General features: G+C 34.4%; 3 protein-coding genes across 6 annotated transcripts; 1 reads left to right on the top strand and 2 right to left on the bottom strand.

The window, feature by feature from the left end:
- Nucleotides 1-54,365: 54,365 nt before the first annotated feature.
- On the bottom strand, nt 54,366-94,412 carry LOC100373779 (galactose-1-phosphate uridylyltransferase-like). The gene is made up of 11 exons (XM_002736478.3): nt 94,206-94,412; nt 84,453-84,622; nt 81,121-81,199; nt 73,152-73,200; nt 72,814-72,943; nt 71,726-71,782; nt 69,385-69,507; nt 66,478-66,610; nt 64,603-64,686; nt 61,560-61,714; nt 54,366-54,523 (listed from the first exon to the last, which is right to left on the bottom strand). The coding sequence occupies exons 1-11, from the start codon at nt 94,231-94,233 to the stop codon at nt 54,464-54,466; spliced, it is 1,068 nt and encodes a 355-aa protein (XP_002736524.1). The 5' UTR covers nt 94,234-94,412; the 3' UTR covers nt 54,366-54,463.
- Nucleotides 94,413-94,466: 54 nt separating this feature from the next.
- On the top strand, nt 94,467-227,996 carry LOC102801257 (leucine-rich repeat-containing protein 49-like). 3 transcript variants are annotated; one of them, XM_085507282.1, is made up of 16 exons: nt 94,467-94,671; nt 94,784-94,855; nt 126,326-126,461; nt 128,712-128,924; nt 134,681-134,786; nt 141,422-141,625; nt 172,985-173,195; nt 194,985-195,046; nt 203,803-203,950; nt 207,064-207,147; nt 209,514-209,686; nt 211,658-211,786; nt 215,451-215,652; nt 223,511-223,696; nt 224,140-224,391; nt 224,730-227,996. In XM_085507282.1, the coding sequence occupies exons 1-16, from the start codon at nt 94,621-94,623 to the stop codon at nt 224,949-224,951; spliced, it is 2,451 nt and encodes an 816-aa protein (XP_085363408.1). In that variant the 5' UTR covers nt 94,467-94,620; the 3' UTR covers nt 224,952-227,996. The 3 variants fall into 3 exon arrangements, with proteins under 3 accessions (XP_085363408.1, XP_085363409.1, XP_085363410.1); XM_085507283.1 differs by lacking the exons at nt 94,467-94,671; nt 94,784-94,855 and adding an exon at nt 117,552-117,641; XM_085507284.1 differs by lacking the exons at nt 94,467-94,671; nt 94,784-94,855; nt 126,326-126,461 and adding an exon at nt 128,537-128,582.
- Nucleotides 227,997-228,198: 202 nt separating this feature from the next.
- LOC100371177 (receptor expression-enhancing protein 5-like) lies at nt 228,199-267,381 on the bottom strand. 2 transcript variants are annotated; one of them, XM_085507285.1, is made up of 6 exons: nt 267,095-267,381; nt 244,125-244,218; nt 232,526-232,664; nt 231,593-231,749; nt 230,665-230,697; nt 228,199-229,927 (listed from the first exon to the last, which is right to left on the bottom strand). In XM_085507285.1, exons 1-6 carry the CDS (start codon nt 267,261-267,263, stop codon nt 229,833-229,835), a joined length of 687 nt encoding a protein of 228 aa, XP_085363411.1. In that variant the 5' UTR covers nt 267,264-267,381; the 3' UTR covers nt 228,199-229,832. The 2 variants fall into 2 exon arrangements, with proteins under 2 accessions (XP_085363411.1, XP_085363412.1); XM_085507286.1 differs by lacking the exon at nt 230,665-230,697.
- Nucleotides 267,382-288,358: the final 20,977 nt, after the last annotated feature.

Raw genomic sequence — 288,358 nt, 5'->3', positions numbered from 1 at the left:
CAATGAAATAGACAAACCACTTGAATAGTAAACAATCCAATGAAATGGACAAACCACTTGAATAGTAAACAATCCAATGAAATAGACAAACCACTTGAATAATAAACAATCCAATGAAATGGACAAACCACTTGAATAGTATAGTAAACAATTCAATGAAATGGACAAACAACTTGAATAGTAAAAATCCAATGAAATGGACAAACCACTTGAATAGTAAACAATCCAATGAAATGGACAAACCACTTGAATAGTAAACAATCCAATGAAATAGACAAACCACTTGAATAGTAAACAATCCAATGAAATGGACAAACCACTTGAAGAGTAAACAATCCAATGAAATAGACAAACCACTTCAATAATCAACAATCCAATGAAATGGACAACAAACCACTTGAATAGTAAACAATCCAATGAAATGGACAAACCACTTGAATTGTAAAAATCCAATGAAATGGACAAGCCACTAGAATAGTAAACAATCCAATGAAATAGACAAACCACTTGAATAGTAAACAATCCAATGAAATAGACAAACCACTTGAATAATAAACAATCCAATGAAATGGACAAACCACTTGAATAGTAAACAATCCAATGAAATAGAAAAAACACTTGAATAGTAAACAATCCAATGAAATGAACAAACCACTTGAATAGTAAACAATCCAATGAAATGAACAAACCACTTGAATAGTAAACAATCCAATGAAATAGACAAACCACTTGAATAGTAAACAATCCAATGAAATGAACAAACTACTTGAATAGTAAACAATCCAATGAAATAGACAAACCACTTGAATAGTAAACAATCCAATGAAATGGACAAACTACTTGAATAGTAAACAATGTAATGAAATAGACAAACCACTTGAATAGTAAACAATCCAATGAAATGGACAAACCACTTGAATAGTATAGTAAACAATCCATGAAATGGACAAACAACTTGAATAGTAAACAATCCAATGAAATGGACAAACCACTTGAATAATAAACAATCCAATGAAATAGACAAACCACTTGAATAATAAACAATCCAATGAAATGGACAAACCACTTGAATAGTATAGTAAACAATCCAATGAAATGGACAAACCACTTGAATAGTAAAAATCCAATGAAATAGACAAACCACTTGAATAGTAAAAATCCAATGAAGTGGACAAACCACTTGAATAGTAAACATTCCAATGAAGTGGACAAACCACTTGAATAGTAAACAATCCAATGAAGTGGACAAACCACTTGAATAGTAAACAATCCAATGAAATGGACAAACCACTTGAATAGTCAAAATCCAATGAAATGGACAAGCCACTTGAATAGTAAACAATCCAATGAAGTGGACAAACCACTTGAATAGTAAACAATCCAATGAAGTGGACAAACCACTTGAATAGTAAACAATCCAATGAAATGGACAAACCACTTGAATAGTAAAAATCCAATGAAATGGACAAACCAGTTGAATAGTAAACAATCCAATGAAATTGACAAACCACTTGAATAGTAAACAATCCAATGAAATGGACAAACCACTTGAATAGTAAACAATCCAATGAAATGGACAAACCAGTTGAATAGTAAACAATCCAATGAAATGGACAAACCACTTGAATAGTAAACAATCCAATGAAATGGACAAACCACTTGAATAGTAAACAATCCAATGAAATGGACAAACCACTTGAATAGTATAGTAAACAATCCAATAAAATGGACAAACCACTTGAATAGTAAAAATCCAATGAAATGGACAAACCACTTGAATAGTAAACAATCCAATGAAATGGACAAACCACTTGAATAGTAAACAATCCAATGAAATGGACAAACCACTTGAATAGTAAACAATCCAATGAAATGGACAAACCACTTGAATAGTAAACAATCCAATGAAATAGACAAACCACTTGAATAGTAAACAATCCAATGAAATAGACAAACTACTTGAATAGTAAACAATCCAATGAAATGGACAACCCACTTGAATAGTAAACAATCCAATGAAATGGACAAACCACTTGAATAGTAAACAATCCAATGAAATAGACAAACCACTTGAATAATAAACAATCCAATGAAATGGACAAACCACTTGAATAGTATAGTAAACAATCCAATGAAATGGACAAACAACTTGAATAGTAAAAATCCAATGAAATGGACAAACCACTTGAATAGTAAACAATCCAATGAAATGGACAAACCACTTGAATAGTAAACAATCCAATGAAATGGACAAACCACTTGAATAGTATAGTAAACAATCCAATGAAATGGACAACAAACCACTTGAATAGTAAACAATCCAATGAAATGGACAAACCACTTGAATAGTAAACAATCCAATGAAATAGACAAACCACTTGAATAGTAAACACTCCAATGAAATGGACAAACAACTTGAATAGTATAGTAAACAATCCATGAAATGGACAAACAACTTGAATAGTAAACAATCCAATGAAATGGACAAACCACTTGAATAGTAAAAATCCAATGAAATAGACAAACCACTTGAATAGTAAAAATCCAATGAAGTGGACAAACCACTTGAATAGTAAACAATCCAATGAAGTGGACAAACCACTTGAATAGTAAAAATCCAATGAAATGGACAAACCACTTGAATAGTAAAAATCCAATGAAATGGACAAGCCACTTGAATAGTAAACAATCCAATGAAGCGGACAAACCACTTGAATAGTAAACAATCCAATGAAGTGGACAAACCACTTGAATAGTAAACAGTCCAATGAAATGGACAAACCACTTGAATAGTAAAAATCCAATGAAATGGACAAGCCACTTGAATAGTAAACAATCCAATGAAGTGGACAAACCACTTGAATAGTAAACAATCCAATGAAGTGGACAAACCACTTGAATAGTAAACAATCCAATGAAGTGGACAAACCACTTGTATAGTAAAAATCCAATGAAATGGACAAACCACTTGAATAGAAACAATCCAATGAAATGGACAAACCACTTGAATAGTAAACAATCCAATGAAATGGACAAACCACTTGAATAGTAAACAATCCAATAAAATGGACAAACCACTTGAATAGTAAACATTCCAATGAAATAGACAAACCACTTGAATAGAAAACAATCCAATGAAATGGACAAACCACTTGAATAGAAACAATCCAATGAAATGGACAAACCATTTGAATAGTAAACAATCCAATGAAATAGACAAACCACTTGAATAATAAACAATCCAATGAAATGGACAAACCACATGAATACTAAACAATCCAATAAAATGGACAAACCACTTGAATAGTAAACAATCCAATGAAATGGACAAACCACTTGAATAGTAAAAATCCAATGAAATGGACAAACCACTTGAATAGAAACAATCCAATGAAATGGACAAACCACTTGAATAGTAAACAACCCAATGAAATGGACAAACCACTTGAATAGTAAACAATCCAATAAAATGGACGAACCACTTGAATAGTAAACATTCCAATGAAATAGACAAACCACTTGAATAGAAAACAATCCAATGAAATGGACAAACCACTTGAATAGTAAACAATCCAATGAAATAGACAAACCACTTGAATAATAAACAATCCAATGAAATGGACAAACCACTTGAATACTAAACAATCCAATAAAATGGACAAGCCACTTGAATAGTAAACAATCCAATGAAATAGACAAACCACTTGAATAGTAAACAATCCAATGAAATGGACAAACCACTTGAATAGTAAACAATCCAATGAAATAGACAAACCACTTGAATAATAAACAATCCAATGAAATGGACAAACCACTTGAATACTAAACAATCCATTGAAATGGACAAACCACTTGAATAGTAAACAATCCAATGAAATGGACAAACCACTTGAATAGTAAAGAATCCAATGAAATGGACAAACCACTTGAATAGTAAACAATCCAATGAAATGGACAAACCACTTGAATAGTATAGTAAAGAATCCAATGAAATGGACAACAAACCACTTGAATAGTAAAGAATCCAATGAAATGGACAAACCACTTGAATAGTAAACAATCCAATGAAATGGACAAACCTCTTGAATAATAAACAATCCAATGAAATGGACAAACCACTTGAATAGTAAACAATCCAATGAAATGGACAAACCACTTGAATAGTATAGTAAACAATCCAATGAAATGGACAACAAACCACTTGAATAGTAAAGAATCCAATGAAATGGACAAACCACTTGAATAGTAAACAATCCAATGAAATGGACAAACCACTTGAATAGTAAACAATCCAATGAAATAGACAAACCACTTGAATAGTAAACAATCCAATGAAATGGACAAACCACTTGAATAGTAAACAATCCAATGAAATAGACAAACCACTTGAATAATAAACAATCCAATGAAATGGACAAACCACTTGAATAGTATAGTAAACAATTCAATGAAATGGACAAACAACTTGAATAGTAAAAATCCAATGAAATGGACAAACCACTTGAATAGTAAACAATCCAATGAAATGGACAAACCACTTGAATAGTAAACAATCCAATGAAATAGACAAACCACTTGAATAGTAAACAATCCAATGAAATGGACAAACCACTTGAAGAGTAAACAATCCAATGAAATAGACAAACCACTTCAATAATCAACAATCCAATGAAATGGACAACACACCACTTGAATATTAAACAATCCAATGAAATGGACAAACCACTTGAATTGTAAAAATCCAATGAAATGGACAAGCCACTAGAATAGTAAACAATCCAATGAAATAGACAAACCACTTGAATAGTAAACAATCCAATGAAATGAACAAACCACTTGAATAGTAAACAATCCAATGAAATAGACAAACCACTTGAATAATAAACAATCCAATGAAATGAACAAACCACTTGAATAGTAAACAATCCAATGAAATGGACAAACCACTTGAATAGTAAACAATCCAATGAAATGGACAAACCACTTGAATAGTAAACAATCCAATGAAATGGACAAACCACTTGAATAGTATAGTAAACAATCCAATGAAATGGACAACAAACCACTTGAATAGTAAACAATCCAATGAAATGGACAAACCAGTTGAATAGTAAACAATCCAATGAAATGGACAAACCTCTTGAATAATAAACAATCCAATGAAATGGACAAACCACTTGAATAGTAAACAATCCAATGAAATGGACAAACCACTTGAATAGTAAACAATCTAATGAAATGGACAAACCACTTGAATAGTAAACAATCCAATGAAATGGACAAACCACTTGAATAGTAAACAATCCAATGAAATAGACAAACCACTTGAATAGTAAACAATCCAATGAAATGAACAAACCACTTGAATAGTAAACAATCCAATGAAATGAACAAACCACTTGAATAGTAAACAATCCAATGAAATAGACAAACCACTTGAATAGTAAACAATCCAATGAAATGAACAAACTACTTGAATAGTAAACAATCCAATGAAATAGACAAACCACTTGAATAGTAAACAATCCAATGAAATGGACAAACTACTTGAATAGTAAACAATGTAATGAAATAGACAAACCACTTGAATAGTAAACAATCCAATGAAATGGACAAACCACTTGAATAGTAAACAATCCAATGAAATGGACAAACCACTTGAAAATTAAACAATCCAATGAAATGGACAAACCACTTGAATAATAAACAATCCAATGAAATGGACAAACCACTTGAATGGTAAACAATCCAATGAAATGGACAAACCACTTGAATAATAAGCAATCCAATGAAATGGACAAACCACTTGAATAGTAAACAATCCAATGAAATGGACAAACCACTTGAATAGTAAACAATCTAATGAAATGGACAAACCACTTGAAAATTAAACAATCCAATGAAATGGACAAACCACTTGAATAATAAACAATCCAATGAAATGGACAAACCACTTGAATGGTAAACAATCCAATGAAATGGACAAACCACTTGAATAATAAGCAATCCAATGAAATAGACAAACCACTTGAACAGTAAACAATCCAATGAAATGGACAAACCACTTGAATGGTAAACAATCCAATGAAATGAACAAACCACTTGAATAATAAGCAATCCAATGAAATAGACAAATCACTTGAACAGTAAACAATCCAATAAAATGGACAAACCACTTGAATAGTAAACAATCCAATGAAATGGACAAACCACTTAAATGGTAAACAATCCAATGAAATGGACAAACCACTTGAATAGAAACAATCCAATGAAATGGACAAACCACTTGAATAGTAAACAACCCAATGAAATGGACAAACCACTTGAATAGTAAACAATCCAATAAAATGGACAAACCACTTGAATAGTAAACATTCCAATGAAATAGACAAACCACTTGAATAGAAAACAATCCAATGAAATGGACAAACCACTTGAATAGTAAACAATCCAATGAAATAGACAAACCACTTGAATAATAAACAATCCAATGAAATGGACAAACCACTTGAATACTAAACAATCCAATAAAATGGACAAGCCACTTGAATAGTAAACAATCCAATGAAATAGACAAACCACTTGAATAGTAAACAATCCAATGAAATGGACAAACCACTTGAATAGTAAACAATCCAATGAAATAGACAAACCACTTGAATAATAAACAATCCAATGAAATGGACAAACCACTTGAATACTAAACAATCCATTGAAATGGACAAACCACTTGAATAGTAAACAATCCAATGAAATGGACAAACCACTTGAATAGTAAAGAATCCAATGAAATGGACAAACCACTTGAATAGTAAACAATCCAATGAAATGGACAAACCACTTGAATAGTATAGTAAAGAATCCAATGAAATGGACAACAAACCACTTGAATAGTAAAGAATCCAATGAAATGGACAAACCACTTGAATAGTAAACAATCCAATGAAATGGACAAACCTCTTGAATAATAAACAATCCAATGAAATGGACAAACCACTTGAATAGTAAACAATCCAATGAAATGGACAAACCACTTGAATAGTATAGTAAACAATCCAATGAAATGGACAACAAACCACTTGAATAGTAAAGAATCCAATGAAATGGACAAACCACTTGAATAGTAAACAATCCAATGAAATGGACAAACCTCTTGAATAATAAACAATCCAATGAAATGGACAAACCACTTGAATAGTAAACAATCCAATGAAATGGACAAACCAGTTGAATAGTAAACAATCCAATGAAATAGACAAACCACTTGAATAGTAAACAATCCAATGAAATGGACAAACCACTTGAATAGTAAACAATCCAATGAAATAGACAAACCACTTGAATAGTAAACAATCCAATGAAATGGACAAACCACTTGAATAGTAAACAATCCAATGAAATAGACAAACCACTTGAATAATAAACAATCCAATGAAATGGACAAACCACTTGAATAGTATAGTAAACAATTCAATGAAATGGACAAACAACTTGAATAGTAAAAATCCAATGAAATGGACAAACCACTTGAATAGTAAACAATCCAATGAAATAGACAAACCACTTGAATAGTAAACAATCCAATGAAATGGACAAACCACTTGAAGAGTAAACAATCCAATGAAATAGACAAACCACTTCAATAATCAACAATCCAATGAAATGGACAACAAACCACTTGAATAGTAAACAATCCAATGAAATGGACAAACCACTTGAATTGTAAAAATCCAATGAAATGGACAAGCCACTAGAATAGTAAACAATCCAATGAAATAGACAAACCACTTGAATAGTAAACAATCCAATGAAATGAACAAACCACTTGAATAGTAAACAATCCAATGAAATAGACAAACCACTTGAATAATAAACAATCCAATGAAATGAACAAACCACTTGAATAGTAAACAATCCAATGAAATGGACAAACCACTTGAATAGTAAACAATCCAATGAAATGGACAAACCACTTGAATAGTAAACAATCCAATGAAATGGACAAACCACTTGAATAGTATAGTAAACAATCCAATGAAATGGACAACAAACCACTTGAATAGTAAACAATCCAATGAAATGGACAAACCAGTTGAATAGTAAACAATCCAATGAAATGGACAAACCTCTTGAATAATAAACAATCCAATGAAATGGACAAACCACTTGAATAGTAAACAATCCAATGAAATGGACAAACCACTTGAATAGTAAACAATCTAATGAAATGGACAAACCACTTGAATAGTAAACAATCCAATGAAATGGACAAACCACTTGAATAGTAAACAATCCAATGAAATAGACAAACCACTTGAATAGTAAACAATCCAATGAAATGAACAAACCACTTGAATAGTAAACAATCCAATGAAATGAACAAACCACTTGAATAGTAAACAATCCAATGAAATAGACAAACCACTTGAATAGTAAACAATCCAATGAAATGAACAAACTACTTGAATAGTAAACAATCCAATGAAATAGACAAACCACTTGAATAGTAAACAATCCAATGAAATGGACAAACTACTTGAATAGTAAACAATGTAATGAAATAGACAAACCACTTGAATAGTAAACAATCCAATGAAATGGACAAACCACTTGAATAGTAAACAATCCAATGAAATGGACAAACCACTTGAAAATTAAACAATCCAATGAAATGGACAAACCACTTGAATAATAAACAATCCAATGAAATGGACAAACCACTTGAATGGTAAACAATCCAATGAAATGGACAAACCACTTGAATAATAAGCAATCCAATGAAATGGACAAACCACTTGAATAGTAAACAATCCAATGAAATGGACAAACCACTTGAATAGTAAACAATCTAATGAAATGGACAAACCACTTGAATAGTAAACAATCCAATGAAATGGACAAACCACTTGAATAGTAAACAATCCAATGAAATAGACAAACCACTTGAATAGTAAACAATCCAATGAAATGAACAAACCACTTGAATAGTAAACAATCCAATGAAATGAACAAACCACTTGAATAGTAAACAATCCAATGAAATAGACAAACCACTTGAATAGTAAACAATCCAATGAAATGAACAAACTACTTGAATAGTAAACAATCCAATGAAATAGACAAACCACTTGAATAGTAAACAATCCAATGAAATGGACAAACTACTTGAATAGTAAACAATGTAATGAAATAGACAAACCACTTGAATAGTAAACAATCCAATGAAATGGACAAACCACTTGAATAGTAAACAATCCAATGAAATGGACAAACCACTTGAAAATTAAACAATCCAATGAAATGGACAAACCACTTGAATAATAAACAATCCAATGAAATGGACAAACCACTTGAATGGTAAACAATCCAATGAAATGGACAAACCACTTGAATAATAAGCAATCCAATGAAATAGACAAACCACTTGAACAGTAAACAATCCAATGAAATGGACAAACCACTTGAATGGTAAACAATCCAATGAAATGAACAAACCACTTGAATAATAAGCAATCCAATGAAATAGACAAATCACTTGAACAGTAAACAATCCAATAAAATGGACAAACCACTTGAATAGTAAACAATCCAATGAAATGGACAAACCACTTAAATGGTAAACAATCCAATGAAATGGACAAACCACTTGAATAATAAGCAATCCAATGAAATAGACAAACCACTTGAACAGTAAACAATCCAATGAAGTGGACAAACCACTTGAATAGTAAACAATCCAATGAAGTGGACAAACCACTTGAATAGTAAACAATCCAATGAAATGGACAAACCACTTGAATAGTAAAAATCCAATGAAGTGGACAAACCACTTGAATAGTAAACAATCCAATGAAATGGACAAACCACTTGAATAGTAAAAATCCAATGAAATGGACAAACCACTTGAATAGTAAACAATCCAATGAAATTGACAAACCACTTGAATAGTAAACAATCCAATGAAATGGACAAACCACTTGAATAGTAAACAATCCAATGAAATGGACAAACCACTTGAATAGTAAACAATCCAATGAAATGGACAAACCACTTGAATAGTAAACAATCCAATGAAATGGACAAACCACTTGAATAGTAAACAATCCAATGAAATGGACAAACCACTTGAATAGTATAGTAAACAATCCAATAAAATGGACAAACCACTTGAATAGTAAAAATCCAATGAAATGGACAAACCACTTGAATAGTAAACAATCCAATGAAATGGACAAACCACTTGAATAGTAAACAATCCAATGAAATGGACAAACCTCTTGAATAATAAACAATCCAATGAAATGGACAAACCACTTGAATAGTAAACAATCCAATGAAATGGACAAACCACTTGAATAGTAAACAATCCAATGAAATAGACAAACCACTTGAATAGTAAACAATCCAATGAAATGGACAAACCACTTGAATAGTAAACAATCCAATGAAATAGACAAACCACTTGAATAGTAAACAATCCAATGAAATGGACAAACCACTTGAATAGTAAACAATCCAATGAAATAGACAAACCACTTGAATAATAAACAATCCAATGAAATGGACAAACCACTTGAATAGTATAGTAAACAATTCAATGAAATGGACAAACAACTTGAATAGTAAAAATCCAATGAAATGGACAAACCACTTGAATAGTAAACAATCCAATGAAATGGACAAACCACTTGAATAGTAAACAATCCAATGAAATAGACAAACCACTTGAATAGTAAACAATCCAATGAAATGGACAAACCACTTGAAGAGTAAACAATCCAATGAAATAGACAAACCACTTCAATAATCAACAATCCAATGAAATGGACAACAAACCACTTGAATAGTAAACAATCCAATGAAATGGACAAACCACTTGAATAGTAAAAATCCAATGAAATGGACAAGCCACTAGAATAGTAAACAATCCAATGAAATAGACAAACCAGTTGAATAGTAAACAATCCAATGAAATGAACAAACCACTTGAATAGTAAACAATCCAATGAAATAGACAAACCACTTGAATAATAAACAATCCAATGAAATGAACAAACCACTTGAATAGTAAACAATCCAATGAAATGGACAAACCACTTGAATAGTAAACAATCCAATGAAATGGACAAACCACTTGAATAGTAAACAATCCAATGAAATGGACAAACCACTTGAATAGTAAACAATCTAATGAAATGGACAAACCACTTGAATAGTAAACAATCCAATGAAATGGACAAACCACTTGAATAGTAAACAATCCAATAAAATGGACAAACCACTTGAATAGTAAACAATCCAATGAAATGGACAAACCACTTGAATAGTATAGTAAACAATCCAATGAAATGGACAACAAACCACTTGAATAGTAAACAATCCAATGAAATGGACAAACCACTTGAATAGTAAACAGTCCAATGAAATGGACAAACCACTTGAATAGTAAAAATCCAATGAAATGGACAAGCCACTTGAATAGTAAACAATCCAATGAAGTGGACAAACCACTTGAATAGTAAACAATCCAATGAAATTGACAAACCACTTGAATAGTAAACAATCTAATGAAATGGACAAACCACTTGAATAGTAAACAATCCAATGAAATGGACAAACCACTTGAATAGTAAACAATCCAATGAAATAGACAAACCACTTGAATAGTAAACAATCCAATGAAATGAACAAACCACTTGAATAGTAAACAATCCAATGAAATGAACAAACCACTTGAATAGTAAACAATCCAATGAAATAGACAAACCACTTGAATAGTAAACAATCCAATGAAATGAACAAACTACTTGAATAGTAAACAATCCAATGAAATAGACAAACCACTTGAATAGTAAACAATCCAATGAAATGGACAAACTACTTGAATAGTAAACAATGTAATGAAATAGACAAACCACTTGAATAGTAAACAATCCAATGAAATGGACAAACCACTTGAATAGTAAACAATCCAATGAAATGGACAAACCACTTGAAAATTAAACAATCCAATGAAATGGACAAACCACTTGAATAATAAACAATCCAATGAAATGGACAAACCACTTGAATGGTAAACAATCCAATGAAATGGACAAACCACTTGAATAATAAGCAATCCAATGAAATGGACAAACCACTTGAATAGTAAACAATCCAATGAAATGGACAAACCACTTGAATAGTAAACAATCTAATGAAATGGACAAACCACTTGAATAGTAAACAATCCAATGAAATGGACAAACCACTTGAATAGTAAACAATCCAATGAAATAGACAAACCACTTGAATAGTAAACAATCCAATGAAATGAACAAACCACTTGAATAGTAAACAATCCAATGAAATGAACAAACCACTTGAATAGTAAACAATCCAATGAAATAGACAAACCACTTGAATAGTAAACAATCCAATGAAATGAACAAACTACTTGAATAGTAAACAATCCAATGAAATAGACAAACCACTTGAATAGTAAACAATCCAATGAAATGGACAAACTACTTGAATAGTAAACAATGTAATGAAATAGACAAACCACTTGAATAGTAAACAATCTAATGAAATGGACAAACCACTTGAATAGTAAACAATCCAATGAAATGGACAAACCACTTGAAAATTAAACAATCCAATGAAATGGACAAACCACTTGAATAATAAACAATCCAATGAAATGGACAAACCACTTGAATGGTAAACAATCCAATGAAATGGACAAACCACTTGAATAATAAGCAATCCAATGAAATAGACAAACCACTTGAACAGTAAACAATCCAATGAAATGGACAAACCACTTGAATGGTAAACAATCCAATGAAATGAACAAACCACTTGAATAATAAGCAATCCAATGAAATAGACAAATCACTTGAACAGTAAACAATCCAATAAAATGGACAAACCACTTGAATAGTAAACAATCCAATGAAATGGACAAACCACTTAAATGGTAAACAATCCAATGAAATGGACAAACCACTTGAATAATAAGCAATCCAATGAAATAGACAAACCACTTGAACAGTAAACAATCCAATGAAGTGGACAAACCACTTGAATAGTAAACAATCCAATGAAGTGGACAAACCACTTGAATAGTAAACAATCCAATGAAATGGACAAACCACTTGAATAGTAAAAATCCAATGAAGTGGACAAACCACTTGAATAGTAAACAATCCAATGAAATGGACAAACCACTTGAATAGTAAAAATCCAATGAAATGGACAAACCACTTGAATAGTAAACAATCCAATGAAATTGACAAACCACTTGAATAGTAAACAATCCAATGAAATGGACAAACCACTTGAATAGTAAACAATCCAATGAAATGGACAAACCACTTGAATAGTAAACAATCCAATGAAATGGACAAACCACTTGAATAGTAAACAATCCAATGAAATGGACAAACCACTTGAATAGTAAACAATCCAATGAAATGGACAAACCACTTGAATAGTATAGTAAACAATCCAATAAAATGGACAAACCACTTGAATAGTAAAAATCCAATGAAATGGACAAACCACTTGAATAGTAAACAATCCAATGAAATGGACAAACCACTTGAATAGTAAACAATCCAATGAAATGGACAAACCACTTGAATAGTAAACAATCTAATGAAATGGACAAACCACTTGAATAGTAAACAATCCAATGAAATGGACAAACCACTTGAATAGTAAACAATCCAATGAAATAGACAAACCACTTGAATAGTAAACAATCCAATGAAATGGACAAACCACTTGAATAGTAAACAATCCAATGAAATGAACAAACCACTTGAATAGTAAACAATCCAATGAAATAGACAAACCACTTGAATAGTAAACAATCCAATGAAATGAACAAACTACTTGAATAGTAAACAATCCAATGAAATAGACAAACCACTTGAATAGTAAACAATCCAATGAAATGGACAAACTACTTGAATAGTAAACAATGTAATGAAATAGACAAACCACTTGAATAGTAAACAATCCAATGAAATGGACAAACTACTTGAATAGTAAACAATGTAATGAAATAGACAAACCACTTGAATAGTAAACAATCCAATGAAATGGACAAACCACTTGAATAGTAAACAATCCAATGAAATGGACAAACCACTTGAAAATTAAACAATCCAATGAAATGGACAAACCACTTGAATAATAAACAATCCAATGAAATGGACAAACCACTTGAATGGTAAACAATCCAATGAAATGGACAAACCACTTGAATAATAAGCAATCCAATGAAATAGACAAACCACTTGAACAGTAAACAATCCAATGAAATGGACAAACCACTTGAATGGTAAACAATCCAATGAAATGAACAAACCACTTGAATAATAAGCAATCCAATGAAATAGACAAATCACTTGAACAGTAAACAATCCAATAAAATGGACAAACCACTTGAATAGTAAACAATCCAATGAAATGGACAAACCACTTAAATGGTAAACAATCCAATGAAATGGACAAACCACTTGAATAATAAGCAATCCAATGAAATAGACAAACCACTTGAACAGTAAACAATCCAATGAAGTGGACAAACCACTTGAATAGTAAACAATCCAATGAAGTGGACAAACCACTTGAATAGTAAACAATCCAATGAAATGGACAAACCACTTGAATAGTAAAAATCCAATGAAGTGGACAAACCACTTGAATAGTAAACAATCCAATGAAATGGACAAACCACTTGAATAGTAAAAATCCAATGAAATGGACAAACCACTTGAATAGTAAACAATCCAATGAAATTGACAAACCACTTGAATAGTAAACAATCCAATGAAATGGACAAACCACTTGAATAGTAAACAATCCAATGAAATGGACAAACCACTTGAATAGTAAACAATCCAATGAAATGGACAAACCACTTGAATAGTAAACAATCCAATGAAATGGACAAACCACTTGAATAGTAAACAATCCAATGAAATGGACAAACCACTTGAATAGTATAGTAAACAATCCAATAAAATGGACAAACCACTTGAATAGTAAAAATCCAATGAAATGGACAAACCACTTGAATAGTAAACAATCCAATGAAATGGACAAACCACTTGAATAGTAAACAATCCAATGAAATGGACAAACCACTTGAATAGTAAACAATCCAATGAAATGGACAAACCACTTGAATAGTAAACAATCCAATGAAATAGACAAACCACTTGAATAGTAAACAATCCAATGAAATAGACAAACCACTTGAATAGTAAACAATCCAATGAAATGAACAAACTACTTGAATAGTAAACAATCCAATGAAATAGACAAACCACTTGAATAGTAAACAATCCAATGAAATGGACAAACTACTTGAATAGTAAACAATGTAATGAAATAGACAAACCACTTGAATAGTAAACAATCCAATGAAATGGACAAACTACTTGAATAGTAAACAATGTAATGAAATGGACAAACCACTTGAATAGTAAACAATCCAATGAAATGGACAAACCACTTGAAAATTAAACAATCCAATGAAATGGACAAACCACTTGAATAATAAACAATCCAATGAAATGGACAAACCACTTGAATGGTAAACAATCCAATGAAATGGACAAACCACTTGAATAATAAGCAATCCAATGAAATAGACAAACCACTTGAACAGTAAACAATCCAATGAAATGGACAAACCACTTGAATGGTAAACAATCCAATGAAATGAACAAACCACTTGAATAATAAGCAATCCAATGAAATAGACAAATCACTTGAACAGTAAACAATCCAATAAAATGGACAAACCACTTGAATAGTAAACAATCCAATGAAATGGACAAACCACTTAAATGGTAAACAATCCAATGAAATGGACAAACCACTTGAATAATAAGCAATCCAATGAAATAGACAAACCACTTGAACAGTAAACAATCCAATGAAGTGGACAAACCACTTGAATAGTAAACAATCCAATGAAGTGGACAAACCACTTGAATAGTAAACAATCCAATGAAATGGACAAACCACTTGAATAGTAAACAATCCAATGAAATGGACAAACCACTTGAATAGTAAAAATCCAATGAAATGGACAAACCACTTGAATAGTAAACAATCCAATGAAATTGACGAACCACTTGAATAGTAAACAATCCAATGAAATGGACAAACCACTTGAATAGTAAACAATCCAATGAAATTGACAAACCACTTGAATAGTAAACAGTCCAATGAAATGGACAAACCACTTGAATAGTAAAAATCCAATGAAATGGACAAGCCACTTGAATAGTAAACAATCCAATGAAGTGGACAAACCACTTGAATAGTAAACAATCCAATGAAGTGGACAAACCACTTGAATAGTAAAGAATCCAATGAAATGGACAAACCACTTGAATAGTAAAAATCCAATGAAATGGACAAACCACTTAAATAGAAACAATCCAATGAAATGGACAAACCACTTGAATAGTAAACAATCCAATGAAATGGACAAACCACTTGAAAATTAAACAATCCAATGAAATGGACAAACCACTTGAATAATAAACAATCCAATGAAATGGACAAACCACTTGAATGGTAAACAATCCAATGAAATGGACAAACCACTTGAATAATAAGCAATCCAATGAAATAGACAAACCACTTGAACAGTAAACAATCCAATAAAATGGACAAACCACTTGAATGGTAAACAATCCAATGAAATGAACAAACCACTTGAATAATAAGCAATCCAATGAAATAGACAAATCACTTGAACAGTAAACAATCCAATAAAATGGACAAACCACTTGAATAGTAAACAATCCAATGAAATGGACAAACCACTTAAATGGTAAACAATCCAATGAAATGGACAAACCACTTGAATAATAAGCAATCCAATGAAATAGACAAACCACTTGAACAGTAAACAATCCAATGAAGTGGACAAACCACTTGAATAGTAAACAATCCAATGAAGTGGACAAACCACTTGAATAGTAAACAATCCAATGAAATGGACAAACCACTTGAATAGTAAAAATCCAATGAAGTGGACAAACCACTTGAATAGTAAACAATCCAATGAAATGGACAAACCACTTGAATAGTAAAAATCCAATGAAATGGACAAACCACTTGAATAGTAAACAATCCAATGAAATTGACAAACCACTTGAATAGTAAACAATCCAATGAAATGGACAAACCACTTGAATAGTAAACAATCCAATGAAATGGACAAACCACTTGAATAGTAAACAATCCAATGAAATGGACAAACCACTTGAATAGTAAACAATCCAATGAAATAGACAAACCACTTGAATAATAAACAATACAATGAAATGGACAAACCACTTGAATAGTATAGTAAACAATTCAATGAAATGGACAAACAACTTGAATAGTAAAAATCCAATGAAATGGACAAACCACTTGAATAGTAAACAATCCAATGAAATGGACAAACCACTTGAATAGTAAACAATCCAATGAAATAGACAAACCACTTGAATAGTAAACAATCCAATGAAATGGACAAACCACTTGAAGAGTAAACAATCCAATGAAATAGACAAACCACTTCAATAATCAACAATCCAATGAAATGGACAACAAACCACTTGAATAGTAAACAATCCAATGAAATGGACAAACCACTTGAATTGTAAAAATCCAATGAAATGGACAAGCCACTAGAATAGTAAACAATCCAATGAAATAGACAAACCACTTGAATAGTAAACAATCCAATGAAATGAACAAACCATTTGAATAGTAAACAATCCAATGAAATAGACAAACCACTTGAATAATAAACAATCCAATGAAATGGACAAACCACTTGAATAGTAAACAATCCAATGAAATGGACAAACCACTTGAATAGTAAACAATCCAATGAAATGGACAAACCACTTGAATAGTAAACAATCCAATGAAATGGACAAACCACTTGAATAGTATAGTAAACAATCCAATGAAATGGACAACAAACCACTTGAATAGTAAACAATCCAATGAAATGGACAAACCACTTGAATAGTAAACAATCCAATGAAATGGACAAACCTCTTGAATAATAAACAATCCAATGAAATGGACAAACCACTTGAATAGTAAACAATCCAATGAAATGGACAAACCACTTGAATAGTAAACAATCTAATGAAATGGACAAACCACTTGAATAGTAAACAATCCAATGAAATGGACAAACCACTTGAATAGTAAACAATCCAATGAAATAGACAAACCACTTGAATAGTAAACAATCCAATGAAATGAACAAACCACTTGAATAGTAAACAATCCAATGAAATGAACAAACCACTTGAATAGTAAACAATCCAATGAAATAGACAAACCACTTGAATAGTAAACAATCCAATGAAATAACCAAACTACTTGAATAGTAAACAATCCAATGAAATAGACAAACCACTTGAATAGTAAACAATCCAATGAAATGGACAAACTACTTGAATAGTAAACAATGTAATGAAATAGACAAACCACTTGAATAGTAAACAATCCAATGAAATGGACAAACCACTTGAATAGTAAACAATCCAATGAAATGGACAAACCACTTGAAAATTAAACAATCCAATGAAATGGACAAACCACTTGAATAATAAACAATCCAATGAAATGGACAAACCACTTGAATAATAAGCAATCCAATGAAATAGACAAATCACTTGAACAGTAAACAATCCAATAAAATGGACAAACCACTTGAATAGTAAACAATCCAATGAAATGGACAAACCACTTAAATGGTAAACAATCCAATGAAATGGAAAAACCACTTGAATAATAAGCAATCCAATGAAATAGACAAACCACTTGAACAGTAAACAATCCAATGAAGTGGACAAACCACTTGAATAGTAAACAATCCAATGAAGTGGACAAACCACTTGAATAGTAAACAATCCAATGAAATGGACAAACCACTTGAATAGTAAAAATCCAATGAAGTGGACAAACCACTTGAATAGTAAACAATCCAATGAAATGGACAAACCACTTGAATAGTAAAAATCCAATGAAATGGACAAACCACTTGAATAGTAAACAATCCAATGAAATTGACAAACCACTTGAATAGTAAACAATCCAATGAAATGGACAAACCACTTGAATAGTAAACAATCCAATGAAATGGACAAACCACTTGAATAGTAAACAATCCAATGAAATGGACAAACCACTTGAATAGTAAACAATCCAATGAAATGGACAAACCACTTGAATAGTAAACAATCCAATGAAATGGACAAACCACTTGAATAGTAAACAATCCAATGAAATAGACAAACCACTTGAATAGTAAACAATCCAATGAAATGGACAAACCACTTGAATAGTAAACAATCCAATGAAATGAACAAACCACTTGAATAGTAAGCAATCCAATGAAATAGACAAACCACTTGAATAGTAAACAATCCAATGAAATGAACAAACTACTTGAATAGTAAACAATCCAATGAAATAGACAAACCACTTGAATAGTAAACAATCCAATGAAATGGACAAACTACTTGAATAGTAAACAATGTAATGAAATAGACAAACCACTTGAATAGTAAACAATCCAATGAAATGGACAAACCACTTGAATAGTAAACAATCCAATGAAATGGACAAACCACTTGAAAATTAAACAATCCAATGAAATGGACAAACCACTTGAATAATAAACAATCCAATGAAATGGACAAACCACTTGAATGGTAAACAATCCAATGAAATGGACAAACCACTTGAATAATAAGCAATCCAATGAAATAGACAAACCACTTGAACAGTAAACAATCCAATAAAATGGACAAACCACTTGAATGGTAAACAATCCAATGAAATGAACAAACCACTTGAATAATAAGCAATCCAATGAAATAGACAAATCACTTGAACAGTAAACAATCCAATAAAATGGACAAACCACTTGAATAGTAAACAATCCAATGAAATGGACAAACCACTTAAATGGTAAACAATCCAATGAAATGGACAAACCACTTGAATAATAAGCAATCCAATGAAATAGACAAACCACTTGAACAGTAAACAATCCAATGAAGTGGACAAACCACTTGAATAGTAAACAATCCAATGAAGTGGACAAACCACTTGAATAGTAAACAATCCAATGAAATGGACAAACCACTTGAATAGTAAAAATCCAATGAAGTGGACAAACCACTTGAATAGTAAACAATCCAATGAAATGGACAAACCACTTGAATAGTAAAAATCCAATGAAATGGACAAACCACTTGAATAGTAAACAATCCAATGAAATTGACAAACCACTTGAATAGTAAACAATCCAATGAAATGGACAAACCACTTGAATAGTAAACAATCCAATGAAATGGACAAACCACTTGAATAGTAAACAATCCAATGAAATGGACAAACCACTTGAATAGTAAACAATCCAATGAAATGGACAAACCACTTGAATAGTATAGTAAACAATCCAATAAAATGGACAAACCACTTGAATAGTAAAAATCCAATGAAATGGACAAACCACTTGAATAGTAAACAATCCAATGAAATGGACAAACCACTTGAATAGTAAACAATCCAATGAAATGGACAAACCACTTGAATAGTAAACAATCCAATGAAATGGACAAACCACTTGAATAGTAAACAATCCAATGAAATAGACAAACCACTTCAATAATCAACAATCCAATGAAATGGACAACGAACCACTTGAATAGTAAACAATCCAATGAAATGGACAAACCACTTGAATAGTAAACAATCCAATGAAATGAACAAACCACTTGAATAGTAAGCAATCCAATGAAATAGACAAACCACTTGAATAGTAAACAATCCAATGAAATGAACAAACTACTTGAATAGTAAACAATCCAATGAAATAGACAAACCACTTGAATAGTAAACAATCCAATGAAATGGACAAACTACTTGAATAGTAAACAATGTAATGAAATAGACAAACCACTTGAATAGTAAACAATCCAATGAAATGGACAAACCACTTGAATAGTAAACAATCCAATGAAATGGACAAACCACTTGAAAATTAAACAATCCAATGAAATGGACAAACCACTTGAATAATAAACAATCCAATGAAATGGACAAACCACTTGAATGGTAAACAATCCAATGAAATGGACAAACCACTTGAATAATAAGCAATCCAATGAAATAGACAAACCACTTGAACAGTAAACAATCCAATAAAATGGACAAACCACTTGAATGGTAAACAATCCAATGAAATGAACAAACCACTTGAATAATAAGCAATCCAATGAAATAGACAAATCACTTGAACAGTAAACAATCCAATAAAATGGACAAACCACTTGAATAGTAAACAATCCAATGAAATGGACAAACCACTTAAATGGTAAACAATCCAATGAAATGGACAAACCACTTGAATAATAAGCAATCCAATGAAATAGACAAACCACTTGAACAGTAAACAATCCAATGAAGTGGACAAACCACTTGAATAGTAAACAATCCAATGAAGTGGACAAACCACTTGAATAGTAAACAATCCAATGAAATGGACAAACCACTTGAATAGTAAAAATCCAATGAAGTGGACAAACCACTTGAATAGTAAACAATCCAATGAAATGGACAAACCACTTAAATGGTAAACAATCCAATGAAATGGACAAACCACTTGAATAATAAGCAATCCAATGAAATAGACAAACCACTTGAACAGTAAACAATCCAATGAAGTGGACAAACCACTTGAATAGTAAACAATCCAATGAAGTGGACAAACCACTTGAATAGTAAACAATCCAATGAAATGGACAAACCACTTGAATAGTAAAAATCCAATGAAGTGGACAAACCACTTGAATAGTAAACAATCCAATGAAATGGACAAACCACTTGAATAGTAAAAATCCAATGAAATGGACAAACCACTTGAATAGTAAACAATCCAATGAAATTGACAAACCACTTGAATAGTAAACAATCCAATGAAATGGACAAACCACTTGAATAGTAAACAATCCAATGAAATGGACAAACCACTTGAATAGTATACAATCCAATGAAATGGACAAACCACTTGAATAGTAAACAATCCAATGAAATGGACAAACCACTTGAATAGTATAGTAAACAATCCAATAAAATGGACAAACCACTTGAATAGTAAAAATCCAATGAAATGGACAAACCACTTGAATAGTAAACAATCCAATGAAATGGACAAACCACTTGAATAGTAAACAATCCAATGAAATGGACAAACCACTTGAATAGTAAACAATCCAATGAAATGGACAAACCACTTGAATAGTAAACAATCCAATGAAATAGACAAACCACTTCAATAATCAACAATCCAATGAAATGGACAACGAACCACTTGAATAGTAAACAATCCAATGAAATGGACAAACCACTTGAATAGTAAACAATCCAATGAAATGAACAAACCACTTGAATAGTAAGCAATCCAATGAAATAGACAAACCACTTGAATAGTAAACAATCCAATGAAATGAACAAACTACTTGAATAGTAAACAATCCAATGAAATAGACAAACCACTTGAATAGTAAACAATCCAATGAAATGGACAAACTACTTGAATAGTAAACAATGTAATGAAATAGACAAACCACTTGAATAGTAAACAATCCAATGAAATGGACAAACCACTTGAATAGTAAACAATCCAATGAAATGGACAAACCACTTGAAAATTAAACAATCCAATGAAATGGACAAACCACTTGAATAATAAACAATCCAATGAAATGGACAAACCACTTGAATGGTAAACAATCCAATGAAATGGACAAACCACTTGAATAATAAGCAATCCAATGAAATAGACAAACCACTTGAACAGTAAACAATCCAATAAAATGGACAAACCACTTGAATGGTAAACAATCCAATGAAATGAACAAACCACTTGAATAATAAGCAATCCAATGAAATAGACAAATCACTTGAACAGTAAACAATCCAATAAAATGGACAAACCACTTGAATAGTAAACAATCCAATGAAATGGACAAACCACTTAAATGGTAAACAATCCAATGAAATGGACAAACCACTTGAATAATAAGCAATCCAATGAAATAGACAAACCACTTGAACAGTAAACAATCCAATGAAGTGGACAAACCACTTGAATAGTAAACAATCCAATGAAGTGGACAAACCACTTGAATAGTAAACAATCCAATGAAATGGACAAACCACTTGAATAGTAAAAATCCAATGAAGTGGACAAACCACTTGAATAGTAAACAATCCAATGAAATGGACAAACCACTTGAATAGTAAAAATCCAATGAAATGGACAAACCACTTGAATAGTAAACAATCCAATGAAATTGACAAACCACTTGAATAGTAAACAATCCAATGAAATGGACAAACCACTTGAATAGTAAACAATCCAATGAAATGGACAAACCACTTGAATAGTAAACAATCCAATGAAATGGACAAACCACTTGAATAGTAAACAATCCAATGAAATGGACAAACCACTTGAATAGTAAACAATCCAATGAAATGGACAAACCACTTGAATAGTATAGTAAACAATCCAATAAAATGGACAAACCACTTGAATAGTAAAAATCCAATGAAATGGACAAACCACTTGAATAGTAAACAATCCAATGAAATGGACAAACCACTTGAATAGTAAACAATCCAATGAAATGGACAAACCACTTGAATAGTAAACAATCCAATGAAATGGACAAACCACTTGAATAGTAAACAATCCAATGAAATAGACAAACCACTTCAATAATCAACAATCCAATGAAATGGACAACGAACCACTTGAATAGTAAACAATCCAATGAAATGGACAAACCACTTGAATTGTAAAAATCCAATGAAATGGACAAGCCACTAGAATAGTAAACAATCCAATGAAATAGACAAACCACTTGAATAGTAAACAATCCAATGAAATGAACAAACCACTTGAATAGTAAACAATCCAATGAAATAGACAAACCACTTCAATAATAAACAATCCAATGAAATGGACAAACCACTTGAATAGTAAACAATCCAATGAAATGGACAAACCACTTGAATAGTAAACAATCCAATGAAATTGACAAACCACTTGAATAGTAAACAATCCAATGAAATGGACAAACCACTTGAATAGTAAACAATCCAATGAAATGGACAAACCACTTGAATAGTAAACAATCCAATGAAATGGACAAACCACTTGAATAGTAAACAATCCAATGAAATGGACAAACCACTTGAATAGTAAACAATCCAATGAAATGGACAAACCACTTGAATAGTAAACAATCCAATGAAATAGACAAACCACTTGAATAGTAAACAATCCAATGAAATGGACAAACCACTTGAATAGTAAACAATCCAATGAAATGAACAAACCACTTGAATAGTAAGCAATCCAATGAAATAGACAAACCACTTGAATAGTAAACAATCCAATGAAATGAACAAACTACTTGAATAGTAAACAATCCAATGAAATAGACAAACCACTTGAATAGTAAACAATCCAATGAAATGGACAAACTACTTGAATAGTAAACAATGTAATGAAATAGACAAACCACTTGAATAGTAAACAATCCAATGAAATGGACAAACCACTTGAATAGTAAACAATCCAATGAAATGGACAAACCACTTGAAAATTAAACAATCCAATGAAATGGACAAACCACTTGAACGATAAACAATCCAATGAAATGGACAAACCACTTGAATGGTAAACAATCCAATGAAATGGACAAACCACTTGAATAATAAGCAATCCAATAAAATGGACAAACCACTTGAATGGTAAACAATCCAATGAAATGAACAAACCACTTGAATAATAAGCAATCCAATGAAATAGACAAATCACTTGAACAGTAAACAATCCAATAAAATGGACAAACCACTTGAATAGTAAACAATCCAATGAAATGGACAAACCACTTAAATGGTAAACAATCCAATGAAATGGACAAACCACTTGAATAATAAGCAATCCAATGAAATAGACAAACCACTTGAACAGTAAACAATCCAATGAAGTGGACAAACCACTTGAATAGTAAACAATCCAATGAAGTGGACAAACCACTTGAATAGTAAACAATCCAATGAAATGGACAAACCACTTGAATAGTAAAAATCCAATGAAGTGGACAAACCACTTGAATAGTAAACAATCCAATGAAATGGACAAACCACTTGAATAGTAAAAATCCAATGAAATGGACAAACCACTTGAATAGTAAACAATCCAATGAAATTGACAAACCACTTGAATAGTAAACAATCCAATGAAATGGACAAACCACTTGAATAGTAAACAATCCAATGAAATGGACAAACCACTTGAATAGTAAACAATCCAATGAAATGGACAAACCACTTGAATAGTAAACAATCCAATGAAATGGACAAACCACTTGAATAGTAAACAATCCAATGAAATGGACAAACCACTTGAATAGTATAGTAAACAATCCAATAAAATGGACAAACCACTTGAATAGTAAAAATCCAATGAAATGGACAAACCACTTGAATAGTAAACAATCCAATGAAATGGACAAACCACTTGAATAGTAAACAATCCAATGAAATGGACAAACCACTTGAATAGTAAACAATCCAATGAAATGGACAAACCACTTGAATAGTAAACAATCCAATGAAATAGACAAACCACTTGAATAGTAAACAATCCAATGAAATAGACAAACCACTTGAATAGTAAACAATCCAATGAAATGGACAAACCACTTGAATAGTAAACAATCCAATGAAATGGACAAACCACTTGAATAGTATAGTAAACAATCCAATGAAATGGACAACAAACCACTTGAATAGAAAACAATCCAATGAAACGGACAAACCACTTGAATAGTAAACAATCCAATGAAATGGACAAACCTCTTGAATAATAAACAATCCAATGAAATGGACAAACCACTTGAATAGTAAACAATCCAATGAAATGGACAAACCACTTGAATAGTAAACAATCCAATGAAATAGACAAACCACTTGAATAGTAAACAATCCAATGAAATGGACAACCCACTTGAATAGTAAACAATCCAATGAAATGGACAAACCACTTGAATAGTAAACAATCCAATGAAATAGACAAACCACTTGAATAATAAACAATCCAATGAAATGGACAAACCACTTGAATAGTATAGTAAACAATCCAATGAAATGGACAAACAACTTGAATAGTAAAAATCCAATGAAATGGACAAACCACTTGAATAGTAAACAATCCAATGAAATGGACAAACCACTTGAATAGTAAACAATCCAATGAAATGGACAAACCACTTGAATAGTATAGTAAACAATCCAATGAAATGGACAACAAACCACTTGAATAGTAAACAATCCAATGAAATGGACAAACCACTTGAATAGTAAACAATCCAATGAAATGGACAAACCACTTGAATAGTAAACAATCCAATGAAATGGACAAACCACTTGAATAGTAAACAATCCAATGAAATGGACAAACCACTTGAATAGTATAGTAAACAATCCAATGAAATGGACAACAAACCACTTGAATAGTAAAGAATCCAATGAAATGGACAAACCACTTGAATAGTAAACAATCCAATGAAATGGACAAACCTCTTGAATAATAAACAATCCAATGAAACGGACAAACCACTTGAATAGTAAACAATCCAATGAAATGGACAAACCACTTGAATAGTAAACAATCCAATGAAATAGACAAACCACTTGAATAGTAAACAATCCAATGAAATGGACAAACCACTTGAATAGTAAACAATCCAATGAAATAGACAAACCACTTGAATAGTAAACAATCCAATGAAATGGACAAACCACTTGAATAGTAAACAATCCAATGAAATAGACAAACCACTTGAATAATAAACAATCCAATGAAATGGACAAACCACTTGAATAGTATAGTAAACAATTCAATGAAATGGACAAACAACTTGAATAGTAAAAATCCAATGAAATGGACAAACCACTTGAATAGTAAACAATCCAATGAAATGGACAAACCACTTGAATAGTAAACAATCCAATGAAATAGACAAACCACTTGAATAGTAAACAATCCAATGAAATGGACAAACCACTTGAAGAGTAAACAATCCAATGAAATAGACAAACCACTTCAATAATCAACAATCCAATGAAATGGACAACGAACCACTTGAATAGTAAACAATCCAATGAAATGGACAAACCACTTGAATTGTAAAAATCCAATGAAATGGACAAGCCACTAGAATAGTAAACAATCCAATGAAATAGACAAACCACTTGAATAGTAAACAATCCAATGAAATGAACAAACCACTTGAATAGTAAACAATCCAATGAAATAGACAAACCACTTCAATAATAAACAATCCAATGAAATGGACAAACCACTTGAATAGTAAACAATCCAATGAAATGGACAAACCACTTGAATAGTAAACAATCCAATGAAATGGACAAACCACTTGAATAGTAAACAATCCAATGAAATGGACAAACCACTTGAATAGTAAACAATCCAATGAAATGGACAACAAACCACTTGAATAGTAAACAATACAATGAAATGGACAAACCACTTGAATAGTAAACAATCCAATGAAATGGACAAACCACTTGAATAGTAAACAATCCAATGAAATGGACAAACCTCTTGAATAATAAACAATCCAATGAAATGGACAAACCACTTGAATAGTAAACAATCCAATGAAATGGACAAACCACTTGAATAGTAAACAATCTAATGAAATGGACAAACCACTTGAATAGTAAAAATCTAATGAAATGGACAAACCACTTGAATAGTAAAAATCCAATGAAATGGACAAGCCACTTGAATAGTAAACAATCCAATGAAGCGGACAAACCACTTGAATAGTAAACAATCCAATGAAGTGGACAAACCACTTGAATAGTAAACAGTCCAATGAAATGGACAAACCACTTGAATAGTAAAAATCCAATGAAATGGACAAGCCACTTGAATAGTAAACAATCCAATGAAGTGGACAAACCACTTGAATAGTAAACAATCCAATGAAGTGGACAAACCACTTGAATAGTAAAGAATCCAATGAAATGGACAAACCACTTGAATAGTAAAAATCCAATGAAATGGACAAACCACTTGAATAGAAACAATCCAATGAAATGGACAAACCACTTGAATAGTAAACAATCCAATGAAATGGACAAACCACTTGAATAGTAAACAATCCAATAAAATGGACAAACCACTTGAATAGTAAACATTCCAATGAAATAGACAAACCACTTGAATAGAAAACAATCCAATGAAATGGACAAACCACTTGAATAGAAACAATCCAATGAAATGGACAAACCACTTGAATAGTAAACAATCCAATGAAATAGACAAACCACTTGAATAATAAACAATCCAATGAAATGGACAAACCACTTGAATACTAAACAATCCATTGAAATGGACAAACCACTTGAATAGTAAACAATCCAATGAAATGGACAAACCACTTGAATAGTAAACAATCCAATGAAATGGACAAACCACTTGAATAGTAAACAATCCAATGAAATGGACAAACCACTTGAATAGTAAACAATCCAATGAAATGGACAAACCACTTGAATAGTAAACAATCCAATGAAATGGACAAACCACTTGAATAGTAAACAATCCAATGAAATGGACAAACCACTTGAATAGTATAGTAAACAATCCAATGAAATGGACAACAAACCACTTGAATAGTAAAGAATCCAATGAAATGGACAAACCACTTGAATAGTAAACAATCCAATGAAATGGACAAACCTCTTGAATAATAAACAATCCAATGAAACGGACAAACCACTTGAATAGTAAACAATCCAATGAAATGGACAAACCACTTGAATAGTAAACAATCCAATGAAATAGACAAACCACTTGAATAGTAAACAATCCAATGAAATGGACAAACCACTTGAATAGTAAACAATCCAATGAAATAGACAAACCACTTGAATAGTAAACAATCCAATGAAATGGACAAACCACTTGAATAGTAAACAATCCAATGAAATAGACAAACCACTTGAATAATAAACAATCCAATGAAATGGACAAACCACTTGAATAGTATAGTAAACAATTCAATGAAATGGACAAACAACTTGAATAGTAAAAATCCAATGAAATGGACAAACCACTTGAATAGTAAACAATCCAATGAAATGGACAAACCACTTGAATAGTAAACAATCCAATGAAATAGACAAACCACTTGAATAGTAAACAATCCAATGAAATGGACAAACCACTTGAAGAGTAAACAATCCAATGAAATAGACAAACCACTTGAATAGTATAGTAAACAATCCAATGAAATGGACAACAAACCACTTGAATAGTAAACAATCCAATGAAATGGACAAACCACTTGAATAGTAAACAATCCAATGAAATGGACAAACCACTTGAATAGTAAACAATCCAATGAAATGGACAAACCACTTGAATAGTAAACAATCCAATGAAATGGACAAACCACTTGAATAGTATAGTAAACAATCCAATGAAATGGACAACAAACCACTTGAATAGTAAAGAATCCAATGAAATGGACAAACCACTTGAATAGTAAACAATCCAATGAAATGGACAAACCTCTTGAATAATAAACAATCCAATGAAACGGACAAACCACTTGAATAGTAAACAATCCAATGAAATGGACAAACCACTTGAATAGTAAACAATCCAATGAAATAGACAAACCACTTGAATAGTAAACAATCCAATGAAATGGACAAACCACTTGAATAGTAAACAATCCAATGAAATAGACAAACCACTTGAATAGTAAACAATCCAATGAAATGGACAAACCACTTGAATAGTAAACAATCCAATGAAATAGACAAACCACTTGAATAATAAACAATCCAATGAAATGGACAAACCACTTGAATAGTATAGTAAACAATTCAATGAAATGGACAAACAACTTGAATAGTAAAAATCCAATGAAATGGACAAACCACTTGAATAGTAAACAATCCAATGAAATGGACAAACCACTTGAATAGTAAACAATCCAATGAAATAGACAAACCACTTGAATAGTAAACAATCCAATGAAATGGACAAACCACTTGAAGAGTAAACAATCCAATGAAATAGACAAACCACTTCAATAATCAACAATCCAATGAAATGGACAACGAACCACTTGAATAGTAAACAATCCAATGAAATGGACAAACCACTTGAATTGTAAAAATCCAATGAAATGGACAAGCCACTAGAATAGTAAACAATCCAATGAAATAGACAAACCACTTGAATAGTAAACAATCCAATGAAATGAACAAACCACTTGAATAGTAAACAATCCAATGAAATAGACAAACCACTTCAATAATAAACAATCCAATGAAATGGACAAACCACTTGAATAGTAAACAATCCAATGAAATGGACAAACCACTTGAATAGTAAACAATCCAATGAAATGGACAAACCACTTGAATAGTAAACAATCCAATGAAATGGACAAACCACTTGAATAGTAAACAATCCAATGAAATGGACAACAAACCACTTGAATAGTAAACAATACAATGAAATGGACAAACCACTTGAATAGTAAACAATCCAATGAAATGGACAAACCACTTGAATAGTAAACAATCCAATGAAATGGACAAACCTCTTGAATAATAAACAATCCAATGAAATGGACAAACCACTTGAATAGTAAACAATCCAATGAAATGGACAAACCACTTGAATAGTAAACAATCTAATGAAATGGACAAACCACTTGAATAGTAAAAATCTAATGAAATGGACAAACCACTTGAATAGTAAAAATCCAATGAAATGGACAAGCCACTTGAATAGTAAACAATCCAATGAAGCGGACAAACCACTTGAATAGTAAACAATCCAATGAAGTGGACAAACCACTTGAATAGTAAACAGTCCAATGAAATGGACAAACCACTTGAATAGTAAAAATCCAATGAAATGGACAAGCCACTTGAATAGTAAACAATCCAATGAAGTGGACAAACCACTTGAATAGTAAACAATCCAATGAAGTGGACAAACCACTTGAATAGTAAAGAATCCAATGAAATGGACAAACCACTTGAATAGTAAAAATCCAATGAAATGGACAAACCACTTGAATAGAAACAATCCAATGAAATGGACAAACCACTTGAATAGTAAACAATCCAATGAAATGGACAAACCACTTGAATAGTAAACAATCCAATAAAATGGACAAACCACTTGAATAGTAAACATTCCAATGAAATAGACAAACCACTTGAATAGAAAACAATCCAATGAAATGGACAAACCACTTGAATAGAAACAATCCAATGAAATGGACAAACCACTTGAATAGTAAACAATCCAATGAAATAGACAAACCACTTGAATAATAAACAATCCAATGAAATGGACAAACCACTTGAATACTAAACAATCCATTGAAATGGACAAACCACTTGAATAGTAAACAATCCAATGAAATGGACAAACCACTTGAATAGTAAACAATCCAATGAAATGGACAAACCACTTGAATAGTAAACAATCCAATGAAATGGACAAACCACTTGAATAGTATAGTAAACAATCCAATGAAATGGACAACAAACCACTTGAATAGTAAAGAATCCAATGAAATGGACAAACCACTTGAATAGTAAACAATCCAATGAAATGGACAAACCTCTTGAATAATAAACAATCCAATGAAATGGACAAACCACTTGAATAGTAAACAATCCAATGAAATGGACAAACCACTTGAATAGTAAACAATCCAATGAAATAGACAAACCACTTGAATAGTAAACAATCCAATGAAATGGACAAACCACTTGAATAGTAAACAATCCAATGAAATAGACAAACCACTTGAATAGTAAACAATCCAATGAAATGGACAAACCACTTGAATAGTAAACAATCCAATGAAATAGACAAACCACTTGAATAATAAACAATCCAATGAAATGGACAAACCACTTGAATAGTATAGTAAACAATTCAATGAAATGGACAAACAACTTGAATAGTAAAAATCCAATGAAATGGACAAACCACTTGAATAGTAAACAATCCAATGAAATGGACAAACCACTTGAATAGTAAACAATCCAATGAAATAGACAAACCACTTGAATAGTAAACAATCCAATGAAATGGACAAACCACTTGAAGAGTAAACAATCCAATGAAATAGACAAACCACTTCAATAATCAACAATCCAATGAAATGGACAACGAACCACTTGAATAGTAAACAATCCAATGAAATGGACAAACCACTTGAATTGTAAAAATCCAATGAAATGGACAAGCCACTAGAATAGTAAACAATCCAATGAAATAGACAAACCACTTGAATAGTAAACAATCCAATGAAATGAACAAACCACTTGAATAGTAAACAATCCAATGAAATAGACAAACCACTTCAATAATAAACAATCCAATGAAATGGACAAACCACTTGAATAGTAAACAATCCAATGAAATGGACAAACCACTTGAATAGTAAACAATCCAATGAAATGGACAAACCACTTGAATAGTAAACAATCCAATGAAATGGACAAACCACTTGAATAGTAAACAATCCAATGAAATGGACAACAAACCACTTGAATAGTAAACAATCCAATGAAATGGACAAACCACTTGAATAGTAAACAATCCAATGAAATGGACAAACCTCTTGAATAATAAACAATCCAATGAAATGGACAAACCACTTGAATAGTAAACAATCCAATGAAATGGACAAACCACTTGAATAGTAAACAATCTAATGAAATGAACAAACCACTTGAATAGTAAACAATCCAATGAAATGGACAAACCACTTGAATAGTAAACAATCCAATGAAATAGACAAACCACTTGAATAGTAAACAATCCAATGAAATGAACAAACCACTTGAATAGTAAACAATCCAATGAAATGAACAAACCACTTGAATAGTAAACAATCCAATGAAATAGACAAACCACTTGAATAGTAAACAATCCAATGAAATGAACAAACTACTTGAATAGTAAACAATCCAATGAAATAGACAAACCACTTGAATAGTAAACAATCCAATGAAATGGACAAACTACTTGAATAGTAAACAATGTAATGAAATAGACAAACCACTTGAATAGTAAACAATCCAATGAAATGGACAAACCACTTGAATAGTAAACAATCCAATGAAATGGACAAACCACTTGAAAATTAAACAATCCAATGAAATGGACAAACCACTTGAATAATAAACAATCCAATGAAATGGACAAACCACTTGAATAATAAGCAATCCAATGAAATAGACAAACCACTTGAACAGTAAACAATCTAATGAAATGGACAAACCACTTGAATGGTAAACAATCCAATGAAATGAACAAACCACTTGAATAATAAGCAATCCAATGAAATAGACAAATCACTTGAACAGTAAACAATCCAATAAAATGGACAAACCACTTGAATAGTAAACAATCCAATGAAATGGACAAACCACTTAAATGGTAAACAATCCAATGAAATGGACAAACCACTTGAATAATAAGCAATCCAATGAAATAGACAAACCACTTGAACAGTAAACAATCCAATGAAGTGGACAAACCACTTGAATAGTAAACAATCCAATGAAGTGGACAAACCACTTGAATAGTAAACAATCCAATGAAATAGACAAACCACTTGAATAGTAAAAATCCAATGAAGTGGACAAACCACTTGAATAGTAAACAATCCAATGAAATGGACAAACCACTTGAATAGTAAAAATCCAATGAAATGGACAAACCACTTGAATAGTAAACAATCCAATGAAATTGACAAACCACTTGAATAGTAAACAATCCAATGAAGCGGACAAACCACTTGAATAGTAAACAATCCAATGAAGTGGACAAACCACTTGAATAGTAAACAGTCCAATGAAATGGACAAACCACTTGAATAGTAAAAATCCAATGAAATGGACAAGCCACTTGAATAGTAAACAATCCAATGAAGTGGACAAACCACTTGAATAGTAAACAATCCAATGAAGTGGACAAACCACTTGAATAGTAAAGAATCCAATGAAATGGACAAACCACTTGAATAGTAAAAATCCAATGAAATGGACAAACCACTTGAATAGAAACAATCCAATGAAATGGACAAACCACTTGAATAGTAAACAATCCAATGAAATGGACAAACCACTTGAATAGTAAACAATCCAATAAAATGGACAAACCACTTGAATAGTAAACATTCCAATGAAATAGACAAACCACTTGAATAGAAAACAATCCAATGAAATGGACAAACCACTTGAATAGAAACAATCCAATGAAATGGACAAACCACTTGAATAGTAAACAATCCAATGAAATAGACAAACCACTTGAATAATAAACAATCCAATGAAATGGACAAACCACTTGAATACTAAACAATCCATTGAAATGGACAAACCACTTGAATAGTAAACAATCCAATGAAATGGACAAACCACTTGAATAGTAAACAATCCAATGAAATGGACAAACCACTTGAATAGTAAACAATCCAATGAAATGGACAAACCACTTGAATAGTAAACAATCCAATGAAATGGACAAACCACTTGAATAGTAAACAATCCAATGAAATGGACAAACCACTTGAATAGTAAACAATCCAATGAAATGGACAAACCACTTGAATAGTATAGTAAACAATCCAATGAAATGGACAACAAACCACTTGAATAGTAAAGAATCCAATGAAATGGACAAACCACTTGAATAGTAAACAATCCAATGAAATGGACAAACCTCTTGAATAATAAACAATCCAATGAAACGGACAAACCACTTGAATAGTAAACAATCCAATGAAATGGACAAACCACTTGAATAGTAAACAATCCAATGAAATAGACAAACCACTTGAATAGTAAACAATCCAATGAAATGGACAAACCACTTGAATAGTAAACAATCCAATGAAATAGACAAACCACTTGAATAGTAAACAATCCAATGAAATGGACAAACCACTTGAATAGTAAACAATCCAATGAAATAGACAAACCACTTGAATAATAAACAATCCAATGAAATGGACAAACCACTTGAATAGTATAGTAAACAATTCAATGAAATGGACAAACAACTTGAATAGTAAAAATCCAATGAAATGGACAAACCACTTGAATAGTAAACAATCCAATGAAATGGACAAACCACTTGAATAGTAAACAATCCAATGAAATAGACAAACCACTTGAATAGTAAACAATCCAATGAAATGGACAAACCACTTGAAGAGTAAACAATCCAATGAAATAGACAAACCACTTGAATAGTATAGTAAACAATCCAATGAAATGGACAACAAACCACTTGAATAGTAAACAATCCAATGAAATGGACAAACCACTTGAATAGTAAACAATCCAATGAAATGGACAAACCACTTGAATAGTAAACAATCCAATGAAATGGACAAACCACTTGAATAGTAAACAATCCAATGAAATGGACAAACCACTTGAATAGTATAGTAAACAATCCAATGAAATGGACAACAAACCACTTGAATAGTAAAGAATCCAATGAAATGGACAAACCACTTGAATAGTAAACAATCCAATGAAATGGACAAACCTCTTGAATAATAAACAATCCAATGAAACGGACAAACCACTTGAATAGTAAACAATCCAATGAAATGGACAAACCACTTGAATAGTAAACAATCCAATGAAATAGACAAACCACTTGAATAGTAAACAATCCAATGAAATGGACAAACCACTTGAATAGTAAACAATCCAATGAAATAGACAAACCACTTGAATAGTAAACAATCCAATGAAATGGACAAACCACTTGAATAGTAAACAATCCAATGAAATAGACAAACCACTTGAATAATAAACAATCCAATGAAATGGACAAACCACTTGAATAGTATAGTAAACAATTCAATGAAATGGACAAACAACTTGAATAGTAAAAATCCAATGAAATGGACAAACCACTTGAATAGTAAACAATCCAATGAAATGGACAAACCACTTGAATAGTAAACAATCCAATGAAATAGACAAACCACTTGAATAGTAAACAATCCAATGAAATGGACAAACCACTTGAAGAGTAAACAATCCAATGAAATAGACAAACCACTTCAATAATCAACAATCCAATGAAATGGACAACGAACCACTTGAATAGTAAACAATCCAATGAAATGGACAAACCACTTGAATTGTAAAAATCCAATGAAATGGACAAGCCACTAGAATAGTAAACAATCCAATGAAATAGACAAACCACTTGAATAGTAAACAATCCAATGAAATGAACAAACCACTTGAATAGTAAACAATCCAATGAAATAGACAAACCACTTCAATAATAAACAATCCAATGAAATGGACAAACCACTTGAATAGTAAACAATCCAATGAAATGGACAAACCACTTGAATAGTAAACAATCCAATGAAATGGACAAACCACTTGAATAGTAAACAATCCAATGAAATGGACAAACCACTTGAATAGTAAACAATCCAATGAAATGGACAACAAACCACTTGAATAGTAAACAATACAATGAAATGGACAAACCACTTGAATAGTAAACAATCCAATGAAATGGACAAACCACTTGAATAGTAAACAATCCAATGAAATGGACAAACCTCTTGAATAATAAACAATCCAATGAAATGGACAAACCACTTGAATAGTAAACAATCCAATGAAATGGACAAACCACTTGAATAGTAAACAATCTAATGAAATGGACAAACCACTTGAATAGTAAAAATCTAATGAAATGGACAAACCACTTGAATAGTAAAAATCCAATGAAATGGACAAGCCACTTGAATAGTAAACAATCCAATGAAGCGGACAAACCACTTGAATAGTAAACAATCCAATGAAGTGGACAAACCACTTGAATAGTAAACAGTCCAATGAAATGGACAAACCACTTGAATAGTAAAAATCCAATGAAATGGACAAGCCACTTGAATAGTAAACAATCCAATGAAGTGGACAAACCACTTGAATAGTAAACAATCCAATGAAGTGGACAAACCACTTGAATAGTAAAGAATCCAATGAAATGGACAAACCACTTGAATAGTAAAAATCCAATGAAATGGACAAACCACTTGAATAGAAACAATCCAATGAAATGGACAAACCACTTGAATAGTAAACAATCCAATGAAATGGACAAACCACTTGAATAGTAAACAATCCAATAAAATGGACAAACCACTTGAATAGTAAACATTCCAATGAAATAGACAAACCACTTGAATAGAAAACAATCCAATGAAATGGACAAACCACTTGAATAGAAACAATCCAATGAAATGGACAAACCACTTGAATAGTAAACAATCCAATGAAATAGACAAACCACTTGAATAATAAACAATCCAATGAAATGGACAAACCACTTGAATACTAAACAATCCATTGAAATGGACAAACCACTTGAATAGTAAACAATCCAATGAAATGGACAAACCACTTGAATAGTAAACAATCCAATGAAATGGACAAACCACTTGAATAGTAAACAATCCAATGAAATGGACAAACCACTTGAATAGTATAGTAAACAATCCAATGAAATGGACAACAAACCACTTGAATAGTAAAGAATCCAATGAAATGGACAAACCACTTGAATAGTAAACAATCCAATGAAATGGACAAACCTCTTGAATAATAAACAATCCAATGAAATGGACAAACCACTTGAATAGTAAACAATCCAATGAAATGGACAAACCACTTGAATAGTAAACAATCCAATGAAATAGACAAACCACTTGAATAGTAAACAATCCAATGAAATGGACAAACCACTTGAATAGTAAACAATCCAATGAAATAGACAAACCACTTGAATAGTAAACAATCCAATGAAATGGACAAACCACTTGAATAGTAAACAATCCAATGAAATAGACAAACCACTTGAATAATAAACAATCCAATGAAATGGACAAACCACTTGAATAGTATAGTAAACAATTCAATGAAATGGACAAACAACTTGAATAGTAAAAATCCAATGAAATGGACAAACCACTTGAATAGTAAACAATCCAATGAAATGGACAAACCACTTGAATAGTAAACAATCCAATGAAATAGACAAACCACTTGAATAGTAAACAATCCAATGAAATGGACAAACCACTTGAAGAGTAAACAATCCAATGAAATAGACAAACCACTTCAATAATCAACAATCCAATGAAATGGACAACGAACCACTTGAATAGTAAACAATCCAATGAAATGGACAAACCACTTGAATTGTAAAAATCCAATGAAATGGACAAGCCACTAGAATAGTAAACAATCCAATGAAATAGACAAACCACTTGAATAGTAAACAATCCAATGAAATGAACAAACCACTTGAATAGTAAACAATCCAATGAAATAGACAAACCACTTCAATAATAAACAATCCAATGAAATGGACAAACCACTTGAATAGTAAACAATCCAATGAAATGGACAAACCACTTGAATAGTAAACAATCCAATGAAATGGACAAACCACTTGAATAGTAAACAATCCAATGAAATGGACAAACCACTTGAATAGTAAACAATCCAATGAAATGGACAACAAACCACTTGAATAGTAAACAATCCAATGAAATGGACAAACCACTTGAATAGTAAACAATCCAATGAAATGGACAAACCTCTTGAATAATAAACAATCCAATGAAATGGACAAACCACTTGAATAGTAAACAATCCAATGAAATGGACAAACCACTTGAATAGTAAACAATCTAATGAAATGAACAAACCACTTGAATAGTAAACAATCCAATGAAATGGACAAACCACTTGAATAGTAAACAATCCAATGAAATAGACAAACCACTTGAATAGTAAACAATCCAATGAAATGAACAAACCACTTGAATAGTAAACAATCCAATGAAATGAACAAACCACTTGAATAGTAAACAATCCAATGAAATAGACAAACCACTTGAATAGTAAACAATCCAATGAAATGAACAAACTACTTGAATAGTAAACAATCCAATGAAATAGACAAACCACTTGAATAGTAAACAATCCAATGAAATGGACAAACTACTTGAATAGTAAACAATGTAATGAAATAGACAAACCACTTGAATAGTAAACAATCCAATGAAATGGACAAACCACTTGAATAGTAAACAATCCAATGAAATGGACAAACCACTTGAAAATTAAACAATCCAATGAAATGGACAAACCACTTGAATAATAAACAATCCAATGAAATGGACAAACCACTTGAATAATAAGCAATCCAATGAAATAGACAAACCACTTGAACAGTAAACAATCTAATGAAATGGACAAACCACTTGAATGGTAAACAATCCAATGAAATGAACAAACCACTTGAATAATAAGCAATCCAATGAAATAGACAAATCACTTGAACAGTAAACAATCCAATAAAATGGACAAACCACTTGAATAGTAAACAATCCAATGAAATGGACAAACCACTTAAATGGTAAACAATCCAATGAAATGGACAAACCACTTGAATAATAAGCAATCCAATGAAATAGACAAACCACTTGAACAGTAAACAATCCAATGAAGTGGACAAACCACTTGAATAGTAAACAATCCAATGAAGTGGACAAACCACTTGAATAGTAAACAATCCAATGAAATAGACAAACCACTTGAATAGTAAAAATCCAATGAAGTGGACAAACCACTTGAATAGTAAACAATCCAATGAAATGGACAAACCACTTGAATAGTAAAAATCCAATGAAATGGACAAACCACTTGAATAGTAAACAATCCAATGAAATTGACAAACCACTTGAATAGTAAACAATCCAATGAAATGGACAAACCACTTGAATAGTAAACAATCCAATGAAATGGACAAACCACTTGAATAGTAAACAATCCAATGAAATAGACAAACCACTTGAATAGTAAACAATCCAATGAAATGGACAAACCACTTGAATAGTAAACAATCCAATGAAATGAACAAACCACTTGAATAGTAAGCAATCCAATGAAATAGACAAACCACTTGAATAGTAAACAATCCAATGAAATGAACAAACTACTTGAATAGTAAACAATCCAATGAAATAGACAAACCACTTGAATAGTAAACAATCCAATGAAATGGACAAACCACTTGAATAGTAAACAATCCAATGAAATGGACAAACCACTTGAATAGTAAACAATCCAATGAAATAGACAAACCACTTGAATAGTAAACAATCCAATGAAATAGACAAACCACTTGAATAGTAAACAATCCAATGAAATGGACAAACCACTTGAATAGTAAACAATCCAATGAAATGGACAAACCACTTGAATAGTATAGTAAACAATCCAATGAAATGGACAAACCACTTGAATAGTAAACAATCCAATGAAATAGACAAACCACTTGAATAGTAAACAATCCAATGAAATGGACAAACCACTTGAATAGTAAACAATCCAATGAAATGAACAAACTACTTGAATAGTAAACAATCCAATGAAATGGACAAACCACTTGAATAGTAAACAATCCAATGAAATGGACAAACCACTTGAATAGTAAACAATCCAATGAAATGGACAAACCACTTGAATAGTATAGTAAACAATCCAATAAAATGGACAAACCACTTGAATAGTAAAAATCCAATGAAATGGACAAACCACTTGAATAGTAAACAATCCAATGAAATGGACAAACCACTTGAATAGTAAACAATCCAATGAAATGGACAAACCACTTGAATAGTAAACAATCCAATGAAATGGACAAACCACTTGAATAGTAAACAATCCAATGAAATAGACAAACCACTTGAATAGTAAACAATCCAATGAAATAGACAAACCACTTGAATAGTAAACAATCCAATGAAATGGACAAACCACTTGAATAGTAAACAATCCAATGAAATGGACAAACCACTTGAATAGTATAGTAAACAATCCAATGAAATGGACAAACCACTTGAATAGTAAACAATCCAATGAAATAGACAAACCACTTGAATAGTAAACAATCCAATGAAATGGACAACCCACTTGAATAGTAAACAATCCAATGAAATGGACAAACCACTTGAATAGTAAACAATCCAATGAAATAGACAAACCACTTGAATAATAAACAATCCAATGAAATGGACAAACCACTTGAATAGTATAGTAAACAATCCAATGAAATGGACAAACAACTTGAATAGTAAAAATCCAATGAAATGGACAAACCACTTGAATAGTAAACAATCCAATGAAATGGACAAACCACTTGAATAGTAAACAATCCAATGAAATAGACAAACCACTTGAATAGTAAACAATCCAATGAAATGGACAAACTACTTGAATAGTAAACAATGTAATGAAATAGACAAACCACTTGAATAGTAAACAATCCAATGAAATGGACAAACCACTTGAATAGTAAACAATCCAATGAAATAGACAAACCACTTGAATAGTAAACAATCCAATGAAATAGACAAACCACTTGAATAATAAACAATCCAATGAAATGGACAAACAACTTGAATAGTATAGTAAACAATCAATGAAATGGACAAACAACTTGAATAGTAAACAATCCAATGAAATGGACAAACCACTTGAATAGTAAAAATCCAATGAAATAGACAAACCACTTGAATAGTAAAAATCCAATGAAGTGGACAAACCACTTGAATAGTAAACAATCCAATGAAGTGGACAAACCACTTGAATAGTAAAAATCCAATGAAATGGACAAACCACTTGAATAGTAAAAATCCAATGAAATGGACAAGCCACTTGAATGGTAAACAATCCAATGAAGCGGACAAACCACTTGAATAGTAAACAATCCAATGAAGTGGACAAACCACTTGAATAGTAAACAGTCCAATGAAATGGACAAACCACTTGAATAGTAAAAATCCAATGAAATGGACAAGCCACTTGAATAGTAAACAATCCAATGAAGTGGACAAACCACTTGAATAGTAAAGAATCCAATGAAATGGACAAACCACTTGAATAGTAAAAATCCAATGAAATGGACAAACCACTTCAATAGAAACAATCCAATGAAATGGACAAACCACTTGAATAGTAAACAATCCAATGAAATGGACAAACCACTTGAATAGTAAACAATCCAATAAAATGGACAAACCACTTGATTAGTAAACATTCCAATGAAATAGACAAACCACTTGAATAGAAAACAATCCAATGAAATGGACAAACCACTTGAATAGAAACAATCCAATGAAATGGACAAACCACTTGAATAGTAAACAATCCAATGAAATAGACAAACCACTTGAATAATAAACAATCCAATGAAATGGACAAACCACTTGAATACTAAACAATCCAATAAAATGGACAAACCACTTGAATAGTAAACAATCCAATGAAATGGACAAACCACTTGAATAGTAAAAATCCAATGAAATGGACAAACCACTTGAATAGAAACAATCCAATGAAATGGACAAACCACTTGAATAGTAAACAACCCAATGAAATGGACAAACCACTTGAATAGTAAACAATCCAATAAAATGGACAAACCACTTGAATAGTAAACATTCCAATGAAATAGACAAACCACTAGAATAGAAAACAATCCAATGAAATGGACAAACTACTTGAATAGTAAACAATGTAAAGAAATAGACAAACCACTTGAATAGTAAACAATCCAATGAAATGGACAAACCACTTGAATAGTAAACAATCCAATGAAATAGACAAACCACTTGAATAGTAAACAATCCAATGAAATAGACAAACCACTTGAATAATAAACAATCCAATGAAATGGACAAACAACTTGAATAGTATAGTAAACAATCAATGAAATGGACAAACAACTTGAATAGTAAACAATCCAATGAAATGGACAAACCACTTGAATAGTAAAAATCCAATGAAATAGACAAACCACTTGAATAGTAAAAATCCAATGAAGTGGACAAACCACTTGAATAGTAAACAATCCAAAGAAATGGACAAACCACTTGAATAGTAAACAATCCAATGAAATGGACAAACCACTTGAATAGTAAACAATCCAATGAAATGGACAAACCACTTGAATAGTAAACATTCCAATGAAATAGACAAACCACTTGAATAGAAAACAATCCAATGAAATGGACAAACCACTTGAATAGTAAACAATCCAATGAAATAGACAAACCACTTGAATAGTAAACAATCCAATGAAATAGACAAACCACTTGAATAATAAACAATCCAATGAAATAGACAAACCACTTGAATAATAAACAATCCAATGAAATGGACAAACCACTTGAATACTAAACAATCCATTGAAATGGACAAACCACTTGAATAGTAAACAATCCAATGAAATGGACAAACCACTTGAATAGTAAACAATCCAATGAAATGGACAAACCACTTGAATAGTAAACAATCCAATGAAATAGACAAACCACTTGAATAGTAAACAATCCAATGAAATAGACAAACCACTTGAATAATAAACAATCCAATGAAATGGACAAACAACTTGAATAGTATAGTAAACAATCAATGAAATGGACAAACAACTTGAATAGTAAACAATCCAATGGAATGGACAAACCACTTGAATAGTAAAAATCCAATGAAATAGACAAACCACTTGAATAGTAAAAATCCAATGAAGTGGACAAACCACTTGAATAGTAAACAATCCAATGAAGTGGACAAACCACTTGAATAGTAAAAATCCAATGAAATGGACAAACCACTTGAATAGTAAAAATCCAATGAAATGGACAAGCCACTTGAATGGTAAACAATCCAATGAAGCGGACAAACCACTTGAATAGTAAACAATCCAATGAAGTGGACAAACCACTTGAATAGTAAACAGTCCAATGAAATGGACAAACCACTTGAATAGTAAAAATCCAATGAAATGGACAAGCCACTTGAATAGTAAACAATCCAATGAAGTGGACAAACCACTTGAATAGTAAACAATCCAATGAAATGGACAAACCACTTGAATAGTAAACATTCCAATGAAATAGACAAACCACTTGAATAGAAAACAATCCAATGAAATGGACAAACCACTTGAATAGTAAACAATCCAATGAAATAGACAAACCACTTGAATAATAAACAATCCAATGAAATGGACAAACCACTTGAATACTAAACAATCCAATAAAATGGACAAGCCACTTGAATAGTAAACAATCCAATGAAATAGACAAACCACTTGAATAGTAAACAATCCAATGAAATGGACAAACCATTTGAATAGTAAACATTCCAATGAAATAGACAAACCACTTGAATAGAAAACAATCCAATGAAATGGACAAACCACTTGAATAGTAAACAATCCAATGAAATAGACAAACCACTTGAATAGTAAACAGTCCAATGAAATGGACAAACCACTTGAATAGTAAAAATCCAATGAAATGGACAAGCCACTTGAATAGTAAACAATCCAATGAAGTGGACAAACCACTTGAATAGTAAACAATCCAATGAAGTGGACAAACCACTTGAATAGTAAAGAATCCAATGAAATGGACAAACCACTTGAATAGTAAAAATCCAATGAAATGGACAAACCACTTGAATAGAAACAATCCAATGAAATGGACAAACCACTTGAATAGTAAACAATCCAATGAAATGGACAAACCACTTGAATAGTAAACAATCCAATAAAATGGACAAACCACTTGAATAGTAAACAATCCAATGAAATGGACAAACCACTTGAATAGTAAAAATCCAATGAAATGGACAAACCACTTGAATAGAAACAATCCAATGAAATGGACAAACCACTTGAATAGTAAACAACCCAATGAAATGGACAAACCACTTGAATAGTAAACAATCCAATAAAATGGACAAACCACTTGAATAGTAAACATTCCAATGAAATAGACAAACCACTAGAATAGAAAACAATCCAATGAAATGGACAAACTACTTGAATAGTAAACAATGTAATGAAATAGACAAACCACTTGAATAGTAAACAATCCAATGAAATGGACAAACCACTTGAATAGTAAACAATCCAATGAAATAGACAAACCACTTGAATAGTAAACAATCCAATGAAATAGACAAACCACTTGAATAATAAACAATCCAATGAAATGGACAAACAACTTGAATAGTATAGTAAACAATCAATGAAATGGACAAACAACTTGAATAGTAAACAATCCAATGAAATGGACAAACCACTTGAATAGTAAAAATCCAATGAAATAGACAAACTACTTGAATAGTAAAAATCCAATGAAGTGGACAAACCACTTGAATAGTAAACAATCCAAAGAAATGGACAAACCACTTGAATAGTAAACAATCCAATGAAATGGACAAACCACTTGAATAGTAAACAATCCAATGAAATGGACAAACCACTTGAATAGTAAACATTCCAATGAAATAGACAAACCACTTGAATAGAAAACAATCCAATGAAATGGACAAACCACTTGAATAGTAAACAATCCAATGAAATAGACAAAACACTTGAATAATAAACAATCCAATGAAATAGACAAACCACTTGAATAATAAACAATCCAATGAAATGGACAAACCACTTGAATACTAAACAATCCATTGAAATGGACAAACCACTTGAATAGTAAACAATCCAATGAAATGGACAAACCACTTGAATAGTAAACAATCCAATGAAATGGACAAACTACTTGAATAGTAAACAATGTAATGAAATAGACAAACCACTTGAATAGTAAACAATCCAATGAAATGGACAAACCACTTGAATAGTAAACAATCCAATGAAATAGACAAACCACTTGAATAGTAAACAATCCAATGAAATAGACAAACCACTTGAATAATAAACAATCCAATGAAATGGACAAACAACTTGAATAGTATAGTAAACAATCAATGAAATGGACAAACAACTTGAATAGTAAACAATCCAATGAAATGGACAAACCACTTGAATAGTAAAAATCCAATGAAATAGACAAACCACTTGAATAGTAAAAATCCAATGAAGTGGACAAACCACTTGAATAGTAAACAATCCAATGAAGTGGACAAACCACTTGAATAGTAAAAATCCAATGAAATGGACAAACCACTTGAATAGTAAAAATCCAATGAAATGGACAAGCCACTTGAATGGTAAACAATCCAATGAAGCGGACAAACCACTTGAATAGTAAACAATCCAATGAAGTGGACAAACCACTTGAATAGTAAACAGTCCAATGAAATGGACAAACCACTTGAATAGTAAAAATCCAATGAAATGGACAAGCCACTTGAATAGTAAACAATCCAATGAAGTGGACAAACCACTTGAATAGTAAACAATCCAATGAAATGGACAAACCACTTGAATAGTAAACATTCCAATGAAATAGACAAACCACTTGAATAGAAAACAATCCAATGAAATGGACAAACCACTTGAATAGTAAACAATCCAATGAAATAGACAAACCACTTGAATAATAAACAATCCAATGAAATGGACAAACCACTTGAATACTAAACAATCCAATAAAATGGACAAGCCACTTGAATAGTAAACAATCCAATGAAATAGACAAACCACTTGAATAGTAAACAATCCAATGAAATGGACAAACCACTTGAATAGTAAACATTCCAATGAAATAGACAAACCACTTGAATAGAAAACAATCCAATGAAATGGACAAACCACTTGAATAGTAAACAATCCAATGAAATAGACAAACCACTTGAATAGTAAACAGTCCAATGAAATGGACAAACCACTTGAATAGTAAAAATCCAATGAAATGGACAAGCCACTTGAATAGTAAACAATCCAATGAAGTGGACAAACCACTTGAATAGTAAACAATCCAATGAAGTGGACAAACCACTTGAATAGTAAAGAATCCAATGAAATGGACAAACCACTTGAATAGTAAAAATCCAATGAAATGGACAAACCACTTGAATAGAAACAATCCAATGAAATGGACAAACCACTTGAATAGTAAACAATCCAATGAAATGGACAAACCACTTGAATAGTAAACAATCCAATAAAATGGACAAACCACTTGAATAGTAAACATTCCAATGAAATAGACAAACCACTTGAATAGAAAACAATCCAATGAAATGGACAAACCACTTGAATAGAAACAATCCAATGAAATGGACAAACCACTTGAATAGTAAACAATCCAATGAAATAGACAAACCACTTGAATAATAAACAATCCAATGAAATGGACAAACCACTTGAATACTAAACAATCCAATAAAATGGACAAACCATTTGAATAGTAAACAATCCAATGAAATGGACAAACCACTTGAATAGTAAACATTCCAATGAAATAGACAAACCACTTGAATAGAAAACAATCCAATGAAATGGACAAACCACTTGAATAGTAAACAATCCAATGAAATAGACAAACCACTTGAATAATAAACAATCCAATGAAATGGACAAACCACTTGAATACTAAACAATCCAATAAAATGGACAAGCCACTTGAATAGTAAACAATCCAATGAAATAGACAAACCACTTGAATAGTAAACAATCCAATGAAATGGACAAACCACTTGAATAGTAAACATTCCAATGAAATAGACAAACCACTTGAATAGAAAACAATCCAATGAAATGGACAAACCACTTGAATAGTAAACAATCCAATGAAATAGACAAACCACTTGAATAATAAACAATCCAATGAAATGGACAAACCACTTGAATACTAAACAATCCAATAAAATGGACAAGCCACTTGAATAGTAAACAATCCAATGAAATAGACAAACCACTTGAATAGTAAACAATCCAATGAAATGGACAAACCACTTGAATAGTAAACAATCCAATGAAATAGACAAACCACTTGAATAATAAACAATCCAATGAAATGGACAAACCACTTGAATACTAAACAATCCATTGAAATGGACAAACCACTTGAATAGTAAACAATCCAATGAAATGGACAAACCACTTGAATAGTAAACAATCCAATGAAATGGACAAACCACTTGAATAGTAAACAATCCAATGAAATGGACAAACCACTTGAATAGTATAGTAAACAATCCAATGAAATGGACTACAAACCACTTGAATAGTAAAGAATCCAATGAAATGGACAAACCACTTGAATAGTAAACAATCCAATGAAATGGACAAACCTCTTGAATAATAAACAATCCAATGAAATGGACAAACCACTTGAATAGTAAACAATCCAATGAAATGGACAAACCACTTGAATAGTAAACAATCCAATGAAATAGACAAACCACTTGAATAGTAAACAATCCAATGAAATGGACAAACCACTTGAATAGTAAACAATCCAATGAAATAGACAAACCACTTGAATAGTAAACAATCCAATGAAATGGACAAACCACTTGAATAGTAAACAATCCAATGAAATAGACAAACCACTTGAATAATAAACAATCCAATGAAATGGACAAACCACTTGAATAGTATAGTAAACAATTCAATGAAATGGACAAACAACTTGAATAGTAAAAATCCAATGAAATGGACAAACCACTTGAATAGTAAACAATCCAATGAAATGGACAAACCACTTGAATAGTAAACAATCCAATGAAATAGACAAACCACTTGAATAGTAAACAATCCAATGAAAGGGACAAACCACTTGAAGAGTAAACAATCCAATGAAATAGACAAACCACTTCAATAATCAACAATCCAATGAAATGGACAACAAACCACTTGAATAGTAAACAATCCAATGAAATGGACAAACCACTTGAATTGTAAAAATCCAATGAAATGGACAAGCCACTAGAATAGTAAACAATCCAATGAAATAGACAAACCACTTGAATAGTAAACAATCCAATGAAATGAACAAACCACTTGAATAGTAAACAATCCAATGAAATAGACAAACCACTTGAATAATAAACAATCCAATGAAATGGACAAACCACTTGAATAGTAAACAATCCAATGAAATGGACAAACCACTTGAATAGTAAACAATCCAATGAAATGGACAAACCACTTGAATAGTAAACAATCCAATGAAATGGACAAACCACTTGAATAGTATAGTAAACAATCCAATGAAATGGACAACAAACCACTTGAATAGTAAACAATCCAATGAAATGGACAAACCACTTGAATAGTAAACAATCCAATGAAATGGACAAACCTCTTGAATAATAAACAATCCAATGAAATGGACAAACCACTTGAATAGTAAACAATCCAATGAAATGGACAAACCACTTGAATAGTAAACAATCTAATGAAATGGACAAACCACTTGAATAGTAAACAATCCAATGAAATGGACAAACCACTTGAATAGTAAACAATCCAATGAAATGGACAAACCACTTGAATAGTAAACAATCCAATGAAATGAACAAACCACTTGAATAGTAAACAATCCAATGAAATGAACAAACCACTTGAATAGTAAACAATCCAATGAAATGGACAAACCACTTGAATAGTAAACAATCCAATGAAATGGACAAACTACTTGAATAGTAAACAATCCAATGAAATGAACAAACCACTTGAATAGTAAACAATCCAATGAAATGAACAAACCACTTGAATAGTAAACAATCCAATGAAATGGACAAACCACTTGAATAGTAAACAATCCAATGAAATGAACAAACTACTTGAATAGTAAACAATCCAATGAAATAGACAAACCACTTGAATAGTAAACAATCCAATGAAATGGACAAACTACTTGAATAGTAAACAATGTAATGAAATAGACAAACCACTTGAATAGTAAACAATCCAATGAAATGGACAAACCACTTGAATAGTAAACAATCCAATGAAATGGACAAACCACTTGAAAATTAAACAATCCAATGAAATGGACAAACCACTTGAATAATAAACAATCCAATGAAATGGACAAACCACTTGAATGGTAAACAATCCAATGAAATGGACAAACCACTTGAATAATAAGCAATCCAATGAAATAGACAAACCACTTGAACAGTAAACAATCCAATGAAATGGACAAACCACTTGAATGGTAAACAATCCAATGAAATGAACAAACCACTTGAATAATAAGCAATCCAATGAAATAGACAAATCACTTGAACAGTAAACAATCCAATAAAATGGACAAACCACTTGAATAGTAAACAATCCAATGAAATGGACAAACCACTTAAATGGTAAACAATCCAATGAAATGGACAAACCACTTGAATAGTAAACAATCCAATGAAATGGACAAACCACTTGAATAGTAAACAATCTAATGAAATGGACAAACCACTTGAATAGTAAACAATCCAATGAAACGGACAAACCACTTGAATAGTAAACAATCCAATGAAATGGACAAACCACTTGAATAGTAAACAATCCAATGAAATGGACAAACCACTTGAATAGTAAACAATCCAATGAAATGAACAAACCACTTGAATAGTAAACAATCCAATGAAATGAACAAACCACTTGAATAGTAAACAATCCAATGAAATGGACAAACCACTTGAATAGTAAACAATCCAATGAAATGGACAAACCACTTGAATAGTAAACAATCCAATGAAATGGACAAACCACTTGAATAGTAAACAATCCAATGAAATGGACAAACCACTTGAATAGTAAACAATCCAATGAAATGGACAAACCACTTGAATAGTAAACAATCCAATGAAATGAACAAACTACTTGAATAGTAAACAATCCAATGAAATAGACAAACCACTTGAATAGTAAACAATCCAATGAAATGGACAAACTACTTGAATAGTAAACAATGTAATGAAATAGACAAACCACTTGAATAGTAAACAATCCAATGAAATGGACAAATAACTTGAATAGTAAACAATCCAATGAAATGGACAAACCACTTGAAAATTAAACAATCCAATGAAATGGACAAACCACTTGAATAATAAACAATCCAATGAAATGGACAAACCACTTGAATGGTAAACAATCCAATGAAATGGACAAACCACTTGAATAATAAGCAATCCAATGAAATAGACAAACCACTTGAACAGTAAACAATCCAATGAAATGGACAAACCACTTGAATGGTAAACAATCCAATGAAATGAACAAACCACCTGAATAATAAGCAATCCAATGAAATAGACAAATCACTTGAACAGTAAACAATCCAATAAAATGGACAAACCACTTGAATAGTAAACAATCCAATGAAATGGACAAACCACTTAAATGGTAAACAATCCAATGAAATGGACAAACCACTTGAATAATAAGCAATCCAATGAAATAGACAAACCACTTGAACAGTAAACAATCCAATGAAATGGACAAACCACTTGAATGGTAAACAATCCAATGAAATGGACAAACCACTTGAATAATAAGCAATCCAATGAAATAGACAAACCACTTGAATAGTAAAACTCCAATGAAATGGACAAACCACTTGAATAGTAAACAATCCAATGAAATTGACAAACCACTTGAATAGTAAACAATCCAATGAAATGGACAAACCACTTGAATAGTAAAACTCCAATGAAATGGACAAACCACTTGAATAGTAAACAATCCAATGAAATTGACAAACCACTTGAATAGTAAACAATCCAATGAAATGGACAAACCACTTGAATAGTAAACAATCCAATGAAATGGACAAACCACTTGAAAATTAAACAATCCAATGAAATGGACAAACCACTTGAATAATAAACAATCCAATGAAATGGACAAACCACTTGAATGGTAAACAATCCAATGAAATGGACAAATCACTTGAACAGTAAACAATCCAATGAAATGGAAAAAAACATTCAAATTAGGCAGAGGGTTCTCCGAACCCGCCTATTCACATAGTTCATACCCACCATAGACTCCAGTCAGTCAAAATAACTATTTTGAATTGTAGGCAGAGTCAGACGCCGATAGTTAGCGGGTTTTCCAAGCAAACAGAAAATGATGAAAGTCTTTTTTCCCAGTTCGGGATGGGCTTGTTTGTCCAAAAGATGCGCTCCCCAACCTTGGAGAGAGGCATCTGTTACCAGAGTCATATTTGCGGCGAGTGGGTCCAAGGGGACCCCCTGTCCGAGGTTGGCCAGTGACGCCCCCCAGGGCAGGGCTTCCTTCGCTTGGTCTGAGATCAATACCCGCCTGTCTAGTTTCCGTAGGTGAGCTCGGTGTTGTAGCAACAAGAATTGTACCTGGCGGCTGCGTAATGCGGTCTGAGGAACTACCCTTCAAACCGAAGTCATCATTCCGATTCCATTAGTTCTCAGAGGGGACACTGAGGGAACGCTGACGTTCAGCGCTTGAAATAGATATACCAAGCTTACCTGTGTGTCGAATTCCATGCCCAGGAACACCAATCTGATTTACTAAAGAGCCCAACTGGTGAAGTAAATCTTGTGTTAGCCTTACTTGCTCGGCTAATAACCCCTTGTTAGAGTTATGTAATAACCAGTCGTCTAGGTACGGATTGATGTGTAGCGAAGTTTGGTAAAGCAGCACCACCTGTTTCATTCATTCTAGTGAAACATAGGGGACTGTGTATAACGCAAAGGGGGGGGCACCCGAGATTTGAATACTTGGCCGAGCTGGGCGACTTGAAGGAAATGGCAATTTGTCGGGTGCATCGGTATGTGCAGGTAGGCCCCACTTAAGTCTAGTGAGGCTAGCTAGTCGAAACAGTGGATGGAGAAAAGAACGCTGCATGGCGTCTCCATGCGGAACTGATCGAGGAGCACGTACTGAGTCAGTCTGGACGCCCACCACCTGTAGATTTGGTACTACAAACACATTTGAGTAGAAGCCTTGACTTAATGCCGGCTGATCTACCTTGTGTATGACAGGGGAGATGGAGTTTTAAGCGGTACGCTATAACCGTGTGTCACCACTTGGAAGGTCCAGGGACCGGTCACCTGCTGCTTCCAAACCAGACTACACCGGCACAACCTGTGTGCAACAGGGATATGTGGCCATGGGTTCGGCAGTTGCAAGGTGTGGGTGCTCTCTTCTCCTATGAGGTGAGTTTCCCCAAGGCCTGAAGTAGTCACTAAGTTGTGACTTGGTCTCTCGCCAAACACATGCCTATCTTGCCGGTCACAGAGGTTAGCGTCAAACATGCTTCCCCCCACTGCCCGGGTGGACGACTGCCCAAGGAGGATGAGGAGCCTCCACCTGGTCCCTTCTTCCCTGGGGGCACACCGCCGGTGGGGGTATATACATCGTATCACTGGGATCGATGGTACTCCACATCACCCCAACGACATGGCTCACCGAGTCATTACGAATGGAAGACTCTGAGGGACTGCCCGAGGTACTGGCTATATCTGACGCGAACGAACTGCCTCCTTTCAACTTAAATATGTGAGCGAGAGCGTGTTCGACTGTGTGTCTTATGACAGGGTTGGCTCCCTCTGGGTCGGTAAGAAGGGAGTCAAAACCCACAGCAGAGCCTGACCCGAAATCGGAGGCTTGGCTGCCAACATCCCCGTTGGCATTCAGTGCCTGAGGTCCCAGAGGAGACCCGGTGTAACTAGCCTGAGCCTCTGCCAACTCAAATCAGTGGGAGAGTCGAGGCTGGGAACTGGGGAGTTCCCCAGAAGAGACATATTTTGAATGCGAGTAGAGACAGCTCGCTCCGACTGCATCTGATCCACCCGGCCTGCCAGGGACGCAATTTGCCTTTACAGTCCTTCGACCAAAGCCCTCATCTCAGAGGCAAACCCGGCGCCGTGCGAGGACGGATCCACGAGGAGACCTGCAACGGGCACCATAGAAAGACATCCAGGGGCACAGCCTCGCCATTGCAGGTAAAATCGGGCAAACCACCGCCTGAAACAACAGACTGTGAGGATGCCCTCCAATAAGCGGTACCTCCACCGTCGGGCCTCCTGCTTGACGTCTCACAAAGTACCGGTAGCCAAGCGTGAGGACTTTCCACTCATGCCAACACGCAACTCACTTTAACCGATTTTTATTTAACGCGTTACCAATGAAATAGACAAGCCACTTGTACTGTATAGTGAACAATCTAATGAAACAGACAAACCACTTGTACAGTAAACAATCCAATGAATTTGCACAAAATTCTTTCCATATTACTTCAAATTATCATGTATCTTCACTACTACATTTTAACAGTGATCTACCATAATGTACACTCTGGTTTTGTATTTAAAAAGTTTTTTTTACTATAACAATTCATTTCAAGATATATTACATGTATAAATCAAAAATTATCCATATTGCTTCTTTGAAATGTTTTTATTCTGAGAGTTTCAGTTTATAATGTACTTCTGAGAGTTCTTCTAACTTCTTAGCTGCCTGCAAAGAAAAATAATGGTTTAGTATTTGGTAAATGAGACAAAAGGCATTAATACTCAAGTGAATGACTCAGTAAATGAGACAACAGGCATTAATACTCAAGTGAATGACTCAGTAAATGAGACAACAGGCATTAATACCTAAATAAATGACTCAGTAAATGCGACAACAGGCATTAATACTCAAGTAAATGACTCAGTAAATGAGACAACAGGCATTAATACTCAAGTGAATGACTCAGTAAATGAGACAACAGGCATTAATACTCAAATGAATGACTCAGTGTATAAGACAATAGGCATTAATACTCAAGTGAATGACTCAGTAAATGAGACAACAGCCATTAATACTCAAGTGAATGACTCAGTGAATGAAACAAAGGGCATTAATACTCAAGTGAATGACTCAGTGAATGAAACAAAGGGCATTAATACTCAAGTGAATGACTCAGTGAATGAAACAAAGGGCATTAATACTCAAGTGAATGACTCAGTAAATGAGACAACAGGCATTAATACTCAAGTGAATGACTCAGTGAATGAAACAAAAGGCATTAATACTCAAGTGAATGACTCAGTGAATAAGACAACAGGCATTAATACTCAAGTGAATGACTCAGTGAATGAGACAACAGGCATTAATACTCAAGTGAATGAGACAACAGGCATTAATACTCAAGTGAATGATTCAGTAAATGAGACAACAGGCATTAATACTCAAGTGAATGACTCAGTAAATGAGACAACAGGCATTAATACTCAAGTGAATGACTCAGTAAATGAGACAACAGGCATTAATACTCAAGTGAATGACTCAGTAAATGAGACAACAGGCATTACTACTCAAGTGAATGACTCAGTGAATGAAACAAAGGGCATTAATACTCAAGTGAATGACTCAGTAAATGAGACAACAGGCATTAATACTCAAGTGAATGACTCAGTAAATGAGACAACAGTCATTAATACTCAAGTGAATGACGCAGTAAATGAGACAACAGGCATTAATACTCAAGTGAATGACTCAGTGAATGAAACAAAAGGCATTAATACTCAAGTGAATGAGAAAACAGGCATTAATACTCAAGTGAATGACTCAGTAAATGAGACAACAGGCATTAATACTCAAGTGAATGACTCAGTAAATGAGACAACAGGCATTAATACTCAAGTGAATGACTCGGTAAATGAGACAACAGGCATTAATACTCAAGTGAATGACTCAGTAAATGAGACAACATGCATTAATACTCAAGTGAATGACTCAGTGAATGAAACAAAAGGCATTAATACTCAAGTGAATGAGACAACAGGCATTAATACTCAAGTGAATGACTCAGTAAATGAGACAACATGCATTAATACTCAAGTGAATGACTCAGTGAATGAAACAAAAGGCATTAATACTCAAGTGAATGAGACAACAGGCATTAATACTCAAGTGAATGACTCAGTAAATGAGACAACAGGCATTAATACTCAAGTGAATGACTCAGTAAATGAGACAACAGGCATTAATACTCAAGTGAATGACTCGGTAAATGAGACAACAATCATTAATACTCAAGTGAATGACTCAGTGAATGAAACAAAAGGCATTAATACTCAAGTGAATGACTCAGTAAATGAGACAACAGGCATTAATACTCAAGTGAATGACTCAGTGAATGAAACAAAAGGCATTAATACTCAAGTGAATGACTCAGTGAATGAGACAACAGGCATTAATACTCAAGTGAATGACTCAGTGAATGAGACAACAGGCATTAATACTCAAGTGAATGACTCAGTAAATGAGACAACAGGCATTAATACTCAAGTGAATGACTCAGTAAATGAGACAACAGGCATTAATACTCAAGTGAATGACTCAGTGAATGAAACAAAGGGCATTAATACTCAAGTGAATGACTCAGTAAATGAGACAACAGGCATTAATACTCAAGTGAATGACTCAGTGAATGAAACAAAAGGCATTAATACTCAAGTGAATGAGAAAACAGGCATTAATACTCAAGTGAATGACTCAGTAAATGAGACAACAGGCATTAATACTCAAGTGAATGACTCAGTAAATGAGACAACAGGCATTAATACTCAAGTGAATGACTCGGTAAATGAGACAACAGGCATTAATACTCAAGTGAATGACTCAGTAAATGAGACAACATGCATTAATACTCAAGTGAATGACTCAGTGAAAGAGACAACAGGCATTAATACTCAAGTGAATGACTCAGTAAATGAGACAACAGGCATTAATACTCAAGTGAATGACTCAGTGTACAAGACAATAGGCATTAATACTCAAGTGAATGACTCAGTAAATGAGACAACAGGCATTAATACTCAAGTGAATGACTCAGTAAATGAGACAACAGGCATTAATACTCAAGTGAATGACTCAGTAAATGAGACAACAGGCATTAATACTCAAGTGAATGACTCGGTAAATGAGACAACAGGCATTAATACTCAAGTGAATGACTCAGTGAAAGAGACAACAGGCATTAATACTCAAGTGAATGACTCAGTAAATGAGACAACAGGCATTAATACTCAAGTGAATGACTCAGTGTACAAGACAATAGGCATTAATACTCAAGTGAATGACTCAGTAAATGAGACAACAGGCATTAATACTCAAGTGAATGACTCAGTGTATAAGACAACAGGCATTAATACTCAAGTGAATGAGACAACAGGCATTAATACTCAAGTGAATGACTCAGTGTATAAGACAATAGGCATTAATACTCAAATGAATGACTCAGTAAATGAGACAACAGGCATTAATACTCAAGTGAATGACTCAGTAAATGAGACAACAGGCATTAATACTCAAGTGAATGACTCAGTGAATGAAACAGGCATTAGTACTCAAGTGAATGACTTAGTGTATAAGACAATAGGCATTAATACTCAAGTGAATGACTCAGTGTATAAGACAATAGGCATTAATACTCAAGTGAATGACTCAGTAAATGAGACAACAGTTATTAATACTCAAGTGAATGACTCAGTAAATGAGACAACAGGCATTAATACTCAAGTGAATGACTCAGTAAATGCGACAACAGGCATTAATTAATACTCAAGTGAATGAGTCAGTGAAAGAGACAACAAGCATTAATACTCAAGTGAATGACTCAGTAAATGAGACAACAGGCATTAATACTCAAGTGAATGACTCAGTGTACAAGACAATATGCATTAATACTCAAGTGAATGACTCAGTAAATGAGACAACAGGCATTAATACTCAAGTGAATGACTCAGTAAATGAGACAACAGGCATTAATACTCAAGTGAATGACTCAGTGAATGAGACAACAGGCATTAATACTCAAGTGAATGACTCAGTGAATGAAACAAAAGGCATTAATACTCAAGTGAATGACTCAGTAAATGAGACAACAGGCATTAATACTCAAGTGAATGACTCAGTAAATGAAACAGGCATTAGTACTCAAGTGAATGACTTAGTGTATAAGACAATAGGCATTAATACTCAAGTGAATGACTCAGTAAATGAGACAACAGGCATTAATACTCAAGTGAATGACTCAGTAAATGAGACAACAGGCATTAATACTCAAGTGAATGACTCAGTAAATGCGACAACAGGCATTAATTAATACTCAAGTGAATGAGTCAGTGAAAGAGACAACAAGCATTAATACTCAAGTGAATGACTCAGTAAATGAGACAACAGGCATTAATACTCAAGTGAATGACTCAGTGTACAAGACAATATGCATTAATACTCAAGTGAATGACTCAGTAAATGAGACAACAGGCATTAATACTCAAGTGAATGACTCAGTGTATAAGACAACAGACATTAATACTCAAGTGAATGAGACAACAGGCATTAATACTCAAGTGAATGACTCAGTGTATAAGACAATAGGCATTAATACTCAAATGAATGACTCAGTAAATGAGACAACAGGCATTAATACTCAAGTGAATGACTCAGTAAATGAGACAACAGGCATTAATACTCAAGTGAATGACTCAGTGAATGAAACAAAAGGCATTAATACTCAAGTGAATGACTCAGTAAATGAGACAACAGGCATTAATACTCAAGTGAATGACTCAGTGAATGAAACAAAAGGCATTAATACTCAAGTGAATGAGACAACAGGCATTAATACTCAAGTGAATGACTCAGTAAATGAGACAACAGGCATTAATACTCAAGTGAATGACTCAGTAAATGAGACAACAGGCATTAATACTCAAGTGAATGACTCGGTAAATGAGACAACAGGCATTAATACTCAAGTGAATGACTCAGTGAATGAGACAACAGGCATTAATACTCAAGTGAATGACTCAGTAAATGAGACAACATGCATTAATACTCAAGTGAATGACTCAGTGAATGAAACAAAATGCATTAATACTCAAGTGAATGAGACAACAGGCATTAATACTCAAGTGAATGACTCAGTAAATGAGACAACAGGCATTAATACTCAAGTGAATGACTCAGTAAATGAGACAACAAGCATTAATACTCAAGTGAATGACTCGGTAAATGAGACAACAGGCATTAATACTCAAGTGAATGACTCAGTAAATGAGACAACAGGCATTAATACTCAAGTGAATGAGACAACAGGCATTAATACTCAAGTGAATGACTCAGTAAATGAGACAACAGGCATTAATACTCAAGTGAATGACTCAGTAAATGAGACAACAGGCATTAATACTCAAGTGAATGACTCAGTGAATGAAACAAAGGGCATTAATACTCAAGTGAATGACTCAGTAAATGAGACAACAGGCATTAATACTCAAGTGAATGACTCAGTGAATGAAACAAAAGGCATTAATACTCAAGTGAATGAGAAAACAGGCATTAATACTCAAGTGAATGACTCAGTAAATGAGACAACAGGCATTAATACTCAAGTGAATGACTCAGTAAATGAGACAACAGGCATTAATACTCAAGTGAATGACTCGGTAAATGAGACAACAGGCATTAATACTCAAGTGAATGACTCAGTAAATGAGACAACATGCATTAATACTCAAGTGAATGACTCAGTGAATGAAACAAAAGGCATTAATACTCAAGTGAATGAGACAACAGGCATTAATACTCAAGTGAATGACTCAGTGAATGAAACAAAAGGCATTAATACTCAAGTGAATGACTCAGTAAATGAGACAACAGGCATTAATACTCAAGTGAATGACTCAGTGAATGAAACAAAAGGCATTAATACTCAAGTGAATGAGACAACAGGCATTAATACTCAAGTGAATGACTCAGTAAATGAGACAACAGGCATTAATACTCAAGTGAATGACTCAGTAAATGAGACAACAGGCATTAATACTCAAGTGAATGACTCGGTAAATGAGACAACAGGCATTAATACTCAAGTGAATGACTCAGTGAATGAGACAACAGGCATTAATACTCAAGTGAATGACTCAGTAAATGAGACAACATGCATTAATACTCAAGTGAATGACTCAGTGAATGAAACAAAAGGCATTAATACTCAAGTGAATGAGACAACAGGCATTAATACTCAAGTGAATGACTCAGTAAATGAGACAACAGGCATTAATACTCAAGTGAATGACTCAGTAAATGAGACAACAAGCATTAATACTCAAGTGAATGACTCGGTAAATGAGACAACAGGCATTAATACTCAAGTGAATGACTCAGTAAATGAGACAACAGGCATTAATACTCAAGTAAATGACTCAGTAAATGAGACAACAGGCATTAATACTCAAGTGAATGACTCAGTGAATGAGACAACAGGCATTAATACTCAAGTGAATGACTCAGTGAATGAAACAAAAGGCATTAATACTCAAGTGAATGACTCAGTAAATGAGACAAAAGGCATTAATACTCAAGTGAATGACTCAGTGAATGAAACAAAAGGCATTAATACTCAAGTGAATGACTCAGTGAATGAGACAACAGGCATTAATACTCAAGTGAATGACTCAGTGAATGAAACAAAAGGCATTAATACTCAAGTGAATGACTCAGTAAATGAGACAAAAGGCATTAATACTCAAGTGAATGACTCAGTGAATGAAACAAAAGGCATTAATACTCAAGTGAATGAGACAACAGGCATTAATACTCAAGTGAATGATTCAGTAAATGAGACAACAGGCATTAATACTCAAGTGAATGACTCAGTAAATGAGACAACAAGCATTAATACTCAAGTGAATGACTCAGTAAATGAGACAACAGGCATTAATACTCAAGTGAATGACTCAGTGAATGAGACAACAGGCATTAATACTCAAGTGAATGACTCAGTGAATGAAACAAAAGGCATTAATACTCAAGTGAATGACTCAGTAAATGAGACAAAAGGCATTAATACTCAAGTGAATGACCCAGTGAATGAAACAAAAGGCATTAATACTCAAGTGAATGAGACAACAGGCATTAATACTCAAGTGAATGATTCAGTAAATGAGACAACAGGCATTAATACTCAAGTGAATGACTCAGTAAATGAGACAACAGGCATTAATACTCAAGTGAATGACTCAGTAAATGAGACAACAGGCATTAATACTCAAGTGAATGACTCAGTAAATGAGACAACAGGCATTAATACTCAAGTGAATGACTCAGTGTATAAGACAACAGGCATTAATACTCATGTGAATGACTCAGTAAATGAGACAACAGGCATTAATACTCAAGTGAATGACTCAGTGTATAAGACAACAGGCATTAATACTCAAGTGAATGAGACAACAGTCATTAATACTCAAGTAGCACAACAGGGTTTAATATTCGCATATGTGACACAGCAGGGGTCCATTGAACAGCATTTGATGTAATCATAGAATACGGTTCTTGAAATGAAACATAACCATATCCATGCCACTTTGCTGTGGGTTTTCAGTGATATATTGTAAATCTTAAAAAGCAAAGTCTTTGCAACATTAATAGTTTTTTAGATAACATGTTAATCAAATCAATGAAATAGTTATATTACGCTAATATATATAATATGTACCTGTTCTGCAGTGAGATCTCTTTGTACCTGTGCCAACATTTCATATCCCACCATAAACTTTTTAACAGAAGCAGATCTCAGCAATGGAGGATAGTAGTGTGCATGTAACTGCCAATGAGTACAGTCTTCTTGCATACATGTACCAGTTGGTGCACCTGTAATGAAATATAATACTTGAACAAAAAGTGAAAACTACTTCATCAAGTTACAATAAATTGGTCCAGGCTAGTCTGAAATACAGTTGGTGACATGTCCAATTTTTGTTTTGAGACTGAAATAGCCACCAGTCAGGTCAAAGTTCAACAAAACAAAACATAGTTTAACTCTGGTGACCTTGCCCTTTGTTATATATTATTATTATATAATATAGTTTGTTTCAATATGAATTATCATAATTAATTTATTAACAAACAAGTTTTAGAATTGAAACAGCAGTGAGAAAGTAGTCTACCAAAGGTCCTGGATTGATGTAAATACCTACAAAAACATTGATGCCGAACTTGTTTATTTTACGACATAATTTTCAGTTGGCTGAAAATGACGAAAAATTGCAATTGTATGCATTGTTTCATTCATTCATAATACATATTGGAAACAAAATATATGTGAGGAGGTACATGTACAATACATATTGGGGTAAAATATTTCTTTACAAAGGAATTATTATTCATAGTCTGTGAAGGGGGTATAATTCATATCACATATTAGGAGCAGAAAATGGGTTTGGGAGGAGGGTACAATTTATATGGGAGCAGAATAACTACACATAATGGGACATAAAAATAGCATATCTCTGTGTGAGGGGGTATATAATTCAGGCACATGTTGGAGGCAGCATATCTCTGTGTGAGGGGTATAATTCAGGCACATGTTGGAGGCAGCATATCTCTGTGTGAGGGGGTATAATTCAGGCACATATTGGAGGCAGCATATCTCTGTGTGAGGGGGTATAATTCAGGCACATATTGGAGGCAGCATATCTCTGTGTGAGGGGGTATAATTAAGGCACATATTGGAGGCAGCATATCTCTGTGTGAGGGGGTATAATTCAGGCACATATTGGAGGCAGCATATCTCTGTGTGAGGGGGTATAATTAAGGCACATATTGGAGGCAGCATATCTCTGTGTGAGGGGGTATAATTCAGGCACATATTAGGAGCAGAAAATGGGTTTGGGAGGAGGGTATAATTTATATGGGAGCAGAATAACTACACATAATGGGACATAAAAATAGCATATCTCTGTGTGAAGGGGTATATAATTCAGGCACATATTGGAGGCAGCATATCTCTGTGTGAGGGGGTATAATTAAGGCACATGTTGGAGGCAGCATATCTCTGTGTGAGGGGGTATAATTCAGGCACATATTGGAGGCAGCATATCTCTGTGTGAGGGGGTATAATTCAGGCACATATTGGAGGCAGCATATCTCTGTGTGAGGGGGTATAATTCAGTCACATATTGGAGGCAGCATATCTCTGTGTGAGGGGGTATAATTCAGTCACATATTGGAGGCAGCATATCTCTGTGTGAGGGGGTATAATTCAGGCACATATTGGAGGCAGCATATCTCTGTGTGAGGGGGTATAATTAAGGCACATATTGGAGGCAGCATATCTCTGTGTGAGGGGGTATAATTCAGGCACATGTTGGAGGCAGCATATCTCTGTGTGAGGGGGTATAATTCAGGCACATATATTGAGAGCTGAATAACTCTTTGAGGGAAGGAGTGTTAATTCAAAGCACAAATCGAAAGCAGACTATATTTTTATGTTTCTCTCTACTACAAGACAACAATTTGGTAAACTATTTGAAGAAAAAAAATGGAATTCAGTAATTAATTCAGGTATAGCAAAAACATATGCATAGGAGGTATGGTTTCCATGACATCAAAAAAACATGCTAAAAAATTGTGAGCATAGAATGTAAATCAGAACAGAAATGGAGTGCATTATTTTTGTTTTGATAACTTTGGAGTAAACAGACAAAATTTTCTATCGGATTTTGATCAAAAGTTTGGCAAAAGTTATTCATAAGAGTGCTTATATCGATTATCTGATATCTTGTTTTCTGTTAAGATAGTCTATGTATTTTATTGGTATGTTTGCAAATGTGATGAATTAGGTGACCAAGTTTGGAATAGAATTAGTAAAGTTATTATGCACACATTAACAATTACAAAATGTATTAACAACGATGATGGCAACAATGGCAATGACAAAAAAAAATGACAGACATTTAATATACCTTTCCCTTTCATCTTTGATGATATTAGCAACATAAATTAGTCAAGGCATGTTTGAGAAATGATATCAGATGGACATACATTTGGATGGACATACATTTGGATGGACAGACAGACAGACAGACAGACACACAAACAAACAGACACACACACACAGACACAGACACACATACTTGTATTGCTATATGTTCCGAGGACTTCATTGGATTAACTTTTAATATAGTTGCGATATGAACTTGATTAAAACGCGTTCCTATATAGGGTTGCGTTTTAATTAGAGTTTAATTAAACTCAATTACAATGCAATACAATGGAGAATTGCATTTTAATTAAGTTTAATTAAACAAGAGTTGAATATCCCGTGACTGAACATAGAAATGTTTGCGAAGCTTAGGTTTAGTATCGGGGTAAGGTATGGTACAATTATATTAATATTAATATAACGTGAACCATACCTTCCCCCGATACTAAACCTAAGCTACGCAAAACGTATTAATAATCGAATTAACTATTAATATAAATTATGTTTTCCGAGGACTATGAAAAAGGTCCTCGGAAGGTGTGTATGTCCTCGGAAGTTGCTATATATCTGTAATTTTGTCCTCGCAACATATAGCAATCCAAGTACACACAGACACGCAGACACGCGCACACGCGCACAGGCGCGCACGCACGTACACACACACACACGCACACGCACACGCACACGCACACACACACACACACACAAAGCTTGAATGAAACCCAAATCACAAGTCTCTGGGACAAATAAGGAAGTTCATAGAGAAAGGACTTACCATGCCATCCCATTGAATATGGAAATGAAGTCTCAAATAAATTATCATATTTTGCTAAAAGTTTTTTCATAATATCTGCCAGACCTGTAAAAAATTCAAGTCAACACATATAGACAATCTGATTAAAATCTGATGTACGGCGTGTATTTTTTCAATTATTTTGCATTTTTTGTTTTTTTTAACTATCGCCACATACATCTGAACCAATGTCCATGTAATGAAATTTCAACGAGACCTCCTCTGACTGGTTTAGTCAACGAATCACAGACCTACTTCTATAGCGAACCTGATGATGTCACTGGTCAGAATCAGGTCACAAACACACTCAAATAAAATGGCGGATTATACCGACATTAATGATGAAAATGATCGGGAAAAACATGACTTTTCGGTAACTTTATCATTGTCAAATGCAACGAAAGTCATCTATAATATTATACAAGAAGATTGCCCATAGAGTATTGCTACACTGAATGAATTGCAAAATAAATTATATTAGAGCGAAAAACTGACACTTTATTGCACCTGATCTACAATTGATATTATCCTCGCCACTGATATTTTTTTGACGTGGTCGTAGTGTGGAATTTTGAAAAAAAAACAGTTTAATGACGAGAATCCAAATTGCCACTGATAATTTATGAGAATTATCAAACGTATAACAATAATTTGCAAGAAAATAAAAATAATTCCTGCTGGACAGGGCTTATCGATCGGCAGTCAACCGCACATTTAGATTGCCGGAGCAATGACGATCTAGATGGTACATGTCTGGACGTGTTTTGTGCAACTTACAAGAAAATAGGGTCAAGAACACATCAGTAAAAAAAAAAATTAAATAAATTGTCTGTCACAGTACACAACAGAACATGATTTTTTATCCTTCAAAGGCAAATGGAAAATTGAGTATTTAACCACCTTTTCCAGACATTTTCTCTGGCCAACCCTTGATTGAGATGATTGTCTTCAAATTGAAACCCATGTGACTCAACATGATCTTTTTTCTTGTACATTGGAATTGTTTGTTAATTAATTAATGCTTAGCATTCACAATTACCAAGACTTAAAAAACTATCAACAGATAAATAATAAATCAAAATAAAATAAAATAAAATAAAATAAAATCAGATTGCACATAGACACAGAAAAATAAACTCAACATGTTATTGCTAGTGTGACATTGTTAGTGACATAGTCCCTGTCTGAGAGACAGAAAGTCATTGTCTGTGACATATTTGGTTGAATTAATATCTGAGAACACAAAATTATGTCTTGTCCTTGTAACAAATTTTAAAACATTCTGTCAAGAGATAGGAATGGTTGAGGAAACAATAAAACTAACAAAACTAATATGGCCACCAGTTGGCCATCAAAACACATAAATGATGTTACCCACGATGGGTAAAGAAAAAGTCAAATTTTATTGCAATTTGACCAGGCAAAACAAAAAGCCTGGCAACTAATATAAGTCTGCTATTTGAGATGCACAACATGACAATGAAATTTGAGATGCAAATTATGCCAATCAGGTAATTAGTATGCTCTAAACTAATCAGCGGTGTGCATTGTTCTACAAGATCTATGTTCCAAATTTCATGATTGGTTCTTGAAAAAATGACAGTACATACATACATTCTTGAAAATAAAAACATGGCAGCCAGTCAGCCATTTTAAATAAAATAGCAAAAAATGGCATGCACACGTAACCATCACGTGTGATGTTATTATGCCTAAGAAACATTTGATGAAAATAGTTGGTTATAAATTTCATCAAAATCAAAATAACTGAAGAAATTCAATCATTTTTATCTTTGTACCAAATTTAAACAAAATCTGTAAAAGTGTGTTAGAGAATGGATAGAATACTTGACTGACCATCACGTTCTTCATCAGAGAGATCTGGAAGTCGTAATATGTGTCGTTTTGGTAAAAGCATTGTTTCAAATGGCCATGTAGCCCAATATGGAACAACTGCAAGCCAGTATGCATTTTCAACAACCATTCGTTCCTAATGGAAAGCAAAATAAAATCAGAAAACAAAATTAATGATGGTCAACATTTCCTGGTTGATATTACCTTATTAATTGCTCCTATTATTCTAGCTAGTATTCTTGGTGAACTGAGAAGGAATCCTATTAAATTCATAGTGATTAAACACATGAAGTATTGGTACAAGTAAAATTCTCAAATAATTACTTTTTTTTTTATGTATTAATGATTATGCAAAACAGAAAAGCTTTTGAATGAGTATAATTGTTTACTTTATTCTAGATATTCCATGTGATGAAGATGAAGAAAATGGAATAAAAATATTGGGTCACCCATTCATCAATTTTCCAAAGGCAAAATTTATTATAGAATGCCTAAAAAAATAATTTTGGAAAAATTCATTGTTGTATCACTCATGTTAGATTACAGTGACTTTATGACCAGTTTTACTAAATGTTTTTTTAAGCCTAGCGAGGGCCCATTGAGGCTTTATAATTTCCACTTTTACATCAAATATTAAATTAAACTTTTGCACAAACTATAAAAGAAGAAACAGTGATATTGATTACAATATATATCACTTCATTACAACAAGTGCCTAAATTTTTAATTTTTGTGTTTGTAGAGGGATTACAATAGTTGCGTTCATGTTAGTCAGGACCCACTTGGGACCGACTTGGCTCATGCCAAAATCACGCCCTCATTCTTTGACCTATTATTTGACCCAAACATAAAAAACGATATGCATATGATGATAATAATAATTACTATATTGAAATTATATCCATTTGCTCTTATGGTATTTATTTCATCATGCACATGAACTGCAACTGCACATGAAACAGTTGCAGCAGCACATAAATATACGTCGCAGACAACGTTCTGCATTCATTTAATTCATTACTACAGCATCCAACCATATATAGCTGCACTTTTCTCGATCGTCATGTCTTACTGGTATTCACTACCGAGGGTTTGATTTCAGCTTGTGCAGAGCGTTCAGTCAGCAAATCTCGGCGCCTGCCAACTTGGTCCCGACCGTTCACATAAACATTTCGGTCCTGAGTCACGTGCCGAGATCTTTAATGTGAATGCCACTAATTGTATGAATAAGCAAAATTATGTAACAGTGATTCCACATCAAAATAATTAACATTTGAAATACAAACAATAGAATGGGAAGTCACTCACAACTAGCCTTAGTATAAAATGTTCCATGTTCACACTAGCAATAGTTGCTATGAGATCTCATATACCCTGAACATTATCCCGGGTTCCTCCGCCTGGAGTATGGTACTCCTATACATTAGCTACAGAATTTCTGTTCCACCCACTATCAATTTTCTTATCCCAACCTTGAGCCTTTGAAAAACACCCAATCATGTAAGACATGATGTCAGTAAAAAGGGTCATCCATTTGAAAGATTAATAAATTACATAACAATGGCAACAACTTAAAACCATGTCAGGTGATTTTCAAAGGAAAATCTATGTTTTTGGTGGTGGATTTCCTGTTTAGGCCATATACCTGTATATATATTTCATAGATAACCAGAAAAATACAATTGTTGTTTGTTTCCACTGATTAACCACATCCTGCCAAATTAACACCACCCGGGGACTATTAATTTGGGGTGCATCTGTATGTCTGTCTGGAGTCATACATGTATCTCAAACATTGATCATTCAAACTTTACACAAAGACAAAACATCATGTCTTACAGCTAACTGGTGGCCATTTTGAAAATAAAATTTGCTATTTTTGATTCTCAAATGTGTCAGCAGCTGTTTCTCAGACATGACTATGATAATTTTGATCAAAGTTGGTATGATGATTATACATATTAGGTTACAAATACACATTTTTTTGGAGGGATTCAAACAAATTTCGCTGATTTTTTTTTACATATTTTCCCCCTTTTTATCAGATACACTTTTACAGATTTATTTAATCTTAGTACAAATGAAGATACATCTGCACCAATTTTTGTGTGTGATTCAATTCAATTCGGCTGACCAACGGTCAATTTTGATAAAAAAAACACTAAATCACTAGCTATTTTTTGAAACTTGGTAGACATATCGTTCTCAGAATTCATAAAAGCTGTGTTTTGTGCTAAATTCTTTTCAAAACAAAGTGTCACAATGAGCCATTGTTACCAGCTGGTTTTTCATTTTGACCACGACCTGGTGGCCATTTTAGTTCCAAAAAACATTTCAATCATTTCTCTGGCATTGTGGATAATAGTTTTAATGCATGTCTGCATTGTAATTTAATCCAAAATGTTTTATTTTCATACTCCTACATAATCTACATCTGTCATTGTTTTTGATTGACACAGTAACTGAAAACTGGACAGGGACTATGTCATCGAAAATGATCTTGTCAAAATAAACAGTGAAAGAGATAGAGATAGAGTCAGCCATGTTTTTTTTTTTTTTTTTAAAGAGTGACCTTGGGATCAAATAGGTCATAAAGTAAATATTGCCAAAATGGCTCCCTGCATCGCAAAGACATTGTTGGCATGTCAAAGCTAATTCAGTAAGAATTCAAACGTATCTACTCATACTGCCTCAGCTTTGTGGTTTTGAACTTACTTTTGAATTTGTAACATTGTAATCCAAACCACGGTTAGTGATTTTAAAATTACGTCTACAGTCTGGATGTCCTTAACACGTACCGTACTGTTCCTCAATGGTTCTGTTCTTATTTATTGGGCATGGTGTCTCAATCCTGTTTTATTCAACAATTTCAAGAAACAAACAAGGGACATTTAGTAAAAGTGTACCAACCTTTTTTTCCATTTCCACCTTGACATAATCCATCAGCATAGGAATTTTATTTTTCTTATAATAATCTCGTTGTTGATCATCTTCCAGTTTGAGTTCATTTGGTAGAAATGAACTTGCCCACACCTGTTACACAAAGGCAATATTTATTGACAAAAAATATATTTATATTTTGTGTATACTATATATATATTCACTTGGAATGTATTTTTATTATTTCGCTGAAGGAATGAAAAAGGGAAAATAAAATCAGTGAAACAGTCAAAATGTTTTTTCAGTTCTTAAACCAGTACAGGAAGATATCAAATAAAAATAATGGTAAAAAATATTTAAAAAATGCTTTATTCCAACTGTTGAAAAAATTGTAATTTATAATTTGGTTACAGTTAAAATAAAGTTAATGAAAAAACAATATGAAATGAGATAAGATAATAACAACTATTTTGTTTAAATGCTGTTACAAGATTTCAGGTAGGTTATCAAGTCTTTATTTTATGCATAGGAAAGTGATTTACTGTTATACTGTTTAAAACACAGCAAACGTAGTCAGAAATGTAAACAGTAAAGATTGAGTAAAAGATTTATTGTTATAATGATAATGCAAGACAACAGTGTAAGACCTGGACTCTGAGCATTCCTTTCATGGATAAAGTCATTCCCACAAATTAATGTACTGAGGGGTTGGAGACTGCCACTCAGACTCTAGCATCGGCCTGACTAGGCCCAGGCACATTTCAAAATCCATTGAGACCAAACAGCCACACATTTAACTGGTATGTTCTTCCATGAATCATGAAGCGAATGACTTGGGGTGTAAATGTAGATAATAGTCTTTGAGATACATGTAGCAAGTAACCCCCCCCCCCCCCTCTGATGTACATAGTATCATACTTCTTGTAATTGTTGAGTTTAACTACTGAAAGAACTAACAGGTCCTGTATGCATGTTGACCTGTTTGTTAGGAATGTTGGGAGGTGTGACACCACGAGAAGTGAACGGCGAGAAACCGCTTGCACTGAAGGAAATCCCCCCTAACAGTGTATGCGCTCAAAAAACACATGTCTATCGATACTCCAAAAATATTTAGGTGCTGAGATATCAACCAGTCCAGTGTCCTGACCCCTACTACGTCCATACCATATTGAAAATGACCCTTGTCACTACATTGGTACTTCTGAGTCTGATCCATAGTTTTGACAAACATTACATTTGGCAGCTGCCTTAGTTGAGAACCTCAAAAGGGGCACCTGACAATCAGCAAATTCTTGTATTGCCCTATCAAATGTTGCCTTTCAGTCAGAAACAACAGCAGCTAACACATCCAGCGTGCAGGACATTTCTCTTAAGGAGATACAATGTATGACACTGGCTATGTACATGTATGTAATGCCATGCTGCCTCCTAAAGCATTCTCTTTTGCTGAAAAATGGCATTTCTAGGTTCATCAACTGGCTTATTACAGGAGATGTTGTGAATCTAATGGTGCAATAGCATTGGTCATTGGCGATCGGTGCCTTCATGTAGTTGCCACCACAGTTTACTCTACTTGTATTTCTGAAGGCTCAGGTCGGGGGGGGGGGGTGTTGAGAAAATTTCACAAAACGCCTTAGTAGACTCAAATATTTGTTTATCCCATGAATGTTTAATCTGATTTTTCTTCATAGCTACTCAATCAATAACCTCAACATCAAGCTGTAACTAATGCAATGATAGGACCCAGTCATATTTATTCATGACTCCTCACCTCCAGAATCCCTGTTACCTGGTGACCACATTTAGAATTATGGACTTGTTACTTGGCCAGATCTGTCCAAGTTCTACTCAGCGCGCCCACTCTGTAACCGTCTCAAAATTTCAGATCCAATTACCAGCACCCCTACCAGTGTATTGTCCATGCTGATATGCTCGATTAGCTGCTGCCTACAGACGCTTACTCCTCTACCTGTGCCTTGGTGCACTGCCAGGGCCTAGTGATTCAATAATACCCTTTCTCTGTGACTATCATGGCTCAGTCCTTTCTGCCCAAGGCAAGTGGGAAGCATTCTGGTCAGCAACCAAAATCTATTTTTTGACTAGAATAGAACAGGTGATCTATTTCTTGGTACCTGCATGTGCTAAACTAGGGCCTTACTCGGATTGTTAGCCCACTGAGTATATATAATGCTGTACTTTTGGAAAGGTAAGTATGACTGAACATAATAAAGAAACATTTTCATTTTATATTCACATCCTATATTGCAACAATGGAATCTCTCATGATGCTTAAGAATATAATGCTTGTATAGTTCTCATTGTTTTCAGTCAGTAGACAGAAATATTGTTTTTGACCAGACTTATGACATACCTGGCAATGTGGATGGGGATTAGAACATCCCATAATCTTCCCCTTGTTTTCAAATATCTGCAAACAAATATTTAATTTGTCAGAAATGATGAATACTGTATGAAATTCCCTGTTTGTAACTATATAATACCGGTAAAAGCCGACATTCAAACTGAGTCTTGTCGACTTTCAAAGTGGGTGTAGCTGACATTCAAACTGGGTGTAGCCGACGTTCAAACTGGGTGTAGCTGACGTTCAAACAGGGTGTAGCTGACGTTCAAACAGGATCTAGTCGACTTTAAAACTGGGTCTAGCTGACATTCAAACTTGGTGTAGCTGACATTCAAACTGAGCCTAGCTGTCATTCAAACTGAGTCTAGCTGACATTCAAACTGAGTCTAACTGACATTCAAACTGGGTCTAGCTGACATTCAAACACAATCTAGTCGATTTTCAAACTGAATCTAGCCGACATTCAAACTGGATCTAACCGACATTCAACCTAGGTGTAGCTGTCATTCAAACTGAGCCTAGCTGACATTCATCTGGGTCTAACCGACATTCAAACTGGGGATTAGAATATCCCATAATCTTCCCCTTGTTTTCAAATATCTGCAAACAAATATTTAATTTGTCAGAAATGATGAATACTGTATGAAATTCCCTGTTTGTAACTATATAATACCGGTAAAAGCCGACATTCAAACTGGATCTAGCTGACTTTCAAACTGGGGCTAGCTGACATTCAAACTGAGCCTAGCTGACATTCAAACTGGATCTAACCGACATTCAACCTGGGTGTAGCCGACATTCATACTGGGTGTAGCTGACATTTAAACTGAGCCTAGCTGACATTCAAACTGGGTCTAGCCGACATTCAAACTGGATCTAGCCATCATTCAAACTGGGTCAAGCCAACATTCAAACTGGGTGTAGCTGACATTCAAACAGGGTCTAGCCAACATTCAAACTGGGTCTAGCCTACAATGTACATTCAAACTAGATCTAGCCGATATTCAAACTCGATCTAGCTAATTTTCAAACTCGGTCCTGCTAACATTCAAACTTTAATCCTAGTCTAAGCATAGCCTGAACACAGTTAATCTCACCTGTACCCACTTGAACCTTGACCCCAGGTCAAGCATAATGTCGGCCCATTGGTCAATTACTTTCCTTATTTCAGCCAATGACATCAGAGGTAATGTAATATCTGACCAAGGGTGAAAACACATGACACGACTACAAAGTGGAGATGAGAAAGTGGTATTATTTCACTACACTACACAATTTGCAATACAGTTCTGTTGCAAAATGGATTACAAAGTGTCAGGTAATTGCATGTATGTTAGACAAGTCTTGCAGCACCATTATAGTCATGTGATATTGCATAAAACAATGAAGAATTGTTAGAAGGAAAGATTTACAATATTAATTTATTAATTCTTACCATTTTCCAACTGCAGATTCAGCTCTCAATAATGGGTGTTCATTTGGCCCTAGAGTCAGAGAAAATAATGTATGGTGTGTCTATTGTCAAAATACATGTATGGTGTGTCTATTGTCAAAATATGGTGTGTCTATGGTCAAACTATTGTGTGTCCATGGTGAAAATATGGCGTGTCAACAATTATGACCAAAATATGGTGCATCTATTGTTCAAATATGGTGTATTTATGGTCAAAATATGGTGCATCCATGGTCAAAATTAGGCAGAGGGTTCTCCAAACCCGCCTATTCACATAGTTCATACCCACCATAGACTCCGGTCAGACAAAATGACTATTTTGAACTGTAGGCATTAATCAGCGATTCTGCCAATGATGGAGAGATAGAATCAAGGTCAGGAGAAGCCCCATGATCCCAAGAATTTTTTCCCTTACGTCACAAACCATGTGACCGAGCCCATATGGCGGCGCCATTATGGCTGGATACCCACTCTGGTTTCTTTCTCTCCGCATCAAGGACTTAGACCAATGCTACAGAAAGAGTGGGGTGGTTGGGGGGACCAATGGTGTCTATGGTAGGTATGAACTATGTGAATAGGCTTGCTGCCTAAATTCACTACGTTCAATTACCCACCATAGACTCCGGTCAGTCAAAATGACTATTCAGTCAGACGCCGAAAAGTCTTTTCCCAGTCCGGGATGAAACACTCTACAATAATCACTCAATACCTTAGTTACTAGTAAGACACAAAAAGGGTGTGGTGTCTTACCTTGCCTGTGCTGTCCCCGGAGCAAGAAGCTAAAAATGCTGCTACGGTGACTGGGTTTGTTGTTCCCAAGAAAGCTACTAGTAGACCCTAACCCAATTTCGGGGGTAGTACATGTATGTATTCACAGTTCTGCATGAGGGCATAGGTCGAAAAGCGGGACCTGGGAGCTTCCAAGGAGTGCTGATGGTAGTAAATCTGTCCGCAAAAACACAACACAAAAACGTGTGTTTGGTTCCCAGTTTCGAAATTCTAGTACCGTTCGTAGCAACTCGATGCTCAAATCGGGTAGAGAAGCAAATTCCTAATCCTCCAATGACGATTGGCTGGGGATCATGTCCTGGGATTTGGTTCTTGGCGAGAAAGTCGATTTATGTCGCTGCGTAAGACAAACCTATTTCGTCAAACAGGTGGAAAAAGAAGTCTGCTACCTGACCGATAGAGGGATGACATGAATCAATCTCCCTTCCACTACACCAACTAGTGTATGCTTGCCTCTTCGAGTTGTAGGCAGTGTTGGTGGAATCCCTGTTTGCCCTGGCCAGGATGTTGGTAGCTCGCTTAGATAGATACTGAGAGCCTCCATGCTTGTAAATGGTACACCGCTGGGCTCATTGGTAGTGCGCCGTCTGGTTGGCACAGCAAGTCCGGTAGGTCTGGAAGCACTACTGGTGTTTCGACGAGCATTTCCAGCAGGAGCAGAAACCGGGCCTTAGTTGGCCAATTGTGCGCTACCAGAGTCAATATTCAGGTGGGCTCCTGTCAAAGTTTCGCTAGTACCCGGTGAATTAGCGGGAAGGGAGGAAAGGCGTACGCATCCATGTGGGTCCATGGGATCGATAAGACGTCCATGGCCCAGGCCCCTGGTGTTGGCAGGAGTGTTACGTTACGTCAAGAGCTTGGTGTTCCGGGGTGTGGCAAACAGGTCTATCTTTGGACCGTTCCTCAGCCGAAACAGCCTGGGGGATACCCACTGGGGTATCTGCCACTCCGTATTCTGGAGACAAAGCCGCCTGACAGGGCGTCTACCAGACTGTTCCTCATCCTTGGAAGGTGGTGTGTGGTTAGCTTCACATTGTATTCCAGGCACCAAAGGAGAATTTGCTCAGCTAGGACTGACAATGATGGGGACCCCCCCCCCCGCCTCCGTGTTGATGTAGGAGACCACCGCTGTGTTGTCTGTGCGGCGCAGGACTTTGTGGTCTCGAACTTTGGGTAGAAAGCATAGTAGTGCTAGGTGCACCACTTTCAACTCGAGCCAGTTGATATGGCGGTCCCGAACCCAATGCGGGGGCCATATTCCTTGGGCTTGTTTGTCCAATAGATGTGCTTCCCACCCTTGGAGAGAGGCGTCCATTACCAGAGTCATAGCTGTGATGAGTGGGTCCAAGGGGACCCCTTGTCCGAGGTTGCCCAGTGAGGACCACCAGGGCAGGGCTTCCTTCACTTGGTCTGAGATCAATACTCGCCTGGCTAGTTCCCAGGTGAGCTGGGTGTTCCAATAACAAACGTTAGACTGGGCAGCTGCGTAACGCAGCCAGGGAAACTACCCTTTGAACCAAAGTCATCATTCCGATAATCCGCATTAGTTTTTGGAGGGACACAGAGGGAACGCTGACTAGGCGTTCTGCTAGGTTGCTTAGCGCTAGGCAACGCGCTTGAAATAGATATACCAAGTCTACCTCTGTGTCAAACTCCATGCCCAAGAATACCAACTGTTGTGTTGGGTCGGGATGGTCTGATTTACTAAAGAGCCCAACTGGTGAAGTAAATCCTGTGTTAGCCTGACGTGTTTGGCTAATAACCCCTTGTCTGGGTTGTGTAGTAACCAGTCGTCTAGGTATGGAATGAGGTGTACTGACATTTGGTGAAGCAGCAACACTACCTGTTTCATCACTCTGGTGAACACATAGGGCGCTGTGCATAACCCAAAGCGGAGCACCTGAAATTTGAATACTTGGCCCTGCTGGGCGATTTGAAGGAGATGGCAAACTTGCCAGGTACATCGGTATGTGCAGGTAGGCCCCACTAAGTCTAAAGTGGGGCTAGCCAGTCGAAACAGTGGATGGAGAGAAAAACCATGAATGGCATCTCAATGCGGAACAGATCGAGGAGCACGTACTGATCAGTCTGCCTAGGTCCAGAACTGGACGCCCGTCACCACATTTGGGTAGAAGCCTGGACTTAATGCCGGCTGATCTACCCTGTGTATGGCGCCTTTTTTCAGCGAACTGCCACATCCTGTTTGATTGCTTCCGCCTTGCAGGAGTCCCGCGGCAGTGCCCAATAGAGGAGACAGTGACGGAGGAGATGGAGATTTCAGCGATATCCCGTAACGGAATGTCACCACCTGGAAAGATCCAGGGATCGGTCACCCACTGCCTCCAAATCGGACTACACCGGCGCAATCTGTGTACGACAGGGATATGTGGCCATGGGTTTGGCAGTTGCGAGGGGTGGGTGCTCTCTTCTCTCATGAGGTGAGTTTCCCCAATGCCTGCGATAGTCACTAAGTTGTGACCTGGCTACTTGCCGAACACATACCTGTCCCCCCTGGTTGCAGAGGTAAGTGTCAAACATGCTTCCCCCACATCCATGGTGGACGACCGCCCGAGGAGGGTGAGGAACCACCACCTGAACCGTGCCGCTACTCTTCCCTCCCATGGAAGGGTATGATTGCATGCCTCCTGGCTGACTCTGGCTAGCGGACGACGCTCTAGGGTGTTGTGTTTTTTGTGTATGGGGTGCCCTCCGTTTATCCTTGGCAGGGCCAACAGGCTAGCGGATTTGATATGAACCCTCTGGTTCATTGCACTCCGAAGCTCTGAGACTGCACCAGCCATTCTCCGAACAAAGAGGGTGGAAGATGTTCAGACTGCGTCACTGAGATGGAGACATACCTGCTGACTCAGTTTGCCGGCGAAAACACACGCCTCTAAAACCGCGTCTCGTTGCACAGTAGTGGCCTCGGCCAAGAGAGCCAGGTGACACTAGGGGATGTCGCACGAAGATGGGCTGTGGCCCACCAGTAAATGTGTTGCCTGGTTTAGGAGGCTGGTGCATTCTGCCTCTGAGGTCTCAGATCTATATAGTGTGTCTATTGTCAAAATATTGTATGTTTATTGTCAAAATACGGCGTGTTTATTGTCAAAATATGGTGTGTCTATTGTCAAAATACGGCGTGTTTATTGTCAAAATATGGTGTATCTACATGTATGACCAAAACATGATGTGTCAATTGTCAAAATATGGTGTGTCTATTGTCAAAATATTGTGTGTCTATTGGAGGGGGTCTTCCTATTGAGGGTTGGGGGGGCACCCGAAATTTGAATACTTGGCCCAGTTCGGCGATTCAAAGGAGATGGCAACTCGCTGGGTGCATCGGTATGTGCAGGTAGTCCCCGCTTAAGACTAGCGGGGCTAGCCAGTCAAAAACGGTGGATGGAAAGAAGAACCCTGAATGGTGTCTCCATGTGGAACCGATCGAGGAGCACGTACTGATTCAGTCTGCCTAGGTCCAAAACTGGACGCCTGCCACTTGTAGATTTTGTACTACGAGCACATTTGGGTAGAAGCCTGGATTTAGTTCCGGCTGATGTATCCTGTGTATGACGTCTTTCCCCAGCAAACTGCTACTTCCTGTCTGATTGCTTCTGCCTTGCCGGAGTCCCTTGGCAGTGCCCAACAGGGGAGACACTGGTGGGGGGAAATGGAGATTTCAGCGGTATCCCGTAAACGGATGTCAGCACCTGGAAAGGTCCAGGGATCAGTCACCCGCCATCTCCAAACCGGACTACATCGGCGCAATCTGTGTACGACAGGGATATGTGGCCATGTGTTCGGCAGTTGCGAGGGGGGGTGCTCCCTTCCCCCATGAGGTGAGTTCCCCAAGGCCTTAAGTAGTCATTAAGTTGTGACCTGGCCACTCACCGAACACATGCCTGTCCCCCCGGTTGCAGAGGTGAGCGTCAAACATGCCTCCCCTGCTGCTGGGTAGACGCCCGCCCAGAGAGGGTGAGGAGCCACCACCTTACCTCCCTGTGGGCGCGCTACTACCCTTCCCTCCCATGGAAGGGTATAATCGCTTGCCTCCTGGCTGACTCTGGCTAGCGGACGACGCCCTAGGGCGTTATGTTTTCTGTGCTTGGGGTGCCCTCCGCTTGCCCATGGCAGAACCAACTGGATAGCAGATTCAATCTGAACCCTTTGGTTCATTGCACTCCGAAGCTCCAAGACTGTACCCACCATTCCCTGAACAAAGAGGGTGGAGGATGTCCAGTCTGCATCACTGAGGTGGGGATGTACACATGCGTCTAAGGCCGCGTCTCATAGCACGGTAGTGGCCCTGGCCAAGAGAGCCAGGTGACACTAGGGGGTGTCACATGTAGATGTGCGGTGGCACACCAGTAAAAATGTCGCCTGGTCTAGAAGGCTGGTGCGTTCTGCCTCAAAGGTCTCCAGAGTGCTAGGCATGCATAATAATGTGTTCAAGCAACTCTGACCTCAGGCCTGAATGGGTCGTCTTCAATTGGCAAAGACACCCATGGAATGCAGCTATCCCCCTTTGCCCGGTTTGCCAAATTCGTGGTACCGGGGTCTGGGGAAGGAACCTTGGAATCCGGTTTGGGGTGTTTTGGTCTCATCCCATGCCATGGGGTCTGATCCCGAAAACCACACCAACCGGGTAGCATTTGGTACAGTGGGAAGTGTTGCCTAATGTTATCCCCACCCGGGGGGCCTTAAGCATTGCATCCTCCGCGGCTGACCAACGCCGCCCATCAACACCGTTTGCGTGCTCTGCACCCCACTCCGCACTCAGACGGACAGGGAGAGACGTGCCAACGGGGTTGCTTTGGATCCTGACGCCCGTGATCCCATAAGCATTGAAGCAACCTTAGGTGGTCGCTTTAGGATCAAGGGTGGGGGTATACATCGTATCACTGGGATCGATGATACTCCGCCTCACCCCAAAAGCGTGGCTCACCGAGTCATACAGATGGAAGACTCTGAGGGACCGCCCGGAGTACCGGCTGTATCCAACATGAGCGAACTGCGTCTCCTTTCACTTTAAATATGTGAGAGGGAGCGTGTTCGACTGTGCGTCTCATGACAGAGTCGGCTTCCTCTGGGGACCCTATGGGTCGGTAAAAAAGGAGTCAAAACCCACAGCGGGGACCGGACAAGGATAAATTTGTTACCGTTGTACGGTTACCGCGGGACGAACCCTAGCTCGGAGACATGGCTGCCAGCACCCCGTTGGCATTCAGTGCCCGAGGCTCCAGAGAAGGCCCGGTGCAATTAGCCTGAGCCTCGGCCTCCCCCCAAAATAGTGGGAGAGCCATGACTGGGAACGGGGGTTCCCCGGAAGAGACGTGTTTGAATGCAAACATGCTTTCGTGTCTCTTCCTGCTTGCCCACCGAGAGAACACAGTGGAGACAGCTCGCTCCGACCTTCCTCGCACAGCGCTGAGTTTGCCTCCAATTGCGTCCCTGGTAGGCCGGGTACACAATTGGAGGCAAACCCAGCGCTGTGCGAGGAAGGGTCCACAAAGAGACCCGCAACGGGCCCCATAGGAGGAAAGCCTCCAGGGGCACAGCCTCGCTACAGCCGGTAAAATCGGGTAAAACACCGCCTGAAAAAACAGACTGTGAGGATGCCCTCTGATCAGCGGGGGAGACCGAGAAAAATATCGGTACCTTCACTGTCGGGCTTCTTACTCGACGTCCTGGTAAATGAAGTACTGGTAGCCAAGCGTGAGGACTTTTCACTCATGCAAAACACGCGACTCACTTTAACCGATTTGTTTACTGGACGCGCAACCTTGCTGTGACTCGGCTCGGTCAGTCTCAGCGATTTTGATGGCTCTGAAAGAAAATCTCAGGCCTCAGAACTCCAGTGAAAAAAACATGCTTTCACACAAAAACCCTGAACCCCGCACGTAGCTATGACAAAGTATCTTGGATGCGGGTTCTATGCTGGTAAATTCTGAATATAACCTCTGCACGGTCGACTTGAAACACGAGGAGACCGGAAAGAAACGGCAGCGAGCCCTGGTGCTGTCATTATATCTATATATTGCTAGATACATTGTAAATAAAAGACGACATGCATGAGGGAAACGAATTACAAAATATGGTGCATCTATTGTCAAAATATGGCGTGTCTATTATCAAAATATGGCATGTCCATTGTCAAAATATGGCGTGTCTATTGTCAAAATATGGCGTGTCTATTGTCAAAATATGGTGTGTCTATTGTCAAAATATGGCGTGTCCCGCATCAAAATATGGCATGTCTATTGTCAAAATATGGTATGTCTATTGTCAAAATATGGTATGTCTATTGTCAAAATATGGTGTGTCTATTGTCAAAATATGGTGTGGCTACATGTACAACCAAACAAGATGTGTCAATCATCAAAATATGGTACATCTATTGTCAAATATTATGTGTCTATGGTCAAAATATTATGTGTCTATGGTCAAAACATTGTATGTCTATTGTCAAAATATGGTAACTGGAAACAGTGACTTTTGTTTATCAATGACACAAGAGGATTTGAAATGACACAACTAGAAACTATGACTTTTCATGCACCAATGACACAAGAGGATTTTAAATGACACAACTGGAAACAGTGACTTTTGATGCATTCAATGACACAAGAGGATTTGAAATGACACAACTAGAAACTGTGACTTTTCATGCACCAATGACACAAGAGGATTTGAAATGACACAACCAGAAACTATGACTTTTCATGCACCAATGACACAAGAGGATTTGAAATGACACAACTGGAAACTGTGACTTTTCATGCACCAATGACACAAGAAGATTTTAAATGACACAACCAGAAACTATGACTTTTCATGCACCAATGACACAAGAGGATTTGAAATGACACAACTGGAAACAGTGACTTTTGATGCATCAATGACACAAGAGGATTTTAAATGACACAACCAAAAACAGTGACTTTTGATGCATAAATGATGACCAAACCATTGTATGTTAGAAGGCACACAGGTTTATACCCCTGGTAAAGCCAGACTTGGAGAGAATTCACACTGTTACTCAACACTGTAATATTCATATTTATTGTGCTTATTATTACACATTCTAGATTACCTAGAATTCACAGAAATGAAAATAATAGACACAGTATTTTGTACAAGTTCTATAGTCAGAAATAAATATTACCTGGAGAGGGCGCTCCATCATCTAAAAATACAGGAAAATCATTATCAAATTCAAAGGTACTCTCATAATTCGGATTTACCTGTAGAATAAATGAACAAATTATTACATAAATATATTCTACCCACAATGTTTACCTAAATATATTCTACCCACAATGTTTACCTAAATATATTCTACTCACAATGTTTACATAAATACAAATGTATATTCTACCCACAATGTTTACCTAAATATATTCTACTCACAATGTTTACATAAATATATTCTACCCACAATGTTTACCTAAATATATTCTACCCACAATGTTTACCTAAATATATTCTACCCACAATGTTTACCTAAATATATTCTACCCACAATGTTTACCTAAATATATTCTACCCACAATGTTTACCTAAATATATTCTACCCACAATGTTTACCTAAATATATTCTACCCACAATGTTTGCCTAAATATATTCTACCCACAATGTTTGCCTAAATATATTCTACCCACAATGTTTACATAAACATATTCTACCCACAATGTTTGCCTAAATATATTCTACCCACAATGTTTGCCTAAATATATTCTACCCAAAATGTTTGCCTAAATATATTCTACCCACAATGTTTGCCTAAATATATTCTACCCACAATGTTTGCCTAAATATATTCTACCCACAATGTTCACATAAATATATTCTACCCACAATGTTCACATAAATATATTCTACCCAGTGTTTACCTAAATATATTCCACCCACAATGTTTACCTAAATATATTCCACCCACAATGTTTACCAAAATATATTCTACCCACAATGTTTACCTAAATATATTCTACCCACAATGTCCACCTAAATATATTCTACCCACAATGTCCACCTAAATATATTCTACCCACAATGTTCACATAAATATATTCTACCCAGTGTTTACCTAAATATATTCTACCCACAATGTTTACCTAAATATATTCTACCCACAATGTTTACCTAAATATATTCTACCCACAATGTTTACCTAAATATATTCTACCCACAATGTTTACCTAAATATATTCTACCCACAATGTTTACCTAAATATATTCTACCCACAATGTTTACCTAAATATATTCTACCCACAATGTTCACATAAATATATTCTACCCACAATGTTTGCCTAAATATATTCTACCCACAATGTTTGCCTAAATATATTCTACCCACAATGTTTACATAAATATATTCCACCCACAATGTTTGCCTAAATATATTCTACCCACAATGTTTGACTAAATATATTCTACCCACAATGTTTGCCTAAATATATTCTACCCACAATGTTTGACTAAATATATTCTACCCACAATGTTTGACTAAATATATTCTACCCACAATGTTTGCCTAAATATATTCTACCCACAATGTTTGCCTAAATATATTCTACCCACAATGTTTACATAAATATATTCCACCCACAATGTTTACCTAAATATATTTACCCATAATGTTTACATAAATATATTCTACCCACAATGTTTACATAAACATATTTTACCCACAATGTTCACACAAATATATTCTACCCACAATGTCCACATAAATATATTCTACCCACAATGTTTACCTAAATTTATTCTACCCACAATGTTCACATAAATATATTCTATCCACAATGTTTACCTAAATATATTCTACCCACAATGTTTACCTAAATATATTCTACCCACAATGTTCACATAAGTATATTCTACCCAGTGTTTACCTAAATATATTCTACCCACAATGTTTACCTAAATATATTCTACCCACAATGTTCACATAAATATATTCTACCCACAATGTTTGCCTAAATATATTCTACCCACAATGTTTGCCTAAATATATTCTACCCACAATGTTTACATAAATATATTCCACCCACAATGTTTGCCTAAATATATTCTACCCACAATGTTCACATAAATATATTCTACCCACAATGTTTACCTAAATATATTCTACCCACAATGTTTACCTAAATATATTCTACCCACAATGTTTGACTAAATATATTCTACCCACAATGTTTGCCTAAATATATTCTACCCACAATGTTTGCCTAAATATATTCTACCCACAATGTTCACATAAATATATTCTACCCACAATGTTCACATAAATATATTCTACCCACAATGTTCACATAAATATATTCTGCCCACAATGTTTGCCTAAATATATTCTACCCACAATGTTTGACTAAATATATTCTACCCACAATGTTTGCCTAAATATATTCTACCCACAATGTTTACATAAATATATTCCACCCACAATGTTTGCCTAAATATATTCTACCCACAATGTTCACATAAATATATTCTACCCACAATGTTTACCTAAATATATTCTACCCACAATGTTTACCTAAATATATTCTACCCACAATGTTTGACTAAATATATTCTACCCACAATGTTTGCCTAAATATATTCTACCCACAATGTTTGCCTAAATATATTCTACCCACAATGTTCACATAAATATATTTCACCCACAATGTTCACATAAATATATTCTACGCACAATGTTCACATAAATACATTCTACCCACAGTGTTTACATAAATATATTCTACCCACAATGTTCACATAAATATATTCTACCCACAATGTTCACATAAATATATTCTGCCCACAATGTTTGCCTAAATATATTCTACCCACAATGTTTGACTAAATATATTCTACCCACAATGTTTGCCTAAATATATTCTACCCACAATGTTTGCCTAAATATATTCTACCCACAATGTTCACATAAATATATTCCACCCACAATGTTCACATAAATATATTCTATGCACAATGTTCACATAAATATATTCTACCCACAGTGTTTACATAAATATATTCTACCCACAATGTTCACATAAATATATTCTACCCACAATGTTCACATAAATATATTCTACACACAATGTTCACATAAATATATTCTACGCACAATGTTCACATAAATATATTCTACCCACAGTGTTTACATAAATATATTCTACCCACAATGTTCACATAAATATATTCTACCCACAATGTTCACATAAATATATTCTACCCACAATGTTCACATAAATATATTCTACCCAGTGTTTACCTAAATATATTCTACCCACAATGTTTACATAGATATATTCTACCCAGTGTTTACCTAAATATATTTTACCCACAATGTTTACATAAATATATTCTACCCACAATGTTTACATAAATATATTTACCCACAATATTTACATAAATATATTCTACCCACAATGTTCACACAAATATATTTTATCCAATATGTTTACATAAATTTGTAAATTCTCATCTTTTGTCATTGTCTCACCTCCCCATTAATCCTAGTGGCACCTGGACACAATGGGTTATTTGGATTGTGTCGTGCTATGTTTTCTTCAGCTGGTTTCTCAGTGGCTCCACTCCATGGACGTTTCATGCGATGTGCAGAAACAAGAACCCAGTCACCTTTCAAAGGATTATAACGTATATGTTGGTGTTCTGCAAAGACAAACCATAAATCTAGTGAAATAGTAGCATATTCAGCAAAAAAAATACTATGTTAATTAACTCTTAGAAGGCAATAATTGTTCCTGCAAACATTATTAATTTTCACCTTGCCAATAGAGAAACTATATACAAAATGTAACAAATGGACGAATTTGCCGTCTGATACAATCTTTTCTTTGGATGCAAAAATAGGTCTAAAGATCCTGAAACATTGCAATAATAATTTTGCACAGCAAATATTGGCTAAAATATATGCAGGAACTATTCTGACCAAAAAAGAACAAGGACAATGAAGTCATCATAATTACATAAAGAAATTAATTAATTTTTGTTTTTCTCAAATAATATGTTATGTACCAGTACATGTAATAATCTCAATGTTCCTAGTAGAATAATTGAGTTCTATAATAGTTTCTAAAAATGTTTGGTTTAGCGTCATACATGTATCTAAGTAAAATTTGGCAAGAAAATACTAGTCAACGTGTTCCTGAATTGATTCTACATGTACTGTATTAATCTCAATGTCCCTTATATAAATAATATACTGTATGACGGGAATGTTTTGCACAATGAAAGCAAATTTTGTCTAATTTGCAAATTTTATTATTCGTGTTCTCCTTGTAGAAGAATTACTAGTATTCAATTTTGACCTGTTATTTATACATGATGGTTAATAAACAGAATCTTAACAAATATGAACAAAGATTATTTATTAATCAATGTCTGTTACTACCGGATTCTACAGTAAATTCACCCATCCAAAAAATTGTCCTGGGCAATTTCACAGCTGGTGGGCCCTTATTTGGGGTTCAAAATTTTTTAAAATGATCATCAAATATCAACAGAAATATGTGGGTAAAATATTTCAACAATGATCTGTCGCCAACCTACAGGTCATTGTCTGTAATTTAGCGTATAATCACAGATAATTTTTAGTAACCGTGGTATAATGTACAAGAAGTCGAGCATTTAACATGGCAACAAAGTGAGGCATCTTGCTGCATTTCGATTTCGGTTCTTAATTTATTTACGCAATTCCCCATGGAAACACTTTTAGATGAACCACAACAATGCGGACCCTGAGCAGAACTGCAATGTATTGCTCAACAACCAGAAGCACAAACGCAAAAAAACAGTTTATTTACTATTTTTTCTGCCTACATAAACTGCAACATTCTTTTCCTCTGTCGATTAATGTTCTCAATGTATTATGCAACAAACCAGAAAATGTGCATTCGAACCCTAACTGAAACAGATTGTAATTAGATCATGTGTATTCAAGTTATCTGTCTGTGGGCAACACAGGTCCACGTGCACAGTGTCAATCACACGGAACCATATGGTGTTTAGTACAAATGCTTAAAATGTGATTATCTTTGTAATATTGAACCTTCGGAATATCGAGCTGTAACCATAGTATATAAGATAAGATAAGATAATTCTTTATAACAACCATATTGAAAGAAATTCAATTTAGGTGAATACAAATGTAATAAAGGAATAACAAACTATTCTACAAACTAAAACTATACTTATCATAAAGATACAGTAAAGAAATATTACTGGTACTTACTGTGACCGAGGCCACACGACAGCGCCATAGGTAGCCGTCAATCACTCTGGTTCCTTTCTCTCCGCCTCCAGGACTTAGACCAACTTGACGGAAAGAGTAGGAAGGTTGGGGGAGGGGAACTGACCAGAGTCTATGGTGGGTATGAACTATGTGAATAGGCGGGTTCGGAGAACCCTCACCTAAATTCACTACGTTCAATTACCCACCATAGACTCCGGTCAGTCAAAATGACTATTTTGAACTGTAGGCCGAGTCAGACACCGATAGGTGGCGGGTTTTTCCGAGCAAACAGAAAAAATGATGAAAGTCTCTTCCCAGTCCGGGATGAAAACAAACTAGACCCAAAAAAGGGTGGTGTCTTACCTTGCCTGTGCTGTCCCCGGAGCAAGGAGCCAAAATGCTGCTACGGTGACAGGGTTTGGTGTGCCCGAGAAAGCTAGACCCCAACCAAATTCTGGGGGGTAGTAAGCTTTCGAAGTAAAGACCGAAACAGTTCTGCATGAAGGCATAGGCCGCAGAGTGGGACCTGGGAGCTCCCATTGGAGTGCTGATGGTAGAGAAATCTGTCCGCATAAAATGCCGGACTGACTGATTGCCTATGCGCAGGGACCCTAGCGATCGTTCGGGCTGGGTCAGCAAAGCAAGACTGACCAGCTATGACAGGACCCAACCTAGAAAGACCGTTATCAATAGATTTGGTGTCTCTTAGATGGTGGTTGATAAAGATGTTCTGCGTTCTCCAGAAGCTTGCCCTCCATGTGTGCTCGAGGGGGGGCACCTGACGCTAGCACTAGCGAGTTAGCCATCGCACAGACCTCATGCGCTCGTACTTGGTGTCTCTGCAAGCTCTGTGTCGAGGAATATAAAGTATTAGACCTCTAATACAGTCGCAGTAAACCACCTGGTTATGGAAGTTGTGGAGGCCGGCCTATCCTGCCTGCCTGGGCCATAACACAAAGATGAGTGCTTGGCACCCCATTCCAAATCCTAGTACGGTTTGGTGGCAACTCCGTGCTCGAATCGGGTAGAGAAGCAGTTCCTCCTGACCCTCCGGGCAGACAAAATTTGACAGCTAGAGGATGATGATCGGCTGAGGATCATGTCCTGGGATTCGGTGTCTCTAGACGAGAAACCCGATTCGTGTCTTTAGCACAACTTGATTGTCCATAACGACAGTACATCATCCGAAAAGGACAATGCCCCCAGCTCTGGCCGACGCCTACCCGAGGCGAGGGCCAGTAGGAAGACTATTTTTCACGTCAAAAATTTGAGTGGTGCTGATCGGAGAGGCTCAAAAGGCGGTCTGCTTAGAGCAGACAACACTGCCGACAAGTCCCACTTGGGCGGTTCCCTTGTATGGAATCTCAGCGTCTGGAAAGCAGTAAATAGTCTCCTAATAATAGGACAATCGGTTAGTCTTGTTCTCGTACGTTTGAATGGTGGGGGACAAGGCCGACCTATAGCCAACAATCGCTGCATAGGACAAACCCACTTCGTCAAACAGGTGGACGAAGGAGCCTGCTATCTGGCCAATAGAGGGATGGTTTCGATCAATCTCCCTTCCGCTACACTAGCCAGTGTATGCTTGCAGCCTAGCAATGTAGGCCGCGTTGGTAGAATCCCTGTTCGCCCTGGCCAGGACGTTGGCAGCCCGCTCAGATAAGGCTTTCGTATGTGCGAGTCTACTGAGAGCCTCTATGCATGTAAGTGATACCTGCTGGGCTCGTTGGTAGTGCGTCGTCTGGTTGGGACGGCAGGTTTGTCAAGTCCGGAAGCACTGCTGGTGTTTCGACTATCGTTTCCGACAGAAGTGGAAACTAGGCCCTGCTTGGCCAATTGGGTGCAACCAATGATAATATGCAGGTGTGCACCTGTCGACCCTGGCCCAGGCTCCTGGAGTCAGCAGGAGTGTTACGTATGACAGGAGCTTGGTGTTCCGGGGTATGGCAAACCGGTCTAACCTTGGACCGTCCCCAGCCGAAACAGGCTGGAGGCTACCCACTGGGGTATCAGCCACTCTGTGTTCTGGAGATGGAGTCGCCCTAAAAGGGTGTCGCCAGACTGTTCCTCACCCCTGGAAAGTGGTTTGTGGTTAGCTCCACATTGTATTCCAGGCACCGAAGGAGGATTTGCTCCGCTAGGACTGACAATGATGGGGAATGCGTCCACCCTTCCTTCTTGAAGGAGACCACCGTTGCGTTGCCTGTGCGGAGCAAGACTCTGTGGTCTCGAACTACGGGTAGAAAGCGTGGTAGTGCTAAGTACACTGCTCTCAGTTCGAGCCGGTTGATATGGTGGTCCCGAAACTTATGTGGGAGCCATGTCCTTGGGCTTGTTCGCCCAATAGATGCGCTCCCCAACCCTGGGGGAGGCATCTGTTACCAGAGTGATACCTGCGGCAAGTGGGTCAAAGGGGGCCAGTGACGACCACCAGGGCAGGGCTTCCTTCACTTGATCGAAACCCGCCTATCTAGTTCCCATAACAAGTGTTATACTGGGCGGCTGTGGAGTGCGGCCTGGGGAACGACCCTTCAAACCGAGGTCATCATTCCGATGATCCGCATTAGTTCATGGAGGGACACTGAGGGAACGCTGACTAGGCATTCGGCTAGGCTGTTTAGCGCTAAGCAACACACTTGAAATAGCTAAGCCAAGCATACCTCTGTGTCAAAACTCCATGCCCAGGGACACCAACTGTTGTGTTGGGTCGGGATGGGACTTGTCTGATTTACTAAAGAGCCCAACTGGTGAAGTAAATCCTGTGTTAGCCTGACGCGTTTTAACCTATTTTAACCCCTTGATAGGGTTGTTGGTAACCAGTAGTCTGGGTATGGATTGAGGTGTACCAACATCTGGTGAAGCAGCAGCACTACCTGTTTCATCACTCTGGTGAACACGTAGGGTGCTGTGCCTAACCAGAATGGGGGGCACCCGAAATTCAAATACTTGGCCCAGCTGGGCAATTCGAAGGAGATGGCAACTCGCTGGGTGCATCGGTATGTGCAGATAGGCCCTGCTTAAGTCTAGTGGGGCACAGTCGAAACAGTGGATGGAGAGAAGAACCCTGAATGGCGTCTCCATGTGGAACCGATCGAGGTATCCCGTAACAGGATGCCACCACCTGGAAAGGTCCAGGGATCGGTCACCCGCTGTCTCAAAACCCGACTACACCGGTGCAATCTGTGTACGACAGGGATATGTGGCCATGGGTTCGGCAGTTGTGGGGGGCGGGGGTGGGGGGGGTGGGTTGGGGGATGGGGGTGGGGGGATGCTCTCTTCTCCCATGAGATGAGTTCCCCAAGGCCTGAAGTAGTCACTAAATTGTGACCTGGCCACTCGCCGAACACATGCCTGTCCCTCCGGTTGCAGAGGTGAGCGTCAAACACGCTTTCCCCACTGCCGGGGTAGAAATCTGGGGGCGCGCCACTACTCTTCCCTCCCATGGAAGGGTATGAGTGCTTGCCTCCCGGCTGATTCTGGCTAACCGTCAACGCCCTAGGGCGCTGTGTTTTTGTGCTTTGGGTGCCCTCCGCTTGCCCTTGGCAGGGCCAACTGGCTATCGGATTTGATATGAACCCTCTGGTTCATTGCACTCCGAAGCTCCGAGACTGTACCCACCATTCCCTGAACAAAGAGGGTGGAAGATGTCCAGTCTGCGTCACTGAGGTGGGGACATACTTCCCCCCGACTCAGGTTGTCGGTGAAAACATGTGCGTCTAAGGCCGCGTCTCGTAGCACAGTAGTGGCCCCAGCCAAGAGAGCCAGGTGACACTAGGGGGTGTCGCACGTACATGTAGATGTGCGGTGGTCCACCAGTAAAAGTGTCGCCTGGTCTAGGAGGCTGGTGTGTTCTGGGCGCGCACAATAATGCGCTCAAGCAACTCTGCCCTCAGGGCTGGATGGGTCTCATGCTATGGGGTCTGATCCCAAAACCACACCGACCGGGTAGCGTTTGGTCCAATGTCTTCCCCACCCGGGGGCCTTAAGCGTTACGTTCTCCGTGGCAACCTTAGGTGGTCGCCTTAGGATCAAGGGTGGGGGTATTTACATCGATTCACTGGGACCACCCCAAAAGCGTGGCTCACCGAGTCATTACGGATGGAAGACTCTGAGGGACCGCCCGGAGTACCGGCTGTATCCGACACGAGCGAACTGCGTTTCCTTTCACTTTAAATATGTGAGAGGGAGCGTGTTCGACTGTGCATCTCATGACAGGGTCGGTTCCTTCTGGGGACGCCCGTGGGTTGGTAAGAAAGAAGTCAAAACCCACAGCGTGTACCGTTACCGCGTGACGAACAACGTGTGCCCTGCCCTGAAAGCCCTGCCCCGAGATCGGAGGCTTGGCTGCCAGCACCCCATTGGCATTCAGTGCCCAAGGCAGCAGAGGAGGCCTGGTGCAATTAGCCTGAGCCTCGGCCTCACCCAAAATTAGTGGGAGAGCTGCGGCTGGGAACGGGGGTTCCCCGGAAGAGAGCTGTTTGAATGCAAACATGCTTTCAAGTTTCTTCCTGCTTGCCCACCGAGGGGCCGCAGTGGAGACAGCTCGCTCCGACTGCGTCTGATTTACCCGGCCTGCCAGGGACGCAATTGCCCCTAGTCCTTCGACCAAAGCCCTCAACTCGGAGGCAAACCCGGCGCCGTGCGAGGAAGGGTCCACAAAAGGGACCTGCAACGGGCCCTTAGGAGGAAAACCTCTGCTGCAGCCAGTAAAAATTGGGTAAACCACCGCCTGAAAAAACAGACTGTGAGGATGCCCTTTGATCAGCGGTGGGAGACCGAGAAAATATCGGTACCTCCACCATCGGGCCTCCTACTCAAGGTCCCGGTACACGAAGCACCGGTAGCCGAGTGTGAGGATTTTCCACTCATGCCAAACACGCAACTCACTTTAACCGATTTGTTTACTGGACGCGCGACCTTGCTGTGACGCGGTCAGTTTCAGCGATTTTGATGGCTCTGAAAGAAAATCTCAGGCCTCAGAACTCAGAAAGTATCTCGGATGCGGGTTCTATGCTGGTAAATTCTGAATATAACCCCTGCACAGTCGACTTGAAACACGAGGAGACCAAAAACAAAACGGCAGCGAGCCCTGGTGCTGTCATTACATCTATACATTGCTAAATACATTGTAAATAAAAGACGACATGCATGAGGGAAAAAAACGAAATACAGTTGTAAAAAGTGCCGCCGTGAAACCAACAAGTGGTTACGTAGAGGGGCCAGGTTTTAATTTCTTTGTTGTGAAAAATACTACACACAAAGGGGAAAACGACACGAGGGTAAAAATGACAAGAAAAACTTATCCTACCAGCTACAATGTCGGATGCCGTGCAGCAGCAACAACCCAAGCTAGAAACCCGGAAAGGAAACAAGCAGCCTATCGTCTGAGATAGCTCCGCTGTTAGCAATGCACATTTCAATTAAAGAACTGAAGACATCATTAGAAAATGTACAATATGTATAGTATCAAAGCAATTGGACTTACAGTTTTTAACAAGTCGTCGAAAATATCACTTTTTACCAAAAATGACAAAAATATTCACCAAAATTAGAGAATTGAAGATATCATCACAAAATGAACAAATCTGAGAGAGGTCCACATGTAGTACCTATATATGTAATATCAAAGCAATCGGACATACAGTTTTTAACAAGAAGTCGAAAATATCACTTTTTACCAAAAATAACAAAAATATTCACCAAAATTAAAGAATCAAAGATATCATCACAAAATGAACTAATCTGAGAAAAGTCTACATGTAGTATCTATATACGTAATATCAAAGCAATTGAACTATTGGTTTTTAACAAGAAGTCGAAAATATCACTTTTTACCAAAAATTACAAAAATATCCACCAAAATTAGAGAATTGAAGACAGTCACAAAATGAACAAATGTGGGAGAGGTCCACATATAGTACCTATATATTTAATATCAAAGCAATTGGACTTGCGGTTTTTAACAAGAAGTTGAAAACAACACTTTTTACCAAAAATGACAAAAATATTCACCAAAATTAGAGAATTGAAGATATCATCATGAAATTAACAAATCTGTGAGAGGTCTACCCAAGGTACATATACACGAAGTATCAAAGCATTCAGGCTTGTAGTTTTCAAGAAGAAGTCGAAAAAATAAAACATTGACACGGACGCCGGACAATCACTCATATGATAAGCTCCGCTCGACAAAGTCGACAGCGGAGCTAAAAAAGCAGGTGATCCAGCAGAGCTCGCTAGATTTCATCTCCACTCGAGGTGGAGAAAAAAATTGACGGCTACCTATGGCGCTGCCATGTGGCCTCGGTCACGTGGGTTCGTGACGTAAGGGGTAAAAGAATCTTGAGGTCATGGGGCTTTCCCTGACCTAGATTCTATCTCTCCGTCACCGGCAGAATCGCTGATTATTGCCTACAGTTCAAAATAGTCATTTTGACTGACCGGAGTCTATGGTTGGTAATTGAACGTAGTGATTAATATTGTTTTCTTGTCATATATGTTTTTATGAATACGTATTTAATTAATTCTTTTATCAATGATCTGGTCTCAGCATTTAAAATGTAAACAAGTTTTTCTGTATTATTTGCTTGAACAAAGTTTTTAATTGATTCTGAGAATTTTGTATATAATCTTACTCTGGCCTCAGTGACTACATGATGTGAAAAAGTGTAGCTCATCTTCAGTAATATTACATTTTGCACATTTTCTATCTTCAATTTTTTTTGGGGGTTTTTGGTGTCTTCCAGATTCAATGATAAGTTTATGTGCATTTAGTCATAGTCTAGAAATAAGGCCAGTATCCTCTCTGTTTTGTACTGTTTTTATGTATTTGGCAATTTCAATCTCATTCTTTAATAATTTACATGTCCGTAGTTTTGAGTTTGGATCATTATTGCGCAAGTTCCATTTTATTTTATAGTATTCTTCAGTTTTCTGTTTAAATTCATCTTTGTTTTTTACTTTAAGGTAGAGATGCAGTTTACGTGACAGGTATTTTAATTAGTTAATTAGGAAACCAAGATGACTTCCCTTGTCCACAAAACTATATATTTACGGAAAGCTTATTGTATGAATTTAAAAATTTTTTTAGTATTCATTTTTTATGGACACTGTAGTTTGAAATGTGCACAAGCACAAAAATGTGCTTTTTTGGTCAAAAGTGATTTAAAAAAAAAATTAGCTTCTAAACCATGCTTCTGTTTCCTGTCAAAATTGGTTTATGGGTACATCTGTTTACTGTGAAGAAAGTGCGGTCTTGAAAACTGTCAATTCTGCAGGGCAGCAGCTCAAATTTCACTACTTCAAGTTTATGCATAAATTAACACCCAGGCTAGTTGGATGTACGATTGTTGTAACACTGTTCAACCAAAAACAATGCCTCGATGGCGTTTTGAAGATAAACACATTGCCAATCATTTGTGAAAATTTCAAAACAAAAGGTCAAAGCGTCTTGGAGCTATTTTTTTTAAAGTTCTGGGATGTGCACTAAAAAGAAGCTGAGATAATTGCTAATTTGCATAACAATTCAAATTTCCAAGTGCCCATGAACCTGCATCTCTACCTTAAGTTTAATTGATGCGTGCATGAAAGTCGCACAGAATGGAGTCATTTTCTTATAACTACCTTACACCGGTGACCGCCGAATTCGGCCAGATTCAATCTTTTGCTGGAAATCATGGTTTCAAAATTCAATGTCAATTTTAGAACATACATGAGCAAGGTTATCGACATGATCGCTAGTTCCATGTTCTGATCAGAGAACTTTGTAAGTAGCTCCCTGTTCTGGTCAAATAGAATAAAAACGGAATGCACAAGGGCACTGTAACAATGTTGATTAGATGCCCAGAAGTCTTTTCATAACGTCGTATGGCGACATTAGACACTCTTGGCCCGAATGTCTAAGTGTAACTGAAAGGACGTAGACCCGATCTAGGGGCGTACGCCCACTGGCGTACGAGAGTATGAGAGCTACAAACTTTACACTCGGGTTTTACTTCTTACCTTTTGGATTAAAAACAACTGAAGACATTGTCGCTTGGCAAGTATTCCGGTCAATAATATACTAGTACAAGTAGGATATTTCACAAGACGTGCACAAGCAATAAACACTCAGGTGAAGTCGTGCAAATTACAGAAACGAGCAATCTTATATTCACATGTTTTTCTTTCCATCAGCTGATGAATGCTTCCGGCTTATGCATTTCCCCGCTGGACTTTGCGCAAACTAAGTGCGCATGCGTTATCACCAGCGCAGCCGAAACTTTCAAGATGGCTGAATATTGAATGTCAAGTCTGCGTGAACTTTGTTCAAGATCAATCGTTGTGACTGTGTGTTCGTCGTTCTGTCTACTCAATGATTGGATGATTATTTTAACGAAGAACCAGTCACTAGACTATTATTCCGTCCGTGGATATAATGTACACTCAAAACCGACCAAGAAATAGAGCGACCTTGGTAACCAAAGACGTGAGTCAAATTTCGATGCATGATCGTCGGACTGTTTAGTGTGTTTATGTCATTTGGTAATTTTTCCTGTCTAGATATTGACACGGAGTTTTCAACGCTTTTCATTTTTCAGATAAATCCTTTCGGGGTTCAATTGAGTCTCCAAGCCTCGGCTACTACAGTTAACGAAAGGCCAGTGAAACAGGTAACAGCCATTCCCAAAAATAGTTGTTGCTTGATCAAGTTGATGCAGTAATTTCTGCTGTTATGTTTTCGTTTGGTTTGGTAATGAGAGGTGGTGGTGGCACAGGATGGCGGCTATCTTTTAAATGGATGGTTTATAATTTATTGAAAGGAAACTTTCAATATATTGTAATGTATTATGAAACATTTCAACATTTGTCCCACAGAAACCGCCATTAACAATCTAATGATCTAAATGTTGTTAACTCGAATCTAAGTATTCTCTATAAAGACCCAAAGTGAAAATGTGAATAAACAAAAACATGCTTTCTTCTGGGTTCCTTTCTCTTTTTATTATTGTTGCACCGATCAGTATGTTTTATTGTACATCTCCAGTTTGTCTCGTTGCCTCCCATAAATAGGTTAGTTGTTTTGTGAACACACAAACAAAAATACAATAAGTTCAGTATACTGAGTCAGTGAGTGATGTGAGTGAATTTATTTGACTTTACCGGGTTACGCCTTCAATTTATAGTTGTACAATGTACATGTTGTCATTAGTGGTTGCATAACAACTACAATAATATTAATTAAGTTATACATGTGTACTAGTATATAAGTTCTACATTGTATACTCCCAATATTTACCAGAGAATTTGCTGTCATACTATTGAGTTACCATACTATTGAGTTACCATACTAGAGTTACCATACTATTGAGTTACCATACTATTGAAAGCATTTGAATGGGAGGGGTCTACATATTCAAGCATGTTAGTAAACTGAATCAAAGTGTCAGGAACTGAATACCTGTTTATTATATAGTTAATGTTTAAGGGAAGACCGTTTGACATTGGTGTAGGTCATGACTTTTACTCAGTTAAATCTTAGTTGCATACAACAAGTTAATTTAAAAAATCTCTGAACTGCTAGTTATGTTAGGAATTGATAAAGAATTAATTTTGTTCCAGCTATGATTTCCAAAACAAATTGTTTGATTGTAGATTTCTTGGTCCACATGTGTTATTTTTCTTACCCAAACACATCTAATAATTACTGTTTGAATTATTAAACCTATCAAATTTTTTTTACTGACAAGGCATGCAAATTGGAGCCATTCTATGTTCTGTATGTGGACTTTATGCACATGCATTCCTAGCACAGCAACCAAAATATTATCCACAATTGCTAAGTTACCATGATAAACAACATATAAATATCTTGTAAAGCCAGATGACAGCATACACAAACATGTATCATGACTGGATGGTTACGGAGGCTTTACATGGTCAATAACTATGCTACTTCACACTAAATTATACATAGGTAATAACATTTGGAATGAAGTAAAACTTTCTAATGTACATGTGAATAAAATACAACTGTGCTAGTTTGTTTGAAATTGTGTCTGTATACAATGTATATTTCAATAGTACAGGTCTGTATGTGCAAATAATTTAGGAAGGAAATACATAAAGAATTTAGAATTTTCAATTCATGATAATTGTAAAAGATTTAACAATGGATTTATTGAAGTACATGTATAAAGCTATTTAAATTCACACTGACAAAACAGTGCTTAATTTTGTTTGTTGTGGCATGTTTTTCAAGAATTGTTTTGAAATACATGTAGAAAAATATAAGAGGTTAGTGTTTTACATACCACTATTTTCTCCATAATTACTTTTATTAACCTTTACTAAGCATTTCTCTCTTTGTTCGTACATCCCAACAATAAGTGTAAATGATTTTGACTGGGTTCATATGTTTTTGACTTTGTGTGGTTCATGTAATAATAATTAATAATTTTTATTGCAAAATCGTATCCTTTTTGAATATTGAACACAATAATTAAGAAAGAAGTAAACATGCAACTGTAAAAAAATCAATTTACTTTGGGGCAGCTGGTAGTATTTTTGAATTGACTTTCTCTGGCACGGAAACAGCTGTACAGTAGATGCTAAGTTGATTATCATTTGTTATTATTTGTTAGCGTAACCAACTTATTCGCATTTGCATTGTTGCACTGTTTTAAATTTATTTCCTTCAACATTTGTTTCATTTTTAACATTAGCAGTTTTCTAATTTTCATACAACAAGTAGGAAGTGCATCTCGTATTCAACCTCATTTTGGTTGCAGAGCACTTTCTACCGTACCACTTCTGGGTATGTTTTTGTATCACCCTTTTTGTATTTCTAAATTTTGTGCGCTAATTCTTAACATTGTTGATTTTTCCTCATGTTTTGCATTAGTTACTGTTGATAAATAATTTTCGTACTGTCAATTTTTCTTTAGCAGTCTTTATGTATGTACATGTAGCTTATAGTGCAAAATGTTTTTCTCTATATCAAGTCTATATGCTTCATCTACTAGTATATTTTCATTCTTGGTTTTTATTTTTAGCCAATATTTTAACATCTGTTTTATATCAGTGAGTAAAATAAGGTGTCTACCTAATTCCAAAATATAGGCCAAGTTTTGCAATTTTTTTTATGGAATTCCTCCATTGATATCCCACTACCAGTATTAAAAATTTCTTTCCGTACAGTCTTTTGTCCAAATTTCACTGCAGTAAATCAGGAAAGGTCCACACTACATGTATCAAATAGTTTTAGGTAGTTTTTGATAGGAATATTGTTTTCAAAGCACAGTAACTACTTAGATAGTGAAATATTTCCCCTCACTAATGTCTCAGCACAGGTTTTTATTTCCTTTTCAGTATTCACATTAACTCTTATATTTTAATATCTTAAAACTCAACACCACTCGAAATTTTATGATGCCACAACCGCCTGTTTGTGGCCCCTCTCACATTGAGCTGTTAAAATACTGATGAGAATATAAACAGGTTTTGGAGAAGACAGCTAGCTCTATTTGAGTTGTGCAGACAATTAAGTTGAAAGGACTTGCATGGTTCTGTGTGTATACCTTGTCAATGTTCTACTTATATCTGAGAAGTAAGAAAGTATGTCACTGATACTATATTGAAAAATAAAGATAGGTGTGTCAATTTAGAATTTGTTTTTACTACTCCTTGAAAATAAATTGAGTTGCTGAAGCATGCTAACCATGGCTACACATAATTTCTTTACATTGTTATTTTCTATGAATTATAATAATCATCTTACATTGTATAAATCACAATCTTATAATAATCATCTTATATTGTATAAATCACAATCTTATAATAATCATCTTACATTGTATAAATCACAATCTTATAATAATCATCTTATATTGTATAAATCACAATCTTATAATAATCATCTTACATTGCATCAATCACAATCTTATTATAATAATCATCTTACATTGTATAAATCACAATCTTATAATAATCATCTTACATTGTATAAATCACAATCTTATAATAATCATCTTACATTGTATAAATCACAATCTTATAATAATCATCTTACATTGTATAAATCACAATCTTATAATAATCATCTTATATTGTATAAATCACAATCTTATAATAATCATCTTACATTGTATAAATCACAATCTTATAATAATCATCTTACATTGTATAAATCACACTCTTATAATAATCATCTTACATTGTATAAATCACAATTTTATAATAATCATCTTACATTGTATAAATCACAATCTTATAATAATCATCTTACATTGTATAAATCACAATCTTATAATAATCATCTTACATTGTATAAATCACAATCTTATAATAATCATCTTACATTGTATAAATCACAATCTTATAATAATCATCTTATATTGTATAAATCACAATCTTATAATAATCATCTTACATTGTATAAATCACAATCTTATAATAATCATCTTATATTGTATAAATCACAATCTTATAATAATCATCTTACATTGTATAAATCACAATCTTATACTAATCATCTTATATTGTATAAATCACAATCTTATAATAATCATCTTATATTGTATAAATCACAATCTTATAATAATCATCTTACATTGTATAAATCACAATCTTATAATAATCATCTTATATTGTATAAATCACAATCTTATAATAATCATCTTACATTGTATAAATCACACTCTTATAATAATCATCTTACATTGTATAAATCACAATCTTATAATAATCATCTTATATTGTATAAATCACAATCTTATAATAATCATCTTACATTGTATAAATCACAATCTTATACTAATCATCTTATATTGTATAAATCACAATCTTATAATAATCATCTTACATTGTATAAATCACAATCTTATAATAATCATCTTATATTGTATAAATCACAATCTTATAATAATCATCTTACATTGTATAAATCACAATCTTAAAATAATTATCATATATTGTATAAATCACAATCTTATAATAATCATCTTACATTGTATAAATCACAATCTTATAATAATCATCTTATAGTGTATAAATCACAATCTTATAATAATCATCTTACATTGTATAAATCACAATCTTATAATAATCATCTTATATTGTTTAAATCACAATCTTATAATAATCATCTTACATTGTATAAATCACAATCTTATAATAATCATCTTACATTGTATAAATCACAATCTTATAATAATCATCTTATATTGTATAAATCACAATCTTATAATAATCATCTTACATTGTATAAATCACAATCTTATAATAATCATCTTACATTGTATAAATCACAATCTTATAATAATCATCTTATATTGTATAAATCACAATCTTATAATAATCATCTTACATTGTATAAATCACAATCTTATAATAATCATCTTATATTGTATAAATCACAATCTTATAATAATCATCTTACATTGTATAAATCACAATCTTATAATAATCATCTTACATTGTATAAATCACAATCTTATAATAATCATCTTATATTGTATAAATCACAATCTTATAATAATCATCTTACATTGTATAAATCACAATCTTATACTAATCATCTTATATTGTATAAATCACAATCTTATAATAATCATCTTACATTGTATAAATCACAATCTTATAATAATCATCTTACATTGTATAAATCACAATCTTATAATAATCATCTTATATTGTATAAATCACAATCTTATAATAATCATCTTACATTGTATAAATCACAATCTTATAATCATCTTATATTGTATAAATCACAATCTTATAATAATCATCTTACATTGTATAAATCACAATCTTATACTAATCATCTTACATTGTATAAATCACAATCTTATAATAATCATCTTATATTGTATAAATCACAATCTTATAATAATCATCTTACATTGTATTAATGACAATCTTATAATAATCATCTTACATTGTATAAATCACAATCTTATAATAATCATCTTACATTGTATAAATCACAATCTTATAATAATCATCTTATAGTGTATAAATCACAATCTTATAATAATCATCTTACATTGTATAAATCACAATCTTATAATAATCATCTTATATTGTTTAAATCACAATCTTATAATAATCATCTTACATTGTATAAATCACAATCTTATAATAATCATCTTACATTGTATAAATCACAATCTTATAATAATCATCTTATATTGTATAAATCACAATCTTATAATAATCATCTTACATTGTATAAATCACAATCTTATAATAATCATCTTACATTGTATAAATCACAATCTTATAATAATCATCTTATAGTGTATAAATCACAATCTTATAATAATCATCTTACATTGTATAAATCACAATCTTATAATAATCATCTTATATTGTTTAAATCACAATCTTATAATAATCATCTTACATTGTATAAATCACAATCTTATAATAATCATCTTACATTGTATAAATCACAATCTTATAATAATCATCTTATATTGTATAAATCACAATCTTATAATAATCATCTTACATTGTATAAATCACAATCTTATAATAATCATCTTACATTGTATAAATCACAATCTTATAATCATCTTGTATTGTATAAATCACAATCTTATAATAATCATCTTACATTGTATAAATCACAATCTTATACTAATCATCTTACATTGTATAAATCACAATCTTATAATAATCATCTTATATTGTATAAATCACAATCTTATAATAATCATCTTACATTGTATTAATGACAATCTTATAATAATCATCTTACATTGTATAAATCACAATCTTATAATAATCATCTTACATTGTATAAATCACAATCTTATAATAATCATCTTATATTGTATAAATCACAATCTTATAATAATCATCTTACATTGTATAAATCACAATCTTATAATAATCATCTTACATTGTATAAATCACAATCTTATAATAATCATCTTATATTGTATAAATCACAATCTTATAATAATCATCTTACATTGTATAAATCACAATCTTATAATAATCATCTTACATTGTATAAATCACAGTCTTTACCCAAAAGTTCAAACAAATTTTATTTAGATGCCATAATCTTTTTACATGTACATGTGTATGAGTGATTGTCCGGTGTCTACTTTTTACTTTTTTGACTTCTTTTTGAAAACTAAAAGCCTGATTACTTTTATACTTTAGTGTATATGTACATGTACCTTGGGTAGACCTCACTTAGATTTGTTCATTTCATGATGATATTTTTAATTCTTGAATTTTGGTGAATGTTTTTGTGATTCATGACTTCTTGTTAAAAACAGCAAGTCTGATTGATTTGATATTATACATAAAGGTACTACAACAGGTGGACCTCTCTCAGATTTCTTCATTTTGTGATGTGCAATTCTTTATTTGAAATGTGAATTGCAAACAGCAGAGCTACATTCGTATCTCAGCTGAGAGGCTACTTGTTTTTGTTAATTTGGACCAAATGGGAATAATTTGCCATTATCTAACAATCATGTTAACAATTAAAACAATTATAATAATGCCTGTACTGACTTGATCAAACATGGTTTGAACCAATTTTGATATATTTATTGAATCGTTTAATATTCCCCTTAGGGAATTGAAAAGATTACGGTACATTGAATATAATACAAAATGAAAAACGAGCACAAATTTCACAAAAATATTTACATTTATTGAAAATACAAGCTCAAAAACTATAAGCTTTACACACATATTTAAAAAGCTAATATGTTTCACGAATTTTGTGTTTTTACATGTAAATGTCAACTCATTTCCCAAAAACGTTTCCCAATGTAATACATCTACATGTATACAATGAAAAATGTTTAAAATCTTGTGATGACTTGGGTATATCCAATAAATTTCTATCGGATACAAAAAATGCTTTTGCATATGTGCCAAAATTAAAAAGGTGTGTATGGTCATTAAAGGTCTTTATTAAAATATAGCAGTGCTATTTGATTTCCTGGAACCAAACAAAATTTAGACCTTTACAAATCATTCCAGAGGCGTGCTACAAAATACATCTGTGATGACTCTAAAATAAGGTCACAGAGAGCAGCTGAAGATGTGTGACTTGTTACTTTTATCATTAATTAAAAATATGACTGATGTCCTGTTTTAGTATAAATGATTTAACAAATTAACTGATCTCAATATACACAAGTTCTTCAATTTTTATGATAAAAAGTATATGGATGTCAACCAGAACTAGTGATGCACTTTAATTGATTCAGAACAGAATAACTGTACTGTAACCCATCCCCAATTCACCCTTGTAATCATATTGCTAATTTCGAAAGGAAAATGATACATGTACTTAAAATATGTGTTCACAAACATTTTTATCACCACCATATTTACATCTGAAAGTTTTCACCTTTTTTTCTCAACATTGTTTGTACAATCAACTGTTTTCACATCTACGCCTTGCGTCAACACAAATAAGGCTTTCTCATACGATTGATCTACAATTTGCAATGTTCAAAAAAAAATTTGATTTAAATGATAATTTTTATGTGAAATGAACCATTTCTCTCTGTTTATGTGTTTTTAATTTTTCTGTTATTACAGTATAATAATATTATTGGATTTTGATTTTTATGTATGGTGGTTTTGCCGAGGTCAAGGTAATGCAAAATTATATGCCCAGGAAATAATAATTATTTGAATAACAAAGAAAAATATGTATTTACATCTCAAAAATGTGCTCAGAATGATATCAAACTTAACATTCACGGACAAAATACTTACATCATATTCCCAAATTAGTGGAATATTGACACAAACGACAACAAATAAAATTGCTCACTTGAACCATATATATATTCTTCTATAAAGTTTATGCTTGAACAAGATGATGAACAATGCAACTAATTTATAAAATTCAAGTCCTTTTGTTACCGGAATCAGTATTAATTAGTTGTCTTTAGCAGTGTGTCCTCCAGCATTTTTTAGGACTGAGTCAAAATGGAATTCTATAAATCAAGTTGGATCGGCTGAGTGCCTGCTCGGAGAAGAGGTATTCAAGAAAAATTGGTTGTATGTGGCTGTATGAAGCTTCTTATTGTTTGGAATTACTAAATATCTTTAAGATCAAATTTTAGAAAACATTCATGCCTTTTGTACTTCAACTTCCACATGAAAGTATTTTTATTATTTTAAAATAAATGACTAACATTGGTTGAATTATCATCTCTACAGCTTTTCATAAAACTATAAAATAGCCTGTTTGTCTCGTTGGTTACATTTCTTTTGAACATTGAATATAGATTATTTATAATACACATCTGGTGACCATGCTACATGTATGCATAATGAATGATTCAGGAAGCAATGTGACAAACTCCTTTTGCCTCTACCTTCTGTAATATTAACTGTTCACACAGCATGACTTTCTTGCTTATAGATATTCATCACTTCTTGCATTTTTGACTCCGTGTGCGACGGACACAGTGGTACTAGTCTGCAGTTAGTGCATCTGTGTGTACATGTACATTTGTACATGTGTGTGTGTGTGTCTGTCTGTTCCACTGATACATTGTACTGTAAAGGGGGTAATTGTTCACTGGATTTTAATTTGGCTTATTTCGCTGACTAGAAAATGCGCTAAATTAAAACCCAGTGAATATGTAAAATTTAGCATAAAACACATTATCTAAATGATAAAACCGTGAATTTAAAACTCACTGAATATGCCTGAAATGGTAAATCTGCAAAATTTAAACCCAGTGAAAATAAGTCATTTTACAGTACCTCAAGAACCAGTTATCAGATTTTAATGAAACTTGGTACATAGATGCTCTGGATTAATGTTCAGACCTGATTAGTTTTTTGTTGAAATGTGTACTTAAATTAATGACCTAATTTGAATATTAATTAGCTGACTTTAAGCATTTTCACTTGTTTCTCATGTACTATTCAACAGATGTCAATGTAACTTGGTACTTAGATGCTCTAAGATAATGCTCAGACCTGATTAGCTTTTGGTTGAACTCCTACATGCTTATTAATTAGCCAATTTTATACGTTTTCACTTTTTTTAGTTCTGCTGTCATCGAAGATGACCGAGCAGAGCTCATGGGTTGACCACACATGTTGTCGTTATGTGTCCGCCTTGCCTCGTATGTCAACTTTTTTCATTCAAACGACTTCTTCTTCAAAACTGTCAGCTGGATTGCCTTGCTATTCATACATGTACTACACCTACATGTATGTACCTGGGGTGATCCTGTGTCAGATTTGTTCATTTCATGACATCACATGTAAACCTCTATTTTTAGCTCCGCTGTCGACTTTGTCGAGTGAAGCTTATCATATGAGTGATTGTCCGTCGTCGTCCGTGTCAATGTTTTACTTTTTCGACTTCTTCTTGAAAACTACATGCCTGAATGCTTTGATACTTGGTGTATATGTACCTTGGGTAGACCTCTCTCAGATTTGTTCATTTCATGATCATATCTTCAATTCTCCAATTTTGGTGAATATTTTTGTCATTTTTGGTAAAAAGTGATATTTTCGACATCTTGTTAAAAACCGCAAGTCCAATTGCTTTGATACTACATATATAGGTACTAAATGTGGATCTCTCTCAGATTTGTTCATTTTGTAATGATATCTTTAGTTCTCTAATTTTGGTGAATATTTTTGTAATTTTTGGTAAAAAGTGATATTTTCGACTTCTTGTTAAAAACCGCAAGTCCAATTGCTTTGATATTACATATATAGGTACTACATGTAGACCTCTCTCAGATTTGTTCAATTTGTAATGATATCTTAAATTCTCTGATTTTGGTGAATATTTTTGTCATTTTTGGTAAAAGGTGATATTTTCGACTTCTTGTTGAAAACCGCAAGTCCAATTGCTTTGATATTATACAACTGTACATATAGGTACTACATGTGGACCTATCTCAGATTTGTTCATTTCATGATGATATCTTGAAAACTCTAATTTTGATGAATATTTTTGTCATTTTTTGTGAAAAGTGATATTTTTCGATTCTTGTTGAAAACAGCAAGTTTGATTGCTTTGATACTATACATATTGTTCATTTTCTAATGATACAATGTATCTTCTGTTCTTTAATTGCAATGTGCATTGCTAACAGCGGAGCTATCTCAGCCGAAATTGGGGACTTATGTTTTGACCTCCGTGCGTCTGTGCTTCTGTCCATGCGTTCGTGTGTGCGTGCGTCCTGTATCTTAGAAATGCCTGGACCAATCACAATCAAATTTCACACATACATCATACATGATATTATACATAAGCACATTAATTTGTTTCACAATCTGATTCAAGTCAAGATGGCCGACTGGTGGCCATTTTGTAAAACATAATACATCATGTCATAGATATACAGATATATTGGTTTGATGATCCTATTAAAAATGGCCAAATGGTGGCCATTTTTGTGCTAAATATCAAGCATTTCTGGCATTTATGGATGGATTTTGTTCAAACTTGGTACATACATTAGACATTACGGGTTCTAGATGCACGTTATTTTATTTTTGACTCCCATGTGCGAAGCACAAAATGGGAGTCTTTGCAGTTAGTGTGTCTGTATGTGTGTATGTGTGTATGTGTGTATGTGTGTATGTGTGTATGTGTGTCCGACTGTTCCACTGCTATCTCAAGAACCATACATTGGTTTTTGATGAAACTTGGTGCATAGATGCTCTGGGCCAATGCGCAGATTTGATTAGGTTTTGGTAAAAATCCATGCTCGTTAATTACCTAATTTGCATGATAATTAGCTAATTTTTAGCTGTTCTATGACTGTTCCACTGATATCTAAAGAACCACTCATTGGATTTTGATGAAACTTGGTACATAGATGCTCTGAACATATGCGCAGATTTGATTATTTTTTGGTAAAAATCCGTGCATATTAATTACCTAATTTGCATGATAATTAGCTATTTTTTAGTGGTTCCATGACTGTTCCACTGATATCTAAACAACCACTCATTGGATTTTGATGAAACTTGGTACATAGATGCTCTGAACTAATGCTAGGTTTTGATTAGTTTTTGGTAATAAGGTCGTGGCCGAGTTGTAACTCAAAATCTAAACAAAGTCATCAATCAGTGAGTATTATGACAAGCAAAACAAAACATCAAGACGCGGAGAAGAGGTCAGCACAAAACTAATAGGTCAAAAGACAAAGCTGTCTCGCACTACCTAGGAAAACTTGTGAATGTTCGAAGTACAGGTACCCATTGGACAAAAGATACATGGAAGTTTAGCAAACGATCTCCCCGACCCAGTGCAATGTATCCGGTTAGAATCAAAGCTCACGTGTCCCTTATTTGAGCACCGTACCGGTGATTTGAGGGACCAAATTCTGCCGTAAATTCGCCCTTGGATTAAAAAATATAATGGGATTTAAGAAAATAAAATGGGACTTTTAAGGTGTATTTTGGCGTCATTTTTCGGACATTTCAATCAATCCTGCCGGCTAAAATAGAGTCTAAGTTTTACCGTAGTCATTGACATCTGTCTATTCAAGAGTACACGTGTATGATTTTTATCGTGACTAGCGTGAGCGGGTAAGCTTCCTTTCGAGAATGAGCTGTTATCACTGTGAACAATGTTAAATTATTCTTCAGATGACCAGTTTATTTTTTAAAAACAACTAATTTTTTTATTTAAAAAAAATCATGCCGTTTTCGCATCATCCAGCTTTTTGATTGGTTAATTAGCGATTTGACCTATTTGACCTAAGAGAACATGGCGGATATCCTACAGCATCAAACGTTTATACGAGACCGGAATCATTCGCTTACGATGAAACTAAGTTGACTTTTATTTGTATTTCATAACCATTCAACAAATTTATTTTGTGTACATTATTATAATCACTACTGAGTACAGTAATAATCAACAATTCAGAAACGCAGCATGCCGAGATTTTTGTGTTCGTTTTTATTTGAAACTTCGTTTATTTAGAATATATTTTCGTTACCAATAAAATAAAAATCTCTCAGTCAATCAGAAACCCGGATTCATGCCTTTGAGGAAGGTCCCGTTTGAACGCTCACATCGGTTTTTTTTTTCGTTTGGGGGAAAACTAAAACTGGTCGCAATTTTCGAATAAGAATGAGTCGGCAATTTTTAGTGGAGTCGAAAATTTGGAGGTAAATAAAACACCGAAACCCGGCAAATAAATAGGCGGTCAAATTTTTAGAGGGGTCGAAATTTTGGAGTTTTCGCGGTGTTAATTATTCCATTTCAATGAAACTTAGTACAAAGATGCTCTAGGACAATGTACAAACCTAATTAGTTTGGGGTAAAAATCTGTTCATATTAATTCCCTAATAAGCATAATAATTCATAATTTTTTGGTTCTGTTACATTGCGCAGACCTCATTAGTTTTACACTCAAATCTGGTCATATTAATTTTCTGATTTGCATAATTAGTTTTCAGCTAAGTAATTTCGAATTATATTTAATGTGTCTCCAATACTCTCAGCACATGGGAGTTCTTTCTAAGCTTTCTTTGATTTAGATCTGATTCAGAATGGCTGACTAGTGGCCATTTTGTTTTAATAAATGGGCTTCTAGAGTCATATCTCTTATATGCTTTGACTGACTATGTTCTTTAAAATGGCTGATTTTGTTTTAATTAATGCTGTTCCAAAGCAATATCTCTTAATACTCGTTTGACGATCAGATACAAATGTTAATCATTTAAATGTTAAACAATCATCATATTCCTGACATGTTTATATTCCAGCTACATGTATATTACTATGAACAAAATTATACAAAATGTATATCTTAAATTCGATAACTAAATGTGTTTCGTTTCACCTTGGTCTGAGATGATGCAAGGACAATCAACATATGCAATTTAAATATACAGTTCTCTTAGTTGTCTGAGGAAAAAAGTGATCGCTCAGAGACCAGAGATTTACTCTACGCAACATAATTTATGTCTGTGAATATATTAATTGAACATTGCAGCTGCCTCGTCACCAGTATGAATTGTTTATTTCACTTTATACAGCTCAAATCAGTAACTATACACATAAACAAAAGGGCTATCTACATTTACTGAACGATTGACAGTTGCTGTAGTTGAATAATCAGTTAAATTAGAATACTAAGCACCAATGGAAATTGAAATCCCCAGTACAGTACAGAGGATGTTTCCAGGAGAGACCCAAATTCATCTAAAAATTTGGTAATGGTGAAGCTGTTCTTTGAATTTGGAGGAGGTCTATAGATAATGATAATGTTGAAAATGTTGATTTCTTGGTATGCATCTTTGAGAGATAGGTTGCATTTTCCGACTGCCAGCCCTTTTACCTCTACATGTATGAGTTGAAGGCTTTGATATCAAGTGCTGTAATGCTTTGCCAGGCAGAGGGGGAGCGTTTGAGTTTATCTTGATTACTATTGTTCCTGAGATGGAGTACATAATAATGTAGTTGGTTTCTTGCATAAATTGGTTGATTTTTCATTTAAACAGAGAAAACCCTGCATTTGGAATGTTGAGTAGATCATTACTAATTCCAGGTACACTGGTATTTGTAAAGGTGCTCAATAAGTCCATTGTCCATGTAAGCTTGAATTACTATAAGAATAGACAGTGATGGTAGATGTTGAAAAAACTTTTAGTCCACTGAAGCAAAACTTGAAAATCATATTTGAGGCCGCAGCTTTAATAGAAGCTGCACCCCTAACTTGAGACATTGTTTCATGTTGAAAATTAACAAGTTTTGATCCCAGGAAAAAGCCTGCAATATAAGCCGCACCCACATATTTCAGAAAAAAATATACCATTTAATTTTAAATTCAGGCATAATTTTTAGAAGATTTCAATTTTTTCTGATGCCTAGATTAAGGTCTAATTTAAGTTTTCCGTAGTCATTGATGCTTATACTAGAGTACAGTGTTTATTGTGGGTAGCGTGAATGGGTGAACTACGTTTCGACAATGAGCTGTTATTATCGTCAAAAGTGTTAAATTCTTCTTCAATGCTCAGCTTATTTTTCGAAAACAACTAATTTCTTGATTTTAAAAAAAATCATGCCGTTTTCCCATCAAAATCAAAGCCAAACGATCGCACTACAACAACGGTAAATCTTTTTCGTGTTGCTGAACTCCATTAACATATTTAAATGAGCTATGGTAATTTAAACACGTTGGCACCATCCAGCGTTTCTATTGGTTAATTAGCAGCTTGACCTGTCAGGTCAAAAAACAGTTTCAAGTCGCTGAAGGTGTTTGAACAAACATGCCGGATATCGTATCGAATCGAGCGTTGATATGTAACCAAAATCATTCACTTGCGGTGAATCTAAGTTGAATTCAACAATTCAACAAATTTATTTTTTGTACATTATTGTAATCAGTACTGAGTAGTAATCATCAATTGTAACACTTTGAAAACAAGTAAATTATTCACTTGTGTGAAACGCAGCATGACCGGCTGGATTGCAATACCGTTACCGTGATCATTTGCTACGAATGCATCCGTTTTTGTTTTTACTTCTTTTAGAATATACTTTTTGTTTTCAAAAAATATAAAATAAATACATATTACATTAAATATACTGAGTATTTTTTTGTTATCGTGTGAACATTTTTTGTGATTGACTGTAATTCCCCCGATGTCTAAATTAAACATGGAAGTTGCAGTCACTCTGCCGGAAGTCGAACATGCCAATAGTCGAACGCAACCGACTGTCAGACGACTGTCTCTCAGGTGTGACCTATACCGGTGCTAACGAATTAGTGACGTCTATTCAAGAGATTGTAGTATACGGTACCTTAATCTGTAAATGCATACATATCTAGGTATTTGTAGATATTATTTATTGTGCAGTATGCTATACAGTGTGAAATTTCGTTTGTGTACAAGTTTGTCTGTGTGTAAAAATCCAAGTGCGCTTGGAATTGCAACAAATTTGCAATCGAGTGTCGTGCATCTCATTAGCATATCATTATTCCTTCTGGCCTTTGTTTTCTGAAAAAAAATTCCCACTGTTACCGAAGTGAATGCTCTAATTAAAGGCTGCACCAAAACTTCACACATCTGAATTTGCCCATTGAAAAAAATGAATTTTAATTTAAGCCGCGGCCTCAATTAGGAATTTTACAGTAATAGTTCTTTGTTGTTGGGATAAGCACAGGCTCCCCAGCCAGCCGGAGCCAAGCTGACCCTTACCATTATACAGTTAAGGACGCAGCTTGTGAACCAGGCAGTGCTTGGCATGAGACTTTGATTTCGCATAGGGGCGGCGGTATCGGAGCACTGTTCAGTGACGGATGTGCCTCCTATATGAACCTCAAGTTATTTTGAAGACTCGGTTGGGCCTTCTTGCCAAGAACCAAATCCCAGGGCATCATCCCACGCCCCAATAACATAGTGGGTACGGATGACCGTCAGAAACAGATTCTATGTCCTGTCCGAGCTCTGAGCTGGTACTTTGATCGCACCAAGATGTCTTGGGGCAGCGAGAAGCACATGTTTGTCTGTTATAGCCACCCTGACTCGAATATCACCATTTCACAGTGGATTGTTAATACGATCGTGGAAACGTATAATTTAACGGCTTCTTCAATGACCAGTTTGGAACATCACCAGGTGAGTGCACATGAGTGCGTGGAGTAGCCAACTATTTGGCTTTGATGTCTGGTGCCTCACTGGAGCAGGGTTCTGGAGATCTCATAATGTCTTCATTAACTTTACCTGACTCCTGAGAAACAAAAACCAGCCTCTTTTTGCTTGGCGCTGCTGGCTTTGGTCTGCGCTATCAAACCCAACCAATATACTATTTTAATACATTAAAATTGTTTGGGCCATATTTTATTATATTACTATTATATTACTGATTGTCCGCCGTCGTCGTTGGCGCCAACTTTACAATTTCAACTTTTTCTTCGAAACCGCAGGTCAGAATGTTTTCAAATTTGATATGCAAGTACCTTGGATGGTTCTTTTTCAGATTTGTTCATTTCATGTCAAAATCTCAAATTCTTTATTTTTGGTGAATATTTTTGTCATTTTTGGTAAAAAGTGATATTTTCGACGTCTTGTAAAAAACCGCAAGTCTGATTACTTTGATATTACATATATAGGTACTATATGTGGACCTCTCTTAGATTTGTTCATTTCGTAATGATATCTTTAATTCTCTAATTTTGATGAATATTTTTGTCATTTTTGGTAAAAAGTGTTATTTTCAACTTCTTGTTGAAAACCTCAAGTCCGATTGCTTTGATATCACATGTATAGGTACTACATGTGGACCTCTCACAGATTTGTTCATTTTGGTGAATATTTTTGACTCCCATTACGGTTAGTGTGTCTATGTGTGTGTATGTGTGGGTGTATGTGTGTGTATGTGTGTCCGTCTGTTCACTGATATCTCAAGAACCATACATCAGTTTTTGATGAAAATTGGTGCATAGATGCTCTGGGCTAATGCGCAGATTTGATTAGGTTTTGGTAAAATTTCATGCATATTAATTACCTAATTTGCATGATAATAAGCTAATTTTAGCTGTTCCATGACTGTTCCATTGATATTTAAAGAACCACTTATTGGATTTTGATGAAACTTGGTACATGGATGCTCTGAACTAATGCTTGGATTTGATTAGTTTTTGGTAAAAATTACCTAATTACTAATTACCTACATATTAATGACCTAATTTGCATAATTAGTTATTTTTCAGCTTTTCCACAGATATCTCAAGTACTAATTATCACATTGCAATGAAACTTGGTACATAGATCCTTTAGGACTATCCAGAGACCTGATTAGTTTTAGGGTAAATAAGTGTGTATATTAATTACCTAATTTGCATAATTAATTAATTTTCAGCTTTCACACTGATTTCTCAAGTACTAATCATCCCATTTCAATGAAACTTTGTACATGGATGCTGTAGAACAATAGACAGACCTGGATAATTGTGGGTAAAAATCTGTACATATTAATTACTAATTTACATAATTAACCACTTTTAAGCTATCACACTGATATCTAAAGTACTAATTATTCCATTTCAATGAAACTTGGTGCAAAGATGCTCCAGGACAATGTACAAACCTTATTAGTTTTGGGTTAAAATCTGTTTATATTAATTCCCTAATTAGCATAATAATTTATAATTTTTTTTGGTTCCAATCACAATAAAACTTGGTACATAGATGGTCTGTTACATTGCGCAGACCTCATTAGTTTTCCATTAAAATCTGTTCATATTAATTTTCTGATTTGCATTATTAGTTTTCGGCTTTTCTACACTATCACTATCACTGACAAGTAATTTTGAATTATATTTAATGTGTCTCCAATACTCTCAGCACATGGGAGTTCTTTCTAAGCTTTCTTTGATTGTAATTTTTGGTAAAAAGCGATATTTTTGACTTCTTGTTGAAAACCTCAAGTCCGATTGCTTTGATATTACATATATAGGTACTATATGTGGACCTCTCTCAGATTTGTTCATTTCGTGATGATATCTTTAATTCTCTAATTGACTCCCGTGTGCGAAGCACAAAAGGGAGTCTTTGCAATTACCCTGTCTGTATGTCTGTATGTCTGTATGTCTGTATGTCTGTATGTCTGTCACTTTTTTTGTTCCACCGTTATCTCAAGAACCACTAATCAAATTTTGGTGAAACTTGGTACATAGATGCTCTGGGATAATGCGCAGAGCTGATTAGGTTTTGGTAAAAATCTATGAATATTAATTACCTAATTTGCATGATAATTAGCTGATTTTTAGCTGTTCCAAGACTGTTCCACTGATATCTGAAGAACCACTCATTGGACTTTGATGAAACTTGGCACATGGATGCTCTGAACTAGTGCGCAGATTTGATTAGTTTTGGGTAAAAATCTATGAATATTAATTACCTAATTTGAATGATAATTAACTGATTTCAAGCTGTTCCATGACTGGTCCACTGATATTTGAAGAACCACTCATTGGAATTTGATGAAACTTGGCACATGGATGTTCTGAACCAATATGCAGGTTTGATTAGTTTTGGGTAAAAATCCATGAATATTAATTACCTAATTTGCATGATAATTAACTGATTTTAAGCTGTTCTATGACTGTTCCACTGATTTTTGAAGAACCACTCATTGGATTTCAATGAAACTTGGCACATGGATGCTCTGAACTAAGGCGCAGATTTGATTAGTTTTGGGTAAAAATCTGTTAATATTATTAATTACCTAATTTACATATAATGATTAATAAATTTTTGGCTTTTCCACTGATATCTCAAGTACTAATCATAACATTTCAATAAAACTTGGTACATAGATGTCATATGACACTGCACAGACCTGATAGTTTTTAGGGTAATATCAGTACATATTAATTACCTAATTTGCATAATTAATTAATTTTCAGGTTTTGATATTTTGAGTAATAATGATCACGTTTCAATGAAACTTGGTACATAGTTACTTGAGGACTGTGCAGAGACCTAATTAGTTTTGGGTAAATATTTGTGCATATTAATCACCTTATTAACATAATTAGTTAATTTTCAGCTTTTCACCTGATATCTCAAGTACTATTCATCACATTTCAATGAGACTTGCGACATAGATATTCTAGGACTATGCAGAGACCTGATTAATTTTGGGATAAATAATTGTGCCTATTAATTACCTAATTTGCATAATTAGTTAATTTTTTGCTGTTCTATGGCTGTTGCACTGATGTCTAAAAACCACTCATTGGATTTCAACAAAACTTTTCAAGAGTACCTGTCACATTTCAATGAACCTAGGACTATACACCATATTAGTTTTTGGTAAATATTTATGCTTCTTAATCACCTAATTAACATAATTAATTAATACTGTATTTCTCAAGTATTGATCATCACATTTGAATAAAACTTGGTACATAAATGGTCTAGGACAATAGACAGCCTGATTAATTTTGGGTTAAAATCTGTTCATATTAATTCTCTAATTAGCATAGTAATTAATATTTTTTTGGTTCTAATCACATTTCAATGAAACTTGATACATTGTGCAGACCTTATTAGTTTTACACTTAAATCTGTTCGTTACCTTATTTGCATAATTAATTTTCTGCGTTTCCATCAACATCTCAAGTTCAAGTAATTTTGAATTAATTTTTAATGTATCTCCAATACTCTCAGCACACGGGAGTTCTTTCTAAGCTTTCTTTGATTTTGATTAATATTTTTGTCATTTTTGGTAAAAAGTGATATTTTCGACTTCTTGTTAAAACTGCAAGTCCAATTGCTTTTATATGAAATACATATAATCTGGACCTCTCTAAGATTTGTTAATTTCGTGGTGATATCTTCAAGTATCTAATTTTGATGATTATTTTTGCCATTTTTGGTGAAAAGTGATAGTTTCGACTTCTTGTTGAAAACCGCAAGTCCGATTGCTTTTATATTACATACATATAATCTGGACCTCTGTCAGATTTGTTCATTTTGTAATGATATCTTCAATTCTCTAATTTTGGTGAATAGTTTTGTCATTTTTGGTAAAAAGTGATATTTTCAACTTCTTGTTAAAAACTACAAGTCCAATTGCTTTCATATTACATATATAGGTACTACATGTGGACCTCTTTCAGATTTGTTAATTCAGTGGTGATATCTCCAATTATCTAATTTTGATGATTATTTTTGTCATTTGTGGTGAAAAGTGATATTTTTGAATTCTTGTTGAAAACAGTAAGTCCCATTGCTTTGATACTTTACATATTGTTCATTTTCTAATGAGATCTTCTGTTCCTTTATTGAAATGTGCATCGCTAACAGCGGAGCTATCTCAGCCGACTGGCTGCTTGTTCAAATCCATCTCCTATTAATGGTTTCAATCTAATCTCAATGACTTCATCAGCATCAAATTGATATGGCAGATCACAAAATTTTGGACGAGGACTGTGTCATTAACAATGACTTGTTAGCAAGTACTTTTAGATTTCTCTCAGTTTTTCGATCATTTCTGCTTTTTTGTGTTGAAAAATGTGCATTTCAGTCGTCAGAGCTTTCCCACCTCCAGTGAGCTTGCTACTCTACATAACGAGAAATAAATTAAATTTATTTTTTCCATGGATTTTCTGGTACAGATAGGTGATGTAGTAAACTATTAGGATTGTGAAAACTCATTTGTTTACCTAATCATACCTACTAGAAAATCTGTGGAAAATCCGCCCACCTCCCCACAAGCTTCCGAGCGCAATATGTGGGTGGGTGGGTATTACATTCATACCTTCCTGGACCTTTCAAATTCAAATTTTAACTTCACACATCAGCTCATATTTTTGTGTCAATAGTACAAATGTAGATTATGGAAATGACTTATTTATTTCACAAATTTTGTCTGTAGTGTCATAAATTAAAAAAAGAAATTGAGTGACTCAAAAATACAGAAAAATGACAAAATTTTTACCACAATTTTGATGGAAAAAAATACAATGCTCAAAAGGGTTAGGGTTGAAGCAAAACATCTACTAAATACATGTAGTTTATATAATATTTCCATATTCATATCAGGGATAATTACTTCCAAACTGCCGTATTTTAGCTGGCACAGAAAGATGTGGAAAGTACCGGTCCACAGTGAATTAAGATAAGTTTTCACTAACTGACCAAATTGGGGTAGTCCCAAGTTGCTTATTTCCCAACAAATTGCATTCAGAGTTTTTAAGACCTATGACATAATGATGATCAATGTATAAAAAATGTTATCATAAATAATGTGACTTTTGCTTCTATTCTCCAACCCTGTTCAATGGACATTCAGCTTTATATAGAGCATAAAACACATATAGTATTTTCTAACCTGTTAGAACTTATCCATAGAGGGCACATGTCATTTTACAATTACTATGAAGGTACATGTACTTAAAAAGGTAACTAACTATGTTTACGCTCTATTGTGAACCACCACATTCATCATGTTAACTTCAACCATGTAACATCGCCCTCTATGGCCGACATGTACATGCAAATTAGCTTTTTGAAAAAAGTAGTGCAAGTCTTTCATTTTGAGTTATATGTACATACATGTAGCATCCTGTAGTGGCAATTAATGATTTTAAAATATTTTGGCTAGCAAGGAATGTTACAGAAAAGTACATCCAAAACACTACATCCAAATTATTTTGTTTTCAATATACATGTACATGTTGTAGTCACACATTTCCTTTAGTTTCCTTTTGAATTTTTGATTACTTTTATATTTTTTTATGCTGAAAATGAATAATCGTTAATGGTGAGTGTTGCTAACAAGATTCTGTTTTTTGAAGTGAATTGTGAAAACAAAATCCCAATTTACTGTACATACAGTTCTCAAGTCTAATTAAGAATCACTTATTTTCAAACACTAGGCGTTTTAACGAAATGCCGAGTGAGGGCCGTATATAACAGTCTCTCGGGCCTTCGCTTGAAATGCATTCGGCATTTTGTTAAAATGTCTACGGCATTTGAAAATAAGTGACTCTTTATTAGGCCCTAGAACTGTTGACAGTCTAGTCAACATGCAACATGGCATGTTACATGGATCAACTTCTGTTTACAAAAAATATTCTATATCAGCATGGCTCTAAGGTATCCAATGTAAACACTTTCTAACAGATATTATTAGATGGTATTAGCAAAGTAAACTGATGATTCCAAGTGGGGGACCAGGTAGAAGGTTTTTGATAACAAAATAATATGTTTACATTAAAGAAATCTTACATTTATAATTGAGTTGAGGTACTGATTAAATATCATAATAGTGACCCCACTATTATCCATTTGTGAATTATGTCATAATTAATGGTCTTGTAATGTGACCTCACTATTGTCTGATGCCTTGGTGATCACCTATTGAACTCTCAAATAAGGGCTGCTCGTATTTCACAGTCTGAGAGCAGTTATTGACATGGCACAACAACAATAATGTTTCTTATGTGAACAGATCTTCCTGAAAGAATGGCATAGAGAATTCCTTCACATCTTTAGATTGTCGCCTCTGACAACAATTGATCTCAATCTCTTCTTTTTATTCGCAATTCTTTTTTTGGTTTCAACTTTTTAACAATCTGGAACTGTTATTGCTGTCACTATAGACAAGTTGTCTATATAAAAACATACATGTGTCAATAAAAAAAAAACCTTGCGGCATCTGTGTTTGTGGACAAGTGTTATTCAGTTGCCTGGTATTAACATGTGTATCTTAGCAGTGTGATCCCACTTCAAACGTAGTTAAAATAACAAGACATAGCAGCACTATTTAGACAACGGTAGTCAACCTTTTATCAGCTGCATAATAGATAGGCCCACATTTAGGCTTGATGCCAAGTTGTCTAATGTGATGTTCTAATCAGAAGTTGCTTCTGCTTTGTAATGTCTGGACCACAAAAACATATCTGGAATTGGGAGGAATCCCTTGTTCTACAGAAACCTTCGGCAGTATGGTTTGTAAGTATAGTACATGCTATATGTAAGTTCTATGTGCTTCATTTATCTTGTGACAGGTGTGGTAACGTCTTTTGGATTTGTGTCTCATTTTGCCCAAATATTACATATTAATATCTCAATATGTTACAATTTTGTCAATTTTAGTAACTGGAGCATTTTATTATTACCAGGTCGTGTGATTATAAACACAGCTATAAAATTGATTTTATATGATCATGACCTTGTAGGTTGCAAAAATCAGATTAGTAATACTATGTATAGATAACATTTTAATGTTAAATTTAGCTTTTGTGTGAGAAAAAATTTTCACTGCATACTCAATCTGACACGTAAGTTGGTTTTATTTTTTTTTATAGTGTGACAATGGAGTTATACATAAAAAGACATAGCCATTTGATCTGTGATTCTTTTGGATTTCCTCTTAATAGTATATTTTTGATAGCATTTATAGTTCTTAGACTGAGATACTACCGGTATTGAACAAAAGATGATATTGCCATCATAAAACAGGTGTATTCAATATAATCCCCATAGTAACATTTTTGTCTCATTGTAGTAAAATCATAAATTTATTCTATATAATTTTGTGTATACATGTACATGTATTCAGCAAGTATTCTTCTTGAATTGTTTCTTCATGTTTGTCAGGGTTCTCGTCCACAATTCATTCATTATTTTGTTGGTATTTATAACATTAGCATGTTTTTGTATAGACTTTTGACAGTGTGGTTCATGGATACCAACCACCACCTGTTGCTATGTAGACCTTCTGTTTCCTTGGGTCCTTGTGCAACCTTGTGTTTTTATTAATAGTTTAAACACTACAAGTGCAAATTGAACTATGAACTGCAGACCTTGTATGTATGTATTGGCAATTTCCTCAAAAAACAGAAATGTTATCAAAGCAGTTTGTTTTAGAATTCTAAGTGTGATTAGATTTATTAGTGTTTAGTTTATTTTGGAGTAATCAGTCTTGTGTTGTGGTAGCCTAGCAGTCGTAGACATTATATCCATGCCACACAAACACACACACAGACTGCACACGGCTGCTTTTTAAATCTTGCAAAACAATTGATCTTTTCTATAGCACCGCTATAAATTAAAGCCTGACCTCTTTAGAAATCTACTCAACACCTTTTCAAAGTACACAGCTGAAAATCTATAAAGGGTCTCTGTTGGATTAATAAATAGTTGATGTTCCAATAATTACACACATCCTTCCACTGACATTGTGATGTTCATCATCCAAAGTTAGAATTGAATGGCAGTGCTGTAGGGGTTTCAGTTCTGAATGAGCCCTTTTTTACATGTAAATGAAATCAAAATACCGATACCTAAAATGCAGTCACCTTCCCCACCATCTTTGTCATCACAGCAGACCAGTCAGAATACAACGCATTTCTTTCAGGCCTTACTGCACATACATGTACAAATGTACTATTTTATATTCGTCAGTCACGCTTACACATTACACATACTACAGCCGTTCTGTGTCACTTAAGTTGGTTCATGCTTTGATTATTAAAAAAATATCTATGGCAGAAGTAACACATGCCTGGAGTGTAAATATTAATATGTCATTGTTTAGTATTTCAGCCTTTTTAAATTGGAATGACAGTCACCACATTTTTTGGCTATCACTAACTTACAAATAGCTCTACTGATAGTGACAATGACGTCTTCTTTGATGACAATCATGAGTTATTTAGATGCATTGTCTGTCATCACTGAATTATTTCATGTAACTTATCCTTACAAAACAATTCCTAATTTAATTTGACCTTCGGACATCTTTGATTTCCTGTTCAATAATTCCTAGGGGGCAGTGTCCTTAATTTCCTAATTCACCTTTCAAATAAGGCAAGATTCAATCAAAACAGTGTGTTACCATTAAATCATAGTACATGTACAAGTATGTTTTCACAACATGCATTTTGTTGACATCCATTAAAATTTTAAAACAAAAATTATATCCACCCTATTTTTGTTTACTTTGCTCTCAAATGGGTTAAATACAGTAAGCATGTATTCAGTGATTGTTCTGCTTGACTGATACTTCCACACCATATTTTGTTTGTAATAACCTGACATTAACTTGGCCATTCGTGCAAGTACCGCTTACCTATAGAATTATTGGACACTGCTCTGGGCAACCATTTATATCAGTTTCTCATTAGTTATTTCTGCAATGTACTCATGACAGCTTGTTTCATTTCTAAAGAAATCATGAAGTCTAATTATTATAGCTATAGAGTCAACTCACCTGCATTCAGTGTTACTAACTGAGCTGGAACATTAGTATAGCCCTGAAGACTAAATGCTGATATTAATAAAACACACCATGTTTAATATTCCCAATAAAATGGTGAAGCTCGTCTGTGATATAGGCATGATTAGGACAGATATTGTGCTTGCACCCTCTTACTCCGCCTCTTACCAAACCTGGAACAGTCTGTAAATTATGATCAGGTATAACACATATAGTGTGTTACCAATGGTAACAAAGGTGTGCTCCCTCTTGAAAATTTTTCTAGAAAAAACCCTGATCAACTATACTGTAATTACTTAATTAGAAGTACATATAAACCTAAAATTGCATTTGATCACTGAATCTTTGTGAGCATTGAAACACGTCTGTAATATACATAAGCACATGTGCTTCTACCAGAATTAATACAGTATATCAAAAATCACTAGCGAGCTAAAAATATTTACTCTTGGTAACATTTGTGCTCTGGACTAATGCACCGATTTTATTAGTTTTGGGTAAAATACTTGCATATTAATTACAGGGTTTTTTCTAGAAAAAAACTGCTGCAAGAGGGAGCACTGCAATTCAGTGGTGCCACCAAGTGGGGGAGATAGGGTTCTCTCTACCAGGGTGCGGAGTTTTTGATAATTCTAGGTTAAAATGGAGCATTCTATGGCTTCCTTGGGGTCAAAATTATTATCAGACAGGTCACAGTTTTTTTCCCTGGTCAATCAGAATTTTATGGTTGCCAGAGGATCTGCTCCCCAGGGTAAGAGGGCATGGCCATTGCATGAGGGCGCTGCACCCTGTTCCCTTGTTTAAAAAAAATCCCTGGATTACACAGATGCTTTAGAACTACATGTATGAACAGACCTGATTAGTTTTGGGTAAAGATGTGTGCATATTAATCAGCTAATTTGCATAATTAGCATATTCTAAGCTTTAATTATCACATGATAATGAAACTTGGTACTAGTACATGTGTGCCTGAGACCTAAATCTTTGCATAATAATTGATTAATTTGCATATTCATTTGGTTCATTGGGGAATTTCACAGACATAAGTTTAATGTTGAAAACACATTATTATTAGCCCATTTCTGATACCTCAAAAAATCAGGTGTAACTTCTAGAATTAGACTGAAAACAACAGTTGTAAAATCAATGTATTTTCTGTAAATATTATAAAGTTTGATAATGTGGATCTCGTTTTTTTCAAGTTGTGCATCTCAAGTAGCAGGAAACAAGCCAAGCTTCTTGTTTGAAAGGCTAATATTAAATTTTGAATTAATTTTAATGTGTCTCCAATACTCTCATTCTAAGCTTTCTTTGATTTTAAAATGGTCTGAATTGTAAGTGATAATTATCTTTCATGTTTATTTGTGTGAGTGATACGATAAGCAGAGTGATCATTCTTCTCAATGCCTGCTTTTGTAGGTAGGTTTAGCGAGCTGTGCTGTTTGACTAATACTGGCCACTTTTTTTTAAATCAATCTATTCTTGGGGTGATACATTGTAATGTTCTCTGAAAGATGAGTACCAAATAAATCATTTACCTGTGTACTTTTTAAATACTAAGGTAGCGGGATTATTATTTGCATACTTGTTTTCATCTTCTAATTGTGACTAAATGACTACAAATAGACCCGGGAAAGTATAAATTTTTAGAATCGCCAGACTTCAAGCTTTTCACAAGTGTATTTTGCATGCCCGTATCTGCATTCTACAACGCGTTACTCAATCAAAGGTGAAAAATTACTTTTTATGTAAATAAAATAATTACGTATTTATGCTGACGATAAGAAGTATTTTTTTCACTTTTCCTAGTTGTTCAATAGTCTGGTAAATTGAATGTGTCTGGTCAGTTTTATTTTAAAAAAATAGTGTGCTGAATTTCAATTACTGTTTTAGTCACATTGCCCCCAACTCAAACCACAATTCGTTGGTAATTAATCGATGAAATAGTTTGTCTAGACACATTCAAGTTCCTCTCATTGTCACCTTAAAGCTGTGAAAATTTGGTGTTAATCCAACGACAATAAGTATACGTTATTTTTTGTTAAAGACCTTGTATTTTGAAAAACATAAACTCCTAGAAAACGTCCATGAAGTAACAGCAAAGATTTTCAAGCTTGTTTATGGGCACAATCAATTTGTTTTCCCATCAAGGTCTGTTTTACCATGTGTAGGGGCATCCAAATGTGTAAGGCTATTAGAAACCAAAAAAATAAAGGAATGGGATAGCTATAATTGGATAAATTCGGCATATGAAAACACCAAAATCAATGATTTTTTTCAGTGGCTGTGTGACCTTGTGTCTGATACATTCATATGCAAATGACTAATCTGTGAAACAAACAGGGGCGGAGACAAACCACTCGAATGTTTGGAAACACTCAATAGTTGTGTTCACGTTACACGAAGTAAGGGCTAAGATTTAAGCTAATTTAGGCTTATCTAGCATATTTGCATTTCGGCTAGACCCAATTGCGTCCACGCACAGGGAGGGCCAGTCGTTAGCACGGGCTAAGGGGTGCCATTAGTCGGTGACATTTGGTAAGCCGCTATTTACGAACGAAAAATGGATGACACACGCGAGGTTCTATTTCTGCTGCTGGCATGTTTCGTTCTAATTTTGAAGCGACGTGCACAGGAACGCGAGAGAAGACGGACCACTTATTTGGATGCACATAAACAGTATACAACAGGCGTAACAGAATACAGCGTTTTATTAATGCATGTCGTAGACAGCGAACCAAATTTATTTTGTCTACGATTGGAGCTGCTGTACGCTCTACTACAGTGACCCGATTAGTGTGGAAGTGAGCGCGGAGTAATGACTGGTGGAATAGTGTCGTTATACGAACATGGGACAATTTTCACACCCAAAGGTCGCCGCAGAGGGCGCTTAGCCCTGGGCTAAGCGTTCGCGCATACTTCGTTAGCCCGTGCTAAGGTCTAGACTGCGTCTTAAATTCGGATCAGATTTAACCCGTACTTAGCATTCCTTAGCCCGTGCTAAGCGTTCACGCACGTTTTCTTAGCACGGGCTAAGGAATTTGACCTCTTGGCCCGTGCTAAGGAGCTGTGCGTGAACGCAACTATTGTGTGTCAGATAGCTACTGATAACACATCCTAACATTGCTTTGTCTTGAGTTTATCTTTGAAACTTATAGGCACACAGATTAAACCTGTGTTGTTGATTTTGGAAAATACTACTGAGGCTGCCTTGCTTCCCTTCAGAAAATATACATTTTAACCAACTTACATGACATTCTATGTTATGTTGACTTTATCATATGAAAGTTTATAGTGCATTTCATCAATTAATAAATAAATGTAAAAATCGTAATTTTCAACACAAATAATAGTCTCGCTACCTTAATATATTCAGTATTTATCTTCAATTAGGCGCCACTTTGTTACACTTTCATTTCATGGTGGCACTTAATTGTGGTTAAATTTGGGCAACTTTGTTTCAAATGGCACTTATTTCAAGCACTTCAAGTTCTAGTAAGTACTGGTAACTGTGTTTCCAATCTGATTGCTGTGTTTCAACCTATTGTTCTTGCTCCATTCTTGGCAATATTTTACATTACAGTCAGATGCTTAGTCAATGTAGCCTTTATTTGAAATACTGAGTAAAAGACCTGTTTTCAGACAGTCTAGAAAGTTATACAAAAATTATCATCCTTTAGAAAACATTCACAGTTTGCTGTACGATCAACAGAAAAATAAAACAAACACAAATGCATCACTTACATGTAGTAGTAAATGATCACGGTAGCGAAATCCAGTCATACTGCATTCCACAGTTACGATTATTACTCACAAGTAATTATAACAACGTACAAAAAATAAAATGCAAGTAAAATTCAACTTAATTTCATCATAAGCGATGATTCTGGTCGCATGTAAACACTTGATGCGATACGATATCTGCCATGCTTCCTGTGTAGGAGTTGACCTGAAACGTGTTCTTTGAGCTCATTTAAATAATGTATGAACGCAACATGGAAGAGATTTGTCCATGTTTGCGATCTTTTTGGCTTTAATTTTGGTGGGGAAACTGTAAACTGAGCATTTAAAGAATAATTTAACACTGTTTACTGTGATAACTTTTCATTTGAAACAGAAAATTTTTGCATAGTTTTAATTTTGTGTTTATGGACTTTGCTAAATTAAAAACCACACGAATATTTTCTACTTCTACAGTAGACCAAAGAAACATGTTTCAAGAGATTATAGACCGATTTCTTAAAATTTGTCAGAAAACCAAATTTTTTGGCATAAAAGCCCATCTTTCAGTAACAGTAAGGGACTTACGCGATCGCGTCTATCGCTACTATTCAATTCGCCGGCGCCCAATTCACGGTCATTACGTGCCAAAATTTCAACTCTGTCTGGTGCTTAATTGGAGTGTAAAATACGATGTTTTCGTGGCACTGGCACCTAATTGAAGGTGGCGCTTAACTGAAGACAAATGCGGTTATTGTGTTAATAAACTTTACTCTACCGGGTAATTCTTGTGACAATCAAATAAGCATTGATACATGTAACTGCTGGATACTGAAACTCTATGAAAGCCTAAAAACAGTCAATTCTCGTCCTATCTCACTTTCAGTAATTGTGAACTGTTAAATTGTCACCACTATAATTATTAAAAAAATTGATGGCATTTGTGATATCTAAACTTCAGGAAAGCTACTTTGACTTCCTGTTTACAATTGTTGCTAAACCGAATGTTCCTCAATACATGAAATTCTTAAAAAGCTGAAGTGTGTCTCAAAGTTAAATGAGCATTCTACCCCCCCTTTCCTTTAATAGAATATTCCATTCTCTGACATTGGGTGTTAGCTCTCAGCATATTTACTACTTAATCAGCTTATTAAGCCAAACATTGAAATCAGTAAGTCGGACAGGTGCAGTTCTCTAAATTACCTCTATTTGTAAGCTTATGAATATTAACATACATTGTAATCAAAAAATTCAATTTGAGCAGTGTAACCCAGGACAACAATATCCTGTTTCAGTGTATGTATCCCACATAGCAATATTAGAACAGCCAACAGTTCATTAGAAATATGAGTAATGCCAGAGTGCTGAGTTAAGAGGGGCCATAATACGATGCTCAGTATTAATGGCCAGGTTTATGTCATGTGTGGACTACAGGTAAATTTGATACTGTTGTGAACTTTTTTGTTTCTGTTTCTCATTATTTCATTAACTCTACTGACATTAAATTAGATTATGGTGAATATTGTTGTTTTGTATGATTTATCTTTCATGTTTCCACAAGTTGGGGCTGAATATTTATAGTGTTTGAAATGCAAAACATTCATGTAACTTTGTAAAAATCTACCCCTTGAAATCATCACCAATACATGTCATTGAATGATTCAAGCAATAAATATCAATTGTTTTACAAGAGAGTAGAAATATGTAGAGAGGCTGTCATGCTACAAATTGTAGGTCTCTGGAAAATATATGAGTTTTTAGCTCTGCTGTCGACTTCGAGCAGAGCTTATCATATGAGTGATTGTCCGTCGTTGTCCATGTCAATGTTTTACTTTTTCAACTGTTTCTTGAAAACTACAAGACTGAATGCTTTGATACCTCGTGTATATGTACCTTGAGTAGGCCTCCCTAAGATTTGCTCATGATGATATCTTCAATTCTCTAATTTTGATGAATATTTTTTGTAAAAAGTGATATTTTCGACTTCTTGTTAAAAACTACAAGTCTGATTGCATTGATATTACGTATATAGGTACTACATGTGGACCTCTCTCAGATTTGTTCATTTCGTGATGATATCTTTAATTCTCTAATTTTGGTGAATGTTTTTGTAATTTTTGGTAAAAAGTTATATTTTCAACTTCTTGTTGAAAATTACAAGTCTGATTGCTTTGATATTATACATATAGGTACTACATGTAGACCTCTCTCAGATTTGTTCATGTCATGATGATGTCTTCAATTCTCAAATATTAGTGAATATTTTTGTAATTTTTGGTAAAAAGTGATATTTTCGACTTCTTATTAAAAACCACAAGTCTGATTGCTTTGCTATTACACATATAGGTACTACAGGTGGACCTCTCTCAGATTTGTTCATTTCGTGATGATATCTTCAATTATCTTGTTTTGATAAATATTTTTGTCATTTTTGGTGAAAAGTGATATTTTCGAATTCTTGTTGAAAACAGCAAGTCTGATTGCTTTGTTACTATACATATTGTTCATTTTCTAATGATATCTTCAGTTCTTTAATGGTAATGTGCATCGCTAACAGTGCAGGTAACTCAGCCAACAGGCTGCTTGTTTAATAATTGACATATATTCTGTGTACTTGTATTGAATGATTCATGATAGATGGAAAAATTCAATTTGTTGAATTGCATTGTAATAATTCCTTCGTCTTTATTTCCAGAACCCAGATTTTCGCTTGACGAGGGACCAGTCAGCAGCATTCCGTCCAAATGAAGTTCATGGTAGCAGTTCAGCAAGGAAATCAAGTCATTCAGCCATTGATTACCCAGAAAGACATTCAGCTTCTCCACATTTAAGTATGTGTAATTATTAGCTGGGTTTTATTTTCACTTATTTTGCTGATAGCTAATACCGTGAGACAAGTGAATCAATCTAAACTGTTGTGGGTGAGTCTTATCTACAGGTCAGACTGCACATGCATATTCCTATAGTAATGTACTGAAATCATGGAGACAGCTAATCAGTGATAACACATAATTCTGTGTTGAATACATAGTTGCATAGTGATTCACCATGCTATTCTTGTATGTACTTAGAATGGCTGAATTCTAGGCTAATACCATGATCTCACTGAAAAAACTTACGCTGGTGTTGTGCTGGTAATTAAAAAAAAATGAGATCTTACAATCTTGCACCAGCATTTCTTACAAGTGGGTAAATATGGCATCCACTAAATAATTTGGATAGTGGCAATGACTTTCAGATAAGCAATGTTTTCATAACCATATGTCTTATATTGTACTTTTTGAATCAAGCAATAATAATTCTCCACCATGTAATATGTCATACATATAATCTGCTTGTACAGTGTATATGTGCTTATTATCGCATATACAGGTCAGTATAACAACCTACACTGTCTGAAAATTTAACACATATTGCAGGTACCTACATTTACTTTCAAATAAGATGAATGTGTATACAGTTGACTGTGGCACTGAACCTCCATTTAGGATGCCAATGAACTTATACCACTTAATGGGAATTGTCTTCAATGCTGTAGATCTCATTGGCATAATGTGTTCACACCTGTTTTTAGGCCACCTAATTACATTACGCCAGTGAAATCCAGGGTTAAGGTGTTCACTGTTTTTCTCTTACGCTGCCATAAATTACACCTGTGTATCGTGACACAAAAAAAATGAGGTGAACACAATTGCTTAATTTAAAACCTTATGTTTATTCAAATTTGACTGTAGAATGTAGCCTTCACAAAATCCAGTGAATTTAAAATAACAAGTAGTGAATATGTATATACATGCATGTTGTATGAGGTTAGCATTTGGTAAACACCACACAAATACATGTAATGAGATATCCCTTCAACATCAAATGTTCTGGAATTTGAACCCTGCAACCCACCTTCTACAGTTCTCTTTTGGAAGTTCAAATCAAATTACAAATTTGCACTTCTTCTTCTTCAAGCATGTGTGATATATTATGGAAAAACAATTTTTCATTGAATATAGTGAAAAATATTATCTCGCTGGTTACACATTTTAATGAAAAGCAGATTATTTGAAAATTATTAGTAATATTAGGGTACATCATTTTTAAAGCTGTTGTCAAACGATATTTTGAAATATTAAGAAGTACTTTCACTACTGAAACCAATTTTTCCATTTTCCAGGACATTTTCAAAAAAATTTAATGGTGACACATTCATTTTCTATATTTAGTATGTCATAATAATTACAGTATGAAAAACATAACAAAAATAATTTTCAATTTAGTCTGAGTCTAGCTACTTAACATGATTTTGAATAGTAACAAATATCTTTGTAAAAGAGTTTAAGTTTGAGTGAAATCACCTGCCCTCCATTAATGTATGTGATTAACAGTTACAACTGTATGTGTGCACTGTAATCACGTCTTGTGGTTAAATTTTGTTCTTCAGATATACCAGAGCTACACTCTTTAATTGGTTGCCATGATCCATCTCGCAACTAAACAATCAACATTGGAACATCTCCAAATGGCACATATTCACTTTCATCATGCAATTTTTTTTTATTTCTTCAAGTTGATGGATCTCTTTCCTGAAGGTCACTCACCAGGTCATTGTAGCTGTAACTGTATCTTGCGCTATACATTGATTCAGTGTTCGTAGCTAAACTCAGAAAATAGACCCCCATTATCAGTGATTCATACACACCTTGTCAATTACATAACAGTATTTATTTCAGCTATCTGATTTTGTATGCATGTAAATACACTGCAGGTGATTTTGGAATAGTTTCAAGATTGGATACACCAGTGTATTGTGATTGGGCTGACCTTTAACTTTTATGTTCCGGTCAATGATGATCAGTCATGCCGTCCAGACCATGTATATAACAATTGCACCAAGGGATACATTGTAGATACACTTGTACCATATTGTATAATGCGAATATGGAAAATTCCGATCACTTCTTGTAACTTTTATCTCCTATATTATTTAAGTTCTTATTTTGTTGATTATGTTATGTACAGTTTCCGGTAAGTGTGTTGATCTCTGCAGTCATAACTCATTTGATTAATTGTTATTGCTGTTGCTTATATAGATTCGCAAGAACAACCACAGCGGACTGGCACTGGAGGGCGACGTCAGATCCACTACCCATCCACTGCCTATGCTACGCAGTTAACCGATCTTACTCAACCGGAATCACAAGATGTTAACTCGTCCAGTGATGAGAATTATGCAAACACAAGACAGGTACAAAGTGCTGGTGCTTCTAACACCAGGCTACATAAAAGTAACACCCACCTACCAGGTAATGCATTGATATACCTTTCAGTTTGTTATGTGCTCTTGATTTATGTAATCTAGAATATGAATAATTACAGTGCTATATTTTATTGTCCCGTTTACCTCTGTTATTCATGATATGTTGCAACATTGAAATATTCAATCCAGGTGCCCAAATTTATACCACATATATGTACTTGTCTACAAATGCTCAAGTGGTTAATTTGCCTATCACAGAATTCTTTTGTCTTGTTTGATAAGAAAATCATGCACTCTACTTAAGACTATTGGAGAGTACTGTACCACATGTAGTATCAACACTAGGTACCTGTACTGGAGAGTACTGTACTACATGTAATATCAACACTAGGTACCTGTACTGGAGAGTACTGTACTACATGTAGTATCAACACAAGGTACCTGTACTGGAGAGTACTGTACTACATGTAGTATCAACACTAGGTACCTGTACTGGAGAGTACTGTACTACATGTAGTATCAACACTAGGTACCTGTACTGGAGAGTACTGTACTACATGTAGTATCAACACTAGGTATCTGTACTGGAGAGTACTGTACTACATGTAGTATCAACACTAGGTACCTGTACTGGAGAGTACTGTACTACATGTAGTATCAACACTAGGTACCTGTACTGGAGAGTACTGTACTACTGCTGAATTCTAAAGACAAGGTTGTTGGCAAATAAAATGTAGCACTCTAATTATTAATATTGCGACATCTGCTGTATAATGAATGGTACACTTGCTTTTTTGCATGGAATTGAATTTACAAACACAGAATCTCAACTTAAATGAATTGTTATGTGTGGTTCTTTTCTTACTTCTATCTGTTTTGTGTCACTCTTCGGTCACTTCTGTATTTGGACAATGTTAAGGATTTTCATCATTTGCACCTAAAACACATGTGGCATGTGGTTGGCATGGTCATTATAAAAGGCAATTGGGTACACACCATATGAAAGTGCATAATCAAAATGGTAATTTACCAGTTAATAAGTGCACTGAATTATATACACAATGGGTTCAGTAATGTACTATGATATTTTATGCAGTGGAGTTTATGTAAAATTATATAACTAATGTACGGTACTGTAGACATTATCACCATATTTATCATGAAGTAAAGGCATGTAAATACCCACTCCCCTCATAAAACTGTATGTGTATTTTTTAATAACAAATTATTATGACATGAGCTACTACAATTAATTTGATGATGGATACATTTTCTGAATCAGTGCATTAGGATTCTTTAGACAAGGAGGCAGAGTGATATGTGACTAGCATTTAGTCCCTCTAAATGCTATCAAATTATTAAGAAAGCCATCACTAGAAGCAGAATGGTTTCTTCCTATGTTTGACAATTTCTTAATATTAAACATAGTGTACTTTTTATTGCATCCAAATCACTCTTCCATGACTACTTTGGCAATGTTACATTCCAGAAGTGGGGTTTATACATGTACATGTACTTGAAATAAGTATGGTGTTTGTATTCAATATATATGGTAATCAGTAATATACTAATATTTCTTTTTTGCATTTTTTGATATCTTTATTCTTATATTTACAGAAGATAAGCCAGTAGACACTAAAACTAATAGTAGTAATATAAACATAAAAGGTATTACCGGTAGATATAATTCCCTTTTTTCCCAGCACATCTGACATTTCAAATGTTTTCATACTCTGTGAAAATCTTTTTATTTATTTTGTTGGTATCAGTGTTTGTTTATAGATCTGTAATTGTACTGACATTGTTTATTTAACAACTATTGTTGAATGCAAGTTTCGGAAGTTGTGGAAATCAAAATAGCAATTGTGACTATACAAAGAGTTTTATTGGAATCACTTTATAGCTGAGTGTTAGATTTTTTTTTGGAATCGCACGCACCATTGTACTTGCATGTTTACAACTAACTCAACAATACACCTGTGAGAGATCAAGATTCAAAGAGCCAAAGGAAAATTCATTTTAAAATATAATATATAACATGAGTTTGAAACTTTTGGAAATGACTATTTGCTATGTTAGACCATCTACATGTTTTTAAAGATAAACATGTACTAGTCCATTTCATTTACTTTTTAGCTTTGCTGTTGACTTTGTCAGAGCTTATCATACATGTATGAGTGATTGTCCGGTGTTCGTCAGCATCTGCATCAACTTTTTATTTTTTTGACTTCTTTTTGAAAACTACAAGTCAGATTGCTTTAATATTTGGTGTATATGTACCTTGGGTAGACCTCTCTTAAATATGTAAATTTTGGGATGATATCTTACATTCTCTAATGTTTAAGAAGATTTTTGGTAAAAAGTGATTTTTTCGACTTCTTTTTAAAAACCGCATATGGCTACGGGATTTGTTCATTTTGTGGTGATATCTTCAATTCTCTGATTGAAATGTGCAATGCTAACAGAGAAGCTATCTCAGTCAAGCGGCTGCTTGGTTTATTTTTTATACCATATTACATAATATACAGACTACTAATACTGATATTTACTTTTGCTCAAATCATCTTGTGTAAGAATCATAAAATTTAGCAGTAGTTAAAATCACAGTGACTTTCATTGAAATTAGAGTTTGAGAATACTTTCAAATTAACAAAATGAGAACTTATTAACTTATATTTCCCTGATTTAATTATATATTTCTGAACGAATCTCCTCTTGACCTGAAACTGGCATGATTTCAAAAATTTGGAGGGTGTGCAACTTAGCAAGTAGTCATATCACTAATCTAAATTAAAGCATATCCACAACAGAAAAATAAAGAATTCAAAATTTTAATTCATACCATACCTTGGTGGCAACAAACTCGTAAGTAAAAAAAATTACATCATTGTATTGTATTTATCCAGTGAGAGCTATTTTTTACTTCTTTGCCTCGTCACTTTCCCAGTAATTCGTAATCTTGATCTCTGACCATATATGTATATATGTCCACTGTTTTATATGATAGGTATTGAGGAGCCACCTACCTGTACTATTGTTATTACCAACCATCCCAATGCCAAAGCAGGTATCACCATCAAACTTCTCTCTCTTCTTCATATCATCTTGCTGTTATTAGAAAATTTTTGATCAGCTGATTTTCTCCTGAACAGTGAGATATTTTTGTTGTGGCAAGCTTTTAGTACTTAGCGAGTTGTAAACATGTACCTGATTGATGTTTTGCAGTCAAACATATTTCCATCATTAGACATTTTTGTCTTCTCCTTTTTACCATGGTTTATGCACTTTCATCTTATGCCGTCATCATTGGTGCTACTTTTTAATTCCTTCTCCTTGCATGAAATGTATGGCAACAGGTGTGCCTGTCTTCTTTTCAGCCTTTTTCTATTTCTCTTGTTGGTTGTCCTGTATACATGTTAACACTATATACTTACCAGTACCTCTTATTTTGGATGTTGTGTTTTGACTCAAACAAGTGCATGTTGCATTTATTACCCAGTGTATCAAGTATTACTTAAATCCACTGAAGTGCTTATTTTTCCAAACATGCTGATACACTTTCATTTTATTTATGATGTGACACAATTGTATTTATGGTGTGTGTTTTTTCACCTTAATTTATTGTCAGATTCCAAGATGTTTGTTTCTGTAATACAATATTTTTCCTGTGTTTCAGTGATAAATAGATTAACTTTTAATACTTGCATAGTGATAAGTATTAGTGTTTTGCAATCTTGTGACCAGAGTAGACATATCAAATGATGCAATGCCCCTTACAGGTTCTTGCAGCCATCACACAATGTGTGTAGATATCATCCGTAGTAACAATGCTACCCCAGTAAACTCTTTGCTGTATTATTGTCATTAGTATTCGTTTGGCTGATACACCTACCCAGTTTATGTATAATCTATGAAGAATTCACAAAAATAATCTTTCAGTCACCTAATAGCATTGTGTACAAAATATACAAAGATGTATATTATCATAAAGTCAATAAATTTGGGTCCTCAGATGTGGTGTCTCACTCAAGTTGGGCTACTTTTGTCAGTCAGGTATGAACAAATTGCCTAAGCCAGTGTGAGACCTCCCATCTCAGACCCTTGAGTCAGTGGAATTCTTTTTTCTTTATGTAAAGAGTGATTTCTAATCTGACAATGTTTCTGTAGTCATCATACCCATGGTCATGAGAAAACATTGTACTGTCTTTAAAATTGAATCAATATTATTAAGCTAAGTTAAAGTAGAATTTGTTCAATAGTGATTTTGGGGAGGACATTTTCACTTAATATTTAATGCCTACAAATTTCCTGTATAGGAATACGTGTTCCCTCATGCTACATGAAATAATTAAGGCCTCCCCCTCCACTGTGCTCTGTGTTATAAAGTATTCCACATCTTTATACCTCTTCCTCACTGTAGAATATAGTACTAGTACCTATGTCCAGCTACTATGGTCCTTGAACTGTTTCTTTATCCCGAAAGGCATATTTAGCTCTCGATAGGCACCTGTCTGCATCATTCCTAGACATACCATTGCTTTCAAAACTTGCCTTACTCATGTCTGAACACACAAGTTCTAACTTCTTATGCTCATTGCATCAGTTGATTACTGTTGAATGTCAGTTATGATGGGCTGACTCATCCAGGATGGTTAAACATGTGTATTATTATCCACCCAGTATGAGACAGTCTCTGTATGTTACTGTGATATCACTTTATTTCATTGGAATTGATCTTGAAACAATTATTTGTTTTTGTGTGGAATATTTTTTACTGAATTCTTTGGGCATATAAAGTATTGGGTGAAATATTGGTTGTTCATTTAGATGACCCATCCCACTACCAGCAAAACTGACTATTGATAAAGTGATATACAGTACATTCTTTTCTTAGCTGTGCTTTGACTTCAACAGACAAATTATAACAATATTTAAATATTTCAATGAAAATTTATTCAGTATGATACTATATATATATATATATATATATATATATATATATATATATATATATATATATATATTATAAAACACAAATTAAACATAATTTTTATGAACTGAAATTTGTATTTGCACATAAAATTTATCATTTCTTTGTATTCCTGTAAAACAGTCTGGCATTGAACACAGTGAGCTGTGACTCAAACTTTAAGTCCTGATTTCCTGTCACAAACTTAATGGCTTCCTAGTTATTTAAATTCTGCATCATGTACCTCTAATAATATGATAAATGGTGATTCTCTGGTTTGTGGTAAGTTGTCTGTACTAAGAAGAGGCACAGCAATGTAGGAAGCATACAAGTCTTTCTAAATCACAAAAATATTAATTTAATATAATACATTTACTGGTAATTGTGTTAACTAAATGTTACTTATTTTTTAAATATATTGGTCCTTTATAACAATAGGATTATTAAACCATGGCACTTTCAATTGTTACAAATTCTTCTAAATTGTTTATTTGCAAGTCCTGCTGAAAGATAACCAGTTTTCAAAATCATCCATGCCAGGGCAGGGCAGGCAGTGATTCAAACATTGACAGCTTGTCTGCATATTTAGATTATCAGATTCTTTGATATTATATAATTCATTATAATACATTGTATTTTGTACCTCAATCTATGATTATTGATACTCAAAAAATACTAATTACAGACAATGGTACTTCACAGTGCTATGTGCAGTCAAAGGGATTGACAGATTATGGACTTGTATTCTTCCAACATCTTATTAAAATATACTTGCCTGAAAATTTATCCAGTTACACTCAAGTGATAGTCAAATGCTTATGCTGGTTTCCTAGGTGATAGAGTCATATTTGCCGAGAGTCCATCAGTACCAGGAGTGCCTATAGTCTATAGAACACCCGAGGAACGAGGAGCCAATCCTGATAGATTAAACTTGGATAGGTGAGTGCTGTACCCATTTGCTCTAGGTGCTTCTATGGTCAAAATAAGTAATATTCTAATGATTTTTGGTTTATATGCTCTCTTTTATTAGAGATGTGCTTTTAATAGAGCGAATACTGTATGTCATTTCTTGAATACAACACATCTCAGAAAAGGCTGTTTAGTTGGACCATAATTGACACTTACTTTAATTCCCCACTGGGATGTACGGTAGATGTACAGATATAAGAAATATTAGGTATTCTAATTTATGTTTCAATTTGAAATATTTTAGTCTTCTCCTGGTGCCTAAATTAGAATCAAATTTATGTTTTTGTGACTAGTGTGATTGGGTAAACTTAATTTGACAATGAGCTGTTATCACTGTGAAAAGTGTTTCAATGCTCAGTTTATTTTTCAAAAACTATCCAGATAGCTGAACCACCGAGCATTCTGATTGGGTAATAACCAGCTTGACCTACATGTATCAGGTCAAAGGAACCAGTATTATGTCAACTGATGCATTAAAAGAAAACATGGAAGATATCGTTCTGCATCAAGTGTTTGTGTGCGACTGAAATTATTTATTTGTGATGAAACTGAATTTTGAATTGAAGTTGAATTTTACTTACAATATATAAAAAATCAACAAATTGATTTTTGGAACTTTATTATATTCAAAACTGAGTAATTATCAATATTTGTAACACCTCAAAAACAAAGCAATTTATTTGCCTGTGAAACAGCATGACCAGATTGCACTGCTGTTGAATGTTTGCTGCTAAGCAATGTGCGTGTTTTTGACTCCCGTGTGCGAAGCACAAAAAGGGAGTCTTTGCAGTTAGTGTGTCTGTATGTGTGTGCGTCTGTTCCACTGATATCTCAAGAACCATACATCAGTTTTTGATGAAACTTGGTGCATAGATGCTCTGGGCCAATGCGCAGATTTGATTAGGTTTTGGTAAAAATCCATGCATATTAATTACCTAATTTGCATGATAATTAGCTGATTTTTGGCTGTTTCATGACTGTTCCACTGATATCTAAAGAACCACTCATTGGATTTTGATGAAACTTGGCACACAGATGCTCCAAACTAATGCGCAGATTTGATTAGTTTTGGGTAAAAATCTGTGCAATATTAATAACCTAATTTGCATAATGATTAATCAATTTTTGGCTTTTCCACTGATATCTCAAGTACCAATCATCACATTTCAATAAAACTTGGTACATAGATGTCATAGGACACTGCACAAACCTGAAAGTTTTTAGGGTAATATCAGTAGATATTAATTACCTAATTAGCATAATTAATTAATTTTCAGCTTTTGATATTTCAGGTAGTAATTGTCACATTTCAATGAAACTTCGTACATAGATGTCATAGGACACTGCACAGACCTGATAGTTTTTAGGGTAATATGAGTACATATTAATTACCTAATTTGCATAATTAATTAATTTTCAGCTTTTGATATTTCAAGTACTAATCATCACATTTCAATGACACTTGGTACATAGATGTCATAGGACACTGCACAGACCTGATAGTTTTTAGGGTAATACGAGTACATATTAATTACCCAATTAGCATAATTAATTATATTTCAGCTTTTGATATTTCAAGTAGTAATCATCACATTTCAATGAAATTTGGTACATAGATGTCATAGGACACTGCACAGACCTGATAGTTTTTTGGGTAATATCAGTAGATATTAATTACCTAATTAGCATAATTAATTAATTTTCAGCTTTTGATATTTCAAGTAGTAATCATCACATTTCAATGAAACTTGGTACATAGATGTCATAGGACACTGCACAGACCTGATAGTTTTTAAGGTAATATGAGTACATATTAATTACCTAATTTGCATAATTAATTAATTTTCAGCTTCTGATATTTCAAGTAGTAATCATCACATTTCAATGAAATTTGGTACATAGACATCATAGGACACTGCACAGACCTGATAGTTTTAGGCTAATATCAGTATATATTAATTAGCTAATTTGCCTAATTAATTAATTTTCAGCTTTTGATATTTCAAGTAGTAATCATCACATTTCAATGACACTTGGTACATAGATGTCATAGGACACTGCACAAACCTGATAGTTTTTAGGGTAATTCGAGTACATATTAATTATCTAATTTGCATAATTAATTAATTTTCAGCTTTTGATATATCATATTTCAATGTGACTTGCTACATCGATCTTCTAGGATTATGCAGAGACCTATTAATTAGTTTTAATTGGTTATTAATTACCTAATTTGCATAATGTTCCACTGATATATAAAGAACCACAAATTGGATTTTAATGAAACTTTTAAAGAGAACTATGCAGAAACCCAATTAGTTTTTGGTAAATATTTATGCTTATTAATCTCCTAATTAACATAATTAATTAACACTGATATCTCAATTACAATTACTGATCATCACATTTGAATAAAATTTGGTACATAAATGCTCTAGGACAATAGACAGGCCTGATTAATTTTGGGTTAAAATTTGTTCATATTAATTCTCTAATTAGCATAATAATTCATAATTTTTTTGTTCTGTTCTGTTCATATTAGTTACCTGATGTACATAATTAGTTTTCAGCTTTTCTATCAATATCTCATGTACAAGTAATTTTGAATTAATTTTTAATGTGTCTTCAATACTCTCAGCACACTGGAGTTCTTTCTAAGCTTTCTTTGATTGTTTTTATGAAGGCTTTTCATGCCTTTGTGTCCAGCCATGCATCTGTGGGTTATTTGATGCACGTCCACACTATGAATCAAAATAGCCAATTTGCTGGTGTGTCTGTACTAATTTCTCAACATAATTCAACCAATTTTAATGTTGATTCAAGCACATCTACACATAAATAAATTTGTGGTGAACTGCTGTCCACAACATGAATGTACACCAGCTATTATACAATAATGTCAGTCATCTTGTACACATGACAAACAGGGACTTCTTGAATATTTGTCACAAGGAATCGAAAATCTATACAAATTAATCCCACCAGACAAGTCCATGCTCCTCAACTTGTAATTTTACTGCTTTAGTGGGTTGGTCTTTCAGAGTGTAATATTGATAATAAATATTTGTGAGAAGCATGGTGACTGTCAATAAATCATTTAGATTTCTGAACTGTGTCTCTGGTAATTTGAGGATATTACTCTCCTATAAACAGAAATTCTGAAAGATATCATGATCTCAGTTTTTAGCTCCGCTATCGGCTTAGTCGAACGGAGCTTATCATACGAGTGATTGTCCGTCGATTGTGTCAACTTTTTAGCTCCGCTGTCGTCTTAGTCGAACAGAGCTTATCATTTGAGTGTTGTCCGTCGTCGTCTGTGTCAATGTTTTCTTGAAAACTACAAGCCTGAATGCTTTGATACTTGGTGTATATGTACCTTGGGTAGGCCTCTCTTAGATTTGTTAATTTCATGATGATATCCTAAATTCTCTAATTTTGGTGAATATTATTGGTAAGAAGTCATATTTTCAACTTTTTGTTAAAAACCACAAGTTCGATTGCTTTGACATTACATATATAGTTACTACATGTGGGCCTCTTCCAGATTTGTTCATTTCGAAATATCTTTAATTCTCTAATTTTGATGAATATTTTTGTCATTTTTGGTAAAAAGTGATCTTTTCGACTTCTTGATAAAAACCACAAGTCCGATTGCTTTGATATTACATATATAGGTACTACATGTGGACCTCTCTCAGATTTGTTCATTTTGTAATGATATCTTTAATTCTCTAATTTTGGTGAATATTTTTGTAATTTTTGGTAAAAAGTGATATTTTCGACTTCTTGATAAAAACCACAAGTCCGATTGCTTTGATATTACATATATAGGTACTACATGTGGACCTCTCTCAGATTTGTTCATTTTGTAATGATATCTTTAATTCTCTAATTTTGGTGAATATTTTTGTAATTTTTGGTAAAAAGTGATCTTTTCAACTTCTTGATAAAAACCACAAGTCCGATTGCTTTGATATTACATATATAAGTACTACATGTGGAACTCTCTCAGATTTGTTCATTTCGTAATGATATCTTTAATTCTCTAATTTTGGTGAATATTTTTGTAATTTTTGGTAAAAAGTGATATTTTCGACTTCTTGATAAAAACCACAAGTCCGATTGCTTTGATATTACATACATAAGTACTACATGTGGAACTCTCTCAGATTTGTTCATTTCGTAATGATATCTTTAATTCTCTAATTTTGGTGAATATTTTTGTCATTTTTGGTAAAAAGTGATATTTTCGACTTCTTGATAAAAACCACAAGTCCGATTGCTTTGATATTACATATATAAGTACTACATGTGGAACTCTCTCAGATTTGTTCATTTCGTAATGATATCTTTAATTCTCTAATTTTGATGATTATTTTTGTCATTTTTGACTATGGGATGAGTTTCTGTCCTGCGTCTGTCGTTCGTCTATCTATCTACAGTGTATCTGTCTGTCTGTCTGTCTGTGCACGACTTCTTCTCAAAAACCGCCAAACCGTTTGACTCGATTTTTGGTGTGTGAATGCCTTGATGAGTGTAGATGGTAATTTGTTCATGAGAAGTCGATCTGCCAAAAATTATGCAAATTAGCCCTCCAAAACTCTAAAATTTCTTCTATGCTACTATGACACTAAGTGGTCTACAGTGCTGATACTAATAGTGCATGTGCCTTGGGTTGTCCTCTATCAGTTTTGTTAATTTGGTAAGGAAATTTTCAATTTCCTAATTTTGGCGAATATTTTAAAATGGCATTTTTGGTCAAAAATTCTATTTTCGACTTCTTCTTCAAAACCGGTAGCCTGAATACTTTGATACTAAACTCTATGTACCTTTTGTTGACATCTACTAGATTTGTTCATTCTATGGCCATATCTTTAATTCTCTAATTTTGGCAAATATTTTTGTTATTTTTGGTTAAAAATGGAATTTCAACTAACCACTATTTCCAATGCTTTGGTGTTAATAGGCATACATGTGTTTGTTATTCCATAGACAACTTTGTGTGGTTGTTTGGCGATATTTCATTTAAATGTGTATAGACATGATTGATTTTGGTGGAAAATTATGCAAATTGCCTAATTTACATACCAATTATTCGGCTATTTTTGTGATATCTTGAGAACCATTTAATATGTTTTAATAAAACTTGGTGCATAGATGTGTTGGGGCAGTTTCCAGATATATTTAGTTTTTGTTGGAAATTTATGCAAATTATCTAATTTGCTTATCAGCTAGTGAAATTCAAGCTATTTGGGTGCTATTTCAAGAACTATTCAACATATTTCAACAAAACTTGGTATATACATGTATTACAAATTCAGATAATTGCAAATATCATGTTATGTTATTCTCTCAACACGATGGAGTTCTTTTTAAGCTCCTTTTGATTCTAATTTTATTGAATATTTCTGTTATTTTTGTAAAAAATTCCACTTTTAGCATTATGTTTTATTGTGTCACTCACTGCCTTTTGAGGTTTTTGTCATATACAGCACTAATCTTTTGTACAATAGCCATTGGCCTATTTTTGGTAAAAAAAAGATATTTTCGACTTCTTGTTTAAAACCACAAGTCTGATTGTTTTGATACTATACATATTGTTCATTTTCCAATGATATCTTCAGTTTTTAATTGAAATGTGCATTGCTAACAGCATATTTTATTCATTTTTCATCAAAAACTTGTCCCTCAAAACCAGTAGTTCAAAATTCTTTGATACTTGTACACATGCAACTTGGGTAGACCTCTATTAGATTTGTCCATTTCGTAAGATATCTTCAATTCTCTACTTTTAGTGAAATATTCTCTGCAACAAAATCAAGAAAGTTGGTGTCTTGCGATATTACCGGTAAAGCAGCTAGCATTAGGTTTAAATTGCTTCTTTATAGTCATTTGACTTCTTGTTAAAAACCAGGTACTACATGTTGACCTATCTCAGATTTGTTCATTTCGTGATGATATCTTCAATATCTAATTTTGATGAATATTTTTGTCATTTTTGGTGAAATGTGATTTTTTTGAATTCTTGGTGAAAACAGAAAGTCTGATTGCTTTGATACTATACATATTGTTCATTTTCTAATGATATCTTCAGTTCTTTAATTGAAATGTGCATTGCTAATAGCGGAGCTATCTCAGTTGACAGTCTGCTTGTTTATAACGTTAATTATCTAACTTGCATATGGCATATTGTATCATGCCTGCCTTACATCTGGGAGATCATTGAATTGCTCAACTGCCAGTGCTCACTCATCCATCAATGGAATGGAACTTTCAGTGCAAATATAAAGCTGGTGACATTTGTGTTTCGTAGCACCACAGACATCTCCTCGCATCATGTTCAATTTGGGTCCTATTCGCTGTATACAACGTGTTCAAAACACATTGCTTGTTTACACAAAATTTAAACTTTTAAAAAAAATATATACATGTAGCAATGCAATGCAATGTTTCGATATGAACAAAATGGACACTATCATTGACAGCTATCTTAGGAAATGCATATAGAAGTTAGGATTACAGAATAACGTTTTAAGAATTGTGAGATTTTTCACTAAACAGTCTTTATTTCAGAGTAACATCCATCAATTGTTTTCACTTAACAGGAGACGGTTGACAGTATGCCCCATACTAGAAGGAGAGGAACATCTTAGGCTACTCAATTTTCAACATAATATGATAACTAAAATACAACATTTAAATAACTTAAGGAGGCTGATATTCTTAGATCTCTATGACAACCAGATAGAGGAAATATCAGGCTTGAATACTTTGAAATCGCTCAGGGTACTAATGCTTGGTAAGAACAGGTAAGAGACATTAATTATTTAATTACATTAGGTGGCATAGGTATAGAATAAGAGTTGATAGTTTGATATACACTGCCTGCATAAAACATTAGGTGGCATTGGTGTAGAATAAGAGTTGATAGTTTGATATACACTGCCTGCATAAAACATTAGGTGGCATAGGTATAGAATAAGAGTTGATAGTTTGATATACACTGCCTGCATAAAACATTAGGTGGCATTGGTGTAGAATAAGAGTTGATAGTTTGATATACACTGCCTGCATAAAACATTAGGTGGCATTGGTGTAGAATAAGAGTTGATAGTTTGATATACACTGCCTGCATAAAACATTAGGTGGCATTGGTGTAGAATAAGAGTTGATAGTTTGATATACACTGCCTGCATAAAACATTAGGTGGCATAGGTATAGAATAAGAGTTGATAGTTTGATATACACTGCCTGCATAAAACATTAGGTGGCATTGGTGTAGAATAAGAGTTGATAGTTTGATATACACTGCCTGCATAAAACATTAGGTGGCATAGGTATAGAATAAGAGTTGATAGTTTGATATACACTGCCTGCATAAAACATTAGGTGGCATAGGTATAGAATAAGAGTTGATAGTTTGATATACACTGCCTGCATAAAACATTAGGTGGCATTGGTGTAGAATAAGAGTTGATAGTTTGATATACACTGCCTGCATAAAACATTAGGTGGCATTGGTGTAGAATAAGAGTTGATAGTTTGATATACACTGCCTGCATAAAACATTAGGTGGCATTGGTGTAGAATAAGAGTTCATAGTTTGATATACACTGCCTGCATAAAACATTAGGTGGCATAGGTATAGAATAAGAGTTGATAGTTTGATATACACTGCCTGCATAAAACATTAGGTGGCATAGGTATAGAATAAGAGTTGATAGTTTGATATACACTGCCTGCATAAAACATTAGGTGGCATTGGTGTAGAATAAGAGTTGATAGTTTGATATACACTGCCTGCATAAAACATTAGGTGGCATTGGTGTAGAATAAGAGTTCATAGTTTGATATACACTGCCTGCATAAAACATTAGGTGGCATTGGTGTAGAATAAGAGTTCATAGTTTGATAAACACCGCCTGCATAAAACATTAGCTGGCATTGGTGTAGAATAAGAGTTCATAGTTTGATATACACCGCCTGCATAAAACATTAGCTGGCATTGGTGTAGAATAAGAGTTCATAGTTTGATATACACCACCTGCATAAAACATCAGCTGGCATTGGTGTAGAATAAGAGTTCATAGTTTGATATACACTGCCTGCATAAAACATTAGCTGGCATTGGTGTAGAATAAGAGTTCATAGTTTGATATACACTGCCTGCATAAAACATTAGCTGGCATTGGTGTAGAATAAGAGTTCATAGTTTGATATACACCACCTGCATAAAACATTAGCTGGCATTGGTGTAGAATATAAGAGTTCATAGTTTGATATACACTGCCTGCATAAAACATTAGCTGGCATTGGTGTAGAATAAGAGTTCATAGTTTGATATACACTGCCTGCATAAAATATTAGGTGGCATTGGTGTAGAATAAGAGTTCATAGTTTGATATACACCACCTGCATAAAACATCAGCTGGCATTGGTGTAGAATAAGAGTTCATAGTTTGATATACACCACCTGCATAAAACATTAGCTGGCATTGGTGTAGAATAAGAGTTCATAGTTTGATATACACCACCTGCATAAAACATTAGCTGGCATTGGTGTAGAATAAGAGTTCATAGTTTGATATACACCACCTGCATAAAACATCAGCTGGCATTGGTGTAGAATAAGAGTTGATAGTTTGATATACACTGCCTGCATAAAACATTAGCTGGCATTGGTGTAGAATAAGAGTTCATAGTTTGATATACACCACCTGCATAAAACATAAGCTGGCATTGGTGTAGAATAAGAGTTCATAGTTTGATATACACTGCCTGCATAAAACATTAGCTGGCATTGGTGTAGAATAAGAGTTCATAGTTTGATATATACTGCCTGCATAAAACATTAGCTGGCATTGGTATAGAATAAGAGTTCATAGTTTGATATACACCACCTGCATAAAACATCAGCTGGCATTGGTGTAGAATAAGAGTTCATAGTTTGATAGCTGGCATTGGTGTAGAATAAGAGTTCATAGTTTGATATACACTGCCTGCATAAAACATTAGCTGGCATTGGTGTAGAATAAGAGTTCATAGTTTGATATACACCGCCTGCATAAAACATCAGCTGGCATTGGTGTAGAATAAGAGTTCATAGTTTGATATACACTGCCTGCATAAAACATTAGCTGGCATTGGTGTAGAATAAGAGTTCATAGTTTGATATACACCACCTGCATAAAAACATTAGCTGGCATTGGTGTAGAATAAGAGTTCATAGTTTGATAGCTGGCATTGGTGTAGAATAAGAGTTCATAGTTTGATATACACCACCTGCATAAAACATCAGCTGGCATTGGTGTAGAATAAGAGTTCATAGTTTGATATACACTGCTTGCATAAAACATTAGGTGGCATTGGTGTAGAATAAGAGTTCATAGTTTGATATACACTGCCTGCATAAAACATTAGCTGGCATTGGTGTAGAATAAGAGTTCATAGTTTGATATACACTGCCTGCATAAAACATTAGGTGGCATTGGTGTAGAATAAGAGTTCATAGTTTGATATACACTGCCTGCATAAAACATTAGGTGGCATTGGTGTAGAATAAGAGTTTATAGTTTGATATACACTGCCTGCATAAAACATCAGCTGGCATTGGTGTAGAATAAGAGTTCATAGTTTGATATACACTGCCTGCATAAAACATTAGCTGGCATTGGTGTAGAATAAGAGTTCATAGTTTGATATACACCACCTGCATAAAACATCAGCTGGCATTGGTGTAGAATAAGAGTTGATAGTTTGATATACACCACCTGCATAAAACATTAGCTGGCATTGGTGTAGAATAAGAGTTGATAGTTTGATATACACTGTCTGCATAAAACATTAGGTGGCATTGGTGTAGAATAAGAGTTCATAGTTTGATATACACTGCCTGCATAAAACATTAGCTGGCATTGGTGTAGAATAAGAGTTCATAGTTTGATATACACTGCCTGCATAAAACATTAGCTGGCATTGGTGTAGAATAAGAGTTCATAGTTTGATATACACTGCCTGCATAAAACATTAGGTGGCATTGGTGTAGAATAAGAGTTCATAGTTTGATATACACTGTCTGCATAAAACATTAGGTGGCATTGGTGTAGAATAAGAGTTCATAGTTTGATATACACTGCCTGCATAAAACATTAGGTGGCATTGGTGTAGAATAAGAGTTCATAGTTTGATATACACCACCTGCATAAAACATCAGCTGGCATTGGTGTAGAATAAGAGTTCATAGTTTGATATACACTGCCTGCATAAAACATTAGCTGGCATTGGTGTAGAATAAGAGTTCATAGTTTGATATACACTGCCTGCATAAAACATTAGCTGGCATTGGTGTAGAATAAGAGTTCATAGTTTGATATACACCACCTGCATAAAACATTAGCTGGCATTGGTGTAGAATATAAGAGTTCATAGTTTGATATACACTGCCTGCATAAAACATTAGCTGGCATTGGTGTAGAATAAGAGTTCATAGTTTGATATACACTGCCTGCATAAAATATTAGGTGGCATTGGTGTAGAATAAGAGTTCATAGTTTGATATACACCACCTGCATAAAACATCAGCTGGCATTGGTGTAGAATAAGAGTTCATAGTTTGATATACACCACCTGCATAAAACATTAGCTGGCATTGGTGTAGAATAAGAGTTCATAGTTTGATATACACCACCTGCATAAAACATTAGCTGGCATTGGTGTAGAATAAGAGTTCATAGTTTGATATACACCACCTGCATAAAACATCAGCTGGCATTGGTGTAGAATAAGAGTTGATAGTTTGATATACACTGCCTGCATAAAACATTAGCTGGCATTGGTGTAGAATAAGAGTTCATAGTTTGATATACACCACCTGCATAAAACATAAGCTGGCATTGGTGTAGAATAAGAGTTCATAGTTTGATATACACTGCCTGCATAAAACATTAGCTGGCATTGGTGTAGAATAAGAGTTCATAGTTTGATATATACTGCCTGCATAAAACATTAGCTGGCATTGGTATAGAATAAGAGTTCATAGTTTGATATACACCACCTGCATAAAACATCAGCTGGCATTGGTGTAGAATAAGAGTTCATAGTTTGATAGCTGGCATTGGTGTAGAATAAGAGTTCATAGTTTGATATACACTGCCTGCATAAAACATTAGCTGGCATTGGTGTAGAATAAGAGTTCATAGTTTGATATACACCGCCTGCATAAAACATCAGCTGGCATTGGTGTAGAATAAGAGTTCATAGTTTGATATACACTGCCTGCATAAAACATTAGCTGGCATTGGTGTAGAATAAGAGTTCATAGTTTGATATACACCACCTGCATAAAAACATTAGCTGGCATTGGTGTAGAATAAGAGTTCATAGTTTGATAGCTGGCATTGGTGTAGAATAAGAGTTCATAGTTTGATATACACCACCTGCATAAAACATCAGCTGGCATTGGTGTAGAATAAGAGTTCATAGTTTGATATACACTGCTTGCATAAAACATTAGGTGGCATTGGTGTAGAATAAGAGTTCATAGTTTGATATACACTGCCTGCATAAAACATTAGCTGGCATTGGTGTAGAATAAGAGTTCATAGTTTGATATACACTGCCTGCATAAAACATTAGGTGGCATTGGTGTAGAATAAGAGTTCATAGTTTGATATACACTGCCTGCATAAAACATTAGGTGGCATTGGTGTAGAATAAGAGTTTATAGTTTGATATACACTGCCTGCATAAAACATCAGCTGGCATTGGTGTAGAATAAGAGTTCATAGTTTGATATACACTGCCTGCATAAAACATTAGCTGGCATTGGTGTAGAATAAGAGTTCATAGTTTGATATACACCACCTGCATAAAACATCAGCTGGCATTGGTGTAGAATAAGAGTTGATAGTTTGATATACACCACCTGCATAAAACATTAGCTGGCATTGGTGTAGAATAAGAGTTGATAGTTTGATATACACTGTCTGCATAAAACATTAGGTGGCATTGGTGTAGAATAAGAGTTCATAGTTTGATATACACTGCCTGCATAAAACATTAGCTGGCATTGGTGTAGAATAAGAGTTCATAGTTTGATATACACTGCCTGCATAAAACATTAGCTGGCATTGGTGTAGAATAAGAGTTCATAGTTTGATATACACTGCCTGCATAAAACATTAGGTGGCATTGGTGTAGAATAAGAGTTCATAGTTTGATATACACTGTCTGCATAAAACATTAGGTGGCATTGGTGTAGAATAAGAGTTCATAGTTTGATATACACTGCCTGCATAAAACATTAGGTGGCATTGGTGTAGAATAAGAGTTCATAGTTTGATATACACTGCCTGCATAAAACATTAGCTGGCATTGGTGTAGAATAAGAGTTCATAGTTTGATATACACTGCCTGCATAAAACATTAGGTGGCATTGGTGTAGAATAAGAGTTCATAGTTTGATATACACTGCCTGCATAAAACATCAGCTGGCATTGGTGTAGAATAAGAGTTCATAGTTTGATATACACTGCCTGCATAAAACATTAGCTGGCATTGGTGTAGAATAAGAGTTCATAGTTTGATATACACCACCTGCATAAAACATCAGCTGGCATTGGTGTAGAATAAGAGTTGATAGTTTGATATACACCACCTGCATAAAACATTAGCTGGCATTGGTGTAGAATAAGAGTTCATAGTTTGATATACACTGTCTGCATAAAACATTAGGTGGCATTGGTGTAGAATAAGAGTTCATAGTTTGATATACACCACCTGCATAAAACATTAGCTGGCATTGGTGTAGAATAAGAGTTCATAGTTTGATATACACTGCCTGCATAAAACATTAGCTGGCATTGGTGTAGAATAAGAGTTCATAGTTTGATATACACTGCCTGCATAAAACATCAGCTGGCATTGGTGTAGAATAAGAGTTCATAGTTTGATATACACTGCCTGCATAAAACATTAGCTGGCATTGGTGTAGAATAAGAGTTCATAGTTTGATATACACTGCCTGCATAAAACATTAGGTGGCATTGGTGTAGAATAGGAGTTCATAGTTTGATATACACTGCCTGCATAAAACATTAGCTGGCATTGGTGTAGAATAAGAGTTCATAGTTTGATATACACTGCCTGCATAAAACATTAGGTGGCATTGGTGTAGAATAAGAGTTCATAGTTTGATATACACTGCCTGCATAAAACATTAGGTGGCATTGGTGTAGAATAAAAGTTCATAGTTTGATATACACTGCCTGCATAAAACATTAGCTGGCATTGGTGTAGAATAAGAGTTCATAGTTTGATATACACTGCCTGCATAAAACATCAGCTGGCATTGGTGTAGAATAAGAGTTGATAGTTTGATATACACTGCCTGCATAAAACATTAGGTGGCATTGGTGTAGAATAAAAGTTCATAGTTTGATATACACTGCCTGCATAAAACATTAGCTGGCATTGGTGTAGAATAAGAGTTCATAGTTTGATATACACTGCCTGCATAAAACATTAGGTGGCATTGGAGTAGAATAAGAGTTCATAGTTTGATATACACTGCCTGCATAAAACATTAGGTGGCATTGGTGTAGAATAAGAGTTCATAGTTTGATATACACTGCCTGCATAAAACATTAGCTGGCATTGGTGTAGAATAAGAGTTCATAGTTTGATATACACTGCCTGCATAAAACATTAGGTGGCATTGGTGTAGAATAAGAGTTCATAGTTTGATATACACTGCCTGCATAAAACATCAGCTGGCATTGGTGTAGAATAAGAGTTCATAGTTTGATATACACTGCCTGCATAAAACATTAGCTGGCATTGGTGTAGAATAAGAGTTCATAGTTTGATATACACCACCTGCATAAAACATCAGCTGGCATTGGTGTAGAATAAGAGTTGATAGTTTGATATACACCACCTGCATAAAACATTAGCTGGCATTGGTGTAGAATAAGAGTTGATAGTTTGATATACACTGTCTGCATAAAACATTAGGTGGCATTGGTGTAGAATAAGAGTTCATAGTTTGATATACACCACCTGCATAAAACATTAGCTGGCATTGGTGTAGAATAAGAGTTCATAGTTTGATATACACTGCCTGCATAAAACATTAGCTGGCATTGGTGTAGAATAAGAGTTCATAGTTTGATATACACTGCCTGCATAAAACATCAGCTGGCATTGGTGTAGAATAAGAGTTCATAGTTTGATATACACTGCCTGCATAAAACATTAGCTGGCATTGGTGTAGAATAAGAGTTCATAGTTTGATATACACTGCCTGCATAAAACATTAGGTGGCATTGGTGTAGAATAGGAGTTCATAGTTTGATATACACTGCCTGCATAAAACATTAGCTGGCATTGGTGTAGAATAAGAGTTCATAGTTTGATATACACTGCCTGCATAAAACATTAGGTGGCATTGGTGTAGAATAAGAGTTCATAGTTTGATATACACTGCCTGCATAAAACATTAGGTGGCATTGGTGTAGAATAAAAGTTCATAGTTTGATATACACTGCCTGCATAAAACATTAGCTGGCATTGGTGTAGAATAAGAGTTCATAGTTTGATATACACTGCCTGCATAAAACATCAGCTGGCATTGGTGTAGAATAAGAGTTGATAGTTTGATATACACTGCCTGCATAAAACATTAGGTGGCATTGGTGTAGAATAAAAGTTCATAGTTTGATATACACTGCCTGCATAAAACATTAGCTGGCATTGGTGTAGAATAAGAGTTCATAGTTTGATATACACTGCCTGCATAAAACATTAGGTGGCATTGGTGTAGAATAAGAGTTCATAGTTTGATATACACTGCCTGCATAAAACATTAGCTGGCATTGGTGTAGAATAAGAGTTCATAGTTTGATATACACTGCCTGCATAAAACATCAGCTGGCATTGGTGTAGAATAAGAGTTCATAGTTTGATATACACTGCCTGCATAAAACATTAGCTGGCATTGGTGTAGAATAAGAGTTCATAGTTTGATACATGTATACACCACCTGCATAAAACATTAGCTGGCATTGTGTAGAATAAGAGTTCATAGTTTGATATACACCACCTGCATAAAACATTAGCTGGCATTGGTGTAGAATAAGAGTTCATAGTTTGATAGCTGGCATTGGTGTAGAATAAGAGTTCATAGTTTGATATACACCGCCTGCATAAAACATTAGGTGGCATTGGTGTAGAATAAGAGTTCATAGTTTGATATACACCACCTGCATAAAACATTAGCTGGCATTGGTGTAGAATAAGAGTTCATAGTTAGATATACACCACCTGCATAAAACATTAGCTGGCATTGGTGTAGAATAAGAGTTCATAGTTTGATATACACCACCTGCATAAAACATTAGCTGGCATTGGTGTAGAATAAGAGTTCATAGTTTGATATACACCACCTGCATAAAACATCAGCTGGCATTGGTGTAGAATAAGAGTTGATAGTTTGATATACACCACCTGCATAAAACATTAGCTGGCATTGGTGTAGAATAAGAGTTCATAGTTTGATATACACTGTCTGCATAAAACATGAGCTGGCATTGGTGTAGAATAAGAGTTCATAGTTTGATATACACCACCTGCATAAAACATTAGCTGGCATTGGTGTAGAATAAGAGTTCATAGTTTGATATACACTGCCTGCATAAAACATTAGCTGGCATTGGTGTAGAATAAGAGTTCATAGTTTGATATACACCACCTGCATAAAACATCAGCTGGCATTGGTGTAGAATAAGAGTTCATAGTTTGATATACACTGCCTGCATAAAACATTAGCTGGCATTGGTGTAGAATAAGAGTTCATAGTTTGATATACACTGCCTGCATAAAACATTAGCTGGCATTGGTGTAGAATAAGAGTTCATAGTTTGATATACACTGCCTGCATAAAACATTAGGTGGCATTGGTGTAGAATAAGAGTTCATAGTTTGATATACACTGCCTGCATAAAACATTAGCTGGCATTGGTGTAGAATAAGAGTTCATAGTTTGATATACACCACCTGCATAAAACATCAGCTGGCATTGGTGTAGAATAAGAGTTCATAGTTTGATAGCTGCCATTGGTGTAGAATAAGAGTTCATAGTTTGATATACACTGCCTGCATAAAACATTAGCTGGCATTGGTGTAGAATAAGAGTTCATAGTTTGATATACACTGCCTGCATAAAACATTAGGTGGCATTGGTGTAGAATAAGAGTTCATAGTTTGATATACACTGCCTGCATAAAACATTAGGTGGCATTGGTGTAGAATAAGAGTTCATAGTTTGATATACACTGCCTGCATAAAACATTAGCTGGCATTGGTGTAGAATAAGAGTTCATAGTTTGATATACACTGCCTGCATAAAACATTAGCTGGCATTGGTGTAGAATAAAAGTTCATAGTTTGATATACACTGCCAGCATAAAACATCAGCTGGCATTGGTGTAGAATAAGAGTTCATAGTTTGATATACACTGCCTGCATAAAACATTAGGTGGCATTGGTGTAGAATAAGAGTTCATAGTTTGATATACACTGCCTGCATAAAACATTAGGTGGCATTGGTGTAGAATAAGAGTTCATAGTTTGATGTACACTGCCTGCATAAAACATCAGCTGGCATTGGTGTAGAATAAGAGTTCATAGTTTGATATACACTGCCTGCATAAAACATTAGGTGGCATTGGTGTAGAATAAGAGTTCATAGTTTGATATACACTGCCTGCATAAAACATCAGCTGGCATTGGTGTAGAATAAGAGTTCATAGTTTGATAGCTGGCATTGGTGTAGAATAAGAGTTCATAGTTTGATATACACTGCCTGCATAAAACATTAGGTGGCATTGGTGTAGAATAAGAGTTCATAGTTTGATATACACTGCCTGCAGAAAACATTAGCTGGCATTGGTGTAGAATAAGAGTTCATAGTTTGATATACACTGCCTGCATAAAACATTAGGTGGCATTGGTGTAGAATAAGAGTTGATAGTTTGATATACACCACCTGCATAAAACATTAGCTGGCATTGGTGTAGAATAAGAGTTGATAGTTTGATATACACTGCCTGCATAAAACATTAGCTGGCATTGGTGTAGAATAAGAGTTCATAGTTTGATATACACTGCCTGCATAAAACATTAGGTGGCATTGGTGTAGAATAAGAGTTCATAGTTTGATATACACTGCCTGCATAAAACATTAGGTGGCATTGGTGTAGAATAAGAGTTGATAGTTTGATATACACTGCCTGCATAAAACATTAGCTGGCATTGGTGTAGAATAAGAGTTCATAGTTTGATATACATCACCTGCATAAAACATCAGCTGGCATTGGTGTAGAATAAGAGTTCATAGTTTGATATACACTGCCTGCAGAAAACATTAGCTGGCATTGGTGTAGAATAAGAGTTCATAGTTTGATATACACTGCCTGCATAAAACATTAGGTGGCATTGGTGTAGAATAAGAGTTGATAGTTTGATATACACCACCTGCATAAAACATTAGCTGGCATTGGTGTAGAATAAGAGTTGATAGTTTGATATACACTGCCTGCATAAAACATTAGCTGGCATTGGTGTAGAATAAGAGTTCATAGTTTGATATACACTGCCTGCATAAAACATTAGGTGGCATTGGTGTAGAATAAGAGTTCATAGTTTGATATACACTGCCTGCATAAAACATTAGGTGGCATTGGTGTAGAATAAGAGTTGATAGTTTGATATACACTGCCTGCATAAAACATTAGGTGGCATTGGTGTAGAATAAGAGTTGATAGTTTGATATACACCACCTGCATAAAACATTAGCTGGCATTGGTGTAGAATAAGAGTTGATAGTTTGATATACACTGTCTGCATAAAACATTAGGTGGCATTGGTGTAGAATAAGAGTTCATAGTTTGATATACACTGCCTGCATAAAACATTAGCTGGCATTGGTGTAGAATAAGAGTTCATAGTTTGATATACACTGCCTGCATAAAACATTAGGTGGCATTGGTGTAGAATAAGAGTTCATAGTTTGATATACACTGCCTGCATAAAACATTAGGTGGCATTGGTGTAGAATAAGAGTTCATAGTTTGATATACACTGCCTGCATAAAACATTAGGTGGCATTGGTGTAGAATAAGAGTTCATAGTTTGATATACACTGCCTGCATAAAACATCAGCTGGCATTGGTGTAGAATAAGAGTTCATAGTTTGATATACACTGCCTGCATAAAACATTAGCTGGCATTGGTGTAGAATAAGAGTTCATAGTTTGATATACATCACCTGCATAAAACATCAGCTGGCATTGGTGTAGAATAAGAGTTGATAGTTTGATATACACCACCTGCATAAAACATTAGCTGGCATTGGTGTAGAATAAGAGTTGATAGTTTGATATACACTGTCTGCATAAAACATTAGGTGGCATTGGTGTAGAATAAGAGTTCATAGTTTGATATACACCACCTGCATAAAACATTAGCTGGCATTGGTGTAGAATAAGAGTTCATAGTTTGATATACACTGCCTGCATAAAACATTAGCTGGCATTGGTGTAGAATAAGAGTTCATAGTTTGATATACACTGCCTGCATAAAACATCAGCTGGCATTGGTGTAGAATAAGAGTTCATAGTTTGATAGCTGGCATTGGTGTAGAATAAGAGTTCATAGTTTGATATACATGTACACCGCCTGCATAAAACATTAGGTGGCATTGGTGTAGAATAAGAGTTCATAGTTTGATATACACCGCCTGCATAAAACATTAGCTGGCATTGGTGTAGAATAAGAGTTCATAGTTTGATATACACTGCCTGCATAAAACATTAGCTGGCATTGGTGTAGAATAAGAGTTCATAGTTTGATATACACCACCTGCATAAAACATCAGCTGGCATTGGTGTAGAATAAGAGTTGATAGTTTGATATACACCGCCTGCATAAAACATTAGCTGGCATTGGTGTAGAATAAGAGTTCATAGTTTGATATACACCACCTGCATAAAACATTAGCTGGCATTGGTGTAGAATAAGAGTTCATAGTTTGATATACACCACCTGCATAAAACATTAGCTGGCATTGGTGTGGAATAAGAGTTCATAATTTGATATACACCACCTGCATAAAACATCAGCTGGCATTGGTGTAGAATAAGAGTTGATAGTTTGATATACACCACCTGCATAAAACATTAGCTGGCATTGGTGTAGAATAAGAGTTCATAGTTTGATATACACCACCTGCATAAAACATTAGCTGGCATTGGTGTAGAATGAGAGTTCATAGTTTGATATACACCACCTGCATAAAACATCAGCTGGCATTGGTGTAGAATAAGAGTTGATAGTTTGATATACACCACCTGCATAAAACATTAGCTGGCATTGGTGTAGAATAAGAGTTCATAGTTTGATATACACCACCTGCATAAAACATTAGCTGGCATTGGTGTAGAATAAGAGTTCATAGTTTGATATACACCACCTGCATAAAACATTAGCTGGCATTGGTGTAGAATAAGAGTTCATAGTTTGATATACACCACCTGCATAAAACATCAGCTGGCATTGGTGTAGAATAAGAGTTGATAGTTTGATATACACCACCTGCATAAAACATTAGCTGGCATTGGTGTAGAATAAGAGTTCATAGTTTGATATACACTGTCTGCATAAAACATTAGGTGGCATTGGTGTAGAATAAGAGTTCATAGTTTGATATACACCACCTGCATAAAACATTAGCTGGCATTGGTGTAGAATAAGAGTTCATAGTTTGATATACACCACCTGCATAAAACATCAGCTGGCATTGGTGTAGAATAAGAGTTCATAGTTTGATATACACTGCCTGCATAAAACATTAGCTGGCATTGGTGTAGAATAAGAGTTCATAGTTTGATATACACTGCCTGCATAAAACATTAGGTGGCATTGGTGTAGAATAAGAGTTCATAGTTTGATATACACTGCCTGCATAAAACATTAGGTGGCATTGGTGTAGAATAAGAGTTCATAGTTTGATATACACTGCCTGCATAAAACATTAGGTGGCATTGGTGTAGAATAAGAGTTCATAGTTTGATATACACTGCCTGCATAAAACATTAGGTGGCATTGGTGTAGAATAAGAGTTCATAGTTTGATATACACTGCCTGCATAAAACATTAGCTGGCATTGGTGTAGAATAAGAGTTCATAGTTTGATGTACACTGCCTGCATAAAACATCAGCTGGCATTGGTGTAGAATAAGAGTTCATAGTTTGATATACACTGCCTGCATAAAACATTAGGTGGCATTGGTGTAGAATAAGAGTTGATAGTTTGATATACACCACCTGCATAAAACATTAGGTGGCATTGGTGTAGAATAAGAGTTCATAGTTTGATATACACTGCCTGCATAAAACATTAGGTGGCATTGGTGTAGAATAAGAGTTCATAGTTTGATATACACTGCCTGCATAAAACATTAGGTGGCATTGGTGTAGAATAAGAGTTCATAGTTTGATATACACTGCCTGCATAAAACATTAGGTGGCATTGGTGTAGAATAAGAGTTCATAGTTTGATATACACTGCCTGCATAAAACATTAGCTGGCATTGGTGTAGAATAAGAGTTCATAGTTTGATATACACTGCCTGCATAAAACATCAGCTGGCATTGGTGTAGAATAAGAGTTCATAGTTTGATATACACTGCCTGCATAAAACATTAGCTGGCATTGGTGTAGAATAAGAGTTCATAGTTTGATATACACCACCTGCATAAAACATTAGCTGGCATTGTGTAGAATAAGAGTTCATAGTTTGATATACACCACCTGCATAAAACATTAGCTGGCATTGGTGTAGAATAAGAGTTCATAGTTTGATATACACCACCTGCATAAAACATTAGCTGGCATTGGTGTAGAATAAGAGTTCATAGTTTGATATACACCACCTGCATAAAACATCAGCTGGCATTGGTGTAGAATAAGAGTTGATAGTTTGATATACACCACCTGCATAAAACATTAGCTGGCATTGGTGTAGAATAAGAGTTCATAGTTTGATATACACTGTCTGCATAAAACATGAGCTGGCATTGGTGTAGAATAAGAGTTCATAGTTTGATATACACCACCTGCATAAAACATTAGCTGGCATTGGTGTAGAATAAGAGTTCATAGTTTGATATACACTGCCTGCATAAAACATTAGCTGGCATTGGTGTAGAATAAGAGTTCATAGTTTGATATACACCACCTGCATAAAACATTAGCTGGCATTGGTGTAGAATAAGAGTTCATAGTTTGATATACACCACCTGCATAAAACATCAGCTGGCATTGGTGTAGAATAAGAGTTGATAGTTTGATATACACCACCTGCATAAAACATTAGCTGGCATTGGTGTAGAATAAGAGTTCATAGTTTGATATACACCACCTGCATAAAACATCAGCTGGCATTGGTGTAGAATAAGAGTTGATAGTTTGATATACACCACCTGCATAAAACATTAGCTGGCATTGGTGTAGAATAAGAGTTCATAGTTTGATATACACTGTCTGCATAAAACATTAGGTGGCATTGGTGTAGAATAAGAGTTCATAGTTTGATATACACCACCTGCATAAAACATTAGCTGGCATTGGTGTAGAATAAGAGTTCATAGTTTGATATACACCACCTGCATAAAACATCAGCTGGCATTGGTGTAGAATAAGAGTTCATAGTTTGATATACACTGCCTGCATAAAACATTAGCTGGCATTGGTGTAGAATAAGAGTTCATAGTTTGATATACACTGCCTGCATAAAACATTAGGTGGCATTGGTGTAGAATAAGAGTTCATAGTTTGATATACACTGCCTGCATAAAACATTAGGTGGCATTGGTGTAGAATAAGAGTTCATAGTTTGATATACACTGCCTGCATAAAACATTAGGTGGCATTGGTGTAGAATAAGAGTTCATAGTTTGATATACACTGCCTGCATAAAACATTAGGTGGCATTGGTGTAGAATAAGAGTTCATAGTTTGATATACACTGCCTGCATAAAACATTAGCTGGCATTGGTGTAGAATAAGAGTTCATAGTTTGATGTACACTGCCTGCATAAAACATCAGCTGGCATTGGTGTAGAATAAGAGTTCATAGTTTGATATACACTGCCTGCATAAAACATTAGGTAGCATTGGTGTAGAATAAGAGTTGATAGTTTGATATACACCACCTGCATAAAACATTAGGTGGCATTGGTGTAGAATAAGAGTTCATAGTTTGATATACACTGCCTGCATAAAACATTAGGTGGCATTGGTGTAGAATAAGAGTTCATAGTTTGATATACACTGCCTGCATAAAACATTAGGTGGCATTGGTGTAGAATAAGAGTTCATAGTTTGATATACACTGCCTGCATAAAACATTAGGTGGCATTGGTGTAGAATAAGAGTTCATAGTTTGATATACACTGCCTGCATAAAACATTAGGTGGCATTGGTGTAGAATAAGAGTTCATAGTTTGATATACACTGCCTGCATAAAACATCAGCTGGCATTGGTGTAGAATAAGAGTTCATAGTTTGATATACACTGCCTGCATAAAACATTAGCTGGCATTGGTGTAGAATAAGAGTTCATAGTTTGATATACACCACCTGCATAAAACATTAGCTGGCATTGTGTAGAATAAGAGTTCATAGTTTGATATACACCACCTGCATAAAACATTAGCTGGCATTGGTGTAGAATAAGAGTTCATAGTTTGATATACACCACCTGCATAAAACATTAGCTGGCATTGGTGTAGAATAAGAGTTCATAGTTTGATATACACCACCTGCATAAAACATCAGCTGGCATTGGTGTAGAATAAGAGTTGATAGTTTGATATACACCACCTGCATAAAACATTAGCTGGCATTGGTGTAGAATAAGAGTTCATAGTTTGATATACACTGTCTGCATAAAACATTAGGTGGCATTGGTGTAGAATAAGAGTTCATAGTTTGATATACACCACCTGCATAAAACATTAGCTGGCATTGGTGTAGAATAAGAGTTCATAGTTTGATATACACCACCTGCATAAAACATTAGCTGGCATTGTGTAGAATAAGAGTTCATAGTTTGATATACACCACCTGCATAAAACATTAGCTGGCATTGGTGTAGAATAAGAGTTCATAGTTTGATAGCTGGCATTGGTGTAGAATAAGAGTTCATAGTTTGATATACACCGCCTGCATAAAACATTAGGTGGCATTGGTGTAGAATAAGAGTTCATAGTTTGATATACACTGCCTGCATAAAACATTAGGTGGCATTGGTGTAGAATAAGAGTTCATAGTTTGATATACACCGCCTGCATAAAACATTAGCTGGCATTGGTGTAGAATAAGAGTTCATAGTTTGATAGCTGGCATTGGTGTAGAATAAGAGTTCATAGTTTGATATACACCGCCTGCATAAAACATTAGGTGGCATTGGTGTAGAATAAGAGTTCATAGTTTGATAGCTGGCATTGGTGTAGAATAAGAGTTCATAGTTTGATACATGTATACACCACCTGCATAAAACATTAGCTGGCATTGTGTAGAATAAGAGTTCATAGTTTGATATACACCACCTGCATAAAACATTAGCTGGCATTGGTGTAGAATAAGAGTTCATAGTTTGATAGCTGGCATTGGTGTAGAATAAGAGTTCATAGTTTGATATACACCGCCTGCATAAAACATTAGGTGGCATTGGTGTAGAATAAGAGTTCATAGTTTGATATACACCACCTGCATAAAACATTAGCTGGCATTGGTGTAGAATAAGAGTTCATAGTTTGATATACACTGCCTGCATAAAACATCAGCTGGCATTGGTGTGGAATAAGAGTTCATAGTTTGATATACACTGCCTGCATAAAACATTAGCTGGCATTGGTGTAGAATAAGAGTTCATAGTTTGATATACACCACCTGCATAAAACATCAGCTGGCATTGGTGTAGAATAAGAGTTGATAGTTTGATATACACCACCTGCATAAAACATTAGCTGGCATTGGTGTAGAATAAGAGTTGATAGTTTGATATACACTGTCTGCATAAAACATTAGGTGGCATTGGTGTAGAATAAGAGTTCATAGTTTGATATACACTGCCTGCATAAAACATTAGCTGGCATTGGTGTAGAATAAGAGTTCATAGTTTGATATACACTGCCTGCATAAAACATTAGGTGGCATTGGTGTAGAATAAGAGTTCATAGTTTGATATACACTGTCTGCATAAAACATTAGGTGGCATTGGTGTAGAATAAGAGTTCATAGTTTGATATACACTGCCTGCATAAAACATTAGGTGGCATTGGTGTAGAATAAGAGTTCATAGTTTGATATACACTGCCTGCATAAAACATTAGCTGGCATTGGTGTAGAATAAGAGTTCATAGTTTGATATACACTGCCTGCATAAAACATTAGGTGGCATTGGTGTAGAATAAGAGTTCATAGTTTGATATACACTGTCTGCATAAAACATTAGGTGGCATTGGTGTAGAATAAGAGTTCATAGTTTGATATACACTGCCTGCATAAAACATTAGGTGGCATTGGTGTAGAATAAGAGTTCATAGTTTGATATACACTGCCTGCATAAAACATTAGCTGGCATTGGTGTAGAATAAGAGTTCATAGTTTGATATACACTGCCTGCATAAAACATTAGCTGGCATTGGTGTAGAATAAGAGTTCATAGTTTGATATACACCACCTGCATATCACATCAGCTGGCATTGGTGTAGAATAAGAGTTGATAGTTTGATATACACCGCCTGCATAAAACATTAGCTGGCATTGGTGTAGAATAAGAGTTCATAGTTTGATATACACCACCTGCATAAAACATTAGCTGGCATTGGTGTAGAATAAGAGTTCATAGTTTGATATACACCACCTGCATAAAACATTAGCTGGCATTGGTGTGGAATAAGAGTTCATAATTTGATATACACCACCTGCATAAAACATCAGCTGGCATTGGTGTAGAATAAGAGTTCATAGTTTGATATACACCACCTGCATAAAACATCAGCTGGCATTGGTGTAGAATAAGAGTTCATAGTTTGATATACACTGCCTGCATAAAACATTAGGTGGCATTGGTGTAGAATAAGAGTTCATAGTTTGATATACACTGCCTGCATAAAACATTAGGTGGCATTGGTGTAGAATAAGAGTTCATAGTTTGATATACACTGCCTGCATAAAACATTAGCTGGCATTGGTGTAGAATAAGAGTTCATAGTTTGATGTACACTGCCTGCATAAAACATCAGCTGGCATTGGTGTAGAATAAGAGTTCATAGTTTGATATACACTGCCTGCATAAAACATTAGGTGGCATTGGTGTAGAATAAGAGTTGATAGTTTGATATACACCACCTGTATAAAACATTAGGTGGCATTGGTGTAGAATAAGAGTTCATAGTTTGATATACACTGCCTGCATAAAACATTAGCTGGCATTGGTGTAGAATAAGAGTTCATAGTTTGATATACACTGCCTGCATAAAACATTAGGTGGCATTGGTGTAGAATAAGAGTTCATAGTTTGATATACACTGCCTGCATAAAACATTAGGTGGCATTGGTGTAGAATAAGAGTTCATAGTTTGATATACACTGCCTGCATAAAACATTAGGTGGCATTGGTGTAGAATAAGAGTTCATAGTTTGATATACACTGCCTGCATAAAACATTAGGTGGCATTGGTGTAGAATAAGAGTTCATAGTTTGATAACACTGCCTGCATAAAACATTAGCTGGCATTGGTGTAGAATAAGAGTTCATAGTTTGATGTACACTGCCTGCATAAAACATCAGCTGGCATTGGTGTAGAATAAGAGTTCATAGTTTGATATACACTGCCTGCATAAAACATTAGGTGGCATTGGTGTAGAATAAGAGTTGATAGTTTGATATACACCACCTGCATAAAACATTAGGTGGCATTGGTGTAGAATAAGAGTTCATAGTTTGATATACACTGCCTGCATAAAACATTAGGTGGCATTGGTGTAGAATAAGAGTTCATAGTTTGATATACACTGCCTGCATAAAACATTAGGTGGCATTGGTGTAGAATAAGAGTTCATAGTTTGATATACACTGCCTGCATAAAACATTAGGTGGCATTGGTGTAGAATAAGAGTTCATAGTTTGATATACACTGCCTGCATAAAACATTAGCTGGCATTGGTGTAGAATAAGAGTTCATAGTTTGATATACACTGCCTGCATAAAACATCAGCTGGCATTGGTGTAGAATAAGAGTTCATAGTTTGATATACACTGCCTGCATAAAACATTAGCTGGCATTGGTGCAGAATAAGAGTTCATAGTTTGATATACACCACCTGCATAAAACATTAGCTGGCATTGTGTAGAATAAGAGTTCATAGTTTGATATACACCACCTGCATAAAACATTAGCTGGCATTGGTGTAGAATAAGAGTTCATAGTTTGATATACACCACCTGCATAAAACATTAGCTGGCATTGGTGTAGAATAAGAGTTCATAGTTTGATATACACCACCTGCATAAAACATCATCTGGCATTGGTGTAGAATAAGAGTTGATAGTTTGATATACACCACCTGCATAAAACATTAGCTGGCATTGGTGTAGAATAAGAGTTCATAGTTTGATATACACTGTCTGCATAAAACATTAGGTGGCATTGGTGTAGAATAAGAGTTCATAGTTTGATATACACCACCTGCATAAAACATTAGCTGGCATTGGTGTAGAATAAGAGTTCATAGTTTGATATACACCACCTGCATAAAACATTAGCTGGCATTGTGTAGAATAAGAGTTCATAGTTTGATATACACCACCTGCATAAAACATTAGCTGGCATTGGTGTAGAATAAGAGTTCATAGTTTGATAGCTGGCATTGGTGTAGAATAAGAGTTCATAGTTTGATATACACCGCCTGCATAAAACATTAGGTGGCATTGGTGTAGAATAAGAGTTCATAGTTTGATATACACTGCCTGCATAAAACATTAGGTGGCATTGGTGTAGAATAAGAGTTCATAGTTTGATATACACCGCCTGCATAAAACATTAGCTGGCATTGGTGTAGAATAAGAGTTCATAGTTTGATAGCTGGCATTGGTGTAGAATAAGAGTTCATAGTTTGATATACACCGCCTGCATAAAACATTAGGTGGCATTGGTGTAGAATAAGAGTTCATAGTTTGATAGCTGGCATTGGTGTAGAATAAGAGTTCATAGTTTGATATACACCACCTGCATAAAACATTAGCTGGCATTGGTGTAGAATAAGAGTTCATAGTTTGATAGCTGGCATTGGTGTAGAATAAGAGTTCATAGTTTGATATACACCGCCTGCATAAAACATTAGGTGGCATTGGTGTAGAATAAGAGTTCATAGTTTGATATACACTGTCTGCATAAAACATTAGCTGGCATTGGTGTAGAATAAGAGTTCATAGTTTGATATACACCGCCTGCATAAAACATTAGCTGGCATTGGTGTAGAATAAGAGTTCATAGTTTGATATACACCACCTGCATAAAACATTAGCTGGCATTGGTGTAGAATAAGAGTTCATAGTTTGATATACACCACCTGCATAAAACATTAGCTGGCATTGTGTAGAATAAGAGTTCATAGTTTGATATACACCACCTGCATAAAACATTAGCTGGCATTGGTGTAGAATAAGAGTTCATAGTTTGATATACACCACCTGCATAAAACATTAGCTGGCATTGGTGTAGAATAAGAGTTCATAGTTTGATATACACCACCTGCATAAAACATTAGCTGGCAATGTGTAGAATAAGAGTTCATAGTTTGATATACACCACCTGCATAAAACATTAGCTGGCATTGGTGTAGAATAAGAGTTCATAGTTTGATAGCTGGCATTGGTGTAGAATAAGAGTTCATAGTTTGATATACACCGCCTGCATAAAACATTAGGTGGCATTGGTGTAGAATAAGAGTTCATAGTTTGATATACACTGCCTGCATAAAACATTAGGTGGCATTGGTGTAGAATAAGAGTTCATAGTTTGATATACACCGCCTGCATAAAACATTAGCTGGCATTGGTGTAGAATAAGAGTTCATAGTTTGATAGCTGGCATTGGTGTAGAATAAGAGTTCATAGTTTGATATACACCGCCTGCATAAAACATTAGATGGCATTGGTGTAGAATAAGAGTTCATAGTTTGATAGCTGGCATTGGTGTAGAATAAGAGTTCATAGTTTGATATACACCACCTGCATAAAACATTAGCTGGCATTGGTGTAGAATAAGAGTTCATAGTTTGATAGCTGGCATTGGTGTAGAATAAGAGTTCATAGTTTGATATACACCGCCTGCATAAAACATTAGCTGGCATTGGTGTAGAATAAGAGTTCATAGTTTGATATACACCACCTGCATAAAACATTAGCTGGCATTGGTGTAGAATAAGAGTTCATAGTTTGATATACACCACCTGCATAAAACATTAGCTGGCATTGTGTAGAATAAGAGTTCATAGTTTAATATACACCACCTGCATAAAACATTAGCTGGCATTGGTGTAGAATAAGAGTTCATAGTTTGATAGCTGGCATTGGTGTAGAATAAGAGTTCATAGTTTGATATACACCGCCTGCATAAAACATTAGGTGGCATTGGTGTAGAATAAGAGTTCATAGTTTGATATACACTGCCTGCATAAAACATTAGGTGGCATTGGTGTAGAATAAGAGTTCATAGTTTGATATACACCGCCTGCATAAAACATTAGCTGGCATTGGTGTAGAATAAGAGTTCATAGTTTGATAGCTGGCATTGGTGTAGAATAAGAGTTCATAGTTTGATATACACCACCTGCATAAAACATTAGCTGGCATTGGTGTAGAATAAGAGTTCATAGTTTGATAGCTGGCATTGGTGTAGAATAAGAGTTCATAGTTTGATATACACCGCCTGCATAAAACATTAGGTGGCATTGGTGTAGAATAAGAGTTCATAGTTTGATATACACTGTCTGCATAAAACATTAGCTGGCATTGGTGTAGAATAAGAGTTCATAGTTTGATATACACCACCTGCATAAAACATTAGCTGGCATTGGTGTAGAATAAGAGTTCATAGTTTGATATACACCACCTGCATAAAACATTAGCTGGCATTGGTGTAGAATAAGAGTTCATAGTTTGATATACACCACCTGCATAAAACATTAGCTGGCATTGGTGTAGAATAAGAGTTCATAGTTTGATATACACCACCTGCATAAAACATCAGCTGGCATTGGTGTAGAATAAGAGTTGATAGTTTGATATACACCACCTGCATAAAACATTAGCTGGCATTGGTGTAGAATAAGAGTTCATAGTTTGATATACACTGTCTGCATAAAACATTAGGTGGCATTGGTGTAGAATAAGAGTTCATAGTTTGATATACACTGCCTGCATAAAACATTAGCTGGCATTGGTGTAGAATAAGAGTTCATAGTTTGATATACACTGCCTGCATAAAACATTAGCTGGCATTGGTGTAGAATAAGAGTTCATAGTTTGATATACACTGTCTGCATAAAACATTAGGTGGCATTGGTGTAGAATAAGAGTTCATAGTTTGATATACACTGCCTGCATAAAACATTAGGTGGCATTGGTGTAGAATAAGAGTTCATAGTTTGATATACACTGCCTGCATAAAACATTAGGTGGCATTGGTGTAGAATAAGAGTTCATAGTTTGATATACACTGCCTGCATAAAACATTAGGTGGCATTGGTGTAGAATAAGAGTTCATAGTTTGATATACACTGCCTGCATAAAACATCAGCTGGCATTGGTGTAGAATAAGAGTTCATAGTTTGATATACACTGCCTGCATAAAACATTAGCTGGCATTGGTGTAGAATAAGAGTTCATAGTTTGATATACACCACCTGCATAAAACATCAGCTGGCATTGGTGTAGAATAAGAGTTGATAGTTTGATATACACCACCTGCATAAAACATTAGCTGGCATTGGTGTAGAATAAGAGTTGATAGTTTGATATACACTGTCTGCATAAAACATTAGGTGGCATTGGTGTAGAATAAGAGTTCATAGTTTGATATACACTGCCTGCATAAAACATCAGCTGGCATTGGTGTAGAATAAGAGTTCATAGTTTGATAGCTGGCATTGGTGTAGAATAAGAGTTCATAGTTTGATATACACTGCCTGCATAAAACATTAGCTGGCATTGGTGTAGAATAAGAGTTCATAGTTTGATATACACTGCCTGCAGAAAACATTAGCTGGCATTGGTGTAGAATAAGAGTTCATAGTTTGATATACACTGCCTGCATAAAACATTAGGTGGCATTGGTGTAGAATAAGAGTTGATAGTTTGATATACACCACCTGCATAAAACATTAGCTGGCATTGGTGTAGAATAAGAGTTGATAGTTTGATATACACTGCCTGCATAAAACATTAGGTGGCATTGGTGTAGAATAAGAGTTCATAGTTTGATATACACTGCCTGCATAAAACATTAGGTGGCATTGGTGTAGAATAAGAGTTCATAGTTTGATATACACTGCCTGCATAAAACATTAGGTGGCATTGGTGTAGAATAAGAGTTGATAGTTTGATATACACTGCCTGCATAAAACATTAGGTGGCATTGGTGTAGAATAAGAGTTGATAGTTTGATATACACCACCTGCATAAAACATTAGCTGGCATTGGTGTAGAATAAGAGTTCATAGTTTGATATACACCACCTGCATAAAACATTAGGTGGCATTTGTGTAGAATAAGAGTTCATAGTTTGATATACACTGCCTGCATAAAACATTAGGTGGCATTGGTGTAGAATAAGAGTTCATAGTTTGATATACACTGCCTGCATAAAACATTAGCTGGCATTGGTGTAGAATAAGAGTTCATAGTTTGATATACACTGCCTGCATAAAACATTAGGTGGCATTGGTGTAGAATAAGAGTTCATAGTTTGATATACACTGCCTGCATAAAACATCAGCTGGCATTGGTGTAGAATAAGAGTTCATAGTTTGATATACACTGCCTGCATAAAACATTAGCTGGCATTGGTGTAGAATAAGAGTTGATAGTTTGATATACACTGTCTGCATAAAACATTAGGTGGCATTGGTGTAGAATAAGAGTTCATAGTTTGATATACACTGCCTGCATAAAACATTAGGTGGCATTGGTGTAGAATAAGAGTTCATAGTTTGATATACACTGCCTGCATAAAACATTAGGTGGCATTGGTGTAGAATAAGAGTTCATAGTTTGATATACACTGCCTGCATAAAACATTAGGTGGCATTGGTGTAGAATAAGAGTTCATAGTTTGATATACACTGCCTGCATAAAACATCAGCTGGCATTGGTGTAGAATAAGAGTTCATAGTTTGATATACACTGCCTGCATAAAACATTAGCTGGCATTGGTGTAGAATAAGAGTTCATAGTTTGATATACATCACCTGCATAAAACATCAGCTGGCATTGGTGTAGAATAAGAGTTGATAGTTTGATATACACCACCTGCATAAAACATTAGCTGGCATTGGTGTAGAATAAGAGTTGATAGTTTGATATACACTGTCTGCATAAAACATTAGGTGGCATTGGTGTAGAATAAGAGTTCATAGTTTGATATACACCACCTGCATAAAACATTAGCTGGCATTGGTGTAGAATAAGAGTTCATAGTTTGATATACACTGCCTGCATAAAACATTAGCTGGCATTGGTGTAGAATAAGAGTTCATAGTTTGATATACACTGCCTGCATAAAACATTAGGTGGCATTGGTGTAGAATAAGAGTTCATAGTTTGATATACACTGCCTGCATAAAACATTAGGTGGCATTGGTGTAGAATAAGAGTTCATAGTTTGATATACACTGCCTGCATAAAACATTAGCTGGCATTGGTGTAGAATAAGAGTTCATAGTTTGATGTACACTGCCTGCATAAAACATTAGCTGGCATTGGTGTAGAATAAGAGTTGATAGTTTGATATACACTGCCTGCATAAAACATTAGCTGGCATTGGTGTAGAATAAGAGTTCATAGCTTGATATACACTGCCTGCATAAAACATTAGCTGGCATTGGTGTAGAATAAGAGTTCATAGTTTGATATACACTGCCTGCATAAAACATCAGCTGGCATTGGTGTAGAATAAGAGTTCATAGTTTGATATACACTGCCTGCATAAAACATTAGGTGGCATTGGTGTAGAATAAGAGTTCATAGTTTGATATACACTGCCTGCATAAAACATTAGGTGGCATTGGTGTAGAATAAGAGTTCATAGTTTGATGTACACTGCCTGCATAAAACATCAGCTGGCATTGGTGTAGAATAAGAGTTCATAGTTTGATATACACTGCCTGCATAAAACATTAGGTGGCATTGGTGTAGAATAAGAGTTCATAGTTTGATATACACTGCCTGCATAGAACATCAGCTGGCATTGGTGTAGAATAAGAGTTCATAGTTTGATAGCTGGCATTGGTGTAGAATAAGAGTTCATAGTTTGATATACACTGCCTGCATAAAACATTAGCTGGCATTGGTGTAGAATAAGAGTTCATAGTTTGATATACACTGCCTGCAGAAAACATTAGCTGGCATTGGTGTAGAATAAGAGTTCATAGTTTGATATACACTGCCTGCATAAAACATTAGGTGGCATTGGTGTAGAATAAGAGTTGATAGTTTGATATACACCACCTGCATAAAACATTAGCTGGCATTGGTGTAGAATAAGAGTTGATAGTTTGATATACACTGCCTGCATAAAACATTAGGTGGCATTGGTGTAGAATAAGAGTTCATAGTTTGATATACACTGCCTGCATAAAACATTAGGTGGCATTGGTGTAGAATAAGAGTTGATAGTTTGATATACACTGTCTGCATAAAACATTAGGTGGCATTGGTGTAGAATAAGAGTTGATAGTTTGATATACACTGCCTGCATAAAACATTAGGTGGCATTGGTGTAGAATAAGAGTTGATAGTTTGATATACACCACCTGCATAAAACATTAGCTGGCATTGGTGTAGAATAAGAGTTGATAGTTTGATATACACTGTCTGCATAAAACATTAGGTGGCATTGGTGTACAATAAGAGTTCATAGTTTGATATACACTGCCTGCATAAAACATTAGGTGGCATTGGTGTAGAATAAGAGTTCATAGTTTGATATACACTGCCTGCAGAAAACATTAGCTGGCATTGGTGTAGAATAAGAGTTCATAGTTTGATATACACTGCCTGCATAAAACATTAGGTGGCATTGGTGTAGAATAAGAGTTGATAGTTTGATATACACTGCCTGCATAAAACATTAGGTGGCATTGGTGTAGAATAAGAGTTCATAGTTTGATATACACTGCCTGCATAAAACATCAGCTGGCATTGGTGTAGAATAAGAGTTCATAGTTTGATATACACTGCCTGCATAAAACATTAGCTGGCATTGGTGTAGAATAAGAGTTCATAGTTTGATATACATCACCTGCATAAAACATCAGCTGGCATTGGTGTAGAATAAGAGTTGATAGTTTGATATACACCACCTGCATAAAACATTAGCTGGCATTGGTGTAGAATAAGAGTTGATAGTTTGATATACACTGTCTGCATAAAACATTAGGTGGCATTGGTGTAGAATAAGAGTTCATAGTTTGATATACACCACCTGCATAAAACATTAGCTGGCATTGGTGTAGAATAAGAGTTCATAGTTTGATATACACTGCCTGCATAAAACATTAGCTGGCATTGGTGTAGAATAAGAGTTCATAGTTTGATATACACTGCCTGCATAAAACATCAGCTGGCATTGGTGTAGAATAAGAGTTCATAGTTTGATAGCTGGCATTGGTGTAGAATAAGAGTTCATAGTTTGATATACACCGCCTGCATAAAACATTAGGTGGCATAGGTGTAGAATAAGAGTTCATAGTTTGATATACACCGCCTGCATAAAACATTAGCTGGCATTGGTGTAGAATAAGAGTTCATAGTTTGATATACACCACCTGCATAAAACATCAGCTGGCATTGGTGTAGAATAAGAGTTGATAGTTTGATATACACCACCTGCATAAAACATTAGCTGGCATTGGTGTAGAATAAGAGTTCATAGTTTGATATACACCACCTGCATAAAACATTAGCTGGCATTGGTGTAGAATAAGAGTTCATAGTTTGATATACACCACCTGCATAAAACATTAGCTGGCATTGGTGTAGAATAAGAGTTCATAGTTTGATATACACCACCTGCATAAAACATCAGCTGGCATTGGTGTAGAATAAGAGTTGATAGTTTGATATACACCACCTGCATAAAACATTAGCTGGCATTGGTGTAGAATAAGAGTTCATAGTTTGATATACACCACCTGCATAAAACATTAGCTGGCATTGGTGTAGAATAAGAGTTCATAGTTTGATATACACCACCTGCATAAAACATCAGCTGGCATTGGTGTAGAATAAGAGTTGATAGTTTGATATACACCACCTGCATAAAACATTAGCTGGCATTGGTGTAGAATAAGAGTTCATAGTTTGATATACACCACCTGCATAAAACATTAGCTGGCATTGGTGTAGAATAAGAGTTCATAGTTTGATATACACCACCTGCATAAAACATTAGCTGGCATTGGTGTAGAATAAGAGTTCATAGTTTGATATACACCACCTGCATAAAACATCAGCTGGCATTGGTGTAGAATAAGAGTTGATAGTTTGATATACACCACCTGCATAAAACATTAGCTGGCATTGGTGTAGAATAAGAGTTCATAGTTTGATATACACTGTCTGCATAAAACATTAGGTGGCATTGGTGTAGAATAAGAGTTCATAGTTTGATATACACCACCTGCATAAAACATTAGCTGGCATTGGTGTAGAATAAGAGTTCATAGTTTGATATACACCACCTGCATAAAACATCAGCTGGCATTGGTGTAGAATAAGAGTTCATAGTTTGATATACACTGCCTGCATAAAACATTAGCTGGCATTGGTGTAGAATAAGAGTTCATAGTTTGATATACACTGCCTGCATAAAACATTAGGTGGCATTGGTGTAGAATAAGAGTTCATAGTTTGATATACACTGCCTGCATAAAACATTAGGTGGCATTGGTGTAGAATAAGAGTTCATAGTTTGATATACACTGCCTGCATAAAACATTAGGTGGCATTGGTGTAGAATAAGAGTTCATAGTTTGATATACACTGCCTGCATAAAACATTAGCTGGCATTGGTGTAGAATAAGAGTTCATAGTTTGATGTACACTGCCTGCATAAAACATCAGCTAGCATTGGTGTAGAATAAGAGTTCATAGTTTGATATACACTGCCTGCATAAAACATTAGGTGGCATTGGTGTAGAATAAGAGTTGATAGTTTGATATACACCACCTGCATAAAACATTAGGTGGCATTGGTGTAGAATAAGAGTTCATAGTTTGATATACACTGCCTGCATAAAACATTAGGTGGCATTGGTGTAGAATAAGAGTTGATAGTTTGATATACACTGCCTGCATAAAACATTAGGTGGCATTGGTGTAGAATAAGAGTTCATAGTTTGATATACACTGCCTGCATAAAACATTAGGTGGCATTGGTGTAGAATAAGAGTTCATAGTTTGATATACACTGCCTGCATAAAACATTAGGTGGCATTGGTGTAGAATAAGAGTTCATAGTTTGATATACACTGCCTGCATAAAACATTAGGTGGCATTGGTGTAGAATAAGAGTTCATAGTTTGATATACACCACCTGCATAAAACATTAGCTGGCATTGGTGTAGAATAAGAGTTCATAGTTTGATATACACTGCCTGCATAAAACATTAGCTGGCATTGGTGTAGAATAAGAGTTCATAGTTTGATATACACTGCCTGCATAAAACATCAGCTGGCATTGGTGTAGAATAAGAGTTCATAGTTTGATATACACTGCCTGCATAAAACATCAGCTGGCATTGGTGTAGAATAAGAGTTCATAGTTTGATATACACTGCCTGCATAAAACATTAGCTGGCATTGGTGTAGAATAAGAGTTCATAGTTTGATATACACCACCTGCATAAAACATTAGCTGGCATTGGTGTAGAATAAGAGTTCATAGTTTGATAGCTGGCATTGGTGTAGAATAAGAGTTCATAGTTTGATATACACCGCCTGCATAAAACATTAGGTGGCATTGGTGTAGAATAAGAGTTCATAGTTTGATATACACTGCCTGCATAAAACATTAGGTGGCATTGGTGTAGAATAAGAGTTCATAGTTTGATATACACCGCCTGCATAAAACATTAGCTGGCATTGGTGTAGAATAAGAGTTCATAGTTTGATAGCTGGCATTGGTGTAGAATAAGAGTTCATAGTTTGATATACACCGCCTGCATAAAACATTAGGTGGCATTGGTGTAGAATAAGAGTTCATAGTTTGATAGCTGGCATTGGTGTAGAATAATAGTTCATAGTTTGATATACACCACCTGCATAAAACATTAGCTGGCATTGGTGTAGAATAAGAGTTCATAGTTTGATAGCTGGCATTGGTGTAGAATAAGAGTTCATAGTTTGATATACACCGCCTGCATAAAACATTAGGTGGCATTGGTGTAGAATAAGAGTTCATAGTTTGATATACACTGTCTGCATAAAACATTAGCTGGCATTGGTGTAGAATAAGAGTTCATAGTTTGATATACACCGCCTGCATAAAACATTAGCTGGCATTGGTGTAGAATAAGAGTTCATAGTTTGATATACACCACCTGCATAAAACATTAGCTGGCATTGGTGTAGAATAAGAGTTCATAGTTTGATATACACCACCTGCATAAAACATCAGCTGGCATTGGTGTAGAATAAGAGTTGATAGTTTGATATACAACACCTGCATAAAACATCAGCTGGCATTGGTGTAGAATAAGAGTTCATAGTTTGATATACACCACCTGCATAAAACATTAGCTGGCATTGGTGTAGAATAAGAGTTCATAGTTTGATATACACCACCTGCATAAAACATTAGCTGGCATTGGTGTAGAATAATAGTTCATAGTTTGATATACACCACCTGCATAAAACATCAGCTGGCATTGGTGTAGAATAAGAGTTCATAGTTTGATATACATCGCTATCTTGAATACATCACTGGTAAATGATTATAAATTGTTTATAAAACTACAAACCATGTTAAAATTTGACAAAAAGTATTTCACTACACTGATCATTAATCTTTCCAAAGCCTAAACTCCACTCTTCTTCAGAACTGTCTATTCCTAAAAGAAATTGTAATTGTGTAATATGGTGAGACTAAATGTACTGTGCTTCCCTTTTCTACATTAAGTTAAGAAATGATTTTAGTGGAGTGTCAAATTTGTGTCTCAATTATGGGACAAAATAGTTACATTTATTGACTTTATCAGTTTATTTGTCACATTGTTATTTCACCAATTGTATCATAGAACACTATACAGAGTGTGCCTCAAGTGGTGGAATTTGGCTGTCAATAGTGACTGCACTATGAAAAACAAAGTCGATTATACCTTCTGCCACTGAGGGTGCTATTACACTTTATCTATGCATGGAGTGAAGTATTCGTTGAGATTATTGGGGAGCAGTGCTGAGTTTAATATAATCCAGTGATAATCTACTCATTGGCTTTTTATCTGGCTCTCTGACATGGTGTGCAAATAGTTTCCATAGCCATCAGACAGAATAAGTTGACCCCAAATATTGTTACTCAGGCAGGTTGATATGATAAATGATAAGCTAAAAAACACAAGAAACATCTTCGCATCATTTTTTGCAACTAATTTTTTTTAAGCCTAGGCTTTTGGTACTGCTATTCTTGACACTTAGTTAGCACACAAGGCCTTTAAATAGGGATTACATAATGTCATTGTTTTGATGGAAACAAATTTTTGTCATTTAATTAATTGAACCTTTCTCTCCAACAACAATAATATGATGTGTTTTCCATAGGATCAAGCGCATAGAGAACCTAGACGCATTGTTAAAACTAGATGTATTGGATCTCCACGGAAACCAAATAGGGAGAATAGAAAATTTGGGCCACTTGTCAGAGTTGAGGGTGTTGAATCTAGCTGGCAATGCCATCTGTTATGTGGACCACTTAGCTGGTATGGATTCCTTGGCAGAATTAAATCTCAGGCGCAATAGAATATCTACTGTGGTAAGTCAGTCATTTATTATTCCCTGTTTCAGGTGCAGCCTGAAAAGGAGAGTAATATTTCTTATTTCCAGTTTCCGTCTGTGACGTCTCTAACATTTTCTAAGAAATTCTGCAGCAGATATTGATGAAACTTGGCAGGTTGATAAATAAGTCTCTGCTGAATATGCACGTAATTGTTTTTTGCAGATCTGAAAATCCTAAGTGGGTCTTTTTCTTGATTTTCATCTAAAATTACCTCTCCCAACACCACTGAGAGAATAACTGAGCATGCTCAGAATAAATAATTAGCTTATATTGTAATGCTAGGGTTTTAAGTGATGTCATGACCTTGATCTGAATCAGTGAAAGATGGGTCAGACCATTACCAATCTCAGTGGAAACTGTAGAGGGGTGTCAGGGCTACATTTTTAGGGGAATTATAGTGGTGATACTGAAACAAACCCAGGTCCTGGTAATATACAAAGACCTGAATTAACAAAGAAGTCAATTTGTTATTAAAGGTACATCAAGATTTACTCAGATTTATGAATGCAGTTGCTTCAGCATGTATACATGTATGAGACATAGTTGGGTTGCATTTGTGTACTCTGAGATTTTGGACTCGGGTCAATGGAAGTTTTCAGTACAATAATAGATTAAGGGAAATCATTTAATGATGAATTGTACCCATATAGGGTACATATTAATTCAACTGTTTGCAGATGTTTCATGTATTATTTTAACATGTGTATTTTATAATTAAATGAATTATGATTAAATTCCCTGTTCCTTTGAGCAAGTAGGGCCCATAATAAAAAGCAAAACTTCAAAAGATTTCTTTAGACTGATTGAAATCATGGTATAAATGTCTGACTAATCAATTCATTGAAGTGGGGTCGATGCAATTCTTCGCAAATTCTTAAAGACTTTTTGATAATGCAATGCGAAAGTAAATTATTGATGTTGAAGTATGATCTGTTGGACTAGATTTCAGCGAATAAACAGCATTGTTTTTTAGCTCTGTTAGCTCCGCTGTCGACTTTGTCGAGCGGAGCTTATCATATAAGTGATTGTTCGTCGTCGTCGTCGTCCGTGTCAATGTTTTACTTTTTCGACTTCTTCTTGAAAACTACAAGCCTGAATGCTTTGATACTTGGTGTATATGTACCTTGGGTAGACCTCTCTCAGATTTGTTCATTTCATGATGATATCTTCAATTCTCTAATTTTGGTGAATATTTTTGTTATTTTTGGTAAAAAGTCATATTTTCGACTTCTTGTTAAAAACCTCAAGTCCAATTGCTTTGATATTACATATATAGGTACTACATGTGGACCTCTCTCAGATTTGTTCATTTTGTAATGATATCTTCAATTCTCTAATTTTGGTGAATATTTTTGTCATTTTTGGTAAAAGGTGATATTTTCGACTTCTTGTTCTTGTTATTTTTGAATTCTTGTTGAAAACAGTAAGTCCTGTTGCTTTGATACTATACATTTTGTTCATTTTCTAATGATATCTTCTGTTCTTTAATTGCAATGTGCATTGCTATCAGCGGAGCTGTCTCAGTCGACAGGCTGCTTGTTCGTAAAACTGGTAACGAGAAATTTCTGATAGGTAAACTGAATATGGCATGAAATATTTACTGCGTTTAATTTTTATTAAGAAGTCATACTTGAAGCTTAGCTTACACACAGTTACCATGGACACTTCACAACATATTCACGAAGGTCGTTATCCACACTGTATCATATAAAAACAATTACCAGTACTCCTTAAACAATGATCAAAGACCAAGTCTTATGCTTAGACAGTCAAATTAATGGCATTTTGAAGGGGATGGGTGCTCAGCCGAACGTGAACCCGAAAATAGAAATGTCCCAAAATTGGGGGATGGGCGCTTAGCCAAACATAGGCATTAAGCCAATCGAATATGGTATATATTAGTTTGTCAGTCAGTAACACTTTAGCAATTTCAAGAATTTAAAACCTTTAAATTTTCGTATAAATCACTTTAGAATACTTTAGCAGAATTTGAACTAAAAACAGTAATTTGTTTTTTTGTATATATGAAATTTTTGAGACTCGAAAAACAGGATGTTTCATGTATCGTATTTATACGGGTAAGCGCTCAGGGTCCTGAACATGGAAAATTGACAAATAATAGGGGTGGGCCCATGCCCGGACATCCCCTGCCAAAAAAGAAACGAAAATTGACAACACGCAGATTGAACTGTGACAGGGAATAGAATGGCAAATGAAAACATGCAACAAAAATAAATGAACAATATGCAACATTAGAAGTAAAACAAAACTAATGTAATGCTTATAATGTGACAAATAAACCAGAAATAATAAAAATCGACAGTGAGCAATCATTTGAATTAGGATTTCCCTGCTGATAAACACGTCCAATACGCGTGAACTCAAAATGAACTAAAATGTCAGGGGTTAAACTACGTAAAATTATTTCCAGTTTTGACAAATACCAGATCATACAAGATCAAAAATAATATACAAATTTACACAGTAATAATTATGAAAGTTCATAGTTGTTTGAAAAAACTTCTCAGATCTCTATCAAAGTCAACCCCTCAAAGTCCAAGTCAGCATCACTGTCAATAAATAATCTGCATATGACAAAAACTGACAATAACTAATCAGCATATGGCAAAAACTGACAATAACTAATCTGCATATGACAAAAACTGACAATAACTAATCTGCATATGACAAAAACAGACAATAACTAATCTGCATATGACAAAAACAGACAATAACTAATCTGCATATGACAAAAACTGACAATAACTAATCTGCATATGACAAAAACTGACAATAACTAATCTGCATATGGCAAAAACTGACAATAATTAATCTGCATATGGCAAAAACAGACAATAACTAATCTGCATATGGCAAAAACAGACAATAACTAATCTGCATATGGCAAAAACTGACAATAACTAATCTGCATATGACAAAAACCTGTGATAATAACTAATCGGCATATGGCAAAAACTGACAATAACTAATCTGCATATGGCAAAAACTGACAATAATTAATCTGCATATGGCAAAAACAGACAATACTAATCTGCATATGGCGAAAACCTGTGATAATAACTAATCGGCATATGGCAAAAACTGACAATATCTAATCTGCATATGGCATAACTGTGACAATGACTAATCTGCATATGGCAAAAACTGACAATAACTAATCTGCATATGGCAAAAACTATGACAATAACTAATCTGCATATGACAAAAACTGTGACAATGACTAATCTGCATATGGCAAAAACTGACAATAACTAATCTGCATATGGCAAAAACTATGACAATAACTAATCTGCATATGGCAAAAACTGTGACAATGACTAATCTGCATATGGCAAAAACTGACAATAACTAATCTGCATATGGCAAAAACTATGACAATAACTAATCTGCATATGACAAAAACTGTGACAATGACTAATCTGCATATGGCAAAAACTGACAATATCTAATCTGCATATGGCATAACTGTGACAATGACTAATCTGCATATAACAAAAACTGTGACAATGACTAATCTGCATATGGCAAAAACTGACAATAACTAATCTGCATATGGCAAAAACTATGACAATAACTAATCTGCATATGACAAAAACTGTGACAATAACTAATCTGCATATGGCAAAAACTGTGACAATGACTAATCTGCATATGGCAAAAACTATGACAATAACTAATCTGCATATGGCAAAAACTGACAATAACTAATCTGTATATGGCAAAAACTGACAATAACTAATCTGCATATGACAAAAACTGTGACAATGACTAATCTGCATATGACAAAAACTGTGATAATAACTAATCTGCATATGGCAAAAACTGTGACAATAACTAATCTGCATATGGCAAAAACTGTGACAGTAACTAGTCTGCATATGGCAAAAACTGACAATAACTAATCTGCATATGACAAAAACTGACTATAACTAATCTGCATATGACAAAAACTGTGACAATGACTAATCTGCATATGACAAAAACTGACAATGACTAATCTGCATATGACAAAAACTGTGACAATGACTAATCTGCATATGGCAAAAACTGTGACAATAACTAATCTGCATGACAAAAACTGACAATGACTAATCTGCATATGACAAAAACTGTGACAATAACTAATCTGTATATGGCAAAAACTGACAATAACTAATCTGCATATGACAAAAACTGTGACAATGACTAATCTGCATATGGCAAAAACTGACAATAACTAATCTGCATATGGCAAAAACTATGACAATAACTAATCTGCATATGGCAAAAACTGACAATAACTAATCTGTATATGGCAAAAACTGACAATAACTAATCTGCATATGACAAAAACTGTGACAATGACTAATCTGCATATGGCAAAAACTGTGACAATAACTAATCTGCATATGGCAAAAACTATGACAATAACTAATCTGCATATGGCAAAAACTATGACAATAACTAATCTGCATGACAAAAACTGACAATAACTAATCTGTATATGACAAAAACTGTGACAATGACTAATCTGCATATGGCAAAAACTGTGACAATAACTAATCTGCATGACAAAAACTGACAATGACTAATCTGCATATGAAAAAAACTGTGACAATAACTAATCTGTATATGGCAAAAACTGACAATAACTAATCTGCATATGGCAAAAACTGTGACAATGACTAATCTGCATATGGCAAAAACTATGACAATAACTAATCTGCATATGGCAAAAACTATGACAATAACTAATCTGCATATGACAAAAACTGACAATGACTAATCTGCATATGACAAAAACTGACAATAACTAATCTGCATATGACAAAAACTATGACAATAACTAATCTGCATATGGCAAAAACTATGACAATAACTAATCTGCATATGACAAAAACTGACAATGACTAATCTGCATATGGCAAAAACTGACAATAACTAATCTGCATATGACAAAAACTATGACAATAACTAATCTGCATATGGCAAAAACTATGACAATAACTAATCTGCATATGGCAAAAACTGACAATAACTAATCTGTATATGGCAAAAACTGTGACAATGACTAATCTGCATATGACAAAAACTGTGACAATAACTAATCTGTATATGGCAAAAACTGACAATAACTAATCTGCATATGACAAAAACTGTGACAATGACTAATCTGCATATGGCAAAAACTGACAATAACTAATCTGCATATGGCAAAAACTATGACAATAACTAATCTGCATATGGCAAAAACTGACAATAACTAATCTGTATATGGCAAAAACTGACAATAACTAATCTGCATATGACAAAAACTGTGACAATGACTAATCTGCATATGGCAAAAACTGTGACAATAACTAATCTGCATATGGCAAAAACTATGACAATAACTAATCTGCATATGGCAAAAACTATGACAATAACTAATCTGCATGACAAAAACTGACAATAACTAATCTGTATATGACAAAAACTGTGACAATGACTAATCTGCATATGGCAAAAACTGTGACAATAACTAATCTGCATGACAAAAACCGACAATGACTAATCTGTATATGGCAAAAACTGTGACAATGACTAATCTGCATATGACAAAAACTGTGACAATGACTAATCTGCATATGGCAAAAACTGTGACAATAACTAATCTGCATATGGCAAAAACTGTGACAGTAACTAGTCTGCATATGGCAAAAACTGACAATAACTAATCTGCATATGACAAAAACTGACTATAACTAATCTGCATATGACAAAAACTGTGACAATAACTAATCTGTATATGACAAAAACTGTGACAATAACTAATCTGCATATGACAAAAACTATGACAATAACTAATCTGCATATGGCAAAAACTGACAATAACTAATCGGCATATGACAAAAACTGTGACAATAACTAATCTGTATATGACAAAAACTGTGACAGTAACTAATCTGCATATGGCAAAAACTGTGACAATAACTGACAATAACTAATCTGCATATGACCAAAAATGACAATGACTAATCTGCATATGGCAAAAACTGTGACAATAACCAATCTGCATATGGCAAAAACTGACAATAACTAATCTGCATATGACAAAAACTGTGACAATAACTAATCTGCATGACAAAAACTGTAACAATAACTAATCTGCATATGACAAAAACTGTGACAATAACTAATCTGCATATGACAAAAACTGACAATAACTAATCTGCATATGACAAAAACTGACAATAACTAATCGGCATATGGCAAAAACTGACAATCACTAATCTGCATATGACAAAAACTGACAATGACTAATCTGTATATGACAAAAACTGTGACAATAACTAATCTGCATATGACAAAAACTATGACAATAACTAATCTGCATATGGCAAAAACTGACAATAACTAATCTGCATATGGCAAAAACTATGACAATAACTAATCTGCATATGGCAAAAACTGACAATAACTAATCTGCATATGGCAAAAACAGACAATAACTAATCTGTATATGACAAAAACTGACAATGACTAATCTGTATATGACAAAAACTGTGACAATAACTAATCTGCATATGACAAAAACTATGACAATAACTAATCTGCATATGGCAAAAACTGACAATAACTAATCTGCATATGACAAAAACTGACAATAACTAATCTGTATATGACAAAAACTGACAATGACTAATCTGTATATGACAAAAACTGTGACAATAACTAATCTGCATATGACAAAAACTATGACAATAACTAATCTGCATATGGCAAAAACTGACTATAACTAATCTGCATATGACAAAAACTGTGACAATAACTAATCTGTATATGACAAAAACTGTGACAATAACTAATCTGCATATGACAAAAACTATGACAATAACTAATCTGCATATGGCAAAAACTGACAATAACTAATCGGCATATGACAAAAACTGTGACAATAACTAATCTGTATATGACAAAAACTGTGACAGTAACTAATCTGCATATGGCAAAAACTGTGACAATAACTGACAATAACTAATCTGCATATGACCAAAAATGACAATGACTAATCTGCATATGGCAAAAACTGTGACAATAACCAATCTGCATATGGCAAAAACTGACAATAACTAATCTGCATATGACAAAAACTGTGACAATAACTAATCTGCATGACAAAAACTGTAACAATAACTAATCTGCATATGACAAAAACTGTGACAATAACTAATCTGCATATGACAAAAACTGACAATAACTAATCTGCATATGACAAAAACTGACAATAACTAATCGGCATATGGCAAAAACTGACAATCACTAATCTGCATATGACAAAAACTGACAATGACTAATCTGTATATGACAAAAACTGTGACAATAACTAATCTGCATATGACAAAAACTATGACAATAACTAATCTGCATATGGCAAAAACTGACAATAACTAATCTGCATATGGCAAAAACTATGACAATAACTAATCTGCATATGGCAAAAACTGACAATAACTAATCTGCATATGGCAAAAACAGACAATAACTAATCTGTATATGACAAAAACTGACAATGACTAATCTGTATATGACAAAAACTGTGACAATAACTAATCTGCATATGACAAAAACTATGACAATAACTAATCTGCATATGGCAAAAACTGACAATAACTAATCTGCATATGACAAAAACTGACAATAACTAATCTGTATATGACAAAAACTGACAATGACTAATCTGTATATGACAAAAACTGTGACAATAACTAATCTGCATATGACAAAAACTATGACAATAACTAATCTGCATATGGCAAAAACTGACAATAACTAATCTGCATATGACAAAAACTGTGACAATAACTAATCTGCATATGACAAAAACTGACAATAACTAATCTGCATATGACAAAAACTGACAATGACTAATCTGCATATGGCAAAAACTGTGACAATAACCAATCTGCATGACAAAAACTGTGACAATAACTAATCTGCATATGACAAAAACTGTGACAATAACTAATCTGCATGACAAAAACTGTGACAATAACTAATCTGCATATGGCAAAAACTGTGACAATAACTAATCTGCATATGACAAAAACTGACAATACCTAATCTGCATATGACAAAATCCATGACAATAACCAATCTGCATATGACAAAAACTGACAATAACTAATCTGCATATGACAAAAACTGACAATACCTAATCTGCATATGACAAAATCCATGACAATAACCAATCTGCATATGGCAAAAACTGACAATAACTAATCTGCATATGACAAAAACTGACAATAACTAATCTGCATACATTGTATGACAACTACCATGACAATTACTAACTAATCTGCATGACGAAAACTGAAAATACAGAAATAAACACATGGCCAGAAAGAACATTGGGTCACATGACCAAGAGTGGTATAAATATTGTTAAAACATTTAAGAGAAAAATTACATTTAATTTTCCAGTTTTAGTGTGATATTAGCTTTCCATTATATGCAATGGGAAGTTAGATCCCATAATGCATTGCACATATGTGCAGTAACATGCTCAGTAGTGGAAAATTTGTATTAGCTTGAACTATCTGTAGTTAACTTAAATTCATGAATTTCCTGTCTTAGCTTTTGATAGTTTATTGCAACTCGTCTGATGTTAGTTTTGAGCCATCAGATTCACCAAGGTGATGTAAACTATTCTGTGGGTTTGAAAACAAGTGATGTAATATGTCCTTGAGTCATCTCTTAAGGGGATCACTATCTATCATAGTGACCATTCATATATATAAATTATAATTACATTTGTATAAAATAATTCTTGCAATGTGAATGAGTTTTCACTCATAAATGTATTCATTCAGTGGAGTCTTTTATCTGTTCTGCTGATTACTTATGCTTCAATTGAGCTCCCTAAGTTAGTGTTGTAATAGTGATCTCCCTAAGCCTGTTTTATTGTATCAGTCTGTAGAGTACATTTGATGTATTGACATTTTAAAGATAGGTGCATCTGACAAAACAGTGGGGTTATATGATGAGTGGAATACAAAACTTCACTGTACAGGGTAAAAAGATAAACATTGTGGTGAGTAAGTTGTCAAGTGATTATCTGATAGTTTATTTATCTTGACTCTGACTTTGATTCGTTATTTATAGTTATATCATGGTGTGCTTTTTGTTATTTCCAAGAGTCATATATGATTCTATTTTGACAGGAATGCTTTGTACCATATGTTCAATGAATCAAATTTTTTCTGGGCATATTTTTTCAATTAATTTAATATATGCTTTAATTAGTTACTTTGATTACTGTGAAAAATTAATTAAACAACAAATGAATAGCAAAAAGATATTCAACCATTGAGGTCATAATTTGTGCGTTTTTATGAGTGGATACCAACAATTCATATTTTATGAGAATTCCAATATATGCCTGCAGTAGTAACCAATCATTATGTGAACTTTGAGGACAGACATACACTGCATATATTGGCCAATTGTCCAACTGATTGGCTTTACTCTAGATTTCCCTTTTCCTCAGTCATGATGTTCTCATTGTTAAGTAAATAAACACTACAGTTCTGTTCCCAACACAGAATGTTGTCTGAGTGTATTCTCTCTGAGGTAGCAATACTATTTGTGCAGTCTGCTTACCTAATGGTTTGTTTTTGTTTACAAAAAAAGAAATTGCAAGAAAAAAAGTCTTGAGCAGTAATATATAAGACATCACACAGGTTGGTTATTTACGGTACAGATGATTTACCAGTTGACTAGGTGCTATGTTAATAATATGGGCGTTGAATAAATAATAATTTCAGTGTATTCATTGCTATAATTGGACAGCCATCATGTTGTGCGTCATTACAAGTTGGCTTTTTAATATTCAGGTGTTTGAATTCATATTTTAAATGTTATGCACAGTTACTGTTGCTTTCTTGTCTACACATGTGTTAAGTAGATGAATGATTTCAATAGATGTTGACATGTAATATGTCTTCTGGGTAGATTTAGCCTGGAGGTTGTATTTGGCGCAAATAACATGCCTCAACTGTTCTTAATACTTTCTTATAATCACTTCAAACACTTTACCTCCTGCATGTATATGAATGTTGTGAACCTGTCTGCATTTGTGTGTGTGTGTGTGTGTTCCACTATAATCTCAAATCTGGACCAGATTGATAATATAGGCAATAGATAGGTCTAATATTGCTATGAATATTCTAGAAGTACTAATTTATATTGTATTTTGTTGCACAACACAAGAACCTTCATCTTCATTCGATGTCCTAAGTTTTTTTTTTTTTTTTTTTTTTATGTGGTTATCTTTTTTTTTTTTATTTATTTATTATTATTTCACCAAATAATAAAAAGTACAAGACACACACAGAAAAAATAATGGAAAAAAACAAAACAAAAAACATATGTTCACAATAGCTGATCTAATAAACTCCAATATAATCTGAAAGACTTTGATTTTACATTGTTTATCCTTATTTTGTACATACATGTATCTATTTTCTTTTGGTATGCTAAATAATTATATAAATTTACAAAAGATGGCTTTACGTTCTTGTACCTACAATTGAAAATATATTTTTTCATCAGCAGTAAAAGGTAATTTAAACAAAGAATGTAGTCTGAATTTAAATTAGAATCATGTACATTTAATCCCAAGATGACATCTTTTGATGAAAAATTTACCGAAATATTACAATTATCGTCAAGGGTCAATTCATGATCGTGACGCACTGAGGAAACATACATACAATTATAGAACAAATGAAGCAGTGTTTCAGGAAAATTGTTACAAAAAGTACATTTATCAGTATCAACTATATTACGTATTTTTAAAAACCTGTTTGTAGTGGTAATTCTATTAATCAGTCTGTATTGAAAATTTCTGAGTGACACATCATCAGTAATAATGAAAGGTAGTTTGAAGTAATATTCAAAATTTAGGTTTGTGCCAAATAACCTCTCCCACTTTTCAACAGAGGTTTGAGTTTTTAGGTTTAACCTATATACTCTCTCTACGATTTCTGAGTAAGCTCTTTTAATATGGATAAGGGTAGATTCATTTTCATTATCTCTGCTATTCAAGGAAACTAACCAATTTCCAGGAATAGCATCAATAAGACCAAAATACTTTAAAAATTGATTTGATGATATGTTATATTTGTCTGAGAAAGTTTTAAAGGTGAGGAAATTGCCACTATCATCCAGTACATCCGATAGAAATACAATACCACTCTGGTACCAACCTCTATAGAAAATAGTTCGCTTATTAATTAAGATATCTGGGTTAAACCAAATGCATTGCTTTGAGTAAGGGATTGTACATATAATTGTTTTAGACCAACTCAGAAAAGCATGGTACCAAAAAGGGTTTGACTTTAACCTTTTTTCAGCAAAGTCGGTGGCTTGTTTCTGACTGAAAACTTTAAAACATGAGCAATCCATATAAGTATAAGCTTGAAATAGCCGTTTCCAGCCACTTTCGTCATTGGCTAGATAACAGCTTATCTACCCAGGAGACATGAAGCGATTCGATAAAAGATGGTAAATGTGTGAGGCTCAAACCGCCGTTGTGGTATTCACAACACAAATGAAGTCTTTTAATTTTTTCTTGTTTTTTATTTCAAATGAATTCATAAAAAGCGTCCATAATAGACTTTGTCTGTTTTTCTGGCATAGGAGGCAACACAGATAATATGTGTACCATTTTTGACAACGCTAATGTCTTCACTACTGTCACCATGCCACATAATGTCAAAGGTCTCCAAGCCCAGTTTGACAGGAGTGACTTAACTTGCAAGGCTTTATCATCAAAATTAATTTTCTCACACAGAATTAAATCCACGTCAAAATGTACACCTAATAATGTAAAAGGCTTGTCAGACCAATTTAAATTTAGATGCGGAAGCATAGTTTTGATCCTATCCAAATTACTCTTGATGTATCGTGATTTATCTGGAGACCTGAAATGTATGCAAATTGTTCAAGTATCAAAAATAAACTTTTTAGAGACGATTCTGAACCATCAAGAAAGGTAAATGTGTCATCTGCGTATTGACCTAAAAGAATTTCTTGTGTCCATAAGGTCACCCCACTAATGTCTGAGCAGTGACGTATTTTATGGGCAAGCGACTCAACACAAAGAATAAAAAGATATGGAGATAGAGGGTCACCCTGTTGCACCCCCCGATGTAATTGAAAAAAATCAGAAAAATTACCATTGTTAATTACGCAACTTGAGGCACTGGAATAAAAGATTTTAACCCACTTTCTGAATGGTTCCCCAAAGTTTAGAAAATCTAGCGTTTTGTCAATAAAATTCCAAGAAAGAGTATCAAACGCTTTTGTAAAATCAAGCAGAACAAGCATGCCCGAAATGTCTTTTACAATGGACCCACGCAATACATCATAAACTAAATGCGTATTTTCACCAATATTCCGTTCTTTTAGAAAACCCTTTTGATCACTATGAATAATACTAGGCAACACTTTCCTCATTCTACCTGACAAAACACCTGATGCAATTTTATACTTCGTATTTAACAGTGAGATAGGGCGCCAGTTTTTTAAGAAAGATCTATCTTTATCAGATTTTGGGATACATGTAATTATACCACGGCCCTGTGTTTCCGACAGTGACCCCGAAATATATGCTTCGTTTAAAGAATTTAAAACAAAATGCCTAATGTCAGACCAAAAAAACTTATAAAACTCGACACTAAAACCATCCATCCCCGGACTTTTATTATTTTCCATATTTTTAAGCACAGTTGTACATTCGGTCATTGTCAGTAACCCTCCCATGGTTAAACGTTGAGTATTAGTAAGCTTTGGCTGAGTGCTGTCAGGAGATAGAAAACAGTCAAAGGACCGTTCCTGACTGATTTAAAGGCACGCTGTATAGATTAGCATAAAACTGCTTTTGTTCGTCTAAAATTGTATTCATATTGGTAATAACTGAACCATTGATATTTAATTTACATAATTTCGTTTTTCCATGGAGCAGAAGTACTTAGACGGTTTTTCACCTTCCGCCGACCAGCGAGAACGAGAACGAATTCTCGCTCCCTCCATATACTTTTCTCTGATCTCAGTTAATCTACGTTTACGTTTCTCCAGCTCATTCATCAGAAAATCAGACGGGGCTAACCTATACTCTTTTTCTAAATTTTCAATATTCATTACTAAAATATTTATCTCATTACAACGTTTTTTGATTTTCTGTACCGAATAAGAAATTTTGGCACCGCGAATTTTCATTTTTAAAGTCTCCCAAAACAGCTGATGAGAAATAATGAACGTGTCAGCTGGGGTGACGATTTTATACTCAAAAATAGTTTCGTCAATAATTTTTTTAACAAGACTGGCATATTGTTTGTTCTTTAAAAGAGATACATTGAATTTCCAGAAACCTTTACCTCGTACCGAATTGAGAAATTTGCAGTTTAATGAAATCAGGGAGTGATCAGTCTTGTATCCAGCATTGATAGCTGCCTCTACAGTCATGTCAGCCAGATCAGATGTAACAAGAAAATAATCTAACCTGCTCTGGGTCACACGAGAACGATGTCTAAACCACATATATTTTCTCTCTTGGTTGTGAAGCGTACGCCAAATATCAATCAATTTTAATTCTTCACATATGTTATCAATTTCTATCTGTGCTCTGTTCTGTCGATTATGTAACTGCCCATCAGTATCTAAATTGAAATTCCTGACTGTGTTCCAATCACCAACCCAAATATTTGAGTCATTACCAAAATCTAACACGTCTATTTTAATATTTTGGAAAAAATCTGGATCGTCCTCATTTGGCCCGTAAATACAAATCAATGTGAAACGCTTCTCATGAATCGCAAGATCAAGTAAAACTTATCTGCCATCATATGACAACTTTTGTTTATGAAGAATATATTGAAAATTATTATTGAATAGAATGGCAACACCTTTACTGTTACTGGAACCCATACAAAAGAAAGCAGGAGCCCCCCATTCCAACAGCCACCTGGAAACATCCCGGTCAGTGCAATGGGTCTCCTGTAAACAAATAATCAACGCATTTTTACTCCTCAACCAATCAAATATGTCTCTTCTTTTAACAGAGTCCCTTAGACCTCGCACACTCATTGATACTATTTTGAAATCCCCAGCCATAGTAGATATTTTTGTTGACAAATAAGTACAGCTATTGAAAATACTCGAAACAAAAAAAATAACATGTTACATAAGAACGAAAAGTGACAAGCGACAAAAAACAATAGACAATAAAAATACAAAAAATGGCACAATAGCCTGGCCATTAGCAGCGCAGAAATCAAACGGACACTGCTATGAAAGGAAGAAACCAAACCTTTAATTAGTCTTTGAATGCTCATCTTATGTAAGGTTAAAGCAATATCATGTATTAAATGCATCTAATTGACACAGAAGGTTTTTTAACACTGAAAGTTCATTAAACTACAAGGTTACCTTTTTGTTCACTTTTTAGTGTAAAGTTTACCATTAATATACAGTTGACCATTTGTAAAACGGGGTTTCTTATTTTCTTTAAATGCCTTTTCCATCACTGACCTGAGTTCCCTTTTAACTCTATAGTCTGCAGGACAATAATCCTCCGTAATAAACCGATTAGTCCCCTTCAACATGGCCTTAGCCTTTCTAAATACATCCCACCGTTGTGGCCGTCGGAAAAATTTCACAATTATATGGCGAGGTTGACGTTGAACTGTATGGATCGCACCTGGTTGACTGCGAATATGGGCACGATGTGCATTCTCTACCATATCTTCGGGGTTTTCAAAACCACAGTTTTTTTAAATATTGCTGACCAACTCCATACAATTCTCACTTTCATTTTCTTTAACACCACCAAAACGGACATTAAAAGTTCGAGAATACCGTTCAAGGTGTAGGCACTGGTCTTCTGTATTTACCAATTTTCGACATAATTCGTTATTATTTGATTCCAAAGCAGCAACGCGATTTTCCAATGTTGTTACTTTGGTTTTCAACATTTCTATTTCACTACTTGCAAACTGAATTGCTCGTTCAAACTCCCCTTGACGGGAATTAGTTTGGCAAAGTTTCTCGTCATAAGTCCGTTGATCTTCAACTAATTTATCCATCTTTTTCTCAAATCGGTCGAAAACACCCTTAATAAAGGAAGTTATTTGCCGAGCTGCTGAACGAAGTGTTGGTTTGTCCGGTGTACCTTTTCGTTCTTTTTTTGGTCCCGTATTTAACCTGCGGCTTTACACTGTGGCTTAGTTGAAACCTTCTTGACGTTTCAGAGCAATTTTAGTTCATAGGCAAAAAAAAATCGTTGGTTCTCCGGAGAGCAAAAAACAACTCAACCACACATGCCAGAAGCGCCCTCAAACCTAACCGATGTCCTAAGTTACCCTTACTATGCCAGGATAAGAATTGTTAGGCTAAATGTGTAAAATTCCTTGAACTTGTGACTAGTTTAATGGGCATCAAGACATTCTGGTGGTTCTAGTTTGAGGCAATGGTGGATTCTGATCCCTGCTAATGCTTGCACTAAACTAGGTCAAGTATTTCTGCTAATTTGTATGGTTCTTAGATATTTTGTTTATAAATGAAGAACCATGTCATAATTTTTCTGTTCCCTCTCAAATTCCCATAAACAAAGAAATTTTGAGCTTCTTTAATAATTTGAGTTCAATACTCACTTTTTCCTTTATCCAGATGTTATTAAGGTAGAGATGCAGGTTCGTGGGCATTTTTCGTGAATTTTTTTTTTTTTTTTGCTTTTTCTCACCCAGACAGTCTTGGCTAGATAGTGTTAAAATTTCGGAGCATTGTCATTGTTGGAACATACTCAAAAATCAATTTTAAAATATAGGAAACCGAGGCACGCATATGTGATTAAAATTCTCGAAAGTTTGTTTGCGTTGCTCTTTGATTGACAAGTCACTGTTGATGTTATATGCAAATGATTGCTGGCCCTAGTTACGGAGCAGCCGGTGTGCGACTTCCTGTCCTGGCTCTCTGTTTACTTACCTCAAGCGTGATCAACTAGCAAACTACAAAAACAGATAAGACGTAGACGCAAGCATGCAAGTACCCCAGACCATTCGTCCCGGTGTTATCGCTATCGCCACACGAGACTCCAGCTTGTCTCCTATACAATTTGACTGCGCACATCCAGAAAGTAGATGTAGCTGTGATTGGTGGAATACTAATGAGTTGAGTGTCAATCAAACGCCCACGCTATCTTTAGTAAACAAAGTCACGTGACACGCGCCATTTTAGTTTTGATTAGTTCATCGGATCGGAGTGTCGGTGCTCGCCATCCATAAATCAAATCAAAATGATTTCTAAGGAAATTGTCGCGTCAGCAGTGGACAGTGTCTTAAAACACATCGATGTTATGGAACGTCGTTTTGAACTTGAACGTGGTCGGGCAGGCGATTTCAAGGCAGCACGCTTAACCCTTTCGTTCACAGGTTGGGAGATATTGGAATGACTGACAATTTCACGCCACTGTTTTACATTATTGGCGGATTTTTCTGCGCTATCAATCTTTCTCTTACAAACTAGACATAGATGAGACGACAGAGTCGCTCCTTTCACAACGTCGCACTGGATCAAATTGGAAAGACGATTTCCATAAGTTATCCCTCCTGCTTTTCCTGGCTTGAATAAATTCACACACGACTTTAACTGTCCACAAACTCGAAGACTACACGAACACAGTCTACAATAGTCATCCGCAACAATATGTATGTATTTCTTCGGTGTACTGATGCACGAATGCACCGTGACACGGTGTTTCTGGGGTGTCGCCATCGCTGAGAATGCCGCCGGCGCAATTTTTCACCCAACTCGCGATTCTGTTTTGCAACATTTTATCAATATTCCCTTTGACAAAAGCACCGCTTTGCTGATCTTTTGTTCTATAATTCTTAATGCAAACACCGACCCTAGTAGTAATTAGTAACGTCGCCTAGTACATATGAACGGTCGTCATTGCAAATCGAACATCCTTTTGAAATTTGGACGTCGGGCAGGCGATTTCAAGGCACCGCACTTAAATATTAGCAACATATTTTTCTGAGCGGTTGTTTATTCTCTTTCAAACGAGACATAAATGTGACGACATAGTCGATCCCTTATCCACCGCTAAGAATGCGGCAATGTTTCGTTCGTTTTGCAACATGCCACAAATCGTCGAAAAAAACACCACTTCAACGGAAGCTTGCGTAATAAAGGGGTTAAAACAAGAAAACAAATGCCATGTTTAATACATATCGACCTGTTTTACTTGCGAAAGATAACGGAACATGAACTCGTTTCGTGCGACTTCGGAACCCGAAAGAACACACCAACAACGTTGAATTTACCCGCTATCTTCCAAATATGGTATATTAATTTATTCAGTTGTTTATTTAGAGTGACGTCCGCGGTCGAATGCGATTGGCTATCGATGTCAGTGCAAAGGTCATATGAATATTAAAATTAAGTGGGCGGAAGGAAAATTGTATAGGAGACAAGCTGGAGTCTCGTGTGGCGATAGCGATAACACCGGGACGAATGGTCTGGGGTAGCATGCAAGCGGAATGAAACAAAACATACTCTTGTAACTGATAAGTAAACTTTTTCACCCTTAAATATTGGTTTTTCATTTATTTTCATGTACGAGGTAGCGTCGATAGGGCGATTTAATTTTCGCGCAAAGCAAGGCCACAATTTTTTTTGTTTTCTTGGTGCCTAGATTTCAAGCTTTTTCGCATTGTGGGCGAAACTAAAAAATGTTTCCACAAATTTTTACTCCAACGGCATTTTAAAACTGAAGTAAACATTTTTCGTTTCGATGTAATAATTATCGTGCTGATAGAATTGTGATGCAATTGACAAACAACACTGCTGTTGCTGTCATCGATAACTAACTTTTCAGTGCCAAAATACACAAACATAAAATGCTTGGTTAATTAAAAATAAAAAAAATACCCTGGAAATTACCGAAAAATCGGCAATGAGATGCTGTTTTTAAACACCGCGGAAAAATCATGCACTCTGCGATGCCATCTTGGTTACCTTAATCGGAAACCCCCTTGTCAGCTAGCATGCACCGGTAGCGATGTCGCAAACTACGTTGTATGGTCGTGATCGGCGACCTCTGGTACTAAGGAACTCTATGAATGAGGTATTTCCAGAGGTCAGAGTTCGTTTAATTTGCATCGACCTATCTCATCTGTAGTTGGATGAAGCCTGCATCGATTTACAATAGTTCCCTTTCCAATGTGACTTTATTTCGAATTTGTTTCACCGGCGTTTGCGAATAGTCGTTGTGTAGTAAAATATTAGGGCCCTTTTCAACATGGTCGTCTAACTTCACACGGTCCACGGAAACTGCGTCATTCAAAGTATTTTTTAAAGGTTTGAGGGAAGGTAAATTTAGACTCAACCCACCCAATGGCGATCGCTATGTTTATATAACTGTATGAATATCTCATCGGCTTTACGTAATCCATTGTGTCCCTCCCTCAGTGGAATTGATAACACCACGCCATGACAGTTTTCACGCTAGGTTGAGACTTCGCGGACGATTTTTTGTCTGTTTCCCTCGAATTGTAAATGTTTTTATTTTATTTTTTTTACCTGACGATTTAACATCGGCAAATTACGGTGTATGGTGTATTTCTAGGAGTTTCTGTTACACATATGAAGCGAATAATTCGTTTTAAAACTTTTTTTTACAAAATGGCGATTATCTCAGTTTCATTTTTTACTCCAAATTTCAACTTTAAAACTATTTAACTTCTAGACGGTTCATTTGTTTTCGATGAAATTTTCAGGGGTCATTATTCGGGTCTATCCTAAGTAAATGGCTTTGTGTGGTTTCACTGTCTTTACTGGAACAGAAACAATAGAGCTGCCAATTAGCGGCTCTGTTAACTTTGGACGATTTATAAAATGTGAATGTTTCAAAGGACACTGTGTAAAAACTTTTCAATGGAAGCACTAATAAATAAGCCATTGTGTTCCTAGTAAACAGAAGTTTTAAATAAGTGTTCTTAAATTAAAATCAGGGTATGCATTCAAAAGTTAAATAGTTTTAAGTGCACTTTCACCTAAAATGCATGATTTTAACCCAAAATCAACACCACTTAATATGGTATCATAGTACATTATTGTAAAGCATAAAACTCAAAAGTTTAAATAAAACTCTTTCAAATGATATATAACTTGATTGGTAAAAAATATATTTTACTCATGTAATTACAGTAATTAGAGGCAATTAGAAATATAGTCTCCCAACCTGCATCTCTACCTTAAGTGCAATATTATTATATTAATGAGGATTGCATCTAGATATTACAGTGTGTGAAAATAAATTGTTTTGCATATCAAATCTGCTGTACTATATCTATCCAATTAACTATAGCCATTACATATTACCCACAGTTTACTAATAATTCCTTCTGAAAGCTGATTTATTTTATTAGTGTAACCATGGCTTTTGAGTAAATGTCCGTTACATGTAATCTGCCAGAATTATGAGCCTTGATTGGTTGTGAAGTCAGGCATGAATTCAGTTTATTATGGCATGTTATAACTTATCTATTTCAAACTATCAATCTATATTCTCATAAATCTAATCTCCTTTAAAAGTTTTTTTTTTTTATGTGAAAACTAGGTCTGTGTACTAATCAGGCATAGTGAATTCCTTTTAGCCTTCTTTGTGACTGAACAAAATAAATTCACTTCTCATTTCTAAATTACCTTGACATCAATTTCCTAGATTTCCTATTGTGTCTGTGTCAATGTTGATTGATTTCTAGAATTTAATTTAGCAAGGCTTTGTCAATAACATTATTTATGTTGATATTGTAGTTGGATGAGAATAAAATATATTAAAGGGATCTACAAACATAATGTACAAGTAGTTAAATCACTCTGCATTAAAATATGTTATGTTCCGTCTTAGTGTCAAGAAATGAATCCATTCAGGCTTGTGGAAAAAACAAAAACACCTAGTTCTTTTTTGACTCCCGTGTGCGAAGCACAACAGGGACTATGACATGACCTTTGAGTACTTTTGTTAAAAATAAAATCCGTCCCAATCCATTTGCCTATTTCATTTAACTTCTCCTTGTTGTGTCCTTAAGTCAAATGCATTCAAATACAGACTTGAACTGTCAGTGACAATGACTTATTAAAAGTTAAAGAAAATCTTTCTATTGATAATCCAATGCGCTTGCATATATTAATCTAGTCCTGGATCAATGGTGTTGTCAAAGTGGATGTTATATTTGTTCGTCTGCTACCAACTGAAACACTGTGTGGATCTTGCTTAAGAAAAAAAAAATGAGGTTATTGTGTAAGACAAAAATACACTATGTGTTTAACAGTGATTACTAGTACCTAACTTTCCTGAACACAGAATTTCAAGCAAATTGTGCCAAATTTTAACTTTAATTGTAATTTTCACAGATAAATCAACTATTACATTGGGCACTAAAATGAACTGAACAAGAAACTGATTTTGCTATCAGTTTCTTTTGGAGTATTACATTATTCCTGATGACTGGAATTTAATAAGTAGAAAAAATGATCAAATTAATAACGTGTATTATAATATTACAGTCCGAAAATTTTAAATGTACATTCACAAATTCAATAAGTCAGAAAGATAACACATTACAGTATTGTACTGTATTGTATTACAGAAATTTTAAAAAGTACTTCTCTTACTTATCACACTCAGTCAATTTAAAAATTAAACAAGTCAGCAATATTGCACGTTAAATTAGTACGTCTCGGCAATTTGAAAAGTAAATTTGTTGCAAATTCAATACATCAGAATGAGATTACAATTATTTTAAAACTATATTTTGTCTGGAATTGAGTTAGTCAAAAAATTAGACATTTTTAAATGTACATTCTGACAATTTAAAAAGTATATTTCTATTAAATAAACAAAGTCCAACAGTTGGTTTATTATAATATTATATCTTGACAATTTAAAAAATACCGTACATTTGTCATGAATTAAATAAAATCACACCAAAATATTTTATGCCATCAATTTATTATATATTTTATAAAGTTTGTCTTGTATTACATTTTTTGTAAGTCAGGAAGATTACACATTATATTATTATGCTCTGAATTTTTTTGAAAAGTACGTACATTGTATGTGTCTTTCTAAATTATACAAGTCAGAAAGATTACACATTATTAAATGTTATGTTCCAACAGATGTAAATCTTATTTTAAATTTAGTACAAAGACATGACATAATTGTATGAATATTACATGTGGTTTGAAGCACAGCAGTCATTTCATAGCATTGTGTTCAATATGGTACCCATAGCAACATATAAAGAACATGTAGCACTTTAAGTGATGCTGGCCATTTATGTCCAAAAAATACATTTGTAAACAGCTGTTCATATAGAAGAAGGGTGGGTAGTAGTTTTTCAAAAATATGATTTTAGCAATAAAATCAGTAAATACAAAACACTGTTTTGGTGATAAACTTCACATGAGAATACTTGTGTAACACTTTTGAACATGTCCATACAGCGGTTTATAGATATGTACATGTCAGAGCATCACATGCTTTTTTGTTTTCATCCAAGTCAGCTATGTTGTATGTTGTATAAAAAAAATACCTCCTTTGATAATTTACTAGCAATTTGTGTGGTTGTGTCACTGGCGTAAAGTCTTGTTTATAATGTATTCATCTTTACAATGATTTATTTCTAATGTTTATCTGTTCATTCCTTTCAGAGTGATGTGGATAATCTGCCTAATTTGCAAAGACTGTTTCTTAGTTTTAACCAAATTAGCAGGTAAGAGCATTTATTTGAGATAAATTATATTATTTTACCCCCTCACAGTCACTTCTTTTATTGAATATCTTATAAAAATGTTATTAATTGAAAATATTTTTATTGATATTGTCAATTTACGTTGAATAAAAATTATTAAAATAATAAGTCATTGAATGTCCTTGTAATTTTAATAAATAAATGCCATCATATTTCATTAGCCCCACTGTCATTGAAAATGACAGAGGTGTCCTTCGTCATCATCATTGTCTCCTATCAACTTTTTTTTTTTTCAACTGACTTCTTGAAAACTACTTGGTACACATTCCTTGGGTGGATTTGAACATTTATTGATGTTATTTTTAGTCCCCTTTCAGACGAAGTCCGAAAATGGGGACTTATGTTTTGACCTTTGTGCGTTCATGCATCCATCCTTGCATCCGACCGTGCGTCAAACTTCACACATACATAATATTATACATATGCACATCAATTTGTTTCACGATCTGATTCAAGATGGCCAAATGGTAGCCATTTTTGTGCTAAAAAAACATCAAAATTAAGCATTTATTGATAGGTTTTGTTAAATTTGGTACATACGTTGGACATTATGGTACCTTGATGCACGTCATTTTATTTTTAGACCTAATTTAAAATGGCCGACTGGTGGCCATTTTGTTTTAATGAATGCAGTTCTAGTACCATATCTCTGCCATGCGCGTGCGTGTGTGCGTGTCCATTCCACTGATATCTCATGAACCATATGATTTTTGATGAAACCTGGTACAAAAATGCTCTGGACTTATGCACAAATTAGTTTTGTAATTTTTTGGGCTTTTCCACTGATATCTAGTCATCACATTTTAATAAAACTTGATACATAGATGTAATAGGACAATGCGCAGATCTATTAAGTTTTGGGTTAATATCTGTTCATATTAATGAAATGTGTTACATAGATGGTATGTGACATTGCCCATTTCTGCTTTCTCAAAAAATCAGATTTAAATTGAATTTGTGGTAGAGGTGCTCTGGAATTAATTAGACTGAAAACAACAGATGTAAAATCAAATGTATTCAAGTTTTATAAATTGTCAAGCTTCTTGTTTGAATGGCCAGTCTTAAATTTTGAATTAATTTTTAATAATGTGTCTCCAATACTTCTCACCACACAGTTCTTTTAAAGATTTTAGTATTTATAATAGATAATATTATTATGTTATTGTTGACACTCTTGAAAAACTTGATTCAAATTGCTTTCATACAGTAGTGCTGAAACAGGAAAGCTATTTCAACCATCATGTCATGCTTGTTTGTGTTATTTAACTAAAAAGTACTTTTTTTGCCTTCATTTAATTTGATAGATGTGTATGGCCTCAATGCAGATTGAAGGCTACATTGAATGACATTCTTTTTCTTCTAATTGTATCAATTGACAACATTTCTAATATTTGTATAATAGTCTGTTAAACAACGTTGTATTTTCTGTTATGTCTTTTATGTTGTAAAATTTTATCAATTGAATGTTGTGCTCATCAGTATTTGTTCATTCTCTGCATGATCAGTGAGTGTATTGTTCAGCATTCACAAGTCTTGCAAAATATTGTCTCGTTGTCATGACTAAATGCAAATTGTTGTAAATTTTGAATATCCGAAAGTACATTCATTTTAAGAATTATAAAATACACCTCATAAATGTATCAATAACCTTGAAAAAGAATATTGTTCTAAAATATGAAATTGCCTGCATCTACCCCCGGTACTACTCTCTGACAAAACAATTTTGTTATTAGTTAAAAAAATGTTTTGTGTTTTATCAGATGTTTACTGACATGAAAGCTATTTAATTAAGAAATTATCCAATTAAAATACATAATGATATTATTCATTCAAAATTACCATCTGAGGGCAGTATAATACAATCTTTGTTTCTATGGAAACATAGGCTTGTGTACTGCTGATCAGTTTAATGTCTACAATTCTGTTGTTTATACATTGAGTTCAATTCATGGTAACATGGCAGTACTGATAACTCCATTATATATTCTTGTCCATTGACATAGTAACCATCTAATGACACCCTCCTTGGAGGGGGGGGGGGTCTTTTCTACTCCATTAGTCTACTTATTATCATAATTTATTTTTCCTATTTTTACCTTTCCTTTAAATTGTGCCTGTGAGATGAAGCATCAGTTCTTGTAAATTTTGATAAAATGTGATTGAACTTGATTGAAAATAAACACTTGCACATCTTTCACATACATGCTTTAGATATGAACCGTTAATATCCTGAGAAAGTGTATTTTAGGTTGGCTTTTACATAATCCTTTTTTTTTTAGCTCCGCTGTCGACTTTGTCGAGCGGAGCTTATCATATGAGTGATTGTCCGGCGTCCGTGTCAATGTTTTACTTATTCGACTTTTTCTTAAAAACTACAAGCCTGACTGCTTTGATACTTGGTGTATACATGTATGTACCTTGGGTAGACCTCTCTCAGATTTGTTCATTTTATGATCATATCTTCAATTCTCTAATTTTGGTGAATATTTTTGTCATTTTTTGTAAAAAGTGATATTTTCAACTTCTTGTTAAAAACCGCAAGTCCAATTGCTTTGATATTACATATATAGGTACTATATGTGGACCTCTCTCAGATTTGTTCGTTTCGTAATGATATCTTAAATTCTCTAATTTTGGTGAATATTTTTGTCATTTTTGGTAAAAAGTGATATTTTCGACTTCTTGTTAAAAACCACAAGTCCAGTTGCTTTGATATTACAAATATAGGTACTACATGTGGACCTCTCTCAGATTTGTTCATTTTCTAATGATATCTTTAATTCTCTAACTTTGGTGAATATTTTTGTCATTTTTGGTAAAAAGTGATATTTTCGACTTCTTGTTGAAAACCGCAAGTCCAATTGCTTTGATATTACATATATAGGTACTACATGTGGACCTCTCTCAGATTTGTTCGTTTCGTAATGATATCTTAAATTCTCTAATTTTGGTGAATATTTTTGTCATTTTTGGTAAAAAGTGATATTTTCGACTTCTTGTTAAAAACCACAAGTCGAGTTGCTTTGATATTACAAATATAGGTACTACATGTGGACCTCTCTCAGATTTGTTCATTTTGTAATGATATCTTTAATTCTCTAACTTTGGTGAATATTTTTGTCATTTTTGGTAAAAAGTGATATTTTCGACTTCTTGTTGAAAACCGCAAGTCCAATTGCTTTGATATTACATATATAGGTACTACATGTGGACCTTTCTCAGATTTGTTCGTTTCGTAATGATATCTTAAATTCTCTAATTTTGGTGAATATTTTTGTCATTTTTGGTAAAAAGTGATATTTTGGACTTCTTGTTAAAAACCACAAGTCCAGTTGCTTTGATATTACATATATAGGTACTACATGTGGACCTCTCTCAGATTTGTTCATTTCATGATGATATCTTTAATTTTCTATTTTTGGTGAATTTTTTTGTCATTTTTGGTAAAAAGTGTTGTTTTCAACTTCTTGTTAAAAACCGCAAGTCCAATTGCTTTGATATTACATATATAGGTACTACATGTGGACCATTCTCAAATTTGTTCAGTTCATGACGATATCTTTAATTTTCTAATTTTGGTGAATATTTTTGTCATTTTTGGTAAAAAGTGATATTTTTGAATTCTTGTTGAAAACGGCAAGTCCCATTGCATTGATACTATGCATATTGTTCATTTTCTAATGATATCTTCTGTTCTTTAATTGAAATGTGCATTACTAGCAGCGGAGCTATCTCAGCCGAGAGGCTGCTTGTTTATAACCCATTAACCCCTAAAATTCCACAAAAGTGTGATGCAATTTTCTCTCTGTCTTTTCCTCTATTATAGATAAAGAATATGTTTAAATAAATAAATCACCTCTCCGAAATGCCTTGAGTGTAACTACATTGTCTGAGTTGTGTGGCAATGTTGAACTGTTAACATATTCACATTACTTAGATTCATGTTACACAAATGCTTGCATTCTAAAAAGGACAAAACTATCTGAAACTTGAAACTATCTATTTGTTTCTATCACTCTGTCTACAGTTACACTTTATTTGTGTGAATCCAAACATATTTTGTGTATTACCTTGTCATTCTAGAAGAAAAGATAGGTATGTTTTGTAAAAATGTCAGTTGTTGCTTTCATCATAAAACTTTATCTTGTGGGTACAAGATGTATCAATCACTATAAAACACTGCTGATAATAAGGACCAGATGATAGTAATATGCTCTCCAAAATTAGATGAGTATAGTAAACTGATATTCTTGTTTCATTTTGAGATATAAATGATTTTTTCTGCCAAAAAAGTAACCAGTCCACAGTGTAATTTTCCTTCCAAAATATTAGATAGTATTTTGCTTCTAGATATACTGCTCTGTTATTTAGGGACTATTATACAATTCATGCTTTATTTTTACAATGAGGGAAATTAATACAGTGCATGTTGTGTTAATTGACGAACATACAAATTAATTATTTTATCTTATGTATTTTCAATTTCCTTTTGAAAACGGCTATCCCAACCAACCAAAACAACATGTTACACATTTCAGATTAGTCTTAATATATTATCAATGAAGACATCACAACATGTGAATTTGTGTTTTTTGAAATCATTCCTAAAGCTTTTGTGGGGTATTGGGTATTTGAGAAATATATGATGGTGCGAGTTTTAAAAAAAAAATGACAGAAATATGTATGAAATATGCACCATAGACTTTCTATCATTTGCATTTTCAGTTGATATTTGGCTATCAGATTAGTCAGATATATTTCCAAGGGGTTTAGTTTGAAATAAAATAAATTATAATAATAATAACCTTATTAGACTACTAAAAACCTTCAGCGGGTTTTTGTATGGTAAGGAACATAAATACAAAGAAAAACAAATACCATAAAATTCAAAAGAGATAAATACATCCTGTACTATGAAAGGGCGAAACCTAGAGGATGTTGTCAAATGTGTGTTGTCATTAAAATCCTTGCTTTCATATCTCCTGCTACTGCCTTTGTCCTAAATATTGCAGAATGTCTTATCAGTGAGTGACATGATGTTGTAAAATGCATCCAATTTGCTGTACAGAGTATGTACAACTAATTTGCATTTCATTTGCATTCATGAGAAGTAATTATATTACATTTATTGTTTACTAATTACTCTGGAGATTTCACTATGCAAGGTATTTCTTGCCAGGCTGTAGAGAAAACTAGTCATATTGCATGCTTCTATGTCCATTTCTGATCTTCTATGTTGTGTACATGTTGTTGTCTAATTAAGGTAATTCTCTTTCAATTCATTGTTTCTGGTAACATTCTAAAATTAGTATTCTGTAATCTAACATTAACACATTGGAGGCCACACAAATTTGACTCAATATGTTATGGGCAGCAGCATACAGTGCTATGCATGGATGTCAATTTGTTAACATTTGATTTGATCTATATAGGTTAATTTAGACATGTTTAAAGTGGGTAGGTTATGTGGTTATGAGATATTATAGCAGTTTTTAAACTGATTTTTTGTTGTTTTACCAAATAATAGTTATTGGCATCAGAAGTGTTAATTTGAGTGATCAATTTTACTATTTATAATAAAGCACACAATGGGAGTCTTTCCAATTAGCTTGTCTTTATGTGTGTGTGTATCTGGCTGTTCCATTGATATATTGGCTTTTAGTGAAACTTGGTAGATAGATGCTCTGAGCTAATACACAGATTTGATTAATTTGGGGTAAAAATCCATACATACTAATTATCTAATTTGCATAATTATTAGTCAATTTTCAGTTTTTCCACTGATATCTTGAGTACTAATCATTACATATATGTCATAGGACAATTCACAGACCTGATAGGTCAACATTTATGCATATTAATTACCTATTAATTACCTAATTTGCATAATTAATCAATTTTCAGCTTTTGATATTTCAATTACTAATCATTACTTTTCAATGAAACTTGACACATATATGCTCTAGAACTATGCAGAGATCTGATTAGTTTTGGGTAAAAATCTGTGCAAATTAATCACCTAATTTGCATAATTAGCCAATATTTAGCTAATCATTCTTTTTTAATGAAACTTGGTAATTACATGTAGATGCTCTAGAACTATACACAGACCTGCCCAGTTTTGGATTAAAGTAATAATAATTCATAATTTGTTAGTTCTAATCACATTTCAATGAATCTTGGTACATATATACACAATGTGATAATCTAATTGGTTTTGGGTTTATATAAATCCATAGTAATTACCTATTTTGCGTAATAATTTACTTTTTAACTTTCGACTTCTATAGTTAGGAATAATCATCACATTATAATGAAACTTTTTACATGTGTGTCCTGAAACAATATATGGACCTATTTTTAAAATCTATGCACAATAATTGCTTAATTTGTATAATAATCTATTTGGTTTAATGGGTAAACCACAGACATAAAAAACATGCATATTTATTATCTATCATCAGCCCATTTCTGATATATAAAAAAATCAGATTTAAATTGAATTCATCACAGAGGTGCTCTGGAATTAATTAGACTGAAAACCACAGATGAAAAATCAAATTTTGTTTACGTATGTATTATAAATTTTTATAATGTGAATAACCTTGTTTTCATGTTGTGCATCTCAAATAGCAGACAAATATTAGTTGCCAAGCTTCTTGTTTGAGAGGCAAATCTTAAATTTTCAATAAATACTCTCCAATACTCAGCACATGGGAATTCTTACTAAGCTTGCTTTAATATTAACTGTCTTTGAGGGCAAGGCTTTTAGTTGTTATTATATGTTTAGGAAATTGATTACTCCCTGCTTATATTAGTAGTCTGTCAATATTGTTAGTTTTGCTTCTAACTCACAATATTAGTGTTACTGGAGAATTAGCCAGGTTCTAATGCTTGCTATATATACTGAAATGAACCAATATTGCAATATCAAATATGTGAAATGTTTATAAGGATGTGTTTGGTCTTCTAGAATTAATACCCTTGTATTTCCGTCTATTACCCCGGTACTTGTAAATGCTGTATCTATTTTATTGTACAGTGTTTGCAGTGAGCTTGGTTTTAACTTCTACATTCACTCTTCACGAGTATGATGGATTCTGAGAAACTTGCCTGAATATTTAGTGGTATAAAATGCTTAAGCATGTGATATACAATTGTTTTTATTAATCACATTTTTATACAAAATTATCTGTCACTGATAGATGGTCACTGTTCATCAAGAAATTTTGAACATTGTCTAAATCTACAATATTTATAATTTGTTGTACAGTGTTCTGGGCTTTTGTTAACCCTTGCCAGTCAGTGGTGAATTTAGATTTTTTAGCTCCGCTGTCGACTTTGTCAAGCGGAGCTTATCATATGAGTGATTGTCCATCGTCGTCGTCGTCCGTGTCAATGTTTTATTTTACTTTACAATGTTTTATTTTCGACTTCTTGTTAAAAACCTCAAGTCCAATTGCTTTGATATTCCATATATAGATACTACATGTAGACCTTTCTCAGCTTTGTTCATTTCGTGATATCTTCAATTCTCTAATTTTGGTGAATATTTTTGTCATTTTTGGTAGATACTATACATATTGTTCATTTTCTAATGATGTCTTCAGTTCTTTAATTGAAATGTGCATTGCTAACAGCGGAGCTATCTCAGCCGATAGGCTGCTTGTTTATGAATTATTCTGAGAAAATGATGAAGATTTTATACATATCATTGCACACTGTAAAGTAAATTATAACATGTTTAGTCTGAATCTACTAGCCATCTGATTGGCTGAAGCAAAGTCTTATAAATGGCACTTGAAGATTTATGATCCTGCCTCAAAGCTGAATAAATTGGCTTGAATATCTAACTGAATCAAGATAACACGACTGTGAGCACTTTTCATTGTGATTGTGGGTACATGTATGTGATCATCTAATCAAATCAGGGAAACATGGTACAGGTACTAAATATGATTTATTGTCAAAAATGGTAATATATTGTGCATTTTGCAAGGAACATGCGCATTAATTACAGCGTTCAATTCAAACACATGACATCATCAATGCATCAACGTTGCCACTCGTTGGGCCTGTCATATTTTCGTAAATCGGAATAAATGCAAAGAATCACAACTAAAAACAGTAGCACATGCTTGGTATTAGGGTACCACTAGTTTATTGAAATATTTGGTACTAAAAGTTGTTGTTGATTTGGTCATGCTTCTCATTCGTCTATGCATATGTTCTATGAATACAAAATCTAGAACGCGCACTACATGGGGGGTAAATTCTGACCCTCAAAATGTATTAGAATGTCAGTTTACACAAATAAAACCCAATATCTGAATCGCTTAAACTCAGTTCTTATCTGTCCCAAATATGCTAATTTTCCCCAGAGAGGTCTTCTATCTGCTACCAAATACCCTGACTTGCCTTTAATAAAGGATTCTCCTACAGTTTGCTCTTTGAATTATGACAAATATCTTGATCTTTCTTAATGCTAATTTTTAATCATGTATGGTGGCTGAACAAGTAATTAGCTAAGAAAAAGTATTTAGTGTCAATTATTGTGGAAATGAAAGCCAAGGTGTGTGTGTTCTCACTGTTAGCATTGGACCCTAACAGTCTGTATAAGCAGTATTAACGATTTATTTTACTGGTAGTTGAAACTGTAGGATTATGATTGCATCCAACCTGAAGAACCAACACAGAAACAATGTTTCCTTTTTCAGTTTTGAAGATATTCAATGTTTGGCGGAAACAGCATCGTTGTCGGAATTGTCATTGGATGGGAATCCACTATCTCAAGAGCAATATTACAAACAGACTATACTGAGATATATGCATCAACTAAGACAACTAGATATGAAAAGGATAACTGTGAGTACTTTGAACAATAACTTGAATAAAATCATTCTGTTATAATATGCATTTTAGAGTAGTTGTCACTGTAGACTGCAATGTAATAAACTTTATCACGTGTCTCTACTAAGTATTTAGCACTTAACCCATGTTCCTCTGGGTTTGGGGTAACCCTGTCGCAATAATGTACAACTTCCTTGTATATTAAAAGTAACATTATTATTAATAATTTGTCTGGATATTAAATTGACTAGCATTTACCACACAGGCCTACCAAGACTTTCTATCTACAGTCAAAATAAATATTCTTTATTACACTACAAATTGTGTCTTCAAGTCAATTGTGAGTTACCTCCTGAGACTGTGGTAAACACAATTTTGAGTTACCTCCTGAGACTGTGGTAAACACAATTTTGAGTTACCTCCTGAGACTGTGGTAAACACAATTTTGAGTTACCTCCTGAGACTGTGGTAAACACAATTTTGAGTTACCTCCTGAGACTGTGGTAAACACAATTTTGAGTTACCTCCTGAGACTGTGGTAAACACAATTTTGAGTTACCTCCCGAGACTGTGGTAAACACAATTTTGAGTTACCTCCTGAGACTGTGGTAAACACAATTTTGAGTTACCTCCTGAGACTGTGGTAAACACAATTTTGAGTTACCTCCTGAGACTGTGGTAAACACAATTTTGAGTTACCTCCTGAGACTGTGGTAAACACAATTGTGAGTTACCTCCTGAGACTGTGGTAAACACAATTTTGAGTTACCTCCTGAGACTGTGGTAAACACAATTGTGAGTTACCTCCTGAGACTGTGGTAAACACAATTGTGAGTTACCTCCTGAGACTGTGGTAAACACAATTGTGAGTTACCTCCTGAGACTGTGGTAAACACAATTTTTAGTGAATGATTATTATCTGTGCCCAATCAAAATGCTAAATAAATATTTAATAAAATGAAGCTTTTTTTTTAGTCTTTTTATTTCTTGGCAATCAAATTTATTTCAATTCTGAGCTTGGAAGACCTGTGATGGTTATTAGTCCTTGTCAGACATAATCTAGAACAGGATGTTATATTTTTGGTTCTATTTGCATGCACATACAGAGCTGACTGGTGGCCATGTTGGGTTTAATTTGTTGTGTTCTTAACCTTTTCTGGTACATAGTAGGTACAAAGATATAATAAATGTTATTCATTCCTTTGACTGTGGCTATTTTCATTGCATAAAAATAACATTTGAACATATTGTTAAGCCTTAACTTTGGTGCCAAATTCTTTTCTCTCGCCAAACTAGGGTAAATTTTCTGTAATGTTCACTGAATTCATTCTTAATTTTTGGACCTGACAGACAAAATGTGACATTGTTTCTGGTTTTTTGATCAAAAAAGTTGCAATTTTCGTCAACATTTTCTGTGGAAAAAAACAGACTACAAATGGAACTATTTTGTGGATGGTGCCTGAAATTGACTTTGACACTCAGAGGGTTGTCTCTCAGGACAATTTCATTTACACTTAGTTTCAACATTCTTCTTTGATTAAAAATGTTGTTTTATTGTGTTCTACTTGTTTCTCCAATTACACTTTAAGCAACTTGTTTAAATTTGATAAAAAAAACATAGTAGTTTGCATGTTTGTTGTTTTCAGTTGTCAGGGTTTATTAAGTGAATTGGTGTCTTTTTTTTTTTTTAACTCCGTTGTTGACTTTGTCGAGCGAAACTTATCATATGAGTGATTGTCCGTCGACGTTCATGTCAATGTTTTACTTTTTTGACTGTTGAAAACAGCAAGCAAGTCCGATTGCTTTGATACTATATTGTTCATTTTCTAATGATATCTTCTGTTCTTGAAATGTGCATTGCTAACAGCAGAGCTATCTCAGAAATACGCTTTCAGTGATAAACATGCCATCAACCATCTCTGAGACATGTCTGGATCTATAGTATAAACATTACACATGATGAGCTCCTGATGCTTGTTACGATAATGTAGTGATAACCATGTTTGTCATTGTCTTCATCATTGTGGTTCAGTGATGAACTGAAGTACTGCTAGTTTGTAATTGATCAACGGAACAACATTTTTTTAGTCTGTTAGTGAGCTAACTTGAAATCTTAACTTGAAAGTACAAAAAAAAAACACTTAGTAATTTTAACAAAATGCTGTTGCTATTCAGATACTATCTTGTTAACTTGAATATATTTGCATTGGAATAGTATTTTATAGAAAGCTAATAATGCTAACCATCTAAATATAGTCTGTTCTAATTGTTTATGAACCCATATCATTATGACACTTATTAGTATTAAGGTTGTTTGGTGATAATTTGAACTGCACAAAATTGCTATTGGTATTTTTATTTTTAATGTTACATGTACCAGAAAAACACTATATATTTGATTTGGAATTTCTCACATGTTTACTCTACAGTTCACTATCACGGTGTTTAATAGTCAAACTTGTCTCAACCAATATTGTTCAAAGTTCATACAAAAGCAAGGCATATTTTGTATCCTCAAATGTTAATGCAGCCAAATACAAATTAGGATAATGTCATTGACATGTGTACCACACACTAAGTGGATTTTTTTAAACAATTTGGTCATTCTCCCAGAATTTTATGTGAGGTTCAAAATGGAAATTGATCAACATTTTACGACTGCATTATCACCATGACCTTGTCTGGTACCTTCCATAATTCCAGCTTTCATAAAATATTGATGCCCCGTCTGGTAATAATTTTGTGATATAACACCTGCATTTTGGATAAAACATATATTAATTCACTGCAGTTAGACTATTTGTACAGAGTTGTCGATGTAAAATATAAAATAAAGCTACTTAACTCTGCACTCTGACTCACTCAGTATCACCTGTCGGTATGTAAATATTGCTTTGAACCATGGAATACAAAATGAAATAGAATGTTTAACAATATAAGTTGTTTTTAAAACCCCTGTGGGTCAGCTTGAGTAGTATTTCAGAGTACCGGTAGTACCAGTATTACAATAAGGTCAATACAGGCCAAGGCATTGCTACTTTATTAACTAGCAACACAAATATTGTTATATCATTGTGCATTTATAAGCATTAGCCATGGCAGGTTTTAACACTATGTTGTTTCTACAGGAGGAAGAACGGAGGATAGCCAATGTTATGGCTAGGAAAGAAGAGGAACGTAAAAGGGAGAGTAACAAGATTGCTTTAATGAAGGTAAGTTATAGGTTGCATTAGCACCTATCATTGTTAGTATATGATGTACTTCAAGTGTTTCACAGCAATTCAATGTACTGGTACATCACATCACATCACAGCTAAAGATCTGCTTGATATTTTACATTCATTTTAGAAGTGTAATTAACTGATATGTTTATAATTCTATTTTGTTGATCTCTTACCGATATATTTTATCAAGACTGAAATCAACTTATAATTATCATTCTCATTCCCCAGTGGATTTACAGTCCTTTTTCTACCCATTTTTTCTCTATTTTCTAGTGGATTTTTATCCCTGTTTCCTAGTGAAATGTATTGTCCATTAATTTTGTGGTTTTTAAGAGACACTTTAATGTAGTGGATATTTATCCTATAAATTGCAGTATTTGTATTTGTAATTTATGTTCTTTCTTGTAATTGACAAGTTTTTATACAACATGGTCTTGACATGGCTTACATTCAGTCTGTCTCAGAGACTGCATGAACCAGAGTAGTCATTATTTCACCTCATACTGTCAACTAATAGCCAAATTAAATCCAGTGAATAATTATAAATTATTAATCTTTTTACAGTGTAAGTTTAATATGTAAATGCATTTAACCCAAAATGCAATGTACCTGCAGGTAGAGGCAGCAGTCGCATTTAATTCCAACTATCTTGCAAGCAGATCAATCATAACTCAATTTGCATGCCGTAATTGGTTAACATTAAAGCCTGTCAGAGGAAATACATGTATGCTTGAATGAAACTTACATACATTTGTACATGTACATGTAGATATTTAGTCAGATGTACTGGTAGTTTGCGGAAGGAGAAATCCAGCAATATTTATTTATTTAACAGTTAACAAAAATTTAACAGTTAACACAATTAAAAGCAAATGAATCATGTACTGTAAAATACTTTATTTTAGCTGGAATTAATTTTCGCTGAAAAGACTTTATGGGTGTTTTGTGTGGAATTTATTTTCACTGATTTTTGACAAGTTCAATGTAAAATATAGGCAAAATGTATATTCGCTTGATTTTATTTTCACTTAATCATTCCTTCAGCAAAAATAGCGAAAATAAAGTATTCTACAGTACATGTACCTGTATGCGTTCAACCATGAGATGTTTGTAGCATTTCATTACTAACAAATTTTTGCAAATGAACTTTGGGTGAAAGTTTAAAAGGAAACAGCTGCAAGGCTTGATCTTGGGGGGTGGAAGTTCAAAGGGGAGTCAGCTGCAAGGCTTGATCTTTGGGGGTGGAAGTTCAAAGGGGAGTCAGCTGCAAGGCTTGATCTTTGGGGGTGGAAGTTCAAAGGGGAGTCAGCTGCAAGGCTTGATCTTTGGGGTGGGAGTTCAAAGGGGAATATGCTGCAAGGCTTGATCTTTGGGGTGGGAGTTCAAAGGGGAATATGCTACAAGGCTTGATCTTTGGGGTGGGAGTTCAAAGGGGAATATGCTGCAAGGCTTGATCTTTGGGGTGGGAGTTCAAAGGGGAGTCAGCTGCAAGGCTTGATCTAGCGGTGGAAGTTCAAAGGGGAGTCAGCTGCAAGGCTTGATCTAGCGGTGGAAGTTCAAAGGGGAGTCAGCTGCAAGGCTTGATCTATTGGTGGGAGTTCAAAGAGGATCCAGCTGCAAGGCTTGATGTTGGGATGGAAGTTCAAAGGGGAACCAGCTGCAAGGCTTGATCTTGGGGTGGAAGTTCAAAAGGCAGTCAGCTGCAAGGCTTGATCTTGGGGTGGAAGTTCAAAGAGAAGTCAGTTGCAAGGCTTGATCTTAACATAAAGTGGAAGTTCAAAGGGGAACCAGCTGCAAGGCTTGATCTTGGGGTGGAAGTTCAAAGGGGAGTCAGCTGCAAGGCTTTATCTTGGGGTGGAAGTTCAAAGGGGAGTCAGCTGCAAGGCTTATTCTTTGGGTGAAAGTTCAAAGGGGAGTCAGCTGCAAGGCTTTATCTTTGGGTGGAAGTTCAAAGGGGAGTAAGCTGCAAGGCTTTATCTTGGGGTGGAAGTTCAAAGGGGAGTAAGCTGCAAGGCTTTATCTTGGGGTGGAAGTTCAAAGGGGAGTCAGCTGCAAGGCTTTATCTTTGGGTGGAAGCTCAAAGGGGAGTCAGCTGCAAGGCTTGATCTTGGGATGGAATTTCAAAGGGAGTCAGCTGCAATGCTTGATCTTGAGTGAATGTTTAGAGAGAAGTCAGATCCTGGCTCTTATATAGATTTAATACACATATAGCAAAAGTAACAATAAAACATTGATGACATAGTATGACCTTTGAACTTGTAGCTTTAATGGATAATTTCAAGTAACCTATAATGACCAGAATGATAATGTTGTAAATGTATAGTGAATTGAAATTGTGTTTATTTTGTAAACAGGAGAAACGACGTATTGCTATAAACAATGCTGCTCGACAGTGGGAAGTGCATCAAGGTACAGCCATGGCTAAGACTACACGGTTACAACCTGGTCCTTTATTATCAACCAGTCATAGTATCAACACTAGTAGTATATCAACGGTAGATATGGAAGATACTAGACCAGATACTGCGTAAGTTTATACCATATGGTCTGTGAAGAGGATGAACTGCAAGTACATGTACATTGTCTAGATAATACAATTATAATTCATCCCAGTATGTTTGCTGTCTGTCACATGATGACATCAGTGTCTATCCTACATTTTACTATATATGATGAGAGTTGATTCAGTGCACATTGAAATAAAGAATCACTAGCAGTGTATGTGCTTTCACCTGCGTCATGCTTCACCCACTGATTGTTGTGTTAATTGTGGTGTACCTCAACATTGAAGATTAGCTTTTTTGATGCAATTGTGATCTTATGAACTGTATAATGTACATTCTACTACAGGCTGGATGAGATGTTATTAGGTTCACTTTCAAAATAACTTTCATAACTCTTACCTTTCATTTCATCTTCATCTAGTATCTGACTTCTCGTGGTATCTCTTATGATCTTATTTGCTGCCTTCACTAAACCCTGCCTCATTGCTCAATTCCTGCCGCCCATTCTCTTTTATACTTGATATGATTTTATTGTTTCCAATGCTAGGATTAATCCATTCTTAATGAAAACAGGGGAGAAAGCTGCAACTGTCAAAGCATGGAGTGACAATACTGCTGGCATGATTGTTGCAAAAGCTAATTCCATTGAGAGGTATTAAACCCATGCACCTGAAACCCAAACCATTGCACCCATTGCTTTGTGTTGCTGTGCACTTTCACCAAAAAAAATACACAACTGTAATAAACTAAACTGTTGTTTTAGGAGCTTTATTTCTTTCACTGCTGTTAAGATACTACACAGGTGAGAGTGTGTGATTGGCCTGACCCTTTCATTCATTTCATTGCGTGACTATATTGGCCTCTTTTATCCTTTCCTGTTTCTTATTTGTACTTCAGCATGTTTCTAAACACAAATGGTTCCATGTTGGTTGCATTGCATGTGTTGTCCTGTTTGGCATCTTGATCCCAATTTGCACTGTGTTTAACAACAACATTGGTTTTGTGTTTGCACTAATGTTAAATGTATCTGTGGATTGAACTATCGCTGTGCATATCCTATCCCCTTTCATGTAAATGGACTTGAACTTCAGATTGTGTAAAGTTAAGTATATCTGAGTGTGCGGTATCAGCATGTCAAGATTTGATTTTCCTGTCTGTTAGTACAGTATATGGCAGAACAATATAGCCAGCCATATATGTTTCCCTGGCATTATGCAGTAGTATAGGTTTTGCACTGGTTGACAGTTGACATTAGCTTGTCAATCTGGCTCTACTAAATATGCTACATAGTGGATAATATTTGGTAATCATTGTATTAATTTTTCAAAATAGCTAATTTTTATCCAGTTCCAATTCATGTTAATTCTAGGGGGCATAACATTTTACAGATTTGTCTATTTCTGGCGTGTGTTTGTGTTGTCAATGACAATGAGAATCAACTCAGGTGCATCAAGAAGAAACTATATTCCATTTTGAAGTAAAGAACCATAGAGAATAGATCATTTTTCATTCATTGTGAGATCTTGCATATTGTGTGAAAGATGCGGATTGTTCAACTTATTCCTATTGCTTACTTCCTTGTGCACATAAACATGTTTATTGTGGAATCTGTTAGTAAATCCATTGTATAGTTGTTGTGCATGTTCTTATATTCTACCTATACATGTACGTTTAAACTTTTTCTTCTATCCCATCAATGAAGAGCCATTCCTTGAAATGTCTAGTTACTGAGGACAACAATTACCAAATATTATCTACTGGATATCATATTTATCAGCATTTATTTATTTACTTCTTTTATCTGTACTAAACATGTCTATTTCTGAAGTTCAGTCATGGTATTCCACAAGCCCTGTGGATGAGGTATACAGCCACTACAAATCAAGATTATGCAACTCAGAATGAGACATAACTTCTTATATGCTACAAATGTATGTATTCTTGATAGATGCTATCTCTCCATGTAATTGGCAATTGTCTATCTCTCATTTTAGATCAAGTCATAGAGGTTCACGGTCAGACAGTGTGGTAGATCTCATAGACCCTCGAGATAAATCTCAAACTCAGAGTATATTATTCTCTGACACAAGATCAAAAAGTATGAAACCAGACCTTTTAGCAAAGTAAGTTTTTTACACAGAAAACTATTCTAAGTACTTTGAATGTGTAAAAGAGCTAAATTATATGGTCATTATTTATTTGTACTGTAAATCAATGATAACTTTTGAACATTACACAGCATCAAATTTTGTTTGTTTGAGTACTCATCTACAGTATACATGCTTGGATTATCTATTGATCAGTCTTGGCAATATTGATTTTTGCTTTGCTATGGTATCTACCCCTGCTTGCTGCTAAAATTGATGAACTAGCTGTTCAAAGTGTTGTTAAAAAAATCCCAAGAACATATTCCCACTCCTTTTGTGAAAGACAAAGGAATGTCTTCCCAGTCAATCAACTTTATAAATGAAAATAACAATGCACCAAACGGGGAAAAAGTTGACGTGCTGAAAAGAGATTTTGAGAAGCATAGCCATATGTTCTAATCAACTGAACAGACATGGTAATAATTATTTTAAATTATTTAAATATTATTGTTGTTTTTGGTAAAAAATACTACCAGCTAAATTGCTTTGATACTTGATATGTACCTTGAGTGGACCGCTGTTAGATTGGTTTATTTTTGGTGATCCGCTCCGCAAGCATTGCCCTTATAATCACTTTTGTGGGTTTATGTGTGTGTGTGGTCATGTCTACCTAACCAAGTGACGCCAAATCCATGGACGCACACTCACAAAGTGAGCCCATTGGTGAATAGTGAGACCCCTTCACTTTGTTTCATAATTTATATTAATATTTAATCGAATTTAAGTCAGGTTTGCTTCGCAAACATTTCTATGTTCAGTCACGGGATATTGAACTCTAGTTTAATTAAACTTAATTAAAGTGCAATTCTCCATTGTATTGCATTGTAATTGAGTTTAATTAAACTCCAATTAAAACGCAACCCTATATAGGAACGCGTTTTAATCGAGTTCATATCGCAACTATATTAAAAGTTAATTCAACTATATTAAAAGTTAATCCAATGTGTGGCGTCACAACGATAGTAAGACATGTACGTATGTGTGTGTGTGTGTGTGTGTGTGTGTGTATTATTTCTTCTGTGATTTTTTTCGCTTGGCTGATTTCACTCAAACTTGGTAGGCCAAATCTCACCCTAGTTATTAGGAAAAATTTGGCCCACCATTGCCATAGCAAAAAACTGTTTTTTTGGACAGCAAAAAACTTGTTCAAGATATTGGCGATCCTGGCCCACCACTGCCATTGCAACAGCCAAAAACCGATTTTTGAATACTTTCGCCCCAAATTAATTACCTCCTACCAGTTTTGTAATAGCAATGTTTGTTTAAGGTAGCGAGACTATTATTTGTGTTGAAAATTACGATTTTCACATTTATTTATTAATTGATGAAATGCACTATAAACTTTCATGTGATAAAGTCAACATAACATAGAATGTCATGTAAGTTGGTTAAAATGTAGATTATCTGAAGGGAAGCAAGGCAGCCTCAGTAGTGTTTTCCAAAATCAACAACACAGGTTTAATCTGTGTGCCTATAAGTTTCAAAGAAACTCAAGACAAAGCAATGTTAGGATGTGTTATCAGTAGCTATCTGACACACAATTAGTGTTTCCAAACATTTTAGTGGTTTGTCTCCGCCCCTATTTGTTTCACAGATTAGTCATTTGCATATGAATGTGTCAGTCACATGGTCACACAGCCACTGAAAAAAATCATTGATTTTGGTGTTTTCATATGCCGAATTTATCCAATTATACATTGTAGCTATCCCATTCCTTTATTTTTTTGGTTTCCAATAGCCTTACACATCTGGATGTCCCTACACATGTTAAAACAGACCTTGATGGGAAAACAAATTGATTGTGCCGATAAACAAGCTTGAAAATCTTTGCTGTTCCTTCATGGACGTTTTCTAGGAGTTTATGTTTTTCAAAATACAAGGTCTTTAACAAAAAATAACGTATACTTATTGTCGTCGGATTAACACCAAATTTTCACAGCTTTAAAGTGACAGTGAGAGGAACTTGAATGTGTCCAGACAAACTATTTCATCGATTATTTACCAACGAGTTGTGGTTTGAGTTGGGGGCAATGCGACTAAAACAGTAATTGAAATTCAGCACACTATTTTTTAAAACGCGTTGCTTGAATAAAACTGACCAGACACATTCAATTTACCAGACTATTGAACAACTAGGAAAAGTGAAAAAAATACTTCTTATCGCCAGCATAAATGCGTAATTATTTTTTTTACAGAAAAAGTAATTTTTCACCTTTGGTTGAGTAACGCGTCGTAGAATGCAGATACGGGCATGCAAAATACACTTGTGAAAAGCTTGAAGTCTGGCGATTCTAAAAATATATACTTTCCTGGGTCTATTTGTAGTCATTTAGTCACAATTAGAGGATGAAAACAAGTATGCAAATAATAGTCCCGCTACCTTAAATGATCATGCTTTTTATTTTGGCTATGTTGCGCACTGGTAAGAGATCACCAGCACCGACATTGTTTCATTGTATCAACGTAATCCCAACGCAACTTTGAACTTTGAATGAACCGTAAATGCTGCCTTCAATCTAGAAAATACTTTGGCAAAACGGTTGGAAATAATAAATTTAACAACAGAATACGTCCCAACAATAAAATGAAGTAACTTCTAAAGACTGAATGTGTTTTTTTTTTGCGAACTTCGTATACGTGATTCGGTTTTAGTTATAAACAAACGTTATCTTCTTGTTCATGTCCTACCATGACAACAGCCGAAAACGTATTGCTTGCTTTTTGAGCGGAGCAGATCACCAACCAGCCTACCGGCTTGTATAGTTATATCTTCAAATCTCTATTTTCAGTGAATACTAGTATATTTTTGATAAAAATTGCTGGTATGTGTGTCTTTTCCACCAATATCTAAATAACCAATCATTAGATTTCAATGTTGCTTTGTGATAATGTGTAGAGCTGATAAGGTTTCAGTGAAAAACCACACTACCTTACCCTACCCTACCCTACTACCCTAATGCCCTTTCTTTTTTAGCAAAAACCATTGAGTGGCAGCCAATTGCCTTATTGTTTATTTGCCAATGACCACCATACTCTTGAAAGTCTGGTCTGCAGCACTGACGATGACATTTCGTTTATATTCTACAAACATATTTACACTCACTGAAATGTCTGTCTTGTACAACTGCATTCTATATTTTTTCTGTTGCCATTGGTTTGAGAATATCACCCTGAGTTTGAAGAAAAAAACTACTTGACTCTCCTTAAAGGATCACAGAAAACACACATAGCTGGGCATAAATATATTAAATAAATCTGTTGGCTCTCTGAGCTTTGATTTTCACATGTCAATCTTTTCTATTTAGTGCATCAATGTTTTCATTTGAAATAGTTCTTTGACAGGGAACACGCTGCTGAAGTGCTGCTCAAAACAGTTCATCAATTAGCAGTTAGCAGTAATGCCAGCCCATTATGAGGAAGGATTGTGAGAATTACTGTATATGTGAACTGATCACTGTTCACAAACAAGTTATTCTTGCCTATTAATGTTCAGAATGTATCCTGGTACTTTGTTGTACAATGCGAATACATTACTAAATCAAATATTATTGTAACCAGTTCTTACTTGCTCCATACTGAGTACACAGGTTATTGGATTGATTCCCTATTTCTTACTAATACCTTGTTGTAATGTTCACAGTATGCCAGATGACGTGTGCCATTTAGCAGAATTAGAAGGTGACACACTTCATCTTTATGGTCCTGGTTCTTTAGAAGCTTTAGATAAAAATTGGGGAATCCAAGCTGCTAGCGCTGTCACTGCCGTGTGTTTCAAATTTATAGAGTTTCATGGGATTGCTAAAAACCTGCACAAAATTAGAAGTCGATTTCCTAACGTAACGGTGAGTTGAATTTATTTGCTTTAATATACATAGCTCTCTATAGTACAGTAAAACATGTGTAAATTGCAAACTTTTAAAACCAAATGCTTTCCTTCCTTCTATTCTCCATAAATAAAACACTTTTTCATCTCCTTCACTACAGAAGACTTGTGTAAACTGAATACCTTGTGAAGTTAGAAATGTTTACCTTTTTTTTTAACTCCGCTGTCGACTTTGTCGAGCGGAGCTTATCATATGAGTGATTGTCCGTCGTCGTCCGTGTCAATGTTTTACTTTTTTGACTTCTTCTTGAAAACTACAAGCCTGAATGCTTTGATACTTGGTGTATATGTACCTTGGGTAGACCTCTCTTAGGTTTGTTCATTTTATGTTGATATCTTCAATTCTCTAATTTTGGTGAATATTTTTGTCATTTTTGGTATAAAGTGATATTTTCGACTTCTTGTTAAAAACCGCAAGTCCAATTGATTTGATACTACATATATAGGTACTACATGTGGACCTCTCTCAGATTTGTTCATTTCGTGATGATATCTTCAATTCTCTAATTTTGGTGAATATTTTTGTCATTTTTGGTAAAAAGTGATATTTTCGACTTCTTGTTAAAAACTGCAAGTCCGATTGCTTTGATATTACATATATAGGTACTACATGTGGACCTCTCTCAGATTTGTTCATTTTGTGATGATATTTCCAATTCTCTAATTTTGGTAAATATTTTTGTAATTTTTGGTAAAAAGTGATATTTTCGACTCCTTGTTAAAAACCAATAGTTCAATTGCTTTGATATTACATATATAGATACTACATGTAGACCTTTCTCAGATTTGTTCATTTTGTGATGATATCTTCAGTTCTCTAATTTTGGTGAATATTTTTGTCATTTTTGGTAAAAAGTGATATTTTCGACTTCTTGTTGAAAACTGTAAGTCCGATTGCTTTGATATTACATATATAGGTACTACATGTGGACCTCTCTCAGATTTGTTTGTTTTGTGATGATATCTTCAATTCTCTATTTATTTTGGTGAATATTTTTGTAATTTTTGGTAAAAAGTGATATTTTCGACTTCTTGTTAAAAACTGTAAGTCCGATTGCTTTGATACTATTCATATTGTTCATTTTCTAATGATGTCTTCAGTTCTTTAATTGAAATGTGCATCGCTAACAGCGGAGCTATCTCAGCCGATAGGCTGCTTGTTTTGGTATTCTGTTAAAAAAAAAGTCATAACCTTGTATGCAACCATAACACCTAATTTACTAGTGAATCATAGAATGTTTCCAGGTGTTTAGTGCACAACCCATGGACTATTGCAGTGTCTTGTAGAAGGTTCATTGGTTTTTAGCGCCAGTATGTGGCTTGGTGTGTGTGTGTGTGTGTGTGTGTGTGTACTTGGATTGCTATATGTTGCGAGGACAAAAATACAGATATATAGCTACTTCCGAGGACATACACACCTTCCGAGGACCTTTTTCATAGTCCTCGGAAAACATAATTTATATTAATAGTTAATTCGATTATTAATACGTTTTGCGTAGCTTAGGTTTAGTATCGGGGGAAGGTATGGTTCACGTTATATTAATATTAATATAATTATACCATACCTTACCCCGATACTAAACCTAAGCTTCGCAAACATTTCTATGTTCAGTCACGGGATATTCAACTCTTGTTTAATTAAACTTAATTAAAATGCAATTCTCCATTGTATTGCATTGTAATTGAGTTTAATTAAACTCCAATTAAAACGCAACCCTATATAGGAACGCGTTTTAATCGAGTTCATATCGCAACTATATTAAAATTTAATTCAACTATATTAAAAGTTAATCCAATGGAGTCCTCGGAACATATTGCAATACAAGTATGTGTGTATGTGTGTGTGTGTGTGTAAGTAGATTATGATCAAATTAGTAAAAACTCGATTAATTCGCGGTAGTAAAAGTAATTATTTTTTCAAGTGCACGAATTAATAGCGTCAAAACGGAAATTATTGGTTTTTGGTGCGCGAATTAAAAGAGTACTTTTAGATCGATTTAAAAAGGAGCTGTTTTCATAAATTTATTAGTAATTTGTTTTGTTTTCCAATGAACACTATTACAGCACGTTGTTTTAGTGCCTCTGAGACTCGTGGCTAGCGACGTTCACGGCGTATAGTCGGACAGAGAACACGCACTGTGTCAAGAACCACGCACCGTGAGCTCCATGCACCGAGTTACACTTGAAATGAAACAGTGAAATGGCAAAGGTCACTCTGTGCACAAACAAACAATGAACACGTGGCTACAAAGTAGCCGTCTGGCTGCACTGCTTTTTTAGCTCAGCTGTCGACTTTGTCGAGCGGAGCTTATCATATGAGTGATTGTCCGTCAGTGTCCGTCGTCCGTGTCAATGTTTTACATTTTCGACTTCTTCTTGAAAACTACAAGTCTGAATGCTTTGATACTTGGTGTATATGTACCTTGGGTAGACCTCTCTCAGATTTGTTCATCTCATGATCATATCTTCAATTCTCTAATTTTAGTGAATATTTTTGTCATTTTGGGTAAAAAGTGATATTTTTGACTTCTTGTTAAAAACCGCAAGTCCAATTGCTTTGATATTACATATATAGGTACTACATGTGGATCTCTCTCAGATTCGGTTCATTTTGTAATAATATCTTCAATTCTCTAATTTTGGTGAATATTTTTGTCATTTTTGGTAAAAAGTGATATTTTCAACTTCTTGTTAAAAACTGCAAGTCCAATTGCTTTGATATTACCGGTACATATATAGGTACTACATGTGGACCTCTCTCAGATTTGTCCATTTTGTAATGATATCTTTAATTCTCTAAATTTGGTGATTATTTTTGTCATTTTTGGTAAAAAGTGATACTTTCGACTTCTTGTTAAAAACCACAAGTCCAATTGCTTTGATATTACATTTATAGGTACTACATGTGGACCTCTCTCAGATTTGTTCATTTTGTAATGATATCTTTAATTCTCTAAATTTGGTGAATATTTTTGTCATTTTTGGTAAAAAGTGATACTTTTCGACTTCTTGTTAAAAACCACAAGTCCAATTGCTTTGATATTACATATATAGGTACTACATGTGGACCACTCTCAAATTTGTTCATTTCATAATGATATCTTTAATTTTCTAATTTTGGTGAATATTTTTGTCATTTTTGGTAAAAAGTGATATTTTCAACTTCTTGTTAGAAACCACAATCATTTATGGTCAAAAATGATATTTTTGAATTCTTGTTGAAAACAGCAAGTCCCATTGCATTGATACTATGCATATTGTTCATTTTCTAATGATATCTTCTGTTCTTTAATCGAAATGTGCATTGCTAACAGCGGAGCTATCTCAGCCGAGAGGCTGCTTGTTTAATTTTTCTAGGCAGTACAGTCAGACACAAATTATTAATTGTTCGACAGGTCGTCGGCAGTGAAGCCGTCAAACCAATCACCATTTTCGTCGTCGTTTAAAAGCAGATCGGCAATGATTTCTGCTACATTTGTATTTCAGTGTTGCTTCGGATAAGGTGGTCTTCTGCCCCGTTGATTGCATTTTTGTAGCCATGTGTTCATTGTTTACGTAATTGTTTTTTTTTTGTCAAGCACTTTCATCTACCGGATTTGGCTGATACCCCGCCCTGGGTACCCCAGACCATTCGTCCCGGTGTTATCGCTATCGTGTGGCGATAGCGATAACACCGGGACGAATGGTCTGGGGTACGCCCTGGGCGATCTTATGGAGGATTCAATTTTTTTAGAAAAATGTGGACCAAAAGATCGCCCGGGCGATGTTATGGTAGATATTACGAAGCCTATCTTTTCTGAAAAAATAACCCTGCGTTGATAAAGATGACCTCAGAAAATGTTTAGAAACATAATGTTTCGCGTTGACTAAATATAATCATGCAAAATATAAATTCAAAGTGTTTTAATACATTGGTGAGAGGTCGCATTTTACGTGAACAAGAACATGCACTAAGAAGGAAAAGCAGGCCAAAGTCGAAACGGGGTGCATGACACAACACACACTGCGACAACTGAGTGATCAGCGACATCATTTTGGAACGCAATTGAACTTCAAGTACTTCTTTGCGAAACTTGCTGCGCGGCGATGCTGACATCAAGTGTGTGTTGACCGAACTTTGACCCCAAGTCACGCACTGAACTGGCGCGTTACCTTAGCAACCTTTTTCTTTGCCCCGCGCGTCAATCTAGTAAAATTGTTAATATATCCGACGGTACTGTAGTTACGTAACTTGTATGCAACACTGTACTGGCTTTGAATACTAGTATATCAACGTCGTTTACTTAGTGCATTGCTTTTCTAATTACGCAAATTTGTTTACAATTTTGTACCGGCTCTGAATATTTCAACTTCGTAATGTATTGCTTTCATGAAAATTAGGTTTTTTTTTACTGACCCGGGGTATTGGGTCTGTGAATATTTCAATATTACCGATGCGATAATGCGTTGCATTCGTAATAATTACGCAAACATAAACATACCATACGTCAAATTAAATTTTACTATAAAATAATAAACTCCGGGCAGCCCACTTCGATCGCATACATTTCAATCACGTACATTTCGTACACGCGTTCATGCACTGATATTTAAATTCGGGCCACCCAGCTTGACGCAAATCAATATAGTTGCGAATGAACTGGAGAATAGTGAAAAGAGTGCAAGTAGCAACCCCTATTTAGACAGACCAATCTTAAAAAATGAAATAACTAAAGCAATTAGACTTCTTAAAAGTAACAAGGCTTCGGCAGAAGATAGAATTTGCAATGAATTGTTAAAATACGGTGAACATCACTTATTAGATGCAATACATAAACTCTTTAATATTGTTTATAGTTCAAATAACTATCCACATTCTTGGAGCACTGGCCTGTTGGTACCAATCCACAAATCTGGGTCGAAAAATAACCCGGCCAACTACAGGGGAATTGCCATCTCTAGCTGTCTTGGCAAGTTATTCAATAGTATTCTAAATATTAGGCTGACATCATTTTTAGACTCTAATAACATTCTTTCCAGTCGACAGTTCGGATTCAGGCATGATTGTCGAACTACAGACAATCTTTTCATACTAAAAACCCTGGTAAATAAATATCTCTACAGTGGTAAGTCAGAGTGCGCCAATAAACAAAATAACACAAATATTAAAAAATCAAAAAAATTATATGCCTGCTTTATTGACCTTAGAAAGGCCTTTGACAGTGTCTGGCATGATGGTCTATTCAAAAAATTAATCAAATATGGTATAACTGGAAAAATGTATAAAACTATCAAAAACATGTACAGTAAAGTAAAATATAAAGTTAAATGTAAAGAAGGCTTAACAAAACAATTTCAGTCCAATATTGGTGTTAAACAGGGATGTAATCTTAGTCCAACTCTCTTCAATCTTTTTTTAAATGACCTGCCCACTATTTTCAATCCTAATACCTGTGATCCTCCTTATTTAGAAAACTCGCATGTCAGCTGTCTACTCTATGCCGATGATATTGTGATACTTTCTAAAACTAAACAGGGATTACAGACATGTCTTGATAGTTTGGCATTGTATGTTAAAACGTGGAAGCTCTCTGTCAACACTGACAAAACCAAAATTTTAATTTTCAATAAATCAAACAGACGTTTGAATAATGATACATTTTTTCTTGGAGGTATCGAACTTGATACAGTTAAATCTTATAACTATCTGGGACTAGTCATTAGTGCCAATGGTAAATTTAAGGATGGCCTAAAAAACCTTAAACGTAAGGCTCAAAAAGCTCTGTTTTCAATGAAAGCAAAGCTTGGCTCAATACAAAACATAAGTATAAAAATTTCAATTTCCCTTTTTGACAAACTCATCAGACCTATCCTCATTTATGGTTGTGATGTTTGGGGTGATGAGTTCTCCACTAAATCACCTATTGAAGACGTTCAATTAAGTTATTGTCGGTATCTACTGGGGGTGTCACAACACACACCAATTATGGCCATGTATAGCGAGTTAGGCAGATACCCCCTAGACGTATTTATAAAAAAACAAATAATTAAATATTACAGTCGGGCCATGAATTCTAATAATGCGTTACTCAAGGAAGCTTTTGTGGTTAACCAAAGCATTAAAAGTAAATGGTATCTAGAAGTGACATCATTATTAAACAATATCCAACTATATCATTCAGTTAACAACTGTGATAAATTAACCTCGGCACAAATGAAACAAATTGATTTAGGCATCAAGGATTTATTTCTAACAAGATGGAAAGGTGAGGTCCATAATGATAACCGCACCAAAGCAAATGAGAAAAACAAACTAAGAACATATCGGCTAATCAAATCAGATTTAAACTTGAGCCATATTTAGTCAAGCTAAAAAACTTTGAACTGCGTAGTGTGCTTACCAAATTTTGTCTTAGTGACCATAGTCTCAAAATTGAAATGGGTCGTCATAAAAAAATCCCACTAAACAACAGGGTTTGTGACATGTGTAACAAAGGTCTAATTGAGGATGAAATGCATTTTCTGCTGGAATGCAACAAATATAATGAGTTGCGTGCCAAACTGTTCAATAAAGCTAAGGATATGATCCCAGCATTTGAAAATAAACCTGCAGAGAAAAAATTCATGGAATTGTTACAGAATGAAAACATTATTATACCAGTAGCACAGTTCATAAGTAAAAGCTTTGAAGTCAGGAAGCAGGGTTTTACTTGACATCTTAATGCCTGCTGTCAATTTTGTAATTTTATATTAGATTGTATTTTAGAGATTTTGTATTATTTAGTAATTTAATGATTGTATTTGTTATTTGTTATTTAGTATATTGTGTTTTTGTTTTGTTTTTTATATATATATATTTCTCCTTGTACTTTGTGACCATTTTCTTTCCCTCCGGGGATTGTGTAAGAGTCAATAAGTAAATAAATAAATAAATAAACTTGTTATTTGTTCAAAAAATTTTTCAACTCTCACAAATACCATGAACGCGAAGAGTTAACTGGGGGTTAAATGAAAGGGAACGTCTTTTTTCGACAAAAAACACGTCAGTACGAGATTATGTGTGTAAGGTTAGATTTATAGAACGTACATGACCGCTTAGCTCTGTCTTTTTTACCGAATCCGCCATAGGGCGGTTCACAGGTCATAGAATAAAATCACTTTCCAAAATGGCGGACACATGGTCGATGCAACCCTATGGACCAGCGACGAAAAGACCTGTACTAAGCTTTCCATCACGGAAATTCGTAATCGATGTGCTGACCGATGGATATTTATCGACTAAATAATAATCTTGCCCAACATCTATAGTGTCGTGGGGGATTTCTTGCAGGTCAAATCTTGACCGAACCTGAACTGCTTGCTAACTGAAAGGCAGTGATGACAGAAATCATCTGCGATTGCGGCTACACCAAGTACTGATAACATAACAACTCAAATAAAATGTGTATTTTTAATGTCTTCGTGCAATATATTCTGAGTTATCCACTTTATTCTGGCCTGCGAATTAATAGGATACAATTTTAAACATGTTTTTGAACGCCGCGAATTAAAAGGATACATTTGAAAATTAGCGTTTGAAAATAAAATGGGTGCGCGAATTAATCGAGTTTTTACGGTACATAGGTACCTTGGTGTAATACATATGATTGGTTTTGGGCCAAGTCTGCATATTAGTTTTAGTATTGGTGCTGAACATCTGCTTGCTGATGATCCTGACCTTTAATGTCATTACTCGATCACTTCAAGAATTTTCATATAAAAAACGATCTTTGTTTTACTAGAAATACATTAAAATAAATAAAATTAAATGATTAATCACCATATCTTGCTTTTTACAGACTGTAATGTTTGGTGAAGCTAATATTAGCTGTTTACAGCAAATCAATGCACTATCTGTGTTAAGACGACTAGATAATTTGACAATATCTCTAGAGGGTAATCCAGTCACACAATTTACATTATGGAAAGCTTACACATTATTTAGACTAGCACATTTCTCACTGCGTAAAATTAATGATGTTGAGGTAAGTAATGTTTGAACTAAAACTTAACATCTAGCCTGTTGACTTGTACCATTCCAGTAATACAAAGACAGTACATCCAGGAGCAAAGTTCAATAAGATTGTGTACTATCTGAGTGGTAATCTTATTATTCCTGATCCATTCGCTTGGTGTGTGAATCTGACCATGTTGGAATTACAACATAATTATTCCTTAGTTCGAAGTTGATCAATTTAATGATAAAAAATATCATTTAATCTACCCGATATATCCATTTTTCTGCATCCAGAATGTAAGAATTACCAATAGACCAGTCTAATGTGTGAGTGTATTGTCAATGTATTCATTACAAAAGTAAAGTTCTTAACATGAAAAAAATAAACTGACCTGACAAGATTCTTGTGTAACTTAACATTTCACGTATCTGGTAGTGCAAAAATTTACAAATAACTTTTTTTTGATACAGGTAACAGCATCAGACATTGTACAAGCTGAGAAATTATTTGGTGCTCTGTCACACATTACAACCTCTCAACTGCCACAGTCAAGACTGCTAACACTATTGGGAGAATCCAAAAGAAAACAGTATCAAGCATTGTCCGATCTTGAACTGAGAGCTAAGAAACAGTTAACGGCTGATATGAAGGCTTCATCTGAGAGTATAGGTAGAGCTGGTTTGCAATACTGCAGTGAAGAAATTATATGTGAAGCTTTACAGGTAAAAATATACACACCTATATGTACACATCACTGATCATAGAGTTGTTGAAAGCATTCACAATATGTGACGTATATGTTACTCATCATATTGTGATAGAGTACAGTATCAAGATGCAGCAGATGACCCTTTAAGTTCTCTGACATTTCTATGTCCATTATTTGTGGCTACCATCTGCAAAGCACACAATGGGAGCCTTTGAATTCACCTTGTCTGTGTGTGTGTGTGTGAGTGTTTGTCTTATCAACGTTGTGACAACTTCCATTTTATTGATTACATTGTATTCTATGTTATCTACATCACCTCTTGCTTTTTTGTTTTCAATTCCAATTTATTAGGAGAGAAGACAACGACAATTGTTTTCAAGAAGTTATGTCAAAGAACTAACATCAGAGGCAATTCTAGTGGACCATAAATTGTCAGCTTTACAACAAGTCTGGCCAAGACTTTTTATAGAAATGGTACACAATGCTGTACTAGAGATGTCTAATAGTAATGACTATATGAGGAAATGTCTCCAAGACTTGGAGAGTAATAGCAAGTCACAAAAAGAAAATTAGCCCTTTGAGGTCCTGCTTTACCAGATCACCCAAGGACTATGAAAAGATTACAGAGGACCACTGTGTTGGACTCAACAATCTCATTTAAATCATTTGCTTTTTCTGAGCTATCATTTTCACATTAGAACAAGTGATTGATAGCCTTAGTAAGCAGCTGACGACGTCTTAGATAGCGAGTTAGTGACTTCTGTGAATGTCTTATAATTTATTGCCTGGTTATAACAATTTAAATGTTTTTGTCAAAGAGCATTTTTGGAATTGAGTGGCTATAGAATATAGCCTGACATGGTCGGTGATAGATGCAAACTATGCTTTACACAATGCTGTAGTTATCATCAACAAGATCGGCACCAATCAGATTGCAAAACCAGTTGTTTATGACAACCATCATATAAACAGCATTCATAACATGTTTCACTTGTTGACGTATTATCTAACAGTGTACTCAACACTATTTACAGATTACTTGAAAAAAAATGAAACCATGCCAAAAACACAGTACATAGTTGCATAATCACTAGTCACGTGTTTGGGATTACAATTTCGTTGGCTTCTCTTATTTTCAGTGCTGTTTTAAAATTTGTCTATACTCAAGCTGGAGTCAGAATTAAAAATTCAACTTACATTTATACATTGGCACAGAGAGTTGCAGAAAATTGTTGGTTATTGTATTAAAAAATGTCATTTTCTTGCTTGCAACAACACCAAAAATAGCACAGGAAGCAGGATCCAACTTGAACTTACTAAATGTCTTGTTAGTCCCTGTTTGAACGAAGTTTGAATCAGGGACTTTTAATTCAGTCTCCGTCCGTCTCTGTCTGTCCAGAGTCGTATTTCAGAACCCTCTGGACCAAATCTGTTTATACTTTGCATGTGCCTTGTACTTTATTTGGAACGTATGCACATGCAGTGATTTACTGATCAATCCAAGATGGCTGACTGGCCATTTTTGACCATATATTTTGATTTTGGAAGAGTCATTTAATACATCTAATTTCTGTTGATACTAGACCAGCCAATTATTCACTCTAAATTACAAACTTGGCTTTTGGTGCATATTACTTTACTTTTGGCATGAATAACATTTCCTATAATTCTAACAGGAATTATGTCATTAACAATGACTTGTTACAGATGTAATTTGGTGTTGGTAGACTTGTACCATATCTTACTCCCATGGAATCTTCTAGCAAAATCACTTTGAATGCACATGGCCATGTTGGTTACTTCAGTCATCATAATCTGTAGTGATCGGATTTAAACTTTGAGTGTCTTGATTGCATGCCAAGTGCTGTAATCTTTGATTGGCATATGATATAGCTGGTATAAACTACTTATACAGCATTGTGTCATGCGTAGTTTGTCCAAGTGAATCCATTGGTGAGGACCTAATAATTATCGTTGACCATGTCAGGCTATGCTTTAGCCATGAACATTTAGTTAAAGTGCGGTGGTTGTCGTAAATAAACAAGGTATTTTACACCTGTTGTAAACGTCGTTATGAGTCCCATATCGAACAGGACGTGACGCGACGACTGCTGCCCTTTAACAATGTTATACAAAACACAACAGATTCAACACAGTGGGATTCAAAAAATGAGGGGTTAATATTCTGAAACTGCACAGTCTGTCATCCTTGTTTACCTCTTACTGTAATGAAATATTTTATTGTTTTGAATTGGAAACTAAGTAAATGACATGCAAGATAAAAATTGTCATCTGCCGGAGAATTGTACTGGTTTGTTTTCAGTTTGTTTGTGTGTGCGTGCATGTATGAGGAAATACCGCATTCTTGCCCCCCCCCCCCAAATTTCATTGTGTTTATAGAAGTACAAGGCCACATTAATTCAATTATTACCTGCAATTTTGCTGTGGATTTGTCATATAAGACAAGATACATTATTGGTTTTGATGCTTGTGCATCCAATATCAAGAATTGAATTACTTTTCCCGGAACACAGTTCAGTTTTATTTCAAGAAACATGTAATTTTTGTTCTATTTAAAATATCGTATGTTTTATACAAGATGCGATATATTGTAATAGTCGTGATTCCAAACAAAACCATGTGTCCTGTACATCAAATTGACTGCTTGACAAAGTTCATAGGAACTTTATACTGCCATGTTTGGTTACAATTTCCAGATTTCTGGTCATTGCACCATGCAGCTCATAGAGTCCCATATGAAAGATACTCAATTCTATACATAATTAATATAAATCTGTTGATCTATGTTATATGTGGAGTACTTGCCCAAAACATGCAACTTCTTTTTTTTTTAGGTTCACAACTCGTGCAAGGGGTCTATGTATTGCTCTGACCATACTCATCCGACTTCGTGCCCCACATTTTTCTATTTTCATGGTCATGTTTGGTTAAGCGCTCACCCCTTTTCATTGTAAGTGTTGTGGAAATCAATGTCAAGGCAACTATTTTCTCAATTTTATTGTCACCCCAAAGACATGCATAAAATTTTTTTAAATCATTTTTCTAGGGGATGCTCGGCTAATCACCCTGTGCACCAAGTATGACTGACGAGTATGGTAGTAGCGCATGTGCTTGTTGCATTTTAATGATCTACTATACTAAATTCAAATTTTGGTTTTATTTGTGCTTCCTATTGGGGATGCTACTGGGTCTGGTTCATTTTACCTCAGTGATATGTGATAGAGGGCAGTATACTGTGTGTCTCATCTGATGCACATCTGCATTCACTGGAACTTGACACCAAATTAATGTCTTTATCAGAGTACCATGAATAAGGTTACAGCATACCATTCACCAACATGCTTATAGCTACTTATAATGAATTATTCTTGTGCAAGATTTACTGAGAGACAAGAAATAAAACTTGTTATTTTTGTTGTGAAACAGTTAATATGATTTTAAACAATTTTTTACTTTTAGAAAAATGTATAAAGTTTTTTTTATGTCTTGTAAATATTGATAAAAGAATGAAAATATTTTCATTATGAACTGTATATCTGATCCTTTGCTTTTATTTCAATTTATTTTTTGTGAATTAAAACAAACTTCTAAAAGCAATTTGTTTATTATATGCTGTAACAGGCACAATGGAAATGAATATCAGATTGTTTGTTGGCTTGTGGTTATTATGTTCCACAACATCTAAATAACCACCTAATGATGCTCTAGGACAGATTAAAATATTGACCAATGATTTCCACTACATGCATCTACCCTGCCAATGTCATAATAGGGTGCCCACTAAATAAATGAGACAAGGTCATTCTCCCAAAGCTTTATTTGTTTCATCATGTTTATCATTCATTTAAATTACAAATTCTACAACCTGGATTTTGTGGAAATGCACAAGATTCAAATTGCTAATAAATAAGTTGAAAGAACAGTTTAAATTGATAAAACCAACAGGTACAGAGTTATCAGTGCTTAGACTAACACATGGCTCGCAAACATTCCCTACTCTTACCTTTGTGGACTGCCATGCATTCAATATACTGGGGTACATGTATAGTCAGAATGTTTACACGCATGTAAGAGTTCACTCAAAAATCACAACTTGAACATAAATTCACTCCAAACACTAGACCTGTTTCATTGGAATATACATGGATTGAACCAAGGAGGTGTGGCCTGAACACGCCTGTTTAATTAGTTCCTGATCACATGTTAGGTTACCATAGCAACACACGTGCTAGGTAGTTACATTCATACATTTAAATAAAACAAGGCATGACAAAACATGTATCACGTTGGTTTGAGCAATAAATCTTAATAAAAGTTTTTATACCTCCAAAAAAATCTCCATGACTGCATTATTTTGTATGGAAGACATGTACGAGATGAGGTGGCGAGACAAATGTATAACAATGTAATAACTATCAAATCTAACCTATATACCCAATGAACAACATGGAATACCATACTGGGTCAAGACACTCGTGTGGATATAGTACTTGTAAATAAATGGCTGCTATGATGTCATCACTTATTGTGCTATTAAAATGATGTCATCTATTCTTGTGTTTCTATAACGATTACTGTTTTGCAAGCTTATTTCTTGCTTTATACTGATGTCATTTACTGTATTGGTTTGATGTCATCACTATAATGCAATAAACTTTGTGTTTTATATGTAGAAAGAAACATACCTATCTAAAGAATGGAAAACCAGTTAACAGGAATAAACGAATTTGCTAGAGTGTTCAAAACATTTTTCTAGAATGTAAACAGACCTGAACAAGTATTCAAAAAAAAAAATTTCCCAACTACGAAATCTTCCCTTTAAAACCCTGCTAACAATATTGTACATTAAAAAAAACATTTTGTAGCCCTGTTAGAAATATTATGCAGAGAGAAACCCATGTCTGTTGGTCACTATTCTAGATTGAGACTGTAGCACTATTTGCCATTGTAATTCCAAAATCAGAAATATCTATTATTACACTTGCTGGCGATGGAGGAAAAAATTACCAAATAAGGGCTTGCATATGAATATTCATGTCAAAACCAACATGAAATCAGAAATTAATTTACCAGTCTTTGAAATGAAGACATAGCGAGTGCCACTCCAAAAAAACAAAAACAATTTTGTTTATCATTACAATAATTTTAAAATTCGTTCATATCCCATGCATTTGACAGTGTTTGCAAAATACTTGTGAAAAAAGAGAATTATCATAATTTGTGAGGCAGTTGCATAATATTGTGTCCTAAATAATTCAACTTCACCCAAAACCAACTCTCATTCAGAATGCCAATTTTCAATGTTTTCAAATGAATCCCTCTTTAAATCATAGGAAATGTGACATTAGTGCATCTTATTTATGTCTTAAGTTTCCCAGCATCCTTCACTGTACCAAGACCATATGTGGTTTTGCCATGTTATTTCATGGATCTCTAGTTGACTTTCTTGTCATCTAAACCAGCATTGACAGCATCAGCTGCAGCTTTGGAAGCAGCATCAGCTGCAGCCTCACGTGCTGCTACTTCGGCTGAAAAGTTAAAAAAACATACTTATAAGAATAATAACCATTTACAAGGATCACCAAGAACTGTCGAGACGATACAAAGAGATTGGAAAAACACATTTAAAGCAGAATTAGTTAGCAACATGTATCTACCACTGCACCCTTCACCAGATATCCCCAACCCACATGCAGGTTACAACAACTATCTGGAACAGCCATCGTGTTCAAGAAACAATTATCAGCCTTCATTATCCAACACCCAAGTCTGATTCCAGCCTGTACTTTGAAATGGACAAGACACAAACAATCCTGAATCACTATTTAGTGCAAACAAAATACTAAACATGTGTTGTTGGTAATACAAATAGCAATTTTAAAATTTCAACTCAAACTGTTCTTTGCAGCTGAAAGAATTTGGGCAGGCAGCAAGCAAATCACGGGGAGGTATGTCAGATGATAGAAAATCTGCATGCAGGATACATGGTGTAGGGGTTCATGGGTTTCATTGGACGTACAGTTGGATTGTGAACGCAATATCATGCAATATGTTGTTAAAAGTTAATTATCACAACATACAAATTTAACCAATCTTGCTTAAAATTATAAATTCCAAATTGAAAACAGAATGTGCAACAAGAAACAGATTTATGTGCACATTGAACAAATGTAACGCAACTTCAGAATTAAGTTTATTGAACATTTAAAATAAAATTCTACTGAAATAATAAATGTGAACTTAAACGTGTGGTTCAGGCACAAACCTTCGCCGGCAACTTTCTGGGTACGTTTCATAACTGGATAAAGGGTAATAAGGTCAGAATGGAAGCGAACAACGAAGAAATAAAAGTTAGTCAAACAGCAAAAAATCTTGACTGGTCAGTTGGCTGAGGAGTTGTGATTAGTTATTATTAATGAACACAAGCCCACACACCCAAGGAAACATTCTCTATGAATGCTTCATTTTAGACATGTATTATAACATACAACCTTTAACCCAACACCAATAAATAATTCTGAGCATTAATCCCCAAATCACTTATTCCACCTTAAAATACAGACTAATGGAATGGCAACAAGGACATCACACATTAGTAGCAAATACTGAATTATTATTATAATATCCGAACAATAAATTTGCAACAGCTGTGCGATTAACATTAAAATCAATGAACTGACAAGATTTCAGAGAATTTGCATCTGGATTTTAATCAAACAGACTGACTTCCAGCCTACAAAGTGTAAACACAACCCATTGACATTAGATCATGCAACTTAAATTAGAGTACAGTTGTTTTGACATGTAGGTTTAATTTACAAAGCATGGTTTAGTTGCATAAATGACATAAACTGACATGTTTGGTTTATGAAGAAAACAAAGAATATATAGGTTTATAAAAATTAATTATTCTGATAGAGAACAAAACTTTGTAATCCACTCTTCCCTACTTGTTACAGATACTAAGGTCAACTGCATACCATTTCTCACTCATTCGCGCATGAACAGTCGCATGCATACACACCATCAACGTCACTTGCACAACTTTTCGGACAAGTACTCTGACATTGTTCATAACTGATTGCAAACAAAGATTTGATGCTCGTTTCGACCGCTCCCTTTACTCTGCTCCTTTTGCTCAGTACAAAATGGTAATTCCTTACACCAAACCTAGAGGGCGATATTTTGCTTACCTTCATTGATGGCATCAGCAGCCATTCCTTGGAATTTATCAAGTGCTTCATCAACTTGTTTCTGGTGTTTCAGCACAAAAGGTCTAACAACACGTTTATAGATGAACTGTGATCCATTGTTTGCAATTGGAGCCATACACCACAACAAGAACAACAGCTATCAGATGGAATAAAAATGAAAGTGTAAGGTATATTTCAACAGTTAAATATTTCTGATTAAGATAGTGTGATCATATAGTATATTGGGTACTGATAATCACATACTGCATCGTCTGAATCGCATGGTCCTGTGTCTTCGACCTATAGGCCTCTACATGTACTTGATACCGTGCAGGATCGCATAGGCTAATTGCGTATTTTAAGCAGTGAGATCTGAATTATAAAACAAACTTTCACTTTCTGTTTTTGTCGCTATGAAGACATCTTTCCCACACAAAACTGCGTCGATTGCCTGTACCTGATGAGGCTTGAGGGCACCAACACCAAAAACTTTTGCAATTTTATCATCACAAATAAAACAGTTCATGGGCGCCGCCATTTTGTTTTAACGTCAAAGAGGGATTTGTAACACGCAAACTGATTGGACAATGATTAGCCGCAACTGGCTACTGTGGGCGTTATTAGAATACGCATATTTGATGGATGTTCTGCTAAGGTCTGTTTAGAGGCTTGGCAGATTAAACTTAGACCTTTGGCTAACGAAGATGCACATACTGCAGTGCATCACATACTGCAGTGCATCACATACTGCAGCACAAACAAGGAATACATGTACATTTAGGTGTCTACAACTGTCATTGCACTAAGTCAATTGGGGGGGGGGTGGCATGCAACAAAGGATATTGTTTTTACATACATGAAATATAAAAAATTTAAACAAGGTAATAAAATAGAAACCAAGACATGATTCTAGCACAGTTCTGAGTGACTCACTTTAACAAGGTAGTAAAACGGAAACCAAGACAGGAAGATATCAGAGAAAAATTCCACCAGACTAAAGGCGCTGTACACCACCCAGTAAGTCAGCCATTGGGTGTCATCTTCCTTGGAATCCGACTCAATAGCTTTCGTACTGTAAAAAAAATAATCACTGTTACTACTAAATGGCTAACTGTTGGTGACCAGCAAGTGTTGGTGTAGCCAAGTCACTGCAGGCCATGAAAACATGTAAAAAATTTATGGAAAGAGGAGACAGTGGTAGACGTTATGGAAAGAGAAGACAGTGGTAGACGTTATGGAAAGAGAAGACAGTGGTAGACGTTATGGAAAGAGAAGACAGTGGTAGACGTTATGGAAAGAGAAGACAGTGGTAGACGTTGTGGAAAGAGAAGACAGTGGTAGACGTTATGGAAAGAGAAGACAGTGGTAGACGTTATGGAAAGAGAAGACAGTGGTAGACGTTGTGGAAAGAGAAGACAGTGGTAGACGTTGTGGAAAGAGGAGACAGTGGTAAACGTTATGGAAAGAGGACACAGTGGTAGACGTTGTGGAAAGAGGAGACAGTAGTAGACGTTATGGAAAGAGAAGACAGTGGTAGACGTTATGGAAAGAGGAGACAGTGGTAGACGTTATGGAAAGAGAAGACAGTGGTAGACGTTATGGAAAGAGAAGACAGTGGTAGACGTTATGGAAATAGAAGACAGTGGTAGACGTTATGGAAAGAGGAGACAGTGGTAGACGTTATGGAAAGAGAAGACAGTGATAGACGTTATGGAAAGAGAAGACAGTGATAGACGTTATGGGAAGAGGAGACAGTGGTAGACGTTATGGAAAGAGAAGACAGTGGTAGACGTTATGGAAAGAGGAGACAGTGGTAGACATTATGGAAAGAGAAGACAGTGGTAGACGTTATGGAAAGAGAAGACAGTGGTAGACGTTATGGAAAGAGAAGACAGTGGTAGACGTTATGGAAAGAGGAGACAGTGGTAGACGTTATGGAAAGAGGAGACAGTGGTAGACGTTATGGAAAGAGAAGACAGTGGTAGACGTTATGGAAAGAGAAGACAGTGGTAGACGTTATGGAAAGAGGAGACAGTGGTAGACGTTGTGGAAAGAGGAGACAGTAGTAGACGTTATGGAAAGAGAAGACAGTGGTAGACGTTATGGAAAGAGAAGACAGTGGTAGACGTTATGGAAAGAGAAGACAGTGGTAGACGTTATGGAAAGAGAAGACAGTGGTAAACGTTATGGAAAGAGAAGACAGTGGTAAACGTTGTGGAAAGAGGACACAGTGGTAGACGTTGTGGAAAGAGGAGACAGTGGTAGACGTTGTGGAAAGAGAAGACAGTGGTAGACGTTATGGAAAGAGAAGACAGTGGTAGACGTTATGGAAAGAGAAGACAGTGGTAGACTTTATGGAAAGAGAAGACAGTGGTAGACGTTATGGAAAGAGAAGACAGTGGTAGACGTTATGGAAAGAGAAGACAGTGGTAGACGTTATGGAAAGAGAAGACAGTGGTAGACGTTATGGAAAGAGAAGACAGTGGTAGACGTTATGGAAAGAGAAGACAGTGGTAGACGTTATGGAAAGAGAAGACAGTGGTAAACGTTATGGAAAGAGAAGACAGTGGTAGACGTTGTGGAAAGAGGAGACAGTAGTAGACGTTGTGGAAAGAGGAGACAGTAGTAGACGTTGTGGAAAGAGGAGACAGTAGTAGACGTTATGGAAAGAGAAGACAGTGGTAGACGTTATGGAAAGAGGAGACAGTGGTAGACGTTATGGAAAGAGAAGACAGTGGTAGACGTTGTGGAAAGAGAAGACAGTGGTAGACGTTGTGGAAAGAGGAGACAGTGGTAAACGTTATGGAAAGAGGACACAGTGGTAGACGTTGTGGAAAGAGGAGACAGTAGTAGACGTTATGGAAAGAGAAGACAGTGGTAGACGTTATGGAAAGAGGAGACAGTGGTAGACGTTATGGAAAGAGAAGACAGTGGTAGACGTTATGGAAAGAGAAGACAGTGGTAGACGTTATGGAAATAGAAGACAGTGGTAGACGTTATGGAAAGAGGAGACAGTGGTAGACGTTATGGAAAGAGAAGACAGTGATAGACGTTATGGAAAGAGAAGACAGTGATAGACGTTATGGGAAGAGGAGACAGTGGTAGACGTTATGGAAAGAGAAGACAGTGGTAGACGTTATGGAAAGAGGAGACAGTGGTAGACATTATGGAAAGAGAAGACAGTGGTAGACGTTATGGAAAGAGAAGACAGTGGTAGACGTTATGGAAAGAGAAGACAGTGGTAGACGTTATGGAAAGAGGAGACAGTGGTAGACGTTATGGAAAGAGGAGACAGTGGTAGACGTTATGGAAAGAGAAGACAGTGGTAGACGTTATGGAAAGAGAAGACAGTGGTAGACGTTATGGAAAGAGGAGACAGTGGTAGACGTTGTGGAAAGAGGAGACAGTAGTAGACGTTATGGAAAGAGAAGACAGTGGTAGACGTTATGGAAAGAGAAGACAGTGGTAGACGTTATGGAAAGAGAAGACAGTGGTAGACGTTATGGAAAGAGAAGACAGTGGTAAACGTTATGGAAAGAGAAGACAGTGGTAAACGTTGTGGAAAGAGGACACAGTGGTAGACGTTGTGGAAAGAGGAGACAGTGGTAGACGTTGTGGAAAGAGAAGACAGTGGTAGACGTTATGGAAAGAGAAGACAGTGGTAGACGTTATGGAAAGAGAAGACAGTGGTAGACTTTATGGAAAGAGAAGACAGTGGTAGACGTTATGGAAAGAGAAGACAGTGGTAGACGTTATGGAAAGAGAAGACAGTGGTAGACGTTATGGAAAGAGAAGACAGTGGTAGACGTTATGGAAAGAGAAGACAGTGGTAGACGTTATGGAAAGAGAAGACAGTGGTAGACGTTATGGAAAGAGAAGACAGTGGTAAACGTTATGGAAAGAGAAGACAGTGGTAGACGTTGTGGAAAGAGGAGACAGTAGTAGACGTTGTGGAAAGAGGAGACAGTAGTAGACGTTGTGGAAAGAGGAGACAGTAGTAGACGTTATGGAAAGAGAAGACAGTGGTAGACGTTATGGAAAGAGGAGACAGTGGTAGACGTTATGGAAAGAGGAGACAGTGGTAGACGTTATGGAAAGAGAAGACAGTAGTAGACGTTGTGGAAAGAGGAGACAGTAGTAGACGTTGTCGAAAGAGGAGACAGTAGTAGGCGTTGTGGAAAGAGGAGACAGTAGTAGACGTTGTGGAAAGAGGAGACAGTAGTAGACGTTGTGGAAAGAGGAGACAGTAGTAGACGTTGTGGAAAGAGGAGACAGTAGTAGACGTTGTGGAAAGAGGAGACAGTAGTAGACGTTGTGGAAAGAGGAGACAGTAGTAGACGTTATGGAAAGAGGAGACAGTGGTAGACGTTATGGAAAGAGAAGACAGTGGTAGACATGTCAAGACACATCAAACTCTTGGAAAAAAAAAGCAGGATGGTGGCCAAAAATGTATGTACTGAGTGCCCAGTATTGGTAAATTCACCAAGATATAACAAAGTTGTTAGGGATGGTTAGAAAACAACTGTCCAGTATAGCAAAAATGAGCACTATTTTATTGATGTACATGTATTGTCAGCTTCACTGCTTTGACCAGTTATCCATTGTTCGAATAACAGGAAATCATGTTTATAGGTATGCTGAGTGAGGCGAAGATAAGTTGAAATCAAATGATACAAGTAATGCAAACTGGACGATTAATTTGTTTACCAGTAGAATGGAAATAGATCACAATGATGATATCACCGGTCTCTCAAATGGTTTAGAAGTGGTAGATGGCACAGTCCCAGTTAGTTATCGAATTGAAGATATATAGTTTTGTTTATAGTAATATAGCTGGAGTATAACCATGTCAGGAATATGATTTTTTAACATTAAAATGATTGACATTTGTATCTGACTGTCAAACAAGTACCATATTGAGAGATATTGCTCTGGAACAGCATTAATTAAAACAAAATCAGCCATATTGAATATATATATATATATATATATCTATAACATGATGTATAAAATTTGAACATAATCAGCCAAAACATGTCAGAGATATGGCTCTAGAAGTCTAATCATTAAAACAAAATGGCCACCCGTCAGCCATTTTGAAGCCAATCTGAAAAATAAAATGAATCCGTAATGTCTAATGCATGTTATAAGTTTGAACAAAATCCATCCTAAATGCAAGAAACATGCTTGATTTTTTAGCACAAAAATGGCGACCATTTGGCCATTTTGCATAGGATCGTCAAACCAATATATCTGTATATCTATGACATGATGTATAATGAATATTTAAATTTGAACATAATCAGTCAAAGCAAGTCAGAGATATGACACGAGAACCACATTCACACATTCATTAAAACAAAATGGCCGCCAGTTGGCCATTTTGAATCTTAGCTGAAAAGCATAATTATTTGCATCAAGGTCCCATAATGTCTAATGTATATACCAAGTTTGAACAAAATCCATCTGTAAACAGCCGAGAAATGCTTGATTTTGATAATCTTTTAGCACAAAAATGGCTGCCATTCGGCCATCTTGAATCAGATCGTGAAACAAATTGATGTGCATATGTATAATATCATGTACGATGTATGTGTCCGCACGCACCAAGATCACCTTTAACCAAGATCGTTCCAGGTACACTATATGATGTATACTATACTATACAAAACAAGATATGCATGGCACAGTCCCAGTTAGTTATCAAACCTAAGATACATAATTTTGTTTATAGTAATAAAGTTCAAACATGAACATGTCAGAGATGGATCAAGAAGCTGACGCTTGATTGTGGTGATTTTTTAACACTGAAATGATTGACATTCAGTCATCTTGTATCTGATCATCAAACGAGTACTTGTCCATATTGAGAGATATTGCTGTGGAACAGCATTTATTGAAACAAAATAGCCACCAGTCATCCATTTTGAATACATCTGAATATCTATAACATGATGTAGAATATTATATAAAATTTTAACATAATCAGTCAAATCATGTCAGAGATTCAGCTCTAGAATCACATTCAGTAAAACAAGCACAAGCACAGAAAACAACACCTTTTTTTCCTTTTTTCTTTTTGAATAAAATTTGAAAAATAAAATGACGTGCATCAAGGTCCCATAATGTCCTACATATGCACCAAGTTTGAACGAAATCTATCCATAAATGGTTTAGCCATTCAGCCATCTTGAATCAGATCATGACGGTTGCACACACACATGGATGCACACTGTAGACGCACACAGGTCAAACCACAAGTCCCTGTTTTCGAACCGTGTCAGAACGGGGACCAACAAACAGGTCTTTTCAGGGCCACCAAATAGTAAACACATTGTGTGTGAACCAGCTTTAAAAAAAGTGCAATAAAATATTTTCATTATATTTTGTTTCTTTTGGTGATGAGCAATTGGGGATGACACAAGACAAGATTGTTTAGGTTTGGCAGGTTAATACAAAATTTAATTATAATTGTACTTTATAGTGGTAGGCAGTGTATAAACACAGGTTTTTCTTTTGACAGAGATGCAAACTTATGTGCAAGGGACACAAAATTATTAAATCATTGCTACTGTTTGTGTATTGAATTGTTGCCACATTGTCAGTTTAATCACAGATAGTACAGTAAATGTGAATTTACACCAGAATAGCAGATACATTCTGCCATACTCAAGCAGTTGTGACGCATGACTACGAGTGGAATGGAATAAAGCCTGTTGTGATTTAGTCAAAAACTTTAATAAGGTCCAGAGCTACATTGTAGGTATTATTTTTTTTTGTAGGTATGTCAATGTTTATATGAAAAAAAAAGAATTATGATTAATACAACTATAATAGTGAGCATCTGAATTTGAAATGGCATTGCATTGTGCGATTTATCATAGTAAAGACAATATAGAAAGACAATATATTTTTTCAGGTTTTGATCATATAACTCAAATACCATAACTTTCAGATTTGATTTTTGGTTAAGTTTAAAGGGCTTTACAACTTTAAAGAGTATCCGCAGTGAATAGCAGCTGCAAATAATGGTTTGGTATATCACAGTATTTCACTTTAAAACCATAGTCAATTATACTGCTTTTATTTCATGAGAAACAACTTTTCACTTAGAGTAGTGAAAAAGCAGAATGACTAATATTCACAAATGCCCTCACTATCAAATGCAGTCATAACAGATTGCAGTACACAGCTGTATGTCTATAATTGGCATGTTCATCCCTTGGGCTTTGATTTACTTGTTACAATTTAGTGTGTGCCAACTATGGGATTAATACAGTATGAAGCAAAATCAACAGTATAATGGTAATAAGAAATAATACCATAATATTAAGTTGTGTTTATTTAATGCATGTCAGTGTTTGTTTTTAATGGCAACACTATTTGCAGGATTCTATTACTTAAAACACAAATAAACTGGGTTTCATTCATGCTCTCCATTAGGTAGTACCAGGGTAGCTGTTTTATACAATGTTGCAGCCAATGACCCTTTAACTCAAAATATAAAATTGCTGGGGGGGGGGGGGGTGCATCTTCCCAGTCATCTAAAGTCGACTATATAACAGAGGTGATTCAAAGGTCAAACAAATAACTTGTATTGGATAATGTTGACAATATGACAAGTGTATTGTATTGTGTCGGTATAATGACATTGGTTAAATGGCAGTGGCCATGTATTGGTAATTGTCTATCAACTCGTGCCCCTATTTCCTATGATAATATACAATGAGCTACAATTGTTAAACCATCCTCCATTACAAATATAGTTAGAAACTTTTTATGCACTGACATGCATAAATTTGACAAAAACCTTAAAATTGTATGCATTCTGTAGATACAGTGTATACATGTACATGTCAAACATGTACATGGTGTGCATGTAACAAGAGAAAGGGCGGGATGACAGTGATGTGAACAGCCAACACAGGATTACTTCAGTACAAAACATCCCCTAAACCAGGGGTATTTACATGTATCTGACGAATGTGTACAATACAGTAACCTATTTAAAATCTACAAATGCAACTATTTTAGTAAAAAAATTAACAATGGAAGCTTCCAATGATCCAAAACCAACATTATTATTACCGGTAATATCTAAAATGAGATGTCCTATAACCAAATGAACTTTATAAATACAGTCATTGTACAAACCTACAGGCACCTGTTTTAATTTCAACTCTGACCTCAAAATAACTACAAAAATCTAAATATAAATACCCCTACTAAACAGATGTTATTCATTTATACTTCACCAATTTATCAAAATTATCAACTGAAAATGTTGCGCAATTGGGAAAATATTGACAATTTTATTTGCATTATTTTTGCAGTCAATATTAACATATTATAAACAACATTGTAAACATAACAAGGTTTAATATAAAACAATAACATGATTTACTGAACATTTATATTATAACAATACATTTGCCAACACATGTCACCTAATCAAGGCTATCAGCAATCATTGGCACACCCTACATACCTAGTAATAGGTGATGTCTGCAAAACATCACATGACATTTATTATATTCAGGGTCATAGGGTCAATAAACTGTTCATTACAGTTGTCTTGTGGACCTTATTTCTAATGTCTATGGGCTGTCTAATCATTTTCTTTCCCTAATATCATTAAATCACATACAATATGTTTTTAATGACTTGTTCACAGGTCTCATTAAAACACAATCTGTATATTTTGAAGGTCACCATTAATGACAAATGACCTTCATCAACCTTTAAAAAGATGTCCACAATGTATTTATCAATATAATAAAACACATTTATAACAAAAAATAGTTACTCAATAACTTCTGAGATGTAATCAGTTCATCAAAAGTTATTGATGACATCACTGAATGTTTAATTGTCTATTAATAAATTACATTTTACATTACATAACCATGCACTAACAACCAAATTGATCGCTTATCACTACCAAATTGATCGCTTATCACTACCAAATTGATCGCTTATCACTACCAAATCGATCGCTTATCACTACCAAATCGATCGCTTATCACTACCAAATCGATCACTTATCACTACTAAACCAAGACCCGATTCATCGATACTGAGGAGAATGTCAGATATACCACACGCAATAAACATCCAAACATATTTACTCTAATAAGCAAATTATTCCATTAATATCACCTCCTCCTCACTTTTCACATAATTAATCTTCACCTTGTAGGACTACAGTGTGGTCAATTGAGTCTATAGTTCATGATGAATATAGTTTATACAATACTGTGGAATACTTTATTTTCGCTGGAATTAATTTTGGCTGAAAAAGCTTTTTGGACGTTTTGTATGGAATATATTTTCACTGATTTTTGATGAGTTTATATAGAAATATAGGAAAAAATGTATATTCGCTGAATTTTATTCACGGAATCATCCTTTCAGCAAAAATAGCGAAAATAAATTCCAAGCGAAAATAAAGTATTCTACAGTACTTTAAGTTATAATGGCAATTTTATTAGCGAATATATTAACACTAATATGCAAAACAATATATTAGTTGCTCAGCTGGTGACTATTGGGCAGATGTCATCAAATAATCGGGGTACAAAAATGACACAAAAGACTGGCATAATAAATATGAACAACATGTGCAAAGGATTCTAGAAATGAGAATTTAAATTCTCTCAGCTAGCAATACACATCATTGCGCAGTGAATAATTAATTTGTATTACAAGCGTGACTGTCATAAAATAAGCTTGTAGACAAGACACAGGTGCAGCCACTATGATATTTGATACCAGGCCAAAACAACATCTCATTAATAAGCACAGGATTTAAAATAAGGTTGCCAAGATGTCTGGTATAAAAATACTGATAATATCTCTTGAATCAAATTTTTTTCCCACAAAGGTATTTTAAAAATTAAAATTGTGATGCATCACATCAAAAAAAAAAATCATAACAAACACCTGTGTAATAATATTAACACCAAAAAGGTCACATTTATTCTATAACAATATTAATTTTGTATATTTTTATTTATATTAATTTCGGCAACAACACAAAGCATTTATTTAAAATTTGACATTACTGAACCAACAATTATTTCAAATTGAATAACGCAGGTACTATCAGCAATTTTAATCAAGGTCATTATTTAAATTAAATGCAGCCATACTATAAATAATGTTTTGTTCGATAGAAAGGTCAATACAAGCAAAATATTTGCAATACAGGCCAGAATTATACTTCTAAATTAATGGCCTGTTAAAAAAACTTAAAATAATTGCAAGTTTGTTTTTTCTTTCCTCTAGGGATATTAAAGTGTTGTAACGAATAATGAAGATATATTGTAAACATCATCCCAGTAATAATAATATGTATAGAAAAATATATCGTTACATTGATCAGTGAGGACGTGATATCACCATAGTGATCTTTGTTGCTATCTTGAATAAGATATGCTCTATACAAGATTTATCTACAGAACTGATCTGACAATGTACCCCCCCCCCCCCTCTCCAACCTAATGCAGAGTAATTATAGAAATCTGTTTGGCTTCTGCTTTATCAATTTTATTTATGAATTTTAAACACTAGAATAAAACATAAGTAGTAACCACATACAAATAATGAGATGAAATAAATGCTCTTCCTCGCACACACATAAAGTGACAAATGTCATAAAATGTCGATTTACACACCCCCACATTACACATTTCCATGTCTTAATATGCAATACAAAGAAAGCTATGGTATTTGACAATCAGCTTAGTACAGGTCACACTATCTGTCAGACAGTACAAAAGGCTAGTTAAACCAGATTAGAAATAGTGATGTCCTATAGATAGATAGATAGAATTTATTTTTTATTTGGAACGTACCAATGAAATCTTGAGTAAAGTCCAAAAAAAAAAAATAACAAAACAAAACATTCAGAACAACAAAAACTTACAGTATTAAAACATATCAAGAATATAGAAAATAAATTTTGCAAAAATGCTAAGAATGAAAAAATCATTACTTGAAACAATAATAGGAAATAATTCATCCATGCTAAAATCTTCCAGCTTTGGGGCATAGATGCATAAAGCTGCAAGGAATCTAGATCTTTGTTCTTTGATTTGACAATTATTACAATATAAAATGTAATGTTTCTCATCACCTACTTCATTGCATTCATGGAGATTACATAGCCTGTTTTCCTTCAAAATGCCTTTATGTCTACCGGATTCAATGGGAAGAAAATGTGCAGAAGTTCTAAATTTAGTATAAGCTATTCTATGATTTTTATTTTTAATTTTTTCCAAATAATGTTCAAATTCAAAATTTTCTTTAGCACACCTGTAAAAGTCAAGCTTACAATTGTTCAACAAATTGTTTTTCCACTTCATACGGTACAAACATTTGAGCTTCTCTTTAAAAATATCACAAAAATTATTCTGATGTGGGTCTGAATTAGTTAGATCTGTTATGACTAGTAATTTTTGTATAAAGTTAAGCCATGGGTCATGCACAAGAGTTTTGGAATCTTCATAGGCTGCATCAATGATAGAATTGTTTGTTTTTTTACATACTAGTCTTTGATAATATTTCATGACTGAAACACAGATATCCAATATAAGTGGATATTGACCTAATTCACCTCTACATGGGTCATTAGACGCCTTCCTGTGCACACCCAGAACTCTTTTACAGAATTTAATATGAAGTTTTTCTGGAATTAATTTATCTGAGAAAAGTTTTGTTTCCTATATAAAGTACATCTCTCCATTTGCCTACATACAGCAAGATACTGTACAACGATTTCTGTGACTGATCTAAAAATTACAAAAATTGTATAAAAATAGTCTGTATATTTGTGTGCATGTATTGAGGCAAAGTATAATAATAAAATCACATTTAAAAATTTCATAATTTTTTGGACATATAAAAAAGTGAAATTCTAGTAATTTATGCAAGCCAATTGTGGATTAGAGAGATTTTACTTTCAATCATTCTCATAAAAACTTGGCCAATAACTTAATGGGTCCAAACTACACATATCAAATTCATTGCATATATTGGACAGGCCTCAGGTTTGATTGTACCCTACATTCCAAACACCTGTCAACATAACTTGGCAAAATTGACTATATATACAATGTGTGTATGTATATACATACCAAGGGTATCTATGCATTATTTAAAGGGGATGGTCAATAAGTTCTCATAAAAACTAAATTTTCAATACAGATTTTGTACAAGTAACCATGGAAATGTGAATTATGTAACACATCACATGTCAATGCACAAGGTGAACATGTATGCAATCCAGTAATTAATTTCTTTTTAACACTGAAGTAAACTTAACACCCTGAATATTCTTGAGGCTTATATCTCACTTTTTGAGATCCTCTAAGCATTTTGAACTCAGCGAGGCGCGACAACAAGTAAGTACTGCCACTATCAACTTAAAGTTAGTGGTCATAGGCCATGGATAAAAAAAATTAGGTTGACACACCGGACTCACATAAGTACAAATGTCAGAGGTATCCTCTTGTCACAGGTATCAACTTACCTGCAGTAGGCAGGATACAGGAAACCAAATAATGCACAGAGGAATGAAGCACCATATCCGATTACTAAATAGATAGCGGACAACGCTACCACACCTGTAAATAAGTGAGACACAATTATATAATCAATCTTGTTTCACTTCAATAAACCGGATTCGGCTGATACCCGTCCTGGGCGATCTCATGGAAAATTTTAGTGGCGATGTTTTGGCAGATATTACAAAGCTCCTCTAGTCTGAAAAAAAAACAACCTGCGCTGATAAAAGTGGAGAAAAAACAATGATGACGGTCTTAACACCCATAATGTTTGTTCTCTGTCTGCATTGCATTTCAGACAAAAAGTTCAAGATCAGTAAACAAGAAATTGGCGAACTGAAACGTCTCTTGCATTTTACGTGCGACATGATTATTACAAAAAAAGCAGCCATGTACGTTCTATAAATCTAACCTTCCACACATAATCTTGTATTGACATGTTTTTTGTTACAAAAAAAAGACGCTGCCTTTCAGTTAACTCTTCGTGTTCATGGTATTTGTGACAGTTAAGATTTTTTGAACAAATGATAAGTACAAATGAGATATGGTTTTAAGAAACTAACGGCCATGTGCAAAGTCACATGACACATTGTATTAGGTTTCTAGACACCCCCAATCTAGACGGCGAAGTCTACGAAGAACGCATTTTCTTTTTTTTTCCCACAATGCAAAATAAATGGATAACTCTTTAAATACAGCAAATTGGAGAAAATTTTGGGGGAAAAAATACTTTTTGGTTCAAAAAAGTAGGGATATGAGCAAAAAAAAAAAAAAATATTCCAATTTTGCCGAAAAATAACAGGTCAGGTTACCAGAAACACAATTTTTTTTTTTCGAACTGCACTTTTCAGGGCCATTACATCCTATGAATAAGTATACCATGAGAAAATCTTTGTGTCATGTTTTCTCAAATTATTTTTAGCGTCAAATTGCGGTCTGTTAAAATGTTAGTTGGTTCAGACAGGTAATGTGTGAACCAAAACATAGTTAGGATGTCCAGGGTATCAGCCGAATCCAGTACATTTTGTACACCTTTCAATAGAAAGAATTGAACTTTAGTAAAGAGAAACTTATATAATTTATGACTGCCCCTACACTATACCACTAACCCTTTACAGAACAGTTGAGTTTGGTGTGTATACAATATTTGATCTGTTTATGATGAAAACTATTAAAGTAATATTGTAATGATCCAAGGCATGTATAATATAATGAATGAAATTTTAAGTTTATGTGGCTTCTATTGGTGTAAGCTACTACGGAGAAAATACGTTTCACTTCCATTGGATATGAGCAAAGTCAATTCACTTTTATTGGATATGGAGTCAATACAGAGCAAAGTCAATTCACTTTCATTGGATATGGAGTTAATACAGAGCAAAGACAATTCACTTTCATTGGATATGGAGTTAATACTGAGCAAAGTCAATTCACTTTCATTGGATATGGAGTTAATACAGAGGAAAGTCAATTCACTTTCATTGGATATGGAGTTAATACAGAGCAAAGTCAATTCACTTTTATTGGATATGGAGTTAATACAGAGCAAAGACAATTCATTTTCATTGGATATGGAGTTAATACAGAGCAAAGTCAATTCACTTTCATTGGATATGGAGTTAATACAGAGGAAAGTCAATTCACTTTCATTGGATATGGAGTTAATACAGAGCAAAGTCAATTCACTTTTATTGGATATGGAGTTAATACAGAGCAAAGACAATTCATTTTCATTGGATATGGAGTTAATACAGAGCAAAGTCAATTCACTTTCATTGGATATGGAGTTAATACAGAGCAAAGTCAATTCACTTTCATTGGATATGGAGTTAATACAGAGCAAAGTCAATTCACTTTTATTGGATATGGAGTTAATACAGAGCAAAGTCAATTCACTTTCATTGGATATGGAGTTAATACAGAGCAAAGACATTTCGCTATCATTGGATATGGAGTTAAAACAGAGCAAAGACAATTCACTTTCATTGGATATGGAGTTAATACAGAGCAAAGTCAATTCACTTTCATTGGATATGGAGTTAATACAGAGCAAAGACAATTCCCTTTTATTGGATATGGAGTTAATAGAGAGCAAAGTCAATTCACTTTCATTGGATATGGAGTTAATACAGAGCAAAGTCAATTCACTTTCATTGGATATGGAGTTAATACAGAGCAAAGACAATTCCCTTTTATTGGATATGGAGTTAATAGAGAGCAAAGTCAATTCACTTTCATTGGATATGGAGTTAATACAGAGCAAAGACAATTCACTTTCATTGGATATGGAGTTAATACAGAGCAAAGTCAATTCACTTTCATTGGATATGGAGTTAATACAGAGCAAAGTCAATTCACTTTTATTGGATAAGGAGTTAATACAGAGCAAAGACAATTCACTTTCATTGGATATGGAGTTAATACAGAGCAAAGACAATTCACTTTCATTGGATATGGAGTTAATACAGAGCAAAGACAATTCACTTTCATTGGATATCGAGTTAATACAGAGCAAAGTCAATTCACTTTCATTGGATATCGAGTTAATACAGAGCAAAGACAATTCATTTTCATTGGATATGGAGTTAATACAGAGCAAAGTCAATTCACTTTCATTGGATATGGAGTTAATACAGAGCAAAGTCAATTCACTTTCATTGGATATGGAGTTAATACAGAGCAAAGTCAATTCACTTTTATTGGATATGTTGTTAATACAGAGCAAAGTCAATTCACTTTCATTGGATATGGAGTTAATACAGAGCAAAGACATTTCGCTATCATTGGATATGGAGTTAAAACAGAGCAAAGACAATTCACTTTCATTGGATATGGAGTTAATACAGAGCAAAGTCAATTCACTTTCATTGGATATGGAGTTAATACAGGGCAAAGACAATTCACTTTCATTGGATATGGAGTTAATATAGAGCAAAGTCAATTCACTTTCATTGGATATGGAGTTAATACAGAGCAAAGACAATTCACTTTCATTGGATATGGAGTTAATAGAGAGCAAAGTCAATTCATTTTCATTGGATATGGGGTTAATACAGAGCAAAGACAATTCACTTTCATTGGATATGGAATTAATACAGAGCAAAGACAATTCACTTTCATTGGATATGGAGTTAATACAGAGCAAAGTTAATTCACTTTCATTGGATATGGAGTTAATACAGAGCAAAGTCAATTCACTTTCATTGGATATGGAGTTAATACAGCAAAGTCAATTCATGTCATTGGATATGGAGTTAAAACAGAGCAAAGACAATTCACTTTCATTGGATATGGAGTTAATACAGAGCAAAGTTAATTCACTTTCATTGGATATGGAGTTAATACAGAGCAAAGTCAATTCACTTTCATTGGATATGGAGTTAATACAGCAAAGTCAATTCATGTCATTGGATATGGAGTTAAAACAGAGCAAAGACAATTCACTTTCATTGGATATGGAGTTAAAACAGAGCAAAGACAATTCACTTTCATTAGATATGGAGTTAATACAGAGCAAAGACAATTCCCTTTTATTGGATATGGAGTTAATACAGAGCAAAGTTAATTCACTTTCATTGGATATGGAGTTAATACAGAGCAAAGTCAATTCACTTTCATTGGATATGGAGTTAATACAGCAAAGACAATTCACTTTCATTGGATATGGAGTTAAAACAGAGCAAAGACAATTCACTTTCATTGGATATGGAGTTAAAACAGAGCAAAGACAATTCACTTTCATTGGATATGGAGTTAATACAGAGCAAAGACAATTCCCTTTTATTGGATATGGAGTTAATACAGAGCAAAGTCAATTCACTTTCATTGGATATGGAGTTAATACAGAGCAAAGTCAATTCATTTTCCTTGGATATGGAGTTAATACAGAGCAAAGTCAATTCACTTTCATTGGATATGGAGTTAATACAGAGCAAAGACAATTCACTTTCATTGGATATGGAGTTAATACAGAGCAAAGTCAATTCACTTTCATTGGATATGGAGTTAATACAGAGCAAAGTCAATTCACTTTCATTGGATATGGAGTTAATACAGAGCAAAGACAATTCACTTTCATTGGATATGGAGTTAATATAGAGCAAAGTCAATTCACTTTCATTGGATATGGAGTTAATACAGAGCAAAGACAATTCACTTTCATTGGATATGGAGTTAATATAGAGCAAAGTCAGTTCACTTTCATTGGATATGGAGTTAAAACAGAGCAAAGACAATTCACTTTCATTGGATATGGAGTTAATATAGAGCAAAGTCAATTCACTTTCATTGGATATGGAGTTAATACAGAGCAAAGACAATTCACTTTCATTGGATATGGAGTTAATATAGAGCAAAGTCAATTCAATTTCATTGGATATGGAGTTAATACAGAGCAAAGACAATTCACTTTCATTGGATATGGAATTAATACAGAGCAAAGACAATTCACTTTCATTAGATATGGAGTTAATACAGAGCAAAGACAATTCACTTTCATTGGATATGGAATTAATACAGAGCAAAGACAATTCACTTTCATTGGATATGGAGTTAATACAGAGCAAAGTTAATTCACTTTCATTGGATATGGAATTAATACAGAGCAAAGACAATTCACTTTCATTGGATATGGAGTTAATACAGAGCAAAGTTAATTCACTTTCATTGGATATGGAGTTAATACAGAGCAAAGTCAATTCACTTTTATTGGATATGTTGTTAATACAGAGCAAAGTCAATTCACTTTCATTGGATATGGAGTTAATACAGAGCAAAGACATTTCGCTATCATTGGATATGGAGTTAAAACAGAGCAAAGACAATTCACTTTCATTGGATATGGAGTTAATATAGAGCAAAGTCAATTCACTTTCATTGGATATGGAGTTAATACAGAGCAAAGACAATTCACTTTCATTGGATATGGAGTTAATATAGAGCAAAGTCAATTCACTTTCATTGGATATGGAGTTAATACAGAGCAAAGACAATTCACTTTCATTGGATATGGAGTTAATAGAGAGCAAAGTCAATTCATTTTCATTGGATATGGGGTTAATACAGAGCAAAGACAATTCACTTTCATTGGATATGGAATTAATACAGAGCAAAGACAATTCACTTTCATTGGATATGGAGTTAATACAGAGCAAAGTTAATTCACTTTCATTGGATATGGAGTTAATACAGAGCAAAGTCAATTCACTTTCATTGGATATGGAGTTAATACAGCAAAGTCAATTCATGTCATTGGATATGGAGTTAAAACAGAGCAAAGACAATTCACTTTCATTGGATATGGAGTTAATACAGAGCAAAGTTAATTCACTTTCATTGGATATGGAGTTAATACAGAGCAAAGTCAATTCACTTTCATTGGATATGGAGTTAATACAGCAAAGTCAATTCATGTCATTGGATATGGAGTTAATACAGAGCAAAGACAATTCCCTTTTATTGGATATGGAGTTAATACAGAGCAAAGTTAATTCACTTTCATTGGATATGGAGTTAATACAGAGCAAAGTCAATTCACTTTCATTGGATATGGAGTTAATACAGCAAAGTCAATTCATGTCATTGGATATGGAGTTAAAACAGAGCAAAGACAATTCACTTTCATTGGATATGGAGTTAAAACAGAGCAAAGACAATTCACTTTCATTGGATATGGAGTTAAAACAGAGCAAAGACAATTCACTTTCATTGGATATGGAGTTAATACAGAGCAAAGACAATTCCCTTTTATTGGATATGGAGTTAATACAGAGCAAAGTCAATTCACTTTCATTGGATATGGAGTTAATACAGAGCAAAGTCAATTCATTTTCCTTGGATATGGAGTTAATACAGAGCAAAGTCAATTCACTTTCATTGGATATGGAGTTAAAACAGAGCAAAGTCAATTCACTTTCATTGGATATGGAGTTAATACAGAGCAAAGACAATTCACTTTCATTGGATATGGAGTTAATACAGAGCAAAGTCAATTCACTTTCATTGGATATGGAGTTAATACAGAGCAAAGTCAATTCACTTTCATTGGATATGGAGTTAATACAGAGCAAAGACAATTCACTTTCATTGGATATGGAGTTAATATAGAGCAAAGTCAATTCACTTTCATTGGATATGGAGTTAATACAGAGCAAAGACAATTCACTTTCATTGGATATGGAGTTAATATAGAGCAAAGTCAGTTCACTTTCATTGGATATGGAGTTAAAACAGAGCAAAGTCAATTCACTTTCATTGGATATGGAGTTAATATAGAGCAAAGTCAATTCACTTTCATTGGATATGGAGTTAATACAGAGCAAAGACAATTCACTTTCATTGGATATGGAGTTAATACAGAGCAAAGACAATTCACTTTCATTGGATATGGAGTTAATATAGAGCAAAGTCAATTCAATTTCATTGGATATGGAGTTAATACAGAGCAAAGACAATTCACTTTCATTGGATATGGAATTAATACAGAGCAAAGACAATTCACTTTCATTGGATATGGAGTTAAAACAGAGCAAAGACAATTCACTTTCATTGGATATGGAGTGAATACAGAGCAAAGACAATTCACTTTCATTAGATATGGAGTTAATACAGAGCAAAGACAATTCACTTTCATTGGATATGGAATTAATACAGAGCAAAGACAATTCACTTTCATTGGATATGGAGTTAATACAGAGCAAAGTTAATTCACTTTCATTGGATATGGAGTTAATACAGAGCAAAGACATTTCGCTATCATTGGATATGGAGTTAAAACAGAGCAAAGACAATTCACTTTCATTGGATATGGAGTTAATATAGAGCAAAGTCAATTCACTTTCATTGGATATGGAGTTAATACACAGCAAAGACAATTCACTTTCATTGGATATGGAGTTAATATAGAGCAAAGACAATTCCCTTTCATTGGATATGGAGTTAAAACAGAGCAAAGACAATTCACTTTCATTGGATATGGAGTTAAAACAGAGCAAAGACAATTCACTTTCATTGGATATGGAGTTAATACAGAGCAAAGTCAATTCACTTTCATTGGATATGGAGTTAATACAGAGCAAAGTCAATTCATTTTCCTTGGATATGGAGTTAATACAGAGCAAAGTCAATTCACTTTCATTGGATATGGAGTTAAAACAGAGCAAAGACAATTCCCTTTCATTGGATATGGAGTTAAAACAGAGCAAAGACAATTCACTTTCATTGGATATGGAGTTAAAACAGAGCAAAGACAATTCACTTTCATTGGATATGGAGTTAATACAGAGCAAAGACAATTCCCTTTCACTGGATATGGAGTTAATACAGAGCAAAGACAATTCACTTTCATTGGATATGGAGTTAATACAGAGCAAAGTCAATTCATTTTCCTTGGATATGGAGTTAATACAGAGCAAAGTCAATTCACTTTCATTGGATATGGAGTTAAAACAGAGCAAAGTCAATTCACTTTCATTGGATATGGAGTTAATACAGAGCAAAGACAATTCACTTTCATTGGATATGGAGTTAATACAGAGCAAAGTCAATTCACTTTCATTGGATATGGAGTTAATACAGAGCAAAGTCAATTCACTTTCATTGGATATGGAGTTAATACAGAGCAAAGACAATTCACTTTCATTGGATATGGAGTTAATACAGAGCAAAGACAATTCATTTTCATTGGATATGGAGTTAATACAGAGCAAAGACAATTCACTTTCATTGGATATGGAATTAATACAGAGCAAAGACAATTCACTTTCATTGGATATGGAATTAATACAGAGCAAAGACAATTCACTTTCATTGGATATGGAGTTAAAACAGAGCAAAGACAATTCACTTTCATTGGATATGGAATTAATACAGAGCAAAGACAATTCACTTTCATTGGATATGGCGTTAATACAGAGCAAAGACAATTCACTTTCATTGGATATGGAGCTAAAACAGAGCAAAGACAATTCACTTTCATTGGATATGGAGTTAGTACAGCAAAGTCAATTCACTTTTATTGGATATGGAGTTAATATAGAGCAAAGACAATTCACTTTCATTGGATATGGAGTTAATACAGAGCAAAGACAATTCCCTTTCACTGGATATGGAGTTAATACGGAGCAAAGACAATTCCCTTTCATTGGATATGGAGTTAATACAGAGCAAAGTCAAGTCACTTTCATTGGATATGGAGTTAATACAGAGCAAAGTCAATTCACTTTCATTGGATATGGGGTTAATACAGAGCAAAGACATTTCGCTACCATTGGATATGGAGTTAATATAGAGCAAAGTCAGTTCACTTTCATTGGATATGGAGTTAAAACAGAGCAAAGTCAATTCACTTTCATTGGATATGGAGTTAATATAGAGCAAAGTCAATTCACTTTCATTGGATATGGAGTTAATACAGAGCAAAGACAATTCACTTTCATTGGATATGGAGTTAATACAGAGCAAAGACAATTCACTTTCATTGGATATGGAGTTAATATAGAGCAAAGTCAATTCAATTTCATTGGATATGGAGTTAATACAGAGCAAAGACAATTCACTTTCATTGGATATGGAATTAATACAGAGCAAAGACAATTCACTTTCATTGGATATGGAGTTAAAACAGAGCAAAGACAATTCACTTTCATTGGATATGGAGTGAATACAGAGCAAAGACAATTCACTTTCATTAGATATGGAGTTAATACAGAGCAAAGACAATTCACTTTCATTGGATATGGAATTAATACAGAGCAAAGACAATTCACTTTCATTGGATATGGAGTTAATACAGAGCAAAGTTAATTCACTTTCATTGGATATGGAGTTAATACAGAGCAAAGACATTTCGCTATCATTGGATATGGAGTTAAAACAGAGCAAAGACAATTCACTTTCATTGGATATGGAGTTAATATAGAGCAAAGTCAATTCACTTTCATTGGATATGGAGTTAATACACAGCAAAGACAATTCACTTTCATTGGATATGGAGTTAATATAGAGCAAAGACAATTCCCTTTCATTGGATATGGAGTTAAAACAGAGCAAAGACAATTCACTTTCATTGGATATGGAGTTAAAACAGAGCAAAGACAATTCACTTTCATTGGATATGGAGTTAATACAGAGCAAAGTCAATTCACTTTCATTGGATATGGAGTTAATACAGAGCAAAGTCAATTCATTTTCCTTGGATATGGAGTTAATACAGAGCAAAGTCAATTCACTTTCATTGGATATGGAGTTAAAACAGAGCAAAGACAATTCCCTTTCATTGGATATGGAGTTAAAACAGAGCAAAGACAATTCACTTTCATTGGATATGGAGTTAAAACAGAGCAAAGACAATTCACTTTCATTGGATATGGAGTTAATACAGAGCAAAGACAATTCCCTTTCACTGGATATGGAGTTAATACAGAGCAAAGACAATTCACTTTCATTGGATATGGAGTTAATACAGAGCAAAGTCAATTCATTTTCCTTGGATATGGAGTTAATACAGAGCAAAGTCAATTCACTTTCATTGGATATGGAGTTAAAACAGAGCAAAGTCAATTCACTTTCATTGGATATGGAGTTAATACAGAGCAAAGACAATTCACTTTCATTGGATATGGAGTTAATACAGAGCAAAGTCAATTCACTTTCATTGGATATGGAGTTAATACAGAGCAAAGTCAATTCACTTTCATTGGATATGGAGTTAATACAGAGCAAAGACAATTCACTTTCATTGGATATGGAGTTAATATAGAGCAAAGACAATTCATTTTCATTGGATATGGAGTTAATACAGAGCAAAGACAATTCACTTTCATTGGATATGGAATTAATACAGAGCAAAGACAATTCACTTTCATTGGATATGGAATTAATACAGAGCAAAGACAATTCACTTTCATTGGATATGGAGTTAAAACAGAGCAAAGACAATTCACTTTCATTGGATATGGAATTAATACAGAGCAAAGACAATTCACTTTCATTGGATATGGCGTTAATACAGAGCAAAGACAATTCACTTTCATTGGATATGGAGCTAAAACAGAGCAAAGACAATTCACTTTCATTGGATATGGAGTTAGTACAGCAAAGTCAATTCACTTTTATTGGATATGGAGTTAATATAGAGCAAAGACAATTCACTTTCATTGGATATGGAGTTAATACAGAGCAAAGACAATTCCCTTTCACTGGATATGGAGTTAATACGGAGCAAAGACAATTCCCTTTCATTGGATATGGAGTTAATACAGAGCAAAGTCAAGTCACTTTCATTGGATATGGAGTTAATACAGAGCAAAGTCAATTCACTTTCATTGGATATGGGGTTAATACAGAGCAAAGACATTTCGCTACCATTGGATATGGAGTTAAAACAGAGCAAAGACAATTCACTTTCATTGGATATGGAGTTAATATAGAGCAAAGTCAATTCACTTTCATTGGATATGGAGTTAATACAGAGCAAAGTTAATTCACTTTCATTGGATATGGAGTTAATACAGAGCAAAGTCAATTCACTTTCATTGGATATGGAGTTAATACAGAGCAAAGTCAATTCACTTTTATTGGATATGGAGTTAATACAGAGCAAAGACAATTCACTTTCATTGGATATGGAGTTAATACAGAGCAAAGTCAATTCACTTTCATTGGATATGGAGTTAATACAGAGCAAAGTCAATTCACTTTCATTGGATATGGAGTTAATACAGAGCAAAGACAATTCACTTTCATTGGATATGGAGTTAATATAGAGCAAAGTCAATTCACTTTCATTGGATATGGAGTTAAAACAGAGCAAAGACAATTCACTTTCATTGGATATGGAGTTAATACAGAGCAAAGACAATTCCCTTTTATTGGATATGGAGTTAATACAGAGCAAAGTCAATTCACTTTCATTGGATATGGAGTTAATACAGAGCAAAGTCAATTCATTTTCCTTGGATATGGAGTTAATACAGAGCAAAGTCAATTCACTTTCATTGGATATGGAGTTAAAACAGAGCAAAGACAATTCCCTTTCATTGGATATGGAGTTAAAACAGAGCAAAGACAATTCACTTTCATTGGATATGGAGTTAAAACAGAGCAAAGACAATTCACTTTCATTGGATATGGAGTTAATACAGAGCAAAGACAATTCCCTTTTATTGGATATGGAGTTAATACAGAGCAAAGTCAATTCACTTTCATTGGATATGGAGTTAATACAGAGCAAAGTCAATTCATTTTCCTTGGATATGGAGTTAATACAGAGCAAAGACAATTCACTTTCATTGGATATGGAGTTAATATAGAGCAAAGTCAATTCACTTTCATTGGATATGGAGTTAATATAGAGCAAAGTCAATTCACTTTCATTGGATATGGAGTTAAACAGAACAAAGACAATTCACTTTCATTGGATATGGAGTTAATACAGAGCAAAGTCAATTCATTTTCATTGGATATGGAGTTAATACAGAGCAAAGACAATTCACTTTCATTGGATATGGAGTTAATACAGAGCAAAGACAATTCACTTTCATTGGATATGGAGTTAATACAGAGCAAAGACAATTCCCTTTCACTGGATATGGAGTTAATACAGAGCAAAGACAATTCACTTTCATTGGATATGGAGTTAATACAGAGCAAAGTCAATTCACTTTCATTGGATATGGGGTTAATACAGAGCAAAGACATTTCGCTATCATTGGATATGGAGTTAAAACAGAGCAAAGACAATTCATTTTCATTGGATATGATGTTAATATAGCGCAAAGTCAATTCACTTTCATTGGATATGGAGTTAATACAGAGCAAAGACAATTCACTTTCATTGGATATGGAGTTAATATAGAGCAAAGTCAATTCATTTTCATTGGATATGGAGTTAATACAGAGCAAAGACAATTCACTTTCATTGGATATGGAATTAATACAGAGCAAAGACAATTCACTTTCATTGGATATGGAGTTAATACAGAGCAAAGTTAATTCACTTTCATTGAATATGGAGTTAAAACAGAGCAAAGACAATTCACTTTCATTGGATATGGAATTAATACAGAGCAAAGACAATTCACTTTCATTGGATATGGAGTTAATACAGAGCAAAGTTAATTCACTTTCATTGGATATGGAGTTAAAACAGAGCAAAGACAATTCACTTTCATTGGATATGGAGTTAAAACAGAGCAAAGACAATTCACTTTCATTGGATATGGAGTTAAAACAGAGCAAAGACAATTCACTTTCATTGGATATGGAATTAATACAGAGCAAAGTCAATTCACTTTCATTGGATATGGAGTTAAAACAGAGCAAAGACAATTCACTTTCATTGGATATGGAGTTAATACAGAGCAAAGTCAATTCACTTTCATTGGATATGGAGTTAATACAGAGCAAAGACAATTCACTTTCATTGGATATGGAGTTAAAACAGCAAAGACAATTCACTTTCATTGGATATGGAGTTAATATAGAGCAAAGTCAATTCATTTTCATTGGATATGGAGTTAATACAGAGCAAAGACAATTCACTTTCATTGGATATGGAGTTAAAACAGAGCAAAGACAATTCACTTTCATTGGATATGGAGTTAATACAGAGCAAAGTCAATTCATTTTCATTGGATATGGAGTTAATACAGAGCAAAGACAATTCACTTTCATTGGATATGGAGTTAATACAGAGCAAAGACAATTCACTTTCATTGGATATGGAGTTAATACAGAGCAAAGACAATTCACTTTCATTGGATATGGAGTTAAAACAGAGCAAAGACAATTCACTTTCATTGGATATGGAGTTAAAACAGCAAAGACAATTCACTTTCATTGGATATGGAGTTAATATAGAGCAAAGTCAATTCATTTTCATTGGATATGGAGTTAATACAGAGCAAAGACAATTCACTTTCATTGGATATGGAGCTAAAACAGAGCAAAGACAATTCACTTTCATTGGATATGGAGTTAGTACAGCAAAGTCAATTCACTTTTATTGGATATGGAGTTAATATAGAGCAAAGACAATTCACTTTCATTGGATATGGAGTTAATACAGAGCAAAGACAATTCACTTTCATTGGATATGGAGTTAATATAGAGCAAAGTCAATTCACTTTCATTGGATATGGAGTTAAAACAGAGCAAAGACAATTCACTTTCATTGGATATGGAGTTAATACAGAGCAAAGACAATTCCCTTTTATTGGATATGGAGTTAATACAGAGCAAAGTCAATTCACTTTCATTGGATATGGAGTTAATACAGAGCAAAGTCAATTCATTTTCCTTGGATATGGAGTTAATACAGAGCAAAGTCAATTCACTTTCATTGGATATGGAGTTAAAACAGAGCAAAGACAATTCCCTTTCATTGGATATGGAGTTAAAACAGAGCAAAGACAATTCACTTTCATTGGATATGGAGTTAAAACAGAGCAAAGACAATTCACTTTCATTGGATATGGAGTTAATACAGAGCAAAGACAATTCCCTTTTATTGGATATGGAGTTAATACAGAGCAAAGTCAATTCACTTTCATTGGATATGGAGTTAATACAGAGCAAAGTCAATTCATTTTCCTTGGATATGGAGTTAATACAGAGCAAAGACAATTCACTTTCATTGGATATGGAGTTAATATAGAGCAAAGTCAATTCACTTTCATTGGATATGGAGTTAATATAGAGCAAAGTCAATTCACTTTCATTGGATATGGAGTTAAAACAGAACAAAGACAATTCACTTTCATTGGATATGGAGTTAATACAGAGCAAAGTCAATTCATTTTCATTGGATATGGAGTTAATACAGAGCAAAGACAATTCACTTTCATTGGATATGGAGTTAATACAGAGCAAAGACAATTCACTTTCATTGGATATGGAGTTAATACAGAGCAAAGACAATTCCCTTTCACTGGATATGGAGTTAATACAGAGCAAAGACAATTCACTTTCATTGGATATGGAGTTAATACAGAGCAAAGTCAATTCACTTTCATTGGATATGGGGTTAATACAGAGCAAAGACATTTCGCTATCATTGGATATGGAGTTAAAACAGAGCAAAGACAATTCATTTTCATTGGATATGGAGTTAATATAGCGCAAAGTCAATTCACTTTCATTGGATATGGAGTTAATACAGAGCAAAGACAATTCACTTTCATTGGATATGGAGTTAATATAGAGCAAAGTCAATTCATTTTCATTGGATATGGAGTTAATACAGAGCAAAGACAATTCACTTTCATTGGATATGGAATTAATACAGAGCAAAGACAATTCACTTTCATTGGATATGGAGTTAATACAGAGCAAAGTTAATTCACTTTCATTGAATATGGAGTTAAAACAGAGCAAAGACAATTCACTTTCATTGGATATGGAATTAATACAGAGCAAAGACAATTCACTTTCATTGGATATGGAGTTAATACAGAGCAAAGTTAATTCACTTTCATTGGATATGGAGTTAAAACAGAGCAAAGACAATTCACTTTCATTGGATATGGAGTTAAAACAGAGCAAAGACAATTCACTTTCATTGGATATGGAGTTAAAACAGAGCAAAGACAATTCACTTTCATTGGATATGGAATTAATACAGAGCAAAGTCAATTCACTTTCATTGGATATGGAGTTAAAACAGAGCAAAGACAATTCACTTTCATTGGATATGGAGTTAATACAGAGCAAAGTCAATTCACTTTCATTGGATATGGAGTTAATACAGAGCAAAGACAATTCACTTTCATTGGATATGGAGTTAAAACAGCAAAGACAATTCACTTTCATTGGATATGGAGTTAATATAGAGCAAAGTCAATTCATTTTCATTGGATATGGAGTTAATACAGAGCAAAGACAATTCACTTTCATTGGATATGGAGTTAAAACAGAGCAAAGACAATTCACTTTCATTGGATATGGAGTTAATACAGAGCAAAGTCAATTCATTTTCATTGGATATGGAGTTAATACAGAGCAAAGACAATTCACTTTCATTGGATATGGAGTTAATACAGAGCAAAGACAATTCACTTTCATTGGATATGGAGTTAATACAGAGCAAAGACAATTCACTTTCATTGGATATGGAGTTAAAACAGAGCAAAGACAATTCACTTTCATTGGATATGGAGTTAAAACAGCAAAGACAATTCACTTTCATTGGATATGGAGTTAATATAGAGCAAAGTCAATTCATTTTCATTGGATATGGAGTTAATACAGAGCAAAGACAATTCACTTTCATTGGATATGGAGTTAATACAGAGCAAAGACAATTCACTTTCATTGGATATGGAGTTAATACAGAGCAAAGTCAATTCGCTTTCATTGGATATGGAGTTAATATAGAGCAAAGTCAATTCACTTTCATTGGATATGGAGTTAAAACAGAGCGAAGACAATTCACTTTCATTGGATATGGAGTTAATACAGCAAAGTCAATTCACTTTTATTGGATATGGAGTTAATATAGAGCAAAGTCAATTCACTTTCATTGGATATGGAATTAATACAGAGCAAAGACAATTCACTTTCATTGGATATGGAGTTAAAACAGAGCGAAGACAATTCACTTTCATTGGATATGGAGTTAATACAGCAAAGTCAATTCACTTTTATTGGATATGGAGTTAATATAGAGCAAAGTCAATTCACTTTCATTGGATATGGAATTAATACAGAGCAAAGACAATTCACTTTCATTGGATATGGAGTTAATACAGAGCAAAGACAATTCACTTTCATTGGATATGGAGTTAATACAGAGCAAAGTTAATTCACTTTCATTGGATATGGAGTTAATACAGCAAAGTCAATTCACTTTTATTGGATATGGAGTTAATATAGAGCAAAGTCAATTCATTTTCATTGGATATGGAGTTAATACAGAGCAAAGTCAATTCGCTTTCATTGGATATCGAGTTAATACAGAGCAAAGTCAATTCACTTTCATTGGATATGGAGTTAATACAGAGCAAAATCAATTCACTTTTATTGGATATGGAGTTAATACAGAGCAAAGACAATTCACTTTCATTGGATATGGAGTTAATACAGAGCAAAGTCAATTCACTTTCATTGGATATGGAGTTAATACAGAGCAAAGATAATTCACTTTTATTGGATATGGAGTTAATACAGAGCAAAGTCAATTCACTTTCATTGGATATAGAGTTAAAACAGAGAAAAGACAATTCCCTTTCATTGGATATGGAGTTAAAACAGCAAAGACAATTCACTTTCAATGGATATGGAGTTAAAACAGAGCAAAGACAATTCACTTTCATTGGATATGGAGTTAATACAGAGCAAAGACAATTCCCTTTTATTGGATATGGAGTTAATACAGAGCAAAGTCAATTCACTTTCATTGGATATGGAGTTAATACTGAGCAAAGACAATTCCCTTTCATTGGATATGGAGTTAATACAGAGCAAAGTCAATTCACTTTCATTGGATATGGAGTTAATACAGAGCAAAGTCAATTCACTTTCCTTGGATATGGAGTTAATACAGAGCAAAGTCAATTCACTTTCCTTGGATATGGAGTTAATACAGAGCAAAGTCAATTCACTTTCATTGGATATGGAGTTAAAACAGAGCAAAGTCAATTCACTTTCATTGGATATGGAGTTAATACAGAGCAAAGACAATTCACTTTCATTGGATATGGAGTTAATACAGAGCAAAGACAATTCACTTTCATTGGATATGGAGTTAATACAGAGCAAAGACAATTCACTTTCATTGGATATGGAGTTAATACAGAGCAAAGTCAATTCACTTTTATTGGATATGGAGTTAATACAGAGCAAAGACAATTCACTTTCATTGGATATGGAGTTAATACAGAGCAAAGTCAATTCACTTTCATTGGATATGGAGTTAATACAGAGCAAAGACAATTCACTTTCATTGTATATGGAGTTAATACAGAGCAAAGACAATTCACTTTCATTGGATATGGAGTTAATACAGAGCAAAGTCAATTCGCTTTCATTGGATATCGAGTTAATACAGAGCAAAGTCAATTCACTTTCATTGGATATGGAGTTAAAACAGAGCAAAGACAATTCACTTTCATTGGATATGGAGTTAATACAGAGCAAAGACAATTCCCTTTTATTGGATATGGAGTTAATACAGAGCAAAGTCAATTCACTTTCATTGGATATGGAGTTAATACAGAGCAAAGACAATTCACTTTCATTGGATATGGAGTTAAAACAGAGCAAAGACAATTCACTTTCATTGGATATGGAGTTAATACAGAGCAAAGACAATTCACTTTTATTGGATATGGAGTTAATACAGAGCAAAGTCAATTCACTTTCATTGGATATGGAGTTAAAACAGAGCAAAGTCAATTCACTTTCATTGGATATGGAGTTAAAACAGAGCAAAGACAATTCCCTTTCATTGGATATGGGGTTAAAACAGAGCAAAGACAATTCACTTTCATTGGATATGGAGTTAAAACAGAGCAAAGTTAATTCACTTTCATTGGATATGGAGTTAAAACAGAGCAAAGACAATTCCCTTTCATTGGATATGGAGTTAAAACAGAGCAAAGACAATTCACTTTCATTGGATATGGAGTTAATACAGAGCAAAGTCAATTCACTTTCATTGGATATGGAGTTAATACAGAGCAAAGACTATTCACTTCCAATTGGCTAAACTGCAGGGGTACCGGTATATTGTATTGAGTGTCACTTCCTACATGCAAGTACAATGGAAACCCATGTCTTTCCAAACAAACATACAAAATACTGAAGTTCAAATTTTGTCACTTTTTCAGACAATTTTGAAGGTAAACAAAACTATAATATTTGGACATGAAATGCACTGATAGTTTGGATGCCATTCTTTACAGCAACCACACCAAGAATTCCTTCCAGAGTTTTCACATTCCAGCAACACAGATACACGTTTTACATTAATGTAAACATATATTTTATCACCTTTGTTAATAACTTTGTATTGACCTGGCCACTCCCATGTATTGAAAAGTACAACACTAATCTGCCCACAAGTCACTTATTTACTGGATATCGTACAGTCATGTGGTATAGTAAGATTAACTAACATCACACTCCCATTTAGGAGTGGCACAATTTCTAAGGCTTCTGAACTCGCATCTTTTCTAGCAAAATTAATTTAATTTCGATTTAGTGTCAATTATGAAATTAAAATTAGCTTCATCCATCAGAGTACACTGTAATCAGTACCGTGTAATAATATGAATGTATCAGTATTAAGTTATTAAATTACATTGCATTTCATTAAAAGTTACCTCCTGGTAAGTCAGTCAATCTAGAGAAATAATTCCCTTGTCTGTAGGTAGTTAAGGTCCTGTGAAATATCCACCTACACATTTAAGTTTTTGATGCCCTGAACAGGACATTTGTAAAAAAAAAAAAAAATCAAAAAAAGCTTAGAGGGTCTATATAACCGGTCTATAGAGGGACTGAACCACAGTCCCTCTATCACCGGTCTGGAAACGCCTATTGTCTTATGTGTGAATCAGCGGGATTAGTGGGCTAACGCTTGTAACGGCTCCCCGCGAAGCGCGGTACTATAGTGTTGATAGCTTTGAGATACATCGCGTTCAGTGCTGTGATCTATTTTTTAACGTTTCCAGAACATATTCGATACCGTATACAAATATTTTTTAACATAGTTGATTCATAACGTCTTTGTTTTTAAGGAGAGTAAGTTTCGTTGTATACAATATGTTGATGCTCGATGTTTTCTTGTGTAAAATGATGACCGTCTTTTTCACCTTTAGTAATAGAGGGACTGTGCCGTGACTTGTAAACAGACTCGTTTTTTCTGTTCCTCTCATTAACGGTACATTCTTGACAACATGACAACATTTGTGTTTTTGGTAGATTTGAAATACGTTTAGCACAATGGTCATGTTTATTATACGATTTTCATGATTGTTCGTTCAAAAAATGACACTTATTTTTATGAAGTAAACGGCGTCGTTTAAAAACAAAATGGCCACTCCCAGTTACGATGTTGTTCACATTTTACTTCGGTAATTTATTTTTTCTACATATTTTGCTTTTCAGGCATATTATTTGCAACAACTATGTATATCGGCAACACAATCAATTGAAATACTGTTTACTGTCACAATATGTATGATTTTTGGGTCTTGGTTTTGCACGTCATTGTATTCACGATGGTGCAATGTTGGATCACATCATACTCTCAGTTATATAATTGTAACGCTAGTTTCTGTTCCAATTACAGGGGAATGGGGAGTTTCCCCAATTCCATCTTTATTTGGTGATTAGAGAAACTACTTCTGAAACTAATGGGGTGTGGGCGTGGCAATCATGCCTCGTAAAAGGTTTCTCCGGTATGTTTTTGGCACTGGTTGAACTGCATGGTTATCTTCATGCACTTCTTGGATTTCTTCCTTAATGACGTCTTCTAAAACAAAATCCTAATCAATGTTGTCATCGTCGAATTCAACAAAATCACCGTAAGCCTACCACATGATAATGTTGTGATCTGTGTGCTGGTAATGACGCATGCGCAAATGAATTATTATGCAACTTAAGCAACTATTATGCAAAGATTTAGGTCTGTGTATTATTCCAGAGCGCACATGTACTAAGTTTCATTATTCTAAAAAAAAAGCAAAAAAAGTAAATTATTATGCAAATTAGATAATTATTATGGATGTATATAAACCCAAAATTAATTAGATATTGCTTTGTATAAGAGTATTTATGTACCAAGATTCATAAGATAAGTACTTGACATATTGATGAAAAAGCTGAAAATTGGTTAATTATGAAAATTAGCTAATTAATATGCAAATATTATTACCCTAAAACCAATCAAGTCTCCCTAAGTGAAACTGTTCCCTAACACGTTAATCAAAGCGAGAAGCCATGCAAGTGACATACACTGAATACCATAAAAACTATTCTCTTTACAAGTGTGTGATTTACTAGTGTGCTAGTGAAAATTAGCAATTACCAGTAATAGAATAATTGAATATGGAGTAAATGTCTGTCATGTTATTTCATTTCCCAGGTGCAAATACACTGTATTATCAAACAATTGATTATCTGGTAACAATATAGTACACATCTATGCACAGACAGTATCCCAATATGTGATCGCTAACATACTTGTCACATACTAAGTGGCACTGGCAGTTGAAATTGAAAACTGATTCCAAAATTAAAGTCCAGTAACATCTCTAACGATTTGCCCTGTATTGCTTTACTAAAGAAGCTTGCAATCTTACACATTGAATGTCATACAGGGTCAACCGATTGACCAATGAAAAACATGCTTCCACATATCAGGTCACTCAATGCATTTAATTGATTAAATTAACGTTTTGGTGGAGTCTAATATATGCACGTGTTAGTACCTGCATTGAGGTACCTGTGATTACCGAGTGATCATAAGACAATTCGTAATGTACAACATAAATCAAACATTTAATTGTATGACACACTTGCAATAGGTAAGTTTCATGCTGATTTATATGTATCAAACAGAGAGTAAACTTAAAATATAACATTGCAAACCACGATGAATGATCACAATATAATGGGAATGGGTCCAAACTTCCGTAAATGAATGAAGTTGTTGCTGTACTAAAAATGTGTCATATGTGTCATCCTTTATTTATGAACAAAAATTAGTGCAAGTTTATTCGGATTATTTAATAGTCAATAAATTGGATCCTGCCATATCTATGTTGTGCAGCAATGTCCCCTGGTGATGTCACCAGGGAAATACTTGTATGCAAATGAGGGCTAATGAGGAGCCTTCTTGTGAAAAGTAATAAATGACTGATAGTAGACAGCAACTTTGAAACTATTTTTTTTTATTAAAATATCAAACTTTATTTTAAACATGCTGAAATTTTGAGCGTGTTGTATAGCAATATTGCTTTGAGCAATACCACACATTCTCTCTAGTATTAGCCACCAATTACTCGCTACAGCAAGAAAATCATGAAACTGACAATATGAAAGAGGACATGAGAAAAGTAGAGGGCTGTTAGCCTGTGATGATAGAGAGAACAGAGTGTATTTAGGGACATATATTCTTTATATACATATACAAATTTGATGTGGGGATTATTGTTGATCAAACACAATTTAAAATTATGAGTTACTAATTAAAAATATTTTGATTTTATGAAAAACAATATTTCTATCAAGATGCTATAATCAACAAAATTATCTAAACATTCCCAAAACGACTTATCAAGATGGCTTACAACTTTAGAACAAAGCAAATGCCAAGTGTTTTGCAGACTTACCAGTGGAAATTGACTGATTGTGTGTTGTGTGGGATTCACTATTCATAGTCCAATAGAACAGTACTGTCTAGTTTAGATACAAAAACCAAAGTGTTGCACAGTTGCAAACCATCTTGCTAACTAACTGTTTCACCAGGGAAGAAAATTTACCTTTGAACAAACGTGATATTAAACATTGTAAACTACTTTAAAAATGATAGTGCAACTGGGACTGTTCACTGAAATTGTGGGACACCAGCTGTACTATATTTTGGTAATAACTACAGCTTTTATATACATGTGAAAGGAACTTAAACCTGCTTTTCCTTTACAAAATGGAAATCTTGCACAAAAAAATAGTTCACCTTGACCTAAAAACATGCATATGGTAAACATGTGCAGAATACATGGCCAGTCTAATAGGCACTATTATCAACATTAAACCATATAACAGCAATGAAACTAACATATGAAATATAATGTCTAATTTAAAATACCAGTAAATCTGCATAACATCATGCAAATTGTCCTGCTTCAAAGTTAATGTGAAACAAACATGTGTGCTTCAAATACAAGATGTGGTGAATAATATAAGGTCAGATGTCAGATCAATCAATAGAAGTAGCATATTGTCATTGTTAAAATAAACATGTTTGTTGAACTGACTTTTGACTTTAAAACTAGGCAACATAATTAAAATTATATCTTCAAGTAATGGAACCAATCCAATTGTTTCTACAATTACTAAGTTATATCAAAAAAATAACATACTTAAGTCCATTATGCTAATCAGTCAGACTAAGATTTGTCACAGTCACTTGTCACTTGGCCATGTACAGATCACAGGCGTGGTACAGATTGGCTATTACAAGTATTCTACATCTTTCTAAAAAATTCTAAATAAAAATAACAGTTGCTGAGATACTGAGCACAAAATAGAGTTTATCAAATCACTGTTCAGACAGTCACCCTTGCTAGTATTGTATTCAAAAACCAGTCTGCTGAACTTTTGACACCCATGTGTTTATTAGCTGCCCATTTATACAGTGATCAATGACCAAGTTCACCCAATATAAAAAAATAAACACGAATTAAAAAGAAAAAAACATTGTTTTAATAGCTGTTAATGTATATTGTGACACACCCATATGTATATCTATATATATAATGAATATATATATATATATTTATTTACTTTGTGTTTCATTAAACCATGATTAAACAGAACAATTTGAAAGGTGAACGCCCTAAACTCTGAGCACAACTGAAGTGGGACAGCAGCAAGCTAATTTACACAGATGAGAGAGACGCCTAGAACACACGCCCTATCATAACCCTTGATATTCCAAACACGACTGTTCCAATTCAGGACGAGATAGCCAACAGTCTCGTCTATCAATTCACCCGCTGTACTATATACAGAATTGGAACTTTTGTCGATTCATAATTTCACGTGCAAAAATAGTTTGATTTTTTTTTTAATTAATACCACATATTTGTTCTGCATCCCGGTATTTTTTGACTATCAATACAGAAGTAAATTGTGAAAGTTATTTTGATACGCAATATGCCCCAGCTTGTATGCGATAGTGCAGGGCAAATGAATGAAATAGACCAAGACTCACCAGCAACGAAATAAGTCCGTTTCACGCCTGTTTTCTTTTCTATTTTGCCAAGAACTTCGGTAAATGCATTCTCTTCGTAAAGAAGTTTTTCTACTTTAGCTCGGATGGAGTCAACCTTTTCTCTGGCCCCCGATGGAGTCGTCGTAGATGCTTTCTCTTGGGTCGTCATGATTGCTCCTGTATGGTCGATTTTGAAATGACTGCAACACGTACCTCGACGAGTCTCTAGGTCCTATTTTCTAACTTCTACGTAGCCTCTGTGAACGTTCGTTAATTGGTTACTCCACTGCCGCCACTATAAACAAAACTTCCCAGACCGTCTTGTGCGGGACTAAATGAATATTATTATGTTCAGCGAGTTAATATAGCACATATACTGTTTATTATAAATTTTCACATAGAACATAAGGGGTAGTGAAAATAAAATAAATGGGGTCGACCTTCGTGCCATGGCAAGAAAGCAAATATCAGTTGATTGATCGACCATTCACAGTACACCACTTACGATAGCATTCAGAATTACTTTGTTTTTAAGGTTATAATTTGCTTTACAGGTTATTGACACCACATACTGAATATAGGTATAACTGTAAAACCGATTATTGTAGTAATATATGTTGTCCAAAGAAGTAGTATTATGTTGTGTCTTTGTTTCAACATGAAGGAAGGTTGTTGTTTTTTTATAAATAGTTATACATTTTTAAATTCAAAATGGAACAAACGACCTAAGATCGAAAACAAAATTGACGTAGTATTTACCTTGCCGTTTATTCGGTGTTATTTGCTTACTTAAGATCGAAAAAGCTCCGCTGTCTTTGTGGAGTGTCTTCCTCAAAACAAAGTTGATAAAGTTCTGTAGTATGAGATTTTAACTATTTGTCATTAGTGTTCCCACAATGTTCTTGCCGTATCACAGCTATTTATTTAGTTGTTGACATGGCAATTACAGTTGTTATCATCTTGTTACACATTTCATGGAGGTCACCCGACGGTACCTTCATCCATAGTATCAAAGCAATTGAGCTGGTAATTTTCCAGTAAAAGTCAAAAATAGCATTTTTCAAAAAAAGACAAAGACAAATCGATAAAGAATTGAAGATATCGTCACGAAATGAAGAAATCTGACAGAGGTCCATCCAAGGTATCTACATACCAAGTAACAAGGTAATTGGCCTTGTAGTTTTCAAAAAGAAGTCGAAAATAGATCAGCTTCACTCTGACAGTGGAGCTAGCAAAGGCTGTCCATGGCCCGATGAAATAACATTGCATATTTCAAATGACGTCATTACCCACTGTAATGTTCATTGATTGGCTGATTGATTGATTGATTTCAACTGCCATTAGGATTTTTATATTTGTAAAAATGAAGGGTATGGGCTTTTTGTGCCGGAAGTACAACTTTTACAGGGAAATGATTTTAAAATCATAAACTTTCGATGTGTAATCATTTGACAGCCTGCGCCAAAATAAACTCCCTACCAATGTCCATTGGAATATTACATTATCCCTAGCAATTTGCCAGCAATAACATTAATTTGTAAGTTGGTGATCGAATAATAAATCACTATGTTCACATGTAGAACGTTTCTAGGATTTTATTATTCGCCATTCCTTCGCTCGAAATATTACTTTATTTTGAATTCAAAGTTGTACATTCTATTTGTTGATATGGGTTTTGTGCACTCGCGTTTTTGGATCTGACAAAGCTCACATATGTATCTAATATAGATCAACCGTCACGGTGCTGTTACTCTGATTTATCAGCTTGCCGTCCTCGTTTGTATACTGATTTGGAAGGTCACCATGTTATTCGTGCTCGGCTTTATGACATTCATAGATAAGATATACAAGTGTGACATGACTAAGCCGATATGTGTAGATATTGCCAGTTTTCCGGGAAAATTAATCTGAAACTGAAACCTTTACACGATCAATATAGATTTTTTGGAATCAAATCTGACAGGTTTCAACTTAACATGCTGATATAAAGGCGATGTGATTTCGATATGAATGAGACCAGTCAAACAACGTCTCATAATATTCAGTCAACATGTGGATTTTTCTTCTCAACATAACATATTTCGTGGGTAAAATGAAAAATGTACTTATACATTGTTAAATTGACGGTTGTACAACAAACACCCTTCGTGAAAATGGTTGTGTCCAGAAGCGTCAACTACTCATAGTTTGGATTGTAAGTCATAACAACTTTGCTATGGTTATTGCAATGTTCCAACCTACTATTGGTAGAGAAATTGCGGTTTTCATGCATGACCAGTTTATCTATGATCCCGTTGTAATCGCATGCAGTCGTAGCAGGATATAGGTAGATTTACTGAAATCTCTGAAATCAAACAGAACGGCGCGCGCTCAAGTACTGTGACGAAGTCGCGTGTTTGTGTCAGTAAAGACGTGATATAAGACAACAAAATCTATTGGTTCAAATTTGAATAATATTATAAACCGAGTATTGATCATTTCCATAGAAACTGCCCTGCACTAAATAATGTTATAAACCTAGTATTGATTATTTACTTAGAAACTGCCCTACACTAAATAATGTTATAAACCTAGTATTGATTATTTACTTAGAAACTGCCCTCCACTAAATAATGTTATAAACCTAGTATTGATTATTTATTTAGAAACTGCCCTGCACTAAATAATGTTATAAACTTAGTATTGATTATTTACTTAGAAACTGCCCAACACTAAATAATGTTATAAACCTAGTATTGATTATTTACTTAGAAACTGCCATGCACTAAATAATGTTATAAACTTAGTATTGATTATTTACTTATAAACTGCCCTGCACTAAATAATGTTATAAACCTAGTATTGATTATTTACTTATAAACTGCCCTCCACTAAATAATGTTATTAACTTAGTATTGATTATTTACTTAGAAACTGCCCTCCACTAAATAATCTTATAAGCCTAGTATTGATTATTTACTTATAAACTGCCCTCCACTAAATAATGTTATAAACCTAGTATTGATTATTTACTTATAAACTGCCCTCCACTAAATAATGTTATAAACCTAGTATTGATTATTTATTTAGAAACTGCCCTGCACTAAATAATGTTATAAACTTAGTATTGATTATTTACTTAGAAACTGCCCTCCACTAAATAATGTTATCAACCTAGTATTGATTATTTATTTAGAAACTGCCCTGCACTAAATAATGTTATAAACTTAGTATTGATTATTTACTTAGAAACTGCCCAACACTAAATAATGTTATAAACCTAGTATTGATTATTTACTTAGAAACTGCCCTGCACTAAATAATGTTATAAACCTAGTATTGATTATTTACTTAGAAACTGCCCTCCACTAAATAATGTTATAAACCTAGTATTGATTATTTATTTAGAAACTGCCCTGCACTAAATAATGTTATAAACTTAGTATTGATTATTTACTTAGAAACTGCCCAACACTAAATAATGTTATAAACCTAGTATTGATTATTTACTTATAAACTGCCCTCCACTAAATAATGTTATAAACCTAGTATTGATTATTTACTTATAAACTGCCCTGCACTAAATAATGTTATGAACCTGGTATTGATTATTTACTTATAAACTGCCCTCCACTAAATAATGTTATAAACCTAGTATTGATTATTTACTTATAAACTGCCCTCCACTAAATAATGTTATAAACCTAGTATTGATTATTTACTTATAAACTGCCCTCCACTAAATAATGTTATAAACCTAGTATTGATTATTTACTTATAAACTGCCCTCCACTAAATAATGTTATAAACCTAGTATTGATTATTTACTTATAAACTGCCCTCCACTAAATAATGTTATAAACCTAGTATTGATTATTTACTTATAAACTGCCCTCCACTAAATAATGTTATAAACCTAGTATTGATTATTTATTTAGAAACTGCCCTGCAATAAATAATGTTATAAACCTAGTATTGATTATTTACTTATAAACTGCCCTCCACTAAATAATGTTATAAACCTAGTATTGATTATTTACTTATAAACTGCCCTGCACTAAATAATGTTATAAACTTAGTATTGATTATTTACTTATAAACTGCCCTCCACTAAATAATGTTATAAACCTAGTATTGATTATTTACTTATAAACTGCCCTCCACTAAATAATGTTATGAACCTAGTATTGATTATTTATTTAGAAACTGCCCTGCACTAAATAATGTTATAAACCTAGTATTGATTATTTACTTATAAACTGCCCTCCACTAAATAATGTTATAAACCTAGTATTGATTATTTACTTATAAACTGCCCTCCACTAAATAATGTTATAAACTTAGTATTGATTATTTACTTATAAACTGCCCTGCACTAAATAATGTTATAAACCTAGTATTGATTATTTACTTATAAACTGCCCTCCACTAAATAATGTTATAAGCCTAGTATTGATTATTTACTTATAAACTGCCCTCCACTAAATAATGTTATAAACTTAGTATTGATTATTTACTTATAAACTGCCCTGCACTAAATAATGTTATAAACCTAGTATTGATTATTTACTTATAAACTGCCCTCCACTAAATAATGTTATAAACCTAGTATTGATTATTTACTTATAAACTGCCCCCCCCCACTAAATAATGTTATAAACCTAGTATTGATTATTTATTTAGAAACTGCCCTGCACTAAATAATGTTATAAACTTAGTATTGATTATTTACTTAGAAACTGCCATGCACTAAATAATGTTATAAACTTAGTATTGATTATTTACTTAGAAACTGCCCTCCACTAAATAATGTATTAACCTAGTATTGATTATTTATTTAGAAACTTCCCTGCACTAAATAATGTTATAAACTTAGTATTGATTATTTACTTAGAAACTGCCCAACACTAAATAATGTTATAAACCTAGTATTGATTATTTACTTAGAAACTGCCATGCACTAAATAATGTTATAAACGTAGTATTGATTATTTACTTATAAACTGCCCTGCACTAAATAATGTTATAAACCTAGTATTGATTATTTACTTAGAAACTGCCCTACACTAAATAATGTTATAAACCTAGTATTGATTATTTACTTATAAACTGCCCTGCACTAAATAATGTTATAAACCTAGTATTGATTATTTACTTATAAACTGCCCTCCACTAAATAATGTTATTAACTTAGTATTGATTATTTACTTAGAAACTGCCCTCCACTAAATAATCTTATAAGCCTAGTATTGATTATTTACTTATAAACTGCCCTCCACTAAATAATGTTATAAACCTAGTATTGATTATTTACTTATAAACTGCCCTCCACTAAATAATGTTATAAACCTAGTATTGATTATTTATTTAGAAACTGCCCTGCACTAAATAATGTTATAAACTTAGTATTGATTATTTACTTAGAAACTGCCGTGCACCAAATAATGTTATAAACTTAGTATTGATTATTTACTTAGAAACTGCCATGCACTAAATAATGTTATAAACCTAGTATTGATTATTTACTTAGAAACTGCCATGCACTAAATAATGTTATAAACCTAGTATTGATTATTTACTTAGAAACTGCCCTGCACTAAATGATGTTATAAACCTAGTATTGATTATTTACTTAGAAACTGCCCTGCACTAAATAATGTTATAAACCTAGTATTGATTATTTACTTAGAAACTGCCCTCCACTAAATAATCTTATAAACTTAATATTGATTATTTACTTAGAAACTGCCCTGCACTAAATAATGTTATAAACCTAGTATTGATTATTTACTTAGAAACTGCCCTGCACTAAATAATGTTATTAACCTAGTATTGATTATTTACTTAGAAACTGCCCTGCACTAAATAATGTTATAAGCCTAGTATTGATTATTTACTTAGAAACTGCCCTGCACTAAATATTGTTATAAACCTAGTATTGATTATTTACTTAGGAACTGCCCTGCACTAAATAATGTTATAAACCTAGTATTGATTATTTACTTAGAAACTGCCCTGCACTAAATAATGTTATAAACCTAGTATTGATTATTTACTTAGAAACTGCCCTCCACTAAATAATGTTATAAACCTAGTATTGATTATTTACTTAGAAACTGCCCTGCACTAAATAATGTTATAAGCCTAGTATTGATTATTTACTTAGAAACTGCCCTGCACTAAATAATGTTATAAGCCTAGTATTGATTATTTACTTAGAAACTGCCCTGCACTAAATAATGTTATAAGCCTAGTATTGATTATTTACTTAGAAACTGCCCTGCACTAAATAATGTTATAAACCTAGTATTGATTATTTACTTAGAAACTGCCCTCCACTAAATAATGTTATAATCCGAGTATTGATTATTTACTTAGAAACTGCCCTCCACTAAATAATGTTATAAACACAGTATTGATTATTTACTTAGAAACTGCCCTACACTAAATAATGTTATAAACCTAGTATTGATTATTTACATAGAAACTACCCTGCACTAAATAATGTTATAAGCCTAGTATTGATTATTTACTTAGAAACTGCCCTCCACTAAATAATGTTATAAACCAAGTAATGATTATTTACTTAGAAACTGCCCTCCACTAAATAATGTTATAAACCTAGTATTGATTATTAACTTAGAAACTGCCCTACACTAAATAATGTTATAAACCTAGTATTGATTATTTACTTAGAAACTGCCCTCCACTAAATAATGTTATAAACCTAGTATTGATTATTTATTTAGAAACTGCCCTACACTAAATAATGTTATAAATCTAGTATTGATTATTTACTTAGAAACTGCCCTACACTAAATAATGTTATAAACCTAGTATTGATTATTTACTTAGAAACTGCCCTTCACTAAATAATGTTATAAACCTAGTATTGATTATTTACTTAGAAACTGCCCTACACTAAATAATGTTATAAACCTAGTATTGACTATTTACTTAGAAACTGCCCTCCACTAAATAATGTTATAAACCTAGTATTGATTATTTACTTAGAAACTGCCCTCCACTAAATAATGTTATAAACCTAGTATTGATTATTTACTTAGAAACTGCCCTGCACTAAATAATGTTATAAACTTAGTATTGATTATTTACTTAGAAACTGCCCTGCATTAAATAATGTTATAAACCTAGTATTGATCATTTCCTTAGAAACTGCCCTGCACTAAATAATGTTATAAACCTAGTATTGATTATTTACTTAGAAACTGCCCTCCACTAAATAATGTTATAAACCTAGTAATGATTATTTACTTAGAAACTGCCCTCCACTAAATAATGTTATAAACCTAGTATTGATTATTAACTTAGAAACTGCCCTACACTAAATAATGTTATAAACCTAGTAATGATTATTTACTTAGAAACTGCCCTCCACTAAATAATGTTATAAACCTAGTATTGATTATTAACTTCGAAACTGCCCTACACTAAATAATGTTATAAACCTAGTATTGATTATTTACTTAGAAACTGCCCTCCACTAAATAATGTTATAAACCTAGTATTGATTATTTACTTAGAAACTGCCCTACACTAAATAATGTTATAAACCTAGTATTGATTATTTACTTAGAAACTGCCCAACACTAAATAATGTTATAAACCTAGTATTGATTATTTACTTAGAAACTGCCCTGCACTAAATAATGTTATAAACCTAGTATTGATTATTTACTTAGAAACTGCCCTACACTAAATAATGTTATTAACCTAGTATTGACTATTTACTTAGAAACTGCCCTCCACTAAATAATGTTACAAACCTAGTATTGATTATTTACTTAGAAACTGCCCTGCACTAAATAATGTTATAAACCTAGTATTGATTATTTACTTAGAAACTGCCCTACACTAAATAATGTTATAAACCTAGTATTGATTATTTACTTAGAAACTGCCCTCCACTAAATAATGTTATAAACCAAGTATTGATTATTTACTTAGAAACTGCCCTCCACTAAATAATGTTATAAACCTAGTATTGATTATTTACTTAGAAACTGCCCTCCACTAAATAATGTTATAAACCTAGTATTGATTATTTACTTAGAAACTGCCCTGCACTAAATAATGTTATAAACCTAGTATTGATTATTTATTTAGAAACTGCCCTACACTAAATAATGTTATAAACCTAGTATTGATTATTTACTTAGAAACTGTCCTAAACTAAATAATGTTATAAACTTAGTATTGATTATTTACTTAGAAACTGCCCTGCACTAAATAATGTTATAAACCTAGTATTGATTATTTACTTAGAAACTGCCCTAAACTAAATAATGTTATAAACTTAGTACTGATCTTTTCCTTAGAAACTGCCCTAAACTAAATAATGTTATAAACCTAGTATTGATTATTTACTTAGAAACTGCTCTGCACTAAATAATGTTATAATCCTAGTATTGATTATTTACTTAGAAACTGCCCTGCACTAAATAAAGTTATAACCCTAGTATGGATTATTTACTTAGAAACTGCCCTCCACTAAATAATGTTATAAACTTAGTATTGATTATTTACTTAGAAACTGCCCTGCACTAAATAATGTTATAAACCTACTATTGATCATTTCGTTAGAAACTACCCTCCACTAAATAATGTTATAAATCTAGTATTGATTATTTATTTAGAAACTGCCCTACACTAAATAATGTTATAAACCTAGTATTGATTATTTACTTAGAAACTGTCCTAAACTAAATAATGTTATAAACTTAGTATTGATTATTTACTTAGAAACTGCCCTACACTAAATAATGTTATATACCTAGTATTGATTATTTACTTAGAAACTGCCCTGCACTAAATAATGTTATAAACCTAGTATTGATCATTTCCTTAGAAACTGCCCTAAACTAAATAATATTATAAACCTAGTATTGATTATTTACTTAGAAACTGCCCTGCACTAAATAATGTTATAAACCTAGTTTTGATTATTTACATAGAATCTGCCCTGCACTAAATAAAGTTATAACCCTAGTATTGATTATTTACTTAGAAACTGCCCTACACTAAATAATGTTATAAACCTAGTATTGATTATTTACTTAGAAACTGCCCTCCACTAAATAATGTTATAAACCTAGTATTGATTATTTACTTAGAAACTGCCCTTCACTAAATAATGTTATAAACCTAGTATTGATTATTTACTTAGAAACTGCCCTCCACTAAAAAATGTTATAAACCTAGTATTGATTATTTACTTAGAAACTGCCCTGCACTAAATAATGTTATAAACCTAGTATTGATTATTTACTTAGAAACTGCCCTGCACTAAATAATGTTGTAAACCTAGTATTGATCATTTCCTTAGAAACTGCCGTCCACTAAATAATGTTATAAACCTATTATTGATTATTTACTTAGAAACTGCCCTCCACTAAATAATGTTATAAACCTAGTATTGATTATTTACTTAGAAACTGCCCTACACTAAATAATGTTATAAACCTAGTATTGATTATTTACTTAGAAACTGCCCTCCACTAAATAATGTTATAAACCTAGTATTGATTATTTACTTAGAAACTGCCCTACACTAAATAATGTTATAAACCTAGTATTGATTATTTACTTAGAAACTGCCCTGCACTAAATAATGTTATAAACCTAGTATTGATTATTTACTTAGAAACTGCCCTACACTAAATAATGTTATAAACCTAGTATTGACTATTTACTTAGAAACTGCCCTCCACTAAATAATGTTATAAACCTAGTATTGATTATTTACTTAGAAACTGCCCTACACTAAATAATGTTATAAACCTAGTATTGATTATTTACTTAGAAACTGCCCTGCACTAAATAATGTTATAAACCTAGTATTGATTATTTACTTATAAACTGCCCTCCACTAAATAATGTTATAAACCTAGTATTGATTATTTACTTAGAAACTTCCCTCCACTAAATAATGTTATAAACTTAGTATTGATTATTTACTTAGAAACTTCCCTGCATTAAATAATGTTATAAACCTAATATTGATCATTTCCTTAGAAACTGCCCTGCACTAAATAAAGTTATACACCTAGTATTGATTATTTACTTAGAAACTGCCCTACACTAAATAATGTTATAAACCTAGTATTGATTATTTACTGAGAAACTGCCCTCCACTAAATAATGTTATAAACCAAGTATTGATTATTTACTTAGAAACTGCCCAACACTAAATAATGTTATAAACCTAGTATTGATTATTTACTTAGAAACTGCCCTCCACTAAATAATGTTATAAACCTGGTATTGATTATTTACTTAGAAACTGCCCTCCACTAAATAATGTTGTAAACCTAGTATTGATTATTTATTTAGAAACTGCCCTACACTAAATAATGTTATAAACCTAGTATTGATTATTTACTTAGAAACTGTCCTAAACTAAATAATGTTATAAACCTAGTACTGATTATTTACTTAGAAACTGCCCTGCACTAAATAATGTTATATACCTAGTATTGATTATTTACTTAGAAACTGCCCTAAACTAAATAATGTTATAAACCTAGTATTGATCTTTTCCTTAGAAACTGCCCTAAACTAAATAATGTTATAAACCTAGAATTGATTATTTACTTAGAAACTGCTCTGCACTAAATAATGTTATAAACCTAGTATTGATTATTTACTTAGAAACTGCCCTGCACTAAATAAAGTTATAACTCTAGTATTGATTATTTACTTAGAAACTGCCCTCCACTAAATAATGTTATAAACTTAGTATCATGGGTAGGCAAGGAGTGTCAACAGATACAGTACGTCTATATTTATAGGTGGGCAAGGAGTGTCAACAAATACAGTACGTCCATATTTATAGGTAGGGATGGAGTGTCAACAAATACAGTACGTCTATATTTATAGGTGGGCAAGGAGTGTCAACAAATACAGTACGTCTATATTTATAGGTGGGCAAGGAGTGTCAACAAATGCAATACGTCTATATTTATAGGTAGGGAGGGAGTGTCAACAAATACAGTACGTCTATATTTATATTTATTTATTAACACACAACATCCCCCGGAGGGGATGAAAAGGGTTACAAATCAGATATTAGTAAAAGAAAATAACCACATAAAAAGTAAGGGAACAAAAATGCATAAAAAAAAAAGATAATAATTTGAATACAAGGAATGTATTACTGGCTTAGTTTATGTAGGTGCTGCTGTCTTGTATTAAAACAGTTTTTTAAATATTGCGCTAAAGGAATAGACATTTTCTCGTCACTTAGTAATGATATGAATTCATTTTCATTACTAAATTTGTCAAAATTTGGTATACGTTTATTAGCTACAATGTAAAGTTTTAATCTTATTTCATTGTAATGAGGACAATTTGTGACAAAATGTTGTTCATCTTCAACATGGTCATTGTAACACATATTGCAGACTCTGTCTATAAAATCCAATCCTGTATGCCGGCCTGTTTCAATTTTCAGACAGTGGTTGCCAAGTCTAAATTTTGTTAAGGATTTGCGAAGTTCACTGTTTTTCATAATTGTTAAGTAGTTTTCTTGTTCTATTTTGGTTTTAAAAAGTTTGTAGGTTCTTAGTTTATTTTTAGAATTTGATTTTTTCCTATTGTCATTATTTATTTCATTTTTCCACTCAGTTGTAAACTCTTCTTTTAATTTCTCATCAATAAATAAATAAAATAAATTATAGGTGGACAAGGAGTGTCAACAAATACCGTACGTCTATATTTATAGGTAGGGAGGGAGTGTCAACAAATACAGTACGTCTATATTTATAGGTGGGCAAGGAGTGCCAACAAATACAGTACGTCTTTATTTATAGGTAGGGAAGGAGTGTCAACAAATACAGTACGTCTACATTTATAAGTAGGCAAGGAGTGTCAACAGATACAGTACGTCTATATTTATAGGTGGGCAAGTAGTGTCAACAAATACAGTACGTCCATATTTATAGGTAGGGCGGGAGTGTCAACAAATACCGTACTTCTATATTTATAGGTGGGCAAGGAGTGTCAACAAATACAGTACGTCTATATTTATAGGTGGGCAAGGAATGTCAACAAATACAATACGTCTATATTTATAGGTAGGGAGGGAGTGTCAACAAATACAGTACGTCTATATTTATAGGTGGGCAAGGAGTGTCAAAAAATACAATACATCTATATTTATAGGTAGGGAGGGAGTGTCAACAGATACAGTACGTCTATATTTATAGGTGGGCAAGGAGTGTCAACAAATACAGTACGTCTATATTTATAGGTAGGGAGGGAGTGTCAACAGATTCAGTACGTTCATATTTATACGTAGGGAGGGAGTGTCAACAGATACAGTACGTCCATATTTATAGGTAGGCAAGTAGTGTCAACAGATACAGTACGTCTATATTCATAGGTAGGGAAGGGGTGTCAACAAATACTGTACTTCCATAATTATCGGTAGGGAGGGAGTGTCAACAAATACAGTGCGTCTATATTTATAGGTAGGGAGGGAGTGTCAACAGATACAGTACGTCTATATTTAAAGGTAGGGAGGGAGTGTCAACAAAAACATTACGTCTATATTTATAGGTAGGGAGGGAGTGTAAACAAATACAGTACGTCTATATTTATAGGTAGGGAGGGAGTGTCAACAAATACAGTACGTCCATATTTATAGGTAGGCAAGGAGTGTCAACAGATACAGTACGTCCATATTTATAGGTAGGGAGGGAGTGTCAACAAATACAGTACGTCTATATTTATAGGTGGACAAGGAGTGTCAACAAATACAGTACGTCTATATTTATAGGTAGGGAGGGAGTGTCACCAAATACAGTACGTCTATATTTATAGGTGGACAAGGAGTGTCAACAAATAGCGTACGGCTATATTTATAGGTAGGGAGGGAGTGTCAACAAATACAGTACGTCTATATTTATTGGTGGGCAAGGAGTGTCAACAAATAGCGTACGTCTATATTTATAGGTAGGGAAGGAGTGTCAACAGATACAGTACGTCCATATTTATAGGTAGGGAGGTAGTGTCAACAAATACAGTGCGTCCATATGTATAGATAGGGAAGGAGTGACAACAGATTCACTACGTCCATATTTATAGGTAGGCAAGGAGTGTCAACAGATACAGTACGTCCATATTTATATGTAGGGAGGGAGTGTCAACAGATACAGTACGTCCATATTTATAGGTAGGCAAGGAGTGTCAACAGATACAGTACGTCTATATTTATAGGTAGGGAAGGGGTGTCAACAAATACAGTACTTCCATATTTAAAAGTAGAGAGGGAGTGTCAACAGATAGAGTACGTCTATATTTATAGGTAGGGAGGGAGTGTCAACAGATACAGTACGTCCATATTTATAGGTAGTGAGGTAGTGTCAACAAATACAGTGCGTCCATATTTATAGGTAGGGAGGGAGTGACAACAAACACAGTACGTCCATATTTATAGGTAGGCAAGGAGTGTCAACAGATACACTACGTCCATATTTATAGGTAGGCAACGAGTGTCAACAGATACAGTACGTCCATATTTATATGTAGGGAGGGAGTGTCAACAGATAGTATACGTCTATATTTATATGTAGGGAAGGAGTGTCAACAGATACAGTACGTCTATATTTATAGGTAGGGAGGGAGTGTCAACAGATACAGTACGTCTATATTTATAGCTAGGGAGGGAGTTTAAGCAAATACAGTTCGTCTATATTTATAGGTAGGCAAGGAGTGTCAACAGATACAGTACGTCTATATTTATAGGTGGGCAAGGAGTGTCAACAAATACAATACGTCTATATTTATAGGTAGGGAGGGAGTGTCAACAGATACAGTACGTCCATATTTATAGGTAAGGCGGGAGTGTCAACAAATACAGTACGTCCATATTTATAGGTGGGCAAGGAGTGTCAAATGATAGAGTACGTCCATATTTATAGGTAGGGAGGGAGTGTCAACAAATATAGTACGTCTATATTTATAGGTGGGCAAGGAGTGCCAACAAATACAGTACGTCTTTATTTATAGGTAGGGAAGGAGTGTCAACAAATACAGTACGTCTACATTTATAAGTAGGCAAGGAGTGTCAACAGATACAGTACGTCTATATTTATAGGTGGGCAAGTAGTGTCAACAAATACAGTACGTCCATATTTATAGGTAGGGCGGGAGTGTCAACAAATACCGTACTTCTATATTTATAGGTGGGCAAGGAGTGTCAACAAATACAGTACGTCTATATTTATAGGTGGGCAAGGAATGTCAACAAATACAATACGTCTATATTTATAGGTAGGGAGGGAGTGTCAACAAATACAGTACGTCTATATTTATAGGTGGGCAAGGAGTGTCAAAAAATACAATACATCTATATTTATAGGTAGGGAGGGAGTGTCAACAGATACAGTACGTCTATATTTATAGGTGGGCAAGGAGTGTCAACAAATACAGTACGTCTATATTTATAGGTAGGGAGGGAGTGTCAACAGATTCAGTACGTTCATATTTATACGTAGGGAGGGAGTGTCAACAGATACAGTACGTCCATATTTATAGGTAGGCAAGTAGTGTCAACAGATACAGTACGTCTATATTCATAGGTAGGGAAGGGGTGTCAACAAATACTGTACTTCCATAATTATCGGTAGGGAGGGAGTGTCAACAAATACAGTGCGTCTATATTTATAGGTAGGGAGGGAGTGTCAACAGATACAGTACGTCTATATTTAAAGGTAGGGAGGGAGTGTCAACAAAAACATTACGTCTATATTTATAGGTAGGGAGGGAGTGTAAACAAATACAGTACGTCTATATTTATAGGTAGGGAGGGAGTGTCAACAAATACAGTACGTCCATATTTATAGGTAGGCAAGGAGTGTCAACAGATACAGTACGTCCATATTTATAGGTAGGGAGGGAGTGTCAACAAATACAGTACGTCTATATTTATAGGTGGACAAGGAGTGTCAACAAATACAGTACGTCTATATTTATAGGTAGGGAGGGAGTGTCAACAAATACAGTACGTCTATATTTATAGGTGGACAAGGAGTGTCAACAAATACAGTACGTCTATATTTATAGGTAGGGAGGGAGTGTCACCAAATACAGTACGTCTATATTTATAGGTGGACAAGGAGTGTCAACAAATAGCGTACGTCTATATTTATAGGTAGGGAAGGAGTGTCAACAGATACAGTACGTCCATATTTATAGGTAGGGAGGTAGTGTCAACAAATACAGTGCGTCCATATGTATAGATAGGGAAGGAGTGACAACAGATTCACTACGTCCATATTTATAGGTAGGCAAGGAGTGTCAACAGATACAGTACGTCCATATTTATATGTAGGGAGGGAGTGTCAACAGATACAGTACGTCCATATTTATAGGTAGGCAAGGAGTGTCAACAGATACAGTACGTCTATATTTATAGGTAGGGAAGGGGTGTCAACAAATACAGTACTTCCATATTTAAAAGTAGAGAGGGAGTGTCAACAGATAGAGTACGTCTATATTTATAGGTAGGGAGGGAGTGTCAACAGATACAGTACGTCCATATTTATAGGTAGGGAGGTAGTGTCAACAAATACAGTGCGTCCATATTTATAGGTAGGGAGGGAGTGACAACAAACACAGTACGTCCATATTTATAGGTAGGCAAGGAGTGTCAACAGATACACTACGTCCATATTTATAGGTAGGCAACGAGTGTCAACAGATACAGTACGTCCATATTTATATGTAGGGAGGGAGTGTCAACAGATAGTATACGTCTATATTTATATGTAGGGAAGGAGTGTCAACAGATACAGTACGTCTATATTTATAGGTAGGGAGGGAGTGTCAACAGATACAGTACGTCTATATTTATAGCTAGGGAGGGAGTTTAAGCAAATACAGTTCGTCTATATTTATAGGTAGGCAAGGAGTGTCAACAGATACAGTACGTCTATATTTATAGGTGGGCAAGGAGTGTCAACAAATACAATACGTCTATATTTATAGGTAGGGAGGGAGTGTCAACAGATACAGTACGTCCATATTTATAGGTAAGGCGGGAGTGTCAACAAATACAGTACGTCCATATTTATAGGTGGGCAAGGAGTGTCAAATGATAGAGTACGTCCATATTTATAGGTAGGGAGGGAGTGTCAACAAATATAGTACGTCTATATTTATAGGTGGACAAGGAGTGTCAACAAATACCGTATGTCTATATTTATAGGTAGGGAGGGAGTGTCAACAAATACAGTACGTCTATATTTATAGGTGGGCAAGGAGTGTCAACAAATACAGTACGTCTATATTTATAGGTAGGGAAGGAGTGTCAACAAATACAGTACGTCTACATTTATAGGTAGGCAAGGAGTGTCAACAGATACAGTACGTCTATATTTATAGGTAGGGAAGGGGTGTCAACAAATACAGTACTTCCATATTTAAAAGTAGAGAGGGAGTGTCAACAGATACAGTACGTCTATATTTATAGGTAGGGAGGGAGTGTCAACAGGTACAGTACGTCCATATTTATAGGTAGGGAGGTAGTGTCAACAAACACAGTGCGTCCATATTTATAGGTAGGGATGGAGTGACAACAGATACACTACGTCCATATTTATAGGTAGGCAAGGAGTGTCAACAGATACAGTACGTCCATATTTATATGTAGGGAGGGAGTGTCAACAGATACAGTACGTCCATATTTATAGGTAGGCAAGGAGTGTCAACAGATACAGTACGTCCATATTTATAGGTAGGGAGGGAGTGTCAACAAATACAGTACGTCTATATTTATAGGTGGACAAGGAGTGTCAACAAATACCGTACGGCTATATTTATAGGTAGGGAGGGAGTGTCAACAAATACAGTACGTCTATATTTATAGGTGGACAAGGAGTGTCAACAAATACCGTACGTCTATATTTATAGGTAGGGAGGGAGTGTCAACAAATACAGTACGTCTATATTTATAGGTGGGCAAGGAGTGCCAACAAATACAGTACGTCTATATTTATAGGTAGGGAAGGAGTGTCAACAAATACAGTACGTCTACATTTATAGGTAGGCAAGGAGTGTCAACAGATACAGTACGTCTATATTTATAGGTTGGCAAGGAGTGTCAACAAATACAGTACGTCCATATTTATAGGTAGGGCGGGAGTGTCAACAAATACAGTACTTCTATATTTATAGGTGGGCAAGGAGTGTCAACAAATACAGTACGTCTATATTTATAGGTGGGCAAGGAATGTCAACAAATACAATACGTCTATATTTATAGGTAGGGAGGGAGGGTCAACAAATACAGTACGTCTATATTTATAGGTGGGCAAGGAGTGTCAACAAATACAATACATCTATATTTATAGGTAGGGAGGGAGTGTCAACAGATACAGTACGTCTATATTTATAGGTGGGCAAGGAGTCTCAACAAATACCGTACGGCTATATTTATATGTAGGGAGGGAATGTCAACAAATACAGTACGTTTATATTTATAGGTGGGCAAGGAGTGTCAACAAATGCAGTACGTCTATATTTATAGGTAGGGAAGGAGTGTCAACAAATACAGTACGTCTACATTTATAGGTAGGCAAGGAGTGTCAACAGATACAGTACGTCTATATTTATAGGTAGGGAAGGGGTGTCAACAAATACAGTACTTCCATATTTAAAAGTAGAGAGGGAGTGTCAACAGATACAGTACGTCTATATTTATAGGTAGGGAGGGAGTGTCAACAGGTACAGTACGTCCATGTTTATAGGTAGGGAGGTAGTGTCAACAAACACAGTGCGTCCATATTTATAGGTAGGGATGGAGTGACAACAGATACACTACGTCCATATTTATAGGTAGGCAAGGAGTGTCAACAGATACAGTACGTCCATATTTATATGTAGGGAGGGAGTGTCAACAGATAGAGTACGTCCATATTTATAGGTAGGCAAGGAGTGTCAACAGATACAGTACGTCCATATTTATAGGTAGGGAGGGAGTGTCAACAAATACAGTACGTCCTTATTTATAGGTGGACAAGGAGTGTCAACAAATACCGTACGGCTATATTTATAGGTAGGGAGGGAGTGTCAACAAATACAGTACGTCTATATTTATAGGTGGACAAGGAGTGTCAACAAATACCGTACGTCTATATTTATAGGTAGGGAGGGAGTGTCAACAAATACAGTACGTCTATATTTATAGGTGGGCAAGGAGTGCCAACAAATACAGTACGTCTATATTTATAGGTAGGGAAGGAGTGTCAACAAATACAGTACGTCTACATTTATAGGTAGGCAAGGAGTGTCAACAGATACAGTACGTCTATATTTATAGGTGGGCAAGGAGTGTCAACAAATACAGTACGTCCATATTTATAGGTAGGGCGGGAGTGTCAACAAATACAGTACTTCTATATTTATAGGTGGGCAAGGAGTGTCAACAAATACAGTACGTCTATATTTATAGGTGGGCAAGGAATGTCAACAAATACAATACGTCTATATTTATAGGTAGGGAGGGAGGGTCAACAAATACAGTACGTCTATATTTATAGGTGGGCAAGGAGTGTCAACAAATACAATACATCTATATTTATAGGTAGGGAGGGAGTGTCAACAGATACAGTACGTCTATATTTATAGGTGGGCAAGGAGTCTCAACAAATACCGTACGGCTATATTTATATGTAGGGAGGGAGTGTCAACAAATACAGTACGTTTATATTTATAGGTGGGCAAGGAGTGTCAACAAATACAGTACGTCTATATTTATAGGTAGGGAAGGAGTGTCAACAAATACAGTACGTCTACATTTATAGGTAGGCAAGGAGTGTCAACAGATACAGTACGTCTATATTTATAGGTAGGGAGGGAGTGTCAACAGCTACAGTACGTCCATATTTATAGGTAGGGAGGTAGTGTCAACAAACACAGTGCGTCCATATTCATAGGTAGGGAGGGAGTGACAACAGATACACTACGTCCATATTTATAGGTAGGCAAGGAGTGTCAACAGATAGAGTACGTCCATATGTATATGTAGGGAGGGAGTGTCAACAGATACAGTACGTCCATATTTATAGGTAGGCAAGGATTGTCAACAGATACTGTACGTCCATATTTATAGGTAGGGAGGGAGTGTCAACAAATACAGTACGTCTATATTTATAGGTGGACAAGGAGTGTCAACAAATACCGTACGTCTATATTTATAGGTGGGCAAGGAGTGCCAACAAATACAGTACGTCTATATTTATAGGTAGGGAAGGAGTGTCAACAAATACAGTACGTCTACATTTATAGGTAGGCAAGGAGTGTCAACAGATACAGTACGTCTATATTTATAGGTGGGCAAGGAGTGCCAACAAATACAGTACGTCTATATTTATAGGTAGGGTAGGAGTGTCAACAAATACAGTACGTCTACATTTATAGGTAGGCAAGGAGTGTCAACAGATACAGTACGTCTATATTTATAGGTGGGCAAGGAGTGTCGACAAATACAGTACGTCCATATTTATAGGTAGGGCGGGAGTGTCAACAAATACAGTACTTCTATATTTATAGGTGGGCATGGAGTGTCAACAAATACAGTACGTCTATATTTATAGGTGGGCAAGGAATGTCAACAAATACAATACGTCTATATTTATAGGTAGGGAGGGAGGGTCAACAAATACAGTACGTCTATATTTATAGGTGGGCAAGGAGTGTCAACAAATACAATACATCTATATTTATAGGTAGGGAGGGAGTGTCAACAGATACAGTACGTCTATATTTATAGGTGGGCAAGGAGTCTCAACAAATACAGTACGTCTATATTTATAGGTAGGGAGGGAGTGTCAACAGATTCAGTACGTTCATATTTATAGGTAGGGAGGGAGTGTCAACAGATACAGTACGTCCATATTTATAGGTAGGCAAGTAGTGTCAACAGATACAGTACGTCTATATTTATAGGTAGGGAGGGAGTGTAAACAAATACTTTACGTCTATATTTATAGATAGGGAGGGAGTGTAAACAAATACAGTACGTCTATATTTATAGGTAGGGAGGGAGTGTCAACAAATACAGTACGTCTATATTTATAGGTAGGGAGGGAGTGTCAACAGATACAGTACGTCTATATTTATAGGTAGGGAGGAAGAGTCAACAAATACAGTACGTCTATATTTATAGGTAGGAAGGGAGTGTCAACAAATACAGTACGTCTATATTTATAGGTAGGGAGGGAGTGTCAACAAATACAGTACGTCCATATTTATAGGTAGGCAAGGAGTGTCAACAGATACAGTACGTCCATATTTATAGGTAGGGAGGGAGTGTCAACAAATACAGTACGTCTATATTTATAGGTGGACAAGGAGTGTCAACAAATACAGTACGTCTATATTTATAGGTGGACAAGGAGTGTCAACAAATACAGTACGTCTATATTTATAGGTAGGGAAGGGGTGTCAACAAATACAGTACTTCCATATTTATAGGTAGGGAGGGAGTGTCAACAAATACAGTACGTCTATATTTATAGGTTGGGAGGGAGTGTCAACAGATACAGTACGTCTATATTTATAGGTAGGGAGGGAGTGTCAACAAATACAGTACGTCTATATTTATAGGTAGGAACAAAGTGTCAACAGATACAGTACGTCTATATTTATAGGTAGGGAGGGAGTGTAAACAAATACATTACGTCTATATTTATAGGTAGGGAGGGAGTATAAACAAATACAGTACGTCTATATTTATAGGTAGGGTGGGAGTGTCAACAAATACAGTACGTTCATATTTATAGGTAGGCAAGGAGTGTCAACAGATACAGTACGTCCATATTTATAGGTAGGGAGGGAGTGTCAAGAAATACAGTACGTCTATATTTATAGGTGGACAAGGAGTGTCAACAAATACAGTACGTCTATATTTATAGGTAGGGAGGGAGTGTCAACAAATACAGTACGTCCATATTTATAGGTAGGGAGGGAGTGTCAACAAATACAGTACGTCTATATTTATAGGTGGACAAGGAGTGTCAACAAATACAGTACGTCTATATTTTTAGGTGGACAAGGAGTGTCAACAAATACAGTACGTCTATATTTATAGGTAGGAAAGGGGTGTCAACAAATACAGTACATCCATATTCATAGGTAGGGAGGGAGTGTCAACAAATACAGTACGTCTATATTTATAGGTAGGGAGGGAGTGTCAACAGATACAGTACGTCTATATTTATAGGTAGGGAGGGAGAGTCAACAAATACAGTACGTCTATAT

Source organism: Saccoglossus kowalevskii, chromosome 13 (assembly GCF_978046115.1).
Source record: "Saccoglossus kowalevskii chromosome 13, keSacKowa6.1, whole genome shotgun sequence".
Classification (NCBI taxonomy): domain Eukaryota; kingdom Metazoa; phylum Hemichordata; class Enteropneusta; family Harrimaniidae; genus Saccoglossus; species Saccoglossus kowalevskii.
Note: the sequence above shows the minus strand (reverse complement) of the source record. Positions and strands in the feature narration are given on the sequence as shown.

Coding starts and splice junctions, on each gene's coding strand:
- LOC100373779 (XM_002736478.3), bottom strand. CDS start 94,233: ATGTCTTCAGTTGTTTTTAATCCAAAAG. Junction 71,783..72,813: donor CAAGGTTCAAGTGGGTACAG/GTGAGATTAACT, acceptor ATTTGTTTGCAG/ATATTTGAAAACAAGGGGAA. Junction 66,611..69,384: donor AGGTGGAAATGGAAAAAAAG/GTTGGTACACTT, acceptor GCTTTCCATTAG/GAACGAATGGTTGTTGAAAA.
- LOC102801257 (XM_085507282.1), top strand. CDS start 94,621: ATGTACACTCAAAACCGACCAAGAAATAGAGCGACCTTGGTAACCAAA. Junction 126,462..128,711: donor TTCAGCTTCTCCACATTTAA/GTATGTGTAATT, acceptor TTGCTTATATAG/ATTCGCAAGAACAACCACAG. Junction 209,687..211,657: donor GATACTAGACCAGATACTGC/GTAAGTTTATAC, acceptor CTCTCATTTTAG/ATCAAGTCATAGAGGTTCAC.
- LOC100371177 (XM_085507285.1), bottom strand. CDS start 267,263: ATGACGACCCAAGAGAAAGCATCTACGACGACTCCATCGGGGGCCAGA. Junction 232,665..244,124: donor CTGTATCCTGCCTACTGCAG/GTAAGTTGATAC, acceptor TTTTTTTTACAG/TACGAAAGCTATTGAGTCGG. Junction 231,750..232,525: donor CGTTTTACTACCTTGTTAAA/GTGAGTCACTCA, acceptor TCCATCTGATAG/CTGTTGTTCTTGTTGTGGTG.